A 288358-nucleotide genomic window follows, 5' to 3' on the forward strand; every position below is an offset into this window, starting at 1 on the left:
CTGTTGAAGGAGCGTTGTGAGTTTCCACAGTCCATCTTGTAGATGATACAGACTGCTGCCACTGTGCACCAGCGGTGGAGGGAAGGAGTGTTCAAGGGTGGTGTGACAATCAATTGCTTTGTCCTGTTTGGTTTCAGTTTCTTGAGTATTGTTAGAGCTGCACTCATCCAGGTAGTGGAGAATATTCCATCACACTCTTGACTTGTGTGTTGTAGATGGTGACAGGCTATGGGAAGTTAGGAGGTAAGTTACTTGCCACAAGATTCCCAGCCTCTGACCTGCTCTCAGAGCTATTGTATTTATATAGCTAGTCCAGTTCAGTTTCTGGTCAATGGTAGCCCCCAGGATGTGGAAAATGGGGATTCAGTTAAGGCAATGCCATTGAAAGTCAAAGGGAGAAGTTTGGATACTCCCTTATTGGAGATGGCCATTGACTGGAACTTATGTGGTATGAATATAATTTGCCACTTATTATCCCAAACCTGAATGATGTCTAGGTTTTGATGCATATGGACATGGATTGCTTCAGCATCTGAAGAGTAATGAATGGTACTGAACACTGTGAAATCATCAGCAAACATCAATACATCTGACCTAAAGATTGAGGAAATGTCATTGATGAAGCAGCTGAAAATGGTTGTGTCCAGAAAACTACCCTGAGGAACTCCTGCAGTGATGTCCCAGAGCTTAGATGATTGACCTCTAACATCCATAACCTTCTTCTTTTGTACTAGGTATGACTCCAACTAGTGGAGAGCCCTCCACCCCCCCCCCCCCCGGAAACCCCCCTTTTTTCCCCCCCTCCGCCCCGGGTTGCTGCTGCCGCTGACCTAGTTCCCTATCGTTGAGCCAGAAAGTCAAGGAAAGGCTGCCACCGCCTAAAGAACCCTTGTACCGACTCCCTCACGGCGAATTTGACCTTCTCCAGCTTAATGAATCCCGCCATGTCATTGATCCAGGTCTCCACGCTTGGGGGTCTCGCATCTTTCCATTGCAACAAGATCCTCCGCCAGGCTACTAGGGACGCAAAGGCCAAAACACTGGCCTCTTTCGCCTCCTGCATTCCCGGCTCCACCCCAACCCCAAATATCGCGAGTCCCCAGCCTGGCTTGACCCTGGACCCTACCACCCTCGACACCGTCCTCGCCACCCCCTGCCAGAATTCCCCCAGTGCCTGGCATGCCCAAAACATATGGGCATGGTTCGCTGGGCTCCCTGAACACCTAATGCACCTGTCCTCACCCCCAAAAAACCTGCTCATCCTCGTCCCAGACATATGAGCCCTGTGCAGTACCATGAACTGGATGAGGCTAAGCCTCGTACATGAAGAGGAGGAGTTCACCCTCTCCAGGGCGTCCGCTCTAGGGCGTCCGCCCATGTCCCCTCCTCAATCTGCTCCCCCAGCTCCACTTCCCACTTAGCCTTCAGCTCCTCTACCGACGCCTCCTCCACCTCCTGCATCACCTGGTAGATGTCAGACACCTTCCCATCCCCAACCCACACCCCCGAAAGCACCCTATCCCTTACCCCCCACGGGGGCAGCGAAGGGAACCCCTCCACCTGCCGCCTAGCAAACGCCTTGACCTGAAGGTATCCAAAGTCCTTTCCATGTCCAAAATCCATCCTCAACTTTCCTGCAACTTCATGTTTGAGTCCTTCTCATCAGGTTTCTACCCCTACAATTGTATTGAAATGGCCCTTAGCAAAGCCACAAATGCCATTTTCTGTGGCTGTGGTCACAATGCGTGATTCTTCCTTGTCCTCCTTGACTTCTGGGCAGCCTTCTTCATGGTTGATCATATGTCCATCTCTAATGCTTTTCTGCATGGCCCAATGCGATGTGACTAACTTCACTTGGTTCCACTCATAACTATCCAGTCATTGCCTGTGCATTTCCAGGAATGATATCTCTTGTTGTCCATGCATCATTATCTTCAGAAAGGGCAGCACGGTGGCACGGTGGGTCAGCCCTGTTGCCTCACGGTGCTGAGGTCCCAGGTTCGATCCCGGCTCTGGGTCACTGTTCGTGTGGAGTTTGCACATTCTCCCCATGTTTGTGTGGGTTTCGCCCCCACAACCCAAAGATGTGCAGAGTAGGTGGATTGGCCACGCTAAATTGACCCTTAAATTGGGAAAAAATTAATTGGGTACTCTAAATTTAAAAAAAAATCATTACCTTCACAAGGATCTATTCATGATCTTCTCCATTTCTTCCTCTTTCCCATGCCAACATCATCTGCAGACATGGGATCAACTTCCTCATGTGGGCTGACAACACCCAGCTCTCCCTCTGAATATCTTGCTCAACTCCTCCACTACTGCCATGTTGTCAGACTTGGAGAATCTGCACACTTTTCCACCTAAACGTAGGCAATACTGAGGTGATTGCCATCCCTCCCACCACAACACTAATTTTGTATGCTTGTTATCAATTCCTTTCTCTTCTTTGGCTAGTTTCCCAGATTGAATGAGACTGACTGCAGCCCCAGCCTCAGCTACCCCGTATCCTCTTGATTACAACAGTCACACACTTTAGGTCTGGCCAGCACCATTTTAGGAAAGGTTTTGAGCAGAGTGTCGTCCTGTTTCAGGTGGGAGACCACTTTTGATATGCTAATAAGTATCTTATGACATAGAAAGCACCTTGATTGCAATTTTGAGATACAAATTAGAATAGTCACTGACACTCTGCCCATTTGTACCACTGTTGAGTGTACTAGCTACTGGTCCTGAAAGTCTAGGTCACATAAAGCAAGCAAAAGGGGTAAATGGATTTTTATTTTAGATGTGATAGGATCTGGGATCTCTCAGGGATCGGTATTGCAACTTCTTTTGATGACCATTTGTGTAAAGAACACAAGCACAAGACGTACTATAACAGATCTCACTTATGATGACAAATTAGAAAGCAGGCAATGTGTTGAGGAAGAATGCAGCAAATTACAGAACAGCATTATTAGCCAAGTGGGCAGATGGATGGCAGATGTGGCCCAATGCAGGGAGATGTGGAAGATATTGACTGGTGAGTGAAATAATAATGAGAGCAATGATTTTTGGACTATCAGTAGAAGAATAACGGGAGAAGTTAGAAGGACGTTTTTTTCATAGAGAAAGAAGCAGAATCTGAAACATTTGCCACTGGTGGCTATTCAGGCCAACACCATAATCTCATGTAAAATAATACTGAAAGAGCAGAGAAGGAAAAATATTAAATGATGTAAGGTAAGGCAAGAGAAATTGTATCAACATAGATTTCTCCAGCTGGTACTTCACAAGTGGTAAAAGATCTGAATGACTCCCTCCTGTGCTATAATTTCTAAAGTATGCCAATAACTCATGTCAGAAATTCAGGTAAATATCCAATCTGTGAGCTCATGATTTTCTCTCCCAGGATCAGGAAAGATGGAAAATAATTCCTTTCATCCTATAATTTCCTTGTAAGCCTCTCAAGGTTTATGTTTGTTTGTTCTGATTACTACCTTTATTTAGATTATTCATCACCTTTTTTAAAAAAGAATCTTTATTGTCACAAGTAGGCTTACATTAACACTGCAATGAAGTTACTGTGAAAAGCCCCGAGTCGCCAAACTCCGTGCCTGTTCGGGTACACAGAGGGAGAATTCAGAATGTCCAAATTTTCTATCAGCAGGTCTTTCAGGGCTTGTGGGAGGAAACCGGAGCACCCGGAGGAAACCCACCCAGACATGGGGAGAACGTGCAGACTCCACACAGACAGTGACCCAAGCCGGGGAATCGAACCTGGGACCCTGGCGCTGTGAAGCAACAGTGTTAACCACTGTGCTATCATGCTGCCCAATCCTTGTGAATATTTACCCAATCATTTGGCACTCAATCTGGGTTCGACAATATTCCTGGCACCTACACATTTTTGTGAATGCGAAATCTTCAGCCTGATTGTTACTGTATCAAAGATCTATTTTTTAAAAATTCATTCAGGAGATGTGGGTGTAGCTGGCTGGACCAGCATGTATTGCCCACCCTAATTGCCCTTGAACTGAATGACTTGCAGAACCATTTTAGCGGGTAGTAAAGAGCGAACCACAATTTGCATGCCTGTTAAAATTGAATGAAAAGTGTCTTGTCCGCTCACTATTTCTGTTTTGTCTTCAATCACATTTTACAGACGGGATGCAGACGAGTGAACCTCAGTAATCAGTCTTCCTTTCTCTTCACTAGTGGGTAGTAAGGTATCTTTAAATCTTAATGCAACCTAATATTGCTGGGACATTGCCTTTATGCCCAGGACAATGATTTTGAGAGCAGCCATGGCGCAGACAAGGAGGGATTGGCTCCTACAATGCTCCCCAATCCAATTCTGTTGCCATTTAATTATGGTCTGTAGTTCTGTGCTTCGTGTGATTAAACAGCACTGCTTCGTCTGGAGTTGCTTGCCATGTTAAAATCGCGTGATCCCAATTATGTCCACATCCATGCATTAAATATGAGGCAGGATAACAAGAGTTCCAAACCATTAGTAACAACAGGCTTACAGATGACTAACGTCCTTTTCATTCTCAACTTATTTCATTTGAACAATGTGAAAATAAGATGATAAAGTATATGTAAACATTAGACCCCTTAATTTTAAATAGGTGTGAATTGGCAACAAAGGTTGATAATAATGTCAAAAAGATTAAAAGATACGATTAATCCAACACATTCTCGAGAGCAGGATTTCAAGAATCCGTTGTAAAGGGAGTTGGATATAAATTGGCTTGAAATGCATTTTGCTTTATGTTAAATCAAATGCCTTAATATTTCGACAGCATCTATTAAGCACCCACTTCAATCGGTCGACCCTTTCCGGAATATATTATGTGCAAAACTCTGTTAGAAGTGTTACTGAGTCTTGAATATAAGGAATGAACACTAGCTGGCGGGATACGATTGCCTATAGACTGTACGCTATCAGAGCAAAGAAAAAAGAGATTCGGCGAAAATCGGGAGCAAAAACGCGCGTTAACATCACAAACGGTGACTATTTTCTTTGGTATCGAACCGCCCCTCTCCAAGATACGGACTAATAATCAGATGCGATAGCACAAAGGTGGGTTTGGGTGAAGACGAATAAAGGGACTTTAGATTGGCAAGTTTGGTGAAGGTAGATCAAAGGACGTATTTCAAAAGAGAGCGAGATAAATAAAGTCCTGGATTCAATAATGGATGGAGATGAAAGGTTGCAGCACATCACTTTCGCCTGTCTCTCGATGACGCCGGTGCTCGGGAGTGGAGGTTTTGCCTCCGCCTCTCTGACGAGTGGAGCCTCCCTTTGCTTTAAATTGGAATTGGTGAGGCTGGGCTCCGTGCAGAGAGTGCGAGGCAGCCAGGACAGAGCTCCCAGCCCCACAGTGTGTGTGTCTCTCTCTCGCACAAGAGCATGCAGCTGTCCTTGTCTCTCCTGGCCTTGCCCCTTCTGTCTGCCCTGACAGGTAAAAACGAGAGAGAGAAAATGTGCGCTTTCCCAGAGTTCTGAACCCCTTTTCCAAGGAGGGAGCATTTTCAGCACCGCGGACAGCGCTCTGGGGTACGGCTGACTGCGCCCAGCCAGGACTGCCCCCAATTGAAACCAGAAAGTGCTGGAAATACTCCAGCATCTGGGCAGAGAAGCAATGTTACAGTTTGAGTCCAATATGATTCAAACGGTGTAACATTTAAGAGAGAAGAAGTCTCGTTGGTAGTTAAATTTCAGAATGATTGTTATTTTATTGCAACGCCGCCTGAAACACAGTCACACTGTTTCGATTATCTGGGCTCTTTGGTGAGGAGGGGAGGCACTCTGGGTTTGTTGTGGTCAGATTGGCGCGGACTTTACTAGAATGCTCCCCCCCCTGCTGCGATTCGCTGTTAAGTGTGGGAGAGGAACCGTTGCGTGAAATTGCAGCGAAGGGGCGGCTGTTTGAGTTGAAACTTTCCCAGCAATCGCGCCAGCTCAGAAGCATCTCAGAGCAAAATATTATCCCGAGTTGAAAGAGCAAAACTGAAGATTCAACTGAGACCCGCTGCCTCCCGCTCTCTAGTCTAACCGCACAATTCGGCCGGGCTACATCTTGTGCAGGCTAGGCAGCAGTCGTTTTTAGTTGATACAGGTCGGTAATATCTTATATCTTATTTTCTTTCTGTTATTTCTTGGCAGTCGCCAGAGCACTGCCGGTGGAGAGAGAGGCACAGAAGGATGAACGGGTAGGTTTCAGCCATTCTTGTTTTTTTCCCCCTCTCCCCCAATTCGCTCTTTCCTGACTCAGAACAAAGTGGATATTGATCATGTTGTTTGCCCGTCCAGGTGACCAGATGTATTATCGAAGCACTTTCCAATGCCCTTGCTAAAGAGAACGTTCCACCTGTTACCTCGGAGTGCAGAGAAATCTTGAAGGGTAGGTGGATACCTTTGCATGGTCAGTAGTATCAGTCGCCCCTTAAGTACCCAAGCAAAATCCTTTCAGGAAACCCCGAAAAGTCGCTATACAAATGCTTGCATGCTGGGCAGGTTCGCTATTTACTGCGTTCCACACTGAAATGTTGATCAATAAGGCTGTTTGTGTGGGCTGGATGTTATTGTTACCCACTGGGGTGTGAGCAGAGCTGTCAGTGATCAATCTGGTCGGTGCTATTTTAAACAATAGGGAATGCCACCGTGATATATTCCTCCGACATTCTTTTTAAAATAAATGTAAAGTACTCAATTCATTTTTTCCAATTAAGGGGCAATTTAGTGTGGCCAACCGACCTACCCTGCACAGTGGGCAGCACGGTAGCATTGTGGATAGCACAATCGCTTCACAGCTCCAGGGTCCCAGGTTCGATTCCGGCTTGGGTCACTGTCTGTGCGGAGTCTGTACATCCTCCCCGTGTGTGCGTGGGTTTCCTCCGGGTGCTCTGGTTTCCTCCCACAGTCCAAAAGATGTGCAGGTTAGGTGGATTGGCCATGATAAATTGCCCTTAGTGTCCAAAATTGCCCTTAGTGTTGGGTGGGGTTACTGGATTATGGGGATAGGGTAGAGGTGTTAACCTTGGGTAGGGTGCTCTTTCCAGGAGCCGGTGCAGACTTGGTGGGCCAAATGGCCTCCTTCTGCACTGTAAATTCTATGATCTATGATCTTTAGGTTGTGGGGGCGAAACCCACGCAGACACGTGGAGAATGTGCAAACTCCACACAAACGGTGACCTGGGGCTGGGATCAAACCTAGGACCCTAGCGCAGTTAAACAGCAGTGCTAACCACTGCGCCATCGTGCTGCCTTTCCTCCAACATTCTAATTGTGCTTTTCTTTTTGTTTAATTTACAGTAGCAATCTGTTTTTCTCCCCTCTCTCAATAAATGGCAGATGTAGCCCACGTGCAAGGGATCTTTAGCTGAACCTATTTATATATTTGGAGTTAATTCCAAGTTGCAGCATCTTCCCAGTGCCTGCTCTGAGGATATCCGCGTGTTTGCGTTAAGACCAGTTTCAATGAACAGCAGCATTTGCTGTTGGGTCCACATATCTGACTGCCAGGGTCACTGCCACTTTCCTTTGAAGCAGCGAATAGAGCCACTCTTCACTCAGGATTTCTACCTCCAGATTTCTATGACCATTCCAATTTCAGGTCTGCATGCAAGTGGGACATGAGTTGAGGGTGGGTTGAGTGAAAATTTGCTCCCCCCCCCCCCCCCCCCCCCGAAACTTTCAAAACTGCCAAATTTCTCTCTAAGGAAGAATTGGCGTCTTCCATAGGTCGCTGGTAGTTTCTGGTCAACTAAATGCTGGTATGTAAAATGGGAGAATTGGAGACCCCTGAAATCCTCCTCATTGGATCTTCAATATTGCTTTTGAATGAAATGCAGCATTTAATAAGGATGTTTTTAAGATTAACAGCGAATGTAAAGGACCTTATATATTGCTGGTACTCTAGCCATGTAAATATCTGCATTTTGATAGTGACTTTCACACCTCAGGATGTTCCAAAACAATGCCTGTGGCACAGTAGTTAGCACTGCTGTCCCACAGTGCCAGGGACCCTGGTTCAATTGCAGCCTTGTGTGACTGTGTGCAGTTTGCACGTTCCCATCACGTCCACGTGGATTTCCTCCGTGTGCCTTCCACAGTCCAAAGATGTGCAGGTAAGTGGATTGGCCATGCTAAATTGCCCCCTAGTGTAAAGGTTAGGTGGGGTTACAGCGACTGGGTGAGGAGTGGGCCTAGGTAGGGTGTTCTTTCAGAGGGTTGGTGCAGACTCGATGAGCCGAATGGCCTCCTGCACTGAAGGAATTCTATGAATTGAGATGTACTCACTGTTGCAATGTAGGAAACACGATTATTAATCTGAGCACAGCAAGCTCCCACAAACAGCACTGATATAATGATGAGTTGATCTGTTTTACTGATTGTGACTGAGGGACAAATATTAATCAGGATAATATGTTGGGTCTCCTAAGCTAATCTAATAAGAAGTGTCAAAAATGGGTTTGACTTTCAGACTGTGAAGAGCATAATTGAGAACTCACGCCCATAGTTACTGAGAGGCCCTAATTCCTGATATAAGATCCTTAAATCTTTATTCCATCTTATTTCAGGCGGGAAACATGAAATAGCAGGAAAGAAAAATGAGGGAGAAAACCAACATTATGAAGAGGACAGACATCTTGAAGAATCTGAAAAGCATCATTTTGGAGAGAAGGGAAGCCAAGAAGCATTGGAGAGGCATGAGGAAAAGTATTATGAGGGAGACGAGCAAAATAAAGATGAAAATGAGGAAGAGCAGCATTACAAACGGACCCATGATGAAGAAAGAAGCAAAGAGAATAACAGTGAAGAGGACAACAGGAGTATAGAAGTAAAAAGCAATCGCCATGCCAGAGGGCACAGAGACCATAATTCCAACAAGGAATATCTCAACTATGAAGAAAGAAGATATGCAGCTGAGAGACGAGAGGGAGACGAAGAAGAACAACCTAGGAAATGGAGACACAGTGAGGAAGATAGTGGGCTAGCGGATAACAGCTTACAAAAGTCAGACAATTCTGAAAATACAAGCAATGGATTCCATCTGAAATGGCCTCATAGATATGACAAAACAAGTGAAGAGTCTTCGGAGGAAGATAAAGCCATTGGTTTACATGGACACCCAAGAGAAAGAACACATTCTGAAGAAATGTATAGTGACCGAGAGATGGATGGGTCTGATGGTGATCTCAATAATCAAGGCAAAGTAAATGGTATTTATGAGCATAAGAAATCTAACTCTGAAGAGTCAGAAGAGGAAGGTAGTGAAGAAAGGGAGAAACGTCTTAATGGTCGCATACATTACTACAAAAGAAATAGCCACAGTCATTCTGAGGAGGATAGGAGAAACACGCAACAATATAAGAAGAACACTGGCAAGTCTGATGAATCTAGCGAAGAATTGGAACACATGAATAACATTCGTAGCTACCATAAGAGAAATAACGTCCAGGAAGCATATGAAAAAGGTAAACATTATTATGAGGATGAAGTAAATGGATACCTGGGGAGTGACTCAGAAGAATCAGAGGAAGATAAACAACACCATGACAAAAGGACCCTTAGTGAAGAAAAGTCATACTATGGTGAAGAAAAGAAATGGCACAATATAGAGGAGGAGAAGAGACATCATAACAGGAACACAAGACATCACAGTGAAGAGGAAGAAGCGGAGGAGGAAAATAAATATCACAGCGAGGAAAAGAGGCATTTTAATGAAGAAGATAAGAGGCATAATCACAATGAAAAGTGGCACCAAACCAAGGAAGACGCAGAAGAGAAGAGCGTCAGTAATGAAGAAGGTGATGAAGAAGAGAGAAATACAAAGCACTTTCCAAAAATGCAGCGGGTTTGGTGGCACAGAATGGAGGACAGAAGCCCAGGCAGTGAAGAGGAAACAAGGCATAGTAAGGAAAACCACATCTACCCAGAATATGAAGAAAACAATGACAAGTGGGAAAAGAGACATTATGAGAAACAACATGAGGAAGAAGACGGGGAGCAGGAAGAGGAAGTTAATGAAGGACATGCTTTAAGACAAAGCTTTGATGATGATTTCCCAGAGAAAAGGATGTATGATAGAATGGAGAAGCTGGCACACTACTTGAAGTCCAAGAAAAAATCATTGGAAATTCCAGAACTTTATGATTTTGAAGAAGAAGATGAAAAGCCACATCATGAAGATGAAAAAAGGAACATGAGCCATAGAACATTGACTGAAGAAGAGGTAAGCCAATTGATTTTATGTTTGTTGAAAGGGAGTAAAATACTTTACTGATTTACATTTCTTATTTTAGATGAATTAGTGAGTAAGGTTAGAGGGGAAAAGTATTCATTTTCTTTTTTAAAAAATCCAATTAAGGGCAGCACGGTGGCGCAGTGGGTTGGCCCTGCAGCCTCACGGCGCCGAGGTCCCGGGTTCGATGCCGGCTCTGGGTCACTGTCCGTGAGGAGTTTCACCCCCACAACCCAAAAAAAGATGTGCAGGATAGGTGGATTGGTCATGCTAAATTGCCAAATTCCCTTAATTGGAAAAAATGAATTGGGTACTCTAAATTAATTTAAAAAACAAACAAAAAAAAAAATCCAATTAAAGGGTAATTTTAGCATGTCCAATCCACCTACACTCCGATCTTTAGGTTGGGGGAGCAAGACCAGGGCATGGGGAGAATATGCAAATTCCACACGGACATGACCTGGGGCTGGGATACAACCCAAGTGCTTGGTACCGTGAGGCAGCAGTGCTAACCACTACGCCACCCTGCCACCCTAAGTATTCGTTTTCACTTTGCAATATGGTCATTTGATCTAAAGTAATCTGATGGACGCTAAAATTATTGTCGTCACATAAAATAATCATGACTATTCTTAAAAAGTAGCATCCAACAACTATCTTCAGCTATATTTTGTTATCAAGATTCGTAACTACTTAATGTGATGCACTCCTGACTACTGTTCCACAAGCATCGATATTTTAGCTCTTAGAAGTTCAGTAATGTTTGGGAATTTATATTAACGTTATGTATGCACTGACTTAAACATTTTCTGTGCTGCAATATATTTGATATAATATATAACGTTCAAAGCAAAATGTTTGTGTCAGTAGTTTGCTATAAACAGATATTTTGAAAACTCAAGATATGTAAAAAGTTGAAAATGATTTCAAGACATTTGCTTCAAATAATGTCTGTTTACAATTCTGATGTTGTTAAGCTAAGTGCAATTCCTGTTTATTCTAATTGAATATTTGTTTATTTCTCTTTCAAGGAGTTATTGTCTGCAGGTTACTTTGTGAATATTCCTCAAAACATTATTTTAATCACTATTAGGAAGATCATATTGAGTTATTAATAATGTTAAAGATTGAAACTTTGGATTAATTTCCACTTCTCGAATTATCATTAGATGTTTTGACTGAGGAGGTATCTTAACTTTATATCCTGGAAAAACTTAGGCAACCCTATATCCTATGGCGCTGAGGACCCAGGTTTTATCCCGGCCCCCGTTACTGTCCCTGTGGAGTTTGCACGATCTCTCCATGTCTGCATGGGTCTCATCCCCACAACCCAAAGATGTGCAGGTTAGGTGGATTGGCCACGCTAAATTGCCCTTTAATTGGAAAAACATAATTGGGTACTCTAAATTTATAAACAAAAAGAATAAGAATACTCTGGAAGTGTGTGGGAAAATGCCCTTGGAATTAACTGCTACCTTAGTGAGCATTAATTTTAATCAGTATACTGACAACATTCTTAACTGTTATTTGAATAAAACAAATTAAATAATTCTGATGACCAGTATTATTATGCACATGGAAAATAATATAGATATATAATGCTATCATATTTCCTGACTTGGAAATATATCGCCTTTCCTTCACTATCGCTGGGTGAAAATCCTGGAACTCCCTCCCTAACAGCACTCTGGGTGTACCTACACGACATGGGCTGCTGCTGCGGTTCAAGAAGGCAGCTCACTTCCACCTTCCCAAGGACACTTAGGGATGGACTACATATGCTGGCCGAGCCAGCGAAGCCCATATCCCATGAAGTAATAAAAAATATATATAAACAGTGGTTGTAAAAGTTTGAAAGATGTGAATTACGTGATAATACAATAGAATCATAGAATTCCTACAGTGCAGAAGAAGGCCATTTGGCCCATCGAGTCTGCACGGGTCCTTGGAAAGAGCACCCTAATTAAGCTTCAGCCCACGCCTCCACCCTATCCTCGTAACTCAGTAACCCCACCTAGCCTTTTTTGGACACTAAGGGGTAATTTAGCCTGGACAATCGACCTATCCTGCACATCTTTGGACTGTGGGTGTAAACCAGAGCACCCAGAGGAAACCCACGCAGACACGGGGAGAAAGTGCATACTCCACACAGACAGTCACCGGAGGCCGGAATTGAACCTGGGTCCATGGTCTGTGAAGCACTGCGCAATATTCTTGTATAAAAAACCCCACTTAAAATAGATGAAGAATATGGGTGGTAAATTTGGATAGCACCAGTCAGCAGTGAAACAGACTGCAGGAATGTATCCATAACAGAAAAGGTAGGCGTGAGGCGCGCTCAATATTTGACCTCAGGCAATATGTTCCTCGGCAGCTCTCCAAAAAGAGTGGATTTAACTTGTGGTGAATACAAAAGCAAAATATTGTGGATGCTGAAAATCTGAAATAAAAACAGAATATTGGTGCGAGTGCAGGTCCAGTGCGGAATGTGCACACTCACATCACCTGCCGTATTAAAGGCTTAGGACTCCATTTTATGGCTGTAAAATGGGCACCACCTTTTGTTTTGATTCATGGAATGTGGGCAATGCTGAGTGGGCCCACATTTATTGCCCTTGAACTGAGTGGCTTGATATGCCATTTCAAAGTCAATCACATTGCTGTGGATTTGGAGTCACATGGAGGCCAGGCCATGTGAAGATGGCAGATTTCCTTCCCTTAAGGGACAGTAGTGAACCAGATGGGTTTTAATGACAATTGTTTCGACGTTATCATTAGACGTTTTATTCCAGATTTTTATTGAATTCAAATTTCACCATCTACTGTGGTGCCTGAGTCTCTGGATTGCTAGTCCAGTGACAATACCACTACGCCATGGCCTCCCCTCACATGTCTGGGCCATTGTCTTGTGTGGAGAACCTGCAAATGCACAACAGTTCACAAAGCAGAACATAAAGGTTGGCTGGTGGGGAAACATAATAACTTGAAGAGAACCTTTAATCAAAAAAATGAGAGTGAGTTTTTCTTCTTCCTTTGTACTGCTTTTAAATCATGAAAAGTAACTGTGCAGAGTGAGGATCTTTCTGCTTAGGGGCAAAAGACAAGTTGAATACTGTTTAAACTGCATGTTTTAGTAACAGGTTAAATCAGGATAGCAAAGCCTGCAGGGTGGGGCTTACCTCCGGTTCTTTCCTTGCTCATACCCATGGGTTATTTGAGGACTATTGTACAAGCAAGACTTAATGATCAAACTATATCACTAATTAATTAAGTCACAGTTTTAACCTGCTTGATTGCAAGATAATAAAATAGAGGTAACCAACAGGCCAATGCCTCTATAAGCATAGTTTACAGGTAAAGGTAAAGTCGGCAAAGTCCCAGACAACCATAGGTTGCTTTCCCCTTTGAGGGGGAGAGCTGACTGATGGTGGCTTTAACCTGAGGGTCACCACACCTCAAGCGAGGGGCAAGGTTGAGAAGGTGGGCTTTAAGTAGTGGTGGTGTGATCCTATTGATGCACTGATGGAGAATGGTTAATTTGCACTTAAAACTTCATAGGATCCCTACAGTGCAGAAGTAGGCCATTTGGCCCATTGAGTCTCTGAAAGAGCACCCCACTCAAGCCCACTCCCCCGCCCTTTCCCAATAACCCTTTAACCTAACCTACAAATCTTTAGACAGTAAGGGGCAATTCATCATGGCCAATCCAATTAACCTGCACATCTTTGGACTATGGGAGGAAACCGGAGCACCCGGAGGAAACGCACGCAGACATGGGGAGAATGTGAAACTCCACACAGGCAATCACCTGGTGATAGAACTGGTTTAGCTTAGGGGGCTAGACAACTAATGCAGAACAAGACCAGCAGAGCGGGTTCAATTCTTGTATCGGCTTCCCCGAACGGGCGCCGGAATATGGCGACTAGGGGCTATCCATAGTAACTAGGGACTGGTTTAGCATAGGGCTAAATAGCTGGCTTTTAAAGCAGACCAAGGCAGGCAGCAGCACGGTTCACTTCCCATACCAGCCTCCCCGAACAGGCGCCGGAATGTGGTGACTAGGGGCATTTCACAGTAATTTCGTTTGAAGCCTACTTGTCACAATAAGTGATTTTCATTTCATTTAATTTCACCTAAGGCCAGAATTGGTGCTGTGAGGCGGCAATGCTATCCTCTGTACCACCTTTTTCATATCTTAGAGCTCAGCTTGTACCATTATTCCTTTAGTGGAAATTATAGCTGGGGATAATTCATTCTCATATACTCAGACACTTTCCAGGAGAAAGAAGTCTGCTTGATCAGTGACTCATCTACTGACCTATACACCACCCTCTGCACTATTCACTGGAGGATATGTTGCAGTAACTCACCAAGACGTCATTGACGGCACCTCCCAAACCTGTGACCGAAACCATCAAGGACTAGAGCAGCAGGAGCCGTGGAGCACCTCCACCTGCAAATTCACACAACCTGTTGACTAGGGCACCCGTTATCACTCTGACATCGCCACTGGGTCGAAAGCTGGGAACTGCCTGACTAACAGCTGAGACATCTGCAGCAGTTGAAAAAGAAGGGAGCCCATTGTGAATTTCTCAAGGAGAGCCAGGGATAGGCAATAAGCATCACTCACCTACGAATTAAAAAAAAAACACAAATGCTAGATATAGCAATCATCCTCTGAATCTAGCAATCAGTAGTTTCCTCATGCTTCGAGGTAAAAGAATGAATTGTATGTCAGTGGAAAGATCTGGATTTGGTAAAGAGAGAATAGTTGGGATATTTGTATATATAAATTATTCCTCAAGTGAAAATCTGAGCACCTCAGGAGTGAAATGCAAGTGACTAAATGTACAGCGATCATTCCTAATTAGATTTAAAATTGTTTCATCTGCACTGTCCTATTTATATTGTAGCATGCTAATAACATCGACAGCAGCATTGAATTATGAGACTGAGACCGAGCAGATTTTGGTAAGAAAATGTGGGCTATGTGGCAGACAGGAGTCAAGGCTTGGCAGGGGGTGAGAAGTCTGCAGAATGAGCAGTTTGACAATCAGCTGCTATGAAAATAGCAAAAGGGGTCACATATGGTTGTAGAATGGCTCCCACCTTCACTGAGACACATCCTTGCCCATTTAACCTCTGGGATATTTTGACCTGCAAATTGCTGGAAGTTTGAGATGAAAAAAGCATGGTTCCCTCTACAGAGCCTCAGTGAACAAGACAAGGAACTGTGCACCTCCTTAACCAATCAGATCAAACACTTATGAAATGGACAATAAGTGTTGTTGGAATGGGTAAATTCAATATCAAATCTAGTAGGGAAAGAGGAATAAAGAGAGGGAAAGAAGGATTAGATGGAGAGAATAAAGAGACAGAAAGAAAGTGAAAATAATAAAATTTTAATTTAGAACCTCGACAGTAAGTTGAACATGAATGAGACTATGCAGTTGTACTAATTAATTAGCAGTCTAGAGAAGTTGACTTGTAGTAATTAAGACCTATTATGCGATTAAAGGTGTAAGTAGATGTGAACTGACTTACCTTTACTTTTAGTGATGAATTTAGTCTGTATCTACTGTGCAGGTGAAGGAACAATGCATTTGAAGGAAAAGTCGGATGTGTTTTTGCAAAGTTTAAAAAAAAAAAATTTAGAGTACCCAATTCATTTTTTCCAATTAAGGGGCAATTTAGTGTGGCCAATCCACCTACCCTGCACATCTTTGGGTTGTGGGGGCGAAACCTACGCAAACACAGGGAGAATGTGCGAACTCTACACGGACAGTGACCCAGGGCCGGGATTGAACCTGGGACCTCGGCGCCATGAGACTGCAGTGCTACCACTGCGTCACCGTGCTGCCCATGTTTTTGCAAAGTTAATGGTAGACTGGTGCATCTAGGGCAGCAACTTCTTAATTTCCACGTTCAATCATACATCTGCCCTCGCTTGAAGTTGCTGTGTCATTTACTTATGCATGCATAATGATGAATGCTATGTGCCTCATCATTATATTGACAGCAATTTATTGGCCATGATTTGAGAGTTTTTTGAGGCCGGTTGTGGTAGGTAAAGTGGGGATGATAGCAGCAGCCTCGTGGAAATGTAACCAATTGGAAATACTTGAGACTGAGAACAATTAATAAAACTTGAAACACAAACAGAAAGCTGAAACATCAGCCTGCATGGAACCAATCATAAATCTTGGACCATAACCTCCAAATCCTTATCTCTGTTTAGTTTTACCATGTGAATATCTTCCTTGAAGTCACCACTAGTTCAATGGAGGTGGTCAGATAAATGATGTGGAGATGCCGGCGTTGGACTGGGGTGAGCACAGTAAGAAGTCTTACAACACCAGGTTAAAGTCCAACAGGTTTGTTTCAAACACGAGCTTTCAGAGTGCAGCTCCTTCCTCAGGTGAACATTCACCTGAGGAAGGAGCTGCGCTCCAAAAGCTCGTGTTTGAAACAAACCTGTTGGACTTTAACCTGGTGTTGTAAGTCAGATAAATGAAGCATTTTCACCATTAGGTTTCACTTGAATTTTATTGTTGAGCTTTGTTAACTTTTTAAAAATAAATTTCTGTTACACATTTCTTTTTTCCCCCCATTATGGGGCAATTTAGCATGGCAAATCCACCTAGCCTACACATCTTTGGGTTGTAGGGGTGAGACCCATGCAGACATGGGGTGAATATGCAAACTCCACACGGACAGTGACCCAGAGCCGGGATCGAACCTGGGACCTCGGGCCACGAGGCAGCTGTGCTAACCACTGCGCCACCGTGCCGCCCCAAGCTTTGTTGACTTTTAGAGCAACTCATTGATCTGTGTCGGTGCAGAAAATCTGGGGCTTACCATGTGGAATGCAGCAAGTCCAGGTAATTAAAAAGGGAGGGAAAGTAATCCCAGGAAGGGGCCATGGAAGGTTTGGCATTTGGGGTTGAATTTTGGGGCCAAGAAATGTTTCCCAAAAATCATTTACAAGGCTTTTCTTAAACTCCTTTGGAGTGGCTTGGAATGGTCTCTTTCAGGACCACTGGTTAGGTCCCTTTCTGCAGTCTGCTTGGCGCATTAGGATTTCAAAATTGTTTTGTGATCTTACTGATATCAGAGGATATCTATTTGCAGGAACTAATAACAGGGTCTGTCTATTTCCAGTGGGCACCTAGGCTGCTCTTTCATGAATTCTTCAAAATGACAGTAATCCAGGCACCAAGTATGGCTCTGCCACCATCTTAATTACAAAACCTTGCATAAATATAGCACCTTCTATTGTGTTTTTCAGGAGTGTTCCGAACAAAGAGAGTGTTATGGAGTCTCTAAGAGGAGAGAGAGAGAGGCAGGATTTGGAGAGTGCGTTCCACAGATTGAGAACTAGACAGCTAATGGTTTGCTGCCCGTGGTGGAGCAATGTAAAAGCTGGGGGGGGGGGGGGGGGGGGGGGGGTGGCAGGGGCATGCAAGAGGCCAGATTTAGAGAAGTGTGGAGATCCTCGACGGTCGTAGGGTTGGAAGAGATGACAGAGATAGGGGGGGAAGTTCCTGTCCTGCGTGGTGGAGGCTGAGGAGGAAAATCAACCCTCTCGATGTATCGAATGCCATGGGACAACAAATGGGCAACATAAAGCATAACAAAATATTACAGTTTCCACAGAATAATGGGAAAGGTCAAGGAATTTGATCCCCAAGCTAATGGCACAAATTGCAGAATACCATCTAATAGAAAACTAACTTAGTCACTGTAAATCAGTGGCTCTGCAATTGGCCCCTAGATTCAAAATGATCCACATTGTCCTTAAACAGAATCCTCTGACTCATCATGTTCACCACCTCGGGAGACTTCCCAGTGTATTAAAGAACTGAAATCATCCTTCATAACAATGAAGGCTGACGTGCTCATTATGACTGGGGAAACTGAGGTTGTAATTTTGAAAATGTGTTCAATGGCTCTGCAGTTTTCAGAGTGAAAGTGGCCCTTGTCCCCGAGGACCATAGGCTGCGTTCCCACTTTGAGAGTTTACTGGTAGTGATTTAACCTAAGGGTCACCACACCTCAGGCAAGGGGAACAAAGCAGGGATAACCTTAGCCGATACAGGAATTGAACGCACACTGTTGGCGTCGCTCTGTATCACAAACCAGCCATTCAGCCAACTGAATTAACCAACCCGCTGTTTTCAGAGTAAACTTCACTTTGTGACAATTGTTACATTATTTGAGAATTCATCATTATTTTCCAATGTGAATGCTACTAACATATCCAGAACCCCCAAAAATTAAAAGACAGAATAAATTATGGGGAGTGTGTGTTGGACAGATAAAATACTTAATAAAATATTGACAGAGATATTTCAGCCGGGACTATGTGTTATCAATTTATCAGGATTGGCTTAAACAAGCTCAAATGGTGTTAACTATACTTTATAATTCACAGAGATAAAATTATTCTTTTGAGACTTGTAGGGAACAGTTGCTGAGTACAAAGGAATTGAATATAAGTTTAATTGGTAATTGTTCTGTCTTAATGCAAAGCTTTGGATATTATATCCTTTCAAAATTGGATTAAATGCTGTTTTTCATTCCTTACTGGCTATAGACAATGAAGTCCTTAAAACTGCACCTGAGATGTAAATCGTGCCAGTAAATGCAGTGCCCATAGTCAGTTAATGATTACAGGGTTTGGTTGTGCACAAGATAGTGATGGAGCTTGGAGACTTCAGAAACTCATTCCACAGCTCCACCTTATGGCTAAAACCTGCAACTTTATTTTGGTACAGCAAAATTAAATAAGAAACACTGACATAGCATTCAACATTGGCGAGCAGCAGGAAATGCAACTTGTGGATATGATGTGTATACAATTTGCAGCAACTTTTTCAATAAGATACAGGTACTAAAGAGAGAGGACCACTGAAACTGGGAGATGTGCAGCGATTTAAAACAAATTTTATCCGGGGGGCCCAGTGGGTGAATGTAGCTTCAGCTGGTGGGCTGAAGGTGTCCTTCCATTGCAGGTTGGGAGAAAGCTGAGTAAAGCACAATCCCAACTCTGCTAGTTTTACTGCTAGTTCTCCAGCACAAAACTACATACAATTCATGACATAAAACAGTTGTTGTCCTCAACCCAGAAGGCTGGTACGAAAAATGGAACCATCGTACTGGTGTCATCTGAAGCTAAAGGCACATTGCAGGGAGTGGATAGGAAGAACTTTTGTCTTTTAACTGGCTTACAAATATTCTGTCTCTCTCTTCAGGTGCCATAACCTGAAATGGCATTGGCAACAATGGACATCTGTTGTTCCAGGGTTGCACATGGCAAGATACTGCAGTGTTTTGCCGTTGCCTTCTGTAAATGACTGACCAGGGAACTCTCCTGCTTTTATCTGCCATTTAGGCTTTGGAAGGATGATAATCAACCTATGTGGCCATGTTATGAACATACCGTCCATGGCCATCAAGTCTTGCAATGTGGCTCGAACCCAGGGCTTCTGGCTCTGTGCAAGGGATGCTACCCAATAGCACCACACAAGACCTCACTCCACACAAATACTAGAGCTGGGGATTATGCCGATAGTCATTTTCACTTGAATAAAATCTTACCCTTTCTTTCACTTCCTGTCCCCAAAAATGATTGTAGATGATGAAAAGGATTTTCTAAAGGACAACAAGCATTGGATGGGGCAGTCGGTAAAGTTAGAAGTTACTTTGCTGAAGTAAAATAGAGGCGACCTCAATCATACAAGGACAAAAGGTTTAGCTTCATCAACTATTTTTGAAGTTTAGCGTCGAGATTCAGTGAAAGAGATTGACAAAAGAACCAATGGCGACATGTAGAGAAAAATCTTTATTCAGTGAGTGGTTAGGATGTGGAATAGTGTGGTGCAGGTAGATCCAACCGTAGCTTTCACAAGGGAGTTGGATAATTATCTGACGAGAGAAGTTTTGCATGACTACATGGAAAGAGCAGGAGAGTGGGGTGAACTGAGTTGCAATTGCAGAGAACCGGACACAATGGGCCGAATGGCCTCCTTCTCAGTTGTAGCCATTCTATGATTTTATTATGGAGCACAGAATGGAATGTAGCATTGCCATCTAAGTAGGATCAATTGTTACATTGTGATGTTACTGGGCTAGTATTCCAGATTCCCAGTCTAATAATCCATTAGCATACCTGTTCAAATCCTGGCATGAGAGTTTTTAAAATCTGGAAATAAAAAGCTACAATTTGTAAAAGTCAGCCGGAAACTGTTGGGTTGTCATTCAAAACCTAACTGGAGGGAAACCTGCCATCCTTATCCATTCCAGCCTACTTGTGACTCCAGCTCCACACCAATGAGGTTGACTGTTGCCTGCATTTTGAAGCAGCCTTGCTGTAAAATGTCACTATAAAAAACCCCATCTGGACTGCAGCATTTCAAGAAGGGCAACCGTGGGACTCCAATAAATGCCAGCCATGCTAGTGCCACTCAAATTTTGAGAATGAAAAAAGGGCTGCAGAAGGCATGTATATCTCAGATCCCCATCAAAGGATATGCTTGAGAATGAAGCCCTACTTTAAGATAATTATTTATAGTTCTTGGTTATCTAATTGGCGAGAGTTGAAGAATATATTTGGGGAATACATGCGGAGTATAAATTAGTTAGTAACTTCTAGGCTCCTTAAATCATGAAGGATGTGACTCCTTCCTATCTCTTAACCTTGATAAACATCAGTTTTTTTGAAGGATGAGATGAAGTTGTAATTTTAACAATACGTTTTTTTTAATGATACATGTACTTTATTTTTTGACTATTCAAATAGAACCAGGGGCATCATAGTATTATAGAATATAGAACAGTACAGCACAGAACAGGCCCTTCGGCCCTCGATGTTGTGCCGAGCAATGATCACCCTACTCAAACCCACGTATCCACCTTATACCCGTAACCCAACAACCCCCCCCTTAACCTTACTTTTTTTTTTACGACACTACGGGCAATTTAGCATGGCCAATCCACCTAACCCCGCACATCTTTGGACTGTGGGAGGAAACCGGAGCACCCGGAGGAAACCCACGCACTGACGGGGAGGACGTGCAGACTCCGCACAGTGACCCAGCCGGGAATCGAACCTGGGACCCTGGAGCTGTGAAGCATTTATGCTAACCACCATGCTGCCCCTTCTGGCCCCATTTCTCTTATGCTCTAATCTCCTCTTCGCCAAGCAGAACAGCCTCAGCTTCTCTAGCCTATCCACGTAACTGAAATCCCTCATCCATGAAACCATTCTTCTGAATCTTTTCTGCACCATCTCTAATGTCTTCACACCCTTCCTACTGTGTGGTGTCCCAAACTAGACACAAGACTCCAGTTGACGGCAAACTAGTGTTTTAACCAGGTTTATCATAACATCCTTGCTTTTGTGCTCTGTGCTTCTATTTATAAAGCCCAGGATCCTGTGTTTTAATAACTTTTACAATCTTCCCTGCAACCTTCCATGATTTTTACACAAATCAACAATAAATTTCATCTGTCCACCTGTTCCCCCAGCCTGTCAATGTCGTCTTGAGGTCTATCACTGTCCTCCTCAGTTCACAATACTTCCATGTTCTGTATCATCTGCAAATTTTGAAATTGTGTGCTTTTACCCACGTCTAGGTCATTAATATGTTAGGAAAAGCAGTGGTCCTAACACTGACCCCAGAGAACTACAGATACTACACATAGAGTATATATCACCACTATCTGTATCCTGTCACTTAGCCAATTTTGTTTTCAGGTTGTGACCGTCCCTTTTATTCCATGAGCTCCAACTTTGTTGACAAATCTATTTAAGATTCTTCATCAAACGCCTTTCAGATGGTCTTGAACTCATCAACTCTTTCTTTTACAGCAACAAAACTCAAGCAAATTAGTAGAAACACAAACACAGCTGGGCTGGATACAATTAATTAACATTTGTTCAAATGGCAATTAATTTTGTCCAAAATTATAATTTCTAAAAGTTTTTCTCACTGATATTAAACTGACTGGCTTATAGTTATTGGGTTTATCCTTGCACTTTCTGTTGAACAAGATGGTAACATTTGCAATTCTCCCGTTCTCTGGGGAAATCTGTCAACCTCGAAGGTTCTCTGCAATTGCAACTCAGTTCATCCACTCTCCTGCTCTTTCCATGTAGCCATGCAAAATTTCTCTCAGATAATTATCCAACTCCCTTACTGGAGTTATGACAGGATTATAGCCAGTGCCTCAATTTTCCTTACTTCCTTCAATATCCTCAGAGAAATAAGGACCTAATTTTACACTCAACAACTGGTGGGTTTTTCTTCAGATGTCTACCCCCCTCCCCCCCCCCCCCCTCAACACCCTAATTACCCATTTTCCACTTCCCCAGGGACTTTCCCTTCCCTCCTCATCCTGGGACCCCAAAGATTTACCTTTTCACCCAGTCACAGGACTTAGGCAGTCATCTTCATGCATTTCCTCTTCAGTCCATTGCAACTCCTTGTTTCTACAGGGATTGGAGATTTGGCAGCTAATCTGATACAGCAGCTCTCGGTTGAACAAGATAATAACATTTGCAATTCTCCAGTTCTCTGGGAAAACCTGTGTCTAACAAGGATTATGACCAGTGCCTCAATTTTCCTTACTTCCTTCAATATCCTTAGAGAAATAAGGACCTGAATTTTACATATCAACTGGTGGGTTTTTCTTCAGGTATCTATTCCACCACCCCCCCCCCCCCCCCCACTCGACCTCAACACCCTAATCACCCACTTCCCCAGGGAATTTCCCTTCCCTCCTCATCCTGGGACCCCAAATCTTTACCTTTTCATCCAATCCCAGGACTTAGGCAGTCATCTTCATGCATTTCCTCTTCAGTCATTTGCAACTCCTTGTTGCTACAGGGATTGGAGATCTGGCAGCCAATCTGATTGGACAGCAGCTCTCTTGAGCCACAACTTCCACCTGAGAGCCAGAAATCCTACCTGCAGCCAACTGATGCTTTATCGAGCATGAAATGGTTGCATGACAAATGGATTCAGCAGGGATGTATTCCCCGCTGACTCTTCTGCACGGCGGAAAGGGAAACCTCACGATCCAAAATATCCTGGCCAAACTTGCCATCCCAGGTCTGGAATCTTTTATCAGAACTGTTAACTCTTTGTTTTTTTCTCTCTCCGCAGATACTGCCAGACCTGCTGAGTATTTCCAGCATTTTCTATATTACTAGAAGAATGACATTTTGGCTGTACTGCGTTTGGTCAAGTCTTTGTTAGCATACAGTTGAATAGCGGCAAGGCAAATAATGATTTTTTTTCCATTATCCCAAAGGAGAAGGAACTGGAGAATCTAGCAGCAATGGACTTGGAATTGGAGAAAATGGCAGAGAAGCTACATGGGAATCAGAGAGTTTAGTACAATACTGCCAGCAAAGTCTGTTTGCATCACCCTACACCAAACTTATTTTAAAAAAAATAGAAAGATACATATATATCATTGTACAATAGTTTTAAAAAATTGCTGTGAAAAGGCTGCTTGCAGAGTATCTCAGTGCTGTGTTTCAAATGGTAATGTTTGTTATGTACTTCTATATTGCTAAACATGATGCAGATTTAAAAGCATGAAAAATTAAAGTTTGTCAGATCTTGTCATCTCCATCTACTCCTTTCACACTATTATTGCACTGCAGTTCAGCCTGTGATTTGCTATAAATAAAAATCCAGGTGTAGACCAATCATGTGTTTCAATTTACTTTTAACTAACAATGCAAAATGGCAATAATACTCAAAAGTAGCAAAACGCTGTTGAACATAATTACTTAGCCCTGAAGGCCCGAGCTGTATTTCTGAATGAAATGTAGGGTTATACTGCAATATGATTTTGGTAAATAATGATATTCTTGTGCAATATGTATATCATTACAAACATGAGCTGATTTTTTTTAGCAAAGACAAAATTATTCCAACACATATGTAGGCAGCACACATTCACTTGAAAAACTGGGATAGACATTTCATCCCATTTATGACAATGAATTTAAAGAAACTAAAATAAAGACTTGCATTTATATAGCACTTTCCCTGATCTTATAATGCCTAGCGTATTCTGCAACTGATGAAGTACTTCTAAAGCATCACCACAGCTGTAATGCAGAAAATGAAAATTTGTGCTGGGCAAATCCCAAAACTCAATGTGATAAAGATCATATAATTTAGTTTAGTGATTCAAAAACAGAAAATGCTAGACAATCTCGGCAGGTCTGACATCATCTGTGGAGGAAAGGATGTTTTATCCGTGCAAAGCTGAAGGCTTTGACAAAGGGTCATCCAGACTCGAAACGTTAGATCTGTTCTCTATGCTGAGATTGTCCAGCATTTTCTGTTTTTGTTTCAGATTCCAGCATCCGCAGTAATTTGCTTTAACATTAAGTTTAGTGATGTGGATTGAGAAATAAAGTGGCCAAGACAGTGTGTGCATGTGGGGTTTTCCCTGCTTCCCTTCAAAGCAGCATCAGGGCATCTTTTAAATTCACCTGATGGGGAAAGACAGCACCTCAATTTAACATCTCATTTGAAAAATAGATTTTCTTTGTTTAAAACCTTAGTTATCAAGTATTCCTGTGTTACACAATTACAGTACTTTAATGCAACAGAGTTGCTTATCTATGTGATGGATGTGATGAACAGCATGCAGACAACTGGCCGGACGAATGAGAATTAGGAATGAATACCCATCACCAATTTATTTCAGGGTTTCATTTTCGTGCTCTTCTATTGGTCAGCTGCAGCTGCATTTGTATTTTTATGCACACAGTTGATTAAGGCCCCTATTTAATGCAAAGTTTAACCAGATGAATGCCCAATTTCCCAGGCTTGTACATTTTTTCCAATTGGCATGTCCATCTTGACTGGGCAAAAGAATTCTTAACACAACTTTGTTGGTAATGTTCACAATTCCTTAAAAGTACTGTTCTCAGTTCCTATATTACCAAAATTGTGAAAATATTAATTTTGGATGACGTTTTGGCAGCCATTTTGCTCATTGAAACTGCTCCCAATTTCAGGGTAGAACAATAAAAGCTGGAATATCGGCCGGCCCCCAGGCTGTTTGACAACCCTTGTCCTCTACTTGTCCATTGTGTTATAGGCTGCCTCAGCATGCTCCATATCAACAATGCAGAGCTTTATCATCTCCAGCAAGAACCTTATCATGTAGAGAAAGCACTCCAGCAAGAACAATCATTATGCTTATTCTTAGCTCACACTTGAGTACAGTGCTGACCAAAAAGGGAACATGCATTGTTCAACGCAGCCGACATAATTTTGATTAAATGTGATATTTTTATTGCTAATCCTGCGGAGGTATGAGATGCAATACTGGAAGATGGCAAACAGTAATGATGGAACACCATAGTATATAACAGCTATCCAGTACATGATGTGGCTGTTAGTTTTACACTGTGGTACAGTGCCATTTCATCTGTATTTTTAAACTTCTTTCATGGGATGTGCGCATCACTGGCAAGTCCAGTATTGCTGTCACTAATCGCCCTTGAATTGTGAGACTTACTGGGCCATTTCACAGAGCAGTTAAGATTCAACCACACAGCTGTGGGTCTGGTCACATGCAAGACTGACTGGGAAAGAAAAAAACTGTCCTTACCCAAAGAACAGCAGTGAACCAGATGTGCTTTTATAACAATCAATGATTAATTGTCATGATAACTGAGATTAGCTTTCAATTCCAGATTTTGTTAATTGAATTTAAATTCCACCATCCGAGATAGTGAGACTTGAACCCATGTCTCCAGAGCATTAACCTGGGCCTCTGCATTATGAGTCCCGTTAACACAATGCACCCAAGTAGTTTAGCTGCCATACATGGCGCAATGCTATCCTCTGGGGAAGGTGACCTTGCGTGCCAGTCAGCTCGCGCCTCCTCAGACATGAATGTGGACAATCCCCAGTTCTAACCAAGGGCTTTTGACATTGGTGAAAGATAAAAAGGATGAAAATGAACCCAAAGTACAGCACAGGTAATAGGAACAATTTTCCATATTTCTTAAAACTGGAATCACATAAATAGAAAGCACAGTGTAGTCAACAAAAGGAAATGCTGAAACTGCAGAATGCACTGCCCAGGCCAAAAAGTCCCAGGGAGCTTTCAAAGGATGGGGAGGCTGCGGCATGCTGGAGAAAGATGCAGAAAAGACTACCAAATACAATTTTGATCACAAAAAGGGACAAAACATGCATTAATGAGGAAGCAATAAAAATGTAATAGGAGTGAAATATAAGGAAAGATTAAAGAAGCACAGTACATTCTAGAGAGGAGTAGATTGGGGGTATGGGGTAAGTGATCAGGAAGAACTGAAGTTGTACAATACATAAAGATCAGATGAACACAGTATTACCTTAGGCCGGAATAGTAGGAATCGATGGTGATAAAACATTTGGAATGTTATATCTAATGAGGTGGAAGAGTCAAAAATGTTCGGAACATTCAAAATGTGGTTGCATGTTTGACTGAGTGAGTTGGTTTACAGGAGGAACAGGTTTCAAAAGGGATGACTGTCTTGTATTCCTGACATTTTATATTATGGAATAAAAATCACAAGTGTTCTGACTACATTTCTCCACAGCAAATTTAAGAAAGTGAATGCAGTTTGAATTGAAGAATACAGTATTCTTAAAATATCCAAGCAGCTCTGGGAACCCACTCTTCATATACAGTCTTCGCAATCAAAAGCAGGTTTTCAATGAGTGCACCTTTTACAACAGTTCACTTTTTTCACACTCTGTAGAAAACATACAATTTGAACATTCAAAAAATGCTATAGAGTTAAAGAACCAATTAGTTTTGTAATTAGCTGAGTTTTTGAGCAGCAAAGAAATATTCCATACATGCAGTTGTTAAAGGCAGGACACTTGAGAAGCTTTTATATGTGTTGGATCATTTAACAGTTTGAAAAGACAAGTTTAAAATCAGCTTGATTAAATGGATTTATTTCAGGTAACAACTTTTCATAGTTGATTCCAGTGATGTGACACTTTCAATACAGCTAAATTGGTAATGAAAACACAATTATACAAATTATAAATAAGATCAATGTAAAATAGTTAAATCCATTAAGAAAAATACTTCAGTGCATGAAGTTAGTTTCCATAACTTGATACAACCAATGAAATTATGTAAAAAAAAAGGCAATAGATTTTACAGGTGGTCATATAATTCCTGACTAATTAAGACCTTCATTTTGTCAAGTTAGAGACTCTTGAATGGGTTGAGACTGCCTGGAACTAACAAGATCTCTTAACTCACCTCTTTTTGCATTAAACTGCAGCATGCACATATTTTCCAAAAATACTTAATTTCACTCACTTTATTTCCCTCACCCCTGCAAAAAGTAAAGAAATATTGTACACTGGTACATAGAAATACTTTTGTCTGCATTGAGAGCGCCATCGTCCCACGTGCAAAAATCACTTTTGCTAATGCTCCACATCATAGCAGAAAATTCCAAATGGCACATATACCATATTATATCAAAATAAATGTATAGCAGTTTGTAAAAACTTGCAGCTTAAGCTTTACAATGGGCTCCAATGTCAAGCAGTTTCTAGATTAGCAACAGGACTTGGAGGAAAGCTAACTTTTGGATTCTTCAACCTTCTGTCTTTTGGCTGCAGGTTCTTCCAACCTCTGCGGTTTAGAGTTGTTGGCAATAGATTTTGCTTTGTCCATAGCAACAGTAATACCAGTCAGGACATAGCCACCACCTCCACTCATTGTCAACTTGGGATGAGTCCGGTTTGGTAATACCTAAAACATTTGGACAAATAAATTTTTACACAATGGAGACTTCTCTTTGGAAACTATTCAAAGTATTGGTAACGGTGTTTGCTTGGACTGTTTCAGAACAATCTTTAAAAAAATACCACTTGGGGCTCTTCGACCTAAATTTAATACATCGAGTGCAAAATTTTCAGATATATTTAGTGGCTTCCTGTACTATGGTCCTTTCATTCTTTTTTTATCATTTAAAACCAGTTAAATTCCAATGTTAAAATTATTGTCATGTAAACCTCTTTCAGCAAAATCATCCTTGCAGTCTGATTTAGCAGCTACACAAATCTGGTCTGCTGGACTGCAAACTTAATATAGCAAGACTGATGGGCCACATACAACATATGTAATTAATGAGGGCTGAAGGGTCAGATTAAGTTGGCAAAAGGAGGGCAGTATGGTGGCGCAGTGGTTAGCTGCTGCCTCACGGCGCCAAGGTACCAGGTTCGATCCTGGCTCTAGGTCACTGTCCGTGTGGAGTTTGCACATTCTCCCCGCGTTTACGTCGGTTTCGCTCCCACAATGCAAAGATGTGCACGGCAGGTGGATTGGCAACGCTAAATTGGCCCTTAATTGGAAAAAAATAATTGGGTGCTCTAAATTAAAAAAAAAAGGTTGGCAAGACGAATCTCAGTTACACAAGGTACAAAAACAAAAAAGGTAGGACATTTGTCAATCTGTCTAAATGAAAATGATTTGGGCATATTGAAGAGTATCTTATATAAACTGATATGCTTGGTTCAGAGACATGAGGCTGTAGTCTCCAAAAATGGGGCTATGTCCCCACGCCGGCATAAAAACGCTGGTGTTTCACTTTCCTTAAGAAAGTCCTGAGCGATTCTCCTACCTGCATGGGGCTGGCAGGGCCCCGGAGTGCTCCTTGCAGCTCTTGCTGTAGATACGGGGCCCGCACTCCCGTCCGGGCATGCGTACGACGGCGGACTGAGTCCGCAGCCCCCACCTGAGGTTCCCGCCGGCCGCTACGTGTTTAGACCCACGCCATCGTGAACTCGGCTAGTTTTGCGCGGAGATTCGCCGGGGGGGGTGTGGGGGGAGAGACGGACCTCTGTCAATGGCCCCCTACCCACGCACAAGCGACTCCCAAGCGATTCTCTAGGGACCAGAGAATCGCTTCAGTGGTGCCGGTCCCCATGTCTGGGTAAACGGCCATTCTCCGCCCCCGACTTCGGCGTGAAGGCTCGGAGTATCCAGCCCATGTAATTTTTTTTAAAAGTGCATTGTATGCAACATGCTGACTTTGTTGACCATGTTCACCAGCTTGGTTTGATGATACCACTAATTTCTCAGAAACAGGAGAGGAGTAGGCCATTCAGCCCCTTGAGACTGCGTCGATTGCCTACCTCAATGCCATTTTACCATGCTGACTCCAGACCCCTTGATGTCATTGGTATTTAGAAATCTATTGATTTCAGTCTAGAACATACTCGAATGACTACATTTCCATAGTCCCATGGGGGAGGGAATTCCAAAGGTCTACCACCCTCTGAGTGAAGAAATTCCATCTCATCTATATTTTAAATGGCTTGCCCTTTATTCTGTGTCCCCATGGTCTTGACGACTACAACGTCCCCTCAAGGGAAGCATCTACTTTGCCGAGCTCCTCAAGTAAAATTTCAATGAGATCACCTCTCATTCTTCTAAATTCCAGAAAATACAGGCCTAGTCTCCTCAATCTTTCGTCTCAGGACAGTTCTGCAATTCCAGTTTCAGGAACCTCTGTTGCACTCTCGCTGTGGCAAGTATTCCTTTGTTAATAATCTTTAATGTCACAAGTAGGCTTACATTAACATTGCAATGTAGTTACTGTGATAAGCCCCTAGTCGCCAAATTCCGGCGCCTGTTCAGGTACACTGAGGGAGAATTCAGAATGTCCAAATTACCTAACAGCACGTCTTTCGGGACTTATGGGTGGAAACCAGAGTGCCCACGGAAGAAACCCACGCAGACACAGGGGGAAAGTGCAGACTCCGCACAGTGACCCAAGTCAGGAATCGAACCTGGGACACTGGAGCTGTGAAGCAACAGTGCTACCCACTGTGCTACCATGCCACCCAAAAAGACCAAAAGGTGTACAATTTGAGGTGCACCGAACAAATATTGTACACAACTCAAGCAAGACATTTTTACTCCTGTACTCAAATCCTCTTGCAATAAAGCCCAATATACCATTTGTCTCCTAATTGCTTTCTGCGCCTGCATGTTGGACTGCAGAGAACTATGAACAAAGACACCCATGTCTTTTTGGACGTCAACACTTCCCAATCTCTCACCATCCAAGAGAAGTTCTGCACCTCAGTTCCTCCTACTGAAGTGTATAACCTCACACTTATCACATTATATTCCATTGGCCATGTCCTTGCCCACTCACTTTGCCTATCCAAAATTTCCTTGAAGCCACTTTGCATTATGCTTGCAACATATTTCCACCTAATTTGGTGTCATCTGCAAATTTGAAAATATTACTTTTGATTCCCACAGACAATTCATTGATAGAATATGAACAGCTAGGGTTCCAGGTACTGATTCTTGCTTTACCTCACGAGTCACAATCGTTCAACATGAGAAGACCTGTTTATCTGTGCATTTGCTGCTTTCTGTCGTTAACCAATTGTCAATCCATGCAGTATTGTTGAGGTTTACCTGATAGCCCCTCAGCCATGTTTCCGACAGCCTCAGGTTAACAACTCCGCCCCTTTCTCGTAGATTTGAATAGCACACGAGCAAAGGCTACATGGAGAAAGTAAACAAGACAAATGAACTGAACTGTGGCCCCAAACACTCAACTAAACCAACATCTGCCAAACACCCTGTTTTACCTCCTTGTATTGGCAGTAGATGACAAACGGTCTAGATGGTGCCACAAACTCCAGAAGACAAAGTAACAAGGGGCTAGGATAAAGGCGACTTGCTATAATTAACCTATAATAAATAAAAAAAAACAGCTTTTCACCAAAATGTAATGTGAATTTTCATTTAATTGAGATATGCTAACGACTAGAATAATCCATTATTTAGTATAAAATGGCTCGACAGAACTAGGGCAGTATATTTACACAGATGGACCATTAACAGCAAAAAGGATTTTAAGGTGCATTTAACATAGTAAAATATCCTCGGGCATTTAACAGGAGTACAATCAGACCAAATTCAGACTGAACCACTGGAGACAACATTGGAGCAGATATTTCTGCAGGCATTTGGACAGCGACATCAGGACCAAATGGGAATCTTGTACCAGCATTTTCTGGCAATGAAGTCAGCACAGTGATATTCCCAGAGGCGGCCACCGAGTTGCTGCCCCCTGCATTGCTATCCTATTAAAGACAGTGGGTCTCGAGGTGAGGGGCGCATAGCAGGGCACTTCTGATGCGGTCAATTCAGACCTCAGCAGTAGCACACTACCACCCTCAAAGACAAAGTGGGTACTGCTGAAGCAGCTCAAGATGGGAAGTGCCTTAAGAGAGGTCAAATTAAATATATTAACTAGAGGAGGGAAAGCAGTAGGCCCCTCAGATCAGTTGGAAAATCCTTAGTTGGCTTTTTGGGACTAGAGTGGCTGAAGACACCTACTTTCAAGGATTGGGCCTTTGGCTCTGACACCTTCCTGAGCTACTACAGGGTGGGTACCTCCAATATATTAGCAGCCTCTGCACATGGTGAACTGCTGCTCTGCTGGTTGGCTGATAATATTGCTCCTAATTGGCATCTTATTCATGTAAATTGACTGCCATCCTCTTTGCTGCTACCCGCCCTTGGGAAAGCTATTTAGCAGCAGATATTTTCCCGGAACCCTTGCCTCCAAGCCTGCCACGTCATTGCCAGGAAAATTCAGCTCACTAGAGCAGGTGACTAAATGTTTGGTCAAAAGGTGGGGCTTGAAGAAGATGGAGAAGTTTAGGAAGGAAATTCCAGTGTTTGGACCTAAATAGCTGATGGCAGTAGTGAGGAAGTGGGAGATGGCCAAGACACCCGTGGAGAAATGCATATTTCTCAGAGGGCTGGAGAAGTATTTTAAAATGGAGGTGGTTAGGGACCAGGGGATAACACAGGTCAGTAAAAGCAAAGAATGATGGATGAATGTGACTTGGTGCAAGTTTAGGATAAGGGTAGTATTTTGAGTTATCTTAAATTTATGGAGGGTAGAAGCTGACCAGGAGAGCATTGGAATAGTTGCGTTTGGAGGTAACAAACAAAAGCCGTAGATGAGACTACATTTTTAAGAGGAAAAGATAAACATTGAGAAGTTGGCGTAAACCAAAGTGAATAGGATGTTGAATATATAGAACTGTTCAGATGGCATTAATATGATATCTCAGATTTAAATTTCTTATCTTTTGCGGATGCCCTTTTAAAATAAATGGATCTGCAAAACTGCGCTTTACTTAAGATTAAATAATTCAGGTAAAACCGTTTTATAAAAAGAAATAATTCAGGAGATACAATAAAACGCAACAAATGTAGTGCACCTGCAGGTACTACATAGGCAATTATCAGGAGAATATTATGGGATGACATCAGGGAAGATTAGAGGAATTAAGTTCAATATAGGGCTAGAAGGAGTAGCGTTCAACTTTGCAGGAGGTACTAAATGGGAGGCAGACATAGCAAACAATGAGAACCATTGATACAATGGTGGAATAGGTAGATGAAATTTAAAGGCAAAGCTAGTCAGTGAGAAATGCTACTTTAAAACAAAATATATTTTGAATGGGGGAAATGTTGAGTGCTGCAAATAAACATAAATGATCAGAAGCAGACCGTAAAATGACTAAATGAATGTGTGCAGATTTACTAGGTTGCTGCCTGGTATGAGAGAATATAAATGAGGAACAATTTGAAAAATAGATTGTTTTTTTTAAGATAGCAGAAATGATTTGATTATGAGGGGATGGGACACAGTTGATAGATTTAACATTCATATTTTTAATTAAAGACATGGTTCTAGGCTGTAGAAAGCACTAAAGACAGTAATTAAAGCAGAAAGTTTAAGAATAGGTGAGGTAAGAAGTTGAAGGAAAGGAAGATAAAGGGATACGAGAAAGGGACATGGGATTAGCACTACTGCTTATGTGGAGGGTAAACATTAATTTGGACTGGTTGGGCTGAATGATTTGTTCTAATGTTACAATTTCTACAAGTCTTAGTTCATTTGGATCACAAATAGGTGCACCTAAACTATTATAGTTGTCACTCAAAGATCTGCAACAGAATAGTGGAGTTCATTGGATTGTTACATAAGCTCACCCATCTGCATTTCTCTCTTGCAGCACAACAGCAGCCGCCTGTAATTTCTTCAGCCGATCTTCTTGCTTACTCTTCCTCTCTTCAACCTGTCAAGAAACATGCCACCAAAGATGGAGCTCAGTTTGACTTTCGAAGACTAGAATTTGTACAAGAACAAGCATAAACCTAGGTTATAAAACTGGACTCTACTGCACAAGAGAACCGTCAAATAAAAATGTTTGGCGACAGCTCAAGATTTGTTTTAATTTTGAGAATTTTAAAAGGAAATTATATTCCTGCAGGAGGCATTTTAAAAGGTGCGGTTGTACAGAAACAATCCAGCCAGAATAAAGTGGCAGGTATCAGATCCCATTTTAAACGAGGGTACGATTCGAAAGAAACAAATTTGGTGCATTTTTAAAAATAAACTTTGCCAGTAGCGGATGAAGCAAGCAAGCACACAAATTGAGGAGAGGGTGTGAATATAGATGGAACCCTGATTTATAAACAGTTTGATAATCTAAGAGGGACAATTTCAAAAGTGAACTTTTGAAACTGTATGACTGGGTTTGACGGAATTGAACTACACATTTTGAAACGTTACACCAGAAATTGTGTATGTATTTAGAGCAAAGTGAGATTAAATCAATAGTTCCCTCCCCCTTTCCCAGTAAATGCACAGAAAATCATCAGGCATTAGGACCTGGCATTGGTCAGAGGCACACTTGCCAGGATCCACTTTTGCTCCGAAAGGCCATATACTGAAACCATTAGCATCACAAACACAGCATGGTACCTGGAAAAGATACGGGGGTTTGCCAATTTGATCAAAGTACATGATTAAAGCCCTTAGTGACACAAGGCAGTGACCTGCCACAAACTGGCATCACCATTAATTAACCTAATGCAAACAAAGGTGTATTGAATGACCTGACATAAGGTAATTTGAAGAAGCAACAAATCAGAACAGGAAAGGTGCTGCAGGATCCAAGGCTAAATTTGCAGAGGTGATTAGCATTAAAAAGTTACAACACAGTTGATGAATGAAGGAACTCGTTTTTTCCACGAATCTCTTTTCAGCAATATCTTAATTTGGATTAGAGCTGAAGTAACCATCTCTCAATTTTGCTACGACTGCTTTTCCAGCATATCTCCAGATTCCACAGTATTTTGCTTTTATTTTAATATTGCATATAGTTAAGTATAAGCATCTTTCCAGTTGGAAAACAAAAAATAAAAAAAGACAAAATGATGCTGCACAATGTTTTAAATATTTGCAATTATATAGAAGCTTGCTGGGCCACAACACCAGAAAGTCCTTCAGTGAATCATTTCTTTTTGAAATAGCGATCATTTTCTACATAAAAAAAATTAAAGCATTAAAACCAGTGTGCTTTGTGATCGGGTGGGCATCGGCCAGTATTTTACTGTTGCTTCGTATTAATCAATGAAATCAGCTATCTACAGATATCAAATCACAGTCAGTCTGGAGAAATACTTTTCTTCACAAACAACAATTGTTTGGCCTATAGAAATATGATACATTAGAATTTTTTTTTTTAAAATTTAGAGTACCCAATAATTTTTTTCCAATTAAGGGGCAATTTAGCATGGCCAATCCACCTACACTGCACATTTTTGGGTTGTGGGGGCGAAACCCACGCAAACACGGGGAGAATGTGCAAACTCCACACGGACAGTGACCCAGAGCCGGGATCGAACCTGGGACCTCATACATTAGAATTTAACGTTCCACATTATATCCTACAGGAATAAATCTTACATTGTTTTTTTTGCCTGCATTTTTTTCTGTATTTTCAGGCTCCTCACAAGCAACATCCATGGCCTCAGTTTCCTCAGATTGGATGCTTTCCATGAGGGTTTCACCACAAGACGCCACAACCTGTTGTGTGCTTAGTGGGCTCCTATTACCTCCTTCTACCACCACTTCAGTTTGTTTCTGCAGTGTTTCTTTCTCAGTTGAAAAACTTCCAGAAAGAAGACTATTCAATTTGTTGATAGGAAAGTCATACAGGTGGTTATAGAATGATTTTGGAAATCCAAAGTTCTCCATCGCCGCTCTGATAGGCAAGCTACCTGGATACAAGTGGACAACAGACCCAAAACCTGCAGAAAAAGACTAAAGAGATTATACAGAATAGGTAGTTGGATATTAATTACAGATGCACATGTAGGCTGGCAGATGAAAGACAAATTTCAACTGAGTGCTTTGCTCAAACATAGGACAGCTTGGCTTGGTGGGTAAGGGAAAGAGGACAAGCAGTTAAACAAATCAAATAGGGCTCAAAGGGAGTAGAAGAACGTGGATGGGTGACAAGAAAAGAACATTTAGGATTTATAAATTACAGCAACCTGTGATTTGGAAATAAAAGTGTACTTTTCTTTACATGCATTGTATCTTTCAGGCAAATCAACTTTGCCAACCCCCATTTCTCTGTAATATTTTTGCTTGGCCTTGTTTGCTCCTAGATTCCCACTGTGTTGCCCAATTATTAAACTCCATTGTGTTGCCATTGAGAATGCAGTTTATACATAAAATGTCAAGAATAAGGCAGCAAAGGTTCTATTCTGAAAATATTTTCTTGTTCAAGATAAAAAAGTAATCAAAATTAGGGCAGCATGGTGGCAGTAGTTCACAGCACCAGGGACCCGGGTTCGGTTCCGGCCTTGGGTGACTGTCTGTGTGGAGTTTGCACGTACCCAGTGTCTGCGTGGGTCTATTCCGGGTGCTCCGGTTTCCTCCCACAGTCCAAAGATGTGCAGGTTAGGTGGGATTACAGTGATAGGGTGGGGCAGTATGCCTGGATAGGGTGCTGTGGCCTCCTTCTATACTGTAGGGGATTCTATGACATTCTATGAAAATTGCAACACCCAACTTCCATTTCTTTGAAGTGAACCCTCATTTCCTGCCCAGTCCATTCTTCAGGCATGCTACTTAGGAATTAAATAAGTGACACAAAATTAGAATATTTTATAGGAAGGGAACTGGTAGCACCAGATTAATATACCTGGCGAGGTGAAAATAGCTCGCATTTAAACAAGATCGTCTGAACTTATTTTGTGACATGCATATTACAAGGTCAACTTGCACAAATCCCTATTATGCACAACATTCACTGCAAATAGAATTTTTGGGTAGAATACAGCTTTAAATTTAGAAGTCTGTATTCCCCAGTGAGCTTTACATATTGACCTCTAGTGAGAAGTACTGCTAACAGGATAAGCTTTGCTCAATTAAAATTCAATATGTACGGCCATGAAGCTTCATTGGTGATTAACGCTCAGCTATACTCACTACAAGATCAACAAAGTAGTTACAACAAATTAGAGATTCTCATGGTTATAGTCTGTAAAGTTAGATTTCATTACCTCCTAATCTCTCCATTACAGCGGCAAGCACCAGACCCGCACAGGTTTCTGCTACTATTACTTTGGAGCCCGCATGGATATTTCCAAGAGTTAACATCTGAGCCAGTGTGTCATACCGTAAATAACTGGAAAAGAATAGATTTATAAAAATGTATTTTAGTGATCGGTTCAGTAACTCAGCATCTTTGGGGTTACAGTAACATTAACTATGTAATGTATAGATAATTGCCCCGGTCTCTCTCACCCTACCCTACTCTTCTCCCCCTTATAATGTAGCGCTAATAAACCACAGGAAGACCTAGGAGATAGTAGCAAGTGGGCAGAACAATGATAAATGAAATTAAGAATAAGTGCAATGCCGTATAAACTAGAACATACAAGGGGCACACATTGGTTACCATTCAGATTTCTTCCAATTTTGTTCCATCTGCCCAATGAAAGGAAAACTCAAACATGCAAAAATGCCTTACGAACAAAAGCTAAACATTGCATTCAAAGTAGTTTGGGATAACATGCACCAAGTGTATAATAAACCCATTTATTGTCCCTCAGTTTGAATATTGTATTTTAATTGTGCACATCATTTCAGACTTTGCACCAGATATCTTAGTTTGCTGAACTATCAAAAACTAGGTTTATTCATCGCTAAAAGCTAAACATTGCATTCAAAGTAGTTTGGGATAACATGCACCAAGTGTATAATAAACCCATTTATTGTCCCTCAGTTTGAATATTGTATTTTAATTGTGCACATCATTTCAGACTTTGCACCAGATATCTTAGTTTGCTGAACTATCAAAAACTAGGTTTATTCATCGCTAAAAGGCACTGGTGGAAAAAAGCCATTGCTGAAGCAGATTCAAAACAAAACAACTTTAGACTAGTTAACAAGAGGCTTAAAATAGATAAACCAATCTACAGAATGTGAATAGTTTTCTTTCCAAACCTTTCATTCGATTAAAAAAAACATCTCATGCAGTGAGCTACCCCAACACCCCCAAATAATTGTTTTTCAGAATTACCTACGGAGCCTGGTTTTGACTTTGCACACCTGTGGCTACACCAAAACCATAATTTAGCAATGGCATGGATTTTGCTGCTGTAATGTCAACAAAACAGTCAATGTTCACCATCACCATTTTGTGAAACTGACAGCAACTTCTGTTGTCGTCACACACGCAGTTAAACACAGAAATCCAGAAAGTGCTGTCAGTGATTTCCCATTTTCTAAATCATTTGAATTGATGTGAACTTTTAATTGGTTTCACTCTAAAACTCCATGAGAAGGTTATGCCATATTAAATATGAGTTGCATTCACAAGACAGCCCGAACGTCACCCTAAGCACAACGCAATCCGTGCTCTCAAGACCAACCGCAACATCATCGTGAAACCCGCAGACAAAGGAGGGGCCACCGTCATACTGAGTAGAACAGACTAACGCAAAGAAGGATACTGACAACTCAACAACCAGGAACACTACAGTTACCCGCCGATCCGACCAAGGAACACACCTGCCAACTCAACAGACTGATCAAGACCTTGCATCCAGACCTTCAGAGCACTCGGTGTGCTCTCATCCCACGTACTCCCCAAGTTGGAGATCTCTACTGCCTCCCTGTAACAAGCAATGGGTTCCTGTGAGAACCTCTCTGGCTACATCGAAGGCATCTTGAACCCCATCATAGAAGGAACACCCACCCAACTTCTGTCGCGAAACAACGGACTTCTTACAGAAACTCAGCACCCATGGACCAGTTGAACAAGGAACATTCCTCATCACAATGGACGTCTCGGCACTCTACACCAGCATCCTCCCTCAAAACCGACAAACTGCCAATCTCCAGACGCAATGTGCAACTCATCAGCTTCATTCTGGATCACAACGTCTTCACCTTCGACAACAAGTTCTTCATCCAGACACACGGAACAGCCATGGGGACCAAATTCGCACCTCAATTTGCCAACATCTTCATGTACAAGTTTAAACAAGACCTCCTCACCGCACAGGACATTCAACCGACGTTATACACCAGATACATTGATGACATTTTTTTCCTTTGGACCCACGGTGAAGAATCACTGAAACAACTACACGATGACATCAATAAGTTCCATCCCACTATCAGACTCACCATGGAGTACTCTCCAGAATTGGCTGCATTCTTGGACGCACTCATCTCCATCAAGGACGGTCACCTCAGCACTTCGCTTAACCGCAAGCCCACGGATAACCTCACAATGCTCCATTTCTCCAGCTTTCACCCAAAACACATTAAAGAAGCCATCCCCTATGGACAAGCCCTCCGTATACACAGGATCGGCTCAGACGAGGAGGAGGGTAACAGACATCTACAGACGCTGAAAGATGCCCTCGAACGAATGAGATATGGCACTCGACTCATCGATCGACAGTTCCAACGCGCCACAGCAAAAAAATGCACCAACCACCTCAGAAGATAAACACGGGACACAACCAACAGCGTACCCTTCGTCGTCCAGTACTCACCCGGAGCGGAGAAACTACGACATCTTCTTTTCAGCCTCCAACACATCATCGATGAAGATGAAAATCTTGCCACGGTCATCCCCACAACATGCCTTCAAACAACCGCGCAACCTCAAACAAACCATTGTTTGCAGCAAATTACCCAGACTTCAGAACAGCGCCCACGCCACCAACCCTGCCATGGCAATCTCTGCAAGATGTGTCAGATCATCAACATGGGTACCACCATTACACGTGAGAACACCACCCACCAGGTACGTGGTACATACTCGTGCGACTTGGCCAACGTTGTCTACCTCACACGCTGCAGGAAAGGATGTCCCGAGGAGTGGTACATTGGTGAGACTATGCAGACACTGCAACAACGGATGAACGGACATCGCGTGACAATCGCCAGGCAGGAATGTTCCCTTCCAGTCGGGAAACACTTCAGCAGTCAAGGGCCTCTGATCTTCCCCAAGGCTGCCTTCAGGACGCGCGACAACGCAGAATCGCCGAGCAGAAACCTATAGTCAAGTTCCACACACATAAGTACGGCCTCAACAGGGACCTTGGATTCATGTCACGTTACATTTACCCCCCACCATCTGGCCTGGGCTTGCAAAATCCTACCACCTTGTCCTGGCTTGAGACAATTCACACAGGGATAACCACAGGATAACCTGTGATTATCTCTCTCTCCAGTTGCTCTGTCTGGACCTGTAGACTTAATTACCTGCAAAGACTCCCATTCAAAGTATCGTCTTGCATCTTGAAACCTTGTCTATATATATGTTTCTGGAACCCACCTCTTCATTCACTTGAGGAAGGAGCTGTGCTCCAAAAGCTAGTGATTCGAAACAAACCTGTTGAACTTTACCTGGTGACTTCTTACTTTATTGAATGAGGTATAACTGGGATTATAAAAGTTGTTACGAAGGATGGTGAGTGAGGCACCTACTGGTTTCCATCAACTTCATAGAACCAACAGTAACTATGAAGAACCTATCTGACACATCACAGAAAAAAAATTCTGAACGATTATTCTTAAAAGGAACTATCGATAGGAAATCCATAAGGGCCAAAATAGGGATTTTCTAAAAACAGTAGATAAAATTAATGCAGGCAAGAGCAAGATCAAACACACTGGGAAAAAAAAGCTTCATGAACAGAGTCCAACTAGATAAGAGACAGATATCTGAAAACAATGCGAGATATCCTATCATTTTACAAAGCAAATAGCGCCCCATGTCATGCAAATGCCCTTCCCCCTGCTCATTTACAACGAAGTAGGAGTTAAAATCCCAATAGAGATTAAAATAGAAAACGTCAAGGGAAATGTGAACTATCCAACTGAAATATAAAATGCAGCTACTCTGCTGAAATGTGCTCTAAAATGTTTTAACACCATAGAAAAAAAAGGAGTACAACTTGACATTACTCACCAAATTTTACCTGGCTCACGGGAATGATACATCATGGCCATTATGCGAGTGGTAGGCTTCAGGATGGTTATAAATGCTTCGTACCTGTCAACATGTTAGAATGTAGCCAGGAATTATTTTTTTCCAAGGTACAAAATACCAATATTTATTTGAACCCTAAACATGGTTATGTAATTTAATTTCTTGTGATAAAATGTAACGGTGTTAAGACTCATTTTAAATGGGCCACCCATTGGAAGTGTGTTGAGATGTATCTGCTTCTGAATTGTGATGCCTACAATATACCAATTACGTATATTCTTTGCCAGAACCATTCAATTTGGGTCATCAAAGGAAAAGAATTCAGACCATAAACTATTTGGGTAACTGGGTAATTTCTTATGAAAAATAATTAACGTAATTTCTAATTTGTAAAAGAAAGGGGAGTCCAGTTTAGCTCAGTTGGCTGTACAGTTGGTTTGTGATGCAAAGTGCGGGTTCAATTCCTGTACTGGCTGAGGTTTTTCATGAAGGCCCTGCCTTCTCAATCTTGCCCCTCGCTTGAGGTGTGGTGATCCTCAGGTTAAATCACCACCAGTCAGCTCTCCCCTCAAAGGGGAAAGCAATCTATGGTCATCTGGGACTCTGGTAGCTTTACTTACTTTGGGGCAGCACAGTGAGCACTGCTGCCTCACTGTTCAAGGGACCCGGGTTCAATTTCAGCCTTAGGTGACTGTGTGGAGTTTGTATGCTCTCCCAATGTCTGTGTGGATTTCCTCCCACAGTCCAAAGGTGGGCAAGTTAGGTTGATTGGCCCTGCTACATACCCCTTTGTATCCAAAAGGCTAGGTGGATTATGGGGGTGGACTTGGGTGGGGTGTTCTTTCAGAAGTTCGGTGTAGAATCGACGGGCAGAATGGCCTCCTTCTGTACCGTAGGGATTCTATAATATGCCAGTGTAGAGTGTAAACTTTTATCTCAGTCAGCGTAAAACATTTTACATCCAACACAGGGCTCTAATCCCCACCCAAATTCAAAAGCTTACTTTTTCTTTTTCTTCTTAATGTACTTTTCTTGAGCAAATCCAGTTTTATCTCTAAATGTTGTGCTATTCTCGATCAGATGTTGAACAATATCCTGCATAAAACCAAAACTTTGCTTTAATGAGACAATTGCCATTTGGGAATACAAATCGAATATAATTTTTATGAAGCGAATTTAACTTTTATTGAATAGCCACTTTGCCCGTGTAGGAGAGGCCGTGTTATCGTGGTAATGTCACAGGACAATCCAGAGGCCCAGACTAATGTTCGGGAGGACATGGGTTCAAAACCCACCAAAACAGCTGGTGGAACTTAAAATAAATTAATATATCTGGAATATAAAGCTTGTCTCGTTAATGGTGCCATGGCAACTATATTGACTGAAATACATCAGATTCACTAATGTCTCCAGATCCACAGCAATATGGTTGACTCTTCAACTGCCTTCTGAAATGGCCTAGTAATCCTTGGGTAACAAATGCTGGTTTTGCCAGTGACACCCACACCCCATGGTAGCATAAAAAAAGTCATCCATACCTGACCTTTTAATCCTTGCCCTTTAAGTGCTTCAATGTCATCTCTGCTGAGCTTCTGGGACTTGCCATCATCAATTATGTTTCGGTTATCAATGCCAGCTTCATTTGTTTCTGGGAAAAAAAGTGGACTGATTTGCTTTAAAGCCAGACAAAACACACAAGCCCTTTTACTTTGCATGGACATGGGTCACATTTAGCCAAGGCTACTAGGTAGAAGGTTACTTAAAACTGCAAGCATTTAATATGAAACGATTGGCAAGTCTCAACAGTCCTTATGGAAGAGCCCACAATACCCAACTTTCCATAATTAACCAGTCATGGGTACTTTTCAGAGAAATGAGATAAGGCACACAGCTAAAGCAGAAAAAATATCCTTCCTCTGTCTAAGAGGCGACATCCTGTTGGTGTACATGTTTAAGGGCTTTATTGCTGGCACCTATACTGTTCTCGCCGCCAGGCACTTTGTGAGCCCAGTGGTGGTATCGGCCCCAAGGGTGTGGGGGCAGTGGCAGCAACATTTGGCGCTGATAGTGGTAGGTGCCTTGGTGTGGGCACTGATCTGTAATAACTATAGGTTTGCATTGGCAGGGCTGGACGTGAGGTTTCGAGGCGGCGGCAGGCAAGGATAGATTTATAGGTGGCAAATTTGCAAAGTTGGAGGACCTGGAGGAAGGGTCCAAGTTGTCAGGGGGAATGGCTTTCGGTACTTGCAATTTCAGGGTTTTGTAAGGAGAGAGGGGCTGTCCTTCCCTGGGCTGCTGTCCCTGGGTTGCAGGACAAGGCGCTGTTGAGGGACGAAATAGGAGACGGGCAAGTGTCAAATATCTATAAGAAGTTGATGGAGTGGGACAGAGCCCTGGTGGAGGCCATTAAGCGCAAGTGGGACGAGGAGCTGGGAAGGGAGGCGGAGGCCTTGCAGAGTGTGAATGTGTCCTCGTTGTGTGCGAGGCGAAGCCTCATCCAGTTCAAAGTGATACATAGGACTCACGTGACGGTGGCAAGGATGAGTAGGTTCTTTGAGGGGGTGGAGGATAGAAGTAGCCAGTGCGCAGGGGCGCGAATCAAGTCCACATGTTCTGGGCATGACCAAGATCGAGGTGGTTCTGGGATGGGGGTGGTCCCGAGTCCAGAGGTGACGATATTCGGTGTGTTGGAAAACCAAGGAGTCCAGGGGGTGATGGAGGCCAATATTTGGCCTTTTCCTCCCTGATAGTCCGGAGACGGATCTTGCTTGGGTGGTGGGACCCGGAGTCGTCGAAAGCAGGGGTGTGGGTGAGCGACTTGACGGAATTCCTGAGATTGGAGAAGGTTACATTCGCCTTGAGGGGGTCAGCGGATGGGTTCACCCAGAGGTGGAAGCCATTTATTGATTTCATTAAGGAGGTTTGAGAGGTCAACAAGAGGGTGGGCAATGAGGTTAAAATGAGGAAGGCGGGATGCAAGGAGGGTTGAGGGAGTTGACGTTGGTGGTTTATTGAGTTGTTTGGTTGTTCTTCTGATTCTGTTCATGTATGTGAAAATACCTTGAACAAAATATTTTTTAAAAAAGCACAGAAGAGGCAAAATGCAATGTAGAAGGCTACCTCACGAACTGATTGGAGATTTCAAATCTGAAATAATTACTTGATTCTGAATAATTCACTCGATTCTGGAGGTTTACATGCACTAGCTTTTTAAAGATATCCAATGAAATGCTGATTGAATCGTTTGGCTATATATTACCTATGGAGTAAAAGATGCTTATTGATAACTGAATATAGGCAATAGAAAAAATATTGTCCATAGAGCCCAAACTGTAATAATCACTGCATATGCACTATACAGCACAAATAAAAGTTATTAAGTATCACCCCATAAAGAATCATACAAATTTTGCACCTGTCAACTTTGGCAAGCAAGAATCATCACATCAAACATCTGCCTGGTGGAATGTCTAACTTCAGAAATTAGTTGTTTTATTGGTCAGTGATATTGACACTTCGATGTCCTTCATGCAATTTACAGGTTCAGATAGAAATACAAGACACTACCTTTGGCAACTTCTTCAGTTTTTGCTTTCAGCGGTTGGAGTACTCCTCCAGTGGAAACCTCAAAAGTGGTACCATATTGCTGTCCAATCACGTTGTCCAAGTAAAACCACTGTTTCTCAAAGGTGATTTTTCTGGAAAGCAAAGTTTGAAATCCATTAAGTTCTAAATTGAACAATTAAGTTTTATTCAAAGTCATAGACACAATCACTGACATACCTAGAAAAAAATTCAGATTTAATCTTTTTTTTGTATTGTCACACGTAGGCTTACATTAACACTGCAATGAAGTTACTGTGAAAATCCCCAAGTCGCCACATTCTGGCGCCTGTTCGGGTACATGGAGGGAGAATTCAGAATGTCCAAATTACCTAACAGCACGTCTTTCGGGACTTGTGGAAGGAAACCCACGCAGACACAGGGAGAACGTACAGACTCCGCAGAGTGACCCAAGCCGGGAATCGAACTGGGACCCTGGACACTGAAGCAACAGGGCTACCGTTAGACTCCAGGCATTTATTTTAGCCAACATCTTGAGCGAATGGCTCTGGTCCAGACTCGTTTCTTCATCCAGAAATAATTACATAACTTCAACATGCCAGCAAAAGTAAAGGTTTTTACTCTAAACAGTTCAATAAAATTTGAAGTTCAAGATGCACAGATAAAACTTTTCAATTAGTTTTGGTAAAGAAGCAAATAAAAATTCTAATGTTTTAAGACAGTACAAAAACCCAGCAGTTTGAAGCGCAGTACATAACACCATAAAACAGAGGGCCACAGAGGTATGATTTCTGCCCACACTCCAGGTTCCCAGTTTCAGTCATGCTGTTGTCGGGAGGCAATGAGCACCCTTTGATGAAAGCTGGGGTAAAAGGGGGAAGTTAGAGAGCAGAGGATGTAGGGGTGAGATCCTAGGGGAAGAGAGAGGGGGAGAGAACACGACGGGCAAGGTTCAGAAGGAGGGGCTGGTACGGGAATTGAACTCGTTCTGTTGGCGATGCTCCACATCAAACCAGCCGTCCAGCCAACAGCTAACCGACCCACCTTTATCAATCCATACATACTATTATTTAATGGGATATACAAAATCTTATATTTTCTCATGAAAAATTTAAGGAGTTCATTGACTCCATGAATTCATATTAATTTATTGACAGCAAAATTTAATATAGGTCCATTCTAGGGAAGCAAAATTATATTAATATGGTACTTTCATGATTGCAGGTCAAATAATGTTCTGAATGGGTAAGGAATAATCCATTACACTTGGCAACAGGGAAGAATATTAGTGGAGTAGCTCTCCAGAAAGTCATTGATTTGCAACTTTTTGACCAGAGCGCTATGGGTGAGATCCCAGAGGATTGGAGAATAGCTAATGTGGTACTGCTATTTAAGAAAGGTAGCAGGGATAATCCTGGAAACTATAGGTGGGTGGAGCCTCGTCGATAGTAGATAAATTATTGGAGCGAATTCTCAGGGACAGGAGTTATACCCATTTGGAAATAAATGGACTCATAAGCGATAGACAGCACGGTTTTGTGAAGGGGAGGTCGTGCCTCACTAACTTGATCAAATTTTTTGAGGAAGTGGCAAAGATGATTGATATGGGGAGAGTGGTGGATGTTGTTTACATGGGCTTCAATAAAGCCTTTGACAAGGTCCTCATGGCAGACTGGCACAAAAGTTGAAGTCAAACGGGATCAGAGGTGAGGTGGTAAGGTGGATACAGAATTGGCTCGGTCACCGAAGGCAAAGGGTAGCAGTAGGAGGGTGTTTTTCTGAATGGAAGGTTGTGACTAGTGGTATTCCACAGGGATCTGTGCTTGGGCCTCTGTTATTTGTAGTGTACATAAACGATTTGGAGGCAATCTGGGGCTGTTTAGCACACTGGGCTATATCGCTGGCTTTGAAAGCAGACCAAGCAGGCCAGCAGCACGGTTCGATTCCCGTAACAGCCTCCCCGAACAGGCGCCGGAATGTGGCGACTAGGGGCTTTTCACAGTAACTTCATTTGAAGCCTACTCGTGACAATAAGCGATTTTCATTTCATTTCAAATGTAGCCAGTCTGATTAGTAAGTTTGTGGATGACACTAAGGTTGGTGGAGTGGCAGATAGCGTTGAGGATTGTCAGAAGATACAGCAGGACATAGATAGGTTGGAGACTTGGGCAGAGAAATGGCAAATGCAGTTTAATCAGGACAAATGTGAGATAATGCATTTTGGTAGGTTTAACAAAGAGGGGAAATATACCCTAAATGGCAAAACTCTTAGGAATATAGAAAGTCAGAGAGATCTGGGCGTGCATGTCCACAGAAGCGGCTAAACAGCTGGCTTGTAATGCAGAACAAGACCAGCCGCACGGTTTCAATTCCCGTAGATGTCTCCCTGAACAGGGGCTTTTCATAGTAACTTCATTGAAGCCTACTTGTGACAATAAGCGATTATTATTTTTAAAGGTGGCAACACCAGTGGACAAGGTAGTCAAGAAAGCATACGCAATGCTTGTTAAGTAATGGGTTAAGAGACATTCCAATTAGTTGTCTCATTTATGTTAAGCATCCAATAATTGACACTGATTTGTAAAGGGGCTTCAGGTGGCCCTTGTGTCAGGTGATGTGATGTTAAAAGTTTTGTGCAAAGCCTGTTGAAGGAATTAAAGGTATTTTGTGGAAAAGCAGCAGAATCTTTCACTCTTTATAACACAGCAGCTAAACGTCTAACATGCTTGCCTTCATTGGATGGGGCAACGGATATAAGAACTGGCAGGTCATGCTATAGAACCTTGGTAAGGTCATACTTGGAATATTGCACACAATTCTGGGCGCCACACTATCAGAAGGATGTGGAGGCTTTGAAGAGGATGCAGAAGAGGTTTACCAGGATGTTGCCTGGCCTGGAGGGTGTTAGCTATGTGGAGACGCTGAATAGATTCGGACCGCTTTCATTAGAAAGACGTAGGGTGAGCGATGACCTGATAGAGGTCTATAAGATTATGAGGGGCTTGGATAGAGTGGATGGGCAGGCACTCTTTCCCAGGGTCAATCACCAGGGGCATAGGATTAAGGTCTGTGGGGCAAAGTTTAGAGGAGACATGCAAGGTTTTTTATGCAGAGGGTGGTGAGTGCCTGGAACTCGTTGCCGGGGAGGTTGTGGAAGCAGATACATGAACGGCGTTCAAAAGGCATCTTGACAAACACATGGATAGGATGGGTCAAGAGAGATAGGGCACAAGGAAGTGTTGAGGGTTTTGGCAAAGGTTGGTATCATGACCGATACAGGTTTGGAGGGCCGAAGGGCCTGATCCTGTGCTGTATTATTCTTTATATTGATTGCAAATTTATTACTCCGAATCCCTACAGTGCAGAAGGAGCCAAACTGGCAAAGAGGAGGGCCAAGTGCAATCGGGTCAGGGCTGCCCTCTTCAAGAAGAGGGCGAGGTTCGGGGTGCTGGATCCAGCCCGCCTCTGGGTGACTTTCCAGAAGCGAGAATATTATTTTGGTACAACACAGGAGGCGATGGAGGTTTTGAGGGACAGTAGACTGGTAGGAGAAGGAGGACATTGAGCTTCGGAGGAATTTGTGAGGAGGTTTCTTTGTTCTTGGGAAACTGTTCCCTTCAAAATGTTTCGTTGGTTTTGATGGCGGAGTGTTTTGGGGGGGGGGGAATATCAAAGGTGAGTGCACCTTTTCCATTTTGCGGATGGGGGGGGGGGGGGGGGGGGAAAGAAGGCGTGTGAACGGGGTGGGGTAGGGGGATTGGAGGCCTTGGGCAGGGGCTGCCATGCTAGTTGGATGGGCTAGTTAACTGTAGTGCAACGGGGGGGGGGGGGGGGGGGGGGGGGGGGGGGGGTTGTCAGAAGGCAGGCACAGGGGAAGGTGGGTGAATGATGTTTTGTTTATGGGGGGGGGGATTGCTATGACGACGGGCATCTGAGGGTGAGCTGGGAGGGTCACATGACACAGACGGGGGCTGGCCCAAAAAAGGGTATGGCTGAGTGGCAGGAGAGGAGGATGGGGCTCCCCCCTCAGGCTGGTGACGTGGAAAGTGAGGGATTGAATGGACCGGTCAAGTGGTCACATGCGTTCGCCTTTTTGTAGTAGACGCACACAAAGATAGGGGATCAGACAAGGTTGAGGAAAGGATGGGTCGGCCAGGTGTTCCACTCGGGACTGGACAAGGGGAGTGGAGGGGCTGGTGAATAAGCAAATTAATATGGTTACTGAGCCAAGCTTGGACCGGTCGAGACCAAGGAAGCTGTCAGCAGTGGCGAAGGAGCTGAAGGGTTTCTAGGAGCATATTGGGGAGAGGGGGTGGCCCCGTGCAGGTTTGGGAGGCTGAGGGTGAAGGAATTTTCATATTTCTCCCATGTGCACCGGATGCACTCCCAGATTGACTTTTTTATGGTGGATAAGACGTCGCTGAAGGGGGCGGTCGACTCAAGAGTACTCGGTAATTGTGGTCTCTGACCATGCGCCGCTCTGGGTGTATTTGTTGGCAGATGAGGTGGTGTGCGAGCGGGTGACAGCAGCCACCTGGGATATGTGGAGCTCAATGACTTGGTGAGGTCACGGCCGCCAAGTGGGATGCACTCAAGATGGTGGTTTGGGGTGGGGTGGGGTGGGGGTTTTTTTCAATTTGGGCACGTAGGGAGAAGACGGAACGGGCTGGTGGAAGATTCTGAGGGTGAACAGGAGGTATTCGGAGCGAGGACTGCTGAAGGAGAGGCAGAGGCTTCAGAAGGAGTTCGGATTAGTGTACAGGGGAAAGGCGGTGGGGCAGTTGTGGAGGGCCAGTATATGAGTATGGGGAGAAGGCGAGCAGGATGCTAGCCCAGCAGCTGAGGAAGCAGGAGGCAAGCAAGGGAGATTGGTAGAGTAAAGGGTGAAACGGGCAGGGTGGTGTTGGACTTGGTGGGGGTGAATGGGGTTTTAGAGGCTTTTTACAGGAGATTGTACGAGTCAGAGCCCCCGGCCTTGTGGGGGTGGGGGGAATGATGCAGTAGTTCCCATGCAGTTTGGAGTTTCCCAGGGTGAATGACGAGTTGGTGCAGTGATTGGTGGGGCCCCCAATCACATTGAGGGTGGGTTCACGGTGGAGTTTTATATAACGTTTGGGGAGGACCTGGGGCCACTGCTGGTGAGGGTGCACAATGAGGCCAGCGGGAGGGGTGAACTCCCCCCTACACTTTCGCAGGGATCCATCTCCCTGATATTGAGAAAGGACAAGGAACCAGAGCAGTGTGAATTGTACCATCCAATATCACTGTTGAATGTGGAAGCCAAGTTGCTGGCAAAGGTTTTGGCTTTGCAAATTTTGGGCTGTGTCCCGGGGTAATGAGAGGGGACCAAACAGGGTTCGTGAAAGGGAGACAGTTGTCGGCAAATGTAATGGGCGGCATAGTAGCAGTGGTTAGCACTGTTGCTTCACAGCTCCAGGGTCCCAGATTCGATTCCCGGCTTGTGTCACTGACTGTGCGGAGTCTACACGTTCTCCCCTTGTCTCCTCCCACAAGTCCCAAAAGACGTGCAGGTTAGGTAATTTGGACATTCTGAATTCTCCCTTCGTGTACCCGAACAGGAGCTAGAATGTGGTGACTAGTGGCTTTTCACCGTAACATCGTTGCAGTGTTAATGTAAGCCTACTTGTGACACTAATAAAGATTATTATCAAATATGAGGAGGCTGCGTAATGCGATTATGATGCCTCCTGAGTGGCAGGTGGTGGCAGTGGCGGAGAAGGCGTTCGACCGGGAGGAGTGGGAATATCTGTGGGAGGTGCTGGGACAGTTTGGGCAGCAGTTTGTGGACTGGGTCCTGTTGATGTACACGGCACCTGTTGCAAGTGTGAGACGAACAGGGTGAGTTCAGGATATTTCAGGCTGCATTGCGGATGAGGCAGGGGTGCCCACTCTCCCCGTTGCTTTTTGCCTTGGCAAAACAGCCATTGGCAATTGAACGGAGAGCATCGAGGGATAGCATGGGAAGGGGGGTTTCGAGCACAGGGTTTCACTGTACGCAGACGACCCGTTATATATATATCGGACCCACTGGGTGGCATTGTGGGGATTTTGGAGGACTTTGGCCGGTTCTCCAGGTACAAGTTGAACATGGGAAAGAGCAAGGTGGTCCAGATTGAGGCTAGAGGGCAGGAGAGGTTAGGGGAGTTGCTGTTTCAGGTAGTGGGGGTGAGTTTTAGATACCTGGGCATTCAGGTGACACAGGGTTGGGTGCAGCTGCACAAGTTAAATTTGACTCGGTTGGTGGAGCAGATGAAGGGGACTTCAAGAGGTGGGATGTGCTGCCATTGTCGCTGGGACAGGTGCAGACAGTAAAGATGATGGTGCTGCCAAGGTTCCTGTTCGTAATTCAGAACCTTCTGATCTTTGTCCTGAAGTCATTCTTTAAAAAGGTTAATCAATGGGTTTGTACAGGCAGGGAAGGCCCGTGGGTCAAATGGGCTTTTTTGGAGTGGGGGGGAGGGGGGCGAGGAGGAGGGAGGTTGGTGATGCTGAATGTAATGAGCTACTACTGGGCAGGGAATATCGCCATGGTTAGGAAATGGGCAGTGGAGGAGGGCTCGATATGGGGGCAGGTGGAGGTTGTTTCTTGTAGGGGAACGAGTGTGAGGGCATTGTTAACAGTGCCTCTGCCGTTCTCGCTGGCCAGGTACTCCACGAGCCCAATTGCAGTGTCGGCCTTGAGGGTGTGGCACAGTGGAAGCAGCATTTGGGGCAGGAGGGTGTCTCGGTGTGGGCACCGATCTGTGATAAGTCATAGATTTGCATGGGGGGGGACTGGTGGCAGGCAGGGATGGATGATTCAGGGATCTGTTTGCAGCGGGCAGTTCTGCGAAATTAGAGGACCTGGAGGAAGAATATGAGCTGCCCAGGGGGAATGGTTTGAGATACTTGTAGGTTCGGGATTTTGTGAATAGAGGCGATGTCCTTTCCTGGTTTGCAACACAAGGTGATGTCGAAGGCAGAGATAGGGAAGAGGAAGGTGTCTGAGATCTCCAAGGAGCTGGGTGGGGAGGCCTTGCGCAGGGTGATTGCTTGCTCGTCATGTGCAAGGCTCAGCTTTATTCAGTTCAAAGTAATTCACAGGACACATACGATGGCTGCGCGGATGAGTAGGTTCTTTGAGGGAGAGGAGGATAGGTGTGGGAGGCCCGTGAATCATGCCCACATGTTCTGGGCATGTGCAAAGCTAAAGGGATTCTGGCAGGGGTTTGCGAACATACTGTCACAGGTGTTGGGGGTAAAGGTGTCCAGAGGTAGCAATATTTGGGGTGTCGGAAGATCCGGATGTCCTGGGGGCAATGTCTTGACCTTTGCCTTCCTGATAGCCCGGAGACGGATTTTACTTGGATGGAGGGTCCTAGAGCTGCCGAAAGCAGGGTTGTGGGTGAGCGCCTTGGCAGAATTCCTAAGGCTGGAGAAGGTCAAGTTTGTCTTAAGGGGGTCAGTTTATGGATTCACTCAGAGGTGGAAGCTGTTCATTGACTTCTTTAAGAAGTATTGAGGAGTCTGCAAAAGGGGAGGGAGTAAGGTGGTGAAAACAGTGGTTAGAACTGTTGTTTCAGTGCCAGGCACCCAGGTTCAAATAGCGGCTTGGGTCACTGTCTGTGTGGAGTCTGCACGTTCCTCTGGGAACATCGGTTTCCGCCCACAAATCCCGAAAGAAGTGCTGTTAGGTAATTTGGACATTCTGAATTCTCCCTCAGTGTACCCGAACAGGCGTCAGTGTGTAGCGACTGAGGGATTTTCACAGCAACTTAATTGCAGTGTTAATGTAAACCGACTTGTGACACTAATAAAGATTTAAATGGGGAAGGCATGACAGGAGGGGACACAATTGGGGAGCGGGGGTGTTCATTATTTATAATGTTGTATAATTTTACTTTGGTTTGTTTTGATGAAAATGCTTGAATAAAATATCTTTAAAAATGATTAAATCATGTTTAGTGATGTTGGCAGAGGCACAAATATTGACAAATAGGATTAGGGCATCTTAAATACCCACCACTGAAACCAAGTACAGTCATGGATGGTTAAATAATGAACATTAATATAACATTTTGAACATCCCTTAGACTTTTGAGACAAACTCAATCTTGGATGTAAAAACTGCCACTGCTCATACAATCCCAACACACAAAAGCAAATTTAGGACAAAGATTACTTGCAAAATAAAGCATGAAACAAGCACATGACTTTCCAGATACAAGAGTTTCAACGAAACTACAGAAGAGGCAAAAAAAGTGAGTGCCCTGCACACTGCACTACGTTTCCCAGGTTTCAGTTTATTAAATACCAAAAGTTCAAGAGGATTAATACAGGCAGAGTACAGCTGTGTACCGCTGAAAATCCCGTTGGTTCAAAAAGAAAAGACAGTTGATAAACGTAAACAAGTCAAAACATTATGTGGAGAGGGTATTGAAGGCACAGTTAAAGTATTATAAACTGGAAGAACATGGAACATAGAACAGTACAGGACAGGCCCTTCGGCCCTCGATGTTGTGCCGAGCAATGATCACCCCACGTATCCACCCTATACCCGTAACCCAACAAACCCCCCCCCCCTAACCTTACTTTTTAGAACACTACGGGCAATTTAGCATGGCCAATCCACCTAACCCGCACATCTTTGGACTGTGGGAGGAAACCGGAGCACCCGGAGGAAACCCACGCACACACGGGGAGGACGTGCAGACTCTGCACAGACAGTGACCCAGCCGGGAATCGAACCTGGGACCCTGGAGCTGTGAAGCATTTATGCTAACCACCATGCTACCGTGCTGTTCTGTAGTTCTGTAGTTGTGAAGAGTTCTGTAGAAACGTCATACAGAATCAAAACATTAACTCTTTCTCACAGATGCTGCCATATTTGCTGAGTTTATCAAGCATTTATATATCTTGGAAGAAAACCTCGTCTACCAGCATCGTTTAAGCTGAAATCTGCAAAACTTTGGAAACCAAAGGCAACGTGCATGCCTCCAGAAATGCTGGAACTATTTTCCCCTTCTCTTCCTCACACACTTGCTGCACAGAATCCCAGTTGCTGTACCTTCCTCTCTGCACTTGCGCGGCTTTAAACACCTCCTCCCGCTTCAGGACCACATGGTCCCCCTCGCTGACAGTGTGGGCCCCGCTGCCGGCAGCTGGCAGCTCCCCGGGCCCGGACATCATCATCGCCACCGACGCCACGCTACTCTTCCAAGTCTTGGCCAAGCACCATCAATCCCCCGTCCCGGAGTGAAACAAACACACAAAAAGACTGGGAGGTTAATTTAGACGATGTCCCGTGTGCGGCTGCCGATAAACTGCTGTCCAACCGTTAACCGAGCTCGCGGATTCCTCCCGCGGCCGATTGAAGCGAGCGTGCAGCGCCGGAAGTGGAAACGGCCAAGCAGTGCGCACGCGCGTCAGTCAAGCCTCCCTGCGTCAGTCAAGCCTCCTCGCGTCATACGCACGCACGTCAGATAGACCACACCCACTTCACCTCTTACGTACGCGCGATAGCTAGACCCCACCCACTCCATCCTGTACACACGCACAAAAGCTCGACCCACCCATCACGTCGCACGCCCGCGAGTTAGACCCCTCATGTCAGACGCACAGGCGATTCATGCCCCACCCACTCCATAGTAAAAGCAAAATGCTGCGTATGTTGGAAATATGAAATAAGAACAGAAAATACTGGATGAACTCAGTATGTCTGGTAGAATCTGGGCAGAGTGAAACTGGATCAATATGACCTTAGTGCTCCTTGACTCCTTGTCATACGCATACCGCACCTCAGGCCGCTCGCACGCATGCGCGTTAGTCATGCTCCGACCGCCCATTCTCGCCGCACATGCGCGTAGATTTCGCCCCATCCTCGACAACTCCCTTTTGTACGCATGCGCTTTGCTCAAACTCCGCCCCATCTGGCAATTGGCGGGCGCGAGAAGGTGTGTTTGCGGTTCAAATTATCTGCTGGGTTCAATCCGTCCAACCGGTCAGCCAGAGCAACGCAGCACCTGGAGTTTGCGCAGAGTGACGGGGGAATTGGAGAGAGAAGAAACCGACCGGTCGCAGATTGATTTGGAGAAGCACAGCCAGGAAAAAACATCCTCCCCCATCCAGTGCCGTATCACTGGTGCCAGCCTCCCCAACCCAGTGCAGTATCACTGGTACCAGCCTCCCCAACCCTGTGCAGTATCACTGGTATCAGCCTCCCGAACCCTGTGCAGTATCACTGGTACCAGCCTCCCCAACCCTGTGCAGTATCACTGGTATCAGCCTCCCGAACCCTGTGCAGTATCACTGGTACCAGCCTCCCCAACCCAGTGCCGTATCACTGGTACCAGCCTCCCCAACCCTGTGCAGTATCACTGGTATCAGCCTCCCCAACCCTGTGCAGTATCACTGGTATCAGCCTCCCCAACCCTGTGCAGTATCACTGGTACCAGCCTCCCCAACCCTGTGCAGCAGTGTCACTGGGACAACCTCTCCTCGCCAATCCAGTGCAGCAGTGTCACTGGGACAGTCTCTCTTTCATCCAGTGCAACAGTGTCACTGGGCCAGCCTCCCCTCTCCATCCAGTGCAGTGTCACTGTTTTCAGCCTCCCCCATCCAGTGCAGTGTCATTGGTGACAATCTCAACTTTTCCTCCCACCCCCATCTCCAATCTTGGCCAGGGCAATAATCTGCAATGTGCTCTGACTGGAGAGGTGGCAAGAGCTGGAGAGGTGCCAGAGGGGGTCCGACTGGTGGATGGAGGGGGAGGCCCTGGAGAGGAAGAGGAAACTGGGACAAGTCCAGGAGAGGTGGAGGAAGTAAGTCCTGTGTGTTTTAATGTGGGAGACAACGTGGCAACTTCTCATATTGTGAAGAGCACAATTGTGAGTACAGTCCATTTAGCCTCCCCTCTGGTACTATTCTCCAGCCTTTCAAAATTGATAGTGTTACCACTTCCTACTAAAACCAATCCTTAACCCACCTGTCCCCACAAGTTACCACCCTGTCTCCACCTTCCTTTTCATCTCCAAGGACCTTGAACTTACCCAACTCTATTCCATTTTTCTAGTTGAATTCCTTCTGCCAGATTTTTGGCCTGCTGAGCCACAACACCCGCATCTAAAATGATATATTCATTTTAACTGAAGCTTTGTCTCTTGTCCTTGCTGCAGCTTTTGACACGATTTACCTTGCCACCCTCCAGTCAGCCTCTCCTATGACATATCTACTGGTACCTTCAGTGCATCAATTGAGTACCCCAATAATTCTTCTGTGGTCTCTCCTGTCCTTTTAGTGACCAAATCTAAAACCATGGTGCCAGCTTCTATATGCCTTCCTGAATTACCCCTCTCGACCCTTCCATTGCTTCTGTATTGCCGGGATACTTGTCAGACGTTATTCCAACTTCCTTCAGCTAAAATCTGCAAAGGCTAGAAATATCATCATGTGCCACTAGTAACAAACTCTAAGTTTATTCCTGATTCCATTCCTGGATTTGACCACTTTCTTAAGCTGAACCAAGATGTGTGCAACTTTAGCATCCCACTTGAACATGATTCCAGATTCTCCTTCATCTACTGCCACCTCGAGCATATCATCCCTACCTTGGTGGTCTGTTGTTGAAGTTCTCCTTCACGTCTTTAAAACCTCCCAACTTGCTAACTCCATTGCCGTCCTAGTCAACCTACTATTCTCTTCCCTCCATTAGCTTTAGTTCAGTCAAACCTCTGCTGCCAAAGAGCAATACAGCACAGGAACAGGGTCTTTGGCCCTCCAAGCCTGCGCCGACAATGGTACTTGCCTAAACTAAAACTGGCTGCATGTACGGAGTCCATATCCTTCCATTCCTATGCTATTCATATATTTGTCTTATTCAGTAACAAGATACCCCAACAGTACTCTATGATTTTGCCTTTTCATTTCCCAATGTTTACAATTTAAAATTCAAGATCTTTCTATGGCCTTTCCCTCCATTCTGCTTTAATTCCCTTCAGCAATCTCCCAATACTCTGTTGTGCATGCTGTCACCTTATGCATTTCACTATATGCGTGTCACCACCGATTGCTGTGGTTCAGGCATCCAGAGTTGCACTGTCTGAAATTATTCCTCATCTACCATCTTCTGCTTTTAAGACCCTCCACATTGCCCAATCTGAAATTGTTTCTTAGGCTTATTGTTGACAACCTTTATGCTCCTGAAATATGTAGTTTTTCTGTGTTAATAGCAAGATATGTGTACTTGTCATGAGAATTGCTAGCTGGAAGATTTTATCTCCACATAAATTGATGCCAAAAGCATATAAGCATATGTAATACATTATTTAAATATGTAATTCTTTATTTAAATATATAAAATATATATACGGCAGATGCTAGAAATCTGAAGTAAAAAAAACTCAATGCTAGAAACTCTTGACAGGCCAACAACTTTGAGGGAGAGAAAAATGGGCAATGTTTCAGGCCATTGATATTTCATTAAAACTGCAAGACATTCAGGAAAAATGAGGGGTCATTCTGGAAAAGGTTGGAGAGGTGTCAAATGTCAATAAGAATAATGTTGCAAGACAAAACGGGTGCTAATGAACATAGAACATACAGTGCAGAAAGAGGCCATTCGGCCCATCGAGTCTGCACCGACCCACTTAAGCCCTCACTTCCACCCTATCCCTGTAACCCAATAACCCCATCTAACCTTTTTTGGTCACTAAGGGCAATTTATCATGGCCAATCCACCTAACCTGCACATCTTTGGACTGTGGGAGGAAACTGGAGCACCCGGAGGAAACCCATGCAGACACGGGGAGAACGTGCAGACTCCACACAGTCAGTGACCCAGCGGGGAATCGAACCTGGGACTCTGGCACTGTGAAGCCACAGTGCTATCCACTTGTGTGACCATGCTGATCCGGTATTAAGTAAATAAATAAAAATGGGTCTGAAGGAATGTGAATGGTTAACTATTGTTAGATTTGAACATTTTGTCTTTCAAAAAAATCATTCTGCTGCAGTTCTAAAGTAGTAGCAAGTAAAGTTGTAAAGTCAAGATGTGGAGATGCCGGCGTTAGACTGGGGTGGGCACAGTAAGAAGTCTTGCAACACCAGGTTAAAGTCCAACAGATTTATTTGGAATCACTAGCTTTTGGAGCGCAGCTCCTTCATCAGCTGAGTCATAGATAATTCTGAGATAACTCAGCAGGTCTGGCAGCATCTGTGGAGAGAGAGAGAGAAACAGAGTTAACTTTTTTAGTCCGCATGACTTCATGGCTTCATCTTTCAAAGATTCCTCGGAAAGCTATAACAGCTGTCTGCACATTGTCCCAACAAGATGCCACAGTCCTCTCTCAAGGGTATTTAAAAAAATGCACACTATGTGGTATCCCCCCCCCCCCCCATTTCTAACTTGGCCTTTTCTAATTAGATTGCCAACCAGTGGCAAATTACTTTGATGCTATGGACCCATTCCCACTCAGATCTAAACACAGACTGTTCAAATACGTATACAAACTTTTCTTCCTTCGGTCTGGGTAAGCTTTGAGAACAGATAAACCCAACAGAATCTCTTTTAATTGGTTTGGATCACATTCTTGCCAGTGAGTGAAATTCCATCTGCTAATCACAGCATTGTTATAGTACAGAATCAGGCCATTTGACTTTTCAAATGAGCATTTCACTTGTGTCATTCTCCTGCCTCCTCCTAACCCTGCAGACTGTTTCTTTTCAAATTTAAAAAAAAAAAAATCTGATTCCCTCTTAGAATACCTCAATTGAACAGATTACAGTATTATTAGCTGAAAGTGATTTGGATCAAAATTACTTTCCTCTTACAAATTTCATGCTCACGTATGTAATTCTATTTCAATTATTATCAAATTTTGCATACATAGTGCTGAATGTGCTTTGTCTTACATTATTCCTGAACTTTGAATTGTATTTCATGCTGACTGAGTTTTAAAATTACTACTGAGCTTATTGTGACTCAGGGCTTTTCACAGTAACTTCATTTGAAGCCTACTTGAAAATAAGTGATTTTCATTTAATTTTTTTATTTCATTTAAAAGCTGTATTTATTGCATGAATTACAGATCACATTATTTTAAAATATGAAAGGTCTATTTGCACTGTTAGATCATTCTGATCAATGATTGAAACATTTTGTTTTAAGGTTTTCAACAGCAAACATCTCACTCACGCTTAATTCAAGGAACTTTGAATCAGTTTTTACCGTATAAGGGCTGGAAGCTTTACTTTTCAGAAGGTAAGTTTTTCTTTGAAATGAATTGTATTGAAAATAATTTAAATTACCATATATACTCATGTAAAAGCCACATTTTTGTGACCAGTTTTTAATGACAAAAGTCATAGGGTGGACTTTTACAATGTTTTAGGGGGCTATTCCAAAAAGGTCATTGCAATGCAATAAAGTAAAAACCCATACAAAATAAAGAATTCATATTAATTATTTAACATTTATTTTATAATATTACAACCTATATACCTTTCATTCTTATTAATTACCAACATTTATTAATTTCTTTACCGGCACTCATTTCTATTAGTATTTATCCGGTTTACTGAAATTCAACTCAATAACAACTCATGGATTAAAAATAATCTTTATTAGTGTCACAAGGAAGCTTACATTAACACTGCAATGAAGTTATTGTGAAAATAACCACACCACACTCCGGCGCCTGTTCGGGTACGTAGATGGAGAATTCAGAATGTTCAATTCAACTAACAAGCATGTCTTTTGGGACTTGCGAGAGGAAACCAGAGGCCCTGGGGGACATGCAGACTTCGCACAGACAGTGACCCAAGCCGGGAATCGAACCCGGGCCCCTGGCACTGTGAAGCAATAGTGCTACTGTGCCGCCCTATACTTTGTTCCTGAAATTACCCCTGGAAAAATAAAATACTTTCATTAAAGTATACAAAAAAGTTTTTTTTGGCCAGAAATCATGTGGTCAACTTCATGACTTTTACAAAGTACATGTGGTAATAATGACAGATGTAGATAGGTTGACTAGGAGGGAGGCCATATTGGATTTGGTGCTTGGGAACGAACCAGGCCAGGGGTCAGATGTCTTGGTGGGAGAGCATTTTGGTGACAGTGACCACAACTCCTTGACCTTTACTGTAGTCATGGAGCGGGATAAGAACAGACAGTATGAGAAGGTATTTAATTGGGGAAGAGGAAATTATACTGCCATTAGACAGGAGCTGAGGAGCATAAAGTGGGAACAGCTGTTCTTGGGGAAATGCACAACAGTAATGTGGGGGTTGTTTAAGGAGCACTTGTTGCGAGTGCTAAATAGTTTTGACCCACTAAGACGAGGAAGGAATGGTAAGGTGAAAGAGCCTTGGATGACGAGAAGTGGAGTTTCTAGTGAAGAAGGAAGCTTCCGTAAGGTTGAAGAAGCAAGGATCTGGCATGGCTCTAGAGGATTACAAGGTAGCCAGGAAGGAACTCAAAAATGGACTTGAGAGAGCTAGAAGGGGGCATGAAAAAGCCTTGGCGGGAAGGATTAGGGAACACCCCAAGACGTTCTACACTTTGTGAGAAATAAGAGGATGATCAGAGTGAGAGTAAGGCCGATCAGGGATAGTGGAGGGAACTTTTGTCTAGAGTCTGAGGAGATGGGGGAGGCCCTAAATGAATATTTTGCTTCCGTATTCACAAGAGAGAGGGGCCTTGTTGCTCATGAGAACAGCCTGAACCAGGTTAATAGACTCAAACAGGTTGATAGTAAGAAGGAGGATGTGCTGAAAATTTTGTAAAGCATCAGGATAGATAAGTCCCCTGGGCCTGACTGGATATATCCAGGGTTACTACGGGAAGCGAGGGAGGAGATTGCTGCGCCGTTGGCAATGATCTTTGCGTCCTCACTATTCACTGAAGTAGTACCGGATGATTGGAGGGAGGCGAATGTTCCCCTGTTCAAGAAAGGGAATAGGGAAATCCCTGGGAATTACAGACCAGTCAGTCTTAGTCTGTGGTGAGAAAAATATTGGAAAGGATTCTGAGTGATAGGATTTATGATTATTTAGAGAAACATAATTTGGTTAAAGATAGTCAGCATGGCTTTGTGAGGGGCAGGTCATGCCTCACAAGCCTCATTGAATTCTTTGAGGATGTGATGAGACACGTTGATGAAGGTCGGGCAGTGGATGTGGTGTATTGTGGATTTCAGTATGGCATTTGATAAGGTTCCCCATGGTAGGCTCATTCAGAAAGTTAGGGGGCATGGGATACTGGGAAATTTGGCTGTCTGTATACAGAATTGGCTGGCTGAAAGAAGACAGCGAGTGGTAGTGGATGGAAAATATTCCACCTGGAAGTCGGTGACCAGTGGTGTCCTGCAGGGATCTGTTGTGGGACCCCTGCTCTTTGTGGTTTTTATAAATGACTTGGATGAGGAAGTGGAAGGGTGGGTTAGTAAGTTTGCCGATGACACGAAGGTTGGTGGAGTTGTAGATACCGTTGAGGGCTGTTGCAGGTTACAACAGGACATTGACAGGATGCAGAGCTGGGCTGAGAAGTGGCAGATGGAGTTCAACCTAGATAAATATGAAGTGATTCATTTGGAAGATTGAATTTGATTGTTGAATACAGGGTTAAAGGCAGGATTCTTGGAAGTGTGTTGGAACAGTGGGATCTTGGGGTCCCTCAAAGTTGCCATCCAGGTTGATAGGGTTGTTAAGAAGGTGGATGGTGTTTTGGCTTTCATTAACAGGGGGTTGAGTTGGCTGAAAAGGCTGTAAGAACGCACAGGGAGGAAAAATGTCCAATTTGGGATAAAAACGGCCGTGAAAAAGGGATTAACGCAAGTCCGCCGGTGAGTGGAAAAGTCAACGCAGGAACTGTAAGGAAAGCGGAGGCTGGAGCACCAGGGGAGGCCGCGTTGCTCACAGCAGAAGAAATGACCATGGTGATGGTTGTGAAACTTGAAAAGCAGTTCACAAAGCACATGGAAGCGATGAAGAAGGAGATGGGGGCAGTATTGAAAGTGCTGGTGGAGAAGGCAATTGCCCCGGTGAGGGCGGCGTTATCAAGCGCAGCGGCGGAGGTACGGGAGCAAGGTGAGAGGTTGAAGGAAGTGAAAGAGGCATTATCGCAGCACAGTGATCAACTCACCTCGATGGGGAAGGAGTTGCAGAGGATGATAGAGACCAACAAGGGTCTACAAAATGGAAGACCTGGACAACCGATCCAGGTGACAGAATCTAAGGATTGTGGGCCTGCCCGAAGGGGTGGAAGGCCCGAGGCCGACCGAGTATTTTGCCACGATGTTGATGAAGCAATTGGGGAAGGAAGATGATCCCTCCCGATATGAACTGGATCAAGCTCATCTGTCGTCAAGGCCTGTACCAAAGACGAGTGAGCTGCCAAGAGTAGTAACTGTGTTTCCGTAGGTATGGTGTGAAGGAGAAGGTCCTGTGCTGGGCAAAGCAGAAGCGGGTGGTGCAATGGGCTGGAACTGGTATATGCATATACCAGGACTTTACAGTGGAGCTGGCGAGGAGGCGGGCTGCCTTCAGCCGGGTGAAGAAGGCATCAGCAAGGTGCAGTGTGTCATAGTACTGTATATCCAGCTAAGTTGAGGGTGACCTACAAATCCAAGGACTTTTATTTTTGGACAGCGGAAGAGTTTGCGAAGGCAGAAGGATTGTGGCAGAATTGAGAAATGGTCGTGTACCGATGTAGCCTCATGTAACTTTATTTTTTCACTGCCTGTTGGTGTATGTACTATACGAGTCGACGCTGTATATATTTGGAAAAGGGAAGAGATGGGATTTTCATTTGCAATGATGGTTCTTTGGAGCTTTGGTGTGTATGCGAGGGTTGTGTGCTAAAGGGGATTTCTTGGTTTTCCTGGGACTGGGCAAGGGGGAAGGAGACCCGGGTGGGGGCCTCCACGCTGGCCAGTTTAAGCTGGCCAGTGAATGGGAGTGAGATGGAGGGAGAGGCTGCAGCCATCGGAACCTGGTAGAACAGGTTTTGGTGAGTCTAGCCAGGGTGAGAAGTTGGGGGAAGAAACGGAGGTTGGGGGGAGGAGTTTACAAGAAGAACTGGAGGGGGGTGGGGGGGTGTCTACAATTCATGGGTGTCATTCACGGTACTCTTTCAGGGATTGGATGACGTTGAATATTAGGGGGGGGGGGGGGTTGGGGGTGGACTATATATGTCAATGGTGACCATAGGCGATTCCTGATTCCTTTTTCATTTTTCCTTTTGTTTCCACCTTGGTAGGGTTTGTTTTATTTGATGCTTATTTGTCAGGCGGGCCGTTGTTTGGGGTGGTGGGAAGATGGGATCATTGTTGTTAATAACGGGATTGACATTATATTCGTTACCATTTACTGTTTGTTGGTGGGGTGTAAATTCTGAAGAAAATGTGAAAATGGAGAATAAAAATATTTTTTAAAACAAAAAACAGGTGGATTGAGTTTAAGTGCCGCGAGGTTTTGCTGCAGCTTTATAAAACTCTGGTTAGACCACACTTGGAATATTGTGTCCAGTTCTGGTCGCCTCATTATTGTAAGGATGTGCATGCTTTAGAGAGGGTGCAGAGGAGATTTACCGGGATGCTGCCTGGACTGGAGGGCATGTCTTATGAAGAAAGGTTGAGGGAGCTAGGGCTTTTCTCACTGGAGCGAAGAAGGAAGAGAGGTGACTTGATAAAGGTGTACAAGGTGATGAGAGGCATGGATAGAGTGGATAGCCAGAGACTTTATCCCAGGGCGGAAATGGCTGTCACGAGGGGACATAATTTTAAGGTGATTGGAGGAAGGTATAGGGGAGATGTCAGAGGGTAGGTTCTTTACACAGAGAGTGGTGGGTGTGTGGAATGCACTGCCAGCAGAGGTGGTGAAGTCAGAGTAATTTGGAACATTTAAGCGACTCTTAGACAGGCACATGGACAGCAGTAAATTGAAGGGGTGTAGGTTAGGTAGATCTTCGATTATGATAAATGGTCGGCACAATATCGTGGGCCGAAGGGCATGTCCTGTGCTGTACTGTTCTATGTTCTATGTTTGATAAGATTACCAGAAATTTAAACGGCTATCTTAGAGCTTCCAAACAGATAACATGTATTTATGTAAGGCCTTTAATGTATGAAAATGTATCATGGTGCTTTTCAGGAGTGCAAAGGCTGAAATTGATGATGAGTCCAAGAAGGAGCTATTAGGAATGGTGACAGAAAACATGACCAAAGAAAGAGAAAGTGAGATGAAGAGCGTTTTTGGGGGTAGGGGGGAGCAAATTCAACACCAGAATAATGATTTTAAATTTGAGACTTTGGTGGAACCGAAGCCAATGTAAGTCAGTGAGCGCAGAGATGAGATCCAGCTGAAGTGAGATATTTTACATGATGGCTAGAGCTTCTAGGGAACCATTGAAAAGAAGTCAGCTTGCTTTTTTCTCACTTGAATATTGAGATTGCAGGTGCTGTTGCAACTTTCGGTATGTGGAGGCTGTACTGACTGTATATAGATGAGCCAGCATTGCAAATGGCAGTTAATAGAACATAGAACAGTACAGCACAGAACAGGCCCTTCGGCCCTCGATGTTGTGCCGAGCAATGATCACCCTACTCAAACCCACGTATCCACCCTATACCCGTAACCCAACAACCCCCCCCCCCCCCAACCTTACTTTTTAGGACACTACGGGCAATTTAGCATGGCCAATCCACCTAACCCGCACATCTTTGGACTGTGGGAGGAAACCGGAGCACCCGGAGGAAACCCACGCACACGCGGGGAGGACGTGCAGACTCCGCACAGACAGTGACCCAGCCGGGAACCGAACCTGGGACCCTGGAGCTGTGAAGCATTTATGCTAACCACCATGCTACCGTGCTGCCCCATGGATGATGTCAAGTCATGTATTTATGGAGAGAATTAACTTGGTTTTCAGCTTGTAAAATGGCTCTTTTAATCTTTGCTGTGGAAAATTGCAGAAATGCCTCGAATGGTTTGGACTATTTTCTGAGAAGATGTGCTTTAGAATACCGTTGAGGGTATTCTTGCCGCTCGGGTGGGTTGGGGGTGGCATGGGGGGAGGGGGGGGGGGGGCGCTGGTTCATTGTCATCAGCTGATTTCCTGAGGACAGAGCTGCTTGCTTTTCAGTAATAATTGGCAGTTTTAATTATGCTCGGGGTAACTATATGCTCAAATGTCGAGGGATTTCAATCAAAAACTGATATTCAAACATTTTCTTTCAAAGCTTATGTTGGGAGCTCCCCTTTTGTCCAGAAGATTAGCGCATTTGAAAAGTTCTTCACAAATCATATTGATTTGTATGACAAGGTAAGAATCCTGCCCCTTAATTTTTGCTTTTGCAAGTTTCAATGTTTACAGTTTGTGGGCGGTCTTTCTTAACTAGTACTTTGGCTCGCTAATGGGGCAGGGAGGGTGGAAGGAAAAAGTAGTATTTATAAAACTTAATTTATTGTAAACAAATTTGGCCATTACATTTTTTATAATGTGGTATTTGGATTTCATGAAAATAGGCAGTGGATTTGGTAGAATTAAGAATTTGATTTGGAGTTTTGCCATGCTGTTTATATTTTTAACGTCAGAAGAACATTTCCATTTAGTTATGTTTGCCAATTAAGTCTTTTAAATGGTTAAAAATGCTGCAACATTCAGGACAACTTAATCGGTGACATGCAGCACTGTCTTATACTGTATAGGAATATCTCTTTAGAAGAAAATAAGTTGATCTGATGCTGCTGGCTGACTGTTCTCAGTTTTAAAATAGCAATAACAAATGTTGAAAATGCAATTCACTTGAAAATATAAAATATTTCTCTCCCCAAAGGATGAAATAGAAAGTAAAGGAAGTATCCTGATTGACTTCAAGGAGCTTGTAAATGATGAAGAACTAACAGCCCTCATGCCAAATTTAGCCACAGAATTGAAGGATATGCCAGAAAAATTGTTGGATTGCTTGGGATTGGCAGTTCACCAGGTTAGATTATGTAACCCGTCTCCGCATAACAATTTAGTTAAAAGTGCACATTGGACAACAGACATTCTCTTAATATACAGGAGTAAAATGTACGTTTTGTGGTTTATATTTCTCCATCTCTTACTGAAAACTGTAAAGTAAAAATAATTATTACTCCATTTCCTGCTAATGTTAAGGTATTATTGGGCACTTTATTTGTCATAAGTAAAAATTGAACATTTTTATTAATGTAAGCATTTTTAAAAACATGATGGTGTTTATATTGCGTACATTCAGGTTATAACTAGAGATCTTGAAAGGCAGGCAGCTCAATTGGAACAAGGGCTACCAAATGAAGATACCCCGATTGTAAATGTGCCTTTCATTCATGCAAGGTAAGTTTGAAACTTTTTAAGTTGGTTGAAAATATTTGATTAAGGGTAAAGTGATGACTAAATCTAGTATAAACAGATGATTTTCTGTATTATCTAAGAGTCTATATGTTAAGATAGTTTTTCTCAGTTATTGGCCGACACTTCTCAATTGATAAAGAACGCGGGTTTGGCTGACATCTCACTTGATCAAGAATGCAAATTCTGCGTGAAGAACAAAGATTTATAATACTTTCCATCATTTTGGGCAACAAATTAATGTACATTGAAAAAAACTGTGGGTGAAAAAAACACTGTTGGACGATGCCAGGAATGGTGAATGGGTGGAGAATTGACCAGGTGCCAGACAGAATGCCATGCTCTGGTGCCTCGATAGCGGCGCACGTACAGTGAACGCCATCTGCATATCATTAGTGGGCCTGACCCTGATTCTCTGGGGCCTGCAGGATGCTCCGCCTCCGCCAGGAGGCATTACCAATGGCGTGTTTCACTTGTGGTTTTAAAAATTTGGAAATGGGCGCCATGGCTGATGAGGGAGAGAGAGGAGGACTGCAGGCTTATGGACCTGCCACTGGCTAGGCTGGTTGAGGGGGAGGGGACTCTGCCAGGCCCGGAGAGGTTGGGGGGGGGTGACCAGGGAATGGGTTGTGGGGTTGGAGTGACGCCCCCTCGGGACTGGGACATTCAGGCACAGACCCCCATTGCTGTGGCCTACAAGGCAGCCATCTTGCTGTACACCCCAGTGACTGCCCACCCTGGCCTCTGGTTGTGCAGAGTGACACCGACCCCACCCTCCAACCCCACACCCACCAACTCTCTTTCTCCCCCCCCTTACCGTCCAAAAACCTACCCACCAGTGGGCCAACACGCGGCGTACCCAAGGGAAAGGTCTATAGTCGCCCCTGCAGGGAGGGGGGACCGCAGAGCATACCGCTGGCATGTGTAACGCAGGCCAATGGTACCCCTAGCAGCAGGGACGGGTGCCAGGGCTGGAGGACCACACAGTGCCGGGCACCGAGAGAGCCATGGGTGCAGAGAGCAGGACGCTGGGGGTAATGGCCGGGGGGTGGGGATGGTGGAGGTGGGGCGGGAGGGGGACATGCAGGGGCAGGGTCTGCAGTGCAGATCGGGGCCAACGTGTAGTTCGGAGTACCTGGTGGGCATGGGGGTATGCACCATGCTAACATGTCTGCCTTACACCCCCTGCAGTCAATGGTTATCGGAATCCAACCAGGAATGGTAGCCTTCATCCTGGCTGTTGCAGCCCTGGGGGATTCACTGAGGCTGTACAAACAGGAGCTGTTTGAGGAAGTCCCTGCAGCAACAGAGCCTGCCCCAGAGGACCAGTAGGCAGCCGGTGTGGATGGAGAGCCAGCTGCCCAATAGGTCGAGGAGGAGGTGAGAAGAAGGCACTGAATCAGGCCTCGTGTGTAGCGGCAGCGCCTGTCGTTTGAGGACCTGCTGGAACAGTTAAGAAGTCTGACAACACCAGGTTAAAGTCCAACAGGCTCATTTGGAATCACAAGCTTTCGGAGCTTAACTCCTTCATTAGGTGAGCCTGCTGGAACAGGCATGCTGTTGAAGACTCCGGCTGAGCAGGGGGACCGTACAGCATATCTCTCGGATCGTGGCGTACCTGGCACTGCGGGGTATGGGGGAGGACACCAACTCCCGGTGGCCGTCAAGGTGACCATCGCCCTGAACATTTACGGCGTGGGACTTGTCTGCAATCCCGTAGACATCGGCGCACAGGTGCATCTGCGCCGTCATGGGGTCTCAGTTGGCATGAAATATCAAATTCAATGTGGACCAAGCCTACTAGAATGCCCGGGCAACAAGGTTCACAGCCATTGCCAAGGTGCCCCAGGTCCAGGGGATGATCGACGGATTGCATGTTGCCCTCTGAGCTCCGGCCCATGGCAGGCCGGTCTTGACAAACCGTAAGGGGTTTCACTCAATGAACGTGTGGCTGGTGTGTGACCATGACATGCACGTCTGCGCCCGATACCCAGGCAGAATGCACAATTCCTTCGTCCTCGCACACTCGGCGGTTCCTGATCTCTTTTGAGGCAATACTCTGGCTGAAGGTTGGCTCCTGGGCGACAGGGGTTATCTTGGAGTCATAAATGTTTACAGTATGGAAACAGGCCCTTTGGCCCAGCATGACCATGCCACCCAGTTTCTATCACTAAGCTAGTCCCACTTGCCCGCATTTGGTCCATATCCCTCTATACCCACCCTGCCCTTGTAACTGTCTAACTTCATTAAAGGAAAAAATTGTACCTGCCTCTACCACTGCATCTGGCAGCTTGTTCCAGATGCTCACCACTCTTTGTATGAAAACATTTCCCCTCTCACCGTAAATCTATGTCCTCTAGTTCTAGACTCCTCTACCTTTGGGAAAAGATGTTGACTATCTACCATATCTATGCCCCTCATTATTTTATAGATCTCTATAAGATCACCCCTAAGCCTCCTACGCTCCAGGGAAAAAAGTCCCAGCTTATCCAGCTCCTCCTTATAACTCAGACCATCAAGTCCTGGTAGCATCCTCGTAAATCTCTTCTGCACTCTTTCTAGTTTAACAATATCCTTCCTATAATAGAATGACCAGAATTGAACACCGTATTCCATGTATGGTCTTACTAATGTCTTGAAAAACTTTAATATGATGTCCCAACTCCTGTATTCAATATTCTGATCAATAAAACCTAACCTGCTGAATGCCTTCTTCACCACCCTGTCCACCTGCGACTCCACCTTCAAGGAGCTATGAACCTGTACCCCTAGATCTCTTTGTTCTGTAAATCTCCCCAACTCCCTGCCATTAACTGAGTAGGTCCTGATTTGATCTACCAAAATGCATCACCTCGCATTTATCCAAATTAAACTCCATCTTGTCGCAGATCCGGAGGCCACAGACCGACACTGAGACCTGCTACAAAGACGCCCATGCAGTGTCCAGGGACGTGATTGAGTGGTGCTTCAGCATCCTGAAGATGCGGTTCAGGTGCTTGGAGTGCTCCTGAGAAGCCCTCCAGTATAGCGCCGGGAGAATCTCCCACATTGTGGTGTCCTGCTGCATCCTCCACAATATCGTGCAACAGAGAGGCGATATGCTGGAGGAGGAGGATGAATGGCAAGCCTCGTCCGACGAGGAGGACGCGGGAGGGCGAGGATGGGTTGGACATGAGGATGGGTTGGACATGAGGATGGGTTGGACATGGGGCTGGGACAGGGACAGGAGGTCGCACTACGTGTGAGCTTGGGCCAGCGCGCATGGGATGCTCTAATCACCTCCAGGTTCACTGACTAAGGGGCCTTGGCAGTGGCAAGGACATCCCATCTCCTCCCATAAACATTCTCCCTGCATGATTCCTACCTGCCTCACTATATGGTGCGGGCCCTGGATTGGCAGTAACAACAGGTCTGGTCTATGGGATGGAGGGTGGTGACGACCCGCTCTGCGATGAGCTCTGGTGGTGCACCACACCATTTGACAATGTCTGACTCCTGCGCACAGCAGCACTTTCCACCGCCCACTTGAGTGATCCCTGCATGCAAGCTGGCATTCCATCACACGGTTCCACTGAACCCTTAGGGTGGGGGATCGGGGTGGGGCACCAAAGCGGTGAGTCCCTGCTGAACAAGGGTCCCTGGCCCAAGCCCACCCCCAATGTCTGCCTCCCCCCTCTGTAGTCAGGCCAGCCCATCCCTCACACCTTTCTGACAGAGCAAGGCAAGTTGAAACGTTGTGAATAATTTTTTATTGTGGAACACTGAACATTTCTGTACAGGTTTGTGTCCTAGTCCCTATTGCTATACTGTGTGTTGCACCCGTGCCAATTTAATTTGTGTCTACATTTCTGGCCTTAAGGGCCCTAACGTTACGCCTAAGTGAATCATCAGGCGATACATCGAGTGGAGGCAACAAGATGCGGTTCCCACCCTGTGACCTGAGTCCCCTTTGCCGGCCATACTCCGGGGCGACTGGACCCGGATGGGCCTGGCTGCTGCTTGGATGTCCCAGATGGTTTGGTTCTGCCTGCTGCCCATCAGATCCTCCAGGGACAGGAGGGGGTGAGTCTAAGGTGCATTGGTGTTCTGGCAACACCCTGTAGGAGTCACCGGTATGGGCCCCATCACCTCCTCCTCCCTGGGCTATTCTTTGGGATGGGGGTACGAGCCCTGCCCATCCTGGAGGCCCACTCCCGTGACTACCAGGGTCTCATTGCTCACGACCGTGGAGCACAGGGAGTGAACCACGTCCCTCAGGGACTGTGCAACATCAGTCAGTGACTGTGCCACCGCCCTCTTGGTCTGTTCCACATCAGCCAGTGACTGCGTCAGCTCCAACTGGGACTATGCCATCTCCCTCTGTGCCTGGCTCAAGTCAGCCAGCACCCCGGCAATGCCGCCAATACCCTTAGCTATTAACCGCTGTGACTGGGCCACGCTCTGGAGCGCTCCTGCAATGTTCAGGTAACCCTGGTACATGGCTGCCTGTGACAGGGCAGCCCTGCCCTATGCCTTGGCCAACGGCTACACAGAGTGGCCTAGGCCTTGGACATCCTGACTCATGGCCAATACCTTCGCCCCCAAGGCCTCCACTCCAGACACCACCCTCCGGGCGATGTTGGCCTGGGTGACATGCATGGTCGGCACAACTTCCTGCCCCTGCAGGCGGTTGGACGCCTCGAATTGCACCTATAGGCGCTGGATGGTTGCTGACGACCCCTCATGCAGTTCCTGGCTCTGCGACTGAATCTCCATTATCGATGCCCTTTCCAGAAGCCCAAAACCCTTCTGGATGGCAGCTAGTCCCTGGTGTCAGCCCCCCGCCCCCCCAAGGTGGAGGGTGGGGGTGGTGGAGTGTTGGTGGTGGAATGAGGGTGTGGTGATGATGTGCAGGTGGGGGTGGTGACACATGTCATGAGAAACTGCAACTCAGCGGGGTCTGACTTGCTCACCAGATGCTGATCGCCTCGGTGACAGCCCTCTCTCCGAGCCCAGCAACCAGGTCCAGTCCCCGCTGCTCCACTGCGGTGAGGGGCTGCATATCCGGTTGTCCCCTTCCAGTCTTTCTTCTCTCCTGGCCGTTGTGGCCCGCTTTGTACCTGGCAGGGCGAGACAGTAAGTGCACAATGCGAGGCAGTCGTATGTATGCAGCACGGGTGGGTAACTGGCGGCCTTCGTTGCCATGGCTACCGGTATGGCTGCTTGCATGTAGTACAGAGTGGGAAGCGAGCACTGGTGGCAGATGGGGGTGGTCGCCCTTCGGTTGGGTGGGGGTGTGGGGTTACGGACCCCCCCCCGGGTTTGGTCCCAGGGGCACCATGCTGGCTACTCTCCCTGAGGAGATCGTGCAGTTTTTTGCGGCATTATTCTGGTCCTGGCAGTGGGGCTCATGGCCTCTGCCACCTGCACCCAGGCCTGGTAAATGACAGCCAGTGGCAGCCTCCTTCACACTCTGGGGTACAGGGTAACCTCTCCTACGCCTAGCAGGGTCTCAAGCTCTGCTTTGCGAACTGGGATGCCACTCTCTGTGTTGTCATCTTGTTGGCTGGGATGAGTATGTGGGGAGTGGAGTGCTAATATTCAACTCCAGCTTGTCAGCCTCTCGAGTGTCAATCCCTACTCTAGCGTGTCGCACACCGTTTTTCATTGGAATCGATCGTGTTCCACGTGGTGCCAGTGCTAGCCCATGAGTGGTTGTTGAATTGATCCGGGAGGTGCGCCAATCCTGCTGTCATAGAAGTCCACTGATTCTGTCCCGTCGTCAATACTTAGTCTCTGAAACAGAGAATCCCACCCTGTGGCTATTGTGTGAAGTGCTTTGTGTCATATGCACAAGTGTTGGAAATGTCAGTGGATTCTGGGAAATGATGTTATTCTTTGCTCTTTTTCTCCCACTCTCCCTGCCATACCCTGGATACTAAAGGTTTGTCATTCCAACAAGAATCCCAGCTCCGCCCGAATTTGCCATGATATTTGGAATCATTACACTTCAATTACTTGGGTGCAACACAAACTTGAATGTGATGGATAAGAGATTTGTGTTAGAGATACTATTTATTCTGCCGCCGGCCAAGTACACCACCAGCCCGGTAGTGGTGGCGACCCTGCGGATATGGGGCCAGTGGAGGAGGCATGTGGGGGAGATGGGGGCGTCTGTCTAGGCGCCAATCTGCGACAACCATCGGTTTGCCCCCGGCAGTATGGATGGGGGGTTCCGAGTATGGCGGCGAGCAGGGGCGGGAAGGGTGGGTGATATGTTCCTGGAAGGGAGCTTCGCGAGTTTGAGGAGCTTGGAGGAGAAATTTGGGTTGGTAAGGGGAAATGATTTTGGATACCTACAGTTGCGGGACTTTGTTCGTAGACAGGTCCCATCTTTCCCGCGCCTCCCGCCAATGGGGATCCTCGACAGAATAGTCTCTAGGAGGGAAGAAGGGGAGGGCAGAGTCTCGGGTATATATAAGGTGCTCAGGAGGGAGGAAGGGTCCCAGACAGAGGAACTGAAACTTAAATGGGAGGAGGAGCTAGGCGGGGAAATGGAGGATGGGCTGTGGGCAGAGGCCCTGAGTAGGGTCAATTCGACCGCGACATGTGCTAGGCTCGGGCTGATCCAATTTAAGGTCGTTCACTGGGCCCATATGACGGTGGCTCGGATGAGCAAATTTTTCGGGATAGAGGACAAATGCGCTAGGTGCGCGGGAGGACCAGCGAACCATGTTCACATGTTTTGGGCATGCCCTGAGCTGAGGGGGTACTGGGAGGGATTTGCGGGGGCCATGTCCCAGGTGCTAAAAACAAGGGTGGTGATGAGTCCAGGGGTGGCAATTTTTGGGGTTTCGGAAGACCCGGGAGTTCAGGGGGAGAAAGAGGCCGATGTGTTGGCCTTTGCTTCCCTGATAGCCCGGCGACGAATATTATTGGCGTGGAGGGACTCAAAGCCCCCGAGGACTGAGTGGTGGCTTGCGGACATGTCGATTTTCCTGGGGTGGAAAAAATTAAGTTCGCCTTGAGGGGATCTGTGCAGGGGTTCACCTGGAGGTGGCAACCATTTATTGACTTCTTTGCGGCAGAGTGAGCGTCAGCAGGGGGGAGGGGGGGAGGGGGGGTAGAGTAGAGTAGGAGGGAAAATATGGCGGGTAGTACCGGGGGGAGGGGAGCGGGCTTGTGCAATATGTTACGATGGAAATATTGAAAGTACGTGGATGTTTGCACATTTTTGCCTTTTTTGCTTTCTTTCTGATGATGTCAGTAACTGTTTATAAAGCCAAGATCTACCTCAATAGAATTGTTTATTTAAAAAAAAAAGAGATACTATTTATTGTAACACAGAAAATTTTATTTTTATTTCCATTCTCAGTTTACTGATTGATTTGGCACTCGTTCAATTGTGATTTGCCATAAACTCAGATTTTATATTCATAAAACATCTGAATATAAGGTGTAATATCACAGTATGATAAAAACATCCAGGATTCAGTATACCATTTTCACGATCATAAAATAAGCATTTAAATCTCATGCAAAATGTGTACATTTTTAGGGTCTATAACTATGAGCCTTTGACATCGTTGAAAAATCTACGAGCAAATTGCTATGGAAAATATGTTTCTCTGCGTGGAACAGTTGTCCGTGTCAGCAACGTCAAACCTTTCTGCACCAGAATGGCCTTTAAATGTAATACATGTGGAGATACTCAGAGTCTACCTCTTCCTGATGGAAAATACACACTCCCTACAAAGGTATTATGCTATCATGATGGAGAGAAACAAAAGTTTAGAATTATTTGAGGAAACTAAGTTCAATTTCTTTTTAAAGTGTTCAGTGCCAGATTGTCGCAGTCGATCCTTTACACCGAATAGAAGCTCTCCATTAACAGTTACTGTAGACTGGCAATCTATCAAGTAAGTGAACTTTTGATTAAAAACCGTTGCATTTTCTTTATATTTAAAAAATATATTATTCCGTTCAGCTGACCAGAAAGGCCTGACCTTTGCATTGTGGTTCTATTTGGTGCTTTCAATAGGGGAGTTATCAGTACTTGTTTAAGACTATTATACCATGTTTCTAATGTGTGCAGGGATTACAAGGAAAATTCATAGCTCAGAAGATCTGAAATAGTTGATGCTTAAATGGGATGATCCATCTCTGCCTCCTCCTGAGGTCTCCAACATCATGGATGCATAGAGATAGGAGCAAGAGGAGGCCTCTTGGCCCTTCGAGCCTGCTCTGCCATTTATCACGATCATGGCTGATCATTCAACTCAATGGCCTAATCTTGCTTTCTTCCCATAACCTTTGATCCCATTCGCCCCAAGTGCTATGGATACATAGAAGATAGGAGCAATACATAGAAGATAGGATTCAATTGCTAATTCGATTCACACCATTTGATATCAAGAAAACTGAGGACCTTTGCTTCAGAATTAAATGCACCCCTTGCTCGGCTGTTCCTGTACAATACAATGCTAGCATCTACATGACAATATGAAAAAGTGCCCATGTATTTCCTGTTTACAAAATCAATACAAATCCAAACCTGCCAATTACCATATCAATCCACTCTCGATCATCATCAGTGATGGCAGGTGTCACTGATGGTGTTATCAAACAAACTTGTATAGCGATAACCTCACGGAGGCTCGCTTTGGGTTCCACTACTGCCAGTCCACTCGACCTCATTAAAACCTTGGTCTGAACATGGACAAAAGAGCTTAACTCTAGAGGTGAGACGAGATGGACTGCCCTTGACATCAAGGCATCATTTGACCAAGTATGGTACCAAGGAGTCCTAGCAAAATTGGAGTCAATGGGAATTAGGGGGAAACTCAGTCCACTGTTTGGAGTCATACTTAATTCAAAAGAAGATGGTTTTGGTTGTTGAAGGCCAATCATTTCAGTCCCAAGACATCGCTTTCACCTCCTCCCGCACCAAAGCCTAAATATAATTTACTAGATACAACAGTGTGATGGATACTTTGCACTTGCCTGGATGAGTACAGCCCCAGTAACACTCAGGAAGCTCAACATAATTCAGGACAAAGCAGCCTACTTAATTGGTACTCCATCCACCGTCTGAACCATTCACTCCCTCTACCAGTGGCATGGAGTAGCAGCTGTGTATACCATCTGTATGATAAATATGGGCAATTTTTCATATTGTCATGTAGATTCTAGCATTGTATTGTATAGGAACAGCCGGGCAAGGGGTGTAATTAATTCTGGAGCACAAGTCCTGAACTGTATGATGCACCACAGCAGCTTGCCAAGGCTCCTTCAACAGCAACTTCCAAACCTGCGACCGTTACCACTTAGAAGATAAAGGCATCAGGCACATGGAAATATCACCTGCAAGTTTCTCTCCAAGTCACACACCATCCTGACTTGGATAATATCACCGTTCCTTCACCATTGTTGCATCAAAAACGTTGAACTCTCTTCTTATGGGTGTAACTACACCAGACAGACTGTGGTTCAAAAGGCTCACCACTACTTTCAATTGGGAATGGGACTGTAAAAGTTTGAATACTCATCTACCCACTGCAGTAGCTTCAGTGATGTAAAGATTCAGTATTTGTACCTGTACCTAGAAAATTGCAGTTTGTAGTTGAGAGGCTGTAGAACTGATGGGTCTCAACAGTACGTTTATTTTTAAGATACAAGAACGAACTTGGTTTTGCTACACGCAAATGTTTTAATGTGGAACGGTCTTTTCACATTTGGGTGAAGTAGTATATCTGCTTGGATTTTTTTTTTCCAGATTACAGGAGCTTGCATCAGATGATAAAAGAGAGGCTGGAAGAATCCCTCGAACTATAGAATGTGAGCTTATCCAAGACTTGGTTGACAGTTGTGTTCCAGGAGATATGGTAACTGTCACAGGAATTGTCAAGGTGGTAAACAGTAGTGAAGGTATGACCATAGTTTGCTCAAATGGAACACGTTTTGTTTGCTGGCCAGGATATTTGCAACAACTACTAAATGTCTCTGTGACAACTTTGTTTCAATTTCAACTACCTCTGACTTCCATCACCTTGGCCTGTATTATAGATCTTCATCTCTTTTCCTCTATCTTTCATATCCAGAGAATAAAAATATGGAACTAGTTTAAAAGAGTTGAAATGAGTACATTGCGGAATAAGTATTGTTATCCATGCATGAATCTATAACATATCTCAAAGCTCAGGCCACGTTGGTTTTTATGACTAATTTCCACTGCCATTTTGAGCCTTCACCGGGCATGTTTCTAATGATGGAGATTACTGATGTGTCCTGGAGTGGTTATACTAGTGTACCTAGAAGCTACCACTTCACATCAATGTGTATGCTGATGTACCAAGCCAAGAAAAGATAAGTAAAATACTGTGGATGCTGGAATTTGTCAGACTCAAACTGTTGGCTCTGATTTTCTCCCTACGGATGCTGCCAGACTTGCGGAGCTTTTCCAGCGTTCACTGTTCCTGTCCAAGAAAATATAATCCTAGCTGGGTGCTGCTGTGCTACATTTATATTGGAAAATTGATCAATCGTGTTTTTAAAAATTCATTTTTATGGGTTGTGGTGTTACTGGCTAGGCCAGCACTTATTGCCCAGTAAGTCATCATGTGGTCAGATCCTTCCAATCTTTCCTGAAGCACTGAGATGTGTTGCAACTTTTCAACCTGTTCTACTCCATGCTATGCATGTATCCAGTATTATTTAGTTTTCACATGATTTAAAAATAAAATAGATCTGCGCTACATGTGATAACTATGAATGTCAGCACCTTCTCTGAACCAAAAGAAGTGATTGGGACTGATGTGCTACCGACTGAGCCTTAATCATGGCATATTCCAGGAGAATTACTGATCTGTTAATTGACATCCTTGAGTTGGTTACAAAGTCACTCTCCTAGAGCATTTGAAATTTACGGTTAAATCACACCCATGAGCGCATTTGGGCTACTGTCAAATTTTTCAGGGCTGTTATTTTTTAAAATAGCCATCTGAAAGGAGTGTAGGCCTCTCTTTCCGATACTGAAATGCATGTCATGCACTCATTTTGTGACCCTTTTGTGAAGTTTGTTGTCTATAATCTGACCTTGTATTGTAACGAACTTTCTTTTTAACATGCACCACAATGTGGAGCTGGAAAGTTTCCATGTTGCTGCCTAAATTGGAGAGCAGCAACGTGGTAAACTATCACCAGAGGCACAACATGTGCTGGCAGTTTGTCATGGTTATAAAAATGGCCACTGGGACCCAATTACTGTTGACCCTTGGGGTCTTCTTACTCAGGTGCCCATGAGAAGCTTTCAGTTCTGTGCCTGAAAACAAGCCATAACATATTCTTAACCTGGCCGTTTCCTCTGATTAATGCCATGGAAGGTCCACTGGTTCTCTGCATTTCAGCTGTATTGTGTTTATATACTATATCTATTCATTATTCTGCTCTACTTGACATTTTAGGGAAGACTAAAAACAAAGATGACAAGTGCATGTTTTTTTTTGTACATTGAGGCCAACTCCATCAGTAACAGTAAAGGACGGAGGAATATGAGTTCTGAAGAGGGGTCTGGTCATACAACCTCCATGGAGTTTACACTTAAAGAGCTTTATGCAATTCAAGAGATTCAGGCTGAGGAAAATCTGCTCAAGTTATTTGTCAAGTATGTTATACCCTAATAATTTAAAATTGATGTTCGATATAATTTTGAAAGACAACTACAGATCTTGATTTGTTTTGCAGCTCATTGTGTCCTGCTATATATGGTCATGAGGTGAGTGTCGTGCCAGAGTAAGAAAGTTATCATTAATTTGTAAATGACTGATAATACAAATTTTTTGGTGCTTGCTTAATTTTGTCTTGTAAAATAAAAGCTTTCGGTAATGGGTTGCTTTCTTCATAGCTTGTCAAAGCAGGATTGGCACTGGCACTCTTTGGAGGCTGCCAAAAATACGTGGATGATCAAAATCGCATTCCCATCCGAGGTGATCCTCACGTCCTCATAGTTGGTGATCCTGGACTTGGAAAGAGTCAAATGTTGCAGGCAAGTGATATTTATCACATGTAACAAAAAACCTCCTTTTATAGGCAGAATGTAAGGATTTAAAAACTTGAACAAATCATTTTTTTGTTTGAAAAAAATGTCTTTGATATTTTTTCCTGTTAGTTGTGGATTGTTACTTAGGGAAGCAGGGTGTCAACTAGCCTCTCTATTTTGCTCAAGTGACTAGTGTTTTGTGAAATAGAAACTGAAAAATGCTGGAAAAGCTCAGCAAGTCTGGCAGCATCTGAGGAGAGAGAAACAGAGTTAACATTTTGAGTCCGTATGACTCTTCTTCAGAGTGTTGGCAAATTTAGAGCATGGAAGACATCTAATTGAGTATCCAAATGCATAGAATTGGCATCCGTACAGTGGAGAGTGGCAGGGACCCTGTCAATAAAATTTCTTCCATTGCTGTGCAAAGCCCAATACCTGACTGCCTGTCTACCCTCCTGAATTTCACATTGTGGGAACTAGACAGCATCACATTATGAGGATCTTGGTGCTTTCTACAAGTGAGCTTAGTTCAGTTCCACAGGATAATGTTACACTTTCCAATTGCGTCAGAATTAGCCAAACCTGCTCCTGATGTTGGATGTAGTGGGCAAACTTGGGACTGTTAGAAAAAAGAATATGTTCTATCCTGGAAGTGCATTCTTCGTCCCCACTATGACTGCATTCTTGACTTCGCCTATGAAACAAAACTTAACAATTATGCCTTTTGATGCTTTATATGAATTGCATCCACCACTAAAATAAACATATTACTTATGAATGTGCTGAATGTGTAATGCTAACATCCGAGTAATTTCAAGGTCTTTGTTTTTGGGCAGCATGGTGGCACAGTGGTTAGCACTGCTACCTCACAGCGCCAGGGACTGGCGTTCAATTCTGGCCTTGGGTGACTGTGTGGAGTTTGCACGTTCGCCCCATGTCTGCATGAGTTTCCTCCCACAGTCCAAAATGTGCGGTTTAGGTAGGGTTACAGGAATAGGGTGGGGGAATGGGCCTAGGTAGGGGTGCTCTTTCAGAGGGTCGGTGCAGACTCGATGGGCTGAATGGCCTCCTGCACTGTAGGAATTCTATGGATGAAAAATGCTGAATTCTGCTGGGTAAAAGGTAATTGTATTTTTAAGAAAGAGCATCAATGAACAAAGTTGTGATTTATATACTAATCTTGTGGATTAACTCATTAAATAAGAGGATTGTCAGCAACAGTGAAATATAAATCTGTATTTCACGCAACTCCTAATACTCATTTGTGATTCCTTCCATTTTAGGCAGACATTTCCTGTGGGATAAAATTTTCCTGAAATAATTATAGATAGTGATTATGTTTGAATTAATGTGTAGTCCATTTAATTGAGAATGTGACGTAAAGGAGAGAGAAGGTACTGTAAAATATTAAATGTGTAACCAGCACTCAGCATTTAATATCGTATTTGATTTTCAAAAGACATTGGTTGCATGTTTGATCTTTTGCTTCTACTTATTGTTGCCTTCAAAAACATGGTGCTAATTATGCAGTTTGGAGATAAGTGTATTTAGCTATATTTCATGCTGAAGTGTCCACGTACAATTTTATTTTTAGGCAGTGTGTAATATTGCCCCACGAGGAGTATATGTCTGTGGTAATACCACCACCAGTTCTGGACTTACTGTAACTTTATCAAGGGACAGTGGATCGGGAGATTTTGCACTGGAAGCAGGAGCCCTTGTACTGGGCGATCAAGGTAATCCATAGATTTATTATATGGTGATGACATGCATAGTTAATTAACACTGTCATCAACTACAAAGTACATGTATCTTGAGAGTATTGCTGACTATTCAATTGACTGTCAATTCAAAGTGCCATGGAGCAGCTGACTAGGATTCAGGCACTCTTTACCACAGTTGGTTTATCACAAAGGGATAGTTGGGTGGTAATTACATTTTCAGAAAATAACAACTCTGGTATGCTCATAAATGTACATTTGCAAATGGAACATTTGGCAGTGGGATCTTTTTTGAACCCACGGCATTGGTTAATTTCAAACTATTATAAGGTATGAGTCAGGCTTGCCTTTTGTTATTGCAGATCATCGTATTAAACCCCTCAAGTCAGGTATTGGTATTGTATGTTCTGAAATCTATTCCCAACAAGCTATGTATTCTTTGTCATTGCATTAATTCTTATTCTTTGACTATTTGTTCCTTTTTTTAATGTATACATTGCCCCCACCCATCCCCAAAGTAGTTGGTATCAGGTCCATTGGTTTTCTTGTTGTAATGATGCCCTGACTTGGATATAGAAAGTACAATTTTTCAAGTTTGCGGATATTACGAAACTTGGCAATGCAGTAAATAATGAGCAGGATAGAAGCAGACTTCAGGGGATATGGACAAACTGGTGAAATGGACAGGCACAGGTCAGATACAATTTAATGTGGGTAAGTACGAACTGATGCATTTTAGGAGGGACAACCTGGAGAGGCAACTTAATGCAAATAGTACTATTTTGAAAGGGTACAAGAACAAATTCTTGAAGGTGGCAGTGCAAGTTGATGAGGTGGTCTGAGAGGTTATGGGAACTGTGCATTGAATGCAGAAAAAAGAAAGTCATGCAAATCACTAGTTCTGCCTGGGTCTGTTTTTCTTAGAAAGGAAAGAATTGGCAAAGGACCAGAGGGGAAAAAAGGAAATTTCTTTCACAAAGACTAATTCTGTCCTCAAAATCTACCCTGACATTGCTCCTCCATCAGTGGCTTTGGCTTCAGCTGCTAAGGTCCCAAGCTCTGGAATTCCCTCCTTAAACCTCTCTGCACCTCTTCCCCTCTTTTCAACTTTAAGATGCTCCCTAAAACCTACCTCCTCGTTTAAGTTTTTGGTCATCTGCCTTCATATTTCCTTGTGCGACTTTGTGTCAAATTCTGCTTTATGGTGCTCCTGTAAAGTGCCTGGGGATGTTAAAGCTGCTATATGACACCAGTGTTGTTGAATTCTGAAGTGCACTGCCTGAAGGAGTGACGGAATCTAATTTCATAGGAGATTTCAAAAGGCAATTGGGCAGCATGGTAGCACAGTGGTTAGCACTGTTGCTTCACAGCACCAGGGTCCCAGGTTTGATTTCCGGCTTAGGTCACTGTCTGTGCGGAGTCTGCACTTTCTCCCTGTGTCTGCGTGGATTTTCTCCGGGTGCTCCGGTTTCCTCCCACAAGTCCCGAAAGACGTGCTGTTAGGTCATTTGGAGATTCTGAATTCTTCCTCCGTGTGCCTGAACAGGCACCGGAATGTGGCGACTAGGGGATTTTCACAGTAACTTAATTGCAGTGTTAACGTGACAATAAAGATTATTATGTTACATGCACATGAAGTTGACAGATTTGCAGGGTTATGGGGAAAAAGCTGGATAAATTGAAAAGACCTTTCTAAGGAGACAGTACAGGCACAGTAGCTGAATAGCCTCTTTCAGAGCTGTGAGATTCTACGTCAGCTCACCATTTATGTATAGGAGTGAAGATTTGGCCCCTTTTCACCGGAAGGATGAGGTGCTCCTTGTTTGGAATATAATTAGTTTCTGTATTTAATTGTTACTCAAATTGTAACTTCAGCTTGTGCTCTTTTTCCAGCTTATCCGAAAGCATTGGCATCAGTGTTACTTTGGAATTATTCCTTATTCAGAAAGCGCTAGAATTACTGATTTATTTTGGTAGAATTGATATTTCTGTATTATAATCCTGGAAGTGTGCTCTCTCTCTCTCTCTCTTCCCCACCCCCTCTCCCCCGGACCTATTTCAGGCATTTGTTGTATTGATGAATTTGATAAAATGGGAAACCAGCACCAAGCCTTGCTGGAAGCCATGGAGCAACAGAGTATCAGTCTAGCCAAAGCTGGAATTGTTTGCAGTTTGCCAGCCAGAACTTCAATTCTTGCAGCTGCTAATCCAGTTGGAGGCCACTACAGTAAAGCTAAAACAGTCTCTGAGAACTTAAAGTAAGTTGTGCTTGTATAATTAACACTGATTATTTTTCTGTTTTAGCAGTTCAGGTAATACGAAAAGACAGAAACTCACGGTCTGGTGGTTGTGCTCCCAAAAGTCCGCATTATTTAATAGCAGGTCTATTTCTCTCTTTGATTTGTCTCACAGTCAATTTCCTGTATCAGCTGCACTGTCAAATGGACACGGCCACTTTAACATAGAATTTAGAGGAAGAGAGAATGTTAAATAGCATGGAAATAATCGAAAGTCAGTATTTAAAACTTTTCAATGGGAGTTATTTTTTAGGTGTTAGAGGCTGGAAGTCAATTTTTAAAAATTAAGAAATCCAATAGACTATTAATTCAACATAAATTCTCAAACTTCTCTGAAGCCATTCATCATAGTTTTTAATTGGCTTGCAAAGCACATCCATCGATAATTATATTTCTTCCAGTAAGGTGGAATATTAAATAATGTATTGCTGACCTGTATGAATTGTAGGCTATACAATTTCTACAGGATGAAATTAATACAGAAAAACCTTAGGAACAAACAGTAATATTCACATGTCAGGTAGGTTTCATTATTTATGTTTACTGTTTCAGAATGGGAAGTGCCCTACTTTCAAGATTTGATTTGGTGTTTATTCTGCTTGATACTCCAAATGAAGATCATGACAACCTTCTCTCAGAACATGTCATGGCTTTGCATGCTGGGAAGAAAGCAACCTTGAGCAGTGCCACAGTTTTGCGTCAAAGCACACAAGACAATAATGTGTCAGTACTTGAAATTGCTTCAGACAAACCATTATCAGAAAGATTAAAGGTACAGATATGTGAAGTAATGGTGAAATAGTGAAACTAGATATAGTTTGTGTGAATGTATAATTAATGTATTTCCTAATATGTTTATAATCGTGAAAAAGACAGCATCTTGCCAGTAATAAAAACAGAAAATGCTGAAAAGACTCGGCAGGTCTGGCAGCAACTATAGAAAGAGAAACGGGGTTAAAATTTCAAGTCTGCAAGACTCTTCGGAACTGAAGAGAGGCAGAAATGCAATGGTTTATATACTTGGAGAAGAGGGTGGAGAAGGTGGAGCAGAATAGAAGTCAGGGATACGTGAGAGCTGAGGAGAGATTGGCAAAGATGTCATGGACTTAAGACTACATACTGCTACCCAAAAGCAGAATACTGCTGCTGTATTTGCCCCTGGAGCAGCCACACAAACATAAAATCATAGACTTTCCAGTGCAGAAGGAGGCCATTAGGCCCATCGAGTCTGCACCGGCCCTTGGAAAGAGCACCCTACTTAAGCCCGTGCCCTATCCCTGTAAACCAGTAGCCCCACCTAATATGGTAGATATCACCTCTAGAAGCCCTGAGGATTAATTCTGGGACGTTGAGACCAATGCAGCTCAAGTGGTTTCTCATGCTAGTACATATTGAACCTCCTGAAGGCAGCAGGGAAAACGTCCCCCAACCTCTGATGGCACACCTCCTGGTTGATGGCAAACATCACCAACTGTAACTTGGTAACTGACCCAAGTGAAGTCCCAGGTTTCAACCTTTCACAGAACATGCGGCAACCCTCAACCATGTGAGGTAGGACATGGAAGATGTGGACACAAACTCTGCAACTGGTACATGAGGAACAGCTCAAATTGTGACCCTGCCCATCCAAGTCAGACCACCGCCCACCTGCTGAACATCTGCCTGACAGATCCATTCTTGATGGCATCACAACCACTCACTGCCATCAGCTGAAGCCATTGAATATGTTGCTAATCGCAACATCAAACTATAACTGCTTCCCCAGCAAACAGATAATAAACCCCTACACTGAAATATTTTTGCATGTTCCCATAAACAAGAATCAGATGAATTCATAAAATTGGGAAAGCTTCAGGAGACCTGGAGAACTTTGGGATGTTCTGAGGACTCATTTCCATCAAGGACGGTCAGCTCAGCACTTTGCTTTACCGCAGGCCCACTGATAACCTCAATGCTCCACTTCTCCAGCTTCCACCCTAAACACGTTAAAGAAGCCATCCCCTATGGACAAGCCCTCCGTATACACAGAATCTGCTCAGACGAAGAGGAGCGCAACAGATATCTACAGACGCTGAAAAATGCCCTTGTACGAACGGGATATGGTGCTGAACACTTCGATCGAAAGTTCCAGCACGCCACAGCAAAAAAACCACAGCACCGACCTCCTCGGAAGACAAACACGGAACACAACTGACAGAGCACCCTTTGTCGTCCAGTACTTCTCCGGAGCAGAAAAACTACGACATCTTCTTTGCAGCCTTCAACACGTCATTGATGAAGACAAACATCTTGCCAAGATCATTCCCGCACCCCCATCACTTGCCTTCAAACAACCTCGCACCCTCAAATGACCATTGCTTGCAGCAAACTACCCAGCCTTCAGAACAGCGACCACGACACCATACAACCCTGCCATGGCAATCTCTGCAAGATATGCCAGGTCATCGACATGGGTACCACCATTACACGTGAGAATACCACCCACCAGGTACGTGGTACATACTCATGTAACTGCCAACGCTGTCTACCTCGTACGTTGCAGAAAAGCATGTCCCGAGGCATGGTACGTTGGTGAGACCATGCAGACGCTGCAACAACGGATGAACGGACATTACACGACAATCGCCAGGCAGGAATGTTCCCTTCCAGTCAGGGAACGCTTTAGCAGTCAAGGGTATTCAGCCTCTGATCTTCGGGTAAGCGTTCTCCAGGTGGCCTTCAGGACAGTTGACAATGCAGAATCGCTGAGCAGAAACTTATAGCCAAGTTCCGCACACATGAGTACGGCCTCAACCGGGACCTTGGATTCATGTCGTATTACATTCACTCCACCATCTGTCCTGGGCTTGCAAAATCCTACCAACTGTCCTCGCTTGAGACAATTCACACCTCTTTAACCTGTGATTATCCCTCTTTCCACATGCTCCGTCTGGACCTGTAAAGACTTCATTACCTGCAAAGGCTCACATTCAGAGTATTGTCTTGCATCATTGACTTTGTCTATATATTTATGTTTCTGGAACCCACCTCTTCATTCACCTGAGGAAGGACTGTGCTCTAAAAGCTAGTGATTCAAAACAAGCCTGTTGGATTTTAACCTGCTGTTGTAAGACTTCTTACTGTGCTCACCCCAGTCCAACGCCGGCATCTCCACATCATGGAAATATTTTGTCATTCGTTTTAGCTGAGTCAAAATCCTGGAATTCCCTCCCTAACAGCACTGTGGTTGTACCTACACCAGACGAACTGCAGCATTTTAAGAAGGTGGCTCACTGCCAGCTTCTCGAGGGCTATTAAGGATGGGCAATAAATGCTGGCTTAGTCAACAATGGCCACATCATGTGAATGAATAAAAAAGTAATGGGAAATAGCAGAGATGTAGTAAATTGGACATGCATGTAATTGAATACAGGCATCTTATTTAAATTAATCAGTATGATTTTTAAGGCTCTACTAGACTCTAGCACAACTTTGACCTCAAAACAATATCTAAAAGCCTTGATATTTCTAAAATATTGCCATTTTCTTTTTAAAAAAAATATAAATTTAGAGTACCCATTTTTTTCCCCAATTCGGGGGCATTTTAGCGTGGCCAATCCACTTAACCTGCTCATCTTTGGGATGTGGGAGTGAGACCCACGCATTAACGGGGAGAATGTGCAAACTCCACACAGGCAGTGACCTGGGCTGGGATTGAGCCTGGATCCTTGGCTGCTGGAGGCAGCAGTGCGAACCACTGCGCCACCGTGCCGCCCAGACATTACCATAACAAACCAAAATCTAATAGTTTGTGTTCTCCAATGTATAATATTCTAAAGTAAAGTGTTTGTCTTTAAAAGGTTTTCCCTGGAGAAAACTTTGATCCTATACCTCATCAGTTACTAAGAAAATATGTTGGATATGCACGCCATTACGTCTGCCCAAAGTTAGCTGCTGAAGCGGCTCAAGTGCTTCAGGAGTTTTACTTGGAGCTGAGGAGACAAAACCAAGGTCCAGATAGCACTCCAATCACTACGAGACAGCTTGAGTCGCTGATAAGGCTTACAGAGGTAAATATGGATGTATTTGTTGAAACAATTTAAACCTGACCTATGTGGCCGTGATTAAAATGTCTGTCAGCATTGCTTCATGTTACTTACTTTTCCATTTTGTTCAAAAAGCAATACATGCTTGTGGACATTGTTCAAAGTAGACATTTATGACTCAATAGAGTACATTGAGTTATTCCATACTTTTTTGACTGAAATGTTTATTTGAGGGGAGCACAACTTGAAGAATCAGTCCTATGGTTTTGTGACTTGATTCTTTTGGGTGTAGTTGCCAGCAGAGAGAGTGAGTTGGAGAACTTATCTCACTAAAGCCATCAATCTTCCTGCATCCTCTCGCCACTCTTTGGGTCAGATGTATCTATCATCCTTCATATGGGAACAAGGTGACTCTTTGGTGAGAATGAATGACCTCAATGGCTCAGTTTGTGGTAACCTCACAAATTTCATTCCCTGGCCAAAGGTGTTCTTTCGATCTCCATCAATCTTGCCCTTGATCTGGGCACTAAATGCACAGAAGGACAGCCAAAACAGACTTAGTCCTTTTCTTTGGTGTAACACTTAACAATAGTTTTTACCTGTAGCAGAGCCGAATTCGGAAACTTGCTGTCCTCTGGGTAAACCTCCTGATCCAAACCTTTGAGGCACTGTGTTGAACCTTGAACTGACCTTCAAATCTCACATTTCAACTATTACAATGGGCACACATTTCTACCTCCATTCCTACCTCAACTCCATTCCTGCTGAAATAGTCACTTATGCCACAGTTTCCTTGAGAATTCTCCAAAGCTCTTCTTTCTGTCCTCCACTACTTGTAACTCATAAGCTCCATTTCTCTCATCCTTGTTCTTGATTTGAAAAATTGCGATACTTATTTTAAAATTCAGCCTGAGACTTTGCTTCATGTAACTTTTGTAATCTCAAGCTCTGTACCCTAAGCTGCATCTTTCATTCTTGATTCTGGTCTACTGAGTGAGTGTTCCTCCATCCCTTCCACCCCCATTCCAACATCTTCCACTGCATCCTCAATGAAATCTTTATCAGTCATTGCCCAATTCCCTGAAATTTTCTAATAAAACTTAATTTCTAGCCACCTTAAGAGCTTAAGGCAAGTTTGCTATGTTGGAGGACCTGGAGGAAGAGTACGAGCTGCCGAGGGAAAAACATTTTAGGTACCTGCAGGTCCGGAATTTCATGGGGAGAGAATTCTAAATTGCCCCTTAATTGGAAAAAATGAATTGAGTACACTAAATTTTAAAAATAAACACACACACAAGCACAAATGCCTCCAAAGTTCAATGTACTCACTCTCCTCCCAGTCCATTATCCCTCATAAACTCCATTTCCTCTTCTGCGTGTTGAAATAATACTCCTGCTTCTGGAAAGTCACACAGGCAGGTCGGGTACAGTACTCTGAACTTCATCCCCCTTTTAAAGAGGGCAGCCTTGACATGGTTAAGCCCGAACCTCCTCTTCGCCAGTTCTGCTCCCAGGTCCTGGTATACCCACAGCTTGTTCCCTTCCCAGGTGCTTTTCCTAGTCTGCCTTGCCCATTGGAGAATCATCTTCTTGTCCAGAAGCAGTGCAACTGCACCACCATCGCCTTTGGCCGCTCACCCGCCTGCTGCCTCCTCATCAGTGCCCTGTTGATCTTCAGGGGCCGGTCAAATTCCCCCTCCTCCATCAACTTCTCCAACATTTTGGCCACAGACCTGCCAGCCTCCGCACTTTCGATGCCTCTAGACACCCCCACGATCCTCAGATTTTGTCTTCTGGAGCGATTCCTCCACCTTCTGCTTCAGCTTCTTTTGGGTCTCCCACATCACCCCCACCTCAGCCACCAATGAAGCCAACTGCTCCGCGTCCTCTCCCACTGCCTCCTCCACTTTCTGGATCGCCTGACCCTGGGATTCCAGCCTCTGCTCTTCTCTCACGATCTCCAACTTAATCAGTTCCACCACTTTGGCCAGGTCTTCCAGAATCTCTTTCCTCTGCTGATAGAACTTTCCATTAAGGAACACTATTCGCTGCTCCATTGACCACTGGGTACGCAGTGCAACTCCCTTGCCCTCTGTCATCTTATCCTGTGGCGTACCACAAAGACTCTCCTGCTCCAGCAGCTCTTTTCTTCTTTCCCCACTACTAGTTCATGGATCCATCCACCAGCCACCAGAGGAGTAAAACCTTCCCCAGGCCCTCCTACACCTCTTGCACTTGAATATCTCTGGAGAAAAGACCGAAAAAATCCACCTTGAGCAGGAGCCACCAAATGTTTGCCCGCTCACTCAATGGCCACCACGGAAGTCAATTCTGTGTGCGTTCATGTTAGATCTTGTTGGACCATTTAAAACACTATCTGGTCCTCCTCTCATCTGTGAAAACTGCTCGCTATTTCAGGATCATTCTGGAATGCAAAGATAACCCCCAAATTGCCTTTGTTAGCTTAACTCAACTCTTAATATGCACTTCTGGTAATCCACCTTCCATAACTTCAGATCATCCAAAGCCCTGCTGCTGCTGTCTTATTTTGTACAAAGTGTGCTTCCCCTATAATGTGTTACTTGACCAGTTCCTGGTCAAGTAACATCTTGATTTTTAAATTCTCATCCTTTTTCAAATTCTCCCCTCCCACTGTAGTCTGCTCCTGTTCCACACCCTCCAGGATATCTGCACTCTTCCAATTGTGACATCTTGTGCATCCCATAATTTAATCCACCATTGATGGCCTTCTCTTCAGTTCCTACACCCCAATCTCAGGAGCGTCCTCCCTGTACATCTCTTGCTGCACTTTCGACCTTTTAAGATACTCTTTAAAACCTACACTATGATCAAGCTATCAGCCACCTGAGCTAAGGGCTGGATTCGCCACTTTGCAATGCCGGAAGTAAGAATCGTAATCGGGCAGAGCATTGCACAAAATGAAAAGAAATCCGTTTTGCGGCCGGTGCCGCTTTTGACACCATGCTCCGGTCCCTTGCTGGTGGCGATATCGAGGCTTTCCTCACCAATGATATCACACTTCTGGATCACCAGTTATTTTCTCCTGGTGAGTTTGCCAGCACTGACTGTCTCTGTTAAGGAGGGTAGGCTAAAGTCTCCGTCCCATCCTAGGGAAGAGGGTGTCCCTTCTCTCCCCACTGGCATGGAGCTGTGGGTCCATCTCAGAGTCCTGAACTTGTGGGGGTGGGGGCAGGTCTTTTCTGAGCTATCTTTGTGGCTGCAGTGAGTGTGTGGTCAGTGGAATGTTTAAAAATAGCTCCAGCTGTCAAGCTCTTTGGCGTTAATTCTGGCCCCAGGATTTACGCCTGCTGGGCCCGAGAATTGCTCTCCATTTGCACTGGCAGAATGCTGGCCCGTTTGCATGTACGGGCGTACCGAATAGCGCTCCCAACGGAAGTGCGAATCGCACACTATTCAGTCCCGGCGGGAATACTTAGTCTCCCAAACAGAGAATTCCGGCAATATCTCCTTATGTGGTTCAGTGTCTCATTTAATAGTATACCTGTGAAACGCCTTGGGATATTTCAATACTTTAAAGGTGCTATATAAATGGTCGCTGGGATAAAAACTCTACTTTGTGATTTGAAAGGCAAGAGCAAAATTGGAACTCCGAGAAAACGCAACAAAAAGTGATGCAGAAGATGTGGTGGATATCATGAAACATAGGTAAAATGGCTTTTCTTTAAAATTATCTTCGTTTAGTCTTGCAGAGGAGAGGAGGCAAGCATGGTGGTTCAAAATTTACAAAGCTACGACATAAAACAAAGTCTTCAATAAACAAAGGCTAATTCAAATGTTAATCGTGAACATATTTAGGAGGAAGAAATTAATTTATATCCCTCAAGTCTCCAGGATGTGCGTGGATCTGACACATTTTAGTGATGTGCACAGCATTTGGAGGGCAATAGTTACAAATAATCTTCATTTGATTATTACTAGTGATTCTTTTGTAGCAAATAAAGGCTCATAATTAATGTCTGTTGCAGGGTTATTTCCCCACTTTCTCCTGAGAGCCTGCTAAATAAGGAAATATACTTTGTTTATGAAGTAAAGCACCAGGTTTCTCAGTTTTACATCCCAAAAAGCTTTGCTGGAATCATTAGGATTTGACGGGAAATTGTACATTTAAAGGAATGGTGAAAACCAGCCCATTGAACCCCAATTCAAAGTTGGGTGGGAACTCAATGCCAAATTAGAAAATCCCACCTGGGTTAGGATTTATTTTAAATATTGGCATACATTGACAGATTATTGGAATGGTGTGAAGAGTAGAACAGAGCATGAGAACGTGGTCAGTTTGTGAATGGGAGAAGAGATCACTTCTGTTATAACGTAATCTGAGAGTCATCAGTATACTGAATGCATTTGGCAATTGGAGATACAGAATATGGAAATAGCTTTACTGTGCTGCAGGGTCTTGTGGTTGCTCAGCATTTTCCAGCTATATATTTCTACCGGTAATGTAATAGAATAAAATTCATGAGTATCCATTTCTAGCTCATTTCGTTTTGCACATATTCGTGAAGAGCTCATTTCCACAATAGGATTTGATGCTCACATGTTCCTATCTAATTCGTTCACTTCTGGTTTTCCCATGCTTGCTCTCCGAGGTAGGTGGTAATGTTGCCTCTTGATATCTTCTGAATCCATCTGTAGCCAAGGTAACTCTGGCACCAGTCTAAAGTTTTAAATACTTCCTGGTAAACTTTAATTCTTTAAAAAAATGTTAGATTACCCCAGGATTATGTAGGCAACAATGTATTTATTTCCCTTTTTTCCCCCTCAATTTACAATCAATTAGATCACTTTCATGAAATAGATATCTTATTTTAACAGCTTGTTAGATACTTTCTCTGATGAGCTTGGAAGGTTAGATTTTCAGCGCTCACAGCATGGCTCTGGTATGAGCAAACGGTCCCAGGCAAAGAGATTTGTGGCTGCACTGAATAGGATAGCAGAACAGACTTACAAAACTGTTTTTGAATTTCAACAACTCAAGCAATTAGCAAGAGAAATACAACTACAGGTAAATACTTTGTTGTAATTTGAAAATATTTAATTGGTTGTGAAGTTGAATATTCTGAGATTTTGAATACTTTTTACATAAAGATTTATTTGTTCTCCTTTTTGTTTTTCTTCCAACATGTTGTTTTATATACTCCTTCTTTCTCTTGGCTTCCAACCTCTCCTCTCTTCCCGCCCCATTCCATAGAGCCAACACACACACACACTTCCAATTCCAGTTCCTGTTGTTCCTTCTCCCAACTTTTTTTGCAAAGCTTTAATTTTGGTCCTACTCTGAAATCTCTTCGCTAAATTTCCCCTCCACGTCCTATTTAAAAACAAACTCTCTAAGCCCATCTTTTCTACATAACCTCTCAACAACCTTCCCTTAGCTCCACAATGGTTCCTCGTATATTTCTTAGTGAAATGTCTTGGGACATAAAGATGCTGTGTAAATGCAAGTTGTTGAAATGCTTAATATTACAGATAAGGATTAAATCCCAACTTTATTTTTGTCTTTAAATTTGCAGGTGTCTGACTTTGAGGGATTTGTCCACTCTTTGAATGACCAGGGCTACTTGTTAAAAAAGGGACCAAGACTTTATCAGCTGCAGACCATGTAACTGCAGATTAATTAAGACTTCTACAGCAACTGCCTTTGTCGACTTATTTTCCTTTGAGGGAGTTAGTTCAAAGACAAGGGGCTGAATTCTCCGCCGGCGAGGTGCTCTGTTTTGCCGGCAGCTCGGTGTTTCCCGACGGCGTGGGGCTGTCCCACTATGGGAAACCCCATTGACCAGATAGTGTAATGGAGCATCCACCGAAATGTGGAGCGGCGGGACGGAAAATCCAGCCCAAGGAGAGTTAAAGATTAAAGTACCTTTATTGATATTATTTCATAAATATTTTTGCAAATCAGCAAATAGTATGAGAGACGATTGAAATATTTAATTACTTGTACTAAATTTGAGCAAAATATTATTTTTAGTTTAATAAAAATAACCAGCCCAGTCTGGCAAGATACATACATATAAAGTTGCTTAATTAATTTCATTGTGTTTCAGAAGTGTGATTGAAATAGATTTGTTCATCCTCATTATTTTCCTTCTCCACAAAAGACCATTTACCGTTCAATAAGGAGATCAAATTAGAGTAGGAGCTTGATATTCGCTGTCATAGAAAGCTGATCTTGAAACTACATCCAGTGCACTCCACGTAACTGTGGAGTTAGCTGTATTTTTGAGGAAAGGAGGTAAAATAGTTTGAAAGGCACAGAAGAATTGCACAGTATTGCATCTACCTGGTGTGATGTATGCCACTTGGGTGAATGGAGAATAAAAAGCAGTAAAATAATCTCCTGGGTGTTGCACAGGGGATTAAGACCAGGTTGAGTGGGGTTAATCTGACCTGAGTGTGCAGACACAATTTAATTTCCTTTTTAAAAGTGTATAATGGAAACTCACTGACTAAACTTGCCACACTGTAGTTGTATCCTGTCACTGAAGACATAAGTATGTATGTGTCAGTTTTACATAGGTTTCCATCATAAATGCAAACTTAAGAATTTATATTAGGAGGCTTAAGTCTTGGCAGGTTGAAAGAGTGCAATGAACAAATGTTACTGAAAATCAGCATTAGATGTGCGACAGAAGAAATTGTTTGAACTTCATTGATGTGCCTTTGCTCTCAGGTGTCTGAAATTTAAGCAATAATATTTTGACTGCCGGGGTGCTTAGTACCTCAGCTGGGTTTTATCTGTGTATTTCTACGCTGGTGGTGGAAGTGTTTCAGTGGATTTACGGCATTAGTTTGGAGAAGGATCTACTTGGACGTTTTCCATAAATGTGTAGTGAGAAGACAATTTTTGTAAAAATAATCTTTTCCAATTTAGAAACATTGCTGGAAGTATGTAATGAATCATAGTACACTTTTGTTTCAACTTTGTAGGTATTTATGCCATTAAGTAATTGTTCCCTGAACTCTTTATAGAAATTTTACTTCAAATGTTAGTGTATTAACATTTGTACAAAAACAGCTTTTGGTTCAGAAATACAATGTTCTGTAATTCCGTTATAATCTATAAAGTATAGAAAGGAATTTCTGTCCATCTAATAAGAACATGTATTTTGAAAAATGAAGTTAACAAAAGCTATTAAAATTGTATATATTTTAAACACTGAATAAATATACATTTTTGTTTGGACTGATACCATTATTAAGACCTGTGTTTATAATTCTTTTTTTTTTTGTCAGTCTATGTATTTGACGAGAGAGAGTATCATCCAAATTTTGAATCAAGTACAGAAATCGAAGCATTGAAAAGTTTGGTGTTCAAGTGGCCCTTCTATATGTGTGAGCCAGCATAATTGTGCAGTGTAAGTTCACTGGAGAACATACCAGAAACTGTAAAAAATGACTGTCAAGCCAGTGCATGCAAGTTAAATAAAAGGCAAGCATTTATATAGCACTTTTCATGACCAACTGACATCTGTTGTCATAAATGTAGCTGCTAGTTTGCTGTTTACGAAAGCTTGTTGAGCATAATATGATAGATAATAACTAGATTTTTGTTTTGTAATGTCAATTGAGGAGAAGGGAACTATTGGCCAGGGCACTGGAGAGAAAATAAAAGCAGTGCTGGAAAAACTCAAGACTGGCAGCATCTATATGGAGAGTGAAACAGAGTTAACATTGAGTCAAATATTCTTTGGAACTGAGTTTTTGGGTCATGTTTTGCTGGGGATGTCATCTGACATGTTAAACTGAGGCCCCGGTTGCCTGCTTGAGTGGATGTAAAAGATCCCAAGGCACTACTTTGAAGACTAGCAAGGTTAGGAAATCAAAATACTGAATGCTGGAAATCTGAAATTAAAACAAAGTGCTGGAAAAACTCATCAGGTCTGGTAGCATCTATGGAGAGAGAAAAAGATCATCTTTATTATAGTGTCATAAGTAAGCTTATAGGAAAAAAAAATGAAAATCGCTTATTGTCACAAGTAGGCTTCAATGAAGTTACTGTGAAAAGCCCCTAGTCGCCACATTCCGGCGCCTGTCCGGGGAGGCTGGTACGGGAATCGAACCGTGCTGCTGACCTGCTTGGTCTGCTTTAATAGCCAGCGATTTAGCTCAGTGAGCTAAACCAGCCCCTGGTATATTAACACTGCAATGAAGTTAAGGTGAAAATCCCCAGTTATCATCGAGTCGAATATGACTCTTCAGAACAGGTTTTAATATTTTTATTATTTTTGTAGGTATTTATGATATTAACTGTTCCCTGAATTCTTCGTAGAAGTTTTATTTCTGACATTAAGGGGTATTTTTGCAAAAATATCTTGTAGTTCAGAAAATTAGGTTCTGTAATGATCTACAACATATGGAAAGGAGTTTCTGTCCAGTGAAACAAGAATATAATTCAAAAAATGCAATGAACAAATATAACTGAAAATCAGCATTCAACAGATTGAATGGGATCCTCAACAGAGCCATTACTAGTTTAAATCCAATTTTCAAATTGGGTTCCTCTCAAACAACTAACGATGCAAAAGAAAGTAAAAAAAATGCTCCACATGTTGTCACTGTGTTTTTCAGCTGTGGGGCGAGGGTGAATGCAAAAAAAAAAGTTAACATGAGAACACAGGCTCAAACAAGAACATTAATTTTGGATATAAAACCCCCAAAAAATGGAAATAGTCTAGTCAGAACCTAAGCGTCTTTCCACAACTGCTTTCTGATCTCTGTAGTTCCAGTACTGTACTATTTTTGATTTCCAGAATTCACAGCACTTTCATGAATGTAAATTTTGGACTGAAGGCAGGGAATTCATTGCAGAAGGAATGATCAATGTATGCAGATGACTTACAGCTGAGAGAAATGGAGGCAAAACTCTGCAATTATTAAAGATAATGAGCAAATACAACACTAGAGCTTGGGGATAAGGCATTGCTGGGTGAAATTAATGAAGATGGGTTTCCTAATTTGGTGAGTGAATTTGAACCAAAATAAAAACAAATGCTTGAAATACTCCTCAGCAGTCCAGGCAGAATCTGTAGAGAGAAACAGGGAATTTTTGTTTGACGAGGATGACTGCATTGGCACCAACGGTCATCGACCTGAAACTTTATTTTTCTCTCCACAGATGGAACCTAGCACTTATTTTAGGTTTCCAGTATCCAAGTATTTCTTCTCTATTGGCTTTTAGACCAATATAGTTAGTCACTTAAGTAATACAAAACTTGAATATCACCAAAAAGAATTGATGTGGAGATGCCGGCGTTGGACTGGGGTGAGCAGAGTAAGAAGTCTTACAACACCAGGTTAAAGCCCAACAGGTTTGTTTCAAACACTAGCTTGCCAGGTGAATGAAGAGGTATGTTCTAGAAACATATATATAGACAAATTCAAAGATGCAAGACAATGCTTAGAATGCGAGCATTTGCAGGTAATGAAGTCTTCACCGATCCAGAGATAGGGGTAACCCCAGGTTAAAGAGGTGTGAATTATCTCAAGCCAGGACAGTTGGTAGGATTTCGCAAGCCCAGGCCAGAATGTGGGGGATGAATGTAATGAGACATGAATCCCAGGTCCCGGTTGAGACCGCACTCATGTGCGGAACTTGGCTATAAGTTTCTGCTTGGCAATTCTGCGTTGTCGCGCGTCCTGAAGGCCGCCTTGGAGAACGCTTACTCGGAGATCAGATTCGAATGAACGGACATTGCACGACAATCACCAGGCAGGAATGTTCCCTTCCAGTTGGGGAACACTTCAGCAGTCAAGGGCATTCAACCTTTGATCTTCTCCAAAGCAGCTGACAGGACACACAACGCAGAATCGCCGAGCAGAAACTTATAGCCAAGTTCTGCACACATGAGTGCGGGTTCAACTGGGACCTGGGATTCATGTTGCATTACATTCATCCCCCACCATCTGACCTGAGCTTGCAAAATCCTACCAACTGTCCTGGCTTGAGACAATTCACACCTCTTTCACCTGGGGTTACCCCTATCTCTGGATCTGTAAAGACTTAATTACCTGCAAATGCTTGCATTTTAAGCATTGTCTTGCATCTTTGAATTTGTCTATATATATATATATATTTCTGGAACATATCTTCAATCACCTGAGGAAGGAGCAGTGCTCCGAAAGCTAGTGTTTAAAACAAACCTGTTGGATGTTAACGTGGTGTTGTCAGACTTCTTACTGTGCCAAAAAAAGACATATTGCTGAAACTTTGTCTTGTACTCATGGAGGACAAACTCAAGAATGCCAAATTTTGAATAATCACAATTTATACAACAGGAGAAAAGGGTTCTGATGGTTTGCAAAGTCAACTTCGACTGACTGAAGCATTGCTAGGGAGTAAGCAATAATTTGTCAGTGTCCATTTGCCCACTAGCATCTTTTAACTCATCGGGACAAATGCGAGAATGCCAAATTTCAAACATCACAATGATTGTGCAGGAAGGGATTCTTGTGGGCCAAAAGTTGTCTCTTGAGTGCCAGGGAGAAAGCAACTTACCAACCCCATCAACACCTTTTTCGCCTGCCGTATTAGAGGCAATCTTATGCAGCGTGTCTCTCTGTCAGCACCAACCTGTGTAGGTTGGCGATGTCGCTTTTCTCCACCCTCCCCAGTTGCCGCTTGTAGTCTCTACAGTGGCGACTTTAAGTTATATATATTTTAAAAAGTCGGCTAAAAGCGTGAGGCCTGCGCCTTTAAGCAGGTGTCACTAGGGCCTCTCTCCCGACCGGGACCTCGCTGCAAAGTGATGGCTTCTCGGGACTGCTGTGGACTGAGGCGGGCACGGGGCAACAGCGGAGGCCGGGGCTGCTCGCACTGAGCGTCAGGCGCTTGGATCCCGGGCCTCGAGCTCCCCTCCCTCCAGCCCCGATCCTGGGCCATGTTCCTGTGGAAAAGCCGCTGGGTGATCGGGCGGGCGGTGAGCCGGCCGGTGATATTTGACGGCCCATACTGCTGGGCCCATACGCGGCTGCTGAGCTCGGCTGGACCCGGGGCGGGGAGGAGGCGCCTGGTGCCCGGCTCCGGACTCGCCTGGTGGTCCTCCCCCCACGCCAGAGGCCGGCGGCGGGAGGTCGCCCACGGGTGCGGCGGCCGCGACTATGGGATCGGCAAAGCGTTCACTAAGAAGGAAGCTGCCCGGCCCTACCCGCCGCGGAGGGTCGGAGAGAAGGAGCAGGGCGAGGAGAGGGCGACAGGGCCTCCGGAGCTGGTAAGCAGATAATCCCTCACTCCCAGTCCCTCACTCCCTCCACCTCTCCCACATTCACTCCCTCCGCCTCTCCCTCATTCACTCCCTCCGCCTCTCCCTCATTCACTCCCTCCGCCTCTCCCTCATTCACTCCCTCCGCCTCTCCCTCATTCACTCCCTCCCGCCTCTCCCTCCTTCACTCCCTCCGCCTCTCCCTCATTCACTCCCTCCGCCTCTCCCTCATTCACTCCCTCCGCCTCTCCCTCCTTCACTCCCTCCGCCTCTCCCTCATTCACTCCCTCCGCCTCTCCCTCATTCACTCCCTCCGCCTCTCCCTCATTCACTCCCTCCGCCTCTCCCTCATTCACTCCCTCCGCCTCTCCCTCATTCACTCCCTCCGCCTCTCCCTCATTCACTCCCTCCGCCTCTCCCTCATTCCCTCCCGCATTCCTCCATTCACTCCCCCTTTCCCTCCCTCCGCCTCTCCCTCACACTCTCCCCTCTCCCTCACCTCTCATCTCCCTCCGCCTCCCCTCTTCACTCCCTCCCTCTCTCCCTCCGCCTCTCCCTCCTTCCCTCCCTCCGCCTCTCCCTCCTCCTTCCCTCCGCCTCCTCACTCCTTCCTCCCTCCCCCTCACTCCTCCTCACCCTCCCCCTCCCCCTCTCCCCTCCCCTCCCCTCCTCCCTCTCTCCTCTCCCTTCCTCCCCTCCTCCCTCTCCCTCCTTCCCCCCCCCTCTCCCTCTCCTCATCCCTCCGCCGCTCCCTCCTTCACCTCCCTCCCGCTCCTCCCTCCCTCCTCTCCCCCCTCCCCTCCTTCCTCCCTCCCCCGCCCTCCTCCTCCCCCCCCCCCCCTCCTCCCCTCCCCCGCCGCCCCTCCTCCCCTCCCTCCCCCCCTCCCTCCTTCCCTCCCTCCGCCGCTCCCTCCTTCCCTCCCTCCGCCGCTCCCTCCTTCCCTCCCTCCGCCGCTCCCTCCTTCCCTCCCTCCGCCGCTCCCTCCTTCCCTCCCTCCGCCGCTCCCTCCTTCCCTCCCTCCGCCGCTCCCTCCTTCCCTCCCTCCGCCGCTCCCTCCTTCCCTCCCTCCGCCGCTCCCTCCTTCCCTCCCTCCGCCGCTCCCTCCTTCCCTCCCTCCGCCGCTCCCTCCTTCCCTCCCTCCGCCGCTCCCTCCTTCCCTCCCTCCGCCCCTCCCTCCTTCCCTCCCTCCGCCCCTCCCTCCGCCCTCCCTCCGCCCCTCCCTCCCTCCCTCCCTCCGCCCCTCCCTCCCTCCCTCCGCCCCTCCCTCCGCCCCTCCCTCCGCCCTCCCTCCGCCCCTCCCTCCGCCCCTCCCTCCGCCCCTCCCTCCGCCCTCCCTCCCCCTCCCTCCGCCCTCCCTCCGCCGCTCCCTCCTTCCCTCCCTCCGCCGCTCCCTCCTTCCCTCCCTCCCGCCGCTCCCTCCTTCCCTCCCTCCGCCGCTCCCTCCTTCCTTCCCTCCCTCCGCCGCTCCCTCCTTCCTTCCCTCCCTCCGCCGCTCCCTCCTTCCTTCCCTCCCTCCGCCGCTCCCTCCTTCCTTCCCTCCCTCCGCCGCTCCCTCTCCTCCTTCCTTCCCTCCCTCCGCCGCTCCCTCCTTCCTTCCCTCCCTCCGCCGCTCCCTCCTTCCTTCCCTCCCTCCCCCGCTCCCCTCCTTCCTTCCCTCCCTCCGCCGCTCCCTCCTTCCTCCCTCCCTCCGCCGCTCCCTCCTTCCTTCCCTCCCTCCCGCCGCTCCCTTCCTTCCTTCCCTCCCCTCCTGCCGCCTGCCCCTCCTCCTTCCCTCCCTCCGCCGCTCCCTCCTTCCTTCCCTCCCTCCGCCGCTTCCCCTCCTTCCTTCCCATCCCTCCGCCGCTCCCTCCTTCCTTCCCTCCCTCTCCGCCGCTCCCTCCTTCCTTCCCTCCCTCCGCCGCTCCATCCTTCCTTCCCTCCCTCCGCCGCTCCCTCCTTCCTTCCCTCCCTCCGCCGCTCCCTCCTTCCTTCCCTCCCTCCCGCCGCTCCCAGTCCTTCCTTCCTCCCTCCGCCGCTCCCATCCTTCCTTCCCTCCCTCCGCCGTCCCTCCTTCCTTCCCTCCCTCCGCCGCTCCCTCCTTCCTTCCCCCCTCCGCCGCTCCCCCTCCTTCCTTCCTCCCTCCGCCGCTCCCTCCTTCCTGCCCTCCCTCCGCCGCTCCCTCCTTCCTTCACCTCCCTCCGCCGCCCCTCCTTCCTCCCTCCGCCGCTCCCTCCTTCCTTCCCCCCTCCGCCGCTCCCTCCTTCCTTCCCTCCCTCCGCCGCTCCCTCCTTCCTTCCCTCCCTCCGCCGCTCCCTCCTTCCTTCCCTCCCTCCGCCGCTCCCTCCTTCCTTCCCTCCCTCCGCCGCTCCCTCCTTCTCCCTCCTCCGCCGCTCCCTCCTTCCTTCCCTCCCTCCGCCGCTCCTCCTTCCTTCCCTCCCTCCGCCGCTCCCTCCTTCCTTCCCTCCCTCCGCCGCTCCCTCCTTCCTTCCCTCCCTCCCCGCCCCCCCCCCCCCTCCCTCCGCCGCTCCCTCCTTCCTTCCCTCCCTCCGCCGCTCCCTCCTTCCTTCCCCTCCCTCCGCCGCTCCCTCCTTCCTTCCCTCCCTCCGCCGCTCCCTCCTTCCTTCCCTCCCTCCGCCGCTCCCCTCCTTCCTTCCCTCCCTCCCCGCTCCCCCTTCCTTCCCTCCCTCCGCCGCTCCCTCCTTCCTTCCCTCCCTCCGCCGCTCCCTCCTTCCTTCCCTCCCTCCGCCCGCCGCTCCCTCCTTCCTTCCCTCCCTCCGCCGCTCCCTCCTTCCTTCCCTCCCTCCGCCGCTCCCATCCTTCCTTCCCTCCCTCCGCCGCTCCCTCCTTCCTTCCCTCCCTCCGCCGCTCCCTCCTTCCTTCCCTCCCTCCGCCGCTCCCTCCTTCCTTCCCTCCCTCCGCCGCTCCCTCCTTCCTTCCCTCCCTCCGCCGCTCCCTCCTTCCTTCCCTCCCTCCGCCGCTCCCATCCTTCCTTCCCTCCCTCCGCCGCTCCCTCCTTCCTCCCTCCCCTCCGCCGCTCCCTCCTTCCTTCCCTCCCTCCGCCGCTCCCTCCTTCCTTCCCTCCCTCCGCCGCTCCCTCCTTCCTTCCCTCCCTCCGCCGCTCCCTCCTTCCTTCCCCCCTCCGCCGCTCCCTCCTTCCTTCCCTCCCTCCGCCGCTCCCCTTCCTTCCCTCCCTCCGCCGCTCCCTCCTTCCTTCCCTCCCTCCGCCGCTCCCCTCCTTCCTTCCCTCCCTCCGCCGCTCCCTCCTTCCTTCCCTCCCTCCGCCGCTCCCTCCTTCCTTCCCTCCCTCCCCGCTCCCTCCTTCCTTCCCTCCCCCGCCGCTCCCTCCTTCCTTCCCTCCCTCCGCCGCTCCCTCCTTCCTTCCCTCCTCCGCCGCTCCCGCCTCCTTCCCTCCCTCCGCCGCTCCCTCCTTCCTTCCCTCCCTCCGCCGCTCCCTCCTTCCTTCCCTCCCTCCGCCGCTCCCCATCCTTCCTTCCCTCCCATCCGCCGCTCCCTCCTTCCTTCCCTCCCTCCGCCGCTCCCTCCTTCCTTCCCTCCCTCCGCCGCTCCCTCCTTCCTTCCCTCCCTCCGCCGCGCCCTCCTTCCTTCCCTCCCTCCCGCCGCTCCCTCCTTCCTTCCCTCCCTCCGCCGCTCCCTCCTTCCTTCCTCCCTCCGCCGCTCCCTCCTTCCTTCCCTCCCTCCGCCGCTCCCTCCTTCCTTCCTCCCTCCGCCGCTCCCATCCTGTCCTTCCCTCCCTCCGCCCCTCCCTCCTTCCTTCCCTCCCTCCGCGCTCCCTCCTTCCTTCCCTCCCTCCGCCGCTCCCTCCTTCCTCCCTCCCTCCGCCGCTCCCTCCTTCCTTCCCTCCCTCCGCCGCTCCCTCCTTCCTTCCCTCCCTCCGCCGCTCCCCTCCTTCCTCCCTCCTGCCCGCCTCCCTCCTTCCTTCCCTCCCTCCGCCGCTCCCTCCTTCCTTCCCTCCCTCCGCCGCTCCCTCCTTCCTTCCCTCCCGCCGCCGCTCCCTCCTTCCTTCCCTCCCTCCGCCGCTCCCTCCTTCCTTCCCTCCCTCCGCGCTCCCTCCTTCCTTCCCTCCCTCCGCCGCTCCCTCCTTCCTTCCCTCCCTCCGCCGCTCCCTCCTTCCTTCCCTCCCTCCGCGCCCCTCCCTCCTTCCTTCCCTCCCTCCGCCGCTCCCATCCTTCCTTCCCTCCCTGCCGCCGCTCCCTCCTTCTTCCCTCCCTCCGCCGCTCCCTCCTTCCTTCCCTCCCTCCGCCGCTCCCTCCTTCCTTCCCTCCCTCCGCCGCTCTCCCCTTCCTTCCCTCCCTCCGCCGCTCCCTCCTTCCTTCCCTCCCTCCGCCGCTCCCCTCCTTCCTTCCCTCCCTCCGCCGCTCCCATCCTTCCTTCCCTCCCTGCCGCCGCTCCCGTCCTTCCTTCCCTCCCTCCGCGCTCCCTTCCTACCTTCCCTCCCTCCGCCGCTCCCTCCTTCCTTCCCTCCCTCCGCCGCTCCCTCCTTCCTTCCCTCCCTCCGCCGCTCCCTCCTTCCTTCCCTCCCTCCGCCGCTCCCTCCTTCCCTTCCCTCCCTCCGCGCTCCATCCTTCCTTCCCTACCCGCCGCTCCATCCTATCCTTCCCTCCCTCCGCCGCTCCCTCCTTCCTTCCCATCCCTCCGACGCTCCCCGCCTTCCTTCCCTCCCATCCCGCCGCTCCCTCCTTCCTTCCCTCCCTCCGCCGCTCCCTCCTTCCTTCCCTCCCTCCGCCGCTCCCTCCTTCCTTCCCTCCCTCCGCCGCTCCCTCCTTCCTTCCCTCCCTCCGCCGCTCCCTCCTTCCTTCCTTCCCTCCCTCCGCCGCTCCCTCCTTCCTTCCCTCCCTCCGCTCGCGCTCCCTCCTTCCTTCCCTCCCTCCGCCGCTCCCCTCCTTCCTTCCCTCCCTCCGCCGCTCCCTTCCTTCCTTCCCTCCCTCCGCCGCTCCCTCCTTCCTTCCCTCCCTCCGCCGCTCCCGCCTTCCTTCCCTCCCTCCGCCGCTCCCTCCTTCCTCCCTCCCTCCGCCGCCGCTCCCTCCTTCCTTCCCTCCCTCCGCCGCTCCCTCCTTCCTTCCCTCCCTCCGCCGCTCCCTCCTTCCTTCCCTCCCTCCGCCGCTCCCTCCTTCCTTCCCTCCCTCCGCCGCTCCCTCCTTCCTTCCCTCCCTCCGCCGCTCCCTCCTTCCTTCCCTCCCTCCGCCGCTCCCTCCTTCCTTCCCTCCCGCCGCTCTCCCTCCCCGCCGCTCCCTCCTTCCTTCCCTCCCTCCGCCGCTCCCTCCTTCCTTCCCTCCCTCCGCCGCTCCCTCCTTCCTTCCCTCCCTCCGCCGCTCCCTCCTTCCTTCCCTCCCCGCCGCTCCCTCCTTCCTTCCCTCCCAAGCCGCTCCCTCCTTCCTTCCCTCCCAAGCCGCTCCCTCCTTCCTTCCCTCCCAAGCCCGCTCCCTCCTTCCTTCCCTCCCAAGCCGCTCCCTCCTTCCTTCCCTCCCAAGCCGCTCCCTCCTTCCTTCCCTCCCAAGCCGCTCCCTCCTTCCTTCCCTCCCCAGCCGCTCCCTCCTTCCTTCCCCCCCCTCGTCCCCTCCCTCCGCCTCCCCCCCCCCTCGTCCCCTCCCTCCGCCTCCCCCCCCTCGTCCCCTCCCTCCGCCTCCCCCCCCTCGTCCCCCCCTCCGCCTCCCCCCCCCTCGTCCCCTCCCTCCGCCTCCCCCCCCTCCGTCCCCTCCCTCCGCCTCCCCCCCTCGTCCCTCCCTCCGCCTCCCCCCCTCGTTCCCTCCCTCCGCCTCCCCCCCTCGTCCCCTCCCTCCGCCTCCCGCCGCCCCCCCCCGCGTCCCCTCCCTCCGCCTCCCCCCCCTCGTCCCCTCCCTCCGCCTCCCCCCCCCCCTCGTCCCCTCCCTCCGCCTCCCCCCCTCGTCCCCTCCCTCCGCCTCCCCCCCTCGTCCCCTCCCTCCGCCTCCCCCCCTCGTCCCCTCCCTCCGCCTCCCCCCCCTCCGTCCCCTCCCTCCGCCTCCCCCCTCGTCCCCTCCCTCCGCCTCCCCCCCCTCGTCCCCTCCCTCCGCCTCCCCCCCCTCGTCCCCTCCCTCCGCCTCCCCCCCCTCTCCCTCCCTCCGCCTCCCCCCCCTCGTCCCCTCCCTCCGCCTCCCCCCCTCCGCCTCCCCCCCCTCGTCCCCTCCCCCCCCTCGTCCCCTCCCTCCGCCTCCCCCCCTCGTCCCCTCCCTCCGCCTCCCCCCCCTCGCCCCTCCCGCCGCCTCCCCCCCCTCGTCCCCTCCCTCCGCCTCCCCCCACCTCCGCCTCCCCCCCCCTCGTCCCCTCCCCCCCCTCGTCCCCTCCCTCCGCCTCCCCCCCTCGTCCCCTCCCTCCGCCTCCCCCCCTCGTTCCCTCCCTCCGCCTCCCCCCCTCGTCCCCTCCCTCCGCCTCCCCCCCTCGTCCCCTCCCTCCGCCTCCCCCCCTCGTCCCCTCCCTCCGCCTCCCCCCCCTCGTCCCCTCCCTCCGCCTCCCCCCCCTCGTCCCCTCCCTCCGCCTCCCCCCCTCGTCCCCTCCCTCCGCCTCCCCCCCCTCCCCCCCCCCCCCCTCGTTCCCTCCCTCCGCCTCCCCCCCCCCCCGTCCCCTCCCTCCGCCTCCCCCCTCGTCCCCTCCCTCCGCCTCCCCCCCCTCGTTCCCTCCCTCCGCCTCCCCCCCTCGTCCCCTCCCTCCGCCTCCCCCGCCTCCCTCCCTCGTCCCCTCCCTCCGCCTCCCCCCCCCTCGTCCCCTCCCTCCGCCTCCCCCCCCTCGTCCCCTCCCTCCGCCTCCCCCCCCTCGTCCCCTCCCTCCGCCTCCGTCCCCTCGTCCCCTCCCTCCGCCTCCGTCCCCTCGTCCCCTCCCTCCGCCCTCCGTCCCTCGTCCCCTCCCTCCGCCTCCGTCCCTCCCTCCGCCTCCGTCCCCTCCCTCCGCCTCCGTCCCCTCCCTCCGCCTCCGTCCCCTCGTCCCCTCCCTCCGCCTCCGTCCCCTCCCTCCGCCTCCGTCCCCTCCCTCCGCCTCCGTCCCCTCGTCCCCTCCCTCCGCCTCCGTCCCCTCGTCCCCTCCCTCCGCCTCCGTCCCCTCGTCCCCTCCCTCCGCCTCCGTCCCCTCGTCCCCTCCCTCCGCCTCCGTCCCCTCGTCCCCTCCCTCCGCCTCCGTCCCCTTCGTCCCCTCCCTCCGCCTCCGTCCCCTCGTCCCCTCCCTCCGCCTCGTCCCCTCCCTCCGCCTTGTCCCCTCCCTCCGCCTCGTCCCCTCGTTTTCTCCCTCCGCCTCGTCCCCTCGTTTTCTCCCTCCGCCTCGTCCCCTCGTTTTCTCCCTCCGCCTCGTCCCCTCGTTTTCTCCCTCCCCCTCGTTCCCTCGCTCCCTCCCTCTCTCCCTCTCCCACATTCCCTCCCTCTCCCTCATTCCCTCCCTCTCCCATCATTCCCTCCCTCTCCTCATTCCCTCCCTCTCCCTCATTCCCTCCCTCTCCCTCATTCCCTCCCTTCCTCATTCACTCCCTCCCTCCCTCCCTCCCTTCACTTTCCACTCCGCTTCCCCCTCATTCCCTCCCTCCCTCTACTCATTCACTCCCCTCCCTTTTCTCAATTCACTCCCTCCCTTCTCATTCACTCCCCTCCCCTCTTCATTTCACTCCCCTCCCTCTTCTCAATTCCACTCCCTCCCTCTCTCATTCACTCCCTCCCTCTCTCATTCACTCCCTCCCTCTCTCATTCACTCCCTCCCTCCCTCATTCATTCCCTCCCTCCCTCGTTCCCTCCCTCCCTCGTTCCCTCCCTCCCTCGTTCCCTCCCTCCCTCCCTCGTTCCCTCCCTCCCTCGTTCCCTCCCTCCCTCATTCCCTCCCTCCCTCTTCCTCCCTCCCTCATTCCTCCTCATCACTCCCTCCCTCCCTCCCTCTCCCTCATTCACTCCCTCCCTCCCTCCCTCTCCCTCATTCACTCCCTCCCTCCCTCTCCCTCATTCACTCCCTCCCTCCCTCTCCCTCATTCACTCCCTCCCTCCCTCTCCCTCATTCACTCCCTCCCTCCCTCTCCACGACATTGTCTGATTTGCGCCTCAGCTCTTCCAATAAGTAATTGAAACTCACTCACTGACACTTTCCCTCTTCCAGCACTCACTGAACCCACATCCCCTCATACACACATTCACTCAGGCACATCTTAGACTCACTCATATCTCAGTCACTCCGCAAATTGCTGGAATTTTTTACAAATTGACAACGGTGCATATCGCTAGCCCATCATTCTGGAGCTAATACTACACTCCAGTATGCTTAACCCAATGCCGGTGTCTATGTATTTATATTGTGTACCTTGTGTTGCCCTATTATGTATTTTGTTTTCTTTTCATGTACTAAATGATCTGTTTGAGCTGCTTGCAGAAAAATAATTTACACTGTACCTCGGTATGCGTGACAATAAACAAATCCATCCATCAGTGTTCCATGAATTTCAACCCACATTTGTGTGCCACTCATACCTGAAGCGCAAGTTCTATCTGACAGATGTATTTCATATTCATGACAGAGGAGCAAAGCAGAACTCAAATTCTGAGCAGTGAGGAAAACATACCATTATCATGCCAACATACCATTGGGGGCAGCACGGTAGCATTGTGGATAGCACAATTGCTTCACAGCTCCAGGGTCCCAGGTTTAATTCCAGCTTGGGTCACTGTCTGTGCGGAGTCTGCACATCCTCCCCGTGTGTGGGTGGGTTTCCTCCGGGTGCTCCGGTTTCCTCCCACAATCCAAAGATGTGCAGGTTAGGTGGATTGGCCATGATAAATTGTCCTTAGTGTCCAAAATTGCCCTTAGTGTTGGGTGGGGTTACTGGGTTATGGGGATAGGGTATAGGTGTTGACCTTGGGTAGGGTGCTCTTTCCGGGAGCCATTGCAGGCTCGATGGACCGAATGGCCTCCTTCTGCACTGTAAATTCTATGATAATCATAGAATCATAGAATTTACAGTGCAGAAGGAGGCCATTCGGCCCATCGAGTCTGCATTGTCCCTTGGAAAGAGCACCCCACCCAAGCCTACACCTCCACCCTATTCCCGTAACCCAGCTAACCTTTTTGAACACTAAGGGCAGTTTAGCATAGCCAATCCACCTAACTTGCACATCTTTGAACTGTGGGAGGAAACCAGAGCAGGTTGTGTTGAGAACCAATCAAACTGGTGGTAGGGAGTTGAAGTTATATGTAAGACGATCGTGGACAGCACGGTAAAAATGTGTTTGTTAGGTGAATTGAACATGCTGAATTCTCCCTCTGTGTACCTGAACAAGCGTCGAAATGTGGTGACGAGGGGATTTTCACAGTAACTTCATTGCAGAGTTAATGTAAGCTTACTTGTGATGCTAATAAAGATTATTATTATTATTACTTTTTATGGGGAGAATTTGAACTACCTCTGGATTGCCTTGCCAGTACCAGGATTATTTGGATTATTTGGTCATTATGAACTTGGTTGACATTTAAAGCCCAACGTAATGTCTGGTGTTTGTTGCTTTTGAAGTCAAGGAAGATTCTTTGGGAGAGACATAATAGAACATTGACTGAAACAAGACATGATGGCCACGCCAGGGGACTTGAAGGCCATTGGAGCCCCCAGGTGGTAGGAGACAGCAGTGATCCAGCACTGTCCCTGGCACACAGGCATTGCCTATATGGCACATAGGCATTGCCTACATGGCTAATGGGCATTGCCAGTGTGACACCTAGGCAATCTCAATGTGACACCTGGGCAATGCCATTATGGCATGGTCAGAGCCTGGGTAACCATGGTCAGGGCCTGAGGGCACATGCCCATGAAAGGGTGGGGGGGGGGGGGTGAAGGAGTGCATAGAAGGAGAAAGGGGGTGAAGAGGTGCATAAAAGGAGGGCCTAAATTTGTGTATGACGATGTGGTTGGTATGAAGGGTAGGTATGAGGAAAGGGGGTGAGGTTTTAACAATGGAGAGCCCGCAGCTCACTTGGTGGGGGTTGGGTGGGTGGAGGGAGGGGGAGCGATGCCGATGAGGGATTGATGGAAGTGGGTTGGATCACCCTTATGTCTGGGTGGTGTGGGGATGGGGGAGCAAGTGTGTTATGCAGATATTTAGTGATGGGGGCAGGTTGCCTCTCCGGGGATGAGGGTTGGGCGTGCTGATCATGTTTGCAGGGGGTCGCGATGTCAGTGTGTGGGACCCTCAACTTAACTTTGAGATCTGGGCACCCTTTAAAAAGGGCGTCCCGATTTATGAGGAGCTGGTCTTGCCGGCACCTTTAGTTCCCCATTCTGGGGAACTAGAAGTGCTAGCAAATTGGGGATGATTCAGTGAGACTCTTCTGAAGCTATAAAAATGACTTGGTGTGGACAAATTGTGATCTGGATTGTGCACATACACCCGGCAGAAATCACCCTGTGATCCCACCCAAAATGATACATTTGTTGGGAGAATTGCGTCCATAGTGTTTTTAACATGGGGGGGGGGGGGGGAATCCTTCACAGAAGCATAATTGCAGGGAAAACACTGGCACTGAGCCACAGAGAAGATGGCATATTAAGATGGTCAAAAAGGTTTTAATGCGGGACTTAAAGGAGTCAGGAAGAGGTTTCAGGAGGAAATTTCAGAGTTTGCAGCAAAGATCTTTCAACTTCTCTCTCTAGCTGATAATGATGCCCCTGTCAAATACAAACTTCAAGTCTTGTGTTTTGGGCCAAGCTGAGGCCTTCAATGAAGTCCTTGATGCAGATGTTCAAAAGGTACAAAAAACAATTTTGTAGGAAGGTTTAATTGTGTTGTTGCAAAATGCGAAATGGTTGAAAGATTGTTATAATCACAGACCTTTTGACGGAGACTTAGTGGGAAATATATAATGGAAACCTTGTACTCTTTCCTCCCCTTAGACAAAACTAGCCTTTCTTAGTGGTGATCAAGAATATGTTTATATGAACAAATACATTTCTTATATTTCTTTATAGTATGAAAATCCATGGACAATTCCAAACTTACTATGTATGGCAAGGATTGGCTTGTCGCCATATTTGGGCTACCTGATTGTGGAACAAGAATTCAATCTAGCTCTGGGTCTTTTTACTTTGGCAGGAATTACTGATCTGGTGAGTAACCAGCTCTATGATTATTTGAAACCATTTTTCAAAATTACAGTATTAAAGAAAGGCATGCCTTTCAAATTTGCTGATAAAATGTACAATCAACTTTTAAGTGCAAACTCCTGCATGGTATGTTGCACCACATCCAGTGTGTACAAAACTTTGAAAGTTACATGTTAAAAGACAGCCACCTGGATTTTGTGATTGTATTGATGATGAATTTGCCAGTATTTTCTATCATTACAAATGTAAGACTGATGGCGACTTCTGATCTTTACACATGCCCAGTTATGGAAATCCAGACGTTGCTGTCAGAAATTATTTGGTTGTCCACAGAAGGTGCTTGAGAAATCACTTGAGTTGAACGTTAACTTTAATACTAATAGTCTAGCTGTAAAACCCCTTGGGAAAAAGTTGTGCCCTGTTGAATGATGTGCAACTGGATTGTTTAATGGTATATTAAGTTCAGAATTACTTCTAAACAACTCTGGCCCTGAAAAACTAATTTCACATCTGTCAAGTTTCTCCATTATGATAAATTCCACAGAATTTTATATATTTTTAAAGTTTATGATACTTTAGCTTCAAGTTTAATCTTTGTGTATATCCCTCTTTTTGCTGTTTGTAAAACAATTGTAAAAAAGAGGATAATTGCTGCTTTTAATTTCCTGACTTGCTGTCTGTGAGGCTACCTCAAAATGATTGGCTGCTTAGCATGCTTGCTTAGTCATAATTGCTGGATGCTGGTGATCTCCTTAAGCTGTTGTGGATGAGATGTTGGGAAAGGGGACATTCACTCCACTGAGATCACTCGATCTTTGTGGGCAGCCTTCTTCAAGGATAAGTGACGTCTCTTTGCCACTGAATCAAATGTTTGGGCCAAAAAATTATTAATGGTAATATCACCACAGGCAAAATATAAAAATATTGTAAAATGTATTTTCATAAATAGTTTTTAATGTAGTGTTAGATATTGTGAAGAAAATGCCCCCCCCCCCCCCCTTTGCACTGTAACTTCTGAAAAGAGGAACTGTGCATTCAGTAATTTTAATGTCATCACTGAGTTTATTTAGCACCTTGATGCTAATGTCGTGGAGGAACAAAAAAAATCACATTTATTTTGATTTATCGCTAATAGGTTTCTTGTATGTTTTGAATTCAGATCATATTATTTCTGCCATTAGGGCAGGACGGTCACGCAGTGGTTAGCACAGCTGCCTCACGGCACCAAGGTCCCAGGTTCGATCCCGGCTCTGGGTCACTATCCATGTGGAGTTTGCACATTCTCCCCGTGTTTGTCTGGGTTTCGCCCCCACAACCCAAAGATGTGTAGGGTAGGTGGATTGGCCATGCTAAATTGCCCCTTAATTGGAAAGAATAAATTGGGAACTCTAAATTTATTTTAAAAATTACTTCTGCCATTAGTGATGATCAATAAGCAGCCAGTATTATGCAGTTTGGCGTGCCTTCCTGTTCTACACACTAAGGTTAAATGGGAAAATTCCATTTTTAGCACTTTAACTAAACATTACCATTGTAATGGGGCCATACATATAAAAGTTTTGCATGCTCCCATTATGTTTTATTGTAAGCCTATCTGTTACGGTATTTCAACTTAAAAGTGTGTTTTCATTACTTACGTTTAAAAACAGACATTAAATTAACCATGAACAAGCTTCTTATTTCAGTGTATAAAATGGGAGTTCGTGATTTGGTGCTTACCTATGATCTGCCAGTGCCACCTGGGCACTTGGGTACCACCCTGCATCTGCGGGCCTCCGATCCCCCTATGAGACCCGCACAAGTACCGTTCAGTTTGGTCCCCATTTTTGGAGACGAGTACTGAACAGCGCTCCTCCAAGGCGAAGGGGATAGATCCCAACGCCTCGGGAAACTGCATATTAAAGTGAGGCCAGCTCTTATAAGCAGATTTGCCAAAAGGTGATCCCACTCACAATCGGCAGGATTCACATCACGAGATCGCGTTAGATTTCGCAAGTCGTTGCAAGCTGCGTCTCCCAGCTTCTATCGGCCGTGTTGTTTTTCGTGCTGCTTTTCGGGCACAGTATGGTCGTTTGATCGCGCTCCGTATTTCCCATCATGTTTGTAATTAGCCATTATTGCAGGGCCTTATTGCTACATTCCAGCCTTTGATCCATTAAACGATCACAACTAAATATCCAAATGTTCTTCAACCAAGTTCATACTTGCACATGTGTATATATCATACTTCGGCCTGGCATATCAAACAGTTCATTTTACAAGTGAGTTTTTAGGTCGATCTTAGCCGTGCACTATCCAGGTTAGTTCAGTACTCTCCACTGATAATCATAGAATCACTACAGTGCAGGAGGAGGCCATTCAGCCCATCGAGTCGGCACTGACCCTACCTAGGCCCACGACCCCACCCCATCCCAGCTAACCTTTTTGGATACTAAGGGCCAATTTAGCACGGCCGATCCACCTAATCGGCACATCTTTGGACTGTGGGAAGAAACCGGAGAAACCCATGCAGGCACTGGGAGAACGCGCAAACTCTATACAGACCGAAACTCTTGCTGTTCTCCAAATCAGATGCAATTGTCTTCCTTTAATTAATAGCAAAGATAGGTTAATAAGCATTGTTAGCAAGCAACATTTTTCATGTAACTCATTATGTGTGATGGTGCTTGTAAAATTTAAGAAGCATCGGACACCGGTGGTGCCATATTAGCTAAATTCATCCGTTCGTTTTGCGTGCGCTTGATGTTTTGTTTAATACCATTTTGATTGGTATGTTTGTTTGCTCTTCATAACTGATATATACAAGAATTTTTTTTTAAGTGCATTCATATGGCGCCTTTTATGACCTCCGGTTGACCCAAAGCACTTCAAGGCTAGTGGTTGCTGCTGTAATGTAGGAAGTGTAGCAGCCGTTTATCCACAAAGTACAGTCATCTGAAAAATGACCAATCTGTTTTTAATGATATTGATAGAGGGTAAGTATTGGCCAGGTCACTGGGGAGGACTCCCCTTGCTCCTCCTCAACATAGTACCTTGGGGATGTTTACATCTGCCTGAGAGGATTTAACGTAGCATCCAAAAGACAGCAGTTTGAACAATAGATAAGTAGTGATTTAGGATTGGTAACCTCAGCGAAGGCTGCGATATCAGCCAAGTTGTTCAAACTACGTAAGCAATCAATGAACGTTTATACACCGGGTTTCCAGTTAATACCTTTTTAAATGTTTTTGTTTCTACCTTTAATGCCAAAGGTGTGAGACATCTTAAGTATCAGTCCCATTTATTGAACTTTGTTGCTCGCTCTTAGATTTTAGTTTTGTGCAGTTAATATGTGATGTCAAACGTAATGGACATCAGTCAAAATTCAGACGTATATTGACGTTTTTTTTGTACAAGCTCCCAGATTTGTCGTTTAGGTATCCTATATAGTTTCCCCACAGCTGCAGCTATTGTTACAGTGTATTATTAATAATCCCCTCTGGCTAAGTTAGACTTGTATCACATTGCATTGAGTTCAGTTATTTATTAATCGATTTTGATCGGCTCTTCAAAAGCATTGAAGAGCTAAAGGATTGTTTTTCTAAGATAATCCAAATACTTTGCTTCTTCATACATTAATAGTGCAATTTGTGAAGCTCTGCAGTAATCACTGTTTGGAATTATTAATGTTGCTGTGCAAGTTACTGATGCACTACTAAGATATTGAGCTAATATCATAAAACATTATGGGCGCGATTTAACTAAATGGAAACAAAGTCCCAAAGCGAGGGGGTTTAGCCGAGTATTTCCCTGCGCTCGCAGTGCCGAGAAACACAGCGCTACAAAACAGCACTCGTGTTAGATAGGGGGCAGATGCGCGGCCGAGGGCGCATATAGCTCTGTTTTGTGCATGAGGAGCTTCACTCGCTAGAACTCCTCAGTGTAGCGAGAGATCTCTGGAACACCTGACGTGAACCCCTCCCTTGGCACCTGGAAGTGCCAGCCAGGCACCCTGACAGTGCCCCTGCCAAGTGGTGGGGCTAGGCTGGTGGTACCCAGGTGGCACCAGCAGTGCCAGGGTACCATCCTGCCCAAAGGGCAAGCACCTGGGGTCCTCCGATCCCCTAGGAGACTCCGACCATCTGGTCCCCATTTGTGGACACCCTGTACTGAACAGCGCTTGCTGATGTCTGCAAGGCAAAGGAGATAGATCCCAAAGCCTCAGGTACCTCGGGAATCTGCACATTAAAGTGTGACTAGCTGTCTCGCTTTAATATGCAGATTTGCTAAAAAGTGATCCCGCGGTGATTTATATTGCAACATCTCGTGAGATCTCACGAGTTATTGCGAGTCCGGTAGATCCTGGGAGTGGGGTCTCCTGGCTTCTAACAGCCACACCGCACCACGGCGCGTTGCTTTTCTGGCGCAGCATGACCATAAAATCGTGCCCGTAATTTCGAAAAATATAACATTGATTTTAACTCTTATAAAAGGAAGATCGAATATAAAAGGTTAGAACATGCATGCTTTGTTCTGTTTTTGTTTGCAGATAATACCATTCAGCAAAGAACTGGTAACATTTCCGGAGTCTTCATCTTCTAAATTCCGAATTCCATTTTTGAAGATGAAGTGCTCTTTGTTGGTCCTGGAACATTTGAGAATCCACTTTTAAAAAATGCTGTCTAAATTTGTGCAGTTCCATACTTTTAAGCACGAGTCTTTGGCCTTTATTTTTGCATTGGGTTGACTTTTTTTAATGCGCTTTTTATTTTGTTTTCTGTGTAGACCACAATGAATGAGAGGCTTTTTACAAACTTTTTGTTAAACTTGAGAAAATTTGAATTGCTCTCTCCATCAAATGCTGCAATGATTCTTATGGAACAGGGGTACAAGTAAATCCCTGGTTTTAATAAGCTATTATTTTGACACTCCATGGAACTGAGCACTACACCACTTATTGGACTGTATAAACTAATAGTTTATTATTATTAATGCCGCTACATCATGATGACAGCCAACACTGGGATTAAAGGGAAAGATCACCCCAGTGATGATATATGCAGATATTTATTAGGAGTGCTAAACTGTGATAAAACTGAAATAGAATAAACTATTGGCCCTTGTCATTGTCCCCGATTGTAATGTGAACTCATCTTCAGTGCCTGGCTCACAATATATGACATTTTCAGTGTTGCAGTAAATGACTGCCCGGTCAATTTTAAGACAGTGTGCGAAACCACAACATTTCCAAATGGGACGCTTGAATGTAATAAATTTACAAATCCTAATTGATTACCAAATCCTTTCTGTGAAAAGAAAGTCACACACTTTTTGTTTAAATTTGGTCAACCTTGGGGCTCATTTAAGGGAACAATTTCCTGTTTGCAATAAAATTTATAAAGCACAGTTGAATGGAACACATTTTCTGTTTCATCACAAAGGAACCCTCCTCCTCAATCAACCCACTTCCACTCTGTTTGGACTAGAAAATGAGGTGTTTTTGCTTTGCAGGCTCCTGACATCAAGTTATGCGCTAGGTCGGATACAACATGGTGAGCTGCAAAATTATGCTGTCTCTAATCTGTCCAAACAGCATTCTGCAGTTCTAGTCTAAGGTACCATCCCAGGTGCACCAGTGTGAGCACTGTTTCCCAGACCAAGCCATCTAATAGCCTCTCCGAGAGATGGAGGCAGTTTGTGATGTGGAGTTTTATCTACCAGGAACTGGGCTGAGGCTTCCCAAACTCATTTCATTTGGAGATAGATCCATTCACTGGTTTAATCTGAATTTTACCTGAAGTTTAGAGATTGAAGACCAATGATTTAATCCAGCCAATTGAGGCAGAAACCATGACAACCGGATCCACTTCATCAAGGGAGTGGAGGCTGCAGCTCTGAATCCTGGCTTGACACCTGGTGGGATATTGAAACTGGTAGACATGGTGCCCCCTCTTCTCTTATCATATCGTTGCGGGAGCCCTCAAAACCGTGCCACCCTTTCGGACTACTCACCTATTGGCTGGTATAAAAATGGTCACAACCAACTTCATAAAAGATTAATCATGCCTGTCAGACTTAATCAGTCAGCGAACTCTTCACCTACTTCATAAATATTCTCCCAACAGATAGTGTGAGGATACAAAAATGACAGCGCATCTCCGAGTATAACAAGACAAAGCTATGGAAGTTGTGTGCTGTTAAGACTTGTTTACTTTGTTCTCCAGATTGTTTCATTTTTAGCAGTTTACAGTACTTTCATGCGTTTAAGGAATAAAAGTAAAGCAGAACAGCATTATTGTTTAAAAAAAGAGGCAATCTTTTACAGAAATAAAACATCTCATTTTGTGTTCTATTCTTTCAATATATCAATTTATTTAAATGGTTCATTGAGATAATATACATTGTATTCTTTTTGAAAAGTCCCTTTATAAATTACAACAGTGCCTGACTGCTGAAATTACTGAGGAGTAAGAAATACCACTCTGAATAGTGACATATTTTACCAAATTTAGGTATGTACTTCTAAAAAGCATTGTGTTTTAAATTGTGGAATCAGTGATTCTATTCAGGATCTGTACTTATCATTGTACCAATTGTTCTTGGATCTGCCAACTCCAGATGGTTTTCAAATGCTGGATTTTGCAAAGTTAGGGGATCCAAGCTTATACGAGACAAATCAGTTAATTGTCCCTTTAAACGGATTTTACACAGGCAAACTGATAATATAATCACAAGTATGAAGAGAATGGCAATAATTGCAGTGGAGGCTATATAAAATATACTATTGTAGTTTGGCTTAGTCTTGAAAATATAGCATGGGCCTTTTGAAGGCCAGATGCTGCTTGCAGTGCTGGATCCTGCTTTATTCACAGCCACCACACAAGTGTGGTATGTGCTATCTGAGGCAAGATCATGTAAAGTATATCTTCGATATGTAGGATTGATGGTGTCTGTCTTGTACAAATGTCTGTTGTCATCTGATTGATAGATAATATAGTAATGGAATACAGTAGAACTAGGGGCACACCAGTAGATTTCTGCTGAATTGTCTGAAATCTTGATCACTTTTTGTATCTTCACTGGATCTGGTGGGACCTCCCCACCAGCTATGTCAGGGCAGCGACAGCCTGTCAAATGTTGCAGATCATGACAAGGTACCTGCCAGTGTCTGCATGGATCATAATTGCAATCACCAGCATGTGTGGGTCTTGTAATCTCCTCTTCTTTCAGGGACTCCAAATCATCATCATCATCTTCAATCATTATAAATATAGGCCCCTTCATTATTGTGGGGAGTTCTGGTAATGCTAATGTCATTGATATTGCGGTTGTTGGGTGATGTTTGGCCGCAGTTTGATCTTTGGTAGTGGGTGGGTAACGGTTGGGAGTGATTTGGTAACGTTTGGTAGTGGTTGGGTAACGTTTGGTAGTGGTTGGGTAACGGTTGGTAGTGGGTGGGTAACGATTGGTAGTGGTTGGGTAACGGTTGGTAGTGGTTGGGTAACGGTTGGTAGTGGTTGGGTAACGGTTGGTAGTGGGTGGGTAACGATTGGTAGTGGCTGGGTAACGGTTGGTATTGGGTGGGTAATATTTGACCTTGGTTTGACCTTTGGTAGTGGGCGGGTAACGGTTGGTAGTGGGCGGGTAACGGTTGGTAGTGGTTGGGTAACGGTTGGTAGTTGTTGGGTAACGTTTGGTAGTGGGTGGATAACGGTTGATAGTGGGTGGATAATGTTTGGCCTCAGTTTGATCTCTGGTAGTGGTTGGGTAACGGTTGGTAGTGGTTGGGTAACGGTTGGTAGTGGGTGGGTAACGGTTGGTAGCGGGTGGGTAATGTTTGACCTTGGTTTGACCGTTGATAGTGGGTGGGTAATGGTCGCGAGTAGCTGGATAATGTTTGGCTTCAGTTTGATCTCTGGTAGTGGGTGGGTAACGTTTGGCAGTGGGTGGGTAACGGTTGGTAGTGGGTGGATAATGTTTGACCTCAGTTTGATCTCTGGTAGTGGGTGGGTAACGGTTGGCAGTGGGTGGGTAATGGTTGGCAGTGGGTGGGTAACGGTTGGTAGGTGGGTAAAGGTTGGTAGGTGGGTAATGGTTGGTAGTAGGTGGGTAATGTTTGATCCCAGTTTGATCTCTGGTAGTGGGTGGGTAACGGTTGGTCGTGGGTGGGTAACGGTTGGTCGTGGGTGGGTAACGGTTGGTCGTGGGTGGGTGATGTTTGGCCTCAGTTTGATCTCTGGTTGTGAGTGGGTAACGGTTGGTAGTGGATGGATAATGTTTGATCCCAGTTCCATCCCTGGTCATAGTTGACCAAGTTGTTGACGTTTTCACTCTCGATTTACTTTTAGTCCAACTTTGATCATTTTGTGTCATGCTTTCTTCAGTTTGTAGGGTACCAGAATTTGAATTGGAAGATGAGCTATTTAACAGGTTGGTACTGTTTGGAGATGATGTGCTGGTATCAAATTGGCCTGGCAGCTTGTTGCTTGATATCTTGGTGTTGCTCGAAGAATTGTGGAATCCTACTGTATGTTGCAGCAGTTGGATTTGTACGGCACTGGCGGAAACCTGTAACTCCTGTGTATGGTTTCCATTAATGCTGCACTCATCTATAAGTTCTGTCAATAAAATCTCTCTTTGTAAACCGTTCTTGTGACATCTGGTATCATTTGTCCTGTTGTGTGTAGAGGAAAGCAAGTTAAATATCCAAAAAACGAAACCTAGGCTTAATGGTTTGACCCTTAATTAACTTTGCAAATTGTTATACTTCAGTGATAAGCTTATTTTACAACACTCACATTTGAACTGAATTACAATGCAATTTTATAGTACTGGACATTAATTCATACTATCTTTGTTCACAATGCTATTATTAAGCTTATGAAGAATACTCATGTCAGTTAAAGTACAGCAAAATAAATGCACTGAAGCCAATGCTTGTTATTATTATACCATAAACATTTATAATAATTCAACATCTAAATTTTCCCTGGCATGGGGTGGCACGATGGCGCAGTGGTTAGCACTGCTGCTTCACGACACCGAGGACCCGGGTTCGATCCCAGCCCAGGGTCACTGTCCGCATGGAGTTTACACATTCTCCTGATCTCTGCATGGGTCTCACCCTCACATCCTAAAGATGTGCCAGGTAGGTGAATTGGCTACGCTAAACTGCCCCTTAATGGAAAAAACTGAATTGGGTACTTTAAATTTATAAAAAATAAATAAATACATTTTCCCTGGCACACTTGCCATTAGTGCTGGAACCTTAATTATGAATGCTTTGGGCGGAATTTAACGGAAACATTTCTACGTTCAATTGTGGCGGCTCTACCAGCGAGTTCCCCACCGCTATTCAACGACACTTGAATGTCACTTTTTTGGGCCCTGGGGAGTTTCTCACAGGTTTAGGCCACACTTAGAATTTTTTTTCAGCACTGGGGAGCTGAACTCTGAGATCAGGCCGCCATTTTGATAAGGTGCCTCAATCTCTAAGTGAGCTTGTGGGTCCCCCACACCCCCCATCCATGGGCAGTGTCACCCCCCACCTACATGGGCATTATCCCACATCCCCCTGCCCCAAGTGAGGACACCCTGCCATGGGGTCCCTGGGAGGCCCCTCTTCAGGACCCCCACGCCCCCTTACAGGCCACCCCAGGAACCTCAGCTGCCACCCCTTCAACCTCTCAGAGACCCCTATTTACCTGCCATGCATCTCCTAACCCTTCAAATCCCTCCTCCACCCTCCTTTCATGGGCATGGTCCACTTGGGTCCCGAGCCTTGTCAGTGCCACCCTGATACCTGGACAGTCTTGTACTGCTAGCCTGGCATCCTGGCGGTGCTCCTGCCAGGGGGACAGTGCCAAGGTGCCCACGTTCCAGGGGGAGGACCAGGGAGCCACCCTGCACTATCCCAGGCCACCCAGTGGCTCTGATGGCCTGGGTGCTGGTCCAGGTTTGTGTAGATCAGAACTGAATGGTGCCCGGCTGCAGCCTCCCTGGGAGGCCGGTAGATCCCGGGTAACCCTGCCTACGTATGTTTAAAGCCTACATAGGCGTGTTGTTTGGTCACCGCTCCTTTTAGGCGGGATCCTGATTCCGATGTTTCACGGGACTTGCGTATATCCCGCGTAGCGTAAAGGCTGCTCCTGGCATCTACCGGTTGATCGTGCCCTTTATCTTGGCCTTTTTTCGCTCAAAATGCTCTGCCCTCTCTCCTAACACTAGCCAAGTTTAGAAAGGAAAAATCTATGATTTTGACATGCTGATGTTTATGCACCATTGAAGCTCTAAGAGGGAAAGTGTTGAAGTTGACTGAATAAACATTTTCGAAACTTAATATTGTGCTCTGGTGGAATCTAAACAGCAATGTCACTCTAAATTATTCTCAATATGCTCTTAAGCTTGCACTATGACATAGCAGTACTGAGAACCAGAGACTATAGTTGATCTAATCTTTACTCAATGTAAAGGGTGCAGTTCACCAATGTTAATGTGTTGGTTAACTTGTAAGATGTTTTTAAATTTCATTATTTTGTAGATCACACAAAATTTCTTATGGAAACAACATTAAAGCCGTAACTGTAAATATTTAAAATCGTTTATAGATCGCAAGCTGATGTGTACAAATGGTAAGTGTTTTGGGTTAGATTGTAGAATCTATTGTATTGCTTAAATCTTCAGCTCTTTGACTAGTTTTGTGAATAATGCTTTTGCTATTCATCATTTCATATCTAAGAAACCTTTTAAAAACCCAGGGAGACAATGTTGAATGAGGCGGCACAGTAGCACAGTGGTTGGCACTGTTGATTCACAGCACCAGGGTCCCAGGTTCGATTCCCAGCTTGGGTCACTGCCTGTGCGGAGTCTGCACGTTCTCCCCATGTCTGCGTGGGTTTCCTCCCACATGTCCCAAAAGACGTGCTGTTAGGTCATTTGGACATTCTGAATTCTCCCTCTGTGTACCTGAACAGGCACCGGAGTGTGGCGACTAGGGGATTTTCACAGTAACTTCATTGCAGTGTTAATGTAAGCCTACTTGTGACAATAAAGATTATTATTATTATAAATATTTATTGGACTTGCTATTTTTCCACGTGCCCTTTGTTCGCTAAGAATTATTCATTCTGGCTCTGTAGTTTTATTTAATTGAACTTCAAAAAATGCTAATTTGTAAGCATTTAGAAGGCTAGCATGGATTTGTTAATTTTTCCGTACTGGTCTTGCCTTTAATTATTTATCTGAAAAAGTGGCAGAAGCAGCAAGTACCTTGTTGCTCATGCAGTATCATCCTTAGAGATTTAAATCAGGAATTGTGAAGTAAAAATCTGTGGCTTTTGTAGACATTCTTCAGGCCACGTGTTTATTTCCGAATGAGAAATAGTTCTTTTAAAAAGGCACTACGTGCACGATAGGCTGAATGGCCAGCTTGACGCTTCTATAAATCTATGATTGACACTATTTATTAAGCAAGTAAAAATAAAGCTGGTACAGTTTCTGTTAATAAGTAGCATTATAGGGTAAAGACTGCTTTTACTTTTGTGGCTTTCAACCTGGTCTGGATTTTAATTTAACGTTCTGATTGTGTGCTTTCCCCCCACTTCTCATCATTGTGCTGATCGGACTGACCTGCTTTGTGTTCTGGAAATAAAGCTAAAGTTGATGCTTAAGGTGAAGCTATAAGGATCCTTACCTATTCAGTTGTACTTTTTCTGGTTCAATAATCAGCCAAGTGAACTCACAGCTACAAACTAGGGGGTTTCCAGAGAGGCCAATTGTGACAGTTGAATTAGTGGAGAGATTCCAAGGTCTGAATACTGTCAGGTTGCAACTGGAATGAGAAAAAGCAACACTTTTAATTTCAATATTTTTTATTGACAGGTTTAATCTTTTATTTATCCCATTAAATCAGATTCCGATTTCAAAATTGCATCTTTTAAATTACTGAATATTAACGGTACTGATCCTTTAATTTATTGTTTGTATTTTCTGTTTGTTCGCCTGTTGGAACTGATGCAGTGTAAGCTTTGGCAATGTAAGAAAATTTGTCTGACTGCCGGGGGCCGCTCGTTTCATAGGCTGACCACTTTTACCCCCTTGAAAAATTTCCCCCAGAATAAGTGGAGTGCATTTTCACATGAGTAAGAGGACTGGCATTGATTTTTGCAGACAAATTCAGCTTCATCTAGTGGTCTGTTCACAACCATGTACTTGAAGTAGTCTAGTCTAAATGTAAACTTTTTCTGAATGTATACTTTCTTAGGCCAGTGATAATAGCAAAGAGGCTATGCAGGGTATAGAGTTAGGGACGTGATTCTCCCAAAAGATTTCTACGTTAATTTGTGGCGGGTTTTTCAAAGAGTTTCCTGCCGGCTCTGCTGGCGAGTTCCCCACCTCTATTCAATGACATTGAGTCATTTTTTTCATTCCTCGGGATATTCGCACCGGTTTAGCCCACACTTAGAATTTGTTTTTAGCACTGGGCATCACGTTGGTGCAGTGGTTAGCACTGCTGCCTCATGGCGCCGAAACCCAGGTTAGATCCCGGCTCTGGGTCATTGTTCTTGTGGAGTTTACACATTCTCCCCGTGTTTACCCAAGGTTGTGCAGGCTAGGTGGATTGGCCACACTAAATTGCCCCTTAATTCGAAAAAATTAATCGGATGCTCTAAATTTTTTTTAAAGAGGTTTTTTTTAGCATTGGGGTGCTGAACTCTGAGCTTGGGCCGCCATTTTGAAAGGGTGCCCTGATCTCTAAGTGAGCTTGCGGGTCCCCCACACCGCCCAGCCATGGGTGATGTCGACCCCCACACACATGGAACACCACCCCACACCCCACAAAATGAGGACACTCCCATATGGGGTCCCTGAGGGTCCCCCCCCTGTTCAGGCATTCCCAAGCTCCCTTAAAGCACCCTCTCCCTTCCAGGACCCCCACCTGTCACTCCAACAACCTCCCAGAGGCCCCTACTTACCTGCCCTACACTGTCCCAGCCTTCCAAACCCCCCCCCCCCCCCCCCCCCCCACTTCATTTCATGGGTATGGCACTCCTCAGCCCCTGGCTCTTGGTGGCCACTGCCAAGCCGGCAGGAGCACTGCCTAGGTGGCAGTGCAAGGATGCCTGAGTGCCAGGGTGGCACTGCCAAGATGCCAGCTGGGAAGTACCAAGTTTCCTGCGTTCTAGGGGGAGGGCCAGGGAGCCAATCTGCACTTACCCTGACGACCCAGGGCCTCTGAGTGCCTTGGTGCTGTACCGAATGGTCCATGTTTGTGTGGACCAGTACTGATTGGCGCCTGGCTGCAGCCTTGCTGGGGAGGCCGGAGAGTCGACCGAGGCCGGTAGATCCAAGGCAGGTAGGCTGTAAGTCGGTTTATGACGTACTTCTGCAAGCTTCATTCAGTCCTGCCCATTTTTGGCAGGGTTCTGACTCCGTCTTGCGGGACTTTGGTGAATCTCGAGAGGCGTGGAACCTGTTAGGAGGTCCGCTGCAGGCCTCTTTCGAGATTCGCCAGCCGGGTTGGCTCTCGCTTGAGCTCAAGAGAATCACACCCTAGGTTTCATTAATAATCAAATGAAGAAAAATGTACCAGTAGCATCTTGAACCAGCAAATGTGTCCCATCAAGTTCCAAGTTATTAGAAAGTTCTGTATTTGTAATAGGTATGTAACCTAGCTGTTGTTTTAAAATTAAACATTGGTGAAAAATGGCATATAGTTGTTTTTACTTTGGGTCCGGCTTCTCGAACATCTTGCCTTAGTGAATGCAAATTGTTTTTAAACTTTTAACAATTAATTTTGGTCCTACAAATTTTTTTTTTGCATTAAATTGATTAACAAACTAGAAAAATGCAAACGTTGAAAATATATAGCATTTTAAGTAATCCAACCAAAAATTAGGGTGAATGCAATAAACGTGGACCCAGTAGCATAGTAATAGTCTCGTAATCCAGAGGACTGGACTAATAATTCAGAGATGTAGCGAAAACAAAAGGTGACCTGATGTCAACCCTTGAGACAATCTAATCTAAATGTCCAGCAACTGACATCTTAAGAATTCATATTCCACCACCGAAGCTAGAGGATTGAATTCAGGTTTTTAATATTTGTGCCTGTCTAAAGTATGATGTGGAGATGCCGGCGTTGGATTGGGGTGAGCACAGTAAGATGTCTTACAACATCAGGTTAAAGTCCAACATGTTTATTTCAAACACTAGCTTTCGGAGCACTGCTCCTTTCACCTGAGGAAGGAGCAGTGCTCCGAAAGCTAATGTTTGAAATAAACATGTTGGACTTTAACCTGGTGTTGTAAGACTTCTTCCTGTCTAAAGTGACCATGGAACTGAAAAATCCAATTGCTGCATTAATATCCTTAAGGGAAGGAAACCTGTTGCCTGTGTCTATATGCGGAGCTACATGACTCCAGTCTTGCACTAATATGGTTAATTCTTATCTGTCTTCTGAAGTGGCTGAAAAGAAACATTTGGTTGTATCAGAACTGTTTGGGAAACTACAGTTGGACAATAAATGCTGACTTTGTCAGTGACCCCCACCCCCCCAACACCACCACCACCACATCCCAACAACATGCAGAGTAAGTAAATGAAAGACCTCCCTGGAAAAAGAAAGAACTCCCAGAAACCCACTTCCAGAATGAAGTGCGGAATTCTTCTTTTGTTTGCCTTAACAGTGAGAGCTTTGCCTGGCCCTGGCGGTTCCCCATGGTCAGGGGACAGACTTCTCGGCACAATCTGGTGAGCACCGCACTGCTGGTGGTGTATATCAGTGGGCCACTGTGGTGGTGGTGGTGAGGGGGGGGGTTACTGGGGGGGGGTAACCGGGGGGCAACTGCTCGCGGCACTAGCATGCCAACACCTGGATCACGTGTAACCGTTCTGTCCTTGTCCTTGTCTGGAGGTCGGTCCGCATTGTGGAACAAAGTGACAGAGGCATCATAATGGTTATGCAAAAAGGAGTTTAAGGTGCTGTACAATACCCCACTCCCGGTAGTGTCGCCCCAACCCCCCTCTCCTTCCTACCCCACCTCCTTCCCCTCCCCCGTTGTTCTCAGTGATCCTCAACATTTTTGGCTCTCCTAGGTTGACCACTATGTCTTGGTGTTTCCCTAAGATGCACATCTGAGGTAGAGGCTACCAGCTGCCAACTCACCTCGTGGCCTTTGGTTCCCCTGGAGTCCTCTAGGGCAGGAGGGCCCCGGCTCACTTGTCGGCAGCACATGCACAGCCATACTGCCCTGACCCAAGTGCTGACTCCGAGATGCGGCCTCATCAGAGGGGTGGACCTCGGGGAGCTGGTGCCCACCATTACCACTCCATGGGATGGGTTTCGGTTGGCACTCAGCATCCGCTCCTTCCGATTGGTGCCTTTAGGGCCCTTGGGTCCACCTTGGGACGGAGGGGAAGCTGGTTCAAGCCCCGGCTGCCCCTGCATCATCTGGCTCTGCCAGCCCTTGCGTTTCCCCCATGGTCTGCACCATTGTGCCGACGCCCTTGGTGATGCTCCTCAGTGACTGGGACATGCTCTGCAACACCTCAGCCATGCCCACCTGAGACTGGGATAAGCTCGGCAGCGCCTCGGCCATTCCTGTCTGAGAGCAAGTCATGTCCCGCAGAACCTCATCAATGTTGGGCTGATGCTGGGTGACATCCCCCAGTAAGTCGATCATTCTGCCGAGGCCCCCGGCCATGGCCATCTCTGACTGCGCAACGCCTTGGACACCTTCACTCATGGTGCTGACGTGCACCAGGCCGTCCATTACTGTCGGCAACCTATCATTTTTCGCCTCGGTGCCACTCATTGCCAGCGCCATCTCCTGCACCGGTACCTTCCAAGTGGCTATGGCTCTGCTGGAGCGATGCTGCCATCTCCCTCCGAATGTCCCGGCCGCTCCCTATCGGATCCATCAGCTCCGGGTAACCCAACTTCACAGGCTCAGGATCAGATTGGGATCCAGCTGGGTCCTGGGATCCAACAGCCCCTTGACTGTTGTCTCACCTGAATGTTCCTGCCTCCACCTGATATGCACCACCAGCAGTGCAATGCTCACCAGATTGTGCCCAGAAGCCTGTCCACTAACATTTCCCACCAAAATGCGTGTACCTGTGCCGGTGGGGGGTGGGGATGACAGCTGTGCCGTGACCATGGTGGCCTCCTCGGAGCTCTCCTCCGAGGTGTTGTTCTTGGAGTCAGGAGAGGGTGCCGCATGGGATGGGCTGCTCAGTCAGCTGGAGGACCTGCGGGAGAATGGACATGTGGTCAGTAGGAGGGATGGGTCAGTAAGGCAGTCAGTACTCCTGTTTGATAGGTTGTTTGGGTGGAACCCGGTGGTTCCTCACTTCTGCAGCGTCCGTCAGACTCCGCATGGGTGACTGATCTGTCCTTGGTCACCTCGGGGGCCCACTCCTCGAAGCGGGTGAGGGTTCTTATGACTGGCACTCCACCGCTAGTCTGGGCCCTCTCCCACCGATCGTGGGAGAGCTTTGCTTACGGGGCCATCACGTTAGCCACATGCATGGTTCACAGTGGTGGGAGACGGGGTTTGAAGGTGCGGTTGTGGAGGGAGGGCAAGGGAGGGCTGGGGGCCACCTGGCGAGTTGGGGGTGTGGATGCTCCCGCGGGGGTAGTGGTTGTTGGTGTCTACTCAGTCGTGCTGGCCGATGTAGGTCGTTGACCTTCTTCCTGCACTGCTGGCCAGTTCTCTTGGTCATACTACTCAAGCTTACGGCGGCCGCCACGTGGTCCCAGGCAGCACTGGCTGCCCTGTGGCTCACTCTTTGGGACCCTCGGGTGAACAGGACCTCCCTCCTGGCCTCCACCACATCCAGGAGCCTCCCCAGGTCAGCGTCCCCGAATCTTGGGGCTGGTCCCCTCAGCGCCATTGTTGCGAGCTGGCTGAGGTTGGCTGAGCAAGTGCAGTTTAGTTGCTGCTCGATGTTAGCGCGGAGCTGGCGAGTGCGTCCCAGCGAATCAGCTGGCGAGCCGTTCTTTACGGACCAATTAACAGTGAATTGAGTTGCCGGCCTCGCTGGGCCGAGCGCCGGGTAGCTCGCGGCAATTCCCGCTCGCTACCACACTTAAAATATTTTCTGGAGAATCGTGACCTATAAGTATGGTAGATGTAGCCACCCAGTGTGAACAGTTCTTGGTGAAAGGTAGTATTGCATTTAGAAAACCCAACTGTCAGAATTGAAACAAAAGCAGAAAATGCTGGATAATCTCAGCAGGTCTGATAGCAACTATGGAGAGCGAATGGAGCTAACGTTTCGAGTCTGGATGACTCTTTGTCAAAGCTGATGACTCTTTGTCAGAACCTAAACCTGTTTAAGTAGTGAGCCTTTGTTGTACGGCTTCTGGTTCTAACTATAGAAGATATTTTGTTTAATGTTGCAGGATTTCATGGATGCTACAGTTACAGTGACCTTGTCTGCCTATTTAGTAGTACGGCATATTTGTAACTGCATATTCTGTATTTACTTTACGGACTTTTGCCATGTGCAGATTCCTTTACGGGAACATTACATGCAGTGCTGCCTACATGCTGTGCTGGCTGCATTGTGCCTGTTTCTTCTCACAGTTGTTTCGAATGTTGTGGTGCAAATTGTTCTGATCTGGTCTATCAGTGCCCGCTAAATGTATGCTGTTTGGGTGGTTCTGTTGCCATGCCCTTCAGAGAGATAGTACGGTGCCGTGTTATTGCAGAGCTCCCAGTTTAACTGGCTCAGTCATCTCTGACAAAGTTGTTTGATTTGAGTTACTGGATATGTTCTAAGAAAGAACTATTCTGTCTAATTCCACCTTCCAGCTCTTGGTCTGTAGCCCTGTAGGTAACAGCATCTCGAGCACAAATCTGGTGTTCTTCATTAATAAGGGGATTTCTAGATTAATAAGGGAATCAGGGGTTACGGGGAGAAGGGCAAGAGAATGGGGATGAGGAACATAGCAGCCATGATCGAATGGCGGAGCAGACCCGATGGGCCGAATGGCCCAATTCTATATCTTATGGTCTTATGGATAATTCCAATTAATTAAAAAATATGACTTGATTCCAGTTATTTAATTTGAATGATTGGATAATTAAATCTTTTCTCGAGTGCTTTTACCAATAAAGTCATTAAATTTGAGAAAGGAGAAGTTGTGTTTCTGTTGCACCTTTCGCAACCTCGATGCAATTCAAAATGTCTTGCAGCCAGTTAAGTACTTTTGAGGTGCAGTCTCTTTTTAAATATAGGCAGCCAATGTTGTGCACAGAAAACCCCGACACCCAGCAATGTGATAATGACCAGATAATTGGAGTTGGTGATGTTGATGAATAATAACTCTTTTGCTCTTTGTTGAAACTGGTGTTGTGTAAAAAAAAATGTTTTAAAAATATTTTCAATTCAAGGCCTTTACGTATTTAGAGAAATATCCTAAGAACTGCACATCAATCTAAACGAACAACCACAAATCCCCAACCTAATAATAATAATTTTTATTGTCACAAGTAGGCTTCCATTAACACTGCAATGAAGTTACTGTGAAAAGCCCATAGTCGCCACATTCCGCTGCCTGTTCAGGCAGAGGGAGAATTCCGAATGTCCAAATGACCTAACAGCATGTTTTTCGGCCTGCTTGTGACAATAAAAATTATTATTATTAGGTTGGGGATTTGTGGTTGTTTGTTTAGATTGATGTGCGGTTCTTAGGGTATTTCTCTAAATATGTAAAAGCCTTGAATTAAAAATATTTAAAAAACATTTTCGGGACTTATGGTTGGAAACCGGAGCACCTCGAGAAAACCCACGCCGACATGGAGTGAACGTGCAGACTTCACACAGTGACCCAAGCTAGGAATCGAACCTGGGGCCCTGGAGCTGAGAAGGAACTGTGCTACCGTGCTGCTCTTGTGCTACTGTGCTGCCCTTATACCTTCCCTGATACCAACCTCACCACAACCCGCCTTCCCAATTTTTACCCCCTTATTCCCCCTCACCCCACCCTCCCTTGCTGACCCCTCAATCCTCCTTGAAGAAATCAGTGAACGGTTTCCACCTCCGTGTGAACCCCTCTACCGACTCCCGCAAAGCAAACTTGACTTTCTCCAACCTCACTGTGTAAAGATTTCTATGTTCGTGTGTGAAAGCAAACAGGACCTTGCTTGTTCATGCCTCAATTGAATGATGATATGCCTGGCAATCTAACACTCCCTCAGTATTGGCGTATATTTTTGTGCTCAAGTCTCTGGAGCAGCACCCACAACCTTCTGACTCCGAGGCGGGATTGCTATCAACTGAGAGGCATCACCTGTATCACTTACTGCTGCATTGATTTAAATATAATGCTCTAGGTCATTTTCAGAAGTCTTACAACACCAGGTTAAAGTCTAGGTTAAAGAGACGCTCACCTGATGAAGGAGCTGCGCTCCAAAAGAGAGTGATTCCAAACAGACCTGTTGGACTTTAACCTGGTGTTGTATGACTTCTTACTGTGCTCACCCCAGTCCAACGCCGGCATCTCGAGTTCATTTTCAACATTGATGCCATTAGAACTTCAAACTGCCCTATAAAAAGCTGTTTTATTGTGCCCATTTAAAATGAGAAAATTAACCCATTAATGCAGTTTAGATTTTACCTACCAAACTTGCATTGTGATGGCAAAGCAATTGGTGATTTATAGATCTCTCAGTGGAGATGTGAACAGTTAAAAGTCATGAATTAAGATATCAAGCAAGAAGCATTTGGGTTTGAACATGCAATTTTTCTATCACATTGATGTCAGTGCACTAATAACAACAACAGCCAAATTACAACATCGAAAACACTTAATAAAGAAATGTAATCAAAAGGTAAGACAAATGGTTCAATTCATCCATTTAGTATCATGAAATATTTAGAAAACCATGAAAGTTGGATAATTACCTTTCAAGGGACAGGAACTCCAGATGCACAAGGGACTCAAACATACTACTTTTCACAATATGTAGCTGGGAACTTCCTCCCAAGTCCACATGAATAAGGCTGGGTGTATGGACAAATAGATCTCCAGGCAGAGACTGAAGAAAAGGCATTTGTCTCATCAAAAGGAACTGTAGATTGTTTAATCCTTCAAACCACTGTGGGTCAACTGTAGATGGCAAATAAATGGTTAGTTATTGTTCTGAAGATGTCTTTAGAGAGGGCTTGCTAACATTCAGAACTGCAGTCAATGAAGTACTTATTTGCTGGCAGTATCACAATTTATTGGATCCTTAAGCAATAGGAATCAATGTTTTAAAAAATCAAATATTTCCTCCAAATTATTTGAAAACAGATCAATAATTACTGAAGAGAACAACACAGTTTTTTTCATCGAGCTGACATATTTAGTCATTTTTCTTGGCTGACCATTAAAAGTAATGTCATTCTGAAAAGATTCCAGTTATCCAACTTAAAATGCTTAAATGTTGACCTTTCACTTCTCTGACTAAAGTTTTTAATTTTGTCCAGACACAAGTGATGCTGGCCCCTGTGAATGCCTCTGACTTGTAGGTGCCAGCAAACCTTGAGTTCTGACCAGAGAAAATTAATATAAATGTGTGCCAGTGGGTTTTACCAGTTGAAGCTTTTTGGGGGAGATTGTGTAATCTCTGTTTGCGATTGTCTCAAGTTTCCCATTTGATAAAAAGCAACATACTTGTAGGTATCCCTTACACTTGGATCCACCCATGTTTAAAATGATATAGCCTGGATTAAATACAGTTTTTTGTATGGAGTATTGATATTAATAGGCTAAGTTGGTTTGTTATATTCCTGAAGTAATGTTACTTATGAAAGTTCTAACAATCAAATCGCTGTTTTCTGGGTGTTCCTGTCTATTTCTGTGACCATGGCTCCCACTTCATTGACTTTAATGGTACTTTCGTCTGATTTTAATTAAGAAGCCTGTGTGTGTGCGTAACTAATTTAATTAATTTCTTATTAATGTCTTTTTCTATGTGCAAGCCAGGTGACTTTAGTACGGTTAAGCCTACACTTGTGCAATAAGCTGTGTCATTCCTAAAGTCTGTCAATGATTGTTTGAACTGCCAGCAATCGAGGTGTTTGTGTTGTCTTTAATTAGGTTACTTAAGGTCTGGGAGCTTTGTACGTGAGGTTTAAGTGCTTTTTTGTGGGAGGAGCAAGAAACCTGTACATTTTTGTTATGCATAATTGTCTTAAAATTCTAAATAAGAGGCAGTGGTACTTACAGGTTTTGAATACGTTTGCACTCAAATCAAGTATTTTGAGATTTTCCATTCCAGGGGCAAATACTTTGTGATTGCAGACTTCCAAAGACGTCATGGACAGGTTGAGGTCATGAAGCTTGGGGAAGCGAGAGAATTCGTATGGGTCGAGCTCCTGCAGTGGGTTCCCCTCAAGCCTCAGCATGGTGAGATTAGGCATTTGAAATTCCAATCGCAACTTTGTAAAGTTGTTGTAGCTCAGATCCAAAAATTCAAGTTGTGCCATCACTGTCCCAGAAGGGACAATTTTTGAGATTAGATTGTGACTCAAAAGTAACATTTTTAAATTGTAAAGCCCCGTAAACTCCGAAAGCTTAATCTGCCGGATGATGTTCTTGCTCAAATCAAGAAATTTGAGAGCTGCGGGTAGGCATGATGGGACAGTTGTAAGTTGATTGCTGGCTGTGTTCAGGTGCCTTAATGTTGGTATGATCAAGGACCCACAGGGTAGGCTGTTGTAAGTCAGACTGTTGTGTGACAGGTCGAGTATTTCCAGTGCACTGAAATCTTTGAAGGTGTTGACCGGTATGTTACTGATGTTCTTACTTGACAGGTAAAGCTGAGTATTATTTTGGAAGTATGTTTTCAGAAGGTAGAATGGAAAATGATCAGGCTGATCAACTGGTAAACTGTTAATTCTCGGAAGAACAAACACCACCTTGGTTAGTAGGAAGAAAAGAGCCAGCACTTCCATTTTCTTAAAATTGAATACAATTCCTGAAATAGATCACAATTAAACTTTGAGGTGGGTTGGTTTTCATCACTCTCCAATTTTTAACTAGTCCAAGTAAATGCTTAGCTTGCTGCCATCTTAAATTTAGCACTGTTTTGTCCCGTTTTATGTGAGGTACTGTGTGTTTTACTGTATATGTAAATTTACAGTTTCTGCAGCATTTAGTATGCAGTTTCCAGAATGATTGATTTGCACAGATCGCTATAAGACATGTTAATATTTGTGTCACAGTAGAGATTTGTGAAACCAGCCTAGCTGACATTCATTATTATTCGTCAGCAGAATGTCCGTTAAAAGTAATTGGAAAAATCCGTGCTGTTAGTGTCTACAGCGATAGCTTGTTCTCCTTGAAGATGCAGCTCACTTCTCCAGAACTCAGATGCAGGTTTGCAAGATCCACGGTTACAAATTTCCACGATGCTGCTACAGGTCAACTACCTTGCATATGTCCGCAATCACTATCAAATGCCCCTACCCTTCACCTTCACCGCAAGTCACTACAGGGATAATCAAATTAGCATTTTATTTTGCAGTCTGTGTGTTAAATAGTCCACATCTCCTGAAGATTAAGCACTGTCCCCACAAATATGAAATCATTTGCAGTCATGAGTAAAATAGTTTACACTTTTTTCTTAATTTGCGATCTGAAACTTTATAGAAAAGTCCTCAACATTTCCAAGGTAGTTCAACATTTTGACATTAAAACTTTTAGTTTCTGCTATGAGTTGTTAAATATGCAATAATTGTTACACTTACCAAACCGATTGGCAAACCAAATATCTGAATACTTGAAAGCACCCTGCCTTCAAAGTGCTACGTAGCTGTCACAGCTTTATGGACTGTATGATTCAGATGGCTTTTAACCCCTCTGCTTTTGCTCTAAAAAGCACTTCATGCGTGGTAAACGGGTTTCTGGTGGATGCGTGCAAGAAGTGCATGTATTCATAAGTCAGTGCGGATTCTGGGCATGTACTTTGTGTCTTTCATCTGACTGCCTTGTTTCCTTTGTTATAGATAGGCATTCCTCCAACAGAGCTCTTGGAATGTAACTTGCTTTGAAAGCTGAATGCCTGGGATAAGCAAGGGTTCGCAGGCTATAAGATACTGAAAGTTGGAACCATGGTTATCATCAGGGATAGAAATTACCCTTTTTGCCTTGACAGAAAAGGAGAAGCAGTTAAGCAAGTAACTCGGAAATAGATTATTAGTTTTTCACAAGCAACTTTTGAGGGTCGGGAAAAATTAGCTGCAGTAATTAGTAACTATTCATCCGGCTATGGGCGCGATTCTCTGGAAAATTGTCTAAGTTCATTAGTGGTGCGTTTTTCAGAGTTTCCCGTCTGCTCTGCCGGCGAGTTCCCCACCGCTATTCAATGACACTTAGTCAATATTTTGGTCCCTGGGGAGTTTCTCGCTGGTTTCGCCCACACTTAGAATTTTATTTAGCACTGGGGAGCTGAACTCGGAGATCGGGCCACTATTTTGAAAGGGTGCCATGATCTCTCAGTGAGCTTGTGGGTACTCCACATTCCCAACCATGGGCAATGTCACTCTTCACACACATGGGCACTGCCCCACACCCCCCAAGTGAGGACAGCCCGCTAAGCGGTTCCTGGGGGGCCTCCCTCTTCAGGGCCCACCAAACCACCTTACAGCACCCTCTCCTTTCCAGGGCCTCCACTCATGTCACCTCCACAACCTCTTGGAGACCTCTATTTACCTTCCCTGCACCCTCATCCTTCAACCCGCCCGACCACCCTCTTTTCATGGGCTTGTCCCTTGGCAGTGCCACCCTGGCACTTGGGCACTCTTGCACTGGCACCCAGGCAGTGCTCCTGCTGGCTTGGCAGTGCCAGGTTGGCAGTGCCAGCTGGGCAGTGCCACGGTGCCCGCATTCCACGGGGAGAGCCAGGGAGCCACCCTGCACTGACCCTGACCATCCAGAGGTCTCCGTTGGCCCGAAAGACCCCACGGGTGCTGTTCTGCTTAGTCCACGTTTGTGTGGAGCAGCATTGATCGGCGCCCAGCTGCAGCCTCCCTGGGGGGACCGAAGAATCGAGAGAGGCATGTGGATCCTGGGCAGGTACTTCCGCAAGCATTGTTTGGTCACGCCCTGTTTGGGCAAAGTTCCAACTCTGATGTCTCGCGGGACTTGGGCGAGTCCCGACGGAGGCTGTTGAGAGGTCTGCTGGAGGCCTCTCTCAGGATTCTCCGGCGACATTGTGCTCTCGCTTGAGTGCCACATGGCCAGAAATCGAGCCCTTATACAGTATAACTGGTCTCTGTAATTAGACAGGAGAGAGGAGAGTTTAACATCAGCATTATGATTTATCATGATTTGTGATGGTGGGGGGTTCTGAATCTATATTGCAAGCTGGGGATACAAGTCTTTGTGAGTGGGTTTGACAAATTAAATGATGGTGAACATATATTTAAACAGAGTGCACCTTAGTGTTACCTTCACTAATTTTGCTTTTGGATTCAGGAAACAGGTTTTTGCAGTTTTGTAGGTTTGAGACTGACTCAAAAAAAAGACCCCAAATGCTTTTAGGATAACTTTTATCAAAGATCTTTTATCAAGGATCCAGCATGTGCCATGAGGATCCAGCATGTGCCATATCTTGTTGGAATAGATGGATGATGTTTCCCATCCACACCACCTGTTATTTTGAGAGATGTTTACAATTCATTAGTGATCCATCTTTCCGTCATAACATCTGCCATGTGTACCATTGTCTCATTATATAATTTATTGTTGATGAAATGTAACTTGATAGTTGTGCTTGTGATTTGTCCATACTAAACAAGACAGGTGCCTCGGAGGGAATTCTGGGCATCCAGCCTCTTCCCTTTGAAAAGCCAGTATCCCTGTTCTTCCTCCCCCCACCAAAACATTACTGTTGTTGAAAATAATCTGTACCACAGGCTATAATTTAAAACTCAGATATATGAAGTTAGGTTGCAAGTCAGCCATAATCTAATTGAATGGCAGAGCAGGCTTGAGGGTTTTATAAAAAATCTTTTATAGGGCGTGGACGTCGCTAGTTAGGCCAGCATTAATTACCCACGCCTAGTTGCCCTTCAGAAGGTGGTGGTGAGTTGCCCTCTTGAAACGCTGCAATCCCTGAAATGGTTTCCTCTTGCCGCCATGTCCTCCAGTGCCTTTATTTCACAAGTGGATTTTGCACAAGAGAGATAACTCACCCAATGAATCAGGACAACAACAATGCCTGTTAAAGTCAGTTACAATTCAAGCTCTTACTTTTCCGAATTTCCGGTGTGAAAAACCACTCCCATAAAGTGTGTGTGTGAGTGAGATGACATGAGTGTGCGTGTGTGAGAGGTGAGTGTGCATGTGTGAGAGAGGTGAGTGTGCGTGTGTGAGAGAGGTGAGTGTGCGTGTGTGAGAGAGGTAAGTGTGCGTGTGTGAGAGAGGTAAGTGTGCGTGTGAGAGAGACGTGAGTGCGTGTGAGAGGTGAGTGTGCGTGTGTGAGAGGTGAGTGTGCATGTGTGTGAGAGGTGAGTGCATGTGTGGGAGAGGTGAGTGTGTGCATGTGTGAGAGAGGTGAGTGTGGGTGTGAGAGGTGAGTGTGTGGGTGTGTGAGAGAGGTGAGTGTGCATGTGTGAGAGAGGTGAGTGTGCATGTGTGAGAGACGTGAGTGCGTGTGAGAGAGAGGTAAGTGTGCGTGTGTGAGAGGTGAGTGTGCATGTGTGTGAGAGGTGAGTGTGCATGTGTGGGAGAGGTGAGTGTGTGCATGTGTGAGAGAGGCGAGTGTGGGTGTGAGAGAGGTGAGTGTGTGGGTGTGTGAGAGAGGTGAGTGTGCATGTGTGAGAGAGGTGAGTGTGCATGTGTGAGAGACGTGAGTGCGTGTGAGAGGTGAGTGTGCGTGTGTGAGAGGTGAGTGTGCGTGTGTGAGAGGTGAGTGTGCGTGTGTGAGAGGTGAGTGTGCGTGTGTGAGAGGTGAGTGTGCGTGTGAGAGGAGTGTGCATGTGTGGGAGAGGTGAGTGTGTGCATGTGTGAGAGGTGAGTGTGTGGGTGTGAGAGAGGTGAGTGTGCATGTGAGAGAGAGGTGAGTGTGCATGTGTGAGAGGTGAGTGCGTGTGTGAGAGGTGAATGCGTGTGTGAGAGGGGTATGTGCGTGTGTGAGGGGTGTGTGCGTGTGAGAGAGACGTGAGTGCGTGTGAGAGGTGAGTGTGCGTGTGTGAGAGGTGAGTGTGCATGTGTGTGAGAGGTGAGTGTGCATGTGTGTGAGAGGTGAGTGTGCATGTGTGTGAGAGGTGAGTGCATGTGTGTGAGAGGTGAGTGCATGTGTGTGAGAGGTGAGTGTGCATGTGTGCGAGAGGTGAGTGTGCATGTGTGAGAGAGGTGAGTGTGTGGGTGTGTGAGAGAGGTGAGTGTGCATGTGTGAGAGGTGAGTGTGCATGTGTGAGAGACGTGAGTGCGTGTGAGAGGTGAGTGCGTGTGTGAGAGGTTAGTGTGCGTGTGTGAGAGGTGAGTGTGCAGGTGTGTGAGAGGTGAGTGTGCATGTGTGGGAGAGGTGAGTGTGTGCATGTGTGAGAGAGGTGAGTGTGTGGGTGTGAGAGAGGTGAGTGTGCATGTGTGAGAGAGGTGAGTGTGCATGTGTGAGAGGTGAGTGCGTGTGTGAGAGGTGAGTGTGTGTGTGAGAGGCGGGTGTGTGTGTGAGAGGCGGGTGTGTGTGTGAGAGGCGGGTGTGTGTGTGAGAGGCGGGTGTGTGTGTGAGAGGCGGGTGTGTGTGTGAGAGGCGGGTGTGTGTGTGAGAGGCGAGTGTGTGAGATGGGAGTGTGAGAGGTGTATGTGTGAGAGGTGTATGTGTGTGAGAGGTGTATGTGTGTGAGAGGTGTATGTGTGTGAGAGGTGTATGTGTGTGAGAGGTGTATGTGTGTGAGAGGTGTATGTGTGTGAGAGGTGTATGTGTGTGAGAGGTGTATGTGTGTGAGAGGTGTATGTGTGTGAGAGGTGTATGTGTGTGAGAAGTGTATGTGTGTGAGAGGTGAGTGGTGAGTGTGTGAGAGGTGAGGTGTGTGAGTTGGAGGTGAGTTGTGTGTGTGAGAGAGGTGAGTGTGTGTGTGAGGCGAGTGTGTGTGTGAGAGAGGTGAGTCTGTGTGTGAGAGAGGTGAGTGTCAGAGAGGTGAGTGTCAGAGAGGTGAGTGTGTGAGAGGTGAGTGTGTGAGAGGTGAGTGTGTGAGAGGTGAGTGTGTGAGAGGTGAGTGTGTGTGAGAGGTGAGTGTGTGTGAGAGGTGAGTGTGTGAGAGAGGTGAGTGTGTGTGAGAGAGGTGAGTGTGTGTGAGAGAGGTGAGTGTGAGAGAGGTGAGTGTGTGTGTGTGTGTGAGAGGCGAGTGTGTGTGTGAGAGGCGAGTGTGTGTGTGAGAGGCGAGTGTGTGTGTGAGAGGCGAGTGTGTGTGTGAGAGGCGAGTGTGTGTGAGAGGCGAGTGTGTGTGTGAGAGGCGAGTGTGTGTGTGTGAGGCGAGTGTGTGTGTGTGAGAGGCGAGTGTGTGTGTGAGAGGCGAGTGTGTGTGAGAGGCGAGTGTGTGTGAGAGGCGAGTGTGTGTGTGTGAGAGGCGAGTGTGTGTGTGTGAGAGGCGAGTGTGTGTGTGAGGCGAGTGTGTGTGTGAGAGGCGAGTGTGTGTGTGAGAGGCGAGTGTGTGTGTGTGAGGCGAGTGTGTGTGTGTGAGAGGCGAGTGTGTGTGTGAGAGGCGAGTGTGTGTGAGAGGCGAGTGTGTGTGTGTGAGAGGCGAGTGTGTGTGTGTGAGAGGCGAGTGTGTGTGTGAGGCGAGTGTGTGTGTGAGAGGCGAGTGTGTGTGAGAGGCGAGTGTGTGTGTGAGAGGCGAGTGTGTGTGTGAGAGGCGAGTGTGTGTGAGAGGCGAGTGTGTGTGAGAGGCGAGTGTGTGTGTGAGGCGAGTGTGTGTGAGAGGCGAGTGTGTGTGTGAGAGGCGAGTGTGTGTGAGAGGCGAGTGTGTGTGTGTGTGAGAGGCGCGAGTGTGTGTGTGTGTGTGAGGCGAGTGTGTGTGTGTGTGAGAGGCGAGTGTGTGTGAGAGGCGAGTGTGTGTGTGAGAGAGGCGCGAATGTGTGTGTGAGAGGCGCGAATGTGTGTGTGAGAGGCGCGAGTGTGTGTGTGAGAGGCGCGAGTGTGTGTGAGAGGCGCGAGTGTGTGTGTGAGAGGCGAGTGTGTGTGAGAGGCGAGTGTGTGTGTGTGAGACGCGAGTGTGTGTGTGTGAGGCGCGAGTGTGTGTGTGAGAGGCGCGAGTGTGTGTGTGAGAGGCGCGAGTGTGTGTGAGAGGCGAGTGTGTGTGCGCGCGGGAGGTGTGCCGAGGTGAGTGTGTGCGCGCGTGCAGGGAGGTGAGCGAGAGGTGAGTGTGTGTGGGTGCGCACGCGCAGGGAGGTGAGCGAGAGGTGAGGGTGTGTGCGCGCAGGGAGATGAGTCTGTGTGCACTGTGTGTGCAAGGGAGCTGAGTGTGTGTTCGTATATGTGAATCTTAGTGCACACGTGTGAAATGAGAATCCAGCTCTCCAGCAGCATTCCAAATTCGAAATGAATTTGTGAGCATAAGAACAGCATTACTCCCATTAAAAATGACAAAGTAGGTAAGACTTACATGTATACGCAAAACTCCTTCGTTATAATAAAGGTGTACATGCAAGAAATAAAAAAAATCTTTTAGAAATTTGTTTTTGCATGTTTGTACAGGGGCTGGTTTAGCACACTGAGCTAAATCGCTGGCTTTTAAAGCAGACTAAGGCAGGCCAGCAGCACGGTTCAATTCCCGTACCAGCCTCCCCGAACAGGCGCCGGAATGTGGCGACTAAGGGCTTTTCACAGTAACTTCATTGAAGCCTACTTGTGACAATAAGCGATTTTCATTTCATACCTATTGCACAATATAATTTTTTGTGGTTTAACTCATCAATATAGTAAAATATTCCTTTCAGGGTTCCATCAGTACTCTTGGGTGGTCAAAGGGGTCTGTGGCTGGAAAGGTTTGGGAAGCACTGCTCCATGCAATGTATCTTGAAGAATAAATCACAAAGCTACAAATGAGCTCATTAGGAATAATACAAAACACCTTGTACTCTTCTGATGCTCAATTTTCCTCTGGCCCCACTCTTTTTAAAACAACCTTTCTATGGTGAAATATATGATTATTGATTTCTTCAAGCTATGACAAAATAAGATTGGTAAATCACACCTCATTAAGCTAAGGCAACCCACTGTAAAGCATAACTTAACAGTGACCAGACTTATCACCAGATTCAGTTGTCACGGTTATGAGGGAGGCTGTTTGGTATTGGTCTTAAGTCATTCACCCACCATATGGAAAATGCTAACTTGAGCGTCTGCAAAATAAAGCAAACAACCATGGTTAGTGGCTCTGGCTTTCTTGTCGTAAGAGGACGTAAGAATTAGAAGCAGTATTAGGCCATGCAGTCCTCAAGCCTCGTCCACCGTTCAACAGCAACACCTTATACTTAAATAGCACCTTTAAACGTATTGAAGCAACCCAAGGTACTTCACAGGAGCATTATAAGGAAAATTAGTTCAGATGACCAAAGGGTTGGTCAAAGAGGTAGGTTCCAAGGAGTGTCTTAAAGCAAATTCGGGAGTTGTAGGGATGGGACTCTAGAGCTTGGATCTAAACAACTAATGGATGGCCACCAATGGTAGTGCAATTCCAATTGGAGATGCACAAGAGGCCAATCTTGTAAGTTGGATGGAATACAAATAAATTGTTGTTTTACCTTGAAGGAGTTTTTTGGGCCCTAGAGGATGCAAAAGTTTTGTTTATTTCTAGGCTGAAGACAGCATCTACGTGTAAGCTATTCTGCTTACCACAACCTATTAATGCTTTTCACCAATTAGTTAGTGGGAAAATTGTCCACTTAATTATTATCAGTCTGATGATTCTTTTCCCCGTCTCTCCATTCTCCTGAATGTACTGAATCTTGCTAGCATAGTAATCTGTACGTGACCTTTCATCCAAGTTTTGAATGTTTACTGTGAAAAGAACCAGAGATCTTTTGGTCCATTTAGCTCATTATTGTAGAGCTACTTTTTTTTTTAAAAATAATTTTTATTGAAGAAATTTTTCAAAATACAAACATTTTAACATTTACATTTAAATTATAACAAAACAAAGTCAAACCCCCCTACTTAACAAAAAAAAGAAAAAAGTCCCCCCCCCCCCCCTACTCGCGCGTGTCCCCCCCCCCCCCCCCCCCCCCCCCCGCCGGCGAACCGACAGTCAGACCAACTTATCATTTCTAGCAGCGTCCTCGGGCAGGCCTTGCCCGTGCCGCTACCGTACTTCCTTCGTCTTTGTCCCCCCCCTCCCCCCCCCTCCCTCCCGCCCTCCCCTCCCCTCCCGGGTTGCTGCTGTCACGGCCTCAGTTTCTATCTATTGTAGAGCTTCTAACCACTGGGCAATGAGAAAGTTGCCCACTATGTGAAGAATCAAGGAAATAGCTTTTAAAAAAAAAATCTTTAGAGTATCCAAGTAACTTTTCCCAATTTAGCATGGCTGATCGACCTATCTTTAGGTTGTGGGTGTGAGACCCACGCATATACGGGGAGAATGTGCAAACTCCAGACAGTGACCCAGGGCTGGGATCGAACCCAGATCCATGGCACTGAGGCAGCAGTGCTAACAAAGAAATAGCTTTACATTGGGTCATTGGAAAGATGGTAACCAGATGTGCTTGGAATTAAGGTTGCTGTCAGAGCTGTGCAAGTGTGTCTTTTGGGGAGGAGGGTGGGCTTCTGAAATTCCTGTGCCATTATGAAAAGATACAGGCAGCAGTGATAAAGTGTTTTTAGGAGTTTGTACCAACCAGGGATAGCTCTAAGAAAGCACATTCCATTACCAAGAATGTGATATATAAATGAGAGATCTATCCAAGCTGTTTGCAAGTCCACTGACAGGAAAACTAACCCACAAGAAAGTTGAATTATTAGAACCATCGAGCTATAAGCAGTGTAGAAAATATATTTGAAAACCTATGGTTAAAGTTATGAAATGTATTCAGCAAAAAATGAAAAATTCTGCAAATATGTGGCAGGGAGCATCAGGAAAGAAATGATAGGTAAATGTTTAGAGCATAAATTTTTATCAAAATTGTCCTGACCTGAAAATGTTAAGCTCATTTTTCTGATATAGCCTGACTTGCTGTGTGTTTCCTGCAGTTTCTTCCTATTTCACTTTTCCAGTATTTTTTCTTCATTCCTTTGTACCCGTACCATTATGTCCTTGAGACTTTGGTTCTGATCTTCATGGTAGTACACAGTTCGTGGTCTCTGTTGTGCTGTGTTGCTCGTTATGCGTTCCCTTAATTTGCTCTGTTTTAATTACCTTTGCTCAAGAGTCGCCAGGTATCTTTCTGATACCACCACAAGGTTCAAACCGAATACTGATCAATGACTTGATACACCAGTTAGTAAGTTTGAAATCAATGCACATTTATTTACACACACAGTCAATTATTACTCATGCATAAACTCTACTCGCTAAACTACAACTACTACCAAAAGCCTATACTTAGCTTCGAGTGGCCCACTCAGTCAGAGGAACAATGGCCGTTGTCGGGTTCTGATACTGCTGGCTTCGAACTGGTATAGAATAGTAGCTAGGAGCACCTATCTCGTAGTGTGCGTTAACCTTAGACTTACTTGGCTGGTGCTTGGCGGGCCTCTCGTCGCTGAGAGCCAAATGCCAAGGTGAAGATGGAGAAAGTAAGAGTTCTCAAGAACTGACCTTGGGGAATCTGTTTTATAGCCCCCAGGGTTTCGCGCCCTTCTGGGCGGACCCTGGACTTGGTCCCAATTAATTGGGCCATGTCCCAATCGTTTGTATCGATTCTCTCCAATAACGGGGTCGTTCCCTGATCGTTGGGCGGGCCCTATGTAAATGTTGGCCTGCCTTTGTTTTAGCTTCCACTGGTGCCGGGAAGTCTGTCCTGCCACCGATTGTTTCAATGTTCTTTTTGTCCCCGGAGATAACCCAGTTCTATCTGGGTTCTGCAGGTTCCAATCCACAGGAAACCTTGCACAGCTGGAATATTGGGGGGGGGGGGGGGGGGGGGGGGGAAGGCATCTGGGTGAAGTCCAGACGGCTTCCCTCACAGTTAATTGGGAAGGGCCCTTGGAGGGAGATTGTTCTGGCTTTGATGGGATCCTGGCATCCAAGAGGAGGTAGGGTGCAGATTCAGTGGAACGATACCAGGACTATAATAATTAAATCCTGAGAATACGTTCCTGATCTTGCCTTTAGAAGGTTGAGGAGTGATCTACTCGGTATTTAAAATAGAGAGAAAAAAGATTCATTGGAGAAACTATTTCATCTAGTGAGGGGACTTATATCAAGGAGACGTAATAAAATTAGAGCCTGGCCACTCCAGAGTAAAATCAAGTGAAAGTGCAGGTAAACTACATTTTATATTAGCTACCTCAAAGAGTTCATTAACTTTGAAAGGTGTGGACCATTACTTGTAAAGCCAACAAATAAAAGCAAAATAGTGCAGATGCTGGAAATTTTAAACAAAAACAGTAAATGCAGGAAAAAAAGTCAGCAGGTCTGGAAGCATCTGTGGAGAGAAAAACAGTTAATGTTTTGCATCTGCATGATTGAGGACAAGTCTTATGGACTCTCAACTTTAGCTCTGTTTCCCTCTCCGCAGATGTTTCCAGACCTGCTGAGTTTATCCAGCATTTTCTGTTTTTATTACTTGCAAAGCCATGTTTGGCAATTCCCCGGACACCAGTGTTCTTTAAATACTCATTTACAGCATCTTGCTGAACATCCTAAATCTTTTACAATTACCGATGTTAGAATAATTGACAATTTTCAGGGATTTAGCTGGCTCCTTGTTTTGAATGTTGGATAATTTACCAAACTTAGCTGTGTTTTCCAGTATTTATGGATCATTGACACATTTCATCTAAAGCTTCTCTGATTTCCTCCTTTAATTCATTGACCGACCTTGGGTATGATTTAACGCCCTCGCTGCACCCAACTTGGTGTTGGGACGAGGCCGTTGAATCTCACGAGAGGCCTCTGGTGTGATTCGCAATGCTCAAAACGCATCGCCAGATTTATCGGAGTCTTGCGAGACATTGTGATCTGGATCTCGCCCTCACTGGGCAAAATCTAGGTCAGCTTATTTAATGGCTCATCAGCGACTGACTTCCAGTTGTCAGTCAATGTCTGGCCTCTCCATATCTTGCTTGCAGGTGTAATTGTAACAGGTATAGACATCCGCAAAGCCATGACCCAGTATGCAATTCGCCATACTGAAGATCTTTGGGCATAAGGCCTGCATCCATCCAAGGAACATGGCTGAGACAGCTCAGGCGTTGTTGGATTAGCAATGAGGGTATGCTTATGGAATTAGCAAGCTCCAGGATTCTCAGTCGGTGACCATGTTCTACCATATGTCTGAACAGTGATGGTGGAAACTGCTCATTTGGCCTTGTCTCACTACTGCAGAGAAGTGTGCTAAGGGCACAGGCTGGGTAGACTTGCTGTTGGTGTTTTCAGTCAGGTTGCTGTTGTTTCACACTTACTCAGCTTGGATGTAACAGTTGCAGCTTTTGGTTGCTGTCAGAGCTGTGCAAGTGTGGCTTTTGGGGAGGAGGGTAGATTGATTTCGGCATCAAGTGTCAGGTTGCTGGTGCATCTGGAGCCTAGATATGTGAAGCTATAGCGGAACTGAGGGGCTGGAGATGGAAAGAAGGATGTAGGGAGAGCAAAGCCTAGAGCCAGCACTTTTGGGGTGATGAATGAGGGAAGCTCGAGAGTAAAGAAGAATTTCTGGGAGTCATGAGGTGTGATGGGAAAAGGGAAGCAGGAAGATGAGAGCATTACTGGTGGTGGGGAAGAGGAGAGGAATTTGGGGGAAGAGAACCTATGTGAATTGTACAGTTGTTGTGGGGTGCGGGGGATGGGATTTTGAATGTGGGAGTCAACACTGGCCCCTTTTAGAAATCATTGTGACAGGGCTGTCTTTGCAAGGTATTGGTGTACTGAATTTGCTACCGACAGCTGCTGACTAAGCTCAGTGGATCCAAGTCCTTGTTTGATTATCTGCTACTTTAAAGCTGTTTAGCACAGGGCTAAATCACTGGCTTTGAAAGCAGGCCAGCAGCACGGTTCAATTCCCGTAACAGCCTCCCTGGACAGGCGCCGGAATGTGGCGACTAGGGGCTTTTCACAGTAACTTCATTGAGGCCTACTTGTGACAATAAGCGATTTTCATTTCATTTTCATTTCATTCAAAAGAAAAATCAACTGAAACTTTTGGCTTCTTAATGGTGTTACTGGAGGAACAAAGTTTAAAAAAATATATCAACAAACTAAGTGAATTCCTAAATGGCAAAGAGGAAAGTTGTTTTCAAAATGAAGTACCTGTTCTGTTTACTTTTCACCTCTGTTCGTTGTAGATCCTAAAAGTCATCAAATAGGAGTCAAATACATGAATAGGATGGGAATAGAAACATAGAATTTACAGTGCAGAAGGAGGCCATTCGGCCCATCGAGTCTGCACCGGCTCTTGGAAAGAGCATCCTACCCAAGTGCATACCTCCACCCTATCCTCATAACCCAATAACCCCACCCAACTCTAAGGGCAAATTTGGACACTAAGGGCAATTTAGCATGGCCAATCCACCTAACCTGCACATCTTTGGACGTGCAGACTCCGCACAGACAGTGACCCAAGCCGGGAATCGAACCTTGGACCCTGGAGCTGTGAAGCAATTGTGCTAACCACTATGCTACTGTGCTCCCCTAATAGAGGGATACGGACCCCGGAAGTGTAGGAGGTTTTAGGTTAGACGGCAGCATGGTGGGTTCAGATTTGGAGGGCCGAAGGACCTGTTCCTGTGCTGTACTTTTCTTTGTTCTTTGTATTGGATCTTCTGTCACTGCTACGGAAAAGCCACTAAAAGAATCGATTGGCTCCATGACCTATTTCCTTACCTTTTGTGCATTATGTTTTGTAATGATTTTTGTTATTACTGCTCATAGGAAAGTGTATTCTGTTCTTTGCAAACTTACTAGACCAATTTGGTTTGTCACATCTGATTTGGGTTAATTTTCACAAGTAAGACCATAAGACATAGGAGCAGAATTAGGCCACTCAGCCCATCGAGTCGGCTCCGCCATTCAATCATGGCTGATATTTTCTCATCATAAAAGAGATGCCTTTCATTTTTATAGCACCATGCAGCACCTCAGGATGTCCCAAAGCTTTAAAGAGTTTTTGAAGTGTAGTGACCAGTTTAGCAGGTAAAGCCATCAGCGTGCATGCAGCGAAGAACCATAAACCGTAATGAAACGATAACCGGATAATTTGTCTTATTGATGTTGTTTGAAGGGAAAATATTGGGCAGGCTGCTCGGGGGGATTCCTGTGCTCTTCAAAGTATATATTTCACCTCAACTTGACAATTTAACGTCTCACCTGAAAGGGACTGAATTTCCCTCGTTATAAACATTGATTGTCAACCTTGATTTTGTGCTCAAGTTTCTGAAGTGGAACTTGGGCTCAATGATTTAAAGGTGAATGTGCTCTTCACTGAGCCACAGTAGGGAGGCAGTGGACTAGTAATCCAGAGTCCCAGGCTCTGGGGACCTGAGTTTGAATCCAGCCAGGCAGATGATAGAATTTGAAATCAATAAAAATCTGGAATTAAAAGTCTAATGATGACCGTGAAACCCATTGTCAATTGTCGTTAAAACCCATCGGTTCGCGAATATCCTTTAGGGAAGGAAGTCTGTTACTTTATCTTGTCCGGCCTACATGCCATCGCATAGCAATGTGGTTGTCTTTTAAATGCCCTCAGGGATGGACAATGAATGCTAGCCTAACGGACTTTTTTTCTTTATATTTTGCAGTTGGATGGGTACATTGCACGAAACTGGGCTAATCAGAAATCTGCTTTGGGGAGTGCCCTGGATCCATTGGCAGATAAGATTCTGATCAGCGTCCTATACGTCAGTCTGACCTGTGCTGAACTCATTCCAGGTATTCTGTCCACTTTCTGCTCACCCTTCCAGGATAGAGTTCAGAAAAAAGAATGCGAGAGGCCTCAGATTTTGTCTGTTTATACCTGCGAATGGAATAGACTCCATCAATTCATTGCATTTTGTATTATTAGCTTTGAGATTGTAGAGCTAGAAGAATTAGTTGAAGCTAGTTTCCAAGTAAAGAAAAATAACTTGCATTTGTGTAGAACCTTATCTGTTTTGTTTTATAAATTTAGTGTACCCAATTCATTTTTTTCCAATTAAGGGGCAATATAGCTTGTCTAATCCACCTACCCTGCGCATCTTTGGGTAGTGGGGGCGAAACCCACGCAAACACAGGGAGAATGTGCAAACTCCACACGGACAGTGTCCCAGAGCCGGGATCGAACCTGGGACCTTGGCGCTGTGAGGCAGCAATGCTAACCACTGCGCCACCGTGGAGTCATGCTTCCTGTTTTTTGAGTTCTTTCTTGGGATGTGAGTGTCCCTGGCTAGGCCAGCATTTATTACCCATCCCTAATTGTCCTTGTGGTGGGTGAGTTGCCACCTTAAACTTTTGTAGTTCATTCGAAATGGGTGCTGTTGGCAAGAGCATTCCAGGTTTTGACCCAGAGACAGTAAAAGAAATACGATATAGTTCCAAGTCAGGATGGTGTGTGCCTCGGAGGGGAACTTACAAGTGGTGTCATTCCCATACTACTGCTGCCTCAGTCCTTCTAGGTGGTAGAGGTCGTGGGGTGAAACTCCCTGTAAAACTTCAAATAGTGGTGTGGAACTGTTTCCATACACCTGTTGTCTCATCTGAAGGACAGTACCTCCTACAATGTCGCTTGATGTCACTGCTACACTATTGTAACTGGAGATCCAGAAATAGATACCAGGCTAAAGAGGATGACCCTGTTCTAAGGGTGCATTCCGAAGCAGTATTCCAAAGTCCTTGTCGCATTTTGATCAACAATTAATTCCGTATCACCTTTCAGCTTCAACCCGACTCCTTGAAATCCATGTGCCGCTGTGCAAATGCACTTCGTCAGAACTTTGGTTGATTTGACTCAGTCCCATTGGAACCAGACATCACAGTTGATATGGCATCTATCTCGCCTTTTCATTCAGCCTGTCATGGACATTCGGGCTAAATAGAGGAAATCTTCCAAGTAGGGCTGAGATCTAGGCTGGAATTTTCCATCCCTTCACGCAGGCGGGATCTTCCAGTTCCACCAATGTGAACCATGATTTCAATTGTTCACCTACCCTGCTGTGGGATGGGTGGGGTTGGAAAACTTTGGCCCTAGAAACTTAAAAACCCATATTCACAAAGTACTTCCAAATTAGACCACTATTATATTTTAAGGCATAACGAGCCATTTAGAGTCAAGTTGTTCAAATTCACACTGTGTCACCAATTTCTGGTTCTTACGCTAACGTGCATAGCATTCAGGAAGCTGAAATACTCTTAACAGTCCTGAATTGATATGCTGTATGTACAAATTCCATGTACTTCTGTTCTGAAATGCTTGTCCCAGGGCAGCATGATGGTACAGTGGTTAGCACTGCTGCCTCACGGCGCCGAGGTCCTAGGTTCGATGCCAGCTCTGGATCACTTTCCGTGTGGAGTTTGCACATTCTCCCCGTGTTTGCGTGGGTTTCGCCCTCATAACCCAAAGATGTGCAGGATAGATGAATTGGCCATGCTAAATTGCCCCTCAATCGTAAAAAATGAATTGGGATACTCTAAATTTAAAAAATAAATAAATGCTTGACCCAGGATGTTAGATGTTTTTATACTTAGATAAGTTAAACTATTAGATGTTTCTTTTAAATCAGAACTTAATTTTGAAAGCTTGCAAAAATGCCAGTAACTTTAAAAGCTTTATCCCAGGAAACTTTGTACTCTCCTTGTTTTAAAGCTGGAAAACACTTTTCATAACCTTTTCATGTTAGAATATGGTTTGATGACAGTGAGAATGTCCAGCCAAAAGCTCATTCAGAAAATTGTCCTCGCTGTTATTTAGTCGATGCTGTTATTTTTCCAGCACAGTTGGGTTTTAGTTGAACAGTAAAGGTGAAGGCTTACAGCACAGAACTCCACAAAATGCCATATCCGATTTGGATGATGTTGCTAAGTACTAATTCTCCAGATAGTCTCAGCTTCGAATCAGCAATATGAGTGATGATTAGCACGGTTAGCAGATGAGAGCATATGTTGAAAGGATTTAATTGTAGGACTTGGACCTAGAAACTGGAGTAGTCCATTCACCCTTACGACCCTGCTCCGCCATTCAATACAATCATGGCCGATCTGCTTGTGGTCTCAACTTGCCTGGTTGTCTGCACCCCCCCCCCCCCCCCCCCCCCCCCCCCCCCCCAATATCCCTTGACACCCTTATCTCTCAAACATCTGTCCATAACTGTTGAATAAATTTCTACTGCTTTCTGAGGAAAATAATTCCACATACTAACAATCCTCTGAGAGCAAATGTTTCTCCTCTCTATCTTGAGAGGTCTTATTCATGAACTGTGTCCTCTAGTTCTAGTCTTCCCCCACAAGTGGAAACATCCTCCTGGTATACACTCTAGCAAGTCCAGTCAGGATCTTGTATATTTTAATGAGATTGCCTCTCATTCTTCTAAATTCCAATGAGTAGAGGCCCAACCTGTTCAACCTTTCCTCAAAAGATAAGCCCAAGAATGAGTCGAGTCAACCGTCTCAAAACTGCTTGAATTGTCACTTTTTTGGCAGTAGTTGTATTGGCATTTTGCTACCTTAAGCCATGCAATCAACACTTCTGGAAGCATAGCTGAATTTTCTTATTTTGCATGATTTTTGTCAGTTATCTTCTCGCTTCAATAGGTTCTTGGGGCTGAAATTATGGCTGTTTGCTAGTGTTTTCAATTAACTTGTCTGGGAAGCTATTATTTTACTATTCTGTTCTGACAGTGGTGAAACCCAAGGGAATCGCATTGATTCTGGTTTTATTGCTTCCGTTTACGCCCTTCACTGATCATTCCCTTACAGAACTAATGCTTTTCTTCATGCGTTTTCTTTTATTTCACAAAACAAGCTGGTTTACTCAGACATCATAGACGACAAATACTGGTGGGTGTCTGTAACAAATTATAATGCAATATCCTGAAGCTTTAGTGACTGAATGTGGAAGACAGAAAACGTTAGTTAGCTCAATCTCTTGGCTGCTTTGCTTTTATCATGTTCAGTACAAACATGTGTTTCTGGTACCTGCAGAATCACACAGCGAGTTACTAACTCCCGCTCTCTGGCAACTGTCTGAGGCTGGACCAGACTGTTTGCAGCCTTCATGTCACTTCTGAAGCAGAGTCGAGTTTCTGACTGCATATCTCCGGCATCATTAAAACCGCCTATTTGACCCCTCTGTAACCTCATCCGATGCTGACCCTGCTCAGCTGGTCTGCTGCCGAAACTCTTGTTTTGTTACCTGCAGTCGACTGTTCCGAAGCACTCTTCGCTGACCTTCCACATTCTACCCGCTGTAAAGTTGAGATAATCTAAAACTTTGCTGATTGGACTGGCATCCAGTTAAGCAACGCCTCAATTTTAAAATTTTCAACCCTATTTTCAAATCCCTCCATGACCTCACCCCTCCTTATCTCTAATCTCTTCCAGCTGCACACTCCTCTGAGATATCTGAGCTCCTCTAATTCTGACTTTCAGCATCTCTGATTTTAATTGATCCACCACTTGCAGCAGTGCCTTACGCACTAAACTCTGAAATTCCTTTCCATCACTCCTCGCTACCTCTCTTTCCTCCTTTTAAGATGTACCTTACAATCTATCTCTTTAACAAAGCTTTTGGTCACCTCTCCTAATATCTACTTATATGACTTGGTGCTTAATGTTGTGTGTAAAGTACCTTCGGACATTTTTATTATGTTAAAGGCACCATATGAATAAAAATTGTCGTTATTTACATTCAAAACAACTATTAACCTGTGTATCCTTTGAAGAACCTACCTTGCTTTGCATAAATACTCATGTTCATCTCAACTATACTTGAAGGATGTGAAAGCGTTGGAGAGAGTACAGAGGAACTTCAAGAATGATTCCAGGGATAAAAGATTATAGTTATGAGGATAGATTGGAGAGGTTGGGACAAGAAGGCTGAGAAGAGACTTGATAGAGGTATTCAAGATCCTGAAGGATGGGGGCGGCACGGTGGCGCAGTGGTTAGCACAGCTACCTCACATCACCGAGGACTGGGTTTGATCGAGGCCCCGGGTCACTGTCCGTGTGGAGTTTGCACATTCTCCCCGTGTCTGCCTAGGTTTCACCCCCACAACCCGAAGATGCACAGGGTAGGGTTATAGGCCATGCTAAATTACCCTTTAATTGGGGAAAAAAAAAGATCGTGAAGGGTTCGGACAGAGTAAAGAAATTGTTCCCACTTAAGAAACCATCAAGAACTAGAGCGACAAATTCAAAATTGGCAAAAGGAGTAAAAGTGCTGCGAGAAAAGATTTTCTTCACCCAGAAGGTGGTTGGTGCCTGCAATGAACCTCCTCAGAGGGTGGTGGAGGCAGGTTCGATTGGGATATTCAGACTAGAATTGGGTTGCTATCTGAAAAGAGAGAATGTGCAAGGTTACAGGGATAAGGGAGGGGAGTGAAACTGGGTATAATGCTCTTTCAGAGAGCCAGTGCAGGCCCAATGGACCAAATAGCCTCCTTCTGCATTATAAAGATTCTATGATTCTATTCTGTTTAAAACTTAATACTCTAACATCCACCGCCAATGCTTTACTTTCCATTTCTCAATATTAGATGCTCTTCATGTCTTCCCTTTCTCTGCATATTCTGCTGTTCTGAGTAGTATTTGTAAATTTCAGCCCTCGGTGGGTATGTTGATCAGCTTATTTACTGTGATTACAGAAAATCTTGTATGTAAAAATGTTAGGGTATCATTTACAGTAAGTTTGCAGCATCAGGGATGATATTGGAACATGTATTTTGAGTCTCTAGTGAATGGTAAAATTTGAACGATCACATCCTTCAGGCATCCTGGTAGGGAAATTTATTTCAATGACCACTTTGTAACTGGAGTAATGCTTCAGAATTGTGGGATGCACTCTCATCTCTTCCCACAAAACTCTAACTCATACCCATTATAATCCCTCTGTTTTGCAGCTCCTCTTACTGCTACGGTCCTTTTGCGAGATGTCACTTTGATTGCAGCTGGTTTCTATATTAGATACCGAACGGTTCCACCACCAGTAAGTAGCAAAGTTGTTTATCTCATTTTAACCTTGCCTTCTTTCTCTCTGTCTTCCGTTTATCTCATTTTAACCATGCCGTCTTTCCCTCTGACTTCCTGCTTGCTCCCACACACCCCGACTCATATTCGCACCCTCTCCAACCAGCTCGCTCTCACTTTCTTTCTTGCGTCTTCTTTCTCGTTTTCTCATTCTCCCATGGTGGCTTGCTTATCATGGTGCTTTTGTTTTATGTTCCATATCTCTATCTTATGTGTTCATGCTGAGCCACTTATTTTGCTTTGAACTCAATTTTTTTGTGAGCTGTCAACCATCAAATGCTTTTCACATTAATTTATTACTGAAGATAAAGGCTCTTTACGCTCCATTATCTGAACCATACTGATGTTTGAAATAATGGGTGCGATCTAACTGAATGGGATCAGAGTCCCGTAACGAGTGTGTTTAGCCAGCTGTTTCCCGGCGCTCGCAGGGAATCTACTAGGATCCTGATTCTATAGGCTTCAGCGGGGAACGCACCACCGAGGCTACACTTAGTACCATTTTCTCAACTGTGGAGTGCAGGAGGAAATCATCTTGACACCCCTAAGCGACCCCCCCCCCCCCCCCCCCCCCCCCAAAGCCTCAACTCACCTATAAGGGGGTCCTTGGGGCCCCCAACACCCACTGTACCCGTGCACGGCACTCCTGGGCCCGATCTCCTCATGGGAGAAATGCCACCAGGGCACCTTGGCAGAGCCAGGCTGCCACCCAGGTGGCACTGCCAAGGTTCCAGCCTGGCAATGCCCAGGTGCCCGGTGGCAGTGCCCAGGTGGCAAACAACAGTACCAGGGTGCCATCCTGCCCAGAGGGCAAGCAACTGGAGATCTCCGATGTTCTGGGAGACCCCCATAAGTGCCATTCCATCTGTTCCCCATTCGTGGAGTCCAGCACTGAATGGCGCTCGTCCAGTATCTCCTAGGCGAAGGGATTAGATCCCAATGGCTCGGGTAGATCATGGGACAGCATATTAGAACAAGACTGTCTCTCTCTAATTTGCAGATTTGCAAAATAGTGATCCTGCCCACAATGGGTGGGATTCAGAAAGTGACGCCTTGTGAGATCGTGCTAAATCCCGCGAGGCGGGCCCGGTACATCCACAGAAGAGGGATCTCCCGGCATCTACCAGGTGCGCTCTTTCGGGCGCAACACGGCCGGTACATTGCGCTCAATTTCTTTGATACCTTATTTGTGAGGTAGTGTCAAAGGGAGGATTTATATGAAATCTAACTTGTTTTTGCCAGTGTGAATGACCTGAATTCCATCCTTGCAAACCATGTCTGAGGTAAACAAGAACCCTTTGGGGTGAGTCCTGACTAGGGAGAAATTGCCACTAGAATGGTGGGAGCATTTGCAGGATTTTTTTTCCTTCACTGAAAGGGAATGGGATGACTCCACTGAATTGACGCCAACCTGTGATTTTGGTGTCTCAAGTGATATTATATTACAGGAACTTGGCTATGATATTAATATGAAACTTTGCTTTGATCTCTCATATTCCCATTGAGTTGCATGTTCTCTAATTAGTGTGGACACAAAAATGAAATGCTTTTCTACCCCTTTCACCCTTTCTTTACATGTATGTGCAAGCTTTTGCATAGTGTTCTGTAAAATTGGTTATGTACAACCAGATAACTACATTCATCTCTCACAGAGGACTCTCAGCAAATATTTCAACCCGTGCTATGCTACGGCTCAATTAAAACCGACGTTTATCAGCAAGGTAAGATGTATTTGCCAATTAATTGATCCCTTTTCCATTCAACAACTGAGCACTCCACGCCACCCTTGAGGCATGGAATGGAAGCCTTTGCTTTAGTCCAGAAAAATCTGGAATTAAACGTCAAATGATGAGCATAAAACCATTGTTGATTGTTGAAATACCCCATCTGGTTCACTAATGTCCTTTAGGGAAGGAAATCTGCTGTACTTACCTGGTCTGCCCTACGTGTGACTCCAGATCCTCAGCAGTATGGTTGACTCTTAAAATGTCCTCTGAAATAAACTCCTTTCAAGAACAATTAGGGAGGGACAATAAAAGCAGGCCCATATGGCGATGCTCACCGAATTTTTTAAAATGTGTGAGATCCCAATCCAGTTTGAAAGGGTAAAGAGGCCTAAGACTAGTATTTTAAACTTAAGTAAGGGCAACTCTGTGGGCAAGATAGCTGAGCTAGCTGTAGCGAATTGGGACACCTAGGCTAGGGATACATCAATAGAGAAGCAGTGGCAGACATTTAAGGGGGTATATTGGAATACTCAGAATAAATATATTCCTGCATTAAAGAAAGAATTTAAAATGAGGTCCCACCATCTGTGATTAACTAATGAAGTTAAGGAAAGCATGAAACTTTGAGAAAAAAGCAAAGAAACTGTAAAAATGAGTGGCAGGTCATGAGTATGAGAGGAAGCTAGCTAGAAATGTAAAAGTGAAAGAGATTTTACAGGTATTTAAAAAGAAAATGAGTAAGTAAAGTGAGTGTTGGTCCTCTACAGAGTGACAATGGAGGATAATAAGGAAATGATGGATAAAATGAACAAATATTTTGCTTGTTTCTTCACTATGGAGGATACAAAAAACATTCCAGTAATAACTGTAAGTCAAGAGGTGGAAGGGAGGGGAACTTGGTGAAATTACAAACATTAGGGAAGCTGTATTTAGCAAAGTGATGGAGCTGCGGGCTGACGAGTCCTGATGGACTTCGCCCTGGAGTCTTAAAAGAAGTGGCTAGTGAGGGAGTAGATGCATTGATGTAAAATTTTACAAAATTCACCAGATTCTGGAAAGGTTCCATCAGACTGGAAATTAGCAAATATAATCACTATTCAAGAAGGAAGGGGAACAGAAATTGGAAACTATAGGCCAGTTAATATGAAATCTTTCATGGGTAAGGATCATTATGGAGGTTTTAGCTGGGCACTTGGAAAAACTTGAGAAGACTTAGCATGGTTTTGGGAATGGGAAATCATGTTTAAACAATTTATTGGAGTTCTTTAACGTAGTTATATGAGTTGTGGATAAAGGGGAGCCTGTAGACGCATAAGGTGCCACACCAAAGGTTACTGCAGAAAATAAAAGCCCATGGTGTAGGGAGTAACATATTAATATGGATAGAAGATTGGCTGGCTGTCAGAAAACAGAGTATGGATAAATGGGGCTTTTTCTGATTGGCAGCATATGATGAGTTGAGTTCCGCAGGGATCTCTGTTGGTGCCTCAACGGTTAGAATTTTTATCAGTAACTTAGATGAGGGGAGTGAATGCATGGTAGCTAACTTTACAGATGGCACAAACGTAGGTAGGAAAGGATGTTGTGAAGAGGACATAAGGTGTAAAGATAAGTTGAGTGAGTGGGCAACGATCTGACCAATTACAATCATATAATTCCTACAGTGTAAAAGGAGCCAGGGTGGCACAGTGGTTAGCACTGCTGCTTCACGGCACCTAGGACCTGGGTTCGATCCCGGCTTCAGGTCACTGTCCGTGTGGAGTTTGCACATTCTCCCCCTGTCTGCGTGGGTCTCGCCCCCACAACCCAAAAAGATGTGCAGCGTAGATGAAATGGCCATGCTAAATTTCCCTTTAATTGGAAAAAAAAATTGGATTCTCTAAATTTATTTGTAAAATGATGTAGAAGGAGGCCATTCAGCACATCAAGTCTGCACCTACCCTTGGAAAGAGCAAGCTACCTAGGCCCACACCCCCGCCCTATCCCCGTAACCCAGCCGAACATTAAGGGAAAATTTAGCATGGCTAATCTACCTAACCTGCACAACTTTGGACTGTGGGAGGAAACCGGAGCACCCGGAGGAAACGCATGCAGACAAGGTGAGTAGATGCAAATTCCGGCAGTAACCCAAGGCCAGAATTTAACCCGGGTCCCTGGCGCTGTGAGGCAGCAGTGCTAACTACTGTGCCACCGTGTCACTGCAGAATCCCCATTCCCTCACAGAATCCCCATTCCCTCACAAAATTCCCATTCCCTCACGGAATTCCCTAACCGTTGGACACTCAGGGACAATTTAGCATGACCAATCCACCTAACCACATCTTTGGCCTGTGGGAGGAAACTGGAGTACCCAGAGGAAACCCACGCAGAAATTAGGAGAATGTGCAAACACCACACGGACAGTCGCCCGAGGTTGGAATTGAACCGGTATCCCTGACACTGTGAGGCAGCAGTGCTAACCACTGTGCCACCATGCCGCCTCTCTTAAATGAGGCGCAAAAGATTAGTATGCCAGAACAGCAAGTTGTTTTGACGGCTACTAGAATACTATACTTTATTATGAGAGAAATTGAACATAAAAGTAAGGATGTTATGCTTCAGTTATACAGTGCATTTGTGAGACCACATCTCGAATATTGTGTGCGGTTTTGGTTTCCTTATTTATGAAAGGATGTAAATGCATTGGGATTAGTCCAGAGGAGGTTTACTAGATTGATATCTGGAATGAGCGGGTTGTCTTCTGTGGAAAGGTTAGACAGACTGGGCTTTTTACCACTGGAGTTTAGAAGAGTGAGGTGTGGCTTGATTGAAATAGACAGGAAGTGAGGTGTTGAAAAATTTTAAGACGGAGGTAAATAGCTTCTTGTTAGACAAGGAAACCAAAAGTTCTCAGGGGTAGATGGGAATGCAGAACTTGAAACACAAACAGATCAGCCATGATCATGTTGAATGGCAAAGCAGTCTCGAGGGGCCCAATCGGGGTTCACTTCTCCTATTATATGTTCCATTATGACCTTAATCAGATCTGATAGTGGCGTTATGTTCATCATCTATTACCTTCTGCTGCAAAAGTCAAGACTTATTGTCACAATACAATGTCTCATGGTAGCATTTTGGTTTTTGAAAGGACAATATAATAGCCCTGCAATTCTGGAAAAAAAACATAAAATATTTAAAGTTGAATTGCTACAGGAGACTGAGCCTTGGAAATAAATCTTGACATCCCCACTTCCAGAAATTTCTAAATGTGCTCCTGCTAAATCAGACTTGTGTATATTTTAGATTTATTGTACAATCGAGAGAGGGAAGAGCAGGATGAGGAATTCACTCTTGTTATGACAGAGCTCTGATTTTATTTTTTACATAGAACTACCATGGTAGCTCTTTTAGGGAGCTTGCGGGGGCTCAAATGAGCCTAATAGTCTATATCTCCGCTGTATACTTTATAATTGTCTAAAATGGTGGGGATTTGGAGTACCGATAGCTTGAGGTAAACAAGATCATGGCCCATTTTAACCTTTCTTTCAACATATCATTGGCAAGCCTCGGATTTCCATTTATATAGAATCCAAAATATCAAAATCTTGGAATCCCATGTAATGAAAATGGAAATGAAATTTGTCACTGTAAAATAGTGGTCTTGGTTATAGATTCATTTTCAGGTCTGTCTTCGAATTGAGCTAGTTATGTTTTGAAGCTCAGCTTACCTGAGTTTTCTAGCTTGGCAAGTATGATCTGTTGTTACTCAATGCTACAGTAACAATAGCACACATTATTGAAAACAAACATACAGGAAAAGAGTTAACTTTAGTATATGCTGCATATAAGTATCTGATTTGCAATAGGAAGAGGAGTTCAACTCCTTGAGCCTGTTCTGTCATTCAGTCTATTTTAACACTATTCATTCACGCGAGTTAAGGTTAGGGAGCAGTTTAGAGGAGGTTTACTAGATGGATGCCTGGAATGAACTGCTTGTCTTATGAGGAAAGGTTGGACAGGCTGCCCTTTTTTCCACCGGAGTTTAGGAGAGTGAGGGGTGACTTGATTGAACCCTAACCCTTAAAACGCTTACCTGATACCATGATTATCAATCTCCGTTTTAAAATGTTAATTGACCTTCAGATTCAACAGTTCTTTTTAGGGGGGTGGTGAGAGTTCCAGATTTTTGCTTGCTTTTGTGTGAAGAGGTGAGTGCTTCCTGACGTCATCCGTAGAATGGCCTGTCTCTAATTTTAAGGTTATTCCCTTTTGTTCTGGACTCCCCACCAGAGGAAATAGTTTCTCTCTATCTACCCTGTCCAATTCCTTAAGCATCATAAAAACACCTCAATTAAATCATCCTTAACCTGTTATATTGGCTGGGGTCTGGAATGCATGGCCTGGAAGTGTTCAATCGAGGCATTCAAGAGGGCGTTAGATGGTTATTTGAATAGAAACAAGGTGCAGGCGGACGGGGAAAAGGCAGGGGAATGGCTCTAAATCATAATGTTCGTTTGGCGAGCCGGTGCAGACACGATGGGCCGAATAGCCTCCCGTGGCATAACAATTCTGTGAAGCAAATTAATGCGGGCTAATTTTCAGGTGGAAAAAGATCTTTCAAAATATGTGGAAATAAAAAGAAAAGATATAACACCATATCTAACATTATCTCAAAAACAATTATGAGTGTTTTTGAAATAAACCAAATTTGTAATTAGAAATGAGAGAAAAAAATAAAAGGGAGAGCAGATCCCAGCTGAGAAAATGAAGAACAGGTACTGAAACTCGGATTTCAAATTGAAACAATATACCCCAACAAATCTTGCCAGAATCGGTAAGACCATGGAGACTTTGGTGGGTAAGTTTGATTTGATGGTGAATTATAATTGGTTGTGTTTATTATGTTTTGCATTTTGTTTATATTTAACTGGGTCCGAAATAAAATCAGTACCAGGAACAAATTTCAGAAATGCAATCAGCAAAGTAATGAATTGCTTTCTTGTGGGATTTACCCTTCAATGAATCGTTATGATTAATTATTTCAACCAGTGAGAGAATTTTGATACTTGGAGTTCTTTACTCGCTATGGGCAGCTGTCATTGCCATACATGGGCATAGTCTGAAATGCACTGTTTCTAATTTAAGACACTAAGCGGTAGATTTTTAATTTCTGCAAGTTTTGGGCAAGTGGGATTGCAAAACAATCAATAAGTCTGCGAGAAGGGCAGCACGGTGGCACAGTGGTTAGCATTGCTGCCTACAGCGCTGAGGACCCGGGTTCAAATCCCGGCCCTGGGTCACTGTCCGTGAGGAGTTTGCACATTCTCCCCGTGTCTGTGTGGGTTTCACCCCCACAACCCAAAAAGATGTGCAGGATAGGTGGATTGGCCACGCTAAATTGCCCCTTAATTGGAAAAAATAATTGGGTACTCTAAAAAAATTTTTAAAATAAGTCTACGAGAAGTAGTTTCTAATTGCTTGAGGTTTCCAAATGGTTTGAGATCTATCCGTGAATAGACATTTTAAAAAAATATAGTTTGCTGAAATGTTGAAAGCATCAATTGATATGGAATTTGAAGGACTTGAGGCTTGACATATTTATTGTATGTATTGTGTCAGTGTCCGCTTTCAACATATTTGATGATTCTATCATGGAGGAATTTTTTTGTTTTGTTTCCTGTGGCATATTTGGCTTCTCTTGAGTCAGCACCACGGTCTTGTTTGTACATTACTAGTAATATAATGAAACTGAAAATCAGCTGTGGCTACATTATATCTAACATTTTATTTGGCAATATTTTAATTTGTTGGCTATTATTTATGTTGCAGGTTAACACAGCAGTTCAACTTGTTCTAGTGGCTGCATCACTGGCAGCCCCAGTTTTTCAGTATGTGGACAGCGTGTTCCTTCATGCGTTATGGTGAGATTTGCTGGAAACGTTATGAAAATAAGAAATGCTTGTATTTATAGGCCTCCTTTTATTGTAGCAGAACATCCCACGGCATTTTCTAAAAGAAACACCATGTAGGAACTGGGAAAGTTTGGAGCTGCTGTGAAAGTTGCGAGGAGGGTATTAGAGGTGCGGAGAGACATGGGCAACAGATTAGGGTTTAGGAAGAGAATTTAGAATGCGGTGAAGATTGTGCCACCTGTGCTAGGGTAGAGGATGCACAGCACTGTGGAGGCTGCAGGCTCAGGGTTTGGGTATGGTGGTAATGTGGATGGGTCTGCAGACAAGTAGAGACACTTTGAAATAATTAATAAGGAATAGGTGGAGGGTAGCAAGGACTTTAAGCAGGATTTAGTACTGGATAGGATTCATCCTATCAGTGAATATATTCTATTAACACTGCTACCATGTTGAAAACTGGTCTCTTCATAATAGATGCTGCCAGTCATCCACTGAACCAGATAAATTGTTTCCTTTTGTTTGAGATTTCTTCATTGCTGTTTAGAGCTAGGGGAACTATTTCAGTATAAGGCATTGTATCTAAATGGGGATAATCTACTTTGCAGGTAATGCCATGTTTATTCCGTAACTATTCCATCCTTCTCATCCTTGCCTGAAGATGGGTCTGGTATTTTACCTCTTTTTTAAAAAAATACTGGATGCCCTTGTGAACCCGTTCCTCTGGTATTGGTTGTTCATCTTTCCAGTAAAGGGCCAAAGCTGCTTCGATGCTGATTTTGGAGACTTCCAATCTTTAAACAAGTCCTACTGTAAGCCGATACCAACTATTCTTGGCACAGTATCTCTAATGCTAATCTCTGGATTACTCTGATTACTCTGTGTAGTAACTCCTGGATGTCCATGCATCATATATTGGAGCCACTCTAACGCAAACGTTAGATGCAAAAATTATGGGTTTTAATGGGAGGATTTTAAAAATTCATTTATGGGATGTCAGCATTATTGGCAAGACCAACATGTGTTACTTATTCCTCATTGCCCTCGAGAAGGGGATGGGGAACCATGACCTTTACTGCTGCAATCTATGTGGTGTAAGAATACACACAGTACTGCTAGGGGATTCTTTCCTGGATTTTGACCCAGTTTAGGATGGTGTGTGGCTTGGAGGGGGACTTTACTGGTGGTTGTGTTCACATGCATCTGCTAGCGTTGTCCTTCTGGGTGGTAGAGGTTGATGCTGTTGGAGGAGTTTTGGTCAATTGCTGTTGTGCATTTTGTAGATGGGACACACCACTGCCAATGTGTGCCTGTGATGGAGGGAGTGAATGTTTAAAGTGATGGGTGGGGTGCCAATCAAGTGGGCTGTTTTATTTTTGATGGTCTCAAATTCCTTGAGTGTTGTTGGAACTGCACTCATCCAGGCAAATGGAGTTTATTCCATTTCACTCCTGTGCAGTGTTAGACTAGTTGAGGGCTACTGAGGCAGCGTTTGAGATGTGCTTCCAAACCTGCTGCATGAGTTTCAAACTTTGGATTGTTCCTCATGTGGCTGAATGAGATGGAGTGTTTGTCAGCAAAAATAAAAGGAAAAACCTGGGGAAGGTTGACTGATGGGAGTTTGTGCCATGCAGTGAGATTTACAAATGTATTCAAAATAAAAGAAGACAGCTTGAAAGATGGAAAGGATCAAAGAGAACAAATAGTTAAGCATTGTTGCCCTTAGTTGAACAAAATAGCAAGCCTTGTCAGGAAGTGGAGTGTTGGAAGCTGTGTATACAGAGAAACTAAATTAATAAAATAGTTTGAGTGGGAGCGATTGCTGGGAGTGCAGTGCTTACAACTTTATTTTGATGTTTTAATGGTTTCATTTTAATTACTTCATGGTTTGATATTTTGAAAAGCAATTTTGTTGTGTCAGGAGCAAAGAATATGCAAAATGTCAGCAAGTGACAGCCATTTGTAAGAGTTCCTGGCCATCATTCAGGCAGTTTTCTAACTTAAATGACATTCTACCTTGAAGTGGGACTACTACCTTTATGACTGGATAATAAATGGCTAGAAGTGGCCACGCAAAATCAGCAGCACCATTTGCTGACACAAAATGTCTCAAGTAAGGTGGAAGGCAGGAGCAGATTATAGGAAGACAAATCAGGCTTTCAGATTGGACTGAATAACAAGTGAATGTCAGTATAGCAAAATGAGGCAGGTTATTTTGGTAGAAGGAATAAATATAGGCCACTTAATTAGCTGCCTAGGCCCTTCGGCTCTGGAATTTCCTCCCTCGACCTCTCTGCATTTCTCTTTCTCCCCTCCTTTTAAGGCGATTGTTAAATCCTGCATCTTTAAACAAGCTTTTAATAGCTCCATACGTGATTCAGTGTCAGATTTTGTTTGATGCTTCTGTGAAGCAACTTGGAATTATTTACTGCATTAAAGGGACTAACTGAGTGCAAATTTTTATTGGCACAAAGTAAACGGGGTAGAGGAATGTGATAACAAATTGATAAGGTCTCTAAGAGTGCAAACGAAGTACAGGACTTCATTTCGAGAGGAATGGAATGCTCCTCCAGTGAGGTAATTTATATTCTGTTACATCCATCCAAGGGGGCAGGTGGGGCCACAGGTTAACATCTCATCCAAAAGATGGTACTTGGAGCGGTGCAGCTGTCACTCAGTATTGCACAGACATGCTAGCCTCTTCAATACAATATATTCAGTACAAACATTATTTAACTGTCACTTTAACGGTAACTTATACATTCATCCATGTATGTGCAAGCTTGAATGGGCTCCCCTATAGAAATGTTGCTAAGTAAATAATGCATTGTTCCTTTTTCTCCCTGTAACATCCATCCCCCCATGTGTTCATTGACCTACATTGGCTTTTGGTGCAGCTAAGCATCAGTTTTCAAATGTCGCCCTGGTTAAAAATATCCCTCCAGAGCCTCTCTCACCCTATCCTTGTAACCACCTACAGCCTCCAAGAACCCTTGTGTTCCACCATGTCTGTTTTCTTGTGAATCTTTCACTATCTTCACCCAGTTGTTCACCTTCAGCTGTCTCGGCCCTGAAGCTTCCCCCACCCCTTAAAGCTCAGTGACTCTTCACCGATTTCTTTCTCTCTCTCCTCTTTTAAGACACTCCTCAAAAACTGTATCATTGACCAAGCTTTTGATCACCTATCTTAGAATTCCTAGAGTAGAGAAGGAGGCCATTCAACCTATCACTTCTGCACTGACCCTCTGTTAGAGCACCCTACCCAGACACAGCCCCCCCCATCCTCGTAACCCAGTAACCCTACCTAACCTTTTCGACAGTAAGGGCAATTTATCATGGCCAGTCCACTAACCTGTACATCTTTGGACTGTGGGAGGAAACCGGAGCACCCAGAGGGGAGAACGTACAAACACAGTCACCCAAGGCTGGAATTGAACCTGGGTCCCTGGCTCTCTGAGGCAGCAGACATAGAACATAGAACATACAGCACAGAACAGGCCCTTCGGCCCTCGATGTTGTGCCGAGCAATGATCACCCTACTTAAACCCACGTAACCCGTATACCTGTAACTCAACAATCCCCCCATTAACCTTGCACTACGGGCAATTTAGCATGGCCAATCCACCTAACCTGCACATCTTTGGACTGTGGGAGGAAACCGGAGCACCCGGAGGAAACCCACGCACACACAGAGAGGACGTGCAGACTCCACACAGACAGTGACCCAGCCGGGAATCGAACCTGGGACCCTGGAGCTGTGAAGCATTGATGCTAACCACCATGCTACCAGTCCTAACTACTGTGCCACCGATCTTAATGTCCTAATACCTTTAATACCTGATATCCTTTAACTTGATGCCAGTTTTTTGTCTGATTATACTCCTATGATGTGGGACTTGGGGACTTTTACCATGTAAAACATGCTATATAAATGCATTTTATTATTTTAAAAGATCTATCTGGCCTGGGTTCTAGATTAATTATGTTGATGGTGCAATATCCAGCTGATTATCATATTATCTTGTTGTTTCAGGTATGCTACAGCGTTGACGACAACGGCATCTGCATACAGCTATTACATTCACGGCAAAAACACCGTGCAAGTTTTAAACCGGATGAAATAAAACAAAATAGTTCAAAATTGGCCAGTGGTGCCTAGAAACAATGCAACAAAGCAAAGGAGGAACTGAACCTTGATTTCTTTGCTGAAAAGACAATGATTAAAATAATGTAGATATCTGTGGAATTTTTTTCCGACAACATTATTGATTTAATAATAAAGTGAAAAATTATAGATTTCTTACATTTTTGGTTTTAATATTTTATTTGCCTTCATATCGTGGATTTAATTTTAGACGCAAATCGTGCATCAATCATTTGCATGACATCCAGTTGATGCATTATACTCAAGCTCTTAAATACAGAGCTCCTTTTGTCTTTTTAGAATCATATTACAGCAGTGTGCTTTCGCATAATGTGACATTGCACTTGATGTAAAGAGTAGATGTTATGCGATGCTTCTCGCATGGTAAGTCAGAGGATGTGAAATTCCTTTATGAGCCGAGCTTTACAATGTGCATCGCACAGAGGTATTTCCACACTTTTAATGCGGCCTTTGCTTTAAGGCGCCAAGCCAGGCCAGGGTTTTCTGTTTATGTACTCACCAGCCTGCACCTCTCCGCATTTATTTTAAAAAGCAGGAAAATCATAGGGATACAAGCTGAAAGTCCAGCATAGAGCTTGACTGCTGTGTGTCTGAAAATAAACTAATCTCAAATGTCAGTGGTAGGAGTTGATTGAATGAGTTGTACTTCTATTTCTCTGTCTTTCAAAGAACAATCCAGCACAGGAACAGGCCCTTCGGCCCTCCAAACCTGTACCGGAAACACCTTGTATTCTAGTTCTAGTCTGTTGTAGTTACTCCATGTTTCTTTTTGTTCTTAATACTTTTTTCTTTATTCTGGGTGTAATTTATGTCTCATTTAACTTGTATGGGTAGTTGTCTTGTTTCGGTGTTGTGTTTTTCTCCATTTTCAGTATTTCATTGCTTTGGGACATTGCAGTATATGTGACCTGTTGCTTCCTCCTCAGAATTCTGGCGAGTTTTTTTACAAACGCACCTTCATAGTGTTGTTCGTTCTGGGTGAGTGTGCTTAACACTCAATATGGCTCTGTTTCGTTACTTAGCTCTGGAGTCGCCAGGTATCGTTAAGATACCACCACAAGTTTCAAGGTGAAGTTCAAAGCAATAAAATCATACACCAATTAGTAAGTTCAAACAACTGAGTTTATTATAATACAATTATAATAACTACCCATGCACACGCTAAGAGGATTAAACTATTCCTACCGCTAAATAAACAAATACTTATCTCGAAGGAACTGCCGGATCAGGGGGCAAGGCCTCTTGCTCTGCTCTGGTCTGCAGATGTCAGGTTGGTATAGGTTAAAAAGGGGTCAGGAGTGTCTATCTCTGGTAGCGATCGTTGTGAGACTTACTTACTGGCGGCTGCTGTCCCAAACCTCTCTCTCTCTCTCGTTCAAGGTCTTCTTGGCAAAGCTGGTCGAAATGCTGGTCCAGAGAGAAGGGCTGGTTCAGAAGAGAGGAGGGCTGGACAAGAAGAACGAACTAAGCGTGGGACCTGTCTTTTATAGGTCCCGGGGATCCGCGCCCCTTTGGGCGGACCCCTTTACCTGCTCGGAATCGATTGGGTCTCTTCCCAATCGATATGTTTGAATCCCCCCAATACTGAGGCTGTTCCTTGGCTACTGGGCGGGCTTTCAGGTGCTTTGTTTTCGGACCCCGCTGGTGCCGGGGTGTCTGGTATCCTATACAATGTTGCAGTTACTTCCCCATTTGTGTCCATTGTCTCTGGGATCGTCCCATTACTATGCTAACTGCCTCGGAGATTGCCTAATTAGTATACAGAAATGTTCGTTTCGGTGCTGTCTGCTCTCTTAGCAGACAGAATCCACATTTGCTTGGTGCAGCCTGCTGCTGCTGCAAACATTGTCCATTTTAACCTGTATGCTTTGCGTTCCTCCATTTTGTATTTAGGGAATGGCCAACTTCGGTGGCTACACTCCCTCCCTGTGATCCTCATGAGAAATCATGAAGGATCACCTAAATACGGTGTCTTTGGGTCCTCTGACCTCAGCGAGTTCCATTGCTTCTATATTTTTCTCAACTATGGCGAAAAAATTTTAACTAACAATTTCTGATTGGCGCTATGTCAAAGGGGAGATGCATTACCAATTGGAATCGGGAACCTCTAACTATCTCAATAAACTACTCCCATCTTATATTTAAAACATTCTAGAACATTTTAAACCCTTATTCATACAACAGCATCTTTACATTTCATTTTCTGACTCGGCAGTCGAGCGCAGAACATTATAATACATCCGCAAAAGTCTTTATTTACAGATCGTATCAAAATTAAATGCTTTATTATACATCAAGGGGTTGGGGGGATTGGTGGAATCCGAAAATGGGGGATTGTACTCTGTACACTGTTGAGGCACGGGAGCGGTGGGCTCTCCTCCATTTCCTCATCCTGAGGGTCTGGACTATAAAAAATAGGACTGCAATCACCAAAAGTGATTCTATTACATACGACAAGGAGTACCATGTCAGAAATTTGGTACACCAGGCCGGGGTATTGTTACCATTGACTGGGCTGGGGGTCGTCTGGGTTTGGGAGAAGTTAGCAAACGTTGTACTGTGGGAAAGGGGGTCCGCGTCCACGCGCAACCACACAGATGCCACAATAGCTAAAAACATAGCAATCCGAGTGCTCTTCATCTCTTCTCTTCCTTCGTGGGATCTTGCTGTGCTGTTGCTTCGGTTCCTTTCCGAACGTCCGAAAGCTATGGGGATCAAGCATATTATCTGTTAGTGTTCAGCTTAATATCTTGACTTTAAGTATATCTGTCCTCTTGTTCCAATTTTCCCTTTATGATGGTCACCTCCATGTGACTCCCTCATTTTTTTTTTTCAAAAACGGATTTAGGACCAGACATATACTTATCTGTTAAACCAGTGCGAGCCGTCTCGCAGAGTGTCGCAATTTACCATCCCAAATGTTCTTGGATGTAAATAGCATATGGAGTGGCGCCCGAAGGGCTACCTTAAACAAAAATGAAACCAAGCTTTAGAAATGAAAGGTCGAATGAGTTGCGTATGGGCAGCAACGGGTAAGAGTTGAATGGGATCCCCGGGTAGGGCGTGCTGTGCTGTACCCGAGCTTAGCTGACCAAAGGGGTGGTCCTCAGACAGGTGGGTCCTCAATGCTATTTCTCCACTGCTTGAGCAATCTGAAATGAACGGGCAAGAATGTAGCCATAGTGGAATTGCAGCCTCTATTCCCAGAATAGAGGGGCACCTGAAAAAAAGGGAAGGAGCCAAGATGCTCCTTATGAAAAGTTGAGCTGGGCTCCAGACATTTCAGATGAGTCAAGGTCTCAGAAATATCTGCGGACAAACCAACGTGCATGTGAGGTGGTCACAAGCTTTTCAGCTGAAAACCGAGTGGCCAACCTCCAAATGAAACATTTAACAAACATACAAACAAACATCTGTGCAGGTTCCATCAGAAAGGACAGCGCTTCTCTCAAGCGGTTCCTCTTTTTACATCATCTGGACATCTCACTTCTCTTCATTCTCTGCGAACAGGGTCGCAAAGGGGTTGCCGTGTCGGGAGTCAGACATCAAGTCATCCTCTTCTCCCGGATTCCATACCCTTGTATGGATCAGGCATGCAATTTTCGCATTGTGTGACCGGGGGTCACTCTCATCGTTGCGGACAAGTCTCCAAGAATTGTCCCTGTGCCAATCGTGGGGTCTAAAATTGAAGGGGCGTTGTCGGGGTCGTCAGTGTTGGGTGGTGGGTTTGGGTGTGGGTCTGGATTTTTAATGTAGGTGATCTCCATGAGGTCACAAGTCGTGGTCGAAGTAGCTGAAGTGGGGGCTGTAGGGTGGAGTGCTGTGGCTGTCCTCAGTCTCACAGTCACTGTCTCTGCTGTGGCAGCTTGTGGGCGTTCCGGGGCGTGGTCTGGAGTCGGTGGGTGGAGTCGAGGTCGAGTCCGATGAGGAACTGGTCTGTGAGGGGGAGGGTGGAAATGTGTCTGTTGTGGGCGGGGTGAGGTGTTCTGCTGCATCTAGCAGGACATGGTGCGAGTGGTTTGACAGTGTTCCATAAGCCTTTAGCTGGTTAATGTGGAACCACGCAGTCTTACCATTTGGGTACGTTATCCTATAAACTGAGGGGCTGATTTTGTCCGAAATGGAGTACGGGCCGGAAAATTTTGGTGCCAAAAACGTGCTGGGGTTATAAACAGATAGCATAACCTGTTGTCCAACCTGAAATTCTGTGGGGTGGACATTTTTGTTGAAACAGGCCCTGCTCTGTTTCCGCCTTTTACCCAATTTTACTGCGGCTGCTAACTGTGCAGACGTTACAGTCTCAACTAATTGTTTAACTGCTTTCTCGTGCGTGAGGGCCGTCACTTCTGGGCTGGTCATGTCGAGTCCTAAAAGGAATTCTGATCCTTTCATAGGGCGTCCGGTCATGGGTGTGTGTGGGGTGAAACCTGTAGATGATGAAACTGTGTTTCTTATGAACATTAGTGCGAATGGGAGCACAGAATCCCAAGTCGAATTGTTCTCCTGTACCATCTTCCTAAGGGTCGATTTTAGAGTCCGATTCATGCGTTCCACTATCCCGCTTGACTGGGGGTGATACGCAATGTGAAAATTCTGTTTGATTCCAAATATGGTCAGGACGTTCTTCATGACCCGTCCTGTAAAATGAGATCCCTGATCTGATTCTATACTTCTGGGGAGACCCCATCTCGTAAAGATGTGGTAGGTCAGGATCTTTGCAGCTGTCTTTGCTGTGTTGGTGCGTGAAGGGAATGCCTCTACCCATTTGGTAAAGGTGTCTATGACCACCAGAACATATTTATAGCCATTCCTGCAAGGGGGCAATGGTCCTATAAAATCGATCTGGAGGTTTGTCCAGGAGCCATTAACAGGGCGAGTGTGGCTGAGTTGTGCCTTCTTTGAATACCTCTCCGGGTTATTCTGTGCACAAATTAAGCAATTCTCTATATAGTGGGTTACATCTTGTCTTAAGTTGGGCCACTAACAGAGTTGTCTAAGGTGTGTTGTGGTAGGGTCGATCCCTTGGTGTCCATGACTATCATGGAATAAGGCAATCATTTGATTCCTGTCCTGTTCAGGAACCACATACAATTTATCTTTTATGATCACACCCTCATATGTGGTCAAAGCGTGTTTGAATTTATCGTACTGGGCCACAAAGTTTCCTTTAAAAATCTCCCGGAGATTTTCGTCCTGCTTCTGTGCCTGTACTAAATCTTCTATCTCTATCTGTGAGACCTGAACTGCACTCACAGGGGCGCTAGCTGGTGCGCTAGCTGGGGGTGTCCAAAAGTGACCTCGTCTAGAACCTGCTTTGGCCAATGCATCGGCTTTCACATTTACAGGGGGGGATGATCTATGGTGACTTCTAACTTTAATAATGCCATACATCCTATCCTTTGCCTTCTCTAGGATATGGCGGAGTAATGGGGCTGATGGAAGGGGCTTCCCGTCTGCGGAGACAAAACCTCTTGTCCTCCACAGGGGTAGAAAATCTGTCAGGCTGTTACAGACATATAAACTGTCCGAGTATATACCTGCTGGGCTGGGGAACGAATCTGGGTGGTCCACTATATATGCAATGGCCGCGAGCTCTGCTGCCTGCGCGCCTAAGTGACCTGGTAATTTTAATGAAATCTCCTCTAGGGCGCGACCCTGCGCATCTTCCACATAAATCCCGCATCCAGTGATGCGTTCTCCATCTAAAACTGTGGATGAACCGTCCACATATATCTTTAGTGGGGCACATGTGTCTGTGTGCTGGGGGCTCTGGCTTGAATTCCCTATCTTCCTGGGGGGCGTCTTGGCAATGAGTGGTCCTGTGTTGTGTAGGGGTGCTACTATCTCGCATTCATGGGGTTGTCCTGGATACTGTAGGTTGTCTGCCAAAAATGTGTGTGTTTTGGTCCGTTTAACTGTTATGTCCCATCCTTGTAACAGTAGTGTCCACCTAGCTGCTCTTATCTGGCTCACTGAACCGTCCTTCAGTCGACCGTCTAAAAGTAACTGTGTGGGGGTGTGTTCGGTCAAAATGGTGATGGGATTGAGTCCGGTAATGTACGAAAAGTACTGAACTGCCCAAAATAGTGCTAGGAGGTGCCTCTCGCAGGCTGAAAATCCTTGTTCTACGGGGTCTAAAAGTCTGGAGGCATAAGCCACTGGTCTTAGCTGCTCGTGCCGTTCCTGAAGGAGCACGGCCGAGAGGGTCAGATCGGTGCTAGCTACCTCTATTGCATAGGGGGAGAGTTGGTCTGGAACTTGTAGCGCAGGTGCTGCGCTAGGGGCTTTCTTTAACTCTTCCACAGCCTCTGTATGCTGCGGAAGCCATTCCCAAGGGGCTCCTTTCTTAAGGAGGTCTGAAAGTGGGGCTGCCTTTGTCGCAAAACCATCGATATGGTTCCGACAATACCCAACCAGTCCTAAAAACGACCGGAGGGCTGAAACATTCTGGGGAAGGGGCAATTTGACGATCGAGTCAATTCTTTTGAACTCGATCTCGCGTTTGCCATGCGTGATACATCACTTGATTCTCCAATATCTGGGCCTTTCTGGGGTTAACTTTACATCCAATGTCTTGTAAAATTTCCAGGAGCTTGGACAGAAGTGTGATGTGCTCTGCCTTGGTGTCTGTCTGCAGTAATAGGTCGTCCACATACTGTACCAGACATTCGGGTCGGGAAAATTTTGCTAATCCATTTGCCAGCTATCGGTGGAAAATGGAGGGTGAATTGTGGAATCCTTGTGGGAGGCATGTCCACGTATACTGCTGACCTTTAAATGTGAAGGCAAATTTGTACTGGCACGCTTTTGCCAATGGGATTGACCAGAAGCCGTTGCTAATGTCCAACACCGTGAAATATTTGGAGTGGAGTCCCTGCTTGAGCATGGTCTCGGGACTTGTTGCTACCGTGGGGGCTACTGCTGGGGTTACTTTGTTGAGTTCCCGATAATCAATGGTCAGACGCCATGATCCGTCGGGCTTCCTCACTGGCCAAATAGGTGCATTATTAGTTGAGGCTACTGTCCTAAGTACACCCTGCTCTAATAAGCTCTCTATAACTTTTCCAATCTCTCCCTCTGCTTCTAGGGGAAATCGGTACTGTCTCTGTGGTCTCGGGTCAGGTCCAGCAACTTGAACTTGTCCAGTCATTCTGCCGCAGTCTGTGACTGGCAAATGCTGTCCTGTGCATTTTCAAAACTGCCCTAACCTGTTTGTCCGTGCTAGGCGTGGTTGGGTCGAAACAATAGTCGCCTACTGCGCTAATCCTGTTCGCATACTCTCCCACTGTGAGAGTTGCGGGTGCTCTGTCCGATTTTGCCATTCTCCAGACACACTGATTGACTGGATCGAACGACAGGCTGTGGGCATTCATAAAGTGAATACCCAGTATGTGTTCTGCTGTGTGGGGCAGATTAACTAAAACAACGGGGTGTCTGGTGGAGATGTTCCCTAGCTGAATTGATACAAGGGCTGTAATGTGTCCCTGCTGCGAGTGACCTGTAAATCCGCTGAGTGTAATTGAAGCTGTAATGGGCCACGTGTCTGCCTGTGGTGTAGTGGAGGAATTAATGGTAGTGCGGGACCCTCCTGTGTCCCAAAGTAATTCTATGGGCTTCCCTCTAATTTTTGCTGTGACCACCGGTCTACCGGACCGGTCCCAGAGGGTGTCACAGACCCAAGTGGGGGAGCCCGAACACCGTCAGTCCATTCCGTCCACATTGGTCTGTCCTGACTGCGTCTCTATACTGTGCATTGGCTTTGCCTTGTTCCTGGTCAGAGTGCCTGTCTGCTGGCCTCTCTGAGATTTCTGTGGGCCGTTGCATTCCCTAGCAAAATGCCCTAACTGTCCGCAGTTGTAACATTCCTGCGATTTCTGCGGGGGGCTGTTCTTTCCTTCGTTTACCCATGTGGGGTTTTGGTGCGCTCTTACTGCCTGTATATCTGCTGCAGCGTGAGCTTCGTCTGGGGTCTTTGCTTTAACCTTGCCTTGGACGGATTGTTCCCAAGCGCGGGACAATCTTTTCAAAACCCATTTTTCATTATGGGCCTCTTCTGAGGGGTCATAACTGCTGCAGACATTCTGTCCTGCATCTGTGGCGTGGGAGATTATGGTACGGGTCCATTTAACCATATTATAGCGGGTTAAATGAGCGCGGTCTAAATCGCCAAAAACGTCAATGAAATGGATCCACAGCCTTCCGGCGAAAGCTGTGGGATGCTCTGTCTTCTTCTGCCTACACTTATTTAGGCCTTCGACTGGGTCTCCTCTGTTGTACCCTATCGCGTCTAAAATAGCTGTATGCATCTCCTCTAGTGTGCCTCCTCCAACGTTCTGTGGGTCGGGGAGGGCTGCTACAACCGATGAGTCTAAACTCAACACTGTGAGCTTCACTTGCTCTCGCTCATCCAGGCCGTACATGGTTGCCTGTTGTTTAACTCTTGCGAAAAATTGGTGGGGGTCTGCAGTGGGGAGAAATGGGGTGATTTTCTCACACGCGTCCCTTAGTTGTGTTATGGTTAAGGGGTGGTGTAGGTGACGTCGGGTGCACCTTCTGTGGTTGCCTTTCTTTGGGTGGTGACTGGGTTCATAGGTGCGGGTGCTATCTGATCTGTGGGGGGTTGGGGCGCTTTCATTTTCTGTTGCGCTACTGGCGCACATGTTCCCTGAACATAGCGCTGCGCGGTTTTGCTTAATTCTTCCCAATTTGGGGCATTTTCTTCATCTAATTGGGTTCCAAATGTCTCTTGGAACCCATTCTGCACAGAAAGCAGAGATTGCAGCTGCGCAATCTGCTTCCTACACTTCGCATGATCCACTGTGCTTTGCCTTTGCTCAGTGGTGGCAGCATGGAGTGCTCTTAAAGCTGCCTTTAGGTCAGAGCATTGCCATTGCAGTGCCTCTACCTGCTTCTCTGAATTTTCCCTGATCAGAACTGCGCGCTGCACATCCTGATAGGCTTTCTCTTACTGGGCTTGGGAACTGCTCAAATGGGCTAGACAAGACTGATGTGCCCTCTTGGCATCATCCACCTCTCTATCCTTCTCTGCCAGTCGTTGCCTTAAACTTAGATTCTCCTTTTCGATGTCCCTGACATCCACTTTGCTCATCCTATTCCTCTCTTCTAATTCTTTGCGGAGTGTCCGAATGACCTCCTCTGTGCCTCGCAATTGTGCCAAGCAGGACACAATTGCCATCGGCTTGCGTGCTTTTCCTAAACTCTTTTTATGAATTTGAGATAGGTTCTCCCACCAAGTATGTCCTATACTCCCGGGACCTGTCTCCTCATTCACACAAAACTCACTCCAAAGGGGCCATCCTTTCCCTTTGAGGTATTTCCTGAGTTCCAGCTCCCATACGGGACACTGGCCTTCTCTGCTACTGTTGGTCGCTGCGACCACAAACTGCTCTGGGTTCATGAGGCGTTCCATTGCCTGCATGGCCATTTCCTTTTTCTTTATGCTCTCTTTAATTTGGAACGGGGATAATAAGGTAATGCTTTTAAAATACGGGTACGGCTTTCGCTATTTTCCGATTATAAAAATCGCAACAAAAATATCTCGGTTTAACCTTATAACCCTGTTAGTTACGCATGCAAAACACACTTCCGAATTATAACTCTTGATTTGAACTCCTTGAACACTTGTGGTTTTTCCTTTTCCCAATTGGATTTCAAATTCAAATTTCTGGGTTATCTCGGGGGGGGGGGGGGGGGGGGGGAGGGGGGGAGGGGGGGGGGGGCACTTCTAATCGAGTCCTGGCCGAGTCGCCACTAAATGTTGCTCGTTCTGGGTGACTGTGTGCTTAACACTCAATTTGGCTCTGTTTTCGTTACTTAGCTCTGGAGTAGCCAGGTATCGTTAAGATACCACCACAAGTTTCAAGGTGAAGTTCAAAGCAATAAAACCATACACCAATTAGTAAGTTCAAACAACTGAGTTTATTATAATACAATTATAATAACTACCCATGCACACGCTAAGAGGATTAAACTATTCCTACCGCTAAATAAACAAATACTTATCTCGAAGGAACTGCCGGATCAGGGGGCAAGGCCTCTTGCTCTGCTCTGGTCTGCAGATGTCAGGTTGGTATAGGTTAAAAAGGGGTCAGGAGTGTCTATCTCTGGTAGCGATCGTTGTGAGACTTACTTACTGGCGGCTGCTGTCCCAAACCTTCCCTCTCTCTCTCGTTCAAGGTCTTCTTGGCAAAGCTGGTCGAAATGCTGGTCCAGAGAGAAGGGCTGGTTCAGAAGAGAGGAGGGCTGGACAAGAAGAACGAACTAAGTGTGGGACCTGTCTTTTATAGGTCCCAGGGATCCGCACCCCTTTGGGCGGACCCCTTTACCTGCTCGGAATCGATTGGGTCTCTTCCCAATCGATATGTTTGAATCCCCCCAATACTGAGGCTGTTCCTTGGCTACTGGGCGGGCTTTCAGGTGCTTTGTTTTCGGACCCCGCTGGTGCCGGGGTGTCTGGTATCCTATACAATGTTGCAGTTACTTCCCCATTTGTGTCCATTGTCTCTGGGATCGTCCCATTACTATGCTAACTGCCTCGGAGATTGCCTAATTAGTATGCAGAAATGTTCGTTTCGGTGCTGTCTGCTCTCTTAGCAGACAGAATCCACATTTGCTTGGTGCAGCCTGCTGGTGCTGCAAACATTGTCCATTTTAACCTGTATGCTTTGCGTTCCTCCATTTTGTATTTAGGGAATGGCCAACTTCGGTGGCTACACTAGTTATTGGTATTGAAATAGCCGTTCAGTAGTACAAAGATTGAGTATTACTGAAAAAAGACTCATATTCCTGAAGCTTTTCTTCTTTCACTCATCAGGACAATTCACTAGAATACCGAAGGCTAAAGGGAAAAACAATTTGTACTACATGAGAAGAGAGTGCTGGTTAGTCGCTAGGTGAACTTGGGTAGAAGCGTTTCTGTGGAGAGTGCACCTTTTTTTAAAATTTAGAGTACCCAATTCATTTTGTCCAATTAAGGGGCAATTTAGCGTGGCCAATCCACCTACCCTGCACATCTTTGGGTTGTGGGGGCGTAACTCATGCAAACACGGGGAGAATATGCAAACTCCACACGGACAGTGACCCAGAGCCGGGATCGAACCTGGGACCTTGGCGCAGTGAGGCAGCAGTGCTAACCACTGTGCCACCATGCTGCCCAAGAGATTGCACCAGTTAACTAATAACTGACAGTTAACTGCCTCTACAATGAAAGTTCATTTGCCAACTAATCAGCACTCTCTTCTCATGCAGTATAAATTGGTGTTCTCTTTATAATTTGGTATGATTGTGAATAGTCCTGATGAGCACAAGGGAAATGGCTTTGGCAACGTGGCCTTTTTCAGCAATACTTGTTGATGTACTGATTTGGTAAATGTGCTTATTTTAGTTTTAGGGATTTAGTTGAAAACGGCCTTTTTTATGACAAAATCAAGAGATAAGTATTTTCCTTATGCGGCGAGTTGTTTTGACCTGGAATGCACAACCTAAAAAGTGATGAAGTAGAATTGTAATAGCTTTCAAAAAGGATATGGGTAAATACTTGGGTAAATAAATTGCAGTAAGATATTGACACATTGGATAGTTCTTTCAAAGAGCTAACATAGGCAGGATGGGCAAAATGACCTCCCTCTGTACTGATTTATTCCCTGAATCTATAGGCGGCTACAGAGTTGAACAGGTAGGGATGAGTACAGAGGCCTCGAGAATTGGCTGAGTCATGTTCGGGGCAAAGCAAATGGCAATTTTGCGAACAGGTCCAAGTTCAAGTGAAAACACGCGGGAGGTGGAGTGATCAGGATTACTGAGGTTGGGAGCAACAAACATCAGTTTTGCTGATTTTGGGCCTTGGCTGTAGAGGAAGCCACTGTAGCTGTGACCTATAAAAAGTGCAGGGGCTCCCAAAGAAAAAGCCTGTTTCTTCATTTCTTGTAATAATTGACTGCACCTAGCGAACACTGCTATTTCGTTTATGTAAGTATTGAAAATGGTGGTTGCTTTGATACCGAAAGAATACCAACTTCACTGCAGGTCAGCCCTGGCTCAATTGGTAGCATCGTTATTACTGGGTCATGAAGGTTATGGATTATTATCCGACTATAATAATATAGACTGCCACTTCAGTACAGTACAGTAGTTTAAAGTCCCATATACCTGTTTCCGTGGTGCAGATAGGTTAGAATTTCAAAGAGCAAGAGCAAAATTCCAAGTGCTTTCACTGACTTACTTAACCCAACCACGATAAAAAAAACAGGATAATTGGCCGTTTATGTCTCTGGTGCTTGGACCGTGGGGCTGCTCAAGGATGGCTGCTCAAAACAAGCTTATTGTTGCAACTCTTGGATCTAACAACTTATCTGGCTGCAAGGAAGCATTGACGAACATACCATGCTTACTAACTTCTTTCCAAATTTAATCACAAATTCAAATCAAATTCAAGGTAATGTTCCCTTGCATATCACAGTTGCTTCACAGCTCCAGGGTCCCAGGTTCGATTCCCGGCTTGGGTCACTGACTCTGTGGAGTCTGCACATTCACCCCATGTCTGCGTGGGTTTCCTCCATGCGCTAAGGTTTCCTCCCACAGTCCAAAGATGTGCAGGTTAGGTGGATTGGCCATGCTAAATTGCTCTCAGTGTCAAAAAAGGTTAGGTGGGGTTACTGGGTTACAGGGATAGGTTGGAGGTGTGGGCTTAATTGGGGTGCTCTTTCCAAGGGCAAGTTCGTGATTCTGATTGCTTCATGTGCTAAGTTTCAGAAATTGTTTCTAACTCTTCATTTTTGATCAATGTATACATTTTAGGGAGGTTTTTAAAACAATTATTAAAACTAGTAATGAAAAGTTTTCAAGTCCCTTCAAGCAGTGACTGAATGATTTACAGTTTCTACCTCCCAGATTTTAACCTTGTCCCCTCTGGCTGCAATCAGTAAAACTAATGAGTTGTTGCTCCCGACCTCACCAATCCTGCTCACTCAACCTCCTGCCGGGTTTTCACTTGACCTTGGACCTGTTCATGAAATTGTCATTTGATTTGTCCCCGAACATGACTCCGCACCAAACTCAAAACCAATTCCCTCTGGCCTCTGTACTCATCCCTGCCTGTTCAACCCTGCAGCTGCCTGTAGAATCATAGAATGAATCAGCTCAGAGGGAGGCCGTAATGCCCATCTTGCCTGTGTTACCCCTTTGAATAAAATACAAAGGATGCAAATTTGGTAAATGTAAAGCTAAAGATGTACTTCTGTGAAACAATTCATGCATGTTGGCACAGTGGGTTAGCCCTGCTACCTCACGGTGCAGAGGCCCCAGGTTCGATCACGGCTCTGGGTCACTGTCCGTGTGGAGTTTGCACATTCTCCCTGTGTTTGTGTGGGTTTCACCCTCATAACCCAAATATGTGCAGGCTGGGTGGATTGGTCATGCAAAATTGCCCCTTAATTGGAAAAAATGAATTGGGTATTCTAAATTTATTTTTAAAAAAAAGAAAGTGTGATTTCTTCTCCCCGACCGTCTTTCGGAGAATGAAAAAAGATCAAAAAGGTAACAATAAGTACAAATTAACTTGTGGTCCAGGCTGTCTATATGCTGGTGACATTCAATACAATAGCATTTAAATCTTGTATAATTGAGAATAACATTGCCATGTCTGAGTAAGCATTTCTGACTAATAAAATATCTTGAGGTTCAGATTGCAAGCTCAATTACCTTTATTCGCTGACGGTGTCATTTGAACCTCAAGATCTGTCACCAAATTTTCAGGTATTATGACACTCCCAATTAAATATACTGCATATGTCTTTGCTGTTTGAAATATGGGATAATCAGTAATGTACAAATTAGATAAGTCATAGAAATTGAAAAAAGGGAAAATACTCAGCAGGTGAGGCAGCACCTGTGGAGAGAATCAGAGTTAACGTTTCCAGTCGATGATGACCCTTCCTCAGAAATGAAGAGTAAAGTCACCATAGTCCGAGATGACCACAGATTGCTTTCTCCGAGGGGGAGATATGACTGGTGGTGATTTAACCTGAGGGTCACCACACCTCAGGCGAGGGGCAAGGTTGAGAAGTCAGGACCTTCATGAGTAACCTCAGCCGGTACAGGAATTGAACCCGTGCTGATGGCCTCATCTCCATATTCTGAACCATCACAAATCCCTCGTGCGGGCCAGTTTATGTCACTTGGCTGGACAGCTGGTTTGTGATGCAGAGCGAGGCCAACAGTGTGGGTTCAATTCCCGTACTGGCTGAGGTTATTCATGAAGGTCCACTTCAACCTTGCCCCTTGCCTGAGGTGTGGTGATCCTCAGGTTAAATCACCACCAATCAGCTCTCCGTAGGCAGCCTCTTGTCATCTGGGACAATGAAATGTTCAAATGTATTGTGTTAATGTATAATTGTTTTGCTTTCGTATTTAATTAATTGAAATTGGCCATTTGTTTGGTGTCATTTCTGGCAGTCCGTCCCTGTCTCTCCCCCCCCCCCCCCCCCCCCCCCCCACCCGCCCCACCACCACCAACACTCCATATTGAAGTGAAGTAACATTTAGATACAATGACGGTGCGTCCCAATATAATAGAACATCTTTAGACTACAAGAGATCCTGATGAAATCAACAAGCTTTATATTCCTTCAAGTGTTACTACTGGAGGATACTGAAATCCAAATGCCACTCTTGGCTGCAGCCTCTTAATTTCTGAAGTGAATGTAAAATTGGCTAATAGTAGGGGCGGAAAATTGGACTTTTCGTGAGCTGAAGAATTTACAAGCAAGACCACTGTGCTACTTACTCCCTTTACCTCCAGTTGCTTCTTTGTTTCATTTCCTGCCAGTCTGATCATTTGCGGTCTCTTGTAATTCTCAAAGGAAAATTTTAGGCCTACTTTCCTACGCTAGTCAATAGTTGTTTTGAAAAGAAACCATTATTTATTTTATCTTTCAAACTAAAAAAAACTTTCCACTAAGTCTATTTTCACTCTTCTTTGTCCAGTATGTTGTGGGTAAGGTAACTTCCAACTGTGAACAACTTGTGCTCTGCATCTGTGCTACACAACACATGGAAGACTTAAAGGTATCATGAGACAAAATTGTGCAAAGCTATATGTATACTGTAGCTGCAAAGCACATGCTGATCACAAAAGGCATTAACTTATTTAATGTTACAGAGATCCTCATCGAGGCTGTGTGTCCTTTTCAAATTTTGCATTGTTTTTGAGTTTGCAACTTTATAACATTTGTGATTATGGTGAATGTCCTTTTAAATAGAAGCCCCAACTAAACTGGATAATCCTGGTACAGGAAGGATGAGACTGGCTTTTTTCCAGTTGACTGCAAATTTGGCTCAGTCCCCACAAGCCTTTCCCCGCAGCATAGTCGGTGCCTGTTCCAGTTTCCGCTCACCATACTATTTCCAACTTTTGAGAAGGTTAGCTGAAGGAGGAGTGCTCCTCCCGCTCGATAATGTTTTCTTTGATCAGCAGTTTTCTGCTGTCCGGTCTCCTTTTTACCAACCTCACAGCATCTTCGCAAGTAGACAAACCACGAGTTGGAGTGAGGGGACCAGAGAAGGAGGGAAGGCATAAAATGAGTCGGAAAGCAAGGGACAGCAAAGCAGAGGGAAAGTGCCAGCCATAAAAGAGATGGGGGTGAAGCAGAATGAGCCATCAAAGAAGAGAGCATTCAAACCAAAAAAAAGGCGGGGGGGGGGGGGGGGGGGGGGGGAGAGAGAAAAAGGGAAAAGGAAACCTGGGAGAAGAGTTTAAAATTTATTCATGGGATGTGGGCATTGCCAGTTGGGCCAGCATTTATTGCCCATCCCTAATTTCCAATCCCTAATTTGAGAAGGTGGGGTGAGCTGACTTCTTGAACTGCTGGAGTCTGTGTAGTGTAGGTCCATCCACTGCACTGTTAGGGAGGGAGTTCCAAGATTTTGACCCAGCAATAGTGAAGAATGGCGATAAATTTCCAAGTCAAGAAATTGACAGAAAAGGAGCCACATAGTGGGAAAGGGTAGAGAGGCAGTTAAGCAATAAGGAGAGTGAAGCAGATGTGCAGAATGTCAAAAGAGCAAAACAGGAGGATTGCTGCACACTTTTGTAGTTGAGGATTACCTGTTGGATTTACTCCTGAGTTCACGTGAGGAGACCTATCATTTAAAATGAGTGGTTGGAAAAATCATGGTCCAGGTACTTCCTGATGAACCTCAAACTTGATAAATCATCTGTTGTATGATTGGGCAATATGGAATACGAAAATAAAAGTGCTCCAACAAATATAGATGTATGTACCCCTGTTTTACCTATGGGACAACCCAGTACTTGGCTGAGAATTCTATGAAGATTTGTTTCCCTTTTATATTATGTGTCTGTTTTTGAGGTTTGCAGTATTGTGAAGTTGGTGGACAGTCCAAAGACAGGGCCATGGAGGGATTGGAAAACAAGGATGAGAGCTTTAAAATGAAGATGTTACATGAGTGAGCCCAAACATAGGTCAACGAGCACAGGGGTGATGGGGAAAGGGGACTTGCTGTGAATTAAGACATGACAGCAAAACTTTGGATGACCTTAAGTTTATAGAGTGTAGAATGTAGAATGTGGGAAACCAGCCAGGAGTGCATTGAAGTATTCATATCTAGGGTACCAAAACTATTATCACAGAATTGTCATAGTGCAGAAGGGGGCTATTTGGCTCATTGTGATGGCACTAGCTCCCCAAACGAGCATTGTGACTTAGTGCCATTCTCCTGCCTTTTCCCCATAACCCTACACATTGTTTCTATTCATGTTATCATCTATTACCTTCTGAATTCTTCTATTGAAACTGCCTCCACCACACTTCCAGGCCCGAACCCTTTGTTGAGTGAAAATGTTTTTTCTTACATCACATTTGCTTCTTTTGCAAAGACCTTTAAATCTGTGGCCTCTTCTTCTTGATCCCTTAACGAGGGGGAACGGTTTCTCCCTATCTGTCCAGCCTCTTCATGATTTTGAACGACACTATCAAATCTCCTCTTAGCCTTCTTCTCTCCAAGGAGAACAGTCCTACCCTCTTCAAATTTATCCTCATAACTGAAGTTTCCCATTCCTGGAACCATTCTTGTAAACCTCTTCTGAACTCTCTACAATATGTTCACATCTTATAGTGTGGCATTTAGAACTGTGCATAATATTCCAGCTGATGTCTAACTAGAGTCTTGGATACGTTCAGCGTAACCTCCTTGCTCTTGTACTCTTATGTTTTATTAACTGCTCTCTCCAGCTGTCCTGCCACCTTCAATGATCTATGAGGGTTTTGGCAGTAGATGAGCTGAAGCGGAGCAAAGTCAAGCAATGTTACAGAGGTGGAAATAGGGAGACTTGATTGCACAAATATGAGATTGGCAGCTCCTCTCAGGATCAGATGTGATACCAAGGCTGCAAACAGATTGGTTTAATCCCAGGTGGTTGCCAGGGAGAGGGATGGAGTTGGTAGCTAGGGAATGGATTTGGGACGGGGGAGGGACTGAAAACAATGGCTTCAATCCTGCCAATATTTATTCAGGGGAAATTTCCACTCAAGTACTGGCTGTCGGACGAGCAGTCTGATAATTTAACGGCATTGGAGGAGTCAATAGGAATGGTGCTGAGTTTGGGGATGTCGCCAAGGGGCAGCATGTGGATGAGGAAATTGGTGGATGCAACAGGGGATTACCAGAGGTAATGGTGGAGCAACAGGAAAGTAAGCCATTACAAGAGCTACTCTGGTTCTGAGTGAATTGATAAAGAATCAGACAAGACCAGTCCCACCAGCAGGACACAAGGAAGTAGCCCAAACCGCTGTGCCTCTTTGAAAGAGCCATTCAATTAGTACCATTGCCCCGCCCTTGCCACACGATGATGGTTAACATGCTGTATTTCCATCAGTTTATTTATGTCAACTACATGTTAAAAACAATCTTATCTGAAATAATAAATACTCCTGGTTTCAATGTAATGCTGAGGATGATGTTGAAATGTATGGAATGTAGATCTATAAAGATTTCAACGTTTCTCAAAAAATGGACACTGAAACTTGTCTGCTGGTAATAATGAGCACTGGTCAAACATAGAAGTAAATATTGAGCCCTGAAATTTTAGAGAACATGGATTTTGTCCCATGTTCCATTTTCTGTCTTCTTCCTTCCCCCCAAGTGGGAAAAGTACTATGTACATACTAATATCCAAATTAGGAGTAGGATTAGGCCACTCGAACGTACCCAATCATTCAAGAAGATCATGGCTGATCTGATTATGGCCTCTACTTTTTATCCTCCCCATCTCATCAGCAGCAAACCTGGTCACTGCATCCCAATAAATCTTCTGATCGAAGACAGCTATTTTGACCTTTCTGTTAAAACACACATTGTGTGAAAACAGCACAGAGAGTATGGTTCTAATATTAAAATATTTGTTCTTCCCTCAGCAAACATCGGCAATTCTGGCATTAGCTCCATTACCAGATCACAGAGTTGCGGTGTGAGGAATTTTGGTATGTAGCCTACTTCCTGTCAATGCTTGTGGGCCACCTAGACACACTCCCTTAGGCCTCTTGCTCTCCTTTTCTTCTGCAGAGTTTATGACAGATCTGAGGCAGATAGCAATATTGGGGGAACAGCCAATCCATTCAGGCAAACCATGCCAGCTTGTATGTGGCTGGCCGATGGGCAAATTAATTTTGATGCCATTCAAACTCTTTGTCCCCTCTGTTAGGACCTAGTTTTCAGAGATTGGCACAGACGATCTGATGTTTCTTTCAAAAATAAGTTGAAAAGGTGCCTGTGACGGAATTGCGGCCATGCTCCAGACCCATCAATGAAACAATTTTCCTCAGCAGACTGCCTTCCGCCTCTCGTTGTCACTCACCTCACACACAAACAGAGGTAAATGAACGCAGAAATATAGCCCGGGTCATCAGGGTATTTTATAGGTAGGAGTCCTACTCGACGGCCATAATCAAGGGCAGTGTGCGAGGTTGAAAAAAACCCACCGATATTTAACTCTGAAATCCGAAAAGTATTTAATTCCTTGATACTTTTCACTTATTAAAGATAATCAGTGGGAACCAAAAGTATCCAGTGGTTTCTCTTCAAAAATTTATTTTTCACATCTTCAGTCGCTCTGATCATGCAATAAGTACTTTTTAAGGTTAACATACAAAGATTAAATAGTGACTGTTACCCTGCTGAAGGGAACTCAACTGCATTGTGCACAATCGATTCAAGGGCGGCACGGTGGCAAAGTGTTTAGCACTGCTTCCTCATAGCACCGGGGACCTGGAATCAATTACGGCTTTGGGTGACTGTGTGGAGTTTGCACGTTCTCCATGTTTCTGCATAGCTTTCCTCCAACAGCCCAAAGATGTGCAGGTTATGTGGTTTGGCCATGCTAAAATTGTCCCCTAGTGTCAATAGATGTGCAAGTTAGGTACGGTTACGGGGATAGGGTGGGGGAGTGGGCTTGGGTAGGGTGTTCTTTCAGAGGGTCGGTGCAGACTAGATGGACCGAATGATCTCCTTCTGCACTTGTTGGGATTCTATGGATAAAAACAATCACTTTAAAGGGTTCAAGTTACCCAGCCAACACAGCCTGTAATGTACTGCATATAGTTTTGTTATTACTGGTTGGAAATATTGAAACAATCTGGAAAATATATATATAAAAAATTACAATACAATGAACGAGTAAAATTTAGTTATTCCATAGGTAGTTGTTGCTGCACACAGCAAATAACTCAGTTTTAGTTATTTTTGGCCTCCTACCAAAAACGATATTTTACACCATGTTGTACCACAGTTCAAATTTGCTGTTTTTACATTAATCTTGACCACCAGTGAGTTTGTGGAACAGCTCTTCATCCAGGGTCTCATTCTGGTCCTTGGAACGTGTTGACAGAAATATATAGCCGCCAATGTATTCGTGAACAATCTTGCAATTTGCATTGAGGCATGTGAGTGCTATGGCCACACTCTGATCAAATTCAATTTCAACCTGAAATTAAAATTGACAGATTATTTGTGATTTTGAGGTGACATAGCGATTTGCGTCAAAATGCAATTCTATACAGAATATATAAAAAGGTTCCTTAACTTTCCAGTAGATGGAGCTATCTCCTAGAATGAATAATGTTGCAAAAACATTAATCACCGGCAGTGAATCAATGTGGTGTTCCTAGTTCCTTCCTTAAAACATTTTAAAAAATAATATAAACTCCAGTTTACGGAATCATTGACTGATGGGGCACAGAAGGAGGACATTTGGTTCAGAATGCTTGCGTCAGTTCCCCGAAAGAATCACCAAATTAATCCCGTTCTCCTGCCTCTCCTCCTACCAGGTACCATGCCTGGAAAGGGCATTAGTGACTATTGGCTTCCATTGGATTGGCCCATGGTTGTGCTTGGTGTAAGTACTGCAGTGGTTTGCTGTCTGGCTGATCAGGAAACTCTCCCACTCTTACCACCGCCCGGCGCACGGGTAGCATTTGCAGACTGTTTGGTCACCCTGTGAATGGACCTTCCATGGGCCTGAGGTGGACTGAGAACACAGGGATTCTGGCCCAGAGGTAGGGATGCTGCCACACGCCAACCACACCACCAACCGCCCCCCCCCACCCCCCACAAACCCATCTCTACCCCCGTTTTGAGTCTTCATCTAATTGCCTTTTGAAAATTATTACAGAATCTGCTTCCACCACACTATCATGCATTCCAAATTATAACATGATTAAAATCCTTCATGATTTTGAACACATCTATACAATTTCCCCCTAACCATTGCTGCTCCAAGGAGAGCAGTGCCAGCTTCTCTATTCTCTCAACATAACGGAGGTCTCACGTCCTGGCATCTGCAATGTAAATCTCCTCTACACGCTCTTCTTAAAGCGTGGTACTCGGAGTATTCCCGCTGGGATCTAGCTATTGATTTTAGAAACTTTTGAATTCTATGGCACTGTTTATAAAGCCAAGGTGTGCTTCCTTAAACAATTCAAACATGTTTTTTTTAAATCAGACTGAACCTATGGGATTTCAAAATTATTCCTATTTTTATAGACCTTGGGTGCAATTCTCCGCACTCACGACGGTGCGGAGAATAGCGGGGGTCGTAAATTTTTACGGCCACGCTAGTCCGACGCCCTCCCGCTATTCTCCCCCACCCCACGCCCGACACGAATCGCTGCCGCCGTTTTTTTTACGGCGAGCAGCGATTCTCAGCTGGCCGATGGGCCGAATTCCAAGCCCTTTACGGCCGTTTTTACGAACGGCAAACACACCTGGTCTGGCCATTCGTAAAAACGTCCGTAAAGTCCTGATCTTGGCAACCATGGCACCGATTGGCACGGCAGTGCCAAGGGTGCCATGGGCCCGCGATCGGTGGGCATCGATCGCGGGCAGCGGGTCCGATCCCCGCGCACTCTTTGTCCTTCCGCCGCCCCGCTGTATCAATTCGCGGGGCGGCTGAGGGGCATCCCGGACCGCGCATGCGCGGGTTTCGCGCAAATGCGCGATGACGTCATCCGCACATGCGCGGGTTGGAGTCTTCCAATCCGCGCATGCACGGCTGATGTCATGCGACGCGTCAGCCGTCGCAAACACTGGCAAGCGGGCTTAACGAAATTCGTTAAGCCCGCGATGCCGGAGTTCACGGCCGCGGCATACTAGCCCCGACCGGGGACCAGAATCGGTTCCCGGTCGGGGAGGGGGAGGCTGGCGTCAAACCCGCCCGGTTTTGACGCCAGCCTTACGATTTCTCCCTGTCTGGGAGAATCGCGCCCCTTAAACTTCCAAATTCGGTTTCTTATTAAAAATTTAAAAAAAAGATTGCATGCAACTTGGAAGCGTGACTTAGGTCTATCCATCATCATATGGCAAGCATTACAATTGCCAAGGCGTAAATCAAATTAATTCCTCACGTTTAATGTGCAAAGTGCAGATGTGTGAAGGTACCAGCTAGCTTGTGTGAAGCGGTCACTTCTCATGGGGTGATATTTCCTGATTTTCAAGTACTTTTTTAGAATTATTCTTTCTCAGGATGTGGGTGCTGTTGGCTAGGCCAGCATTTATTACCAATCTCATTGCCCTTGAAGGGGGTACAGTAGCACAGTGATTAGTACTGTTGCTTCACAGTGCCAGGGACCCGGGTTCGATTCCTGGCTTAGGTCACTGTCTGTGAAGTCTGCATGTTCTCCCCGAGTCTGCGTGGGTTTCCTCTAAGTGCACCGGTTTCCTTCCACAAGCTCCGAATCATAGAATTTATAGTGCAGGAGGCCATTCAGCCCATTGAGTCTGCACTGGCCCTTGGAAAGAGCACCCTACTTAAGCCCACCGCCACCCCATCCCCATAACCCAGTAACCACACCTAACTTTTTTTTTGGATACTAAGGGCAATTTAGCATGGCCAATCCACATAACCTGCAATCTTTGGACTGTGGGAGGAAACCGGAGCACCCGGAGGAAACTCACGCAAACACGGGGAGAACATGCAGACTTTGCACAGACAGTGACCAAAGCGGGAATCGAACCTGGGACCATGGTGCTGTGAAGCACCGAAAGACATGCTTGTTAGGTGAATTGGACATTGAATTCTCCCAGTGTTGCCGAACAGATGCTGTAGTTTGGCAACCAGGAGATATTCACAGTAACTTTATTGCAGGATTAATGTAAACCCACTAGTGACACTAATAAAGATTATTATTATATAAATATATCTGTGTAAAAGATAGCTCCGACGTTGTCAAGAAGAAAGTCTGTACGCAAAATGTTGTCGTTTTCATTATTGCGCCCAATGAAATGTTTTCAAAAATAATTTCATTTAAGTTTTAGTTTAAGCAGGAAGAATTTTTTATTTTCAAATATCAAGGAAGAGTGAATGATGAAACATAGGAGTTTCTATTAACCAATACATATCATAGTGTTTGCTTATTGTCATGATAGGGAGAGGGAACTTGGGTGCAGAAATAGAGTCCAAGATGTAGGGTTAAACAGATTGAGGGAAAAGACTGCTAGCAGCAGTGTCAGAGGGATTCTCCACAGCCTGAGTTAGCTTGTCCCATTCAGACGTAACCTCGCTAGTGGGAATATACAGGATGCCCTGGTTCAGTCAGGATTATCCACTCAAGATCCATTGTCATTCAGGTCAACTTTGTTTGACCAGCCATTAGCCCGTCACAGAGTCTGATGACCAATTTGTCCTTCAATGGAAGGTTAGTTGCATATAAATGGCATAGCTCTCTTTTGTAGAAACGGGAGTGGGAAATCAGACAGCTAAGATAACGATAATGGATTCAAGTCTGGCCATCACAGGGGAGAACCTTTGCTTGAGGGGCTGGGTGGAGCTTAGAGAAACAGAAAGAGAAGAAATGCTGCTTTGAGCAGGGAGAAGGTTATGTAAAACATCCAATAAGGTCATAAAAGTTGCCACCAAGGGGGACTTTGGAAAAGGGTTGTAAACAAATGTCCCTAACAGAAGAAAAATTGCTAAGTAAATGCAAGTATTGCCTTGGCCTGTCTGTGAGAGCGGCATGGTTATTTAATGTAATGTCTACTGGCAACTAGTGTGTTAAGGTTAAGAAATTGCATGCAATCTGTCAGTGTTAGAGCTGAAGTAAAAGTTTAAATATGGTTTTATTTTTCGTTTTAATAAAGTTTGGTTATAAAATTTCTTATATTATCACTCCTGGAACAAATTCGTCTTTCTGCACCCCATTGAACCTTAAAAAAGTTATGGCATCTGATCCAGTCTCTTGGCCACTGTGTTTTTTTATGTTTTTAAAAATAAATTTAGAGTACCCAATTCATTTTTTCCAATTAAGGGGCAATTTAGCGTGGCCAAAACCTACCCTGCACATCTTTGGATTGTCAGGGCGAAACCCACGCAAACACGGGGAGAATGTGCAAACTCCACACGGACAGTGACCAAGAGCAGGGATCGAACCTGGGACCTCGGTGTCGTGAGGCAGCAGTGCCAACCACTGCACCACCGTGCTACCCCCTCTTAGCCATTGTTGAAAGCTGACAAGGCATCCATAACAGTTACGGAGTAGCATCAGTAAAGTACTCTTTAATCTCTTCATTGGATAATGATATGCCAAATAAGATCCCCTGTTATTTTTGAGTTTTTGAAATGATGGTAGGCTAATTTGTAACTCACCTGTCTGATTTCCCAGTTGACATTCCACTGTTTTATGTTGCTATATCTCCATGTTGTGATCGGATCCTTTGTTGCCATATCTATTCTTATTAATCGATTGTAGGAGACACCCAACAGTTCATCTTTCTTCGTTCCTCTGAATCTATAGAAGTGAGCAATTTTGTGATGCAGTTGGGTTTAAATAATCACATTTTCCTTTCGGCTTTCAAAATAAATTGCATTCTTAAGAACAATTACATAATAACAAATATAAAGATCTCACATTATGTAACTTTATAGGTACTAGGCTCTCTAAACACTTTGTACTGAAATGTAGCTTTTGTTATTTGTGGATAAAGAATGCATTACAATAGTACCCTGGAAGATGTTCAAAAATGTAATGAGGCCAAAATGTACAGATTTAGGTAGGGGTTATTGTGTTTGTGTGTGGAAACCATCATGTGGAATCTTACTGATTAACATCAGCCTTGCATGAGCTGCAATTTCCTTTAGCACAATATTGGCGAATCTGAATGAATACTTGCCAGTTTTGGCCATAATCTGCCTGCTGCTGGTTTCAATGTCATCAATCTGCCTTGGATGCTGCTCAGGCTGAAGTAGGTGATGTGCATCCTCAACATTCATTGAACCTACACTTAATTTGCAAGTAGGCAGTCACATGACGTACTCTGAATTATCTGCTCTATAATTTGGTCATTTTGAATTCTCCCTCCGTGTACCCGACCAGCTGCTGGAATGTGGCGACTAGGGGATTTTCACAGTATCTTCATTGCAGTGTTAATGTAAGCCTACTTGTGACAATAAAGATTATTATATTATAATAATCTGTATATAGTGTATATCATGCAAACAAATTTGATTATTGGTTTTAACTTTTTTAATTATATCAGCCTTGCCCATATTCGCTGCCCATCCCAGCATTCGCTGCCCATCCCTAATTGCCCTTCAGAAGATGGTGGTGAGTTACCTTCTTGAACCGTTGCAATCTATGTAGTGTAGGTACAGTTCTGTGAGGGAGGGATTTCCACAATTTTGACTCAGTGACAGTGAAGGAACGACAATATATGTCCATGTCAGGACGGTGAGTGGCTTGCGGGGGGGATCTTACAGGTGGTGGTGCTCCGCTCCCAGGTATCTCTTTGTCCTTTCATGTGGTAGAGATTGTAGGTTTGGAAGGCGCTGTTGAAGGAGCCTCAGTGAGTTACTGCAGTGCATTTTGTAAATGGTAAACTCTGCTGCCATTGTGTGTTGTTGGGGGAAGACGTGAATATTCATTGTGGTGGAAAGAATGCCTATCAAAAGCGATACTTCGTCCGAGAGGGAGACGAGCTTCTTGACTGTGGTTAGAGCTGCCCATTGACTTCAGTTTTTGCCAGGACTCCAAGATGCCACACTTGGTCAAATGTTACCTGATGACAAGAGCAGTCACCATTACCTCACCTGTATAACGTAGTCTTATAGCATTGTGTTTCCAGCTTTCATTTTTATTAAGGAGAGGAATTCTTGGTGGGGAGCCTGTGTAATACCTGGTGCAAAGTATGACAGTAAAAGGGTGATTGTTTATTCTTTGGATTATTATTCCTGTTCACTGCATGCGTAATGGTCCAAATTTCTAATGTATGAGTTCTAAGTCTGGCTTCGTAAACTGTGTTTGTTGTAATTACAAGTAGAGAATTGGGAGCGAGCCTGAAGCCTTAACAAGGCGACCACAGGGTCTTCCTGGATGAATGGGAAATGATGAGTTGTATGATTTTTCTCATCTGTAACTATCTTGTGTTCTTATTGACATGAGGTCCTGTTTCATCCCACCTTATCTGAACAATTTTCCCCTATTCTCTCCTTGTCTTACTTTCAACTCTGGCATATTGCTTCTCCCTCTCACTGGAGAGAAGAAGGAGCTGTACAGAGCAGATAGGGAGAAACAATTCCCACTCGTAATAGAATGGAGAACGAGAGGGCACAGATTTAAAGTGATTTACAAGAGAAGCAAATGTGACGTGAGAATATTTTTTTCACTTGAGTCTGGAATGCTCTGCCTGGAAGTGTGGTGGAGGAATGTTTAATCAAAGTATTCCGAGAGGACATTAGATGATTATTTAAATAGAAACAACGTGCATGGGTGCAGGGAAACGGCACTGGAATGGCATGAAGTCATTTTTAAAAATTAAATAATTTTTATTCAAATTTTTCAACAACAAATTTTCTCCCAACAATAAAATAAACAAGGTATAGAAATAAACAGAAAGAAGAACCCCCCCCCCCCCAATACAAAGCAATACATTAATATCAATTCAAAAAACAAGAAAGTAGCAAACAAACAGTCGCAAAAACAAACCCCCTTAACAGATCCCTAACCCACCCTCCCTTGCCCCCCAACCCCCCGGGTTGCTGCTGAGATTGACCACCCTCTAACCCTCCTCCAGAAAATCGAGAAAGGGCTGCCACCGCCGGAATAATCCTTGCACCGACCCCCTCAGGGCAAACTTGACCTTCTCCAGCGTGATGAACCCGGCCATGTCGTTAATCCATCCTCCGGGCTCGGGGGCTTCGCGTCCCTCCACTGTAAAAGAAACCTACGCCGGGCTACTAGAGACGCAAAGGCCAGGATACCGCCCTCTCTCGCCTCCTGTACTCCCGGCTCCGACGCTACCCCAAAGATCGCGAGCCGCCAGCCAGGTTCCACCCTGGAACTGACCACCTTGGACAAGGCCCCCGCCACCCCCTTCCAAAACCCCTCCAACGCCGGACACGCCCAGGACATGTGGGTGTGGTTCGCCGGGCCTCCCGAACACCTCCCACATCTGTCCTCTCCCCCAAAGAACCGGCTCATCCTGGCCCCAGTCATGTGCACCCTATGCAGCACCTTCAGCTGAATTAAGTTGAGCCGTGCGCAAGAAGAGGACGAGTTCATCCTCCCCAGGGCGTCCGTCCACATCCCCTCATCGATCTCTTCCCCTAGCTCCTCCTGCCACTTCACTTTCAGCTCTTCCACCGAGGCCTCCTCCTCCTCCTCCTGCATCACCTGATAAATTGCCGAGATCCTACCCTCACCGACTTACATCCCCGAGAGCACCCTATCCTGCACCCCCCTAGGCGTTAGTAGCGGGAACTCCGCCACCTGCCGCTTAACAAACGCCCTGATCTGCATATATCTGAAAATATTCCCAGGGGAGACCCCACTTCCCCTCCAACTCCTCTAAAGTCGCAAACTTCCCATCGAAGAAAAGGTCCCCCATCCGCCTGATGCCTGCCCTATGCCAACTCAAAGACCCACCATCTATTCTCCCTGGTGCAAACCGGTGATTGCCCCGTATCTGGGCCCACACTGAGGCCTTCACTTCCCCCCCCCCCATGCCACCTCCACTGACCCCAAATTTTGAGGGAAGCCAACACTACTGGACTCGTAGAATACCTTGCCGGGGGGAGTGGGAGCGGGGCCATCACCAATGCCTCCAAACTCGTACCCACACAGGACGCCACCTCTAACCTCTTCCATGCGGCACCCTCTCCCTCCATCACCCACCTACGGATCATTGCCAAGTTCGCAGCCCAGTAATACCCACACAAGTTGGGCAACGCCAACCCGCCTACCTCCCTGCCTCGCTCCAGGAATACCCTCCTCACTCTCGGGGTCTTCCGCGCCCACATGAACTCCAGAGTACTCTTATTAACCCTACTAAAAAAAGCCTTCAGGATCAATATGGGGAGGCACTGGAAGAGAAACAAAAACCTCGGGAGCACCATCATCTTAACTGACTGGACCTTACCCGCCAAAGAGAGTGGCAGCGCATCCCACCTCCTAAACTTCTCCTCCATCTGTTCCACCAGCCTCAAAGTTTAGCCTGTGCAGGGCCCCCCAGCTCCTAGCTATCTGGAACCCAAGATATCTAAAGCTCCTCACCGCCCTCTTCAACGGGAGCTCTCCTATCTCCCTCTCCTGGTCCCCCAGGTGCAGCACAAACAGCTCACACTTCCCCACGTTGAGCTTATAGCCCAAAAAATCCCCCAACTCCCCAAGTATCCTCAGCACCTCTGGCACCCCCCCCCCCCCCCCCCCGCTGGATCCACGATGTACAACAGTAAATCATCCGCGTACAGCAACAACCGGTGCTCCTCCACCCCCCCCCTCCCCCCCTGCACAATCCCCCTCAAGTTCTTCGAATCCCTCAGCACCATGGCCAAGGGCTCAATCGCTAACGCAGGGGAGACAAGGGTTAGGGTTAGCCGAAAGTCCTCCGACCTCCTCCCATTCGTCACCACAATCGCCACCGGGGAGCTGTACAGCAACCTCACCCAGCTGATGAATCCCTCACCAAACCCAAACCTCCTCAGCACCTCCCACAGGTAGCTCCACTCCACCCTGTCAAAAGCTTTCTCCGCATCCATCGATGCTACTATTTCCGCCTCCCCATCTGCCGACACCATCATCATGACATTGAGAAGCCGCCACACATTGACATTCAGCTGCCTCCCCTTCACAAACCCCGTTTGGTCCTCATGGATAACCATCGGGACCACATCTTCCACCCTCCTGGACAGTATCTTAGCCAACAACTTTGCGTCCACGTTGAGGAGCGAAATCGGCCTGCAAGACCCACACTGGAGGGGGTCCTTATCCCGCTTCAGGATCAGTGAGATTATTGCTCTTGACATCGTCGGGGGTAAAGTCCCCCCCTCCCTCGCCTCATTCAGGGTCCTCACAAGCAGCGGGCCCAGCAGATCTGAAAACTTCTTATAAAACTCCACCGGGAACCCGTCAGGCCACGGTGCTTTCCCTGTCCCCAGCGCCTCCATCAGCTCCTCCAACTCGATTGGGGCCCCCAGACCCCCCCCCCCCACCCGCTCATCCTCCACTCTTGGGAACTCCAGCTTATCTGAACACCCCATTAATATCCCTACCACTCCGCACCAGGTTCCCTCCTGCATCTGTGGCTCCCCCTATCTCTCTCGCTGCATCCCGCTTCCGGAGCTGGTGGGCCAGCATCCGACTTGCCTTCTCCCCGTACTCATATACCGTCCCCTGCGCCCTCCTCCACTGCGCCTCCGCCTTCCGGGTGGTCAGTATATCGAACTCCGTTTGGAGACTGCAACGCTTCCTCAATAGCCCCTCTTCCGGGACATCCGCATACCTCCTGTCCACCCTTACCATTTCTTCCACCGACCTCTCCCTCTCAACCCTCTCCCCCCTCTCCCTGTGTGCCCGAATAGATATCAGCTCCCCTCTAACTACCGACTTCAGCGCTTCCCAGACCACTCCAACTTGCACCTCCCCATTGTCATTAGCTTCCAAATACCCCTCTATACCCCTACGGACCCGCCCACATACTTCCTCCTCTGCCTGAAGCCCCACATCTAACCTCCACAGCGGGTGCTGATCCTTCCCCTCCCCCAACTCCAGGTCCACCAAATGCGGAGCATGGTCAGATATGACTATCGCCGAATACTCCGCCCCCACCACTCTCGCTGAGGACAAAAAAGTCAATCCGGAAATAAGTCTTGTGGACATGAGAGAAAAAGGAAAACTCCCGACCTCCCGGCCTCTAAAACCTCCAAGGATCTACCCCTCCCATCTGATCCATAAACCCCCTCAGCACTGTGGCCGCCGCAGGCCTCTTGCCTGTCCTTGGCCTCGAACGATCCAGAGCTGGATCCAACACAGTGTTAAAATCCCCTCCCAAGATGAAGCCCCCCGTCTCCAGGTCCGGGATCAGGCTCAACATTCGCCGCAAGAAGCCCCCATCGTCCCAGTTGGGGCCGTACACATTAACCAGAACCACCCGCTCCCCGTGAAGCCTACCACTCACCGTTACGTATCTACCTCCACTGTCCGCCACCACACTCGACGCCACAAACGACAAGCTCTTGCCAACTAAAATCGCCAACCCTCGATTCTTCGCATCTTGCCCCGAGTGAAACACCTGCCCAACCCAGCCTCTTCTCAGCCTCACCTGATCCGCCACCTTAAGGTGAGTCTCCTGGAGCATAGCCATGTCCGCTCCCAGCCCCTTCAAATGCACCAAGACCCGGGACCGCTTCACCGGTCCATTCAGCCCCCTCATGTTCCATGTGACCAGCCGAATCTGGGGGGGGTCTTCCCCCTCCCTCTGCGCCGGTCAGCCATAGCTCTCCCTCGGCTCACCACGTGCCCGCAGAACCCCCCAGGCCCGTTCCCCACGGTGGCAGACCCCCCCTCCCAACCTCCCCCATCACCAGCAGTTCCCCTTCGGCCCCTGCAGCAGCAACCTTGTACCCCCCCCCCGTTTTCTTCCTGCGTTTCCATCCCAAACCCTGCCCCCCCCCGGACCCAACAGGTGGGAAAAAGACGGGCATATGACCCAGCGGGACCGCAAACAGCTCCCCAGCCCTCCACCAGTGAAAAAACGAAAAGGCACCCAAATAAATAAATAACAGCCCCAAAAAGCGAAAAAGCAGAAAAGCAAAAAGGCATCATCAAACACAACCAATAAAAGCAAAAGGATACCAAGGAGGACAAAGCCTACGGACTATGTACATCATTCCCCAGCCCCCCAGTCCTCAGTTCGAGTCCAGCTTCTCTGCCTGGACAAAGGCCCAGGCCTCCTCCGGAGAATTGAAGTAGAGCTGGCGGTCCTTGTAAGTGACCCAGAGGCGGGCCGGCTGTAGCAGGCCAAACTTCACCAACTTCCTGTGAAGCACTCCCTTTGCCCGATTGAAACCAGCCCTTCTCTTCGCCACCTCCGCGCTCCAGTCCTGATAGATCCTGATCTCCGCATTCTCCCACTTGCTGCTCCTTTCCTTCTTCGCCCATCTCAGCTCACACTCACGGTCAACAAAGCGGTGAAAACGGACCAGCACCGCCCTAGGCAGCTTGTTCGGCCTGGGCTTCCTCAACAGCACTCGATGGGCACCCTCCAGCTCCAACTGTCCTTGGAACGACCCCGCGCCCATTAATGAGTTAGTATGACAGCCACGGAGGCCCCCAAATCCGAACCTTCCAGCCCCTCCGGGAGGCCCAGAATCCACAGGTTCTTCCGACGGGAGCGGTTCTCCATCTCTTCCATTCTCGCTAGCCACTTCTTGTGGAGCGCCTCGTGCGACTCCACCTTCACTGCCAGGCCCAGGAGTTCGTCCTCGCTCTCCGAGGCCTTTTGCCGTAGCTCTCGGATCTCTGAACCCTGAGCCGCCTGAGTCGCCATGAGTATGTCCAGCGAGGCCTTAAACGGTTCCAGGATCTCAGCCTTCAGCTCTCTGAAGCAGCGCTGAAGCAGCTCCTGCTGCTCCTGCACCCACTGCTGCCACTTCCCCGCCCGCCGCCATCTTGTTTTTCCTGCCTCGCACCTTTCTCTGCTCCAAAGCCGATTTTTTGACCGCTCCGCTCCTGGTCCAGTCCATCCACCGGCAGATAAGCACCGTGGATGTGTTCCCACACGGGGAAAAGTCCAACCAGCACCGCTACAGGCCCTTAAAAGAGCCCAAAAGACCAAAAATAGCAGGAGCTACCGAACGTGCGGCTTAGCTCCGCATCACCGCAACCGGAAGTCGGCATGAAGTCATAATGCTCATTTGGAGAGCTGGCACAGACATGTTGGGCCAAATGGCCTTTTCTGAACCCTAACACTTCACCATTCAAGATTGCTTTTTGTCCTTTGGAACTATGTTCTTAAGTCATTTTGCCTTTTTTGCTTCCTTCCTTCAAAAACATCTTTAAAATCCACCCCCAACGTACGTCTTGTTTCTCTGATTAATCTTTCTGTCCTCTGGACCAGTGTTCTCCTTTTCCCATCTGAAGTGCTTGGAGATACGTTTTTTCCGGGTGCTCCGGTTTCCTCCAACAGTCTAGAGATGTGCAGTTAGATGGATTGGCCATGCTAAATTGCCCCTTGATGTACAGGTTAGGTTATGGGGATGGTGTGGGGTAGATGGTGGAGTGGATCTGGGTAGAATGATCTTTCGGAGGCTCAATGGGCCAAATGGCCTCCTTCTGCAATGTAGGGATTCTATGAACAGTCACACAGAGTATAATAAATCTGCAAGTTGTTGATAACTTTTGAGATCAGATGTTGGTTGAGTAAATTATTAGAAACAATGTGATTTAGGACGGATAGTTTTACAGAAATTAATAACTAATAATGTTCAGTTATTTTATTTGCATCTTTCATTTTTCAACACCCAAGAGGCAATACAGTAGATTTGCCCTGCCTCAGTGTATGCAGTTAGTGTCTTCAGTCTTCCCAACAGTCTGACTGGGTTGCTGCAGAGAAGCAATGAGGCCAGACGCTTTGCCATGGAGAGAGTTATTTTGGCACTTTCCTCTTTTCTTTTTACAGGTCAGTAATGGCACCAGGTGGCAGCACGTGTTATCTGTCTCTGTATTGATGGAAGATAGCCTGTGTCATAAACTGAAGGGGGACATATTTTGGTCCACGTGGAAAAAAATGCAAAAATGTAAATTGCCTGGCAAATGTGGTTAAAAACATTTCAGTGTTTAATTTCTTTTTGCTTGAATTAGATGAAATTTTTTTTTTCAACAAACATTTTATTGAGGCATTTATGGTTTTAAAACAACAAAAGATACAAATACAAATGTAAACATAATTCAGTGTGAAACAACAACCATACCCCGCCGACTACACACACAATTTCTGAGTCCCTTCATCTCCTCTCGCTGATCCCACTTAAACTGAACTAACTAAACTAACTCCCCCTACCCCACTTATTCCCTAACCCCCCCCTCCCTACCCCACTTATTCGCTAACCCCCCCTCCCTACCCCACTTATTCCCTAACCCCCTTCTCCTTATTGTATCAGCTTGCAGTTTAGTTTTCCCCGAAGAGGTTGATAAATGGCTGCTACCTCCGGAAGAACCCTAACACTGATCCTCTCAGGGCAAACTTCTCAAGCCTGAGCAACCCCGCCATGTCGCTAACCCATATCCCGATTTCGGAGGCTCCGTGTCCCTCCACGCTAATAAGTCTGTCTCCAGGCTACCAAGGAAGCAAAGGACAAAATGTCAGCCTCTCTCTCCATTCTGACACACCAAAGATCGCCACCTCCGGACTTGGCACCACCCTAATTTTTAGCACAATGGACATGGCATCGGCAAATCCTTGCCAGAATCCCCTAAGCAGCGGATATGTCCAAATCATGTGGACATGATTTGTGGGCCCTCCTGCACACCTCACACACCTGTCCTCTACCCCAAAAAATCTGCTCATCTGGGCCACCATCATGTGTACCTGGTGGACCATCTTGAATTGTATCAGGCTGGCACATAATGAGGATGTGTTGACTCTGCTCAGAGCATCCTCCCACAAACCTGCCTCTAGCTCCCCTCCCAGCTCATCTTCCCACCTGTGCTTCACCTCCCTTATCTGGGTTCCCTCCCACTCTAAGTTCTTTATAAATTTCTGAGACCTTCCCCTCCCCAACTCCCGTTTTAGAAACTACCCTGTGCTCCTGTGGCGGTAGAAGGGGAAAGGTCAAAACCTGCCTTTGCACAAAGTCCCTCACCTGCAGAAAGTGAAACCCATTCCCACCCGACAATTCGAAGTCCTCCTCCAAATCCTCCAAACATGGAAAGCTCCCATCAATAAACAGATCCCACCAGCCTCTCAATACCTGCTCTCTGCCACCTCCGAAACCCGATATCCAACCTCCCCGGACAAACCAGTGATTGCCACAAATTGGAGCCCACACCGACGCTCCCTCCACTCCCATATGGTTCCGCCACTGTTCCCAAACTCTCACAGCCGCCACCACCACCGGTGAGAGTAAAGTACCGAGCCGGCGAGAACAGCAGATTTGCCGTTACCAGCGCTCCTAAACTTGTGCCCCTGCATGATGCCGCCTGTACCCGCTGTTGCCCTTTTTAATAATGAATCTCTATTTATAATATGATGTTATGTCCCAACAGCGTCGCCAATACTGTGGGTATTTCTATTTATTTTGGTGAACCACAAGTCTTTCCCTTATATCAGTCAAATGACCACATAACCAGTTAGTCAGTTCAAAAGATGGTTTATCTACACACAAGGACTACTTTGACATGCAAGCACAATATCTACTACAGGTTAAACTGCACCTATCAGCTACAATAACCTATACTTAACTTCAGGGCAACCGGCACTGTGCAGATGGATAAGGCCTTTCTCTTGATCTCACGTGGCTGGTTTGAAGAAGTGGCTCTGTCTCTGCTGGGCTCATCCATCAGGTAGTGATCGTTGGTCTTGAACTTGGCTGGCTGTTCTTGCTACAGTTGGCTGGAACAGGCCAGATTCAAAGGAGACTGGCACAGGCCGGATCCAAAAGAGACAGAACACATGGCTGTGTCCTCTTTTATCCTCTGGGATTTTGCGCTCTTTGGGGCGGTCCTTGATCTTGGACCCAATAGTTCGACAGGGCTCCGATCACTGCCTTCAATTTCGGCCAATAAAGGGGCGGGTGCCTTGGTGGCTAGGCAGGTCCTTAGCGGTCACTGACCTTGGCAGTTGGGCTCTCTGAGTAAAGGGAATGGCGCCAATCAGTCTGTGGCTGTATCGGTTTCTTGAGTGGAGTCCTATTGTTCCGGGGAAATGGGCCATTCGAATGCAAATGAGCAGGGGGGAGGTTTCGATCAGGTCTAGCTACCTGTGTTTCATATACACACAATCTCTGTATCTGTCTGAGTTCTGGGTTGGCCATAATTTCATGGTCCTTTGCAGGTGGCCCTCTCGGATGGCTATACCGCTCCCATAATGATCCCTCCCCCTTCTACCCACTTCCTGATCATAGCTATATTTGCCGCCCAGAGTAATTTCTAAGGTTTGGTTGGGCTAACCCTCCCTCACCTCAGCTCCGCTGCAACAGCACTTTCCTTACTCGTGGGTTTTACCCGCCCACACAAACCCAGAGATCACTGCATTAACCCACTTAAAAAAGGCCTTTGGTATAAAAATAGGGAGACACTGGAAAACAAACAAAAATTTTGGGAGAACCGTCATCTTTACGGTCTGTACCGTCCCCGCCAGTGGCAACGGGAGCATGTCCCAACTCCGAAAGTAGGCAAACAACAGTGGGGAGAGTGGGCATCTCTGCCTCGTCCCCCGGCTCAGTCTGAAATATTCCAAGCTCACCCGGTTCGTCCGCACACTCGCCACCGGCGCCAGATACAGCAACCGGACCCAATCTACAAAACCCTGCCCAAACCCAAACCGCCCCAGGACCTCCCACAAATACTTCCACTCCACCCAGTTGAAGGCCTTCTCTGCGTCCATAGTGGCCACCACCTCTACCTCCCTCCCCTCGGATGGCATCATGATGACATTCAAGAGCCTTCTAACGTTGGCCGTTAACTGTTGACCTTTGACAAATCCCTTCTGGTCCTCCCTATCAACCCCGGAACACTATTCTCGAGGCCAAAACCTTGGCCAGCAATTTGGCATCAACATTTAGTAGGGATATGGGTCTGTATGACCCGCATTGTTCTGGGTTCTTCTCCCGCTTCAGAATCATTGAGATCAAAGCCTGTGACATTGTTAGGGGAAGAACACCCTGCTCCCTAGCCTCATTAGATGCCCTCACCAGCAGCGGATCCAGCACCCCAGAAAACTTATAAAATTCCACTGGGCATCCGTCCAGTCCCGGTGCCTTGCCCGACTGCATCGCCTCCAACCCCTCTACTACTTCCACAATCCCGATCCAGGCTCCCAGCCCCTCCACCAGCCCTTCCTCCACCTTCGGAAACTTCAAACCCTCCAAGAATTTCCTTATCCCCTCCAGCCAAAATAGTGTTCCCCCTCTATCCTTCACTGTTCCTATCTCCTTGGCCGCCTCCCTTTCCTTAGCTGGTGTGCTAGCGTCCTACTGGCCTTCTCCGCATACTCATATACCGCCCCTCTCGCCTTCTTCAACTGCCCCACCACCTTCTCTGTGAATATCAGACCAAACTCCATCGGCAGCTTCTGCCGCTCCTTCAACAACCCCGCCTCCGGGACTTCCGATTACCTTCTATCCACCTGAAGGATCTCCGTAACCTGCCTATCCATCTCTGCCCGCACCACCTTCTCCCCATGAGCCCATACCAAAATCAGCTCCCCACTAACTACTGCCTTCAGCGCCTCCCTAACCGTTGCTGCCAAAACCTCCCCAGTGTCATTTATCTCCAAATAATTCTGGATGGTCTCCCTCACCCGCACACACACCTCCTCATCCGCTAACAGTCCTACATCCAATCTCCATTGTGGGCGCTGACCCCCTCCTTGCTCACCCATTATGGGGCATGGTCTGACACAACAATCGCCGAATACCCGGCATCCACCACCCCCGCCAGCAAAGCCCTGTTCAAAACAAAAAAAATCAATCCCGGAGTAAACTTTGTGTACATGGGAGAAAAAAAGAAAATTCCTTTCTCTTGTTCGTCAGAAACCTCCACGGTTCTACCCATCCCATCTGTTCCATAAACTCTTTTAGTTCCTTCGTCACGGCTGGCACTCTCCCGGTCCTTGAACTCGACTGATCCAACCTTGGATCTATAACCGTATTAAAGGCCCCCCACATGATCAGCCTATATGAGTCCAAGTCCGGGATCCTCCCCAACACCTGCCTCATAAACTCCACGTCGTTCCAGTATGGTGCATAGATATTCACTAGTACCACCGGCATCCCCTCCAGTTTCCCACTCGCCGTAACCTACTCCCCGAGTCCGCCAATATACTCCCTACCTCAAATAACACCTGCTTATTGATCAATATCACTACCCCCTAGTTTTAGAGTCCAGCCCTGAATGGAATACCTACCCAACCCACCTCTTCCTCAGCCCAGTCTGATCCACTACCCTCAGGTGTATCGCCTGTAGCATTGCCACTTCTGCCTTCAAACTCTTCAAATGGACGAACACACGAGCCCTCTTGACCGGCCCATTCAGCCCTCCCATCTTCCCCCCATAACCTTTCTTCGGCCAGCCTCCAGCCCGCATCCCGCGCCTCCTCAAGTGCCCACCATCATCGACCCCCAATTTGTCTCCAAGCGCCAGTCCTTCCCCTGTCAGAAGAACGATTCCGCCCTCCTGCCCCCCACAACAAAATAACAATCCCAACCCCCCTCAACAAACTGATCACCTGTCACCCCTAGTGTGCTTCCATGAGCTACCCGGCCCAGCTAGCCTGGTAGCCCCTGCCCATGGCGCCAATCACCTACCCCCACCGATCTCCGTTCCTCCCCCCCCCCTCCCCCGCTCAAACATAAATATGCAAAACATCACAATCCTCAACAAATACAAAGAAGAAAATTCCACCCACCGTCCCCCATAAAGAACAAAGTTCCCAAATCCCCAACAGCCCAAACTTAGTGCAAAACAATATATACAAAACCCAAAGATAAAAGAAATTTAGCTGCATATCAAGAAAACAACTACTCGCCCCCAGGTAAAATGTCCTCCATCACCTGCCAGTCCCTTGTCCTTAACAAACTTCATCAACTCATCTGACAATCCGAAATAAAGTTCCTGGCCCTCTTAAGTGACCCACAAACGCACTGGGTACAGCATGCCGAACTTCACCCCCTTCTTAAAGAGGGCCGATTTTACCTTATTGAAACTTGCCCTTCTTTTGGCCAGTTCCGCACCCAAGTCCTGGTAAATACGCAGCTTGCTGTCTTCCCATATGCAGCTCCTTGTCTGCCTGCCCCACTTCAACATCTGTTCCTTGTCCATGAACCGGTGCATTCATACCACCATCGCCCTCGGCGGCTCATTGCTCAGCGACTTCCTCATCAGCGCTCTGTGCGCCCTGTTCACCTCCAAGGGTCGAGCAAACACACCTTCCCCCAGCAGGTTCCCGAACATACACGCCACATATGCCCCCGCATCCGATCCCTCGCTGCCCTCCGGGAGGCCAACAATCCTCAGGCCTGCAAATCCTCCACTTTCTCTTACAGCCTCTTCTGGTGGTCCTTCATCAACTCCATCTCCAACGCCATCACGGCTGGCTGATCATCATGCTCAATAACTGCCTCTTCCACCTTCTGGATCGCCTGGCCCTGGGCTTCCAATCTCTGTTCCACATGATCAATCCCCGTCTTAAATCGGATCCAGGTATTCCTTTCTTTGCTGAGCAAAGCTCTCCTGGAGAAAGACCACCAGCTGGTCCATTGACCATTGGGCTGGCAGTTTCGGTCCCTGACCCTCCGTCATATTCTCCTGTGCTGAAGACTCTACTCCCTTCTTCGACCAATGATCTCTCCTTTTCAGACCCCTTCTGGTCCACAAATCCATACACTGGTGGGGAATCCTTCTCCTCTACTTCACCAGTCCCCTGTTTTGTCGATCAAATCCACCGTAAATCAGGGAAAAAGATCCTAAAGGTCCACCACGAGCGGGAGCTACCAAATAAGCGACACTCACTTCATGGCCGCCACCGGAAGTCCTGTGTGGTTTTTTTTTAATCATTTAATTTTTAAAACTGATATTGAACAATTATTTTGAAGAAATCATGCTGAATTCAATATTTGTCCAAATGGAAGCAATTTACGTTGTGAACATTAAAATCAAACATCTTTTCCTCAATTCCATTGAGGTTTCATAACCTATTTTCAGTTTACAAATTTGTTCCATGCCTCACAATTAGCAGCACAATAGGTACTTGTATTTTTGTGCAAATATAGAGACTTTTATGTAAATGCAGTGTATGATGTTTTCTATCTTCACTTAAAATATAAAATTCACTCTATCATTGGGAAGTGCCTGAAATATTCAGACTGATTAGTCAGTGGTTGTGTAAGTTATTTCTAGAAATATCAATTAATCTGACAATTTCATTATGAATTTTGTATGCTCATACTCTAATTAAAGCTTGCTTTTATGACATTTACGCTTGCATGTTGTAATGTGTATGTATTGGGTCTGTTTTGGCAGGTCGAATTGTGAATGTTCCTGCAGTCACATGTCACTTACCTGACTATGAAATAAGAAACTCCAAAATCTGGCAGAGACTGCCATGCCTGGATGAATCGCATTTTGGCTTCTACCAGGGTCATCTGGGCAACATTCTGATATGCTTCCAGGATACGCATAGTCAACTGTAAACCAAACATTCAAGAGAGGATTTATTGTGATGTAACTATTGTCACCAATACAATGACTCCAATGTACCCAATATAGCTTTTTGATAAAATGTATATGAGTGGGAGCATACAGCACGCACACACTCCCCTTGTGTGTCTAAGTATAGCGTGGTTTGAATATTTTCCCGGAGGAAGAATAGACAGATTGAAAAGCAAGCCAACTTGTCGCTCATATTTCCTTCACCACCCACTGTGATTCAGTAACTAACTTTGCTAGGGGCAAGAATTTGATCTTAAATTAATAAGGATAGGTCTTAAAATTCTTTAATGTAAAGGAGCTGCAACAATTATTTTTGCACTTTTGGGGTCTGATTTTGAGCCCGCACTAGCTGCGCGTAAGATCAGTGACGCAGGTGCAAAATCCGTAGGGAATAGGGATTCTCTCTGGAGAGATCAAATTTTCCGATGTTGTCCACCTCGCGCCGGGGATGCAATGAGCTTCATGCTCATAAAGGGCAGTAAACCTCATTTAAGTAGATTTTAATGAATTTAAATATTATTAACGGGCTGCCTGCCACATGATCCCCTCTTTTTAAATATTCACACCTCGCCGACATGATATCACGCCAGTGAGGTTTACAACAAATGTAGCCAGGCTTAGGGCAGTGGAGGCAGGGGATCACTCCAGGGGCACAAAGGTAGGTTTATACCCTGCGGGGAGAGGTACTACTCCATGGCACAGAAACCAGCATCTGCAGTGTCAACCTGTGCCAGGGGCAGTGCTGGGGCGGGCCCAGTAGCAGCCCCGTGAGGGGGGGGTTCATTTATGTGTGGTATGGGGGTGGGGGAGTGAGCACAGTGGTGCGGTGAAGAGGTTGGAGTGCTGGCGATGATTGTCAGGGGGGGCAAGGGGAGTGCCAGTGGTAATTGCCAGCGGAGGAAGGGAAATGTGGTGATGGGGGGGTGGGAAAGAAAAGCCATAGGCTGGTGTAGCACATGGCTAAATTGCTGGCTTTGAAAGCAGACCAAGGCAGGCCTGCAGCGTGGGTTCAATTCCCGTACCAGCCTCCCTGAACAGGCGCTGGAATGTGGCGATTGGGGGCTTTTCACAGTAACTTCATTTGAAGCCTACTTGTGACAATAAGTGATTTTCATTTCATTTCATTTTATATACCTCAGTGGTGGGGGTTGTTGGGTTTCAATGTTGATCGGGGTACCCTTTAACGATGGCGCCCTGATATCTGTGGAGCCAGTACTGGCTCAATCAGGCCCCACCCCACCAGAGTGACAGTGTAAACCACGCCCAATCATTGTATTCTCAAAAGTGGCTCAAGGTCTTGCGAGAAAACTAGTCTGTGCAACTAGAGAGCTACATGCCGGTTTTCAGCATGAACCTGACACTTTGCCAAATTCTGATAGGATTCCGCTCTTGATCTCTTCACAGCGTACTATTCCATTGCCAACATGAACTTGCTCATAGTTAATCATGCACTTAGACAAGATTGAGAACAGAGACAAACGCAATATTATATTTACTTACTTCTGCACCCGCTTTCTTCAATACTATTTACTGTCAGAAATTAATATTGGGTTATAGGGATGCTGATACTGATACCAGAGGCTGGTACAGCCGCTTTGTGCTGTTCCTCCATCATTTTTGAAAGCCAATTTTTAAAATTGAGCATTCGTTCCAAGTGAGTTAAAGATAATTTATCTTTCACTTTCTGGTGTAGTGCAGCATTGGCAAACAGGTAGTTAGCCTGTACTGTAGATCAGAAAATGGTAGTTGGCACAAAAGAACATCCAAAGGTGAAAGAATTATCAAATGGATACTATACCAGTGACGACAATCTGGAGTCTTAAAGCTGTTCACCTTATTTATTTATGATTTGGATGAAGGAATAGAGCAATGTATATCCGAGTTTGCGGATGACATTAAGTTAGGAGGGACAGCAGGTATTGCAATTGCAAGTACCAGTTTGCAAAGAGGCTTAGACAGATTAAGTGAGCTAGCATACCTATGGAAATAGGTATAGCTCAGTTGGCTAGACAGCTGGTTCGTGATGCAAAGCGAGCCAGCAGCGCGGGTTCAATTCCGGTACTGGCTGAGGTTATTCATGAAGACCCCACCTTCTCGACCTTGCCCCTCGCCTGAGGTGTGGTGATCCTCAGGTTAAATCACCATCCGTCAGCAAAGCGGAAAGCAGCCTATGGTTATCTGGGACTATGGCCACTTTACGTTTACGTTTATTTGAAATTCATTGTGGCCAAGTGTAAGGTAATTCACTGTGGGCCAAAGAAAAACAGATCAGAGAATTTCAAAATGGTTCAGAAACTAAGAATGGAGAAGAGCAAAGAGATGTGGGTGTTCATATCGCCAGGGAAAGTTCACAGAGAAGCATATTATATAATTGTGTCGATAAGAGACTTATTGACTATCTTTCAGTACCTGTTTAGTTTTGAACTTTTTCAAGTATCTTGGTGACACCAGTGATTCTGGGTTCATGTCCATGGCATTTGGGTCACGAATCACCGGGGGCACAGAATTTACATTCTTCATCTTTAAGAAAGACTGAATGTCATACACCTCGGTGGGATATGAGCTGTCAGCCATTGTCTTTCCCTTTGAAGCCAGTTTACAGGCAGCCATCCATTTGGCATACTGTGTTTCCTGAAACAGCAAACCCTCGATGTTAATACGAACCTTTCACAATATCAAAAGAAATGGAAAACAAAATTAATTGAGGATTGTGAGAGAGTTAGCAAATCTAAAACAGAGCAAGCCAAATCTAGGGAAAGACATTTCAGTTCACTTGTCTGCTCTCACCTTTGGGTCCAGGTCCATCAGAATCTCTGGCCACTTTAAATTTTACTTCCGACTACCTGCTAAAATCCTATCTGCTCCCTGATGAATCAAGAAACCCATTGATTCTTGCAATGCTTCTATCAAGGCTTCAATTGAATTCATGGTGGTAGTCGGTTCTATAATTAGTGGATTGTCACATGAAGTAAAACGACAACAAAATATCACTGATGATGTTGATTTTATTTTTAAATATAAACATCTAATTCACAGCTACTTAATATGAGGTTCATAATTTATGAATAATACAACATCCATTGTTTCCAATGTGACCGAAATTTGGGGATATGTCAAGTGAATCCCTTGTTTACGTTTTTTATAGCTGATTGAAGATGGGGATTATTCCAGTGAAACTGGAGGGATGTTAATGTAGTACCATTATTTAAAAAGGGCTGTGATTTGGAAATGGAAAATTATGGGCGCGATTCAACCAACTGGGAACAAAGTCCCATAGCGAGCGGGTTTAGCTGTGCGTTTCCTGGTGCTACCAGTGTCGAGAAACAGTTGGTTATACAACATGACTCGTATCGTATTAGGGGCCTCTGAGAGGGATGCATGGCCAAAGATATACACTGGGGAGCACTGTTCACCGGAAGTCCCCAGTATAGGAAGTGTAGCATGGTGCCATTTTTAAATGACATCCCAATCTCAAAGCCCACGAATCGACACCCCCGCCCCCTCCCAGCTCGAACACAATATGAGAGGGTCTCCAGCACCTCCATGCAACATCCACACAGGGCACCCCTGGTCCGATTGCATGCATGTATGCAAAAAAATGCCAACCTGGCACCACCCATGCCAGCTGGAAGTGCCACCTGGGCACCTTGGCCAGGCTGGCAGTGTAATCCTGCCCAAAGGGCATGCAGCTGGGGGCCTCCAATCTCCTCGTAGACCCCCACGAGTTCCATTCCGTACGGTCCCCATCTGTGAAGAGCAGTATAAAATGGCGCTTGCTCGAGGTCTCCAAGGCAAAGGGGATAATTCCCAAGGCCTCAGGCACCTTGGGAATCTGCAAATGAGACTAGCTGTCTCGCTCTAATATGCAGGTTTGCTAAAAAGTGATCCCACCTACAATAGGCTGGGTTTATAGCACAATGATTCGCGAGATCGTGTTAGATCTCTCAAGGCGTTGCAAGCCGGATACATCCTGGAAGTGGGGTTTCCCGGCTTTTATTGGCCACGCTGCGTGCCGGTGAGCTGCTTTTCAGACACAGTGTGGCCTTGGATCGTGCCCTGCAGCTTAATTCCAGTTAGTGGAAGTTGTTGGAAAGGGCATAATGAACATCCTCATAGTGTTGTTAAATATTTCCAACATGACTTCTCGAAAAAGATTTTGCAGCTTACCAACCTGGATAAATTTTTCGACGGGGAGCAGCCAAGTTGGTGGATGAAGTAACCTTATCACTGTTATTTACCTCAACTTTGGGAAAGCTTTTGAGATGATGTTGCACAATAACTTAGTTGAGAATCTTCTTGATTGGGCAAGGAAGCAGAGATCTCGGAATGATGCAGCCTGGGTAAGCAGCCTCTGGGGCTGGAGGCTGAAACGGCTGTACAGGGGGCATAACGAAGAAGACTGCCGGTGTACAGGACCCGAGTGTCCTTCATGGAGCTGTCGGACAGCATGTGCTGCAGGAGACTCTGCCTCACCAGGAGACTGTGCGGTTCCTGTGTCACATCCTTGCTGACTTGGCACCGCGTGGCAGCTGAGGATACCCACTCCCTGTGGCCATGAAGGTTATGGCAGCCCTCAATGTTTACTCAACAGGATCGTTGCAGGGCTCCACGGGAGACCTGTGTGGCATCTTGCAGGCATTTGCTCATAAGTGCATCCGTGAGGACACAGATTCACCCTATGCAAGGGTTTGGATTTTCTTTATTCCAACTTGGACCATGCCCAGCAAACTAGAGGGCTACAGGATCTGGTATCACAGCTGGTCTGCCACAAGTGTAGGCAGTGATCAAACTTACCCATGTAATTCTATGTGCTCCGTGACATCAGGGAGTCCCCTGTATAAACAGGAAGTGGTTCCATTCCCTCAATGTGCAGCTGGTGTGTGGCCACCAGGTGTGATTCATGCTAATGTGAGCACGTTAGCCAGGACTGTGCATGATAGTTACATCCTCGGGCAATCGCAGATCCCTGGCATTTTCAAGGGTCACCTGAGGGTGCAGGGTTGGCTCGTAGGGACAAGGGATATCCCCTGAGGTCTTCACTGATGACACCAGTGCGGAGGCCAGAGGCTGTAGCAGAGGCTTGGTACAATGAGACTCAAAGTGCCCCCCTATCTGTGATAGAGCGGTGCATCAGCCTCATGAAGATGCACTTCTGTTGCCTCAGCTGGTCAGTGGGGCCCTTCAGTACAGCCTTCAAAAGGGTCTCCAGCACCGTGGTGTTTTGCTGTGCCCTACATAACCTGGTTCTGCAGGACGGTGATGACCTTCATGGAGGCCCGCCATTGTCTACACCTTGCAGTTGAACCCCTCAGCCATGGTCCTTAGGGACTGAGCCATGCTTTGGAATTCTCTTGTCATGGATCTGACCTCTTGTCCCAAGCTTTCCACTGCGGACGCCACCCTTGCAGTGTTGGCCTGTGTGCCATGCATTGCCGATAACATTTCCTGTGACAGAAGACTTTGGCACTCCTCCATCCTGCCTTGCAGTTGCAGGTGAGTCGCTGACACCTCCTACTGGTATTACCGCTCTGCCTTTGCATCTCCAGCAGCTGAGGGATGAACGTGTCCAGAGGCACAGCACCTGGCTGATTCCTGGGATCCAGCAGACCTCCGAATGTTTGATCCCTGGGATGTTCCTGCCTCCACCTGATGTGCCTCAGAAGCAGTGTGGTGCTCATCACATATTGACCCAAAAGCCTTTCTGCTAAAATCGCCCATCGAGGTGTGTGTCTCTGCGATGGTGGATGGTGTGGGCGATAGCTATGAAGCTTTATCCATGTCCTCCTCTGAGATGTTGTCGAGCGTGGGAAGTGAGACTCTGTTGGTAGACAGGCGAGGCTCTTTGTTTGATGTTCTTGCAAGCCAAGGGGCATGGTTTGTGTTCGTGGCTGGGTCAAGGGTTTGGGCTACATAGAACTCACTTCAGACTGGTCATTTGGATGCAGGTTCAGTGGCTCCTGACTTTTTATCTGCAGGCCCACCTCGCTCTCAGCGTAGTCCTGCTCATGCTCATCCCCTGCAAACTCCATGGTTCTCCCCTTGTACTGAGACAGATTCCTGAGCTCGGTCATCCCACCGCCTATTTTCTCTCACTCATAGTGGCTATGGCAGAGCTTCTCCTGCAGGAACACAAATGGGGATAGTGTGAGATGGACAACTGATGGGTCAGAGGTTGTTGACAGCTCGCATGTGTGAGCATTATGCTTAAGCAGGGAAGGGTTCTGATGTGGAGTGCCAGAGGCGGTGTTGAGGATGCCAGTGGGATGTCAGTGCTGCAGCCCATTTGGGATCGAGGTGACATTCTGGGGTGGTGACAGAAGGGGAAGGGTAGAGTGCAGAGAGGTGATCGGGAGTACTTACCTTGGTTGATCGTAGTAGGTCATTCATCTTTTTCTGCATTGCGCACCTGTCCTCTTAGTCCCTGCCCTCACCAGGGCACGAGATTCAAGCCCACAAAGGTTGTGAACCTCGTTTTAATAGGTTTGCATTCATTTAAATATTGATGCCGTTCGCCCGCCACATGATGCCTCCTCACCAAATTCTCGGTCCCACGTTGGCAAGGTCTACAACACCTTTGGCCAGACGTGAAGCAGTCAAAGAGATCTTGCCAGGGGAGCAGAGATATGTATAGCACCCTGGGAGGGTGGGAGGGGGTTAGGGGGACATGGCCTGGCACTGCCTACTGGCACTGCTGACACTGCCAGGTTGGCACAGCTCAAAAAAGTTCTAAGCACGTTTGAACATTTAACTATATTAACCGGTACAGGCTTGGAGGGCTCCTGTGCTGTTTTGTATTGTTCTTTGTGCAAAGAATATTTTTTACTTTGAGAACATTAAAAAATTTTTTTTAGAGTACCCAATTCATTTTTTTCAATTAAGGGGCAATTTAGCATGACCAATCCACCTGCCCTGCACATCTTTGGGTTGTGGGGGCGAAACCCACGCAGACACGGGGAGAATGTGCAAACTCCACACGGACAGTGACCCAGAGCCGGGATTGAACCTGGGACCTTGGCGCCATGAGGCAGGAGTGCTAACCCACTGCCCCACCCTGCTGCCCCTCTTTGAGAACGTTTTCATTTAACTTGTTGTCAATTAGATTTTTCCTCAGCTCATTAATATTAAATATAAAACGTAGCTGCTCTATAGAAACAACAATTTACTCGGAAACCATGTTGGAGTTGAGCTCTATGCAAAAGGTACCTCTGTAATGTATGGTGATCGGTTTGCTCAGTTGACTGGACAGCTTGTTTATAATGCGGAGTGACACCGAATGCCTGGGTTAAATTCCCGTACTGGCTGAGGTTATCCATGAAGACCCTGCCTTCTTAATTACCACCAGTCAGCTCTCTCTCAAAAGGGGAGACCAGCCAAAAAGCCTCTGGCCCTCGAGGATTATGGCAACTTTCATTTCACATCTGTAATGTCCAGGCTTCAGAGGCGAACAGTGCCTTAAACTTACCTCCTGACATGCCGAACATGTTAAAACAAAAATATATAGTTAGATATTCAGTGAGCTATGCTGATGAGCGATCAGTCATTTAATTGCTCCATTAGGAGAAATCGGAGGAGTCCTGCTTGACCAGGGCCAGCTAATCTCCAATCCCTCACAAAATTAAGTGCTAATTCCTTGTCCTTCCTGTTTAAGTGCGGAGAAATGTTTTTTTTTCTTTCTATTCACCGAAGCAAAATCTATCGTGTTAACTCCTGCGAATCTGTAAAGGCTGCACTAGAATACTTACGTTGTGACATTTTATGTATATTTCATTCATGCCATCAGCCACAGGAATCAGCAACTTGATCCCAAATTTCTGTCCTGCTACATTCACATCTGGTACAACTTCGCAGCCTGTATTGGACAACGTTTCAAGGAAAATGGTTACGTGAGAGCTGAAATGTGACAGAGAAATCGAATAAAAGGTTTTCACGCGTGTTTTGTGAGCTTGTGCGTTCCAAGGCCATGGTGTTTCACTCTCATTCCAGCCAAATCACTATTTCATTCTGAGGCAATGCAGCACCCAAAGATGTATAAGTGACTGTACTTATTAAACTGGTATTAATATGGGTAACAAAGCAGCCTCCTTGTCAGAGATTTTATGTTACAAAACTGCACTAATACTGATGGGGGAACGAGGGAATTGAGCTCAAATACCTGGAGCAGAAAGTTACCCGCCATTTATTTTTTTAAGAGGGAAGAAATTACTATGTCACAGCCTAAATTTTGTTATCCTTTAGTGGGATGTGGGTGTCGTTGGCTGGGCCAGCATGTGTTGCCCATTCCTAATTTCCCTTGAACCAAGTGGTTTGCTCGGCCACTTCAGGGGGCATTTAAGAGGCAACTACATTACTACTGGTCTGGAGTCACATGTAGGCCAGACCAAGAAAGGATAGCAGATTTCCTTCCCGAATGGGCATCAGCGAACCAGATGGGCTTTTAACGCCAATTGACAATGGTTTCACAATCATGGTGTGATTCCAGGTTTTTAAAATCGAATTCAAATTTCGTCATCTGCCATGGTGGGATTTGAATCCAGGTCCCCAGAGGATGACCCTGGGTCTCTGAATTACTGACCTGAGTCGCTTAATTACTCACCTGGGTCTCTGAATTACTATTTCATTGACAATACCAGTATGCCATCGCCTCCTCTTTGACTAATTAGCTGGTGACAGGCGTCCAAAGAGCTGTAAGAAATAGGTGGCTCGTGGGTTGGATTCTCCGGTTCCCCAGCCATGTGTTTCGCGGCGGTGCGCCGTTCATCAGCGGTGGGATTCTCTACTCCAGCCGCATGTCAATGGCATTTCCTATTGAAACCACCACAGGGAAACTTGCGCGTTGGGGGGGGGGGCGCGAAGAATTCGAGCCAGTGACTCCGCTTCAAAAGGTACTTTATTTGCTGTAAAGAACTTTGGGACGTCTCACGGTTGTGAAAGGTGCTATATAAATGCAACTTTTGTTTCATTTTGGTGAAATCTGAATGGCATACCAGGACAGAAGATAGCCTGCAGTATGATAGTACCATCATTTTCTCTTGCTGCCCTGTTAGAGGCATACCAAGGAGAATGCAGCAGAAAACTCTTGCTCAAATTCAAACCAAGCAAGCTGACTCCAAATCGGTCAGGTCTGAAGAAGAGCCATATAGACTCCAAACATTAACTCTTTGTTTATGAGTTAACTGACTTTTTAAAGAATATCCAATCTGCAAAAGTTTCCAAAAGCAGCTTCTCACCTCTCAGGTTTAATTTTTCAATTGGTTCTCCTTGAGAAGTTTCCTTATTCTTGAAGTATGATAAACAAGTGTCTTTAAAAATAAAGTAGTACTGCTTATAGGCTTTCAACGTCAGTTTTTTGGGCCTAGAATGAAACATATTCTCAAATTAACATGTGAAAAACAAATTTACTGCAATTTCAACTGATATTTTAGTTTGAATTCAATTCCTTGTTCGATTTTGATTAACACAATAACGATTTGAATATAGCTTGATTTAAGAGTAACCTAATATTTCATGGCTTGGCTTAGAATTGTCCAACTTGACCGAAACAAAATGTAATATATAAATGCATCTCAGGTTAAATATTTTAACATATCCATTCAAACGGTAATCCAAGCTTTACTTATTTTTAAAATAAATTTAGAGTACCCAATTCATTTTTTCTAATTAAGGGGCAATTTAGCGTGGCCAATCCACCTACCCTGCACATCTGAGGAGGAGAATGTGAAAACTCCATATGGACAGTGACCCAGAGTCGGGATCGAACCTGGGACCTCGGCGCCGTGAGGCAGCAGGGCTAACGCACTGCGCCACCGTGCTGCCCTCAAACTTTACCTATTGAATGTAGAACCTTATTGCTTTACAGTCAGGGGTAATGTTCTTTCTCTTTGGATATTCAAAATATAATTCTCTGTCTATCATTATAATGTTCCATTCCGATTCTCTTTCCATAGCTAGTGGTCACTAAGGCAGACATCAGTCTGGTCCCATAGCTGGTATTTCCTGGGACAGGTCGCTAGTCTGTCATGAGGAGTTTATAGCTTGAGGGGTGCCACTCCACATCAAGCTTGGCTGACCAGTCATTGGGATGTTTGGAAGGATTTGCAGGTTAACACTCAACCTGTTTGTCTGCGTTATGAATGCACCTTCCTTCGACATCAAGTCCTGAGTGAGATACAAATCCTGTCTGTGTGGCTCGGACACAGTGGTGCTACCCACTGTGCCACAAGACTTCCCATCATTATATGGATTTGGAGAAAATAATTAAGGTTCTTCTGGAAAGCAGATGCTGCCAAGGAAGCCGGCAGGGTGAGTTCACCAGACGTTCACCACTATTAGAGAGGGTTCCAATGCATGAATTTATACATCAAAGGCAGCACGGTAGCATTGTGGATAGCATAATTGCTTCACAGCTCCAGGGTCCCAGGTTCAATTCTGGCTTGGGTCACTGTCTGTGCAGAGTCTGCATATCCTCCCCGTGTGTGCGTGGGTTTCCTCCGGGTGCTCCGGTTTCCTCCCACAGTCCAAAGGTGTGCAGGTTAGGTCGATTGGCCGTGCTAAATTGCCCTTATGTGTCCAAAATTTCCCTTAGTGTTGGGTGGGGTTACTGGGTTATGGGGATAGGGTGGAGGTGTTGACCTTGGGTAGGGTGCTCTTTCCAGGAGCCGGTGCAGACTCGATGGGCCGAATGGCCTTCTTCTGCACTGTAAATTCTATGAAAACCTGAAAATACCACCTCAAATAAAGGAAGTGTTTTAATTAACTGACCAGCCAAAACTAAAGATGAGGGCTCACATTGCCAGCCCTCTTCCGAGGTATTTTTCAAAGCTGTTAGAAAATCTTGGCTGCAGGCTTGGAGGTCGAAGGTCACCCCACTGATCCTCTTGACGATTGTTGGCCAGCACCTCTTCCTTGCCTTTATGAAGGCTTCACAGGCTCACACTCCGATGTTAAGTCAGCAGTCCAGACACAGGTCCTCCATTCTGGGGTGGGTCCAGAGGTCAGCACCTTAGCCCAGCCTGCACCCACCCAACCCCGCACTCACCCAACCCCTAAGACCCTTGGACCGTCCGTCTGCAGCCTAGGCAGTGGCAGAGGGGCACATGAGCAATTGATGTACCTCCTTGACCACCCCCCCCCCCACCCCCCACCCCCCCTCCCCTTGTCAGCTGCGAGGGGGGGGGGGGGGCGTTGTCTCTGGAATCAGGGATCAGGGTGCCTGTTCAAAATGGCAGCCCTAGATCGGTAAGTGCAGGCAAACTGGTGTGATCGCTGCTATGCATAATTTAACAAAGTACATGTATCAAAATCCCACCTCGGCAACGTTCCTAGCGCCAGCATGAACCAATCTGGTTTTCCCACTGACTGGAGCAATTAGTCCCAAAGCCCGAGATTCGTGCCCTGCATCTATGTTAGGAATTTTAGCAGTAACCAACGATGGGTGCCTGGAATTATTCTGAACTAAAGTGGTCCAGTATCATTAGTGGTGAAGATAATAAATAGAAGGGTAATCCGTAGACACCAAGATTACATTCATCTACGTCCTGATTCTGGGACAGATAAGTTTCCGGATCATATGGCAGAAGGAAACGCTGCTGTGGAATTCAACGTTCATCGTGGAATTCAACGTTAGCTTTGAAGGTGTCATAATTGAAGGGGAAATAGGGAACAAAAATAATAGAACATCACCCTCAGGCAGGGCAAAAAAGGTGACAAGTGTGAGAAGGGAGGTGGTCAATGCAGGACTGAGGGTATTGTACCGTAATGGGCGCAGTATACGGAACAAGGTAAATGAGCTTATTGCGCACATTGAAATTGGCCGGAACAATGTTGTGGGCATCACAGAGGCTGCAAGGAGATCAGGGCTGGGATCTAAATATACAAGGATATGTGTCCTATCAAAAGGACAGGCAGATGGGCAAAGGGGACGGGGCTACATTGTTAATAAGGAATGAAGTTAAATCGATAGAAAGGAGCAATATAGGGTCAGAAGGCATAGAATGTCTGTGGGTAGAGTTGAGGAATCGCAAAGGTAAAAGGACTCTGATGGGTGTTATGTACAGGTCCCCTAGCAGTAGTCAGGATGTGGGGCAGAAAATAAATCAGGATGTAGAGAAAGCATTAAAAAAGGCAATATTACAATAATCATGGGCGACTTCAATATGCACGTGGACTGGGAAAATCAGGTTGGTAGTGGATCCCAAGAAAAGGAATTTGTGAAATGTTTAAGAGATGGTTTTTTTGAAGCAGCTTGTGGGAGAGCCCACTAGGGAACAGGCAATTCTGGATTTGGTGATGTGTAATGATTAGGGATCTTAAGGTGAAGGAACTCTTAGGGAGCAGTGACCACAATATGATAGAATTTACCCTGCAGTTTGAGGGGGAGTAACTGCAATCAGATGTAACGGTATTACAATTAAATAAGGGTAACTACAAAGACATAAGGGAGGAGTTGGCCAGAGTTGATTGGAAAAGGAGCCTAGCAGGGAAGTTGGCGGAACAGCAAAATCAGGAGTTTTGGGGGTTATTCGGGAGGCACAGCAGAAATTTATCCCAAGGAGGAGGAAACATGCTAAGGGGAGGACAGGGCATCCATGGTTGATGTGGGAAGTCAAGGACAGCATAAAAGCAAAAGAAAAAGCATACAAAGTGGCGAGTATTAATGGGAAGCTGAGGATTGGGAATCATTAAAAGTGAGCAGAGGACAACTAAAAAAGCAATAAGAGAGAAGATGAAATATGAGTGCAAGCTAGCTAGTAATATAAAGCAAGATTGGAAGAGTTTCTTTCAATATATAAAAAGGTAAGGGAGAGGCAAAAATAGACATTGGACCACTGAAAAACGTGGCTGGAGGAGTAATAATAGGAAACAAAGAAATGGCAGACGAACTGAATCGTTACTTTGCATTAGTTTTCACGATGGAAGACACCAGTGGGATGCCAGAGCTCCAGGAGAATCAGGGGGCAGAGGTGAGTGCAGTGGCCATCACTAAGAAGGTTCTGGGGAAACTGAAAAGGTCTGAAGTCATCTGGACCGGATGGTCTACACCCTAGGGTCCTTAAAGAGATAGCTGAGGAAATTGTGGCGGCATTAGTGGTGATCTTTCAGGAATCACTGGAGGCAGGAAGGGTCCCAGAGGACTGCAAAGTGGCTAATGTAACATCGCTGTTTAAGAAGGGAGGGAAGCAGAAGGCGGGAAATTATAGGCTGGTTAGCCTGACTTCGGATTGGTAAGATTTTAGAATCAGTTATTAAAAGCTTCAGTAGGGGAGCATTTCGGGAACAGTTTCCACAATTCAGTAAGTTTTAAAGTGCTGGTGGACAAGGATAAGAGTCGTCCTAGGGTGAATGCGCTAAATTGGGGGAAGGCTAATTATAACAATATTAGGTGGGAATTGAAGAACCTAGATTAGGGGTAGATGTTTGAGGGTAAATCAACATCTGGTATGTGGGAGGCTTTCAAATGTCAGTTGAAAGAAATTCGATACGGCAATAGATACAGCAAATTTCGGGAACCTTGGATAACGAGAGATATTGTAGGCCTCGTTAAAAAGAAAAAGGAGGCATTTTTCAGGGCTAGAAGGCTGGGAACAGACAAAGCCTGAGTGGAATATAAGGAAAGTAGGAAGGAACTTAAGCAGGGAGTCAGGAGGGCTAAAAGGGGTCACGAAAAGTCATTGGCAAATAGGGTTTAGGAAAATTCCAAGGCTTTTTACACGTACAAAAAGGATTGTACGGGGATTGCCAGGGAAAGGATTGGCCCACTGAAGGACAGGGGAAGGAATCTATGTGTGGAGCCAGAGGAAATGGGCGAGGTACTAAATGAATACTTTGCATCAGTATTCACCAAAGAGAAGGAATTGGTGGATGTGGAGTCTGGCGAAGGGTGTGTAGATAGCCTGGGTCACATTGAGATCCAAAAAGACGAGGTGTTGGGCGTCTTGAAAAATATTAAGGCAAGTAAGTCCCCAGGGCCCAATGGGATCTAACCCAGAATACTGAAGGAGGCTAGAGAGGAAATTGCTGAGGCCTTGACAGAAATCTTTGGAGCCTCACTGTCTTCAGGTGATGTCCTGGAGGACTGGAGAATAGCCAATGTTGTTCCTTTGTTTAAGAAGGGTAGCAATGATAATCCAGCCTTACGTCAGTGGTAGAGAAATTACTGGAGAGAATCCTTCGAGACAGGATCTACTCCCATTTGGAAGCAAGTGAGCGTATTAGTGAGAGGCAGCATGGTTTTGTGAAGGGGGGTCATGTCTCACTAACTTGATAGAGTTGTTCGAGGAGGTCACAAAGATGATTGATGCAGGTAGGGCAGTGGGTGTTGGCCATATGGACTTCAAGAAGGCCTTTGACAAGTTCCCTCATGGCAGACTGGTACAAAAGGTGAAGTCACATGGGATCAGAGGTGAGCTGGCAAGATGGATACAGAACTGGCTAGGTCATAGAAGGCAGAGAGTAGCAACGGAAGAGTGCTTTTCTGATTTGTGGGCTGTGACTAGTGGTGTTCTGTGGGGTTCAATGCTGGGACCTTTGCTGTTCGTAGTATATATAAATGATTTGGAGGAAAATGTAACTGGTCTGATTAGTAAGTTTGCGGACACACACAAAGGTTGGTGGAATTGCGGATAGCGATGAGGACTGGCAGAGGATACAGCAGGATTTAGATCGTCTGGAGACCTGGGTGGAGAGATGGCAGATGGTGTTTAATCCGGACAAATGTGAGGTAATGCATTTTGGAAGGTGTAATGCAGGTAGTGAATATACAGTGAATGGTAGAACCCTCAAGAGTATTGACAGTCAGATAGATCTAGGTGTACAGGTCCCCAGATCACTGAAAGGAGCAACACAGGTGGAGAAGGTAGTCAAGAAGGCATACGGCATGCTTGCCTTCATTGGCCGGGGCATTGAGTATAAAAATTGGCAAGTCATGTTGCAGCTGCATAGAACCTTAGTACGGACACACTTGGAGTTTAGTGTTCAATTCTGGTCGCCGCACTACCAGAAGGATGTGGAGGCTTTGGAGAGGGTGCAGAAGAGATTTACCAGGTTATTGCCTGGTATGGAAGGCATTAGCTATGAGGAGAGGTTGAATAAACTCGGTTTGTTCTCACTGGAACGATCGAGGTTGAGGGGCAACCTGATAAAGGTCTACAAAATTATGAGGGGCATAGACAGGGTGGATAGTCAGAGACCATTTCCCCGGGTAGAGGGGTCAATTACTAGCGGTATAGGTTTAAGGTGCGATTATTTACATAGATTATTTATATATTTACATAGACTTACCGTGCAGAAAGAGGCCATTCGGCCCATCGAGTCTGCACTGATACACTTAAGCCCTCACTTTCACCCTATCCCCGTAACACAATAACCCCTCCTAACCTTTTTGGTCACTAAGGGCAATTTAGCATGGCCAATCCACTTAAACTGCACGTCTTTGGACTGTGGGAGGAAACCGGAGCACCCGGAGGAAACCCACGCAGACACGGGGAGAACGTGCAGACTCCGCACAGACAGTGACTCAAGCGGGGAATCGAACCTGGGACCCTGGCGCTGTGAAGCCACAGTGCTATCCACTTGTGCTACCATGCTGCCCTATAAGGCGAGGGGCAAGGTTTAGAGGAGATGTACGAGGCAAGTTTTTTTATGCAGAGGGTAGTGGGTGTCTTGAACTCGCTGCCGGAGGAGGTGTTGGAAGCAGAGATGATAGTTACATTTAAGGGGCATCTTGACAAATACATGAATCGGATGGGAATAGAGGGATATGAACCCCGGAAGTGTCGAAGATTTTAGTTTCAACGGGCAGCATGGTCGGTGCAGGCTTGGAGGGCAGAAGGGCCTGTTCCTGTGCTGTACTTTTCTTTGTTCGTTATTTTGTTCTAAAGATGAGATTGCGAAGTACTTGGAAGTGCATGGTAAAATAGGACTGAGTCAGCACGGCTTTGTCAAAAGGAGGTCGTATCTGACAAAGCTGTTAGATTTCTTCGAGGAGGTAACAAGGAAGTTAGACAAAGGAGAACCAGTGTAATTTATTTAGATTTCTAGAAGGCCTTTGACAAGATGCCACATAGGAGACTATTAATTAAGTTAAAATCCATGGTGTTAAGGGTATGATCCTGGCATGGATAGAGGATTGGCTGGCTGGTAGAAGAGAGAGAGTGGGGATAAAGGGGTCTTTTTCAGGATTGCAGCCGGTGACTAGTGGTGTCCCTCAGCGATCTGTGCTGGGACCACAACTTTTTACAATATACATTAATGATCTGGAAGAAGGAACTGAAGGCACTGTTGCTAAGTTTGCAGATGATACAAAGATTTGTAGAAGGACAGGTACTATTGAGGAAACAAGGGGGCTGCAGAAGGATTTGGACAAGCGAGGAGAGTGGGCAATGAAGTGGCAAATGTAAGACAATGTGGAAAAGTGTGAGATTATGCACTTTGGGAGGAGGAATTTAGGCATAGACTATTTTCTAAATGAGGAACTGCTTAGGAAATCTGACGCACAAAAGGGACTTGGAAGTTCTTGTTTACGATTCTCTTCAGGTTACCGTGCAGGTTCAGTCAGTAGTTAAGAAGGCAAATACAATGTTAGCATTCATGTCAAGAGGGCTAGAATACAAGACCAGGATGTAGTTCTGAGGCTGTATTTGGAGTTGTGAGCAGTTTTGGGCCCCGTATCTAAGGAAGGATGTGCTGGCCTTAGAAAGGGTCCAGAGGAGGTTCACAAGAATGATACCTGGAATGATGAACTTGTCGTATGAGGAACGGTTGAGGACTCTGGGTCTGTACTCAATGGAGTTTAGAAGGATGAGGGGAGATCTTATTGAAACTTACAGGATACTGCATAGCCTGGATAGAGTGGACGTGGAGAGGATGTTTCCACTTGTAGGAAAAACTGGAACCAGTGGACACCATCTCAAACTGAAGGGACAAACGTTTAAAACAGAGGTGAGGAGGAATTACTTCAGCTAGAGGTGGTGAATCTGTGGAACTCTTAGCCGCAGAAGGCTGTGGAGGCCAAATCACTGTGTCTTTAAGACAGTGATAGATAGGTTCTTGATTAATAAAGGGATCAGGGGCTATGGGGAGAAGGCAGGAGAATGGGGATGAGAAAATATCAGCCATAATTGAATGGCTTGATGAGACCATCAATTCATGCGACACGTGGTTAGAAGTGAACAGTGGTTTTAATCGTCTTACAACAGAGCCTGCCTGTGACAAGATGAACTCCAGATGAACTGGCAGGCAGGCTCTCAGCATCAACCTTTATACTTCCGGTTAGGGGGAGGAGCCGTGGGTGGAGCCCAGTACAAACTCCCGTACACTCCCAGGGCATCTCCCACTAGTGGCAGAGCAGCGCAACTGCTCGTATGCCGAGCTTACAGAGACATAGTACAGGGGGCATAGCCTCAAAATAAGGGGAAGTAGATTTAGAACTGAATTTAGGAGGAACTTCTTCACCCAAAGAGTTGTGAATCTATGGAATTCCTTGCCCAGTGAAGCAGTTGAGGCTCCTTCATTACATGTTTTTAAGGTAAAGATAGATAGTTTTTTGAAGAATAAAGGGATTAAGGGTTATGGTGTTCGGGCCGGAAAGTGGAGCTGAGTCCACAAAAGATCAGCCATGATCTAATTGAATGGCGGAGCAGGCTCGAGGGGCCAGATGGCCTACTCCTGCTCCTAGTTCTTATGTTCTTATGTTCTTATGTGTAATACAGTTTGAATTACGCTACTGTGATTCACCGCATTCACCCCCTGTAAAAAAATCAAGTCCGGCGGGGGTGGTGGCTTACAGATTGAGTCTGTCCGGTGGCCGAGTTGTCCGCTGTGATTGGCGGAGCACCAGGGTTGCAGCCCCTTCTGGTGGCTGGATGAGCACCGTCGGTTGGGGTACGATGGCGGACTCTGGGGGTGATTCTGCCCGAGCTTCGTACCCGTCTGGTTTGACTGGGGTCGCTGGGAGCTAGCTGGCGCGGGCGTGTGATGGCCGTCAGGGAACTCTACGAAGGCGTACTAGGGGTTCGAATGCAGTAGGAGCACTTTCTCCACGAGTTGGACAGTTTTGTGCGCCCTGATGTGCTTCTGGAGGAGTACTGGGCTTGGTGTCTTCAACCATGTCGGGAGCGAAACCTCCGTGGTCTCGTGGGGGGTTCTGGTTGGTAGCGGTACATAAGGAGGGACCTAATAGCGTGGAGCGCGTCGGGGAGGACTTCTTGCCAATGGGAGATCGGGAGATTCCTGGACCGGAGGGTCAGTAGGATGCTCTTCCAGACCGTCGCATTCTCCCTCTCCACCTGCCCATTCCCCCTGGGGTTATAGCTGTAGTCCTGCTCGAGGCGATGCCCTTGCCGAGCAGGTACTGACGCAGCTCGTCACTCATAAAGGACGAACCCCGGTCGCTGTGTACATAGCTGGGGAAACCAAATAGGTTGAAGATACTATGCAGGGCCCTAATGACTGTGTGGGAGGTCATATCGGGGCACGGGATAGCAAAAGGAAAACGGGAGAACTCGTCTATGACGTTCAGGAAGTACACATTACTGTTAGTCGAGGGGAGTGGCCCTTTGAAATCGATAGCGAGGCGTTCAAAGGGCCTAGAAGCCTTGACCAGGTGGGTCCTGTCTGGTCTGTAGAAGTGTGGTTTGCACTCTGCGCAGATCGGGCAATCCCTGGTGACGGCTTTTACCTCCTCGGTGGAGAAAGGCAGATTTCGGGCTTTAATGTAGTGGGCTAGCCGGGTGACCCCCGGGTGGCAGAGGTCATTGTGGATGGCTTTTAAGCGGTCGATCTGTGCGCTGGCACATGTCCCGCGGGAAGCTCCCCGGTCGATACATAATATCGTATTTGTAGGTGGAGAGTTCGATCCTCCGCCTCAGAATTTAGTCATTTTTAATTTTGCCCCTTTGCGAGTTGTCAAACATGAAGGCAACCGATCTTTGGTCGGTGATGAGGGTGAACCATCTACCTGCGAGGTAGTGCCTCCAGTGACGAATAGTCTCCACAATGGCTTGTGCTTCTTTCTCGACTGAGGAGTATCGAAGTTCCAAAGCAGAGGGTTCGGGAGAAAAATGCGACTGGTCTCCCTGCCTGATTCAGAGTGGCTGCAAGAGCTACCTCTGAGGCATCGCTCTCAACCTGGAAAGGGACGGATTCATCCACCGCCCGCATGGCAGCCTTGGCGATGTCCTCCTTGATGCAGCTGAAGGCCTGGCGTGCCTCAGCTGACAGGGGAAAACGTGTGGCCTTAAAGAGTGGGCGGGCTTTGTCTGCATATTGAGGGACCCACTGGGCATAATACGAAAAGAATCCCAAGCACCGTTTGAGGGCCTTGGGACAATGAGGGAGAGGGAGTTTATACGGTCCGGGTCGGGACCCAGGACTCCGTTTTCCACGACATAGCCGAGGATGGCTAGTCTGGTTGTGCGGAAAACGCATTTCTCCTTGTTGTATGTGAGGTTAAGCTTCTGGGCCGTCTGGAGAAATCGGTTGAGGTTGGCATCTTGGTCCTGCTGGTCATAGCCGCAGATGGTGACATTATCCAAGTACGGAAACGTGGCCCGCAGCCTGTACTGGTCCACCATTCGGTCCATTGCTCGTTGGAACACCGAAAACCCATTCGTGCGCCAAAGGGGACCCGGAGGAAGTGGAAGAGGCGGCCATCGGCCTCAAACGCCGTGAAGTGGTGGTCCTCCGGGCGGATTGGAGTTGGTGGTATGCAGACTTCAGATCCACCGTGGAAAAAATCCGACACTGCCCGATCTGATTCACCATGTCTACAATCCTGGGGAGGGGGGTACGCGTCGAGGAGCATAAACCGATTAATGGTCTGACTATAGTCTATGACCATGCGGAATTTTTCCCCAGTCTTGACGACCACCACCTGAGCTCTCCAGGGACTGTTACTGGCCTCTATGATCCCCTCACGTAAAAGCCTCCGGACTTGGATTGAATGAACACCCTGTCCTGTAAGCTGTACTGCCTGCTGCAAGTGGCTGTGGGTTTACAGTCCGGAGTGAGGTTGGCAAAGAGAGGAGGGGGGGAAATTCGTAGCGTGGCTAGGCTGCAGATAGTGAGTGGGGGTAGGGGTCCGCCGAAGCTGAGGGTGAGACTCTTGAGATTGCATTGAAAGTCGAGTCCCAATAAGAGTGGGGCGCAGAGTTCGGGCAGGACGTATAGTTGGAAATTAGAGTAGCTAGCACCTTGGATTTTTAGAGTTGCGATGGTGCGCCCTTGGATATGGACAGAGTGGGAACCCGAAGCAAGGGAGATAGTTTGCCGTGCAGGGAAAACGGGGAGCAAACAGCGTCTTACCAGATCTGGGTGTACGAAGCTCTCAGTGCTCCCGGAGTCGAAAAGACACGGTGTACTGTACCCGTTGATTTGGACCATCGTCATCGAGTTGTGGAGATGCTTTGGGCGCGATTGGTCCAATGTAACTGCGTTGAGTTGCGGGTAGTCGGCGGCTCGGTCGGCTGCGCTGGGATGGCCCCGCGATGAGTGCCCGCTGAGGTCGCAGTCTTCAATCGAGTTTTCTGAGTGTGGAGAGGATGGGGCCCAAGATGGCCGTCCCCATGGATTGCACGTGGCGGGTGGGGGCGGAGTTGGGGCATAGAGCGCTGCGTTCTGGGGCCTGCGAGTGCGGAGGGTGATTATTTTGTGCCGCTGGAGGTTTAGGGGCTGGGGCCTTCCTTGCCAGGCACACTCTGGCGTAGTGGCCTTTTCGCCCGCAGTTGCTGCAGGTCGTGGTGCGGGCCGGGCAGTGCTGCCGCGGGTGCTGGGGCTCGCCACAAAAGTGGCAGGCTGGGGCAGCATGGTGGCTGGGTGGCTGCGCGGCGCAGGCCTGGGGGAGTCGCTGGTTGGGGGCCCATGACGGGGTCGCGCAGTCGGCAGGAAACGAGGTGAGGCTACGAAATGAGACCTCCATAGTTGTAGCGAGTTCAAAAGTATCTTCTAAATTTAGGGCCCCCTTCTCCAGCAGTCGCTGGCGCACATAATTCGATCTAAGGCCTGCAACAAAGAGATCGCGGACAGCAAGTTCTCTATGTTCTGCAGCAGTTACAGCCTGATAATTACAGTCCCGGGATAAGGCTTTTAAGTCTCTGAGGAATTCTTCTAGCGATTCTGTAGGGCGCTGGCGGCGAGTAGTAAAAACGTGGCGCGCGTAGACCTCATTGATAGGCCTCACGTACATTCTATCGAGTAGGGCCAGGGCCTCTGTATGTGAGCCGGTACAGTTTAGCTGAGTAGATATACGATGGCTCATTCTCGCGTGCAGTAGACTGAGTTTCTGCTCCTCTGTCGTTTCTGTGGTGCTTGCTTCAGCCAGGTAGGCCTTAAAACATCGGAGCCAATGCAAAAAGATTTCCTTTGCCTCTGCATCCTGCGGGTCGAGTTCCAGTCGATTAGGCTTGAGGGCTGATTCCATGGTCATTCCTTACTGTTTCTTAAGATGATAAATTGATGAGACCATCAATTCACGCAATACGTGGTTAGTGGTGAACAGTGGTTTTAATCGTCTGACAACAGAGCCTGCCTGTGACAAGATGAACTCCAGATGAACTGGCAGGCAGGCGCTCAGCATCAACCTTTATACTTCCGGTTAGGGGAGGAGCCGTGGGTGGAGCCAAGTACAAACTCCTGTACACTCCCAGGGCATCTCCCCCTATTGGCAGAGCAGCGCAACTGCTCGTGTGCCGAGCTTACAGAGACATAGTACAACATGTGTAATACAGTGTGAATTACGCTACTGTGATTCACCACATGGCGGAGCAGACTCGATGGGCCGAGTGGCCTAATTCTGCTCCTATGTCTTATGGTCAACAGGATATATGTTGCTCAGGAGTATCCGGTGGGCACCACTCCAGGAGAGTTTGAAGGACTTCCTCTCACTAACAACCAATCTACTTCTGCATCCTCAAGTCCGACTCCAAGTCTCTCCAGTGGTTCTACGCAGATCAGAACGTATTCGCACAGTTCCTGAAAGACAGAATTATTATCTGCAACATGTGTGTTATGATGTTTGTTGTTGTATCTCCTTCAGGGAAATTGAAATTTAAGGGTGGAGAAGTGTTATATTGTTTTAATAAGTATCTTCCTATTTGATTGTGTGTATGGATGTTTATAACAAAAATATAAAGCTTTGGGTGCCATCGGGAGCACGGGCTTTCGGATGAACCATGAGCAGCTTGTGTACAGTTGTGTTTAGTTGCTGCTAGTGTCGGAAGGGAAACTGTATTATTACCTCAATGTTTTCTGAAGTAAAGAAGATTTAACTTTTTCAACTTGTTCGGTTAACTTGAGCCAGATGGAATCCTACAACAGTCGACGATGGTTTCATGGTCACCGTTATTGAGATTCCACGTTTTATTAATTTAATTTAATTTAAATTCCACCAGCTGCTGTGGTGGGATTTGAACCCATGTCCCCAGAGCATCAGCATGTACCTCAGGATTATTAATCCAGTGACAATGTCACCAAGCCACCATCTCCCCAAGTTACCAGCTCAACACATGAACAACGCCATTGCGAGGCTACAACACGAGGTAACGCAGAAGCACTCTTGAAGAATCTTTTTGGGGAATCTGGGAGCAGGCAGACAGACAGGCCCCCGGGCATCATGGGCCACTGAATTTCCATCAGCTGGGCTCCCTCCTGGAATGCTGCTGAGAATCCCGTATGATTTACCTGTCCAGTGTGGCAATGGGCCCTCCCAACATAGACAAGATGTCTGCAGAGATGGGGTTTGACTCTTTACTGGGCCCTTGAGTGGCTCAATTGACAGCTGCACTGTGCAGTAATTGTCCCTGCTGACCGTGTACCCTGGTGGCAGGAAACCATTGCGATTCCCCCATTTGTAATTCATCAAAAACACCAAGCCTAATTTTTATATCACATACAAGTGAATTAACATTCTAGATTTATTTTATATGAAAAGGCACCAGGACTAGAATTATAGCATTTCTTTACTTACCTAAAAATTTTAAGATAATCTGCTAACTTTGGGATGTCCGTGATGTCCTCCTAGATAAAAATCAAGAGATTTTCAAATGCAAATCTCACTTACATTTTCTCTTTGTAAAAGACAATGGGGGAAATATTAGAAAATGTGAAAAGAAACAGTGCTTCTGTCAATAAACAGAATGCTGGGTGGAATTTCCCAGCTCTGTTCGCAATAGGTACAAATCCCGTTATGGCCGCTAACTCTCGCGAGAGAACCATAACGGGACCTGCGCTGGCAGGATCTGAGCAGGAGATCTCTCTCGCTGGCAATGTAATCAGGGCATAAACCTGAATACCATGAATGTGAATACAGTTTAATATTCAAATACGGCTCACGTCATTGCTCCCGGGGTCGTCAGATGTCCTCCTCCCATCCCATCCCTGTTGGCATGACGAAACACCGGCAGGAATCAGTTCTGGTTTCCAAAAAAGGAAACAGTCGTGATGATCACTCAGGGGTTGCTGAGGTGGAAATGTCCCCTGGGTGGTGAGGGTTATGGTCAGGCAGTGCCCTGGGTCTGCCCCCCCCCCCCCCCGGTTGGAAGTGCCAGGTTGGCAGTATCAGGGGTAGGGCATCTGGGGAACCCAATTGGGGAGGGGTGTTCCCATTATGTGGGGAGGTGGGATGGAGGTGGGAGTGTGTGTCTGCGTGGTGGGGAGGCACAGAGACTTAGAATGGGAAGGGAGGGTGCCCCGATGTGAGCAAGAGTGGGGGGGGGGGGGGCAGGGGGGGTGCAGCGGGTCACCCTGATGCCTGCATGGAGTGCGGGGGTGGGGGGCATGACCCGACCATTCTGTGGTGCTGGGGGTCGGGGAGAGGTGTGGTGGTAGTTTGGCCCTCTATGTTGGAAGCGTTCCCATGTCTGCTGAGAGAAACAGAATTAACAGGGGCAATTTTGAGCCCGCATTTGGCATCAGTGTGAAAGGCGACTCGGGTCCAAAATCGGTGGTGGAGGGTTATTTATAAATCGCAGATCAGGGCACCCTTTAAAGATGGCGCTCTTATCTCTGTGGAGCTGGGGTTGTTAGTTCTATTTGGCTCCGTCCCACGAGAATCACGGTGGAAATCACGCCCCCAGATTATTCTTGCATAGAGTGCACTAAAACCTGGAGTGGAAATTCAGCCTTGCAGCTGGAGAACTACACGCCAGTCTCCTCTCCTCAGCCAGCACTGAGGAAAAGATTTTGCCCAACGTTTTGGGTCAAGGACCTGTCATCAAACCAGTTGAAAGGTCAACACTGGGTGGGATTTTTCATGCCCCTGTGGCATGTTTCAAAGCGATGGGGGGGGGGGGGGGGGGGGGGCAACCCACCATTAGCCGGCAGCGGGATCCTCTAGTTGATTTTCCATGCCCCCCCCATGGCATGGTTCGTGGCCATTAATTCTGTTCATTAATTCTGATTTTCTCTTCACAGTGGTTCTGTCTTGTGCTGCAAAAGAATAGCTGCAACTTTCCAGGGTTCCTAGCAGAGCAAGAGTGTGTCCTGTTGGTGAAACCATTTCTCCTTTGTTACAACTGTGATTGACATTTCAAAAAGTATGTCATAGGTTGCAAAACCCTTTGGGATGTCCTGAGGTTGTGAAAGGTACCACATTAATGCAGAATTTTCTTTCTTTCCTGGGGAAAACCCATAATGGCAGGGAGGGAAAAGGTGGAAGAAAAAGTTCAAGTCAAAAACCGCTGCAAGACATCCCGTATCAGCTCAGCCCTGAGAGTGACAGAAACTCGGTCTTGTCCAGAGGAACATTAAATCAGTGCTGAGGTTCAAGAGTGTCAGAGACCTGCACAGAGCCAGAGTAATTAATGAAGGTTTAAGTGACAAAATCTTGCAGAAAGAATAATTCAGGTGTCCAAGGTCTAACCTAAAATCATTACCGGGGAAGCTGAAATCCATCGAATCCTTACTTCTGCCTTTACAGTGATCTTGAACTCCGTCAATCAGATCATTGGGAAGCAACATTCATGGAATGTTTATGTGATTACAATAGAGAATATTACCAAGAAGATATTCGACAGCCATGCAAGTACTATCCGCCAATGAGTTGGAAAAGCATAATCAATTTATACTTAAAATTGCTTAAGTAATCCAAATGGTAGTTTTCACAGATGTGAAGCAGAACACTGTTGGCCTTCAGCCAAGTGAAAGATGTGAGAATCAAAGAGTTGAAAAATACAGGTGAATGCAAGTACTTTTGAAAGTAAAAAGCTAATGGTATGTTTCTCTTCATTTTTTTACACAGCTTTGAATAGAAAATCTGCAGTTTCCAAGTACTCCTAAGTTAAATAGCAGGATAAGAGTTTGTGATTAATTGCTCCACTTCAGTTTCTGATCTTTACGTTGTCAACATAAGGAGGGGGGGGGGGGGGGGGGGGGGGGAGGCTGTGAAGTAACCATTGCAAGTAAGAAAATTTGATGAGGTTGTGTTCCCTTTTCTTGCAAGTCAAAAGAATTGCAGCAACTATTATAGATAACTACAGCTTTAGAGATTGTTGGGGTGGAAATCAAAGGGAGGCAAGAAATAACTTTAAAATACAGAGGCGTGGAAGTACTTTTAAGGAAAAAAAATGCTAATTATATATTTCTTTCAAATCCCTTTCCAGGTGATAAATAGAAAGCTATGTTTCTTGGCCAGAAATTTAAGTTGGAGTCTCATCACTCAAGTGTTTTCTACCAGTACTGTGACTTATCTTTTATTGTATATAGTTTAAAACATTGAAAAAAAGACTCATAAAAATGACTACAATTCCTAAAAAAAAAGGAATGTGGGGCACAATTCAACCACCCTGTTGCGCCGAGTGTCGATTTGGGAATATTTAAATGCGCTCCTTTAAATGCCGGATTCACCGATGCCCGGGACTCACCAGCCGTGCCTGGGAGACCTTGGCAGGGCGCCATTTAGTACTGGTCCACACAAACGTGGACCAGGCATAACAGCACCTGAGGGGTCTCCCAGGCCATTAAAGACTCCTTCGTGGTCTGGGTAGCACCCTGGCACCGCCAGCCTGGCAGGACCACCCTGGTACTGCCAGAGTGCCCAGGTGACACTGCTGTAATGTTCTCTGCATGCACGGATGGCCAAGTCTTTGTAGCTGAAGTGCTCATAGAACATGTGGCTTTGGAAATGGACAAAACTGTTTATTAATTAACGAAATCACTAAAGGTTTTCTATGGGGTGGGATTCTCCGCTGGCGGGATTCTCCGTTTTGCTGGCGCCCGGGGGTTTCCCGACGACGTGGGGCTGCCCCACAACGGGAAACCCCATTCCCAGGCTGGCTTAACGGAAAACCCCGCCAGCGTGTCAGGGCCGAAATGTGGCACAGTGGGGCGGAGAACCCAGCCCAAGATGTAAGATTGCAGTTGAATATTACGGCTAAATACAAATAACTATGGTTACCTCTTATTAATCACTGTCGACTCTGGGGCTGTTCGATATGCGACTGTGCTCTGTGCTTGTTGTCCAGATTCTTTGCGAACTGCTGCCATTCCCAGCTGACATTGTTGCTCATGACCGTTTGCGGTATGCCAAGCCGCGCAGAGATCTTTTTTGCAGTCCTGATGGTGCTGGCAGTGCTGGAGTTCGGTAGCTTCATTACCTTCGGGTAGTTGGAGTAGTAGTCCACCATCACCATGTATTCATTGTATAGAATAGATCAACCCCGACCTTCAGCCATGGCTTGTTGACTGGCTCGCTCTCTGTCATTGGTTGCTTTTGTTGACTATTCTGGTACCTCTGGCAGGTCTCAAGAGTGCTCCATTGTGCGTTGGATGTCTTGGTCAATGCCCGGCCGGTACACCGACTCCCTGGTCAGTCTCTTGCATTGCTCGATCCCCAGGTACCTTCGTGGACCTGGATGAGGATCATGTTTTGTAGGGCCTGTGGAATGACAATTCTGTTTTTTGTAGCAGAAAGCCATTAGTGTGGCTTAGCTCATGCCTGACGTTTCAGAATATAGAACACGCATTGGTGGATTACCTTCTTCAAGGTCACATCTTTCAATGTCTCGGCCTTTATCAGTTCGGACTTGGTGTCTGATACTGGCAACATTTCCACTATCAGATCGACCTGTCCCTGTACGATTTCGACCATGTCTGTAAGTTCCTTGTTGTTGGTGGCTCTGGACAGGGCATCTGTCACAAAGTATTTGCCCGGTAAGTACACGAGGTTGAAGTCATATCACTGCAGCTTCATAATCAGTCTCTGGATGCGAGGTGACATCTCACAAAGGTTCTTGCGAATGATGGAGACTAGTGGTCAATGATTGGTCTCTGCCGTAAACGTTGGGAGACTGAAGACGTTGTCGTGGAATTTCTCAAAGCCCTCCTCCAGCCCATGACATTCCTTTTCTATTTGGGCATACCTTTGCTCGGTGTCCGTCATTGCCCTGGATGCATATGCCACTGGTTGACAGGTCCTGTCAGCGTTCTCCTGCAATCAGACTGCTCCTAGCCCATTCTGGCTGGCGCCGGTTGATATCTTTGTATTTTTTGTTGGGTCGAAGAACGCCAACCCTGGTGCGGTGGTCAATGACTGTTTTAGGCAGGCCCTCTCAGTTTCACGGTTAACTGTCAATTGAAAAGGAACAGCTTCCCTGATTAGGTTCCTTAAATTTACGGTCTTCGAGGCTAAATTGGGGATTAATTTTCCGCCAAAGTTTATCATCCCCAGGAGAGCAGCACCGCTTTATTGTCCTGCGGACGAGGCATGCTGATGATGGCTCAGAATTCCTCTGGATCGGGCTGCACGCCCCAATTGGACAACTTATCACCAAGAAAGATGATTTCTTTGATGCCGAATTGGCACTTGTCCCTGTTGAGTTTGAGCCCGTACTTCTTAATCCGGAACATGACTTGACGTAGTCGCTCATCGTGTTCTGCTGGGTTTGATGCCCAGATGATAATGTCATCAACATCCCGAACCCAGGTAGATTTTCTCCTATCTGCTCCATTGCTCGGTGCAAGATTTCAGACGCCGACATGGTGCCAAACTGCATTCTTAAGAAACGGTACTGCCCAAACGGTGTGTTGAAAGTGCACAGATGTGTGCTCTCCGTGTCCAGCCTCAGCTGCCAGAATCCTTTTGATGCATCCAATTTGCTGAATACTGTGGCATTTTTCATTTCGCTGGTGATCTGATAGTGTTTGTGTTTTATGTTTTCGTTTAGGCCTTGGGATCAATGCAGATGCACAACTCTCTGTTGTGCTTCTACACACACACCATGGAGCTCACCCAGTCAGTTGGCTCTTCAACTTGCTCAATGATGCCTCTGCATTTTGTCCAGTTCAGTCATGAGGCATTCTCAAAGTGGCGCAGGTACTCGTTTTGGGGGAGGGGGGGGTGGGGAAGATCACTGGTGGTGCATCGTCTTTCAGCTGAATTTTATCTTGTGATGGCAGCACCCGGATTCCCTGGAATACCTGTGGAAATTGACTGAGAATTTGCTCGATGGCAACGCCAGGCGGCTGCTCCAGTGCGCTGTGGACACACCGCACTAGCTGTAACTGCTCGCAGGCCTCTGCACCCAGTAGCGACTTTCTTGCTGACTGCACTATTATGAACCTGATCAGGTGTTCTTTGCCTTTTACTGTTACCTAACGATGACACGCAGTTAGAGCCACGATGCGCTGTCCGCTATAGTCACACAGGATGCAATTGTTTCTTTTGTGACTGGCTTTATCCTCAACTTAAGCAAATTAGCTTTGTTAATTAGGTTTGCTGTAGCCCGTGTCGAGCTTCACCTGTATCATGAGCAGTGTGGTCCACTCATCCACTGTTTTCACCATATTAATTCTCAGTGCTCCTGTAGGTGCAGCTTGTCGGTTTACTACGTCAACAGACTTGAGCTGCTGGCTTGTTTCTGTGAGCATTCATCGGCACACAAAGTGCCTTCTTCTGGCACATCGGTTGCAGGTTTTACCACGAGCAGGGTAATTACTCAAACTGTGCATTCTGCCGCTCCTGGGACACAAAGTGGCGTGCTCCGTGATGCACGATCAATTGCACAAAAGACTCAGATTGGTACAACTGTGGCTTTATTACAGTCAGATGCGTGGCCTCCTACTGCAGCTGGCGAAATGGCTGATCAGGAGGAGGACACACATATTTATACGACTCCTTATGGGCGGAGCTATCCGGCAGGGGCTACCGGCGAACCTGTAGTGCAGGTCCTACCTTACATCCCCTAATACAGGTGCACACAGTGGTTCACCACACTCCGACGGTCCTCGAACATGATGGTCCCCATGCTGACCACGTTGGTACTTTTGCTGCAACACAGCAAGGATGGCGCTGATCTTTTGTGACGATTCCCTGTGCTTGTATTTCAGTGGTTTGTTCCAATGCAACTTCACTGGCCTTGCATATCCGTATTGCATTGGATCAAGTCACATCACAATCACGCAGCAATCGTTTGCGTGACACCGTGTCACTTTTAAGTCCAAACAATTTGGTCCTTGATTATGGCCAGGTCTGCAAAATTGCAGGATTGTGCTTTGGAACACAAGTCTATTACAAAAGAGTCAAATGCTTCTCCCAATTTTTGTAACCGTATACGAAAGACATATCGCTCAAACGTTACATTTCCCTTCGGATGACAGTAATCATTGAATCGTCCTATCATAGCTTTTCCTGTCGTCCTCCGAGGCAAACTGGAATGTGTTATATAGGTTAATGGCCTGGGGAGATGCTACCGTAATCAGTAGGGCTATTTACCTCTGATCTGAGGCCTCCTGGAGACCTCGGGCCTCCACGTAAAAAGTAAATTGTTGTGTAAAAGAACGCCAGTTGGTGTCAATGTTACCAGTCGTGAGGAATGGGCCAGGAGTCCCGAGTGCTTCCATCTCGCTTCACCTGGTTGTCTAGAGTTTTGCAGCCTATCTCTTTCTTGTCAAGCTGCTGATATTTCCTAACTGCATCCACTCCGTGGTACCATGTAATGTTCTCTGAGCATTTCAGCTACAAAGACCTTGTCATCCATGCATGCAGAGAACGTTCCAACTGCTGACTGAACCAATTAGAGAGCAGTATGGGTTTGTTGAGAGGAAACTTGAGAGATCTAGACTATTTGTAATTTTTTTAATATTTCAGATCAGTTTAATTCACTAAACACAAGTTTTAAAACAAAAGTACATTTTGACCCCAAGATATGAGATTGTGTCCATTCTTTTGAAATAATAAAATCTACTAATAATCGATGACTGAGCAACACTGTTGTGTATCTAGCTATCACAAACATTTAGGTTTATGTAACTGATTATTAGAACACTCTTTCATTTTCAGAAAATATGAAGATATGTTATTACATTTTAAAATCAAGATAAAATATGTGCTTACCAAAATCTTGTCTATTTTTCCACCTTCAAGAGTCACCTCTAGACTGGCAAGGGCAGCCTCAACTTCATCTACATCTTGTTCATTAGTGTAATCTTGTGGTTCAGATAATAGCGATAACTTGCTTATATGATACTGAAACAATTTATTAAACAGTTTAACATTTAATAGTTACTGAAGTGACTATAGTTAACTATATGCTTTTGTCAAGACTCCCCTAGGTACATTACAGATCCAGATACATGATTTTATTATTAGATAGGGAATCAACCTGACTCGAACAACCTTCATGCACCATTCCACATGTACTTTATTAATTGAAAACAGTCTACAAGAGATCCCTGTGTAACTGAAAACATAGATACTTTAAAGCTGTTAGTAACTTGCTGGTTCCTCAAGATTAGGCTCATGTTGGAGTGTTCCCCGTGCCATACCAAACCATTTTTAAACTTGAAATGAATCCACTATAAGTTTCCTTTTAAATGAGGCATAGTCCTCCCACAATGAGAATATACAGTTAACACTCCTATGCCCCAGGCAATGGTTGCATATAAAGCCATACATTGTGAAGTGATTCTCTGAGTGCTGATACTGATCGTGCCCAGCCCACATATGGCAAATGATTTTTGTATTGCTATGCAACAGTGCAAAAATATTACAAAGATATTATAGACTTAACAACATTAATGTTTTCTTACGTGTCCTTGCCAGCTATTTTAACAGAAACATACCATTAAAATAGCAGGCAAAGGACTTGTATCCAAAATTTATCGAAATGTGTCCATTAAGGTGTGTCACTTGGAGCAGAGTAGGTCATTCTCTTGCCTCTTGAGTCAGAAAGTTGTGGGTTCAAGTTCTGCCTCCAGAGACCGGAGGACAAAAATTAAATACTAAAGTAGCGCTGTAGTGTCAGAGGTACCAGTTCTCGATGAAACGTTAAACCACTCAGGTGGATGTAAAAGATCACACTGCACGTTTTTGAGGAAGGACGGGGGAGTTATCCGTGGTGTCTTGAGTAATATTTATCCCCTCGCTAAAAAAAAATTATCATCATTGCGGAAGCTTGCTGTGCACAAGCTGGCTGACCCCGTGTCCTGCATCACAACTGAGATTAAACATTAAAAGGCTTTAAAGCACTTTGGGATAGCTGGAGATGGTGAAAGGTACTACGCAGTTGCAAATCTTTCCTTTCTCATTCAAAAGTCCATTGTGAATTCAAGGGAACAGCGTACAAAGTGACTTTGAATCCCTATTATCTGAAAATAACAATCTTGGGATGGGAAGAAATTTGAGAAGGAAAGTTTTATAATAGTGCCCTATTTGTTAAAGAGGATTACAATATATTCTATCTGTGTGTCAGGAAAACATGACTTAAATACCTAATTGTGGCAACAACAACTTGCATTCATATAGTGGGCAGAATCTTACCAATGGCAGCTTTCTCTGCTTTATCGTCCTGAACATTGTGCAAACAAAACTGTTAAGGAGCGGTCCCACGACATCACATTGGCGGGGTATGCTCTGATTGAGCCATTCCTATCAGTAACTTAATTTTTTAACCATGAGCACATCATTTTCAAAGGCTGTCCCGGTACACGAAAGTTAAAATGGAACCCCCTCCACCAGCCCCCCCCCCCCAGCACTGCCCGAGCACCAGGGTAATGCCAGGGGTCAGTGCAAGGGAAAAGTGCCCGGTGATGATAACCCTCTCCCTCCTGAGGGGTGAACTCACCAGAGCTCCTCCGGCGGGGCTACCTGCAAGGTGCACGCCGAGAGAGACCAGTTGTCGTACACGCCGATGTGCATGGATTATCTAACTGTGGGGGTGGCAGCGGTGGGTGGGAAGAGGTGGGCAGGCACAGAGGCCTGATAACGACATTCAAATTGAATGTAATGGTGTGTGTCCCAGCCGTTGAATGTCGGGATCCCCGTTACGCCACTGGCGGAGGGCATGGGGACAATTGTGGTGAGACTGCCCACAGATGTAAAATGTAATTTGGGCTTCTTGCGACATTTTCTGCTCACGTAACCAAACCCGCCCGAGAAGAACCGGAGCGGAAAATGCTGGCCAGTGCCTATAGTGCAGTAAAACATCCCATGGTGCTTCTCTGCAGCATTGATCAAAATGTGACAATGAACCACATTGAGAGAAATTTGGACATGTGGGTCGCAGGGATAAGTTTTAAGAAGTGACTTCAATGTGGAGAGAGAGGTAGAGGTGGAAATGTTCAGGGAGGGATTTCCAGAGCAGAAGGGCCTGGGCGTCTGAAGGCATGACTTTGAATGTTAAAACATTGAAAATCATGGATGTCCACAAGGACAGAATCGGAGGAGTGCAGTGATGTTGGCAGGGTGTAGGAGTGCAGCAATTTAGGGATAAGAAACTATGTGGCCACAGAGGGATTGTTTTGGGGGGGGGATTTTAATGTGAAGGCTTTACCAGAACAATAGGCAATTCAGGTCAGCGAGCAAATGAATGCCAAATGGACAGGATTCATTGCGCGCAAAAAAAGGAGCAGCCGAGATTTGGATGAGCAAAGTTGATGAAGGGTGGGAGATGGAAGCCTTCCCAGGAGTCTTGTAACATCTTTCAAAATGTAACTTAACAAATGATTACATTTCTTGTTCCTACGATTGCAAGTTGGGAGACAGGCTGTGTTGGAGAGAGGAATAAAGCTGGGGTGGGCGGGGCTATAATTAGAGATATATATATGATTGTAAAATGTTGGGAACACTCAACAGGTCAGGCAGCATCTGAGAATTTGATCTGAAACATTAGGCTGGATTTTTGGGCAGTTGGACCAATTCCCAAGGCCGTTAGAAATGGTAGATGGGACCTAGATGCGGAAGTCATGTCCCCATTTCTGGCTACTGCCATGTTTGCAAATGGGTAATGGGTGGGACATTATTTACGGAGGCAGGAAACCAAAATTCAGCAGGGCCATTTGCTGAATTCAAACAAACCCCATTTCTGCTGTTCCAAGATAGGCCATCTGAAGTGGCTTGGAAAACATCATTACCATCTGTTCCTGAAATTTCACTAGATTTCAATGTTGAAATTTCCAGGTTTCCGAAATTACAGCTGAGCCCATCATGAATACTTGTGTGCATTTCAAAAGCTCTAAAACGACCTATCTCAGCAGGGTGCTGAGTTCATGTTTTATTTGACAGTTTTAAGAGACTATTAAAGGATTAGCTGTATGTAGGAGGTTACAAAATAGAGGTTTGGTTGTTTTTATAACAGATTGAATACTTTAGAAGATTTAAAATCTTTGAATGGGTTTCATAAATGAGAATTTATTTTTGTATCAAGTGCTTGTGTGAGAGCTCGCCTAGATATTTTTTTTCCAACTCCACACGGCTCCTGAGATCTGGCCGGGATTCTCCCTGACCCGGTGGGGCGGGGGGTCCCGGCGGGATGGAGTGGCGTGAACCACTCCGGCGTCGGGCCGTCCCAAAGGTGTGAATTTCTCCTCACCTTTAGGGGCCAAGCCCTAACCTTGAGGGGCTAGACCTGCGCCAGAGTGGTTGGCGCCCCACCAGCTGACGGGAAAGGCCTTTGGCGCCACGCCAGCCGGGACTGAAAGGACTTCACCAACCGGCGGAAGTCCACGCATGCGCCGGAGCAGCAGCGGCTGCTGACGTCATCCCCGCGCTTGCGCAGGGGAGGGGGTCACTTCCGCGTCGGCCATCGTGAATGCTATGGCCAATGCGGAAGGAAAAGAGTGCCCCATGGCACAGCCCCGCCCGCCGATCGGTGGGCCTTGATCGTGGGCCGGGCCACCGTGGGGGCACCCCCCGGGGCCAGATCCCCCCCCCCCCCCCCCAGACCCCGAAGCCTGCCAGCGCCGCCAGTCCTGCCGGTAAGATAGGTGGTTTGCTTCCCACCAGCGGGACCGGCATGACAGCAGCGGGACTTTGGCCCATCGCGGGCCGGAGAATTGCCGTGGGGGGGGCCCGCCGACAGGCGCGGTGCGATTCCTGCCCCCGCCGAATCTCTGGTGCCGGAGACTTCGGGAGACGGCAGGGGCGGGATTCATGCCGGCCCCCGGCAATTCTCCGACCCGGCGGGGGGTCGGAGAATCCCGCCCCTGTTCTGGTGGATTCTGGGGAGTGGCGTCGAAGTGACATCCATGCGGGGGGGTATGAGGTAACAGAAAGATGGTGTGGGTATGAGGTGGAGGGTCTTGAGGAGTGAGGGTTAATGGCCTAACAAATACTTTTACAAAACTGGCTTAAAGTCTCAGAGAATTTTCTGTTTTATAACACACGTTTTGTTTGACGAGCCCCATCAGAAATCCTCATGTAAAAAATTTAAATACAGGGCAATTTCTAAATAATAAATGGGAGCCTAGATGTTCGCTTTGATCTGCTGTGCTGGAGGGCTGTCTGATCTCTGTGCACCTGTTGGGGCATGTCTCGCCCCTTGCTGAAACAGATTTTGCAGCAAGTTAGCTTTTAACATTTGCATTTACCTGCAATGCTGCAAACAGCAACATTTCTTCTTCAGTGCAATCAATTTCTTCCAGCAGAATTGCCCACCGAGCTTGCTCATACAGCTGGTTTATCCGGACTGCGTCGTACTGCGTGCATTGGGAGAGGTGTCAAGCGTATATTCTGATACAACAATTCAGTGCACAAGCAAACTTATTATTACTATCTTCAGAGGGCTAGCGGGACACACCTCAAACTATCCCCTTTATCCAGGAAAGACATGCAGCCCAGCAATGGGTCAGAGGATAGAGGAGAAAAATCAAACAGTTTTAAAACACAACCACTTCTCTTTCCAAAAGTAAAAGTATAAGGCCCTAAAATTAGGTCATGGGTTAATATCATACAAATATGTATCACATTCATCTGAAATACTATGGCAAGAGCGCTATAAACACGCTTAAGCAATTGGGCTAACATCTCCTCTAAAATAGTAAAGGGGGAAATTTCTGACAAATGAACTAATTTTTGGCACAGTAGTATCCTATGGAACAATTTTAAAGGTCATTGTGTCATAGCCTTCAGATTATTGACTGAAGATTGCAAACCTTTTCATCAATTTGTGCTTGTAGTCTTGCAGCAAGATTCATGTTTTTGACGTACTTCAAAAATACCTCTCCTACATTTGGTAATGTGCTTCCCACCTTCCCTATCTATTCCCATCAATTCTGTAAGAAAATTGGAGAGAATCACCATGTTTTCCCCTCATATTAAATACTAATAATATGCCCCCTATTTGACAACTTCTCAGTCCAATTCCAGCCCAGGAGTGGGATGCTCTAAAGATCATAGCGATGTGTCCCTTACTTTCGGGTTCAGATCAAAGAAGCTGTAGTATTTGTAACGCAATAGCAGCTTATCTTCCTTCTGGATGTCTTGTTCCATCAGTGAACGTGACGAATCTAACCATCTGCAGAAATTGTGCAATAAAAGAGACTGTAAATAAATGAAAGATTGGATGTAGAATCTTTGCTGTTTGCATTATTTTACATTTACATCATAGCAACAGAGACAGTTAAGCTTAGTCTTTTTTGGCATCTAAACTTAAGAAACTGATTTGCTCCCATACATCAACCGTTGTAGTTAACAATGAGCAAATCATAAGACATTAAGCTACATTAGAAAAGTTGCAGCAAGGCACATTATAACAGAATTATTTAATGTAGTGCCCACTCACTTTTGCTGTTGTATTATTTTTATGATATAATTTATCCCCACAATTCTACATACGGGCATAGAATAGAATAGAATAGAACAGTACAGCACAGAACAGGCCCTTCAGCCCTCGATGTTGTGCCGAGCAATGATCACCCTACTTAAACCCACGTAACCCGTATACCCGTAACCCAACAATCCCCCCCATTAACCTTACACTACGGGCAATTTAGCATGGCCAATCCACCTAACCCGCACATCTTTGGACTGTGGGAGGAAACCGGAGCACCCGGAGGAAACCCACGCACACACGGGGAGGACGCGCAGACTCCACACAGACAGTGACCCAGCCGGGAATCGAACCTGGGACCCTGGAGCTGTGAAGCATTGATGCTAACCACCATGCTACCGTGAGGCCCCAAAATTCTGGCATGATTCTGATTATTTTTAAACAGGGAATTTTGAGTTGATAACACAAAAATGTTGGGGCGATTTAATGATCTCATCGTGCCCGACTTGACGTCGCAATGAGACCATTCAATCTCATGAGAGGCCTCTCACGAGATTTGCGATTTAACAAGATCTCGTGAGACGTCACAATCTGGAGGTGGTTGCAGGAGGGAATTGAGTATTTCAGCGACTTGTTTATAGGGGACAAATTCACAGGGCTGGAGGAGTTGAAGGAATTGTATGAGTTGCCCAGGGGGAATGGTTTTAGGTACTTGCAGGTTCGTGATTACATGGGGAGAGAAGTGACCTGGCAGAATTCCTGACGCTGCAGGTCAGGTTTGCCCTGCGGGCGTCGGTAGAGGGGTTCGCCCGGAGGTGAAAAACCATTCATTCACTCTTCAAAGAGAATTGAGGGGTCAGCAAGGGGGAGGCAGGATGTGTTGGGGAGCGGTAAGGGTGTTAAAATAGGAAAGGTGGGACGTGGTGGGGGGCTGGTGTCAGGGGGTGGAAATCTATGGTTGTTGGTCGAGTTGATGAGTTGTTCATCTGATATTCTGTGTCTATATGTTAAATTCCTTGAATAAAAATAATTTAAAAAAATAAAATAAATGAACAAATTATGTCAAGCAATCCTACCCAGCGTTAAGTTCTGCTTTGTCGATTTGATTCTGTGGCCGGTACATTTTGGCCAGTACCTCTGGTGTAAGGTTCGGTTGGCTGACGGCCAGGATATTGCAGTTCTGTTCAGCTAGAGGACTATCACTGAACCACGTAATTGTAGAAGAGACTGGTGTTCCATTGATGGGGTCGTATATGGGAGTCATAGTCTTGCTGTACAGTCCAGGACTTGCTGCACAAGGAAACAGATATAGCGATAAAACATTTATATCATTGACTCTGAATCACAGACAATAATTAGAAGCAATCAAACATTTAAATGCAGTTCAACGAGGCAACAGCTTTTGTGCTGATTGTTGGTGCCTGAACTCAGGCTGGAGGTTTGGAATCTGTAATGACAGGTGTACATTGTAGGAAATTATAAAAACAGACTACAATATAAATGACTAACTACAAAGTGGAATTGCCATAATGCGGCAACATTTCATTTGGTCACCATGTTTAGTGGTACAGTGAAACCCCGAGGAAGAGGTCATCTGATTGCTCCTTCTTGTAAGAAAAATATTTTAGAACTTGCATTCAATTTTACTAGAAATAGGAATCAAATGAAATCACCCTTCAATGGTGATAATGGCTGGAATTGTCCGGCCGTCAGGATTCTCCTTTCCTGCTGGCAACAGCCCCCTACCTGCGGGTTTCACGGCAGCGTGGTGGTGGCTTCAATGGGAAATCCCATTGAGGAAGCTTTCCACCCAGTATTCCAATATATGAAAAACATGTAAAAATTAATTAACTGCATTGTTTTCCCTTATAACAAACAACAAGACTTTTCAGAAATAAGGGGCGGAATTCTCCGACCCCCCGCAGGGTCGGGTAATCGCCCGGGGCTGGCGGAAATCCCGCCCCCGCTGTGGCCGGGTAGGGGAGCATTTCGTCCAAGAATAGAAAACTTAAGAGCACAACAAATAATGGTGAACGTTGGAAAAGTACAGCATCAATGCTGTTCTCCATTACCAACTGTTACGATTATTAAAGAAAATATTGTTATGACCAATGATCAATAACCAATCAACACACAAATTACTTTTATGGTCAGTTTTAGTGTGATGCTTCATTGGTGATCCAGCACATTGTGCCACTGAGGCTCAAACCTCCAATTTCCCATTAAAGAGTTCTTGATTTCAATCGTTATGGCATCCATTAAGGACAAAGTGCTTCTGATTAGAAGTCATAGAATTATCAAGAATTTACAGTGAGGAGGCCATTTGGCCCATCGAGTCTGCACTGGCTCTTGGAAAGAGCACCTTACTTAAGCCTACGCCTCCATTCTATACCGTAACACAGTAACCCTACTGAACCTTTTTTTAAAAATAATTTTTATTGGAATTTTTTACAGAAAATATAAAAATATAACAAGTATAGCAAAAAGCAGTAATATGCAACTAACAGCCCCATAACACCCACAATTCCCCCCATACCGTAACATCACATGTATCACACACCCCCCACCCCCCCACCCCCAAACAAGAGAACTTAACCATAAATTAAAATTAAATAAATCAAATTTAAATAAAATAAGCCAATATAATCAACGTCCGTCCGTCCCCCCCCCCCCCCCCCCCCCGGGTTGCTGCTGCTACTGTCCCAGTACCCTATCGTTGAGCCAGAAAGTTGAGGAAAGGTTGCCACCATTTAAAGAACCCTTGCACCGATCCTCTCAGGGCGAATTTAACCTTCTCTAGCTTAATAAAGCCCGCCATGTCATTGATCCAGGTCTCCATGCTTGGGGGCCTCGCGTCCTTCCACTGTAGCAAAATCCTTCGCCGGGCTACTAGGGACGCAAAGGCCAGCACACCGGCCTCTTTCGCCTCCTGCACTCCCGGCTCTACCCCAACCACAAAGATCGCGAGTCCCCATCCTGGCTTGACCCTGGATCCCACCACTCTTGACACCGTCCTCGCCACCCCCTTCCAGAACTCCTCCAATGCTGGGCATGCCCAGAACATATGGGCATGGTTCGCTGGACTCCCCGAGCACCTGACACACCTATCTTCACCCCCAAAGAACCTACTCATCCTCGTCCCAGTCATGTGGGCCCTATGCAGCACCTTGAATTGGATGAGGCTAAGCCGCGCACACGAGGAGGAAGAATTTACCCTCTCCAGGGCATCAGCCCATGTCCCGTCTTCGATCTGTTCCCCCAGTTCCCCCCTACTGAACCTTTTGAACACTAAGGGGCACCTTATCATGGCCAATCCACCTAACCTGCACAGTTTTGGACTGTGGGAGGAAAACGGAGCACCCGGAGGAAACCCACCCACATACTGGAAGAATGTGCAGACTCCACACAGTCACCTGAGGCCGGAATTAATCCCGGGACCCTGGAGCTATAAGGCAGCAGTGCTAACCATTGTGCTTCCCAGTCGTTGCCCTTGTGTTACCTCCAGTAGCTGATGAGGAATGATTACAGTCAAGGTTTGAGAGCGGGTTCTTTGCTCTGACAGCAGGACAAACTGAGCGATGCTGGAAGACTTTAGACAGGGAGAAGAAAGTGCAACCAACTCATATTTATAGCTTCCTTTTGAGGCTATCTCAACAAGAACACCTGAACATCTGGCTGGAGCGCTGGTCAATCAGATTAGAATGTGGAAGATCAGAAATATGTTTAATTCCAACCCATAGCACGGACAGCACAAGTGGATAGCACTGTGGCTTCACAACGCCAGGGTCCCAGGTTCGATTCCCCACTGGGTCACTGTCTGTGCGGAGTCTGCACGTTCTCCCTGTGTCTGCGTCGGTTTCCTCCGGATGCTCGGGTTTTCTCCCACAGTCCAAAGACGTGCAGGTTAGGTGGATTGCCCATGCTAAATTGCCCTTAGTGTCCAAAAAGGTTAGATAGGGTTATTAGGTTACGGGGATAGAGTGGAAGTCAGGGCTTAAGTGGGTCGGTGCAGACTCGATGGGCCGAATGGCCTCCTTCTGCACTGTATGTTCTATAGCAAGCTCCATATTAAATATTTTGAAATTAATTTGAAGAAGCCAAATAGATTATTGCTTTTATAAAATAGTTTTCTGTGGCTGACGACAGTCTGCCTCAGTGAGAGGGTGAAACAAATCAGCATGCCCGGCTAGTAGACATGGTTTCAAAACGGGTTGTCTGTCCCCGTTTCTGCAGATTGCCGAGCGAACACAAAATCCACATGGGTGTTAGAAATATCATAATCCTTGTCAGATTCCTTTTTCCAAATTTTGCTAATTAAGGGGCAATTTAGCATGGCCAGTCCACCTACCCTGCACATTTTTGTGTTGTGGGTGAGACCCGTACAGACATGGGGAGAACGTAGCCTTGTTAGGATTCTATTGCGGTATCTATTGTCAGCTACAAAAATCAGGAAAGATTAATGGGGTCCAACACAATATTCGGAATAGATTCGTGTTGGTTCCTAAACTGACAATGCTTTGAAATTAATTTGAAGGAGCCGAATAGATTATTGCTTTTATAAAATAGTTTTCTGTGGCCGATGACAGTCTGCCTCAGTGAGAGGGTGAAACAAATCAGCATGCCCAGCCAGCAGACACGGTTTCAAAACGGGTTGTCTATCCCCGTTTCTGCAGATTGCCGAGCAAACACAAAATCCACATGGGTGATAGAAATATCGGGTGAGAAGAACAGACATTAGAAAAAATTCTTTGGCTCCAATCAGATGTGCAAGAGTAAATCTTGGTGAGGGTATTCTGATGAAGCTAGAACTTCGAGGAGATGTTACAGAAGGATGATGTGATTGATGATGTATAAGGCTGCAGAGATGTCGAGAAGGGATAATGTAGCATGGTCAGAGTCACAGGACATCACCAGTGTGAGTTTGTTTAGACAGTTTCAATGCAGAGGTTGGAAAGGAATCATCCACAATTCTTGAAATAGAGACTTTGGGTCGGGATTTTCCTCTGTCTCCCGTACTGACGCCCTTTGCAGGGCTTTGACTCACTGGATAGTTACCCAGGAAATATTAGAATAAAAGCCATGCCTAACTGTTGGGAACTATCCTGTCACCACATTGCCACTCCCCCACCCTGACCATGCCTCTCCCCCACCCTGACCATGCCTCTCCCCCATCCTGACCATGCCTCTCCCCCGTCCTGACCATCCCAACTCCCCAATCCTCCAATTCCCTCCCCCTGACCCCACCCACCCTCACCAGGGGCTGACCTCACCTTATCGACTGACCCATCTGACTATCCTACCCACTTACCTCACTCACATTCATTCACAAACACACTGCAGATCTATTTAAAGCCCCAAAGCATTTCAGTGTGTTAGCGAGTGAAGACTTACCAAAACATGGCAGCTAGTGGCATAAAAAGGGGGCATAGCGTGTCTTCCCCTGACAACCCTGTACTACAAAAGGACTTAGACTTCACACTTCTAAAGAAGACTAATTTGGAAATCCGGGCCAGTAATACGGAGCTCCACCTGCGTGTAAAAATGGTAGGAGCAGAGGTGGCAATCCAAGGGCGACTGTCACTCCTTGGAAGATTAGCACATAACTGGAAAGAGTCAAATAAGGAGTTACAGAATTGATGGGAACAGATAGGGAAGGTGGGAAGCACATTACCAAATGTAGGAGAGGAATGTGAAGATGCAGATGGGTGGTGGTTTATATGGATAGACGGGTCAAGGGTATGCTTTTTTTGGAAATTGGGGCTGGTTGGGAAGGGAAGCCTGAATCTGATATAGGAGAAGGTGATAAATGCCTTTTAGATTTCCTCCTTGCTCTTTCATCTCCTCAGACTGTGAGATCCAGGCAACAGTGGGTAATCACCCCAAGAGGTGGAGTCCTTCGCTCGGCAGAAGACACCTGGAAGATATGTTGGGACTGGGGGTTGCCGGGTGGGCTGCTCTAGGGCAGTTGTGGGGCTGCTGACGTCTGGACAGTTTTTCTTATAATAAATACCTTTCCTGTTCCTAATGAAGTCTGTGAACCGTGTACCATTATAAGACTACATTATAAGACATGTTATATATGGGGATCCAGCAGAAGTGCTGTGTTGTTAAAATAATGTGAGGTAAAACCTTTTATTTACTAGTTGTAAGTGCGGCTGCCAACTTTAGAGGGAGCAATGTGCACCAGGACACACGCATGGCCATCAATGACCCTAGAACTGTAAATATTACAGCTCCAACCATAAAACACAGGGACTTGAACCTGGGTCCCTGGCGCTTAAGGCAGCAGTGCCAACCACTGTGCCACCCACAAACTCACCCCAAGCCTCACACACATAGCTGGATCAAGCTAGTGGTACATCGGACCCATTGAATCCTCCCATCGTCACCTTCAAAAGCCGAATTAAAATGATACATCACATTAATGTCTTTTTAGAAGATGAAATATCAAACTAAATGGTTGGGGAGAGAGAGCGAAATCAGGAGAGACGGAAACAGGAAAACGGCCACACGTTACCCAGGCAACAGTGGGTAATCCGAGTACCTGCCCAACATGAAAACGTGGAATTGCATGAAATTTGAGACGAACAATTTATTTAGTTGAGAGTAATCATTCACCTGATTCCACTTTCTTTCTGTGGTATAAATTATTTTGGGAATACATGGGCAATGAATTAAGATTTGTTATTAAAATGTTGAAGACTGCCGAAAAGAAGCTATCACTGTTTAGGAGGGTGGGTTCGTGCCTCCTGCAAATGACGCTGACAAGTGAGCGTGCTCAGGAGCATTGTCAGTGGCCATATTGTATTGGCTGGAATTACTGTGTTTACAAATTATGGATTATTTAACTGGGATCGTTAGGAAATACAACATACTGCACAAATAAAAAATGGTATTTGTGACGAAAGCTACATGTTTCTAATTCAGCTTTTGACTACAATTTGATTGGAAATAAGTCATACAACACGCAGAATAAAAAAAAGAAAGGATTCGATGCACGTGGACAGAAGACACACACAATCTCTATTTTCATGCGAGAAGTTTCAAGACTGAAAAAATCATTCCCACACAAAAGCAAACAAATTGTTTTAGTGTGGTTAGCTTCCTTTAAAAAAAATACCTATTGATCCTGGGGATGTTGGCATCTGGTCCAAGTCTAAAATATCTTCATCAATTGGATGCTTATTGTTCTTCTCTTTTCTCTTCTTTTTTGAGTTGTTATCTCGCGGTTTCAACAGGGAAAGTTCCTCTGGCCTACGAATATCTAATAATATATTAAAAGCACAATTAAATCTAGTGCGTACAATTAAAACAAGCTCCTGAACAAAATATCAACTCAACATATTCCATCTAAAACACAATGGCCTGGACATCTGTTGGATCCACACCTGTCTCACAGGCATATGGAAACAAGAGGTCTGTCAACTGTTTGAGGTCCCTCTCCAGAGTTTGTCAGCCTGCTGGGATCAGTCCTCTCAGGCAGACACAGGGCTGCTCCTCCTGTCTCCACATTAAATTCACAGGCAGCTGCCAGATCCACTGCCTATGATGCACCCCCCTTCCTTCCTGGACCCTGCTTACCGCCTTAAGCAATGTCCGTGCCAGCCTATCTCCATTCTCCCAGTCACCTGCGAGCCAACTCTGGAGCCTTGATTGGCTTCCACGCCTCAAACGCTCAGGCCAAGGAGCACAGGTGCATTTGAGCACAGCTTTGACGACTTACGATTATTAAGTATGTGAATTCTTGAAAATATACATCAAGTATAGTGGTAGAGCTAGATAAGCACGTGATTGAAAACATAAGAGATGCAGCAGGATGGGAGGAGGCTTGGGAGCAGAAACACTAGTATGGATCTGTGTCTGTGCTGTACGATGTATAGATATGCAACATTGATAATATCCACTTAAACAAAAACAGAACACTAAACCAGTGGAAATATTGTGGTTTACAATAATGTTATGTTGAAACAACCACATAGTCGTAGGCAATACATCTGTGGCTTCTGAAAACCTCATCATTCCCTTGAGGAGCAATTGCCTCCTCGTAATCTAGAGGAAAAGGTCAATAATTGGTGAAACAATTTTAGTTGGGAAAAGTACAAAGTATGAGTTTCTGCTTTGTACGCCTATCAACGTCTTCATAGAGTTTCAGGGGCTCAACCTCAGGGGTTTTCCTGGACAGTCTTTGTGACAATGGCTGAAATTCTATTTAGGCAACTATCTGGGATTTCTGTCAATCTCCTTCCGAAGTTACAGCGACCATTTGGGAGAATCGCCAAGGAAATTCCTAGTGTACATGTTTACCAATGTGACTAAGTTACCCAAAACTCCATTCCCCAGCTAAGGTTCAGATATTGATTTAACAGCTAGGCAGCATGTGCTGGCCCATTTCCCAAGAATGTGCAGTTGTTATCCTGTGCACAAGAAATTTATTAAAGGTGTGCTAGTCCTTAATTGGCATTTTTGACATTGGGAGTGAAAGTAAGGCATGTCGGAGAGTTTGGTTGAACTTGATGTGTGTTGGGGAGTGGAAGTGAGCAGCATGTGAGATAAAATTTCTCGATAAGCAACACAAATAAATCACAACTAGGATGTCACAGGAAATGTACTTAAAATCCACTACAGGAGCTGAAATAAGACACATAATGCAAATTAGCTTCAGAGAAAGTCACAGTACTGTTACGTTGTGGTGCTTGGCCGGTTGAAATAAGTGCACTAAAGAATGTCTAGTCTTAGATTAGTTAAAGTTTTATTGTTGAACAATTGCATGGGCAACATAACTATAAGAATATTATTAAAAACTACTAACTATAATAAATTAACTACGAGCTACTACAAATTGTGACTATCCACTATGAAGACTCTCTCCCAACTCCCTGAGGTAGCAGTGTCAAATGGTTGCTTGCTACTGCCGCCTGGTTGGAGGTCTTGTCTATCACTATACACGTGACTGCTTATGCATATCACCACAATTACCATCATCGCACACATACTACATTGGGCCACCGAGCACCCATTCCTCATGCAGTAGGCTGACTCCCAAAGCCTCAAGGTGACTGGCAGTTGATCATAACTTGCAAAACTTCACTGCATGGCTTCTTCCTGCGGCATAATCTTTAGATTAATCAGGTTTGAGATCCAACGTCCACTTCAGATCTCATTGTGTGTGGGGCAATTATATTCACATGGTGGGAGACCCAAAACTGGGCACTCCTAAATTTCTCCCCCTCAATCATCACAGCTGGAAAATTATGGCTGGAATTCTCTGACTGTTGGGATTCCATGGATGGGATTCTCCGAGCCTCTGTGCCGCAATCGCGGGGGCGGATAATTGTGCGTCAGGCCCGCGATCGGGTCCGATGCCTTCCCGCAATTCTCCGGGGTCTGGAGAATCGCCGCCAATCACTTATGCACATGCGCGGTCAACGCGACGCCGGTCGGGGGCCATTGAAAGAGGCTCCTGCGGCAATTCTCTGGCGAAAACTGGCCCACTAGCGTGGTTCACTCATAGTTCCATCCGGCGGGCACTCGGAGTGGCGGCTGCGGCCTCAGTCCGCGGCCGCCCTGATGGGGGGGGCGGGGGATACGTCACCGGGGTGGGGGGGGGGGGGGGTGCCTCCAGGACGGCCAGGCTCGTGATAGTGGGCCACCGATCGGCCGGCGTGCACGATCTGGGGGGGTGGGGGGGGGAGACCTATATTGTCAGGGCCGGCCCGCTGTGTGGGTCCGCCATCCAGTGTGGGGCCGCCGCCACGCTCATGCGCGATGTGCGGCCGGAAATGCATGGCCCCGTATCGGCAGTCAGAGCTGCGAGGACTACTCCGGGGCCCTGCAAACCCCCTTCAAAACGGAGAAAGTCTAGAGTGTTTTGCGCCTGTTTTCTCATGGGCGTGGGGACATAGCCACATTATCAGAGAATTCCGTCCCCTGTTCCCAATCGGCAGTGCACCCCTGCTAGGGGGTGTGGAGTTGTTTCAATGGGAAATCCCACTGATAAATGGCTAGAACATCCCGCCCCCGAGAAAGATGCGGCTGGGGGAGCGGAGAATCCAGGCCTCTATTTCACAACCACCTAACCAAAAATCAAAGCGTCACGTTTCTTCTGACCTGCTTCCATGGACAGTATGCAATGCAGAGTAAAATTGGCTGTTATTCCCTTGTTGCCATTTTTGCTTCTGAATAACATGGAAAATCCCACGTGAAGTTTCTGGTGGCTACAGTTGACTGGAGCTGAAGAGAGGGCAGCAATGCAAATTACATGAAAGTGAGTTTCTTTCGGATATGGATTCATCAGATACAGACTGCCCCCAGGAAAACCGGGCACCACTGTCTCCATGTTGGCATTTAGCTGTGGATTGCATTAAAGGAACTAGTGCTGAAAAATCTTGCAAATTTATTTCCATTTCATTTTGTTTGACCTGATACTGCCTGTGGAGACCAGCAACACCCCTTGTGGTGAGGAAGAGCACTTAATTTATTCAGAACTCCAGATTAGAAAGAATAATTGATGGACCATGTAGGTTTCTGATATTTAACATTCTTGTGAAAAAGAGCCAAAAAACAGAGAGGGATGATGTGGGACAGATGGCACTACAGATGCAGGAGGGCTCCATTACTTCCAAAACTCCAGGGTGACTGTTTAGGCGCCAGAGAGCGGCAGCAATGCCAGTGCTGCCCGAAATTCCTGAAAGATATGATGATGTGGGAACTGAGTTCCGAGATTTGCGAAGACCTTAGCCGTGCTCCAAGTAATCTATCTGCAGAGGCAGAGGACAAAAACATACTGGTTTTCCTTGCAACTGGATCCTTTCAGAGTGCAGCAGACAATCTGAGTGACATTTGCCAGCTTGCTGATCATAGGTGTGCACTTAAGTTCGAAATTTTATTTTGAAGATAACGGGGCAGCATATCTGTTTCACCTTGTCCCCTTAGCAGAGCCCTTGGAATTTCCTTGCAGGACAAATTTCCGTATAATGCAGGTAACAGTGAATGGAACCCATGTGGCCCTCAGATATCTTCCAAGAAGATGTATTTAATACATAAATCCCATGGATAATATTTCATCAATGTCTAGCAAGTTCCTTCCTCCCATGCACGAATGTCAATTTGCCCCTTTTGCACAGCGTCCTTAAAATGTTGTCATTGTCCTCCTTGAAATGGTTGTCAAAAGAACGTCTGCTCCGGAAGCTGTTTATTTGGTGTGCAGTTTATTTCCTGACCAGTGGAGCGGTTTTCTCATGATCCTGATTGCAATGCTGGAGGAATTGGTTTTTGGTGAGGACGCTGGTGTTTGCAATCCTGTCTCCCCCCTTGACTTTAAGTATCTTGCAGAGACTCCGCTGATGGGGATTCTCCAGAGCCCAGAGGTGGCTTTGGTAGGTGACTCACTTCTCATCGTCCTACAGGTGGAGGACAACAGCAACATTGTAGAATGAAGCCTTTGTTCCCTCTCATTTTCTCTCATTGTCAAAGACCCAGTTGTGCAATTATTGGAAAGCTGTGCAGGACGGGTAAGCCAGAGACCCAGGGTAATGCTCTAGGGATCCAGGCTCAAAACCCGCCAGCGCAGATGGTGAAATTTGAATTCAATAAAAATCCGGAATAACACGGCGGTCCTGAAACTTGGCCGTTGGAGTGACCGCCGCAGAAACAGAGGCCGTTGCCATGGCGCACCCAAGACCAACCGGAACGACTCCTCCAAGCTGGAATACAAAGATAGTGGTTGCAGGCAGCAGGCCGCCCACCACGACTGGGATCCCAGGCAAGCCCATGTAGACGCCGCTCCCCTCCAGCCATCTAAACGTTACCGGCCCCCCTAGAGGCCAGCATACTTTGTCGAGGAACAAGAGGATGCCTACCAACAACTTCATTGCATGGTGGCTCCCATCAGGATAGCACTGCAAGTCAACGGGCACCCCATTGAAATGGACTTGACGTCGGAGCAGCAGTCTTGGACGTCAGCTGTTGTGCGTTTGTCATGATTCGGCCCGGCCTCCAGACATGATACACGGATGCCAGATTCGCTACATGTAGGGGGTGCCTCTGGACAATGAAGGCACCACCCAAATACCCGTGACATATGGGGACAAATCGGCATGCATATCCTTGGTGGTAGACCACAGTGGAGGCCCCAGCTTGTTGGGCAGTGACTGGCTGCGCCACTTGAAGTTGGACTGATGGCGAGTGTGTGGAATGTACCCTCACGGCCCAGATGGAGTTCTGGCAATGTTCCCAGGAGTTTTTTCGGCACCATCAAAGAAGCTGTGGCTAAAATCAGCGTGGATGCACATTCCCAACCCCGCTACTTTTGCGCCCAGCCGGTACCATATGGACTACGCCCCAAGGTCGATGCCGAGTTGGATCTCCTGGAGAACCTGGGTATCATCCACTCTGTCCACTTCACTGACTGGGCTGCACCAGTGGTCCCAATCTTGAAACCCGACGGATCCCTGCGTGTGGAGACTATCAAGTGACAGTGAACTGGGTTTCCTGTCACGACCGTTACCCAGTCCTGCTCTTCGAGGACCTGTTCGCCAAGCTCAGTGGCAGAAAGACGTTCACCAAACTTGACATGAGACACACGTACCGACAAACCTACAACTGGTTCTGGATTCAGGCTCCTGGCTGTTTGTCACCATCAATGGAGGGCTGTACGATAACACCTGTTTACCGTTCGGAGTTTCATTGGCCTGTACGATCTTCCAGCTAGTTTTGGAGAACATCCTGCTGGGTCTGACCAGGCTGACCGTATACCTGTATGATGTCCTCATCACTGGGGCCTCAGAAAAAGAGCACTTGGACAACAAAGTTGAAGTCCTCCATCCGCCTCCGGAGGGAAAAGGGCATTTTCAATGCCCCCAATCTCGGGTGGATAGGCATTGCCAGCACCCGGTATAAGACAATTGTGCAGGCCATCGAACAGGAACCCAACCCACAAGGTCAGACTGAGCTGCGCTCCTTTGTAGCGAGTCAATTATTATGGGAAGTCCATCTCCAACTTGGCCATGCTGCTCAGTCCGCTCCACCAACTGTTGAAAAAGAGGCACCAGTGGGAATGGAGTCCACAGCACCAGAAGGCCTTCCAGGAGGTGAAGCAACGGTTTCGCTCCAAGCTGCTGCTCATGGACTTCATCCTGCTAAACCACTTCTCCTCCTGTATGACACTTCCCCTTATGGTGTAGGGGCCATCCTCACATACTGCACACTCACTGACACCAAGTGTAACTACGCTCAGATCAAGAAGGAGGGCCTGGCTGTTGTTTTGGAGTGCAGAAGTTCTACCAGCATGTCTACAACCACATGTTGATGGTTTACATTGACCTCAAACCCTGTTGAAGGGAGATCGGGTGAGTTCCCTAATCACATCTGTCAGGGTCCAGTGATGGAGCTTTGCTCTTACCGCTTACGAATACACGTTGGAACACTACCTGAGCACGCGGATCCTGCACGCTGTCACATTAAGCTGCTTACCCCTTTCCACGAGACTGCTGGCAACCGTCCAATGATCCCGGCCCTCCATTTCATGGATTCTCTGCCGGCGGCTCGTGTCAGACAATGGACCCAGATGGACCCTGGGTTTGACATCTAGGCCGGGATTCTCCCTTACCCGACGGGCAGGGGGTCCCGGCGTACCGGAGTGGCGGGAACCACTCCGGCGTCGGGCCTCCCCAAAGGTGCGGAGAACCGCACCTTTAGGGGCTAGGCCCGTGCCGGAGTGGCTCCCGCTCCGCCGACTGGCGCCAACGGCCTTTGGCTCCCCGCCGACCGGCGTCGGGGCTGGCCGAAAGGCCTTCGCCGGTCGGCGTGAGTCCATGCATGCACCTGAGCGTCAGCGGCCGCTGACGTCACCACCGGCGCATGCGCGGTGGAGGGGATCTCTTCCGCCTCCGCCATGGTGGAGGCCGTGGCGGCGGCGGAAGAAAGGTGCCCCCACGGCACAGGCCCGCCCGCCGATCGGTGGGCCCCGATTACGGGCCAGGCCACAGTGGGGGCAACCCCCCCGGGGTCCAATTGCCCCGCGCCCCCCCAGGACCCCGGGGCCTGCTCGCGCCACCTGCTCCCGCCTGCACCAGAGGTGGTTTAAACCACGTCGGCGGGAGAGGCCTGACAGCGGCGGGACTTCGGCCCATCGCGGGCCGGAGAATCGCCGCGGGGGCCCGCCGACCGGCGGGTTGCGATTTCCGTCCCCGCCGATTCCCGGGTGGCGGAGAATTCTGGCCATGGTAGGGGCGGGATTTACGAAGGCCCCGGGCGATTCGCCGACCCTGCGGGGGGTCGGAGAATTCCGCCCCTGCTTCAGTACGGGGCCGAACAGACTTGAGGGCCTATATGACGAAGCTCCCAGAGCTTAGTATGGAGGACAGAGTCTTTTATGGGAGAGGTTGTCCCGGAACATTGTCGCACGCCACTATTGCAAGACCTCCACAGTGGATACCCAGGGTGTTAAAAATGAAGATACTCATCCAGAGTTATGCTTGGTGGCTTGGGATCGATTCTGATATCGAGAAGGTGGGCCAGCAGTGTGGCCATGCCAGGAGAACCAGTAGGCTGCCCCGACTGCACCGATATAGGAGTAGCCAGGGAAGCCATGGTCCCACCTCCACATTAACGTTGCTGGGCAGTTCCAGGCAGCAACATTCCTCATCATGGTGAGCACGCACTTGAAATGGCTCGCGGTCCACAAGATGCTGGCCATAATCACTAGGGTGACTGTCGACCATTGTGGCACACTTTCAGTGCACACGGCATCCCTGAAGTGTTGCTGTCAGAAAACGGCAATGCTTTCACCAGCGGAGAATTCGAGACATTCATAGCCTCAAATAGCATCTGCCATGTGTGGATCACCCGTATCATCCGGCCTCGAACATGTTGGCCGAATGGGCGGTCCAGACATTCAAACGTACCATGAAGAAGCTGACCGCTGGATCTTGCGAGATGTGTCTGGCCCGTTTCCTGTTCAGCTACCGGTCAACTTTTCATGCCACCACGGGAGTGGTGCCGACGGAATTGCTGATGGGCCATCGCCTCAGGACATGCCTCAGCCTGGTCATCCCGGACTGCCTGGTCATCCCGGACATCAGTGCATGGACAGCTTGGAGACAGATGCTGGATGGTGCACACCGCTGCTCAAATTCAAGTCCGGGGACACGGTCTACGTCTGGACTTTCGGCACACGAGCCACGTGGATCCCGGGTACGGCGCTTCGGCCAACTGGTCTGGCCTCTTATTCAGTCCGGGTGCAGGAGAAGGAAGCCAGCTGCCACTTGCCATTTTCCCAGTAAAGGTCTCCCGTATTGTCGTTGTCTGACATTATCGCCATAATTTGGTCATTGAGAGAGAAATCTAGCTGGAGGAGCTAGTGAAGAGGCTGAGATTGGAAGACTAAGCATAAAAGCCAAAGGAACCACAAAGGACTTTGGAGGGACTGTCAAGGATATCCATCTGGCTCAGATTAAAGCTTTAAAAAGGTCATAGGGAGTCCACACTGAGTAAATTAAGGACAAAGTTTTATTTATACAAATATATACACTACCTGGTAGATCCCTACCAGGGTCCTCCCTGGTCACCGCCTTACTTGCCGACCTTATATACATTGGGTAATTGAGATACTCTGTCCCTAGCGGGGAGCCCATATTCTGCAAGTTTGAGAACACACACAAACAGACTCAAAAACAGCTTCTTCCCCGCTGGTACCAGACTCCTAAATGACCCTCTTATGGCCTGAACTCATTAACACTACACCCCTGTAATGCTTCATCCGATGCCGGTGCTTATGCAGTTACTTTATGTACCTTATGTTGCCCTATTATGTATTTTCTTTTATTTCCTGATCTTTTCATGTACTTATTGATCTGTTGAGCTGCTCGCAGAAAAATACTTTTCACTGTACACGTGACAATAAACAAATCCAGTCCAATCCAATCCAATCCAGGAGCACGGGGAAGACAAACATTTCCAACCCCATAGGTCCCGTGAGGGATATTACACAAGTCATCTTCTTCAGAGATGCGAATGATATTAAACATTCAGTAGAAATCTTCTCCCCCCCCCGAACAATTCAGTACTCCGATCCTCTCAGAATAAGAATACACTTATTAAATCCTGCCTTCAATATAAAGAATATCCTTACAGTCAAGCCTCCTCCTATCCCAGCACCATGATACTTTATCATTCCTGTTCTACCTTGTAGGTACACACCAACACCGAGCGGTGAAGTCACTCACACACAGATGACAAAACAATAACATAAATGAGTTCACATACACACGAACCATAAGGATGGGTCCAGGAATTCCTGGAGATGCAGGCAGGCCCCAGCAGAAGAGAATTAAAATTAATTTCTTGCATAGTTTTTGGATCCTGTGGCATAGCTAGAAGGGAAATGTCCCTTTGCTCTCTGTTGGTAGTCAGACATGTTAATTCTAGCCTATCACTAGAACTTGGTGCCATGCCAGGAAAGATTAAAAAAAGAATGAGTCTAATATATTTCCAAAGGCTCATAATCTAATTAGTTCTTTTGAAGTACTCATTAACTTTTTGTAGGTATCGTGGGATAAAATGATAAGAGTTCGTTGCAAATGGTTTGAATCATATTTGCCTGGACAGTTGCAGGATGCAAGACACTGTTCTTTTCCGTTGACAAAGCTGTCTGATATTAGCTACAGGTCATTACATGTCTCTTACTTGTGAGGACTGTAAACAGGAATGTGACTGCAGTTTTAAGTAAAGTCAAAACTGGTTAAAAATGACCCTGTAAAACTGCTATTTAAAAACATGCGATCAGGAAGGAAAGTTGGGACTGAATGAAAATTTACTAAACAGTAGTACAATAAAAAATCACTAGTTTACACTGCCAGAATCAGTCGTGACATTACAACTCGTAAGCCAAACAGTTCAATATGTGGACAGTTGAACGACGGGTCCATGCTCACAGGTTCCTCGCAAGGAGGCTCTCCTATCTCAGGTATGTGAGCAGGTGATATGTCAGATCAAGGCTAGGTGCTTCTTGCTGTGAACTCAACAGAAGAACCAACCTGGATGAAGAATAAGGGTGACTTAAAGGGACACTCCACAAGAAAATATAAGTTTTCCCAGCACATGGGTCATCACGTAGGCAGTGAACGTCTCTAAATGTCAGTTTTATAGTCATTAACTGAGGGAAAAACTGACAGATATCTACTTAAAGATGGAAAGTTCTCAGAATTTGGCTCAACAGTAACAATCAGTAAAGTTTCAGAAGCAAATCATTTGCTATACGTCCTTAACCATTGCATATATTGTGGGGGACGAAAATGGTTCAGAAACCAAAATACATTAAACAGGATAACAAATAAAACAAACTCATAATGAATTACAGGGTTTCTCTTTTGGTTATAGAACATAGAACATAGAACAGTACAGCACAGAACAGGCCCTTCGGCCCTCGATGTTGTGCCGAGCAATGATCACCCTACTTAAACCCACGTAACCCGTATACCCGTAACCCAACAATCCCCCCATTAACCTTACACTACGGGCAATTTAGCATGGCCAATCCACCTAACCCGCACATCTTTGGACTGTGGGAGGAAACCGGAGCACCCGGAGGAAACCCACGCACACACGGGGAGGACGTGCAGACTCCACACAGACAGTGACCCAGCCGGGAATCGAACCTGGGACCCTGGAGCTGTGAAGCATTGATGCTAACCACCATGCTACCGTGAGGCCCTAATCTTCACTTTAATCGTTCACTGACCACAGATGGCAATATCAAAGTAATACCACCAGGGCTCTTCAGTTGGTATTGTTTAAAATATTATTATTTATCAAGAAATGATGATAAACTGAGTTGGAAACGGTCTAAACCGTAATTGTAAGGCAGTCGAAGAACACATGGTGAAATGCTACACTGTTCTTTACTTTGAACAAAGCAGTCTCATTTTATTAGGTTACCAGGTTATTACTTGTCTTGACATTTCAGCTGTGTTACTATAATTATTTGTATCAATCAATAATGTTCTGTGCTACATAACCCGCAGTTCAGCAAAGTGCCCTCTTGCCTGGGGTATCCAGACTAAAGCATATTTAGGTAGACATCAATTTTTGCTCAGTTAATTACTATAGGTTTGACATTTATAGGGGCTCACTTCCTACATGTGACCCATATGCTGGGAAAAGCCTTTATTTTCTTTTGTGCAATGTCCCTTTAAAAACAAAGTGGATTGGGGTGTATTTTGAAAGGAGATTAATTGGTTTCCTGACTATGACATCATTACGGTCCAAGAAATGTCTAGGTGACCCGAGGTTGCCAAGGGGATGAACAGATAAAAAGCACTGAGCAAATAGAAAGCCAATTGTGGTGGGTTTGAGTTTCTACCTTTTTTCTCTGTGCAACAGTCCAGAACACTGGGAATTTGTGCAAAGAAAAAACAAGCAAGGCTCTTTCTGTTTTGGCTGCCCTTGGACAAATCCTGGTGTTGAAGCAGCTTCCCGAGAATGGACAGAGACTGTGTTACTGCGTGCGTGTTATACAATTGGAAAAGGCAGATTGCTGAAGAGAGGAAAAGTGAGGGATTATGAATTGGATGATGCCCGTTGTTGCTGTTGAAGTGATGCCATATTCTATCAGAACACGTAAAGGGATAAAAGAAGGGAGTCTCTGGGGGATCCTGTGCCATCAGCCCTATCATACCAGAATGAGAGCGGATTCATAGGTGTGTGGTAACCGTTCTACGCTCTTTGCATTGAATACTCTTGTTGATGAATGTGATTGCAGGAACCAAACTAATAACAATAATAATCTTTATTAGTGTCACAAGTAGGCTCACATTAACACTGCAATGAAGTTACTGTGAAAATCCCCTAGTCGCCAAACTCCAGCGCCTCTTCGGCTACACAGAAGGAGAATTCAGAATGTCCAATTCACCGATCAGCATGTCTTTCAGGACTTGTGGGAGGAAGCCCACGCAGACACGGGGAGAATGTGCAGACTCCGCACAGACAGTGACCCAAAATAGGAATCGATTATTGGATGGGAAGTGAGAAAGCCTACAAAATGGAGATTGAGTTGGAAAGACTGTGAGAACGCACATGATCCCATATTTGTGTTGGAAGTCATACAAATGCTTGCAACTATGTGAGGTGCATTTCTGATGTAAAGTTACCTTTTTATTTGAAATATCCTTCACCTGTTAATTAACCTTTGCATTGTGTTGATATTAGTTGGTTTGTTATTGTCAGTGTTTAAAAAATGAAATCTTTCTCATCAATTTTGCTTTTGCAAGTATTTTACTGCATCCCATGAGCAGCCTGCATCTTTATGAATGCAATCTTTGGTGGTTAACTTTTTTTCTCATTACATTTAATAAAAATCCATCTCTCCCAGTTGTGCTTCAGAAGTGTTCCACAGGATATACATTGAAAACTTGAACTTGACATAACTAGGTACTTTGGGATTTGTTGTATTATCCTCCTTCCTTTAAATTCTCGTGTAAGGGCAGCACGGTGGCCTAGTGGTTAGCACAACCGCCTCACGGCGCTGAGGTCCCAGGTTCGATCCCGGCTCTGGGTCACTGTCCGTGTGGAGTTTGCACATTCTCCCCGTGTCTGCGTGGGTTTCGCCCCCACAACCCAAAAATGTGCAGAGTAGGTGGATTGGCCACGCTAAATTGCCCCTTAATTGGAAAAAATAATTGGGTAATCTAAATTTAAAATAAAAAATTCTCGTGTATTCATTGGCATAAGTGCAGGAGGTTACACATGAACTGAATATCTGTGGCCACACTGACACTTGCCACCCTTCTATGCAAAAAGCATGGATATTAGGCTGAGAGCAGGAACATTCAAATCCTGGTTTTATGTTGTGGAATTCTGGAATAATTTGTTGTGGGTGGTACCAAACATCGCCTTTCCTATTCAGAGGGTCCCAGATCAGGGGGAAATGGGGAAGCTGGCTCTCGGCGTTGGGATTCCTGTTAGACTTTCACCCAGTCTAGACTGCTGGGCGAGATTATGGTGTGCCAAGGCAATGGCCAGCAGATATAGGGCCTATTTGAGGGTTCAGGCTGGTATTTGGGTCTTGACCTCTGAAGATATGCTCTGCAAGTTTAAGAAATTATTAAATGTCTCTCTACTACCACCATCAACCCCCACCAATCCCCACTGCTTTATAAATGAGACTTATAAGCACCTTCAAGATATATTCAGTTTTGTGAGTAGGGACCATGGGTAGCAAAATAAGACAATCCATCTGGATCACTTTGCCTATATAGGTAAAGGTAAAGTCTCCAAAATCCCAGATGACCATAGGCTACTTCCCCCTTGAGGGGAAGAGCTGACTGGTGGTGATTTAACTTGAGGATCACCACACCCCAGGCAAGAGGCAAGGTTGAGAAGGCGGGACCTTCATGGATAACCTATATACCTCAGCCTATAGCCTATACACCCTAGTGTCATGGCTACCTACCATTCACACACAATATAGTAAATCCTCCCATCCCTGTCTCTGCTCATGTTAGCGGCATCAATCTACCAATTTTAGGCAGGCACTTTTTGCCATTTATCCCAGGTTGTCGTCCCTACCCTGAATAACTTACCCCTTAATATTTTAAAGAAAAAAACAAAATACCACAGATTCTGGAATCTAGGGCAGGATTCGCCTTTTGGGAAACTATGTTCTCCTGCTACAGCTGCACTGCACTCACGCTGGGAGCGCAATCAGGAAGCAAATGCCAATCCTTAGCCATTCAAACTTTTGCATGGTAGGGATTGAGAGGGATTCCAGAGGGAATTTTCTGGGTCATTTCCCCTCACACCCCCTTCCCCCAGTACAGGGGCGATCCAGCACTTGTCAATTCCTGGAAAGAGAAAACCTGTCAGCTGGGTTCAAATCCCCTCAGATCTTTGATCAGTCAGTCTTTCATTCATTAGTCTTTGATATTGGTTTTACTAGGCTCTAATTGACAGCTTCCACACATACACACAGCAGTCAGCATTACTCCATTCATCTTCCTTCACATGTGAGTGACTTTGAAGCAGTTAGCTCTGAAACTAACCCAATGTTTATAAACATCTAGTTTTGATTGACAGCTCCTGGACCACATCAAAGAGAGTTTAAAAGTTTTCTTTTAAGTGCCCAATTCATTTTTTTTCCAAATAAGGGGCAATTTAGCACGGCCAATCCACCTACCCTGCACATCTTTGGATTGTGGGGGTGAGACCCACGCTGACACGGGGAGAATGTGCAAACTCCACACGGACAGTGAGCTGGGGCCCGGATCGAACCCATGTCCTCGGCGCCGTGAGGCAGCAGTGTTAATCACTGCGCCACCATGCCGCCCTTACATCAAAGAGAGTCAAGTACATTCTGGTAATTTCACTGTTGACTCCTTCAGAGTCACTCAAGCGCGAAGGGAGATGCATGGAAAGCACTTCCTTGAGAACTCCACTACCGGCGGCAGGCAGTGGCGAATCCAGCCCCTGAAATTGAAAAAAATACAAAATTCTGTAAATTCTCTCTCCAACTATGCTGCTCGACTTGCTGAGAAAGAGGTCATTTCACGTCGATTACTTTTTACTCGGGCATCATCTGTCTGACGAAAGGTCAATGATCTTAAATGTTGCTCTCACCACAGATGCGACCCAACCTGCTGAGGGTTTCTAGCATTGTGTGTTCTAATCTTACTGGATAAACTCTCTTTGAGGAAGTGTTTTATAACATTCTAACACAGGAAGCTTGGAGTAGACCATTTAGCGCCTCGAGCCCATCCTCCCACAATTTAGTGAGATCACGGTGGATGGGCGATCGAACTGTATATATCCACCTTGTTCTCTATCCCATTATATCTTTGATTAACAAAAGAAATATCAATCCCAAATGTTAAATTAACAATCAACATAGCAGCATGGTGTTTGTACGAGAGAGTTCCAAATTGATACTACTGTTTTCAGTGAAATGTTTTTTAAATTTTGCTCCTGAAAGGCATCGGTCTAATATTTAGACTATGATCCCCAAGCTAAGATTTCCCAATGTGTGGAAATAGTTTCCATCTTTCCCCTCAGTTCCCTCGTGACTTGAAAACTTCGATCAAATGGCCTCTTAACCTTTTAAATTCCAGGCATTACAACTCCAGTTTGTGTAATCACTCCTTGTAATTTAACACTCAAGAGTACAGGCTTAATTCTGGTAAAACTATGCAGCACTCCCTACATGGCCAATTGATCAATGTATCTTTCCTGGGAGTGGCCGGGGGGGGGGGGGGGGGGGAAAGAGCGCTCAACTGCTCACAATACACCAGATGTGGTCTAACCAGTGGTTTTTATAGTAGAAGCATGACATCTCTTTTCTTGCATTCTTGTCCCTAATCCGTTAAATATAAAGACGTCTAATATCCATTTGATTTTGTTTTTGTACCTTTTCATGCCTTTTTAATGATCTATGCACCTGGACCTCCAAATCTCCTTGAATTGCCACTGCTTTTAGCTTTATGCCATTTAGTGAATACCCTATTTTGCCCTTATTAGGTCCAAAGTGAATAACTATTTTTTGCATTACATTTACCGATATTATGCATTAGCCACAGTTTTACCATTCACTCAATTGATTAATATCTAATTATAATTTTGTGTTTCCATCTACACTATTTATCTTTGGTTCAGCAGCAAATTTGGAAATTTGGATTTCCATTCCATCAGCTAAGTCATCAGTGAATATGGTGAAGCCCCAACACTGATCTTTGTGGGGCACCATGAGTCACATCCTGTCAATTCGATACCTGCCCATTATCCTTACTCTCGGTCTCCTGTCACTCAGCCAATTTCTTAACCAGGTCAACAATCTGCCTTCAATTTCATGAGCTTCAACTTTACCTAATAGTCTCTTCTGAGAAACTTTATTGAGTATCTTCTGGAAGTCCATATCAATAAAATCTCCAGACATTCCCGTGTCCAGGACTTTCACCACCTCTTCAAAACTTCAGTAATATTTGCCAGCCATGCTCTACACGTTACATGTCCGTGCTTGCTCTCCGAGTTTGAAGGTATTCAGCCACCCTATTCTCAATGAGAGCCCAGTAATTTCCCAGCAACAGGTATTTGCTGACTGGTCTAATGCACTGATAGCCCTCGCTCAGCTTCCTTAATTAGCGGAGCGGCATTCTCAATTCTCCAATCTATAAGAATGGATCCCAAGTTGAGGGAAGTATTGTAGATGACAATTAGGGGATGTGTAATATTCTCACCTACTTCCTTCAAAACCCTGCGATGGAAACCAGTCCACAAGCAGCATAGGGGCACTGAAACATGACTTAACTGCAGACAACCATCAGGAGAGTGGCTGCACAGGGTGGCATGTGGCGCAGTGGTTAGCACTGGGACTGCGGCACTGAGGACCTGGGTTCGAGTTCCCGGCCCTGGGTCACTGTCCGTGTGGAGTTTGCACATTCTCCCCATGTCTGCGTGGGTTTTGATGTGACCATCAATTCACTCAAGACACGAGAGGAAGTAAACTGTGGCTTTAATCGACTTACAACTGAGCCGGCCTGCAACCAGAAGAACTGAGGGCAGACTCACAAGACCGCAGCACTTTATATTTCCGGTAGTGGGAGGGGCCATGGGCGGAGCCCTGGGCAGAGCCAAGGATGGAGCCCTGTACAAGCTTCTCATCTTCCCCTGTGGGCAGAGACGTGCAACGGCTTACAGATGGAGCCCACAGGGACACAGTGATACACAGTGTGTATTATGCATTATAAAATCAAGTCCGGTGGGGGCGATGAGTCTACAGATTGAGTCGGTCAGGTGGCTGAGTTGACCGCTGGGATCGGCGGAGCACCGGGGTTGCAGCCGCTTCGGATGGCTGTGTCCTGGCGGGCGGTGTGGATTTGAGGGTGGACTCCGGCGGTGGTTCGTTCAGAGCTTCATTCCTAACCGGTGCGACGGGCGAAGGGGGGCGCAGGAAACCTGTAGGTGTGGGGGCGTGGGGGTCGGGTGGGGTGTAGTGTGAGGGGTGCCTCGGCGGTGGTGGTGGTGGATCCTGCAGGCGCCAGGTCCCAGAGGGAAACGGTGTCCTGACGGCCGTCGGGTTATTCTATAAAGGCGTAGTGTGGGTTTGAGTGCAGCAGTAGTACCCTCTCTACCAGTGGGTCCATTTTATGTGTCCGGACGTGCTTCCGGAGGAGAACCGGGCCCGGTGTCCTCAACCAAGATGGAAGCGAGGCCCCCGTGGTAGTGCCCCAGGTCTGGATGAATGAAGCTCTCGGTGCTCCCGGAGTCAAAGAGGCACGGTGTCTTGTATCCATTGACCTGTACGGACATCTTTGAGCTTCTGAGGTGCTTTGGCCGTGACTGGTCCAAAGTGACTGCGTTGAGTTGCGGGTAGTCGGCGGCTTGATCAGCAGTGCTGGAGTGGCTCCGTGATGACTGTCCGTGGAGGTCGTAGTCGTCGAGATGAACATCGGGTGATGGCCAAGATGGTGGCCCCCGTGGATCGCATGTGGCGGGCGGCGAGGAAGATGGCACCCAAGATGGCGGCCCCATGACTTGCACATGGCCGGCCGCGTGGGGGAGGATTGCCAAGATGGCGGCCCCGATGAGTCGCACATGTCGTGCGGAGGCGGAGTCGGCAGACACGCTGCAACATTGCGGGGTCTGTGGGCCTGCGAGATGGAGGATCGATTGCTCTGGCTAGCGGGAGAGTTAGAGGGTTTAGATTTAGACAGGCATACCTTAGCAAAATGTCCTTTTTGGCCGCAGCTGCTGCAGGTCGCATTGCGGGCCGGACAGTGCTGCCGTGGGTGTTGGGGCTGACCACAGAAATGGCACGATGGCGCTCCGTGGTGGGCGGGTGGCCGCGCGGCACAGGCATGGGGCAGTCTCCAGTCGGGGGTCTACAATGGGGGCGCGTGGTCGGCGGGGAACGAGTTCAAACTTTGAAACGCGACCTCCAGCGAGGTTGCTAGCGTTACAGTGTCCTCCAGGTTCTGGGCCCCTTTTTCAAGGAGACGCTGGCGCACGTAGTTGGACTGGATCCTTGCAAGATACATATCACGGACAGCGAGTTCCATATGCTGGGAGGCAGTTACAGCCTGAAAGTTACATTCCCGTGCAAGAGCTTTTAGGTCGCGCAGGTAGTCCTCTAGCAACTCTGCGGGGCGCTGGCGGTGGGTAGTGAAAATATGCCGCGCGTAAACCTCATTTACAGGCCACACATATAGGCGGTCGAGTATAGCGAGGGCTTTGGTGTACGAGTCGGTACTATCGAGTCGCGTAGAAATGCGATGGCTCACCCGTGCGTGTAGGAGACTGAGTTTCTGCTCTTCAGTAACAGCGGAGGTAGTCGCGCAGCCAGGTAGACTTGAAGCACCGAAGCCAATGTAGAAAGATTTCCTTCGCTTCTGCGGCCTGCGGGTCGAGTTCCAGTCGATCAGGTTTGAGGGCTGATTCCATGGTGGGTTTTTTTAAGTCGATTAAATTGATGCGACCATCAATTCACTCAAGACACGAGAGGAAGTAAACTGTGGCTTTAATCGACTTACAACTGAGCCTGCCTGCGACCAGAAGAACTGAGGGCAGACTCACAAGACCGTAGCACTTTATACTTCTGGTAGTGGGAGGGGCCATGGGCGGAGCCAAGGGTGGAGCCCTGTACAAGCTCCTCATCTCCCCATGTGGGCAGAGCCGTGCAACGGATAACAGATGGAGCCCACAGAGACACAGTGATACACAGTGTGAATTATGCATTATACATTCACCACAGGTTTCACCCCCACAATCCAAAGATGTGTAGGTTATGTAGATTGGCCACACCAAATTGCTCCTTTATTGGAAAAAATAATAAGAATTGGGTACTCTAAATTTTTTTTAAAAAGGAGTGTGGCTGCACTCTACAGCAGTTTCAAATTCCTAGGGGTGCACATCACCAAAAATCTATCCTGGTCCACTCACGTCGACGCTATCATCAAGAAAGCACAACGGCGCCTATACTTCCTCAGGAAACTAAGGAAATTCAGCATGTCCACATTAACCCTTACCAACTTTTACAGATGCACTATAGAAAGCATCCTATTGGGCTGCATCACAGCCTGGTATGGCAACTGCTCGGCCCAGGATCGCAAGGAACTTCAGAGAGTTGTGAATACCGCCCAGTCCATCACACGAACCTGCCTCCCATCTATTGATTCCATCTACACCTCCCGCTGCCGGGGGAAAGCGGGCAGCATAATCAAGGATCCCTCCCACCCGGCTTACTCACTTTTCCAACTTCTTCCATCGGGCAGGAGATTCAGAAGTCTGAGAACACGCACGAACAGACTCAAAAACAGCTTCTTCCCCACTGTCACCAGACTCCTAAATGACCCTCTTATTGACTGACCTCATTAACACATCCTGTATGCTTCAACCGATGCCAATGCTTATGTAGTTACATTGTATATCTTGTGTTGCCCTATTATGTATTCTCATGTATTTTCTTGAATTGTTTAATTCCCTTTTCTTCCATGTACTGAATGATCTGTTGAGCTGCTTGTAGAAAAATACTTTTCACTGTACCTCGGTACACGTGACAATAAAAAAATCCAATCCAATCCAATCCATAGTGATACTCGAATGGCAGCCCAGGTTATGTTTCTCCACTGGATACTCTGACAACAGTCCAGTGTTGTAGCAATTTTCCTTGTTCACTTTCGAAACACTTGAGACCTAGAGCTTACACGATTCCACATTGCTCTTCCAACGCAGATAATCGGGCTTTCTGAAGGGGCACCCAGCAGCAGTAAATGGAAGAAATGTCATAGTTTGAGCTATCCCTCAGTGATATGCCTCACCCGATCACTCCTCTCGACTCTTCTGGGTAGGCAGTGGTGTAGTGGTATTGTCACTGGACAACAGCGCCGGCTCTAGGGTTGCTGGCGCCCCGGGCAAGCTGAACTTCGGCGCCCTTAGGGGGGGGGGGGGGCGGGCGGGGCCAGGGGGGGGGGGGGGTGGGGGGGGGGGGCGGGGCCGAGGGGGGGCGGGGCCGAAGGGGGGGCGAGGCCGGGGAGGGGCGGGGCCGGGGAGGGGCGGGGCGGGGGGGGCGAGGCCGAGGAGGGGCGGGGGGGCGAGGCCGAGGAGGGGCGGGGGGGCGGACTCGAGAGGGGGGCGGACCCGAGGGGGGGCGGACGCGGGGGGCGGACCCGAGGGGTGGGGCGGACGCGGGGGGCGGACCCGAGGGGGGGGGGGCGGACCCGAGAGGGGGGCGGACACGCGGGGGGGCGGACCCGAGAGGGGGCGGACACGCGGGGGGCGGACCCGAGGGCGGGGCAGGGGGGCGGACCCGAGGGCGGGGCGGGGGGGACTGAGCGGGGGGGCGGACCGAGCCGGGGGGCCGCCCTGGGGGCGGGCGGCCACCGCGCATGCGCTGGTTGGCACCGGCCCAACTGCGCATGCGCGGGACCCGAGTCTCTGGCGCCCCCCGAGCACATGGCGCCCCGGGCAGTCGCCCGAGTTGCCGGTGCCTTGAGCCGGCCCTGCTGGACAATAATCCAGAGACCCAGGGCAATGCTCTGGGGACCCAGGTTTGTGTCCCACCATGGCAGGCGGTGGAATTTGAATTCAAAATTGGAAATTAAAAGTCAATGAAACCATTGTCGATTGTTGTAAAAACTCATCTAGTTCACCAATATCCTTTAGGGAAGGAAATCTGCAATCCTTACCTGGTCTGGCCTACATGTGATGCCAGACCCACAGCAACGTGGTTGGCTCTTAACCATCCTGCCCCTGAAATACCTCGGCAAGCCACTCATAGAACATAGAACATACAGTGCAAAAGGAGGCCATTTGGCCCATCGAGTCTGCACCGACCCACTTGAGCCCCAACTTCCACCCTATCCCCGTAACCCAATAACCCCTCCTAACCTTTTTGGTCACTAAGGGCAATTTATCATGGTCAATCCACCTAACCTGAACGTCTTTGGACTGTGGGAGGAAACCTGAGCACCCAGAGGAAACCGCGCAGACACGGGGAGAACGTGTAGACTCCGCACAGACAGTGACCCAGCGTGGAATCGAACCTGGGACCCTGGCGCTGTGAAGCCACGGTGCTATCCACTTGTGCTACCATGCTGCCCCACTCAATTCAAGGAAGGTTAGCGATGGGCAATAAATGTTGGCCCAACCAGCGACGTCCACATCCCATGATAACTCACAATATGCCAGACGATATGCAAGGTCAAACAGCATTAGATATGCACCAATATGGAGACAGGTTAGATAACAGAAGACAGGCAAGCTACATTTTCAAATAGGAAGTAGTGGAAGGGTGTTTAGGCAGAGCAAGGTCTAACATGTGACTAAGGAAACAGTACCCCCTCCTGGCAAGATGTAGACGGTCACATGGTGGTAGACTGTGTGTAGTAGAATCTAGCAGAGATCAGCATGGGGACACTGCCCATGCAAGGCTGTAGAGATGTATGGAGTTATGGGGTAACAATAAACAGTTTATGTTCAACCGTATAAGCCTTCAGACATCTTAGTGAGACCCAAACAATCTTACAACAGAAATGGGAGGACAAGACACGTTGACCACACATGCATCTGACAGCAAAAGGAGGAATAACTTGGATTTACTTCCCCTAAAGCAGAGTAAGTGTCGAGGGTTTTAAAATTATTAGTTGGGAAACCTATTTCCTTTGATTGGGGAGTGAGTTGGGGTTGCGGAACCCCAATTGCAATTGGTGACAAGGAATATAGAGGGTGCAAAAACTAGACTGCAATCAAAACCAATGAGAAACGGGAAGAAAACAATGGTTGAAGAAATATCTACGAATATTGCAAAAGCCAGGACAGTGTGCAAACTCCAAAATGGCTGACAGCACCTACAAATGGCATCTTAAATAGCCACTCGATTACTTCAGTGCAACTCTGGAAGTATACAGAGAACATGGCATCACGAGATAATTATCAGAATTTCTGAAGCATTAACAAGGGCATTGCAAGAAAAGGTCCGATTGTTTTTCACTGTTGAAAATATGACCTGGCTGCAGAACACAATCCTTTGGAGAATGTGAAATAAAAGCCATTAGGAACAAAGGGTATGTTGTATTCACTAAGCTTTTGCAACGCCATTTTTCGACAAGCTCTGGGCAAATTGTCTGTAAAAGAAATCGCCTGTGGAGAATTTACACTTGCAAGTTGCTCACAAATGCCTGTGTCTTTTGGAACTGGCACTCTGCCAACTATGAAGCGTAAAGTTCAGTGGAACATAAGACATTCAAAACTGAAGATTGCTATCCAATGATTAAGTATCCAAAGCAAAACTTTTTAGGGAGGCGCCAACCTCCTATTGGTAGGCAAACAAAGCAACACACTACTGTTTCATATTGGCTATTTATAACTATTTTGTCTGTAAAATATGTAAATTAAGTTATTACTGTCAATATAATTCCAATCAAATTGATCAAATTCCACTGTGGGCCACCTCTAGTGAAATGGATCACAAATTTAAGTAAATTTACTACAGTTATTTAGAAATTTTTTGCAAACTGTTTGTTAAAAATAACACTCAGCAGAATTTCAACCAGTTCACAAAGGGTCTCCTCAGACCATTTTAGCTACTGAAAAATGTCAGTCCCAGGAATCGCAGGAAATATAGTGCACGATTCTCCCAAAAGAGAACAAAGTCCCTGAGCGAACGGGTTTAGTCGTTTGTTTCCCGGCGCTTGCAATGCTGAGACTTTTCAACGTGCCTTTGCACAGTGGGGAGCTCCGCTTGCAGAAACTCCTCATTGTGGTGAGAGATTAGGACACCATTTTTAAATGCCATCCCAATCTCCAAGGCCCCCGACCTACCCCCGCAGCTCGAACGCACTATGGGAGGGTCCTCATCCCCCCCACCAAACTCAGGCAACCCCGACCCGATCACGCACGCAAAGAAAATGGCAGCTTGGCAATGCCAGCTGTCAGTGCCACCTGAGCAGTGCCAGGCTGGCACCAAGGTGGCACCAGTAATGCCACCCAAAGGACACGCAGCTGGGGGCTTCTGTTCCCTGGGAGGTCTGCATGAGCACCGTTCCATCTGGTCCCCATTTGTGGGGGCCAGTGCTGAACGAGGCACGCTCGAGATCTCTGTGGCGAAGAGACTGAATCCCAAAGCCTCAGATACCCCGGGAATCTGCACATTAGGGGAAGGCTTACTGCCTTTCTCTAATATGCAGATTTGCCAAAAAGCGGTCCCGCCCATTGTGGATGAGGTTCACATCACGTCTCCGGAGATCGTATTGAATGTCGCGAGGCGTGGCCAGCTCAGTGGATCCCAGGAGTGGGGTCTCCCGGCTTTCATCAGCCACGCTGCGGTGAGCTGCTTTTCGGGAGCAGCATGGCCACTGGATTTCGCCCATAGTCACAAGTTCAGGGAAACCGGCAAAAAGAAAAACCACTGAAGGAGAGATGTGGTGTAATTTTCTGGATAGCTTGCACCACTCCACCCCTCGTCTCACTAAAATGTTCGCTCACATCAAACTGCCCATGAATGTGGGGAAAATTGCTGGATTTGCGATGTAAGTACAAATTAATCTACACGCAGACATTTAGGGCTGTTATTTCATGGTAACCGTGTTAATTATGTGATTTATGGTTCCAGGACATATTTCAAACGTAAGAGGCACAGAAAAGGAAGCCATTGAAAGAGTGCAATCGCATCCTGCAGATAGCAAGTTCTTGTGAATTGTTCATTTTGGAAGGAAGAATAAAAAAAGCATATTATGTAAATAGTGAGAGATTGCAGAGCTCTGAGATTCAGGGAGATGTGGGTGTCCTCGTGCATGAATCACAAAAACTAGTATGCAGGTATAGCAAGTAATGAGGAAAATTAATAGAATGTTATCATTTATTGTGAGAGGAATTGATTGCAAACGTAGGGGGTTATGCTTCAGTTATGCAGAGCAGTGTAGAGACCATATCTGGAGTAGTGTGTGCAGTATTGGTCTCCTTATTTAAGGAACAATGGAAATGCAGTAGAAGTAGTTCAGATAAGATTTATTAATCGAACACCAGTAATGGGTGGGTTGTGTTACGAGGAACGGTTGGAAAGGTTAGGCTTGTATCCATTAGAGTTTAGAAGAATAAGAGGCAACTTGATTGAAACATATAGGGCGCAATTCTCCGGAAAAACTTTGAAGTGCGGTAACAAGCGGGAACTGCCGCGAGCTTCCTGCCGCTTGGCCGGCAATGCTATTCAATGTTAATTGATCCACTTATTGAAGCTCTACACGTTTCTCGCCGCAAATGAAGGGTCGCCAGCCGATTCACCGGCACCGCGCTTGCCAAGCCCCCGCTAATAAAGTTGAGCAGCACTTGCTCAGCCAACCCCAGCCAGCTCACACCAATAGCACCCAGAAGACCAGCCCCAAGATTCGGGGATGCAGATCTGGGGAGGCTGCTAGACGCAGCGGAAGGGAGGAGGGATGCCCTGTCCCCATATGGTCCTGGAGGGTCAGCCATAGGGCAGCCAGAGCTGCCTGCGATGAGGTGGCGGTGGCTCAGAGCGCCAGGAGTATGACCAGGGTGACTGGCCTCCAGTACAAAAGGTCAACGTCCTACACCTGGTAGCACGAGTGAGTAGACATCCAAGCTCAAACCCCCCACCCCCGCCCTCCCCCTCCCGCTCTCCCCCGGAGACCTATCCGCCCTCACGCGAGCATCCACCTCCAACTCCCCATGCGACCGCCAAACCTCTCTCCACGCCCCTCTCTCTTCAACCCCTTCCGCAACACTTCCTTCACACCTCTCCCCACCACTGTGAACCACACGTATGGCTAATGATACCTGTCTGTGTCGCCTCAGCAAAAGCTCTCCCACAATTGCCAGGAGGACCCAGACTGGCAGTGGTGTGCTGGACATAAGAATCCTAACCACCTTCGAGGAGCATGCCCTGGTGGTGACTGGTGTGGCCGAGGACAGGTCCATCATCAACGCGGAGACTGGCGGACGCTGCAGAGGTGAGGAACCACCAGGCTCCACCCGGTAGACCTGTCAAACGTGAGCTATTATTGCCTTACTGACTTGACCACATATCCATTCAGCCACAGGTCCTCCAGCCGACGGCTCCGGCCCACCCCCGGGCGGCCCCCTCTCCAGCCTCCCAGGAGAACACCTTGAAGGAAAGCTCCGAGGATGCCATCATAATAGTTGCAGTACAGCCGTCATCCCCACCTTCCACCAGCGCAGATACACGTACCTCGGTGGAAAATGTCACTGGTCAGGCTTCTGGGGCACACAAGACATTTAGAGGGAGATGTCAGCATCACTCCAGCAGATCCATAGCGATTGTTGGATTCCCAGAGGCCACAGGCGCAGGAAATGTCACCGGCAACGAGTGGTCCCGAGGCCAACACTGCTAGGGTGGAAAACACAGTAGAGAGCCTGGTGCACGCCGTCGGCGCCATTAGTGAATGTGTCTGAGGCGTTGCGCAGTTGGTGACAGCATGGGTCTAGACAGAATGTCAGCCTCGCTGGGGGATGTGACCCAGTAATAGGCCGATCTTGGTGAGGTGCTGCATTACATTCCTGATGTCAGATGGGAATGGCCGAGGTGCTGCGGAGCTTGTCTCAGTCACAGGTGGGCATCGCCAAGCAACTGCAGAGCATGTCCTAGTCACTGAGGAGCATCGCCGAGGGCGTCAACACCATGGGGAGCCATAAGGGATGGCAGTTGGTGGGGGTTATGGGTCGTCAATGGGGCAGACGGGTAGGGCACGTGATGCCCCGGAACGGATACACGTGATCCAGGGATTGGCATGCTGGTGCTGTGCGCGGTTGCGCCGCCCCCCCCCCCCCCCATTCCCATGGCGGCCACTGAATCGAGAACCAGTGCCCACTGTGTAAAAATAAGGGGTCACTCATTTAAGTAAGAGGTGAGGATAATTTCTTTCCCTCAGAGGGTTGGGAATCTCTGGGACTCTCTTCCACAAAAGGCAGTGGAAGCAGAGTCTTTGAGTATCTTTAAGGCCGAGCCAGATAGTATCTTGATTGACAAGGTGCTGGTGAGAGCTTACAATCAGATCATCCATGATCTTATTGAATGGCAGAGTTGGTTTGAAGGCCCAGTGGCCTACTCCTACTCCGAATTCATATGTTTTTATCTGTGTACTCTGGAGGCTCTTTTAAAATGTTTACTTTTTTTAAAAACTTTTTCTTCCTGTTTTTTTCCCTCTCTTTCTTAATCCACCCACCCCATGCAAATTTCACCGTTTCCAGGATCAGAATATAGCTTTTAGGGGACTGGGCTTCACGTCCACATTCCGAACCCCCAAAATGGTGCTGAGCACAGTCCTCCAGAATGTTTCCAGCTTCGGGTCGGACCAAAACATGCGTAGATGATTTACAGGGCCCCTCCCACATCGCTCACAGAGATCCTCCACTCCTTCGAACAACCGGCTCATCCTAGACTTTGTAAGGTGCGCCCTATACACTAACTTCAGCTGTATCAGCCCCAGCCTTGCGCATGAAGTCCAGGCATTTACCCTCCTCCAGCACCACCCTCAACTCCTCCTCCCACTTCGCCTTACCCCGTCAATGGACACCCCATCCCCCTCCAAAAACCTCCCATAAATTGCCGAGACAAACCCCCGTCTCCAAATCCCCAGCTTCCCGCACTGCCTCCAGCAGCGAGGAGACACGCGCCATCAGGAAGGTGGGGATGACTTTCCTTGCAACGTCCCACACCTACATATACCTGAAACTTTCGCCCCGTGCCAGCCCAAACTCTCGCCCAACTCCTCCAAACTCACTTTTTGGTTCTAATTTGACTACAATTCAACCCATTTCCTTCTTAGACATTTTCTCTATTTCTTTGTCTATCCTTAAATTTAATTGGTTAAGGCGATAGACCATTGGACCTAAAGTTCATGAGGTCCCAGATGCTCCACTATCCTCATTGCACGAAAAGCAGCAGTAATTTGAGGTGCAAAAATATACGATCCGAAGGGTGAAACAAAAGAAAATACAATTTTAGGTGCTTAGCACGAGGTACCATGCTTCAATAATTTTTGGACCAAAATATTTTGTTTGTGGCATTTAGGATATTAAATTAAATAATCTACTTACTCAGAGTCTTGCAGATATCAACGACTGCCCTGAAGACCACAGAAGAGAAACTAACTTTTAATCTCACTGTCTTCATATTAGGCAGTTGTAATTTTAATGATTTATGCTGTGGCGTGTACAACAATTTTGCGTCAGCTTGGATTCCATATTTGTCCAGCGTCCAATGAGTCTTCAAAAGCCAACACTTTTTCTTTTCCCACCAAAGGGCATGGTCTGACCAGTCTTGGGGTACCACTGTAACAAAGAAAACAAAGTATCTACTTAATGCACGCCCCTATACATCAAAATCAATCCTTCTCAAAATTGAAATAAACGAGCCTTGGGATGGGATTTTCTACCCCTTCCGGGATAGAGTAGGGGCTGGTTTAGCTCACAAGGCTAAATCGCTGGCTTTTAAAGCAGACCAAGCAGGCCAGCAGCATGGCTCGATTCCCGTACCAGCCTGCCCGGACAGGCGCCGGAATGTGGCGACTAGGGGCTTTTCACAGTAACTTCATTGAAGCCTACTCGTGACAATAAGCGATTTTCATTTCATTTCATTTCATCTTCCGGAGCAAACCACACAGACATGGGGAGAACGTGCAGACTTTGCACAGACAGTGATCCAAGCCGGGAATCAAACCTAGGACCCTGGCACTGTGAAGCAACAGTTCTAACCACTGTGCTACCATGCCGCCCAGAGAGCCATTAGCCAGGTTTACATCCCTCTTTATTTCTATTTCGAATAATTTCATTTCCTCAGAAGTTGTATTTTTAAAATTCAGAACCTTTCAGAACCTCAGGATGCCCCAAGGCTATTTTTGATAATGATGACACTATTTTATGGTGAAAAAGAAACTAATTGTGGCTTCCCAAGAACGCGACGGCATGGATTTAAACTAATTGGCATGAGACACAGTAAGTGGTTAAAGTCTGGAATGCTCTGCCTGAGAGACTGTGGTGGAGGCAGGTTCAACTGAAGCATTCAAAAGGGAATTACTGTTATCTCTAAAGGAAGAAGGTGCAGTGTTACGAGAGGTTGGAGGGGATAGGTAATGGCACTATAATAATAATAATAATAATCTTTATTGTCACACATAGGCTTACATTACCACTGCAATGAAGTTACTGTGAAAATCCCATCGTTGCCACACTCCGCCGCCTGTTAGGGCAAACAGAGGGAGAATTCAGAATGTCCAAATTCACCTAACAGCACATCTTCCGGGACTTGGGGTAGGAAACCGGAGCACCCGGGAGGAAACCTACACAGACACGGGAAGGATGTGCACACTTCGCACGGACAGTGACCCAAGCCGGGAATCGAACCTGGGACCCTGGTGCTGTGAAGCAGCAGTGCTAACCACTGTGCCGCCCACTAAGTCAATTGCTCATTCCGGAAGCAGGCACGATGGGCAGAATGACGCTTCTATGCTGTGACGATTCTGAGATTCCCAACAGGTCTAACAGAATAAAACCTGAAAAAATTCCACGTCTGTACTATATTTATACTTCCCCTTGAGGTGCCAAAAGAAACAGCATTGCTCCTTAGGGTCCCACAGAATATTTGCCTCCCAATTTACCAATTCTCCTCCTCCTGCATCTCCATTTGCCACAATTTCCCATGCACTGGTAGAGTGTCATCCTATCCAGGATGAGTGGAAAGCAGAATACCGGCACGTCCTGAGACTCGGGAATTGAATCTAATTTCTTGAGCAATTGCCGAGTTTCCTACAAACCTTGCACCCAAACACCCAACAAAGCTTTCAGGGTAGATTTTCCTGGATTTAGCTCAAAAACAGCAGCTGAAAAATTGTTGTAATACACCAAAAAAAGAGCACCACTGCTGCCTCTCAGCGCCAGGGATTCGGGTTTAATTCCTGTCTTGATGACTGTGCGCAGTTTGCACATTCTCCCAGTGTCTGCGTGGGTTTCCTCTGGGAGCTCCGGTTTCCTCCCACAGCCCAAAGATGTGCAGGTCTGGGGTTGCGGGGAGAGTGGGCCTAGGTAGGGCACTCTTTCAGAGGGTCGGCGCACACTCCATGAGCCGAATGGCCTCCTTCTGCATGGTAAGGATTCTAGAATTTAACCCCATTAGGCTTGTGCACTAAAATTTCCTTTTAAAAAAAAATAAATTTAAGGACCCAATTCTTTTTTTTCAAATTGAGGAGCAATTTAGCCTGGCTAATCTACCTACCCCACGCATCTTTGGGCTGTGGGGGTGATATCCACGCTGACACGGGGAGAATGTGCAAACTCCACACGGACAGTAACCCAGGAGCTCGGATCGAACCCAAGTTCTCGGTGCTGTAAGGCAGCCGTGCTAACCACTGCGCCACTTTGCCGCCTGTGCAGCAAAATTCCCTTCATGTTTTTTTCGGTTGGTGCACTGGACTCCTCCTGTAGACAGTTCAGTTCAGTGACACGCAAATAAATATCAATTGGCTATGCACACCGATTTCATGCAATAACCCTGTGCAGAGATTGGGACCAGACTCATAAACAATCTGGAACTATTGCATTGATACATTTTTGAATGGCACATAAATCACACATTGTTTTGGGGAGTTGTACTCTGGAAAATTACATTTCTAATTAACTTCAAAAGGCTCATTATCAGATAAAACTGTGTGCCAAGTCACGTTCCCTCTTGGTATTCCGAAATCACTCCTGTATAATTATATCTGAGGATAATCAAAGTCATTTTTAGCAATAGCACCTGCCTAAACTGGAGCTGATAGATTCTCTAGCATCAGCCCCTTCAATAATGATGCCATTGCTTCAGAAGCTTAGACAACCTACAGTAGGTGCCTTAAAGCACTGTATAGGTACCACCTGCGGTGCTTTGACAAGGTCCTCTAAATTTGATGGCAAGAAAGACGGTCCAACAGCAGCATACTCTCGCAAGCCAGCTTGCCCAGCAGCCAGGCGGGACACGTAGTTTGCATACCTGAACATCAGACTCCCAAAGAAAGTGTTCTATTTGAGACTCATGACAGGAGAGTCACAGGGGGACAGTGGAAATACTTTAGGGATGTCCTCAAAGCATTGCTGAAGAGATCAAACATCCCCACTCACTCATGGGAGACACTGGCTCATCCGGGAAGACACCAAAGAAATTGAGGAACTTTGTCAGGCATGTGCAATTGTGAAGTCGAGGCATTGGAGGGAGACTGCAACCCACCCACCCAACCCTTCAAGCACCACCTGTCCAGCACATGACAGGGACTGCAAATCCCGCATGGGAAATTATCTGCCATCTCAGAACCCATCGAGCAGGAGTGGAAGCAAGTCATCCTTGGTATCGGGGGACTGCCTAAGAAGGAGAAGACAATGCTAACTCTAATATCTCAGAACACTCATGTTTCTGTGCTGTATTCCTACGACCAATAGTACATCTCAAAATGCAATTCCAATTATTTTATAAAAAGATTGCTCCCAAAGTTCAAGAGCCTGACACAGCATGTTTCAGGCACACTCTTCCCAAAGGTCTTTGCGTCAGTGCTCTCTAAAATGATCAGCCCTTAGTTAATCGCTGTGCAGAGCACATAAATAGTTTATGCAACAAATGCATGTGGGGTCCAGAATAGCAGGCAATGACTCTTTCTAATACATTGAATACAAAATGTAAGCACCATGAGTGAATCTTCATTAATATCCATCACTTTAAATTGGATCATCATTGGACACAAACATCCTATCATGTTATGAACAGTGTATTATCTTGCTGCTAAGACACAGAATTAAATATTGCAGTGGATCACCAAAGCAAAAACTAATTGGTGTTACACAGTTTACCCATAACAATCACTTAATTCGTTCTCCATGTTTCAAGACCCTTCCATATTCTGCACCATTCAAAATGCCTGTGTTGACATACCAGAATCAAAGATTCAAACACCATGGAACCTCACCTGCAGAACTTTCTCATGTGGTGTTTTTGCCTGGAACTCTTTTGCTTGTACAAATATGCATTATTTAAGATGATTCATTAAACCACAAGTACTGGAACACAGATTATCTAATGGAAAACCCCAGACTTGCCAGTTGAACCTTCCAAATAATTTTCCTCCAATTATCTTTGGCAAGAGCCCAGAACTAAAGTTGTGAGACATTTACTCTCATTACAATTGCTTCTGGTTAAATTCTATTTGGCTTCCTAATAGAAACAGAAGTAGCTGAAAGAATCTTCCTTGGCAGCTGGAACTCTCTGAGGTTGAAGTGGCAATATGCTCATCATCTGCAATGCCCACATCCTGTGAATGAAGAAATATGGAAAAACTGATGCAGAGATGGAGATAGATAGGCAATGCCATGAAGGTGGAAGTAGACAGACTTTGTCATGGGGATCACATGGGGTCAGAAGCTCGGTTGTAGACTGACTGTTTCAGCCTGCAACAGCAGCCAGGAATGGGGATGAAACTGATGGGTGAGCTGGAATGGGTCTTGTGATGGGAGTGCTGAAGGCAATGGCTTCTGGCTTCCCCATGTTAATTGCAGGACATTGTGGCTGATCGAGGACTGGATGTCAAGACAAGCAACCTGACAACACAGGACAGAGGAGGGGTGGAGGGAAGTCATGGTGAGGTAGGGCTAAGTGTGATCAATTTATGTTTGGTTTCAAAGGACCATGAGAAGTCAGAAACAGGGGGTGGCCAATGGTAGAGATCTGGGGTCTCCAGAGGTAATGTTGCAGGGCATGGAAGAGAAGCTTTTGCAGGAGGTTCTGTGTTGTAAGAGGCTAATAGGAGCTGATGACTGAATCATAAATTATAAACACACTTAAATTAACACTGAATGCAACATATTATCCACTAGGAACATAGATGTGTCAGGTAATCTTGCCGGAAAATTGTCCTGTTATTTACTGTCAAATGCATGAATTATCTGTTTAAAGAAAGAATGAAGCATTTTTAATGTTATTTTGATGCCTAGAAATAAGCACACACAACAACTATTTGAGCATTGGCAATCTCCTCCTTCTGTCCAGTAAATCTCTATGATTTTATGAATTACAAATGTGGACTCTCATCCCTTCGGGTTGTGAATTGTTTTGGGAGACTTTAAAATGTCAAATGTTTAATTTTCTTAGTTCTCCTTTCTACCTCTTTTATTTCCTCTCTCTTAATCCAATCTTTCTTTCCCTCTCTTTATTTCTCTTTCTGTACCTGGTTTGACGTTGAAATCACTGCTCTTTAATTCATCCCCCTTCTCAGCCTTTCCACTATTTATTTCTCAACCCTTTAATCTGTTTGATTGCAGAGAAATACTGTGTCTTATTGATCAGCAAGACTCTTAGGGCCAGCCATTACCGCCAAGAGGACTTACATGGGCCACAGTGCCCAAATAGGAAGCCTCCCCCCACACTCTCCCCCCATGGCAAGTCGGCAAGAAGGCCACCCCGGTTTACCAGGATGTCTCCCTACATGGAGGAGGGCCCACATGCCACAGGTAAAGAGCCAGTGGTTGCGGGAAGAAGCCCTTAATTGGCCACTTATGTTGCACAACTAGCCTCTTTTTGGGATGGTCATTCTTCACTTTCCCCACAACTGACGGAATACCATGTTGGTGGGGAGTTGGGCACATGACCCATCATATTCTCCTGCTGTTTTTGGCCACTACCCACTCTCTGCCCCCAAACCCATTGGTTCCCAATCCATTTCTGGAGATCCAATATAACCCAGCCCATCAAGTTCTGAAAACACTCAGCAGGTCATACAACATTTACGGAGAGCACAGGCAAGTCAGCATAGTGGGTTCAGACCTTTTGGAAGATTTTGAATATTGCTTCTCACAGCATCAGATTTATGTATGTACACATAGCTCTACCTCTTGTGTATATTGTTGTAAAAGCAAAACAGGGGGGCACACATCTTTATTACGAGCTCCTGAACATCAACTAAACTATGTCTAGACTTCAGAATACTGTTTTGCAAGTGTTTTACCGTCAAAATTAGCAATAATAAATGGGGATTAGTGACTTTATAACGGCAATATAAAATCATTGAGATTACAGCACAGAAAAAGCCTATTCAGCTCACCACGCCGGTGTTAATGGTAGGTTTTCAATCGGATCTACTCTAATTGCACAGTTTGATCAAAGCTGAGTCATTCCAAATATAATTTTAAAAACAATAATTGTTCCTTTAATAATCATCTTCGTTCCAAGTTTTTACTGAATAATCTGTTATCCTAAACGTAATATGAGAACACATCAGAAAATTATTGCAAACTGATTGGGGTATATTCTCTGCGACACCATTCTTCTAAATCAATATAGACTGTTAGGATTTAAATATTTCACAAATGTACAATGCAAATTCTCCACAAGATTCATGTGAATGAATCGTTGAGACCTGCTTAGTTTCAAATTGTAGAGTGTCATCCATATAAATTCCATGGCCTGGACTTTTCAGATGTCGGGGTCTCACTTCCTGCCTGAGGAGTGTTGACTCCAAGTGCCCCACAACCATTTCACTCTCAAATAAACACTAAGTGAGTGCAGGCGGGACTTCCACTACTCATCAGGAGGAAGTTCCACCTCAGAGAGTTGCAGGCAGCTCTCCAGTCCCCGCAGCAACAAGAGCTGCAGTGGAATTGCATGAACACGTCTGAGACTAAAAGTCCGGGCACTCGAGGCCCAGGTAAGTTCAAGGGGTCCCAGGGCAGGGAAGGCATGTGAGAGAACGTGAAGGGGGCATCCAAGAGTTTCAGAGGAAAAGCAGAATGTCCAGAAGCCACCGGACCTTAAGTGAGAATGGAGGGAGGTTTGGAGGCCACAGGACCTTGAAGGGGGGAGGGGTCTTCAGAAGGTGGCTTCTGATGGAAATGCTGGCTCCGCCTTCTGCCCGAGTTTGTTGATTTTCAGCTTTTCCCCACGCAAGACCAATCTTCCTATCGGCCTAGAATTGAGACTGGGTGGGAAACAGCCCTTAAGGGGATCTTAACTGGGGAAAAGGGGGCTTCCCGTCTGAGGGCCTTGTCCACCTCAGCGTGAAATCGCTGTGTGGCGGTAAGCAAGAACCAAGAGGGAATCCCGTTGCTTCAGTTTCACACTTCCCTTTGCATTGCCTAAAATCTCAATGGCGGGGAAGCGTGAAATTCTGGCCCACACCTTCCTTCCTTACTATTGTTGGATCGTCAGAAAACACGGGAATCGTTAATTTTACATAATTTCAAATGCTCAGCGAAATTGTTTCTCCAATGGATGCTTAATTAAAAAATAGTTATGCAAGTTGTTTAAGTGCACTGTTTCAGCCAGGGAACACAGATGAAAAAGCAGTGCGGATTTACCCTGTAGATCTCTGCCCATTGTGCTACTGCAATATCTCCTCGATCTCCACTGAGTTATATCACTGGACTTGCATCTAAAGTAGGTGATAGAATCGTAACCAGAAAGCCTCAATGAGGGTGACCAGAAGCACAATTGTCAACCTTTCAGGCCTACTGCCTATTTCTCGTCCTGCTTTAATTCTGGCACATGGCCCAATCAATCAGAGAGTTGGCTGCGCCTTGAGTCTATCGGACCCATTCAAATGATCCAGAGTAGTAAATATTGGTGCACTGGACAGGCACAGCGCAGTTGATGGTTCCAAGCAAATTAATAATTTTAGATTGGAGATCAAAATATTTTTCCTAGTCAGTCAGAGGTATAAAAGCAGCTAGGGTGGGTAGATGGACATAAGGCACAGATCAGTAATGATCTCTTTGAATGGTGGAAAAGGCTCGAATGGCCTGCTTCCATCTCTGCATTCCGATAAACTAGCCAATTATCTGAGATTCCCTCTGTCCAGACACCTCAATGTGAGCACACACTGAGGAAAATAGACCGTAGTCTATTTGCATCCACCAAAATATTAAGGTTGAAGGGGTATATAAACTAATTATCCACCCTCATTGAATAGTATCACATTTAATTTATTCAGGACTTTATGACACTGGAACATCTCAAAGTGCTTGCCCCAGGGCATTGCTTTTGGAAATGCAGTGACTGTTGTTCAATAGAGAGACAGTCATTCTGTACCAGTCACTTTCCACATACAACCATGAAATGAATGACTATTCAGTAAGTGGTATTGTTGGAAGGAGGCACATTTATCAGGACGTTAGAATAACTGCTTGTTTTCAAAAGACATATTGCCCTGCAGCATCCACCTGAAGCAATGGAGGACATAGTTTAACGCCTCATTCAAAGGACGACATTTCAGACATAGCAGCACTCCCTCAGTTTTGCAATAGAGTAAATTTTTGAGTTCAAATCCTGGTGGAGAATTTCTGATCAAAGCAAAAATGCTGTCAAACTGACAGGTAACATAAAATTGCCATAATCCCAGATGACTATAGACTGCTTTTCCCTTTGAGAGGGAGAGCTGACCAGTGGTAATCTAACCTGAGGGTCACCATACCTCAGGCGAGGGGCAAGGTTGAAAAGGTGGCCCTTCATGAATAACCTCAGCCAGTAAAGGAATTGAACCCGCTCTGCTGGCCTCACTCTGCATCACAAATCAGCTGTCTAGCCAAGTGAGCTGAACCAGCACCCTGTCAAGCTGATACAGCAATGTAAAAGTTGATCATTCTCTGTGCTGGTTTGATCTTTTCCCAAAACAAAAGTCTAGTGCAATATATTGGCTTTAGGAAAGAAGATTTCTTCATTCTATGCCTAGTTGCAATAAATCCAACCTGCCTGATATCTACTGCCTCCAGGTGATCTAATATACCTGAGCACAAGCCCAGGAAAATTTTCCATCTTGCACTGAAGAAATCTGACAACAACCCATAAATCATAATGAGAGGTCCTTCGAGAAAAATTGTCAATGATTACTCATCAAAATAAATATGTCACAGTTTTAGGCTATAGTCGTGGTTCTTTAAGGGACAGGCCTTCATTATTCAGCCTTCTAACATGACTTGAACCCTGTGATTACAGCTGCCTTTGAAGACAAGTCAAATTGTTCTGTTATTGCTGGTATTCCAAGATCATTGCTGTACATCTTGTCTATTTCACTGAAAAACTAGCAATCATGTCTACATAAACAGAATGAGGACAAAGATGGTGTTGTGGCAGAAAATAGTTCCAAATCAATGCTACATTAAGCAGCAGCATTCTTTAGTTCCAAGGAATTACATTTATTTTCTAAGCAAGCTTTAAAAAGCTTAGTCATCATTATTCATAATGCATGACTCTTTCTGATCAACAATCTCCCTTAGTGACCCAACTATCTTCCTGCAGTGATGACTGATGCCATTGTGTTCACAGTGCTGGCCGTGAATCTTTACAAAGTACATTTTATGTTTTTGTTGATCTTTTGGCCTAACAATTGTAGCCACCGAAGTTGGCCATTCCCCAAATACAAAATGGAGGAACGCAAAGCTTGCAGGTTAAAATGGACAATGTTAACAGCACAAGCAGGCTGCACCAAGCCAATGTGTATTCTGTCTGCCAAGAGAGCAGACAGCACCGAAACGAACATTCTGCATACTAATGAGGCAATCTCCGGGATAGTTAACATAGTAATGGAACGATCCCAGGGACAATGGACACAAATAGAGAAGTGATTGCAACAGTGTATGGGAAACCAGACACCCCGGCACCAGCGGGGTTCGAAAACAAAGCACCTGAAGGCCCGCCCAGTAGCCAAGGAACAGCCTCAGTATTGGGGGGATTCAAACATATCGATTGGAAAGAGACCCAATCGATTCCCAGCAGGAAAAGGGTCCGCCCAAAAGGGCGCGAAGCCCTGGGACCTATAAAAGACAGGTCCCACACATAGTTTGTTCTTCTTAACCAGCCCTCCTCTCTGGACCAGCATCTCAACCAGCTTTTGCCAAAGAAGACCTTGAACGAGAGAGAGGAGAGGTTTGGGACAGCAGCCGCCAGCAAGTAAGTGTCTCATAACGATCGCTACCAGAGATAGACACTCCTGACCCCTTTTTAACCCGTACCAACCTGCAGTCTGCAGACCAGAGCAGAGCAAGAGGCCTTGTCCCCTGATCCGGCAGTTCCCTTTGAGATAAGTATTGGTTTATTTAGTGGTAGGAATAGTTTAATCCTCTTAGCGTGTGCATGGGTAGTATTATAATTGTATTGTAATAAACTCAGTTGTTTGAACTTACTAATTGGTGTATGGTTTTATTGCTTTGAACTTGACCTTGAAACTTGTGGCGGTATCTTAACGATACCTGACGATCCAGAGCTAAGTAACGAAACAGAGCCAAATTGAGTGTTAAGCACACTCACCCAGAACGAGCAACAAAATGCAATTAATAAAATCTTGTGCAAAAGATGTTTGAATAGATTTATTGTCAATACACAACAGAAAATTTCAACAGAATTTAATGGCATTGCGGTTTGCAAGCCCAACCATAACCTGCCACCTTGATCTTAAAATATTTCAATTGCTCCTTTAAATGAACAGCTACAAATCATGTTAGCACTTTCCTGCTATTAATGTGTGTATAATAGTCTCTACAATGCAAAGTCAGCAGTGATCTGCCTCAATGCTATCACGCAATTTTTTATTTCTAGTTGCACTCAAATAAGAAAATCCCAGGGATCCATAATGGCCCCACTACTCTTCCTTATCTACATGCTACCCCTTGGAGGCATATGTAGACATGAAGTCAGCTTCTGAATGCATGTTGACAATACTTAACCCTATCTCTGCATCACACCTCATCACTTCTACTGCCTCTGCTGTTAGATTGCTGGCCTGATACTCATTTCTGGATGAGCTGCAATCTGCTCCAGTTAAACACTGGGATGACCAAAACTATCCTTTTAGTATCTGCTGCAAAGACTACATCCTCACCATTGACTCCAGCCCATCCCCAGGCACTATTGTAAGTTGAATCAGACTGTTCCTAGTCCCAATGTCCTATTTGGCCATAGGTCATGCTTCTGTCCCCATACATTCTCTCTCACCAACTTTATCTACTTCTGCCTATGTAACATCAGCTACCTCTGTCCCCGCTTCAGTCTGAATGCCTTTGTCAACCCCAGACTTGACCATTCCAATCTGTTCTTGGTCTGCCTACCACCCTTCCCCCTCTTTCAATTCAGCCCTGCTGCCCACAGACAATTCTGCAACAGATCCCAATTAACATATCACCTCGTACCAATGGATTGGTACATCATTTATGGCTTGGCTTTTTGTATCTCCCTCAGCTCTCCACCCTTTTAGCACGCTGTTCCCCTGACTCTGTCCTTTCCCCTGGGACTTCAACTGTCCATCCCCCATCCTTTGGGAGAGAAAAAGTGAAAACTAGTACAAGTTAATACTGTTCTTTAGATACACGTTAAACACAAAATGTAGGTTTATATCATCAAAGGAGGGGCTAAAAATAGGGTGTGGTTTTCAAAATTTTACTTTGCTCAATATTTTTAAGGTTGACTATTGAGCTCATCAAGATACGAAATCTTGATGGTGGAAGTGGATCACTTGTGCATCCCCTTTCCAGAGTTGTTTATGAAACCTGGGTAATGCAGAAAAGACTTCCCTGCCGTTCTCACTAGCAGGATGTTTTAGTCCCGCTGACGGCGAACCCCCACCGCCAGGATGGATTCAATGCGAAATTCCATTGACAACGGCGGGATCAGCAGATTTCACCACCGGCCAATGGTGGGATGTCTCCCACCACCGAGAAACATGGAAACCCCCCCCCCCCCCCCCCCACACAGAATTTGTCAGTCCCTAATTACCTTGAGAAAGTGCTGATGGGTCTTCTCCTGGAGCCTTTACAGCGATGGTCTGCCTACAATGTGTTCAATAGGGAATTCCAGGACATTGACCCATTAACAATGGAATCAGATATAGGAGGGGGGGGGGGGGGGGGGGGCTGCAATCCTAGTGACCACCTCTAGGCTCTTACAGTTACCACAATTTAGTATCAAAATGAACGCAAAATTGCCGGTGTACATGATTGAATTCCTGACGTTCTTTGCAGCTGCAGAATTTATTCCTGTAGAGTTCAAAGTTTATGTACAAAAAACAAGGTTTCTACCAAACCTAAGTCAGAGTTATGGCAGTGAAGTGGGACAAACCCTGTGGAATTTCAGTTCCCATGTCATAAGAGCAGTTTCAGCAGAATAACAATCGACTGCACCGGTGTGAGATTTCCATTTCTTACGCTATCTATCTTCATGGCATCTGGGTGCGAGATTTTCAGCACTGTGTGCCGCTTGGATTTAAATTCTGGAGGGCTCTTGTGCTGTAAGCTGCACCTCAGGAACTGGAGTTGCGACTTCCAAAATATATGCGAGTTAAGATGCTTACAGAGGATGGATTTCAGGATTGCAGCAAACTAATATGGATCAGGACGGCCATTTCTGACTGTCCATACGTTCACAAAAACATAGCTCATTGTATCCCAGGTCCAAAAGTGATAAGACATTGTGTGAACCATCTTTATGTACAACCCTTCAAGCTTTATGCTAAAATAGTGTTCACTATCAGATTTTAAGGGGCAAAATTTGCCTAAAATTAATTTGTCAAGCATAACATCACTCACACATGTAAATAAAATAAATATAAAAAATTTTTACTTACGAATTTGTTCCACTAATTTTAGCATGACTCCTCCAACATGGAAGTCCCCTGTCACTCTCAACTTAAACTCTAATGGTGAATCTTCATTTGGCTGATCTACCTGAACATTAAGTTCCCACGAAGAGGCTCCATAATCATTAGATGATGTCATCTCGTCAGGACCTAATTCCAGCTCTATCAATAAAAAAGAATACAAAATGTACAAGCGTTAGCATTTCATGCTTCAGTGATAATTTGCACAGCATGGGTTTTCAGGTAGTCTCACCTCAGAAAATGGCGACAATTTAAGGGCAGCACAGTGGCACAGTGGGTAGCCCTGCTGTCTCACGGCGCCGAAGTACCAGGTTCGATCTCGGCTCTTGGTCACTGTCCGTGTGGAGTTTGCACATTCTCCCAGTGTTTGCATGGGTTTCACCCCACAACCCAAAGATGTGCAGGCTAGGTGGATTGGCCACGCTAAATTGCCCCTTAATTGGAAAAAATGAATTGGGTACTCTAAATTTATAAAAAAAGAAAAGAAAAAAAACGGGAAAAAAAAACGGCGACAATTAAAAAATATATATTTCATGGGGTGTGGGTGTAACAGGCAAGGCCAGCATTTTGTGCGCATTCCTATTTGCCCTTGAACCACTTGTGGCTTGCTCCAGCATTTCAGTTAAGAGTCAACCACATCGCTGTGGTCTGCAATCACATGTAGGCCAGATCAGGTAAGGATGGCAAATTTCCTCCCTAAAGGACATTTGTGAACCAGACAGGTTGTTATGATGATTGACAATGGCTTCATGGTCACCACTAGACTTGTAATTCAAGATTTTATTCTATTCCAATTTACCATCTTCTCTGGTGTGATTCAAACCTGGGTCCCCGGGCTATTAGCCTGGGTCTCTGGATCACTAGTCCAGTGACAATACCACTTCACCACCTCCCCACAATTTGCACATTTCCTGCATTTCAAATTTTAACCAATATTATCTTGTTGTAGAAATTAGTCAGGAAATTTCTCAGAGCAGCTGATTATTTCAATTGTTTTCTTTAGTAGTTTAAAAGATTTGCATCACAGAATTTTAACAAACATACAAAGTCAGACAGGAATAGGCCTTTCAGACCCTCAAGTCTGCTCAGCCTTTCAATAAGATAGTAGCTGATCTGACTGTGGCCTTGAGTCCACTTTCCTTTCTATCCCCTGTTACCCCTTTGTCAACCAAGAATCTATCTAACTCAGCCTTAAAAATATCAATGGCTCTGCCTGCCCGGCTCACTGGGGAGGATTTGACGAATAAGACACTTCCATCGTCCCTGATGGACCAGAAGACGAATGCATCATAGTGTGGCGCGATAGCATCCAAAGAGGTTCAGCTTCCCACTAGTAGCAAATTGGTTAATCACAGGTGCACATTGAATTAAGTATAATGCAATTGATCTTGGGACCATGAGCATCAAAGAGGTGAAAGATCTTCCAAAGGTCTCACTGGAGCACAACCTATTGATTCTTGCTGTAATGTGTGCATTTTTGAGTGTGAACATCAACTGAGAATATGGCTGGCTGAGTTGAGTTTTGATGTCTCCCCATGTAATTAGCATAACATGCCTCTCATGCTCTAACCTTGCACACACACATGGAATGATTTTGGGGAGGTATCCCATCATACTACAGAATTGCAGACTGTTGCGGTGCAGAAATAAGCTATTTGTTCCATTGTATCTGCCCCGACTCACCAAATGAGCATTATCGTTTTGTGCCATTCCCCTGCCTTTGCTCCGTCCCTGCATATTGTTCCTATTCAAGCATCTAAAGTATGACTGTGAATATATATCCTAACGAAAGGGATAATATATATCCTAAATTTTCCACTGAATTATAGCGATGCTTTCCCTGCTTTGATAGGGCTGACAAGACAAGATGTTGGACGGAATTCTCCCAAAAAATTACTAAGCGTCATTTTGGGCGCTAAAATCTGTGCACATTGCTCCGGATGTTCCAGCACAAGCTTTATTGCGATTTAAAAAAAAATAATATTTATTATTGTTACAAGTAGGCTTACATTAACACTGTAATGAAGTTACTGTGAAAATCCCCCAGTCGCTACATTCCGGCGGCTGTTCGGGTATACTGAGGGAGAATTCAGAATGTCCAATTCACCTAACAAACACGTCTTTCGGGACTTAGAAAATAGAACATACAGTGCAGAAGGAGGCCATTCAGCCCATCGAGTCTGCACCGACCCACTTAAGCCCTCACTTCCACCCTATCCCTGGAACCCAATAACCCCTCCTCACCTTTTTGGACATAAAGAGCAATTTAGCATGGCCAATCCACCTAATCTGCGCATCTTTGGACTGTGGGAGGAAACCGGAGCACCCGGAGGAAACCCACGCAGACACAGGGAGAACGTGCAAACTCCGCACAGACAGTGACCCAGCGGGGAATCGAACCTGGGACTTGTGGGAGGAAAGTTGAGCACCCGGAGGAAACCCACGCAGACACAGGAAGAACGTGCAGATTCCGCACAGACAGTGACCCAAGCCTGGCGGTGTGAAGCAACAGAGCTAAACACTGTGCTACCCTGCCACCCATCCCACATTTAATTTCTTTTGGAGCTGGGGCACATCTGCACCGATAATGAAATATGCAGGACATAAGGCTGGATCCTCAGAGAAAAGGGCATTCCAATTTCAGAATAATGCTACAGGTCTCCCCCGCCACTCGCCCTGTGCTAATACCATGTTACTTTCCTTGCAGGAATATCACTTGATCAGCCTGTCGTGTCCACCAGAAGGGTCCCAGTGCCACCCTCGAGACAACCTCAGAGGAGATGTCGGAGAAGGACACCGAAGAGGCACCATGGCTATCACCCACACTATTCACCAGAGCAGAGAGACACACCTCGGTGGGCAATATGAGCAGGCAAGCTTCTGTGTCACAATCTGGTGGGTACCACACAGATTCTGATGCACATCAGGTGGAGGCAGGAGTGTCCAAGGGATCGGACAGTCAGAGGTCTGTTGGATTCTAGGAAGCAGCTATGCCTGAGCCAGGTGCCGAAACTCTGGACACATTCGTCCCTCAGATCCTTGAGATATAAAGGTAGAGTCTGGAAAACCAAGAGGAGCTGTCAGTGACAGTCCTGTGACAGCAAGGCCGAATGGAGGAGTCCCAAAGCCTTCTGTCGCAGTAGATGGTGCAGGCAATGCATGACACCCAGGCCATCACTACATGGGTGGCCCGCACAGTGAAAAGCCGGGGTTTGAGGTCAGAACCAGGTCGGGAGAACTCCAAAGAATGGGTCAGTCCCCGAGTCCCATGGCTGAGGGCTTCAACTGCATGGTGCAGACAATGTTGGGCCTCATGGACTGGCAACGCCAGATGACGTTGAGGCTTCTGTAGCTCATTCTGTTTGCCCTTCGATCCTATGGAGCAGCCCATGGGCCCAGAAGCACCCAGAGGGAGGAGGATTCTCTGGAGCACAGCCTGGGATCTTCCATCCAGGAGACTTCGGAAGTGCCCAGTCAATCTGAATCCCCCCTTTCTCAGACTGGTAGTGGACAGAATAGGGTGATGCTGCAATACTATTGCCACCCGAATGTAGGCTAGGGTCCTCTGGGACTTGTCCCTCCTGATGACGCTCTCCAAGCGCATCACAGGCAACATAGCATGGAAGGTAGCAGGCTGCCTCCACCTCTGATATGCATCCCGGGAATGCACCTAGATGTAATGGGAGGGTTCACAAGGCTAAGGAATTGTAGAGACACAGCATGGACATGGGTGAAGTTAGGCACCAGTAGTTGGGGGACATTGTCACTTGCCACATTTTGGTATGTCACTAAATTAAATATTATTGTTGCTCATCACATCTGAGAATCTTTAACCCACTTCCCAGTGGAATGGCGCTTCTCCCCATTGGAACACTGGGCACCCACGCCCTCTCAGTGCAAATGTTTCACAGAGGGGTCACAATGCCCTGGGTTTGGGGGGGGGGGGGGTTAGGGGTTCATGGTGTAGGAGGGTTATATGCTTGCTCATCCTGACTGGCCAAGATCATCTGGACGGTTATGTCCACCATAGGGATCAGTGGGTGGGTGGGGGGGAAGAGATGGATCCTGACTGGCAGGCGTTGCGGTCCTGGCAGAGAAGTGACCCCTTTGCCTCTTGTCCTGTGTCAGCAAGCTTAGTACTGAAACCTGAGGATTCCACCCATTCCTTGACTTTTTGAGACAGTGGGAGCTGATATTGCTGAGGGTTAACTCTTGATGGCCAATTACTGTCACAGCATGATTCTCAGAAATGTAACAGGACACGATTGCTTTCTCCTTCAAGGAGAGGCACAGCTCAATGCCGAGTCTCAAATGTCATCAAATCAAGCACAGCACAGGATATTTTCATTGTAAAGCTTCCTCAGTTGTAACACAAATATCTCTCAAATAAACAGTTCCTGTTGTGGCGTGTGACATTTGCACATCTGCATGAGCCATCTCACCTTGACTGAGTGAATCTGCCAATTAGTGCAGGGTTATGAGAAGTTTGACATATACAAATAAATACGATCCTGGACAAGACCCCATCAGTTCCTAGGAAACCAGACAGAAACCCCAATATTTAATTTCAGTTGCAAAAGATTGCGAAGAAAGGATGCTTCACTCCAGAAGTGAGTGATTCCAAGCACAGATATGGTACACTAGAACAAACTTTATTTCTAATATAGTATTACTAACTTTATCATAAAGCAAATAGCTTAAATTACCAGTTAAGCAATGCTTAACAATAAAAGAAAATACTTTTAACTCTTAGCTGCTATCCTTTAATCTCCACTCAAGCAAAACCCACCTCAGGTCGAATCCACTTTTAAATGCAGTTAGTCAACCCAGAAATACTTGATGTAAAGAGATGTCTCGGATAAACTGCTTTGAGAGAGAGAGATCTTCGGGGAACCAGCTTGCAGATTTTTGCCTGTGTCAAACTACTGCTTAACCTGCCAGCCTTTTAGAAACTGCAGTTCTGTTCACAGGCAAAATCTTTTAAAATAAACTGCTTTGAGAAAAATTGCTAGTCCTTCCACAGATAGATCAACACCTAACTCCAAAACTCAGCACCTGACTGCTTCAGATTTAGATTTAAATCCAAATCTAAATGAGTGCAGATCCAACAACACTCAAGAAGCTTGACACCATCCAGGACAAAGCAGCCTGCTTGATTGCTCCCCCTTCCACAAACAATCACTAGTCACTCACCGCCCTGACTTGGAAATATATTGTCGTTCCTTCATTGTCACTGGGGCAAAATCCTGGAACTCCCTCCCTAACAGCACAGTGGGTGTACCTACACTTCAGGGACTGCAGCGGTTCAAGAAGACAATTCACCACCACCTTCTGAAGGGCAACTAGGCATGGGCAATAAATGCTGGCCTAACCAACGATTACACATCCAGTAAATTAATTTAAAAAAAGCTAAACACAATGTTTCTAATTATCTTCTCCCCCAGGGAACCTTCTTTCTGTAAACAAAATTCCATTAGCCTAACTTCAGGTAAACAATATGCATGGTTAGAATGAATAATGATTT

The 288358-nt window shown here is 46.1% G+C and overlaps 5 protein-coding genes and 1 long non-coding RNA gene across 9 annotated transcripts in view; 3 read left to right on the plus strand and 3 right to left on the minus strand.

Moving 5' to 3' along the window:
* Nucleotides 1-5262: 5262 nt before the first annotated feature.
* chgb (chromogranin B) lies at nt 5263-23955 on the plus strand. Its single transcript, XM_038806244.1, has 5 exons — nt 5263-5450; nt 6155-6201; nt 6302-6392; nt 8572-10226; nt 23553-23955. Exons 1-5 carry the CDS (start codon nt 5399-5401, stop codon nt 23634-23636), a joined length of 1929 nt encoding a protein of 642 aa, XP_038662172.1. The 5' UTR covers nt 5263-5398; the 3' UTR covers nt 23637-23955.
* Nucleotides 23956-27205: 3250 nt separating this feature from the next.
* trmt6 (tRNA methyltransferase 6) lies at nt 27206-53649 on the minus strand. 2 transcript variants are annotated; one of them, XM_038806254.1, is made up of 11 exons: nt 53286-53649; nt 44222-44352; nt 42193-42302; nt 41658-41749; nt 40634-40717; nt 36702-36826; nt 35095-35438; nt 33333-33418; nt 30905-31007; nt 30729-30815; nt 27206-28043 (listed from the first exon to the last, which is right to left on the minus strand). In XM_038806254.1, exons 1-11 carry the CDS (start codon nt 53408-53410, stop codon nt 27870-27872), a joined length of 1461 nt encoding a protein of 486 aa, XP_038662182.1. In that variant the 5' UTR covers nt 53411-53649; the 3' UTR covers nt 27206-27869. The 2 variants fall into 2 exon arrangements, with proteins under 2 accessions (XP_038662182.1, XP_038662188.1); XM_038806260.1 differs by lacking the exon at nt 53286-53649 and having other exon boundaries at nt 42198-42302; nt 44222-44335.
* Nucleotides 53650-53928: 279 nt separating this feature from the next.
* mcm8 (minichromosome maintenance 8 homologous recombination repair factor) lies at nt 53929-92881 on the plus strand. The gene is given in 19 exon segments (XM_038806235.1): nt 53929-55038; nt 58383-58475; nt 64453-64535; nt 65050-65199; nt 65476-65573; nt 73126-73324; nt 73401-73486; nt 75343-75494; nt 77030-77061; nt 77063-77229; nt 77310-77340; nt 77470-77610; nt 79199-79340; nt 81388-81583; nt 82175-82394; nt 85462-85671; nt 89258-89334; nt 90505-90694; nt 91203-92881. Coding segments are annotated over 19 exon segments (2484 nt in total). The 5' UTR covers nt 53929-54914; the 3' UTR covers nt 91296-92881.
* LOC119971124 lies at nt 57324-96321 on the minus strand. The gene is made up of 3 exons (XR_005461750.1): nt 96188-96321; nt 81663-81779; nt 57324-57428 (listed from the first exon to the last, which is right to left on the minus strand). It is a non-coding gene; the product is annotated as an uncharacterized LOC119971124 (long non-coding RNA).
* Nucleotides 96322-96405: 84 nt separating this feature from the next.
* Nucleotides 96406-161168, plus strand: crls1 (cardiolipin synthase 1). 2 transcript variants are annotated; one of them, XM_038806272.1, is made up of 7 exons: nt 96421-96899; nt 107825-107962; nt 143833-143962; nt 149122-149207; nt 150901-150969; nt 156784-156875; nt 160897-161168. In XM_038806272.1, exons 1-7 carry the CDS (start codon nt 96570-96572, stop codon nt 160985-160987), a joined length of 936 nt encoding a protein of 311 aa, XP_038662200.1. In that variant the 5' UTR covers nt 96421-96569; the 3' UTR covers nt 160988-161168. The 2 variants fall into 2 exon arrangements, with proteins under 2 accessions (XP_038662208.1, XP_038662200.1); XM_038806280.1 differs by lacking the exon at nt 107825-107962 and having other exon boundaries at nt 96406-96899.
* An 18960-nt stretch (nt 161169-180128) lies between these two features.
* The window catches only part of fermt1 (fermitin family member 1), a 114171-nt gene continuing 5941 nt past the window's right edge, over nt 180129-288358 (minus strand). Inside the window, exons 2-15 of one of the 2 annotated variants that reach the window (XM_038806298.1) lie at nt 282802-282975; nt 270281-270514; nt 243348-243491; nt 237304-237517; nt 235870-235972; nt 235047-235154; nt 230575-230706; nt 223213-223262; nt 209483-209607; nt 207998-208104; nt 202665-202919; nt 200106-200230; nt 185201-185342; nt 180129-181045 (exon numbers count right to left, since the gene is read on the minus strand). In XM_038806298.1, coding sequence (XP_038662226.1) covers nt 180872-181045; nt 185201-185342; nt 200106-200230; nt 202665-202919; nt 207998-208104; nt 209483-209607; nt 223213-223262; nt 230575-230706; nt 235047-235154; nt 235870-235972; nt 237304-237517; nt 243348-243491; nt 270281-270514; nt 282802-282952 — 2064 coding nt within the window. In that variant the 5' untranslated portion in view covers nt 282953-282975 and the 3' untranslated portion in view covers nt 180129-180871. The remainder of the gene's footprint in view (nt 181046-185200; nt 185343-200105; nt 200231-202664; nt 202920-207997; nt 208105-209482; nt 209608-223212; nt 223263-230574; nt 230707-235046; nt 235155-235869; nt 235973-237303; nt 237518-243347; nt 243492-270280; nt 270515-282801; nt 282976-288358) is intronic. The other variant, XM_038806307.1, reaches the window with a different exon arrangement.

Source organism: Scyliorhinus canicula, chromosome 1 (assembly GCF_902713615.1).
Source record: "Scyliorhinus canicula chromosome 1, sScyCan1.1, whole genome shotgun sequence".
Taxonomy (NCBI): domain Eukaryota; kingdom Metazoa; phylum Chordata; class Chondrichthyes; order Carcharhiniformes; family Scyliorhinidae; genus Scyliorhinus; species Scyliorhinus canicula.

Bases quoted from the DNA above. Each gene is read 5' to 3' on its own strand.
- crls1 (XM_038806272.1), top strand. From the start codon at position 96,570: ATGTTCCTGTGGAAAAGCCGCTGGGTGATCGGGCGGGCGGTGAGCCGG. The intron at 143,963-149,121 runs GTATTCTGTCCA...TCTGTTTTGCAG, and splicing joins CTGTGCTGAACTCATTCCAG to CTCCTCTTACTGCTACGGTC. The intron at 156,876-160,896 runs GTGAGATTTGCT...TTGTTGTTTCAG, and splicing joins GTGTTCCTTCATGCGTTATG to GTATGCTACAGCGTTGACGA.
- trmt6 (XM_038806254.1), bottom strand. From the start codon at position 53,410: ATGATGATGTCCGGGCCCGGGGAGCTGCCAGCTGCCGGCAGCGGGGCC. The intron at 41,750-42,192 runs GTATGGATGACT...GGTTTTATGCAG, and splicing joins GGCAAGGATTAAAAGGTCAG to GATATTGTTCAACATCTGAT. The intron at 36,827-40,633 runs GTGAGTAATGTC...ATTCTTTTCCAG, and splicing joins CGTGAGCCAGGTAAAATTTG to TTATTTACGGTATGACACAC.
- chgb (XM_038806244.1), top strand. From the start codon at position 5,399: ATGCAGCTGTCCTTGTCTCTCCTGGCCTTGCCCCTTCTGTCTGCCCTG. The intron at 6,202-6,301 runs GTAGGTTTCAGC...TTGCCCGTCCAG, and splicing joins AGGCACAGAAGGATGAACGG to GTGACCAGATGTATTATCGA. The intron at 6,393-8,571 runs GTAGGTGGATAC...ATCTTATTTCAG, and splicing joins GTGCAGAGAAATCTTGAAGG to GCGGGAAACATGAAATAGCA.